Genomic DNA, 288,358 nt, shown 5'->3' on the forward strand with positions numbered 1-288,358 from the left:
CCTCTAATACTTACAAATTCAATGGAAAATGCTTTAATTGTAATAAATATGGTCATAGGGCAAATGAATGTAGATCTAGGAATTATCAGAACATCAATCCTCCCACCGGTCAATGCACCAAATGCAACAAAATTGGTCATAGCTCTGAAAATAGATGTTATGTTTGTGGAAGATTTGGTCATTTATCAAATAAATGCAGAACACAAATAGACATAGGTTATGGGAAAGATATTCAAAAAAATAATGTAACTTGTTATGCATGTAACAAGATTGGTCATATTGCTAAATTCTGTAGAACTAAAGGTACACCGGTAGATAACAAAAGTACTAGCTTGAAAGGTAAAGAAAAGGTTGAAGAGGTTAAGCAAGAATTTTCAAAGCAATGGATTAGAAAAGGTGATCTAAATATTGGGGTTACTCCTCCACCGGTAGAACAAACAAATGCTTCACCAGCAGGACAATATGATGCTCCATCGGCAGGATAGAGCAATGCTCCACCGACAGGATGTTCTTCATCAAATTGAAGAAAATTATCTTGAGGGTTTGGCAATTTAATGACACATGTGCTATTATTCCCTCGGTTAGAGAAAAGAAGTTGAAAATCCTTCATTACCGGCAAATAAAGTTGAGTTAATACATTGCCGACAAACAATTAATGTGGTAGGTGGTAGAAAAGACTTTATAAAATAAGGTTTTTGGCTCCATTTCATTTCACCATGAATTCAAACCTTCAAAGAGCGCGAAGATTTATGAGCTAAGGCATTCCGAGCAAAGAGGCAAAGCACTTTAGCAATCAATCCATCCAAAGGCAGAAAAAAGGTATTTATCATCATGGCATCCTCCTCTGCACCTAAATTCATAGCAAACCCTACAGTAGTTGAGGTTATAAAATGACCTAGGCCCGTGTTTGAGCTAGTTCCCGAGGTAGCTAAGAAAGATGACAACACGGGTGCTTTTTCCCAAATTCCAAAGGGTGTTGTTTATGTAGAAGACCCTAGAATGTATATTCATTGCAACATAGAAGAATTAGGTGATGAAGAAATCAAAAACATGTACAAATCTATTATATGTGACAATGCCAGAAATGTGAAACCTGAACATAAAATTGTTGAAACCCTAGGATTCACTGAAATCCTCTACATTCTTGAATTTCCCAAGGAAGTAGTTAGGATATTAGCAGGGTACATGGCTCATTCTTTTGGCTTGACTCAGTGCATAAAATTACAAAGGTAGCTATGAAAGCAGTAACAGAGTTACCTTCCACCGGTACCAGACCGGACAAAACCAAGAAGGTCTCCAATGACCTAGTAATGAAATTAACTGGTGCAACATCCGACAAAAGATCATTGAGGGTTAATGATGTGACCGATACAAATGTGAGATTCATTAGCATGATTCTAGGTTACAAAGCAACTCATGCAAATAGGCTTAACTCTGTTTCCAGTTTATGCATAAAGAGTGCTTATGACATGGTTAAGGACAATGTGAAAATTGATATCTGTGAATGGTTAAAAGATGAGTTAATTGACAATTTAGCAAAAATCAAGAAGGATAAGAAAGGAACCTTTAGATTTGGAAATTTGCTTGTATGCTTAATGTTACATATAAACAAACAGGCTCCCGGTATAGGCAACAAGGATTTTGGATTTGACATACCGGTAGGAAAACAATTGTCTGACTTATTCAACAACATGGGTGAAAACAAAGAAGAATATCCATGAGTATTTTCAAGCACTAAAAGTCAAAATGAATAATAGGATTAGACTATCATAGGAAATTGTCAACAAATACAAGGATGACATATGTTTTGTAATAAAAAAGGATGAGATCTGGATGGAAGCAGTCATCCCAAGAACAATCTGGGTTACAAAAATGGGGTATGAAATAGATGACCACATAGTGGAAACTTATGCCAAAGCACTTCTGGAAGCCCCCAATGAACCAAAGGAAGAAGTATTTGGTTGTGCTGAGCACATTGAAAGTCAAATTCAACCTAAAAAGAGAGTAAAGAAAGTTGAGGCATCTATGAGGAAAGGAAGCAGGCAAGCAAAAGCCTTAAAAGATGATGTATTAAAGAAAACCTGCATAACAGAAGAAGAGTTGGCAGCCCAACAACCTGAAACTCATCTATCACCGATAGATACCTCCTCAGAAAGAGATATGCCAGCAACTTTCAAAAGAGTTGTTAGGAAAAGAGACCCCTCATCGGTATCCACTCCTTCACCTAGAAGGACAAGACAGAAGCAACAAGCTGTAAGGTCTCCAGTCAAGAAAGCCACACCTAAGAAAAAGCTGACCCCCAAAAAGAAGAAGAAGACAGACACTGACTTGGCCCCTTTTGACATATTACTAAATGAAATCATAGAGGAAGGTAAATTGAAAAACATAGGGAAAATCTATGACACCCTATCAGAAGATGAGAAAGGACAAGTTGAGGAAAGTGTTATACTACACATGGACATGTATAAAAAGTTTTTGATGCAAGTCCTAAATGAAATTCCTGATGAATTATATAAAAGACTTGAGGCCAGAAGGTAAGGAATAATTGAGTTGGATAAGAAAATTAAAATAGAAAAATTACTTGCAGTATACCCAGTCAACTCACCTAAGGAAATTGATGATTTGATAGCTCAGGCCAACCAGATAGTCTTTTCCACTACAAACCGACAAATATCATTAATGGCAGGTAGAGTTACTGAAGATTCAACTGAAATAGAAGATGGTTGGGATAGATTCTTGGTTGAAAAAGAAAAATAAGAAGAATATATGAATCCCAAGCCCATTCTAGTATATCAAAAGGACAAAGGGAAAGGTAAAGTTGATGGACCGCCAAGTATCAAGATTAGAGACAACTTACCCCCACCTCCTTTAAATACTCCACCGGTAAAAACAACTATAGAAGATCAACCGGCAGTTGAGAGCATGGACACAGAGGATAACAATCCTAATCCTGAAGTCCTATATACTGTGAATGTTGATACTCAAAAAATCAACATAGTGGTAGATAAGGATACCACAGATAAATCTAATAATAAAGAGTAACTGGCAACAAGAAACCAAGAGCAACTGGCAGCAGATTCAGAGAAAAAGATGGAATCTGGAACACAAACAGAGCAACCAACAGAGCTAAAGGCTCCAGAATAGATGCCACCGGTAAGAAATGATGCAGGAAAAACTATGCTTAAAGAGATGGAGACACAAATAGACCTACCAGAGGTCAATACCAGCATGGTCCCTTCCACCGGCACTCAGTTTACTGGGTCACCATCAAATGTAACAGAGGTATTGCTTGAATCTATCAAGAAAATAACTGATTATAGCTCACAAGCCTATAAAGCAATAGATGATTCAATTCCAGTTTTGAAATTAATAGCTCCAAATTGTAATATAGCCAACAAAGATTCTTTAGGCCAGTTGGATACACTTTGTAAATATATTTCTGGAAATTTTGAGCAAACAAAGGTAGAAACTGTAAAGGAAAGTGTAGAAAAAGAGAAACATAAATTCTTTGAGGAAGGAATAAAGAAGTGTAACAGGGAATTTGACACACTTCTACCGAAATTGTGCAATTTATTGAAAGAGTACAAAACTCTGTATGAAGACACCTGTAAGATAAACTTTTTGACCATGGATGTAGACAAAAAGATGAGCAAGGTACAGGAAGAGATCAATAAACTTGCTGATAATTTTGTTAACTTACTTGATACATTATCAATTTTTGAGGAAAAGATAACAAATTTTGAGGAAGAATTGCTCAAATTAGAAAGAGAAAAAGAGAAAATAATAAACAAGGCAAAATTTTTGAGATCTAAACTAAGTCCAAGATTGGACTATTTAGCATCTCTACATAAGGAAATCTTAGAGGCACTAACACAGGGTAGCAAAACACCGGCAGAGCACTTGCAGCATCTCACCGGTACAGTACATAGAACTGAGATAGCAATAAAGGAGAGCAAGAAGTTTATGGATGGTATAAACTTAATTTTGGGAGATATTCTTCAGATAATAACTACCCAACTACAAGGTTGAGGTTATGAATTGGTACAACTACAAATCTACTAACCTTTGTCATTGATGCCAAAGGGGGAGTAGTAGATGAGAAAATTCAAAACATAGGGATCACATGCTCAGGGGGAGCCCTCATATTTTTAGTAACATTTTTTTTGGTATACACATTTTTGGATATCTTTTTGAAATTTCTCATGAGTGTTGCCATCAATGCCAAAGGGGGAGATTGTTGGCATATGGACACTCCAATGAGACATTGTGTGTGATTGAAGGTTTTGTCATTGATGGCAACCTTGCAATCCTATGGCACTGGCAAGACATTATACCGGCAAAGCATTACATAGGCAACCTTGCAATCCTATGGCACCGGCAAGACATTACACCAGCAAAGCATTACACAGGGAACCTTGCAATCCTATGGCACCGGCAAGACATTACACTGGCAAAGCATTACACAGGCAACCTTGCAATCCTATGGCACCGGCAATACATTATACCGGCAAAGCTTTACTCAAATAAAACAGTGCACCGGCATCAACAAAATCAATCTACACTGGCACCGACACAGAAGATGTACACTGGCACCGAAGGAAATATGTATACCGACACAGAGGCCGACAGGATTTTTGATATGTAATATTTTGTTTATCATTGTAAGCCGACTTGGAAAATTGTAAAATGACTCTTGTATATAAAAGAGATCATTGTAGGCATTTGAAGGATGTGGATGCTTTTGATTTTGTTATTTGCATTAATTCTTGCATACCGGTATACTGTTACTTTATATTCTGCATATTTAGTTTTAAGAAAATTTCATAATTGGTCAAATACTGATTCACCCCCCCCTCTCAGTATCTGTGGGAACCCTAATAGATATTTCATTTCTTAAGGAGGTGAGGTAGTTCAATTTTGGACTAAGTCTCCATTTAAGATTTTTAGCCTTTCCTTTTATTCTTTCTTTGTCTCTTTCCAAATTTAGTAGTTCTTCCTTAAAACCTATTATTTTCTACTCAAAAACTGATAATGAATCAGATGAATTAATGAAATTGTCAGCTAGTTGATTTATTTCTTCTTGTATCTTGCTAATTTTCTTGTCTATATCAACTGTCAAATTTTTTTTTTTACATGTATCCCTGTACAAAGTTTTGAATTCCTTCAATGTGCTACATAGTTCCAGTAGAAGTGTGTCAAATTGCCTTGTACACTTCTTTATTTCTTCCTCAAAGAATTTGTGTTTTTCCTTCTCTAATTTGTCCTTGAATGCTTCCTGTTTTATTTGTTGAACTGTCACAATGTTTTCAGTAATATACTTAGACAAAGTGTCAAGTTGACTCAAAGAATCTTTATTATCTACATTACATTTTGGTGCTATCATTTTCAAAATTGGAATAGTGTCATCTATTGCTTTGTATGCTTGTGAGCTACAATATGTTATCTTCTTAATGAAATCCAAAAGAACTTCTGTTACATTAGTTGATTTGAATTCTGCATTGATTAGATAAGTGTCCAAATCTTCTACAAACATAACATCTCACATTCATTCTGCAATTTTCAGAATTATGACCAACTTTGTTGCATTTTGAACATTGACCGGTGGGTGTATTGGTATTTTGATAATTTCGAGATCTACATTGATTTTCTCTATGACCATACTTGTTACAGTTTAAGCATTTTCCATTAAATTTAAAAGCAGTAGGTTGTCTTACCGGTTTGCCATGATCCTATGTGTTTGCAGTACCAGAGCTTTCACCAGCTTCAAAACCAAGACCATTAGTGTCACCATTAGGTTTTTGATTCTTCAACAATTCACCAAGTTCTTCTGAGTTTTTCTTGAATTTTTCTTTATGTTGATTTGCAGTAGCCAGTTCTCCTTCCAAGATACCTTTTTGTCTCATGAGTTCATTTGAGTCATTCTGTGCATGCATCAGATCCGTCTTCAACATATCATTTTCATAACTGAGTCTTGTGTTTTCATTTGCAGCATCTTTCAGTCTTCTAGTCAAGTCTTCTTCATTCTTCTTTCTATCTTAAATTTCTTTACAAAATCTCATAGTCATATCCTGCATCTCATTCTCTGTTGTCATGTTTTCTTGTTTCAGCTTATTCATCTGATTACTAAGAGTTTCCTTTTCATCATTCTCATTTTGCATCTTTTGACAAAGTTCTCTTCTCTTGTTTCTTGTAATGGTAAGATTTTCTTGAAGTGCATGAACAATATCCTGTACAGCTTTTAGATCATCTTCAAGTTTGATATTTTTCAATTTTTCTCATCATAGACTAAGAGAGCTGCTTCTAATTGCTTCATCAAGTTTTCCATCTCTATCGGTGTCAAGATCTTCCTCAAGCTGTTAGGCTTTTGAAAATAGAGGACCAAGCTTTGATACCAATTGTTAGGATTCCCACAGATACTAAGAGGACCGGGGGGGGGCGTGAATCAGTATCTAACCGGCTATAAGATTTTCTTAACTTAAAACATGTAGAACATATTAATACTGTATACTGGTAAACAAGAAATAATGCAATAAAGAGAGATAACAACAACCACATGAAAAACACACCATAACACAGTAGTTTAATGAGGAAACACGGTGTGGGAAAAACCTCGGTGGGATTTGTGACCCACAATATTCACTTACCGGCCCATAAGAGAATATTACTACTACAAGAGGGGCCTGCACATGCAGGAAGGCCAAGTGCCTAGAGCTCACTGCTCAATTACAAAATGGGAAGTCTCACTGACTTACAAAATGGATTATATAAATCCAATGTCTTGTACTACTTCAAAATAGCATCTACTATGCCAGATCTAGTACCGGTTTATAGCTCTGCTTCATACATAAATCCTTAACCTATGATTCGCATAATAGGTCTACCTTATTTTGCCTATATATTTTCTTCCATCTATTACAAAATGTTCTACAATGATCTCTTATATATATGAGTCATTTTACAGCTTGCTAAGTTGGCTTACAATGATTTTACAATAATAAACAAAATATATTACAAACAAAATTCTTGTCGGCTTCTGTGCCAGTATGATTCCTTTTACTGCTGGTGTCGGTGGTCTGTGTGTTGGTGTAAAGTCTGATCTTGCTAGTGCCAGTAAATTGTCTTGTCGGTGTCATAGGATTGTAAGGTTGCCATCAATGACAAAACCTTCAATCACCTACAATGTCTCATTGGAGTGTGCATTTGCCAACAATGGCAACACTTGTGAGAAAAATCTAAAAATTGTTCCCAAAAACTGAAGTCCAAAAAGAAGTCCAAAGAGTTTCCAAAAAGATGTGCTCCCCCCGAGCAAATGATCTCCTCTATATAAGTATTTTTCTCTCCACTACTCCCCCTTTGGCATCAATGACAAAGGCTATCAAAGATAATCAAACAAGTGCAAAAACATTTCACCTCAAAGTCTATAACCGGTTGGTTACAATTTGAAAAATATCTGCCAAAACTAGATTTAGACTCTACATAAACCTTTTCCTATCATTCAAGGTTGCCTCGATCTATTGGATCGTGCCGGTGAGATAATGCATGTGTTCTTCTGGTGATCACTCTCCTTGAAGTAATGCCTCAAAGATTTCAATTCTCTGAGATATAAGATTGTCCAACTTAGGACCAAGTTTATTTTTAAGTTCTCAGGCATTTGACCTTATCCTTGCCCTCTCTTTGTCAAGTTTCACTAATTTCTTCTCAAATCTTGCCATTTCCTGCTCAAAAACTGATATATGTCTAGATGAACCAATTATATTATCAGCTATGTCATCAATTTCTTTTTTCTTTTATTGATCTCCTTATCTATGTCCTCTGTCAAAAGGTGAGGTTTCCATGTTTCCCTATATAGCTCCTTGTACTCCAAAATTATAGAGTTAAGTACCGGTAATAATGTATTCAAGTGTTCTGTACATTTCTTTATAGTGGCTTCAAAGAATTTGTTTTTCTCTTTTTCAACTCTCTCCTTGATTGTGTCCTCATTCACCTTATCAATAGTTATTACATTGTGAGCAACAAATTTGGACAATGTGTCCAATTTACCTAAAGAATCCTTAATATGATCTATGTTACAATTTGGTGCAATCAATTTAAGAATAGGTAAAGTGTTGTCAATTTCCTTGTATGTCAATGCATTGCAATGCATTATCTTCTTGATTGAATCCAAAAGAACCTTGCAACATTGGTAGGTCTGAATTCACCTATAGATGTGCCAGATGTTTGACCAATTATCTTTATTACCTATGTGTTTACATTAGGTGTAACCATTTTTCTTGCATTTTCCTCTGGTGGATTAGTCTGGGTTTGCATCTCAACCTGCAAAGGTTTCTTAGACTATTTTAATGTCTCTGTGATTTTTGGTTTCTCTGTTTCAGTGTATACCTCTGCCTTAGTTTGTTTCTCTAACGGTATCTCTATCTCCGGTGGCCCTGTGCTAGCATCTTTATCTTCAATAGGTTTTTCAGTTTCTGATGGTTTCTTTGTTTGGGTTGGGATCTCAACTTCAACAGTTTCTACCATTTTCTCTGTCATGTTGCCAGTGTCAACATTGTCTGCCTTAACCTTTGAATTATCCTTATCCACAACAATATTTACCTCTTGAGTATCCACATTCATGGTGAAGAGTATCTCTGATTCGGGATTAGTATCATCACGTGTAGTACCTTTAGTGTCAATAACTGGTGGATCTTCCAAGTGTACCGGTGCAGTATCCAAAGGTGGTGGCAGTAGATTGTCAGTAATCTTGATGTTTGGAACTCCACCAATTTTTCCTTTGCCCTTGTCCTTGTCTTTCTGATACACTTTTGAATGTCTTTTTAGGTCTGTTCATTTCCTCTTGTTTTTCTTTCTCCACAAAAAATATATCCCAGTTATCTGCAGTCTCATCCACAATCTCTTTCACTCTTCCTGCCATCAAGCTCACTTGTCGGTGCCCACTGACAAAAATGGACCGGTTTGCCTCATAAATGAGTTCATCAATTTCTTCTCTTGAATTAACAAGATGTACAACTAGAAGTTTTTCAATTTTTTCAGTTTCTTATCCAACTCCATTACTGCTATCCTTTTTGCTTCCAATCTTCTATAAAGTTCATTTGATAAATCATCCACAACTTCAATTAGAACCTTCTTATAAATGTCCAAGTGTAAAATAATGCTATTCTCAATACTCTCCCTATCAAAATCATTAAATGTATTATACAATTTGTGCGCATTAGCCAAATTGTCATCATCAGTTATTTCATTCAACAAATCATTCAAAGAAGGGGTAATCGGTTGTTGTTTCTTCTTTGGAGTTAGTTTTTTGGGCAGTCCCCTTATTGCCTGTTGTTTCTTTCTCAAAGTCCTTGTTCTCTTAGGTGAAGGAGAGGGTACCAATGAAGGTTTTCTCTATTAGGATTCCCAAAGATACTGAGAGGGGGGGGGAGTGAATCAATATCTGACCAGTATAAGAATTTATTTGAATTATACCATGAAAAGCATATCAAAACTGTGTACCAATAAACCAAAAATAATGTAGTAAATAAGAGCAATAACCACAACATAAGAGACACACCATAACATAGTATTTTTAACAAGGAAACCCGGTGTGGGAAAAACATCGGTGGGATTTGTGATCCACAATAATCGCTTACTGGCCAATAAGGGAATATTATTGTTTACAATAGGGGCCTCCACATACAGGAAGGCCAAGTGCCTAGAGTTCATTGCTCAGTTACAAAAGAAGTCTCACTGACTTACAAAAATGGATTATACAAATCCAATGTCTTGTACTACTTTAGATTAGCATCTACTATGCTAGATTCAGTACCGGTTTAAGATCTGCTACATACATAAACCCTTATCCAATATCTGCCTTACAATTCACATATTAGGTCTGCATTAATCCTTCCATCTCTCACTTTATAAATTATCTACAATGATTTCATACTTATATGAGTCATATTACAATCTTCCAAGTTGTCTTACAAAATATTTTACAATTAAATACAAAATACATTTAAACAAAATTCCTGTCATCCATGGTGTCGGTGATCTATGTGCTGGTGTTGAGTCTACCGGTGTCGGTGCCTACCGGTATCATAGGATTGCAAGGTTGCCATTAATGACAATACCTTCAATCACCTACAATTTCTCATTGGAGTGTGCATTTGCCAACAATCTCCCCCTTTGGCATTGATGGAAACACTCATGAGAAAAATAAAAAAGCGTCCAAAAATGTTGTCCAAAAAGAATTTGCCAAAATATCTTACCAAAACTGTGTTGTCAAAAATGTATGCTCCCCCTGAGCTGATGATGTCTTTGTTTTGATCATTTTTCTCATTTCTACTACTCCCCCTTTGACATCAATGACAAAGGTTGTCATTCATTATCAGTGGGGTGTGGTTCCTGCCTAGATCCTTGTAACTGGGGGGTTACAATTTGGGAAAGATCCGCCAATACCAAATTCTGACTGTCACTAAATCTTTTTCTATCTTGTAATGTCGTTTCTCTTCTCTGAACTGTACCAATTAGTATGTGCATTTTCTCTTCCGGTGTCTTAAGTCTGGGAACCAGAGCCTCAAAAATTTCTTTTCTCAAAGAAATGAGGTAATCTAGTTTAGAGCCTACTTTGGATTTTAAGTCCTTTGCCTTAACCTTTATCTTTTCTTTGTCTTTTTCCAACTTCTCAATTTTCTCTTCAAGATCTGCAATGTTCTTTTCAATTTCCAAAAATGAATTTGATGATCCTATTAAATTGTCAGCAATATTGTTAATTTCTTCTTGAGGTTTGCTGATCTTCGGATCTATGTTCTCTATCAAAATATTAGTTTTGCAGGTATCTCTGTACAGTTTCTTGAAATCCAAAATTGTTTCTCCTAGTGCCAGTAATAAGGTTTCCATTTTCTCCTTATTCTTCTTCACTATTTCCTCAAAGAATTTGTCTTTCTCCTTAATCATTCTCTATCTGAATGTGTCCTCATTTATCTGATCAACTGTCAAAATGTTACCGGTGATGTATTTAGACAATGTGTCTAGTTGACCTAAAGAATTTTTACTTCCCACAATGCACTTGGGTGCTATCAAAATTTAAGAATAGGAATTGTGTCATCAATAGCCTTATAGGCTTGTGCATTACACTCAGCGATCTTCTTAATAGAATCTGATAATACCTCTATCACATTCATTGGTCTGAATTCTGTCATTGAAATACCAGATGTCTGCCCACATGTCTTCACAATTTCCATGCTATCCATTGTAGTAATAACTTTGCTTGTTTCGACCTCTGGTAGGTCAGTTTGTGTTTTCATTTCTACTTGCAAAGGTTTAGGTTTTTCAGCTATTACCAGGGGCACTATCTTGGTCTAAACCTGTACCTCTGCCTGTTTCTCAACCTGTGCCTCAGAGGGTTTCTCTGTGCTCTCTACTACCTATTTTTCTAATGAAGTCTCAGTATGCACTGTCAGTTTCTCTGTATTCACCTCTGATTATTTTTCAGTTTCATTTACCGGTGCTTTAGATGGTTTCTCAGTGGTGTCCTCTGTCGGTTTCTCTGTATCTATAGGTTTTTCAGTGCTTAAATTTATAGTATCACTAATTCCAATCTCAACATCTGCATTCGGTGACTCAGTAGCCATATCTTTCTTCTTATCCTTAGTGGTCTCTTTGTCCATCAAAATATTTACTTCTTGGGTGTCTATATTCATAGTGTACAAAACTTCAGACTCAGGATTTGTATCCTCTTGAGGAGTCTCCATACTCTCTGTAGTTGGTTTATTGTCAATGGTTTCTATCGATGGAGTATCAGAAAGAGGTGGGGGTAAGTTATCAGTTATTTTTAGGTTCGGAGGTCCACCTTCCTTACCTTTCCCCTTATCCCTATCCTTTTGATAGACTCTGATAGTCTTAGGTCTTTTAAGTTCTTCCCATTTCTCCTTTTCAACAAAGAATATGTCCCATTGATCCATAGTCTCTTCAGAAATTTCATTCATTCTTCCTGCCATAAGTGCAACATGCCGGTGACCAGTTGAAAATATTGTCCGGTTGGCCTCACTGATTAATTGATCAATCTCTTCAAGTGAGTTCACTGGGTGAACTGCAAGTAATTTCTCAATTTTTTATTTTCTTATCCAGCTCAACAATAGCTACCCTTCTAGCTTCAAGTCTTCTATAGAGATCAGTGGGTATTTCATCAACAATTTCCATCAAAATTTTCTTGTAAATGTCTAAGTGTAAAATTACACTATTTTCTATGCTTTCTCTGTCATCAGTGGAAAGTGTGTTATACAGTTTGTTGATGTTTTTCAACTTTCCATCCTCTGTTATTTCACTTAAAAGTCTGTCCAATGGAGCAATATCTTGTTTTACCTTCTTCTTCTTTGGAGTTAAATTCTTAACTGGAGGCCTCACTGCCTATTGCTTTTGTCTTGTTCTTTTGGGTGTAGGTGAGGGTGCCGGTGAGGGTTTCCTTTTCCTTTCTACCCTTTTGAATACCACCGGTATATCACTTTTAGAAGAAGCTAAAATCAGTGAAAGATGAGTTTCTTGTTGAAGTCCTTCAAACTCACTTTCCTTAATACCAATTTTCTTCAATAATTGCTTCAGCTTGTCTAGTTCCCTTCCTCACTATTTGTTCAACTTTCTTAACTCTTTTTGGTGACTAAATGCCACTCTCAATTGTTTCTGCATTTCCAAAGACTTTCTCAGATGGTTTCTTTGGTGCTTCAAGGAGGGCTTTTGCATAGGTTTCAATGATGTTATCATCTATTTCATATCCCATTTCAGTTACCCAGATGGTTCTAGGGACAACTGCCTCCATCCAGATTTCATCTTTCTTGATTAGAAAACATATTTCTTTTTGATATTTATCTACAATTGCCCAAGATAGCCTAATTCTTGTCTTCATTCGAGCCTTCAGTGCTTGAAAATGTTCATTTATATTTTTCTCTTTGTTTTCTCCCATGTTGTTTAATGTATCCAATAGTTGCTTTCCTACCGGTATATCAAAGCCAAGTCTTTTCTACCAATACCGGGTACTTCCTTAGTAATGTACAACATCAAACATACATGCAAATTTCTAAATCTAAAAGTTCCTTTCTTGTCTCCTTTGATCTTCTTCAAATTGTCTATCAATTCATCTTTAAGCCATTCACATATGTCAATCTTAGCATTGTTGTTCACTAAGTCATAAGCACTTTTAATACACAAGCTAGATACTGAGTTTAACTTATTAGCATGTGTGGCTTTATAGCCAAGGATCATACTGAAAAATCTAACATTTATGTCCTTTACATCATTGACTCTAAGTGATCTCTTGTCAAATGTTGTGTCGGTTAGGTCCATTACTGTGTCATTAGAGAACTTTTTAGTTCTGTCAGGCCTGCTACCGATGGAAGGTAACCCTGTGACTGCCTTGACTGCTTCTTTTGTGATCTTATGAATTGAATCCAACCAAAAGAATTCACCATGAACTCTGCTTAGCACAATCCTTATAGTATCCTTGGGAAAATTCGAGATACTAAGGATTTCAGTAAAACCTAGGGTTTCCACTATCTTATGTTCCAGTTTGATATTTCCAGATTCATCACATAAAATAGTCCTATGCATGTTCTTGATTTCTTCATCTCTTAGTTCCTCTATGTGACAATGTATGTATATCCTAGGATCCTATGCATAAACTACTCCTTTAGGAATTTGAGAAAATGCACCTAGGGTATCATCTTTCTTTGCTATTTCGGGAACAAGTTTGAATACGGGTCTAGGGCGTTTGATAACTTCAATCACAGTAGGGTTTGCAATAAATTTAGGTGTGGACGAGGAAGCCATAGTTATAAATACCTCAATCTACCTTAAGGATGTGTGCTTGGATGAACTACTTCACTTTTTCGCTAAGGATGCCTTCACTCAAGAATTTTCATGCTCTCAAAGATTTGAATGCTTAGTGAATGAAAAAGGAGCCAAAAACACTTACTTTATAACGTTATTTTCTCCAACTACCACATTTAATGCTTTCTAGTTAAGTCACAACTTAACTCATCTATTGGTAAAGAAGTAATTCAACTTCTCACCATCAACCGAGGGTATATTAGCATGTTTTTCAGTTTGTTGCTAAACCCCCAAAGGATTTTCCTTCAGTTAGATGAAGAGTCTCTTGTCGGTGGAGTGTTACTCTATTCTGCCAGTGGAGGAGTATTCCCATCAACATTCTGATCTGAATTTCTAATCCATTGTTTTGAGAATTCTTGCTTTACTTCTTCAATTTTTTATTTACCTTTCAAGTTGGGTCATTTTTTATTTGTCGGTGATGTCTTGCTTCTACAAAATTTAGCAATATGTCCAATCTTGTTACAAGCATAACAAGTCACATTGTTTTTCTGAATAGCTTTCCCATATCCTATGCCGGTTTGTGTTCTGCATTGATTAGATAGATGTCCAGATCTTCCACAAACATAACATTTTACATTCATTCTGCAATTTTTTGAATTGTGACCAACTTTGTTGCATTTAGAACATTGACCGGTGGGTGTATTAGTGTTTTGATAATTTCTAGATCTACACTGATTTTCTCTATGACCATACTTGTTACAGTTAAAGCATTTTCCATTAAATTTGTAAGCATTAGGTTGTCTTACTGGTTTACTATGATAATGATTATTTGCAATACCAGAGCTTTCACCAACTTCAAAACCAAGGCCATTGGCATCACCATTTGGTTTCTAATTCTTCAGCATGTCATCAAGTTCTTTTGAACTTTTCTTGAATTTTTCTTTGTGTTGATTTGCAGTAGTCAGTTCACTCTCCAAGATTCCTTTTTGTCTCATGAGTTCAGTTATGTCATTTTGTGTATGCATCAAATCTGTCTTTAACATATCATTTTCATGACTAAGTCTGATGTTTTCATTTCCAACATCATTCAGTCTTCTAACCAAGTCCTCTTCATTCTTCTTCCAACTTTTAGTTTCTTTACAAAATCTCATAGTCATATCTTACATCTCATTCTTCATTGTACTTTTTTCTTGTCTTAGTTTGTTTACCAGATCATTAAGAGTTTTTTTTTCACCTTCATCATTCTGCATCTTTTCACAAATTTCTCTTCTCTTATTCCTTGCTATAGTGAAATTTTCTTGAAGTCCTCGAATAATATCTTGTGCAACCTTTAGATCATCTTCAAGTTTGATATTCTTCACTTTTTCGGCATCATAGTCTGAAAGAGTTGTTTCTAATTCCTTTCTCAAGTTTTTCATCTCTACCGGTGTCAAGATCTTCTTCAAGATGTTGGGCTTTTGAAAATAGAGAAGTAGGCTCTGATACCAATTGTTAGGATTGCCAAAGATACTGAGAGGGGGGGGGGGTGAATCAGTATCTGACCGGTATAAGAATTTATTTGAATTATAACATGAAAATCATATCAAAACTATGTACTCGTAAACCAGAAATAATGCAGTAAATAAGAGCAATAACCACAACATAAGAGACACACCATAACATAGTATTTTTAATGAGGAAACCCCGTGTGGGAAAAAACTCGGTGGGATTTGTGACCTGTTGTTCTCAAAATCTGATTCCCTTCTATCCTCCCTGTCAGAAATATAATGAACTCTATTTGCATATGAAGAGGACACCAAGAAAAATAGAACTCCATAATAACATATAACAAGGTTTCAACAAAAGCTTCTACACTTCGAACTTGTCAAAAGCTCAGTTGGGTATACCTTCTGTGAAAACTTTCACAATTTAAAATTTGAGATCCATAGTAAACCAATGCTAAAAACCTATGGAATTCATCACCTTAATAAAACTAAAACAATAAAGGAAAAACTTATGCTCATTTTCAGTATTGATCCCCAAAAGATATAGAAATAATTCCACAACTGATACCAATGCCTTATCTGGGCTACAGAGTCACCCAAATGAAATTAGAATTCCAAAAATGAACATTCCCATACATTTCACTATCTCGGCCTTAACAAATAGAGATGTGTCATCTTTATTGATGATTTCATTTACTCTTAAAGACAAGTTAGCTCCTAGCTCATCAATCCATACTTGTTTGTCCTTCAACTGATTTTGGCTAACAAAACCCCTAGGAAACAATTCAAATTTATGCTTAGTGTATTCCTTCCTATATAAGTTAGTCTTTCTCTCTACACTGGCTCTTCCTTCTATTAGCTTGGTCATGCCTTTTGCTAATTCACATATGGATTTGATAATGGCATCAAATCCCGCCTCATCAGAGGATGCACACATAAGTTCTATATCCACTTCTCTTGGCATCCACTTATTCAAAATCGGCTCTAAACTAGCCTTGTCTTCATTCAACTCACTCAAAGTATCCAAAATTCTTTTCATATTAGTGTGCACAATGGGGGCTTCTATTGTATCAGCAAAACTCAAAATTGTGGCCTTTACCTTCTCTTCATACTTATTTGCAAACAAGGCTTGAGCCTATATTAACTTCTCCAATTCATGTTGAATGGTCTCATTTGGTTGAAAACCAGAAGGCATAGGAGAAGGAGGAAATTAAACAATAGGACTAGTGGGTGGAGGTCTTGCTGGAGAAGATGCAATCATCAGAGTAGAGGATTCACCTCCTTGGTGTTGTCCTACCAATTGACTCTGCAGTCTAGCAATAATATTGTCCCTATTGGCTACCTCCCTTTTGGCTTCATCATAAGCCTTTAGAATTGTTTCTAGTTTCATTTGGAGATTAACTCTCTCCTTTGCTTCTTTCTCAACCACTGCCACACTGAACTTTATAGTTTCTAGAACTATGCTGGCAGCTTCCACCACTCCTGTGTCTTGGACTCTTTTAACTATCATACCTCCTAGGAAACTGGATTCTGAGGTATCTTTCCTCCTTCTACTTTCATCCCTCTTTAAGGATCACATGACTAAGGCAGCATTATCCTTGCTCAATGTCACTCCTTCCATAGGCTTGGTTTCTTTTTTGACTACTTCAAGTACCAAGGCGTCTGCTATATCCCATTGAGGGAGAATTAGAACACTAGCCTTTGACACCATTTCTCTTCCCTTTACGAGTAATGGCCTTTAATTGTACAATCGTGTCTTGCTTTAATTCTTCCTCCACCAAATTTGCATCTTTGTGAGGCTGCTCACTCTTCCTCTTTTCACACCTTGCCTTGAATTGCTCTATGTTTTGCTTCCAAACAAATAGCATGAAGGCCCCTGTTGTAACAAAATTACAATCAGCCAGGAACTCCTCACTGGGTTGCTTGACAGCAGGGTCTAGCTCTTTACCTTTGAACTAAGCTATAGTTAAGTTCATCTCGGCACTAGGTGGCTCTTCTGGCATTTCCTCTTGTGTCTCCTCATATGTGTAAGCAATCTCTCCGAGACTCCCTAACTGCAACAATTGTTCTGCTACTGCTTGTTCATCTCCTATATGGATAGGGGATTGAGATGGAGAGTATAGAGGCTCACCTGTTTGCACTTCCTTCCCCACCCTTTTCCTTTTAGGGGAGTCTTGGATGTCAATGGCATCTTCAATTTCTCTCTTCCCTCTTGAAGTAGAGGGCTCACCTATTACTGGCATCAACACACTATATTTTGACTTCTTATGCAACACATAATTACCCGGAGGGATGGCCTTAGAAAAGGAAGGCTTGGCTAGAACCATCTTAGCCTTATGAGGATTATCTCTTATTATAGCTTCCCTCTTTTAATTCAAAGTTTGCATTAAATATTCAAAATAAAGAATTAAGAATTTGATCTTTTCCTCAAAAGGATTAAAGCTAGATAGAGGGTCATAACTACTATCAAATTGATGAATAAAGTCCAGAGCCTTTTTGTATGCCACCCACTTTTCATTCCTCAATTCTTGCTCATCCAAATTGAACTCATTTCTAAGTAAATCCTTTGGGAAATGGAATTGGTGTGGCCTACCTTTACATACTGCTCTCTTCCTGAACATGTCATTGAAACAATCCTGAGGATCAACAAACCTTATCACTATAGTAGGCAACCTATATGGTTGAAAGAAGTCATCAAAGTATTTCCAACCACCCTTGGTAATCACAAATTGATGGGCCATGGTGACAGTTGGGAAAAAAGTCCCTTTTCCCCTATTCGTTAGCTCTGCCTCTTGCACACCTCCAATTTGCCTTTGGACCTCTGCAATTCCTATCTTTAATGGGACTTGACAAGGAAATAAATATGGAGTGCCCTTGAAACCATAAACTTTGAAAACTTTATAGACAAGGTATAAGTATATGTCACCCCAATTGTGCACAATCTTGATATCTGCAGCAAATTCCTTAGGCCTAAGGAATTATAAAAGAGCTTTGGGGATCCTAGGGTTCTCTTAACATAAAAGAATCCTAATCTTGGATGCAAAGCATCTGTCAAACATTAAGTAGCTGGTATCCTCTCTGTCCTAGGACAAAATGGTACTCTGGAGTTGTACAGGCATCTCATCATCATCTTTCTCCTTAACTAAATCCATTTCAATTGCAAAATAATTAGCACCTTTGAACAAAAACATGTGCATAAGAAGAGAGTACCACCCAAAAGGCCTATCCACCTTACCATTTTTTATACCCACCAGCACTACATGAATTTCATCAGTGAGGTAAGGTGCATAATCAAAGGTTACTACTAGAGAGGGGTTTAGAATTTGTGCTTTCATTAACATGTAATGAGTCGGCATGGTGGTTTCAACATCTTCCCCAAAAATATGACATAGTGACCAATACATACCTTTAGCCATTAGAGTAAACAAATTTAGGGAGAAAGGCTCCATGGTACTAGGGCCTACAATAGTTAACCGTCCTATTTTAACAAAAAACTCTTTCAAAGGTCCACTCCTGAGGTGATCCCTTTGTACATTGTAAACTTCAGCCAGTGTATCAAAATTTATGGGCTCTAAATAATTAGACACTTCACTGAGCTTAAACACTTTCTAAACTCATCATCATTGATCTCAATTAGGGCTCCTCCACTCACATTCCTGATACCTTTGGCAACTGGGTCATAATTGTGTGCAATCTGGGTTAACATATCAACATCCATGAAAACCCCAGGGACTATGAGATTTCCTACGTATAATTCCCATACACTATTCATTGGGGCGAGGACATTTCTCTGACTAAATCCTACTTCAAAAAGACCCAGACCTGATATCCCTATCCGTGGATCTCTCAACCAGTTGCCTTTGTCATACAAACCATCTCCAATTCTTAGAAGAGGGGCTTTAGGTACCAATTCTTTAATTTTGGCCACGACATTTGTGGACATAGTCAGTTGTTCCAAGAAATCATCACATATGTTTCTATCCTGATAATTCACCTTCCCTGTGAAATCCCTTCTTGGTGCCATCCCGAAATCACAGCTATATTAATTAAAATTCTGACTAACGTTTGATAAAATGAGCATGCAATGATCCAAATTCAAGTAGTAACAATCAAGCATTATGCAGAAACTCAATGGTTGTTTGAAGAAATTTGTTCTGTGCACTGACTCCTCCATAGAACTATTTGAAATGATGCCAATGTTGAATTTATGTGAAGTTAAATACGACAACAAAGCAATGAATTGAAAAATTTAAAACCGCATGCTTCGGCAATCAACTCAGAATTGAATTCGCAGCCGAATGTGAAAAATGGCTCCAATGGATCATAACATTTTCTATGTGTTTCTCCGTTCACTGTTTCACAGATGTTAAAATCTGCGCACCTTTTCATTGCGAAGCAGCGCTGTCCTTTGGATCCTACGAAACCCACATGTCTTTTACCTTACTTGGGTCAAGCTGCTTAAAACCGGGCCCTACCTTCCTTTTGCTATTTTGCAAAGCATAAACCTTACACATCTCTTCCACATGAAACAAAGCCATCTGTCAGATCTTCTATTATCTACTCAACCTTTACTCCACATGGTCACCGCTTGTCTTTTCACTAGTCATAGGGAATCATTACCGCTAATGGTCTTCGCTGCTTCATGAAGTCTAAAAACCTTGTATCTCCAGGCTGCAAAACAACACTCGTCATTGGATCACCTTTGAGACATGCAGTCTTTAACACCCTTTAACCTTCAAAGTGGGCCCTTTGCATGGAGTCCAAGTGCCCTTTTTATTTCTGGTAGATAGCTCTGACATGTCAACTGCCAATTCATCCAAGAACTTTATCGGACTCCACATCTTAACGACCATGCATTTTATCTTGGCCATGAATTTCATCACCATTGCTGCCCAATCAAAATGGACCATCCACGATCTACTTGGAACCACCTGTTATACCAACAAATCATCATTTGCCCTAGCTGGACATCTAGCTGTTCCGCCACATCATCTGTCGTGCAACCACCACCTCATTTCGCTAGTTTGTGAAAGGTAAACTTCATGTTACTTTGCCCAGAGAAACAACGTGGGTTGTTAGATCTTGAGCCAGATGCTCAACTTTTAGCTTCATCCCTTAACCTAGCTGCCCAGGTCCACCATCTCTTTCGCTGTTTTGTAGACTTTAAATCTTTGGCAACTTTTATTCGTGAACCAACGTGAACCGTTAGATCAACTAGGAGATGCACCCTCTTTAATTTCCAAGTCAGCTTTCACCGGGCCCACTACCTTTTTGCTACTTTGCGAAAGGTAAGTCTTGCACATCTTTCCTTTGCGAACCAATGCAAAGCACCCAATCAATCCTGAGTTGATCGGTCATTAACCAAAGGATCCACTTACTTTCCGGGCCTGCCAGCTTTTCGCCATTTCGCAAAACATAAAACCCCGACAAATTTTCTTTGCTAATCAATGCGAACCATTAGATCCTTTCTGAGAATATCATCTATTAACCCTTTTGTGATCACCTTACCTGGGCCCACAACCTTTTCGCTACTTCCCAAAAGGTAAACTTTGGACCACTTTTGGTTGCGAATCCACGTGCACCATTGGATCAAATCCAAGTTGATCGGCCTTTATCCAAAGGATCCGCTTACTTCTGGGACCCACCTATCCTTTTGCTATTTCATGAAAGATAAAGCTCGCGTATATTTCCTTTGTGATACCGTGCACACCGTTAGATTTGCTGGAACTTGCACGATCTTTACAGAGCCCGACAAGGAAATGAAAACTTAGGAAAAGGGCGCTTAAATACAAGATTTAATAAAGACCCACCTAAGGCAATTTGTAAAGGGGGGAACCTTTCACGACAGACCTACCCTTCCGGTTAAGTGGAAAAAGGTAACACAAAAATAGAACGCAAGGGATTTCAGAACATAGGAAAGGTTAAATTTCAACAACCCTGAACCCTTTTTGACCCAAAAACTCAGAGGCAACATGAAATGCTAAGAACAACCTTGCAGATTTTAGCCGATTATGGAACACAATCACCCAGGGTCAAAACAATGATAACATTGGCTCTGATTGGGAATGGTTGACTCCAAAATCAACACAAGAATACAGAAACTCTAGAGAATAGACCAAACACAAGACCAAAAACAACCAACACAAACGAACCTAATATGTATAGACTAAAACCTACTGTGCATGGACTTAAGAGAAGTAATGCTTCAAGAATTGTCCATGCACTGGAAATTCCTGTACCTCAGCATTCATTTTTTGTAAAAAATATGAATCCTTTTTTATTAAGATCATAAACCATAGAGGGGCCTATCCACAATGACTCAATTTTTTTGTGTTTTCCTTTATCTTGCCCTTTCGCCTTCCATTGAAGAACCATATTGCCAATTTGAAACTTTCTTAACAAGGTTCTTTTGTCAAACAGATATTTGGATTGCAATTAAATTTTCAAATTTCTCTTATGGTTAAAGTCTCGATTTCCTCCACCTCCACCATTTGAATCATTTTGTCTTCCATAGGTTTAGATAACTCCATATCCTCAACTTGTAGGAACTTGTATTCAGGAAGAAGATTGTTGAATGGCACCCTAGATTACATGCCATAAACCAACTCAAAAGGTGACACACCAATTGCTTTCTTGATAGTAACCCTGTCTGCCCATAGGGTCAACTTCAACTTCGGGTCCCAAGACCTTTTGTTCTCCTCAAGGATTTTTTTAATAATGTTCAGAAGACACTTATTGTTGGATTCAACTTGCCCATTACCTTAAGGATGATAAGGTGAAGAATAGGACATAATTATTCCATGACTGGTGCAAAATTCAATGAACTCCTCTAATTTGAAGCTCATGGCATTATCCATTACCAGTTTCACAGGAACACCAAATCTAGTTATAACATTATCCATCAGGAAATCAATAACAACCTTACTTGTGGCTCTTCTAGTGGGTATAACTTCAATCCACTTAGTGAAATAATCAGTGGCCACTATGATCCATCTATGACCTCTTCTTTATTTCTCAACTATTTCTCCAATAAAATCAATGCCCCATTGGACAAAAGGGGCTTCCACTGTGATTGGGTTGAGGGGCAAATCTCCCTCATACTTCAATTTGGAAGAAATTTTTTGGCATGGGTCACACCTCCGAACATGTTCATGGGCATCTTTGAACAAAGTAGGCCAATAATATCTAGCCCGGACTATCTTACCAGTTGTTGTCTTGGTAGAGTAGTGACCTCCACATACTCCATCATGCATTTCAATTAACATCTTTCTAGCCTGGGATTTTTCCAAGCACATCAATAGTGCCCCATCTCTATTCCACCAATACAGATCACCCTGCATAAGGACATACTTTTGAGATTTTAGTCTCAGTGTCCTTCTTTGGTTGTGGGTCATTCCCTCTAAATATGTTGTATCCCTTAAAAAATGCACTATCTCTGAGTACCAGGGCTGTGTCTCAATACTTCTGACCAGGATGTCCTTAATTTCAATATTATTCACCTCAACATCAAGAAGGTTTGATTCAACCATTAGCTTAGCAAGACCTAAACCTCTTACCAATTTAGTAATTTTAATCTCTAAATCAAACTCTTGAATTCAGGTTATCCATCTGCATCTTTTACCAGTGACCTCAGACTGAGATAAAATGTCCTTGACAACTGCATGTGGGACATAAGCAATTATTTGTGCATTCACAAGATATGGCCTAAATGCTTTTACAACCTTAACTAGAGCATACACTTGTTTCTCCATGATTTCATATTTTAACTCTGCAGCTTGTAAAGATTTGCTATAAAAAGCTCTAAGGTGTTCATATCCTCCATTATCCTTTTGTAGAAGAACTGCAACCACTGTATGATAAGAAGCAAAAGAAAACAAAGAAAAAGGCTTACAGTAATCAGGGGACTTCAACATTGGTGCCTCCTGAATAGCCTTTTTAATTTCATCAAAAGCCTTTGAAGCTTCTTCATCCCAGTGAAACTTTGTATCTTTCTTGAGCAATCTAATAGTAGGCTTAACTATTTCTGCAAAATTAGCAATGAACCTTCTAACAAAATTTACCTTGCCCAAGAAAGATTGGATACCTTTGACACTCTTTGGCTCAGATACATTGTTTATAGCTTTGATTCTTTCAGGGTCTATTCTAACCCCTTCCTTGGAGACAATATGCCCAAGAAGCTTTCCTTCAGTGACAACAAAATGACACTTTTTTGGATTTAAGGAGACAACGAATTCCAGAGCTTTATTGAAAACCTTCTCCAAGTGCCCACACTAGTCATCCACCCTTTTGGAGAAACATGTTAAATCATCTTGATACACAACCATGATAATGTTAATGAATTCATTTAAAGCTACATCCATTGCTCTCTGGAAAGTGGCTCCAACATTTTTTAACCCAAAAGGCATTCTTACATATACATATGTTCCCCAAGGGATGATAAAAGCGGCCTTGAACTATTCAGATTATTTCACTAACACCTAGTTATATCCTGAGAACCCATCCATCATAGACAACATGTCACAACCAGTTACTCTCTGCAACATTGCTTCCGTATTGGGAGAAGAATAATTGTCTTTTAAAGAAGCAACATTTAGGTTCCTAAAATCAACACAGAGCCTTATGTCCCCATTCTTCTTTCTAACCAAGACCAAATTAGACACCCATGATGAATGCCTTATAGGCTTAATGATCCCCCTTCCCTCAACTTGGTTAGCTCTTGTTGAATCTTAGATTCCAACAGGGGGTTGATGGGTCTTTGTTTATGTCAAAAAGGCTTAGCATCTGGAAACAAAGGGACTTCATGCTGAAAAATATCTTGTCTATACGCCTTCAGATCTTCATAAGACCAAGCAAAAACATGCTTATATTTTTTTAATAAATTAATAAGGTTAAGTCTGACATGAGGAGACAAGTTTTTTCCAATATACACCAACTTAGGGGATGATTCTATTCCCAAGTTCACTTCCTCCAGCTCATCTAACTTGGTGGTTGACTGCTGATGTAAATGATTGTCACTGTAATTGAACATACCTTCCAATTCTACTAATCTTTTAGGTATTTTATTAGTTTCCAATTGAACCATGTCATTTCCAAACACAATTTCTCTATCTTCCACCACTTCTACCAATGCATTACAATCAATTTTTTGTCCATCATAATCATCAATGCATTGGATGAATCTAAGAATGTCTTCATCATCCATAAACACTTGCCAATTATATACATTATTAGGGATGGCAGGCCTAGCTTTCATCTCAATTGTGGATACACCGGTTTGTGTTATGTCATCATTCTTTAATGCAAAATTTGCTAAGAAATCAGCCATTATGTTTTTTGATGTTTCTATCCAATTAATAGAGAATGCACCAAAATGTTCAATCACATCCCAAACTGCATGTTTATATCTTTTCAAACGATCATTTTTAGATGCATACTTAGATCTAACCTAAGAAACAACCAACTTTGAATCCCCAAGTACTCTTAACAACTAAATCCCATGCTTGTTTGCAACTTCAAGCCCCAATAACAAGGCTTCATATTCAACAGTGTTATTTATACACTGAAAGGCTAGCAGAAAAGAGTATTTGAAGGTTATACCTAATGGGGACACAAAAAGAACTCCTGCTCCAGATCCTTCTTTAGAGAAAGCTCCATCAAAATACATGTGCCATAAACCATGCTGTTAAGATTCCAATTCAGTCACAATAGAATCAATATTTTTCAACTAAGTTAAAATTGGTTGTATTCTAAAATTGTCAAGATCCACATCAATCATACAGTTTAACATATTAGGGTCTATCTTCTCAATTACCCTAGGGGCACGTGGTTCTCTATACAACTTAACCTCGCTTCCATTGATTGGGATTGTAGCATATGACAGATCCAACTGAACATTTCCACCTACTGCTACAACACATTGTCTAGATAGTAGCATGCCATAATGAGGTTTTGTATCAGTTACTATGACATCCATCTTATATGTTGCTTTAGGAAATGCTACTATTTTTACTTCCACATCTTTCATTGTACCTGTCACTGGTACTTTTCTGTTATCCATGGCATAAAAATTCCCATACACTATACTTACTGACAATCCTAATTCTTTCATGACACCATATGACATCACATTTGCAGTTGTACTAGAATCTATCATACAGTTCTTAATTAACCTATTATTCACTAACAAAGTAACATAGAAAGGATCAACTTGTGAAGGCTCTTGTGTAATAGTTGTTCCAACATATACTACTGGGGTTTGCAGCTCAAGATCCTTTTCATTCTTCATTGAACCTGAAGGCAAAGCTGTACTACTGTTAGATATCTTAGAAAACAAAGATAGAGCATCTTCTCTATGTTCCTTTATTTTCAATAATTCTACCAATGGGACTCTGATCTTCATCTAGGTAAGAGCCTGAGTCATATCAAAAGTGTAATTATTAATCAATTCAGTGTTAATCTTAGCTTTCTTTGTCTTAGGCTGACTTGCCCTCTTCACTGTAGCAGTTCCTTGCATATCACTAGTAGCATTATTATCCATACCCTTGGCTACATCTTTCAATTGGTCATTCTTTGCCTGACCGTCTTGAGGAAAGATGCCATGACTTGCTTCTTTCTTCTGAGATACTTCTTTTCTGAACATTGAGTTAGGTTCCGCTTGATCTCCATCCTTCTTACTACTTCTCAAGTTATAATTATGCTTGGCTTTGGCTATGGAAGCCTTAGTAAGATTTCTTACCTCTTCATCACTGGGTCTTCAGAGATGAACTTCTTCATCTTCAATAGTTACCACATTCAAAGTAGGATGCCAATCAAGTGTCAACTATCCTTGGTAAGATCTATTACTATTAAGCACATCACATTCACTAAATTCACTTTGTAAAGACTCATCATCACTTTCAATAACAATTTCAAACATATTAATATCAGGCTCAACCTCTTTTCTCATGGATTCTTTGAGGGCTTGAGCTACAACACATCGATGAGGAGAACATGGTCCATCACAAGCCATGCACCAAGGAGTATTCTCCATATTATGAACATTTCCTCCTTTCAAAGGATTCGGGGTATCTTGGCTCTGAGCATTTTTTGCCTTCTCATTTTGGGGCTTGCCATCCTTCTAAGTTGTATTGTAAGGCATGTCATGCAATCTAGGAGGCCAATCCATCCAATTATAATGAGGTTTTTCATTTTTACTTACCTTAGCAGTAAGATCTTTCATGGCAGTCATTAACTTCTCTATTTTGTCCTCCTCCTTAGCAACTTTATTAGGTTGTTGTTTTGATTATTGCCACAACCTTCCATCAGTTCTCCTTCCTACTTTCCTAGATGCTTTCCTATTACTCTCCACATTAATGGAAATCCTAAACGCATCCCTCAGATTATGTGGATTTTTATCCCTCAGAATATAGGCCATTTTAGAATCAAAAGCATTGTAATAAGTGTTCAGACACATATTATCATCTAACCTCATTACTTGATAGAGCCTATGCATTGATTTCTGAAATCTAGCATTAAAATCTATGTCAATTTCATTATCAAACTTTCTAATATTATTGAACTCATTGAACATGAAGCTCACATTTGTTTTGTCACCATATTGTTCTTGAAATCAATTCTTAAAATCTTCCCAAGACCCAATGCTATTCATAGGGAGACCTCTATACCAATCCCTTGCATCATCTACTAAGGACTGTACAAACAACTTCATGATGACATCTTTATCTACAATTTCATAATCATTTATCAAGTCACCGAAATATTTTAGGTGCTCTTTTGCACTGATTTCATTATTGCCAACAAATTTGTGGAGTCTATCCCTTAATTCAGTAGGAACATGGTTAGGGTACCCTGGGATTTCATCAAAGAAGACCTGTCTGTATAACTCCAAGTTAATGGGTCTTCTCTAGAATTGATTAGCAATAAGGTTATTTCCCATGTTCATTCTTACATTAGGACTATGAGTCAGAGGGATTTGGTTACCTTGATTAGTAATAGGGGCTTGATTAGCTGGGACAGTGCTCACAGGCAAGGTTGATTGAATTTTGACTGGAGGGAGTGAGGCATGCTGAGGAGGAGGTTTATTTGGGTCTGTTGAAGGAAAAATTATAGGAGGAGCCTTTATATTATTAATCTTTCTTTTAACCTCTTGATTGACTACTTCTAATTCAGCCTTTTCCAACTCCCTCTGCAAATCTTCCTTCTCTTTCCTCATCCTATCTATCTCTCTCTCATGTGTAGATAACATATGAGAGATTTCTATTGTAGTCTTAGATCCAGACCCATCTTCCATGCACTTTTGTTTTCCTTTGTCAATATTATTTCTGACAGGTTGTTGGTCACTAAGGACCTCCCTACTCGGTTGCACAACAAATTTGTATGCAGGGTTGGTTTTGGCAACTAAAATTTCTCTGATGACTGGACCTTCATCCTCACTCTTAGCTTTCTCTTGGGTGAATAACTCAAGATCAACAATCTGTCTTAGAAGCCTATCCCTCTCAATTAATTTAGCTTTCACTTCCTTTTCTTTATTTGCTTTCTTTTGTGCTCTTAAGGAAATTAAGTGATGGACTCTTCTATTGAGGGCCTCAATTTTTTGGGATACCTTATCTTCATCAGGGAACATTTCTTCAGAATCTAACACATTGACTTGGTCGATATCAATTAAACTAATACTTCCATGAACTGTTCTAGGTACACAATCCATCTTAATATTTGAACTATTCCTATCCTTCCCAGATAAACTAGCATGAGAGATCCTCTGATTTAAAACTTGGACATCTTCATTATTAAAAAACAAACCAGAATGGAAACCCAAAATGTCCTACTCAGATTCACGGGAAGAAGAATTTGAATTTGCATATATGGGTCTTTCAGATGACTTACCTGTATTAATGCTCTTTTGTACCTAGGCAACATTAGATGGCTCATGTACAACTGATCTTTTCTGGCCTCTCTGTGCCTAGTCAGGTAATCCCTCTTAAAATGTCTCTTAAGGATGCTTCCTCATGAAATACTTGGTGTTCCTTCCTCTATGCATTATACTTGTTTATCTTAAAAGAGCTATACTTATTCAAATAGCACTGGTTATACTTGTTAGAGTCGCCACCCACACAAATTGTGGGGAAATAAGAAAACAAGTTTTGACAAATCTCTTGCACAGATTTTAAAAAATCAGGAGGATTTTCAAAGAAAAGGATAGCACAAATGAGAGATAATGCAATCTACCACAAACACACAGATATCCAAACAAACTTCCAAACTAATTCAAGCACCAATCTGTAACATAGATACACACTATGACTCTCCCCAGTAGAGTCGACACTTTTGTTGTTCTCAAAATCTTATTCCCTTCTATCCTCCTTGTAAGAAATATAATGAACTCTATTTGCATATGAAGAGGACACCAAGAAAATTAGAACTCCAGAATAACATATAACAAGGTTTCAACAAAACCTTCTACACTTTGAACTTGTCCAAAGCTCAGGTGGGTATACCTTCTGTGAAAACTTTCACAATTTAAAATTTGAGATCCATAGTAAACCAATGCTAAAAACCTATGGACTTCATCACCTTAATAAAGCTAAAACAATAAAGGAGAAACTTATGCTCATTTTCAGTATTGATCCCCAAGAGATATAGAAAGAATTCCACAACTGATACCAGTGCCTTATCCGGGCTACATAGTCACCCAAATCAAATTAGAATTCCAAAATTGAACATTCCCGTACATTTTACGATCTCGGCCTTAATTAACCCCATACATGCCTGACATATACATGAGTTTTATCTTCTTAAAACTAAAACCGTTCATCAAATTCAAAATGAGCAAACAATTGATTTTACTGATAGAGATATTTCATGCATATTTAATTCCTCTCCCTTGAAGAGAAAAGCTAGAAACACATCCATATGATCGCCTTACAATCCATGTTCAGTCAAATAACCCTAGACTATTCAAATGAAACCAACAAATTAACAAGTACACACCAGAAGACAACACAGATTTAGGCCTGAAAATTTTTCATTTGTATATTCATATTCATTTTGAAAAAACCTTACATAACTCAAAGTATTTCTGGGATGACCAGGAAAAATCCTTGATATATTTTAGTAGAGTTTCTTTACAAAATTCTTGTGATCATTTCTTCCTAAGTCTTGGTATCCATTTATAACAACATGGATGCAAAACAAGCTTCGGACATTCCTAAGGATAATTTGTTATAACCGCAATTTCCTTCAAAAAGAAGTTACAAGTCATTTTCAGTCTTAGCGGCCTTTTCGGTTTGTTGCTCTACTGCAACATCTTCTAACTGTTCTGGGATTTCCTCTTCTTGCATTGCATACCTTTTGGTCCACTCTTGAAACACATCATCATCAGGCCATGAGTAGCTAACAATTTTCTTCTTCAATTTAACTAACCTTTTCCAAGATTTTCTCACTTTCCTAACCTCTGATTCCAAAAAGCCATAGTGTTAATTTATCTTTTCTATTTCTTGAATTGTCTTAACAAACAGATATGTGTCATCTTTATTGATGATTTCATTTACCCTTAAAGACAAGTTAGCTCCTATCTCATCAAGTCATACTTGTTTGTCCTTCAACTGATTTTGGCTAACAAAACCCCTAGGAAACAATTCAAATTTATGCTCAGTATATTCCTTCCTGTATAAGTTAGCCTTCCTCTCTACACTGGCTCTTCCTTCTACTAGCTTGGTCATTCCTTTTGCTAATCCACATATGGATTTGATAATGGCATCAGATCCTGCCTCTTCATAGGATGCACACATAAGTTCTAGATCCACTTCTCTTGGCATCCACTTATTCAAAATTGGCTCTAAAATAGCCTTGTCTTCATTCAACTCACTCAATGTATCCAAAATTCTTTTCATATTAGTGTGCACAATGGGGGCTTCTATTGTATAAACAAAACTCAAAATTTTGGCCTTTACCTTCTCTTCATATTTATTTGCAAACAGGGCTTGAGCCTATATTAACTTCTCCAATTCATGTTGAATGGTCTCATCTAGTTGAAAACCAAAAGGCATAGGAGAAGGAGGAAATTCAACAATAGGATTGGTGGGTGGAGGTCTTGCTGGAGAAGATGCAATCATCAGAGTAGAGGATTCACCTCCTTGGTGTTGTCCTGCCAATTGACTTTGTAGTCTAGCAATAATATTGTCCCTATTGGCTACCTCCTTTTTGGCTTAATCATAATCCTTTAGAATTGTTTTTAGTTTCACTTGGATATTAGCTCTCTCCTTTGCTTCTTTCTCACCCACTGTCACATTGAACTTTGTAGTTTCTAGAACTGTGCTGGCAGCTTCCACCACTCCTGTGTCTTGGACTCTTTTAACTATCATAACTCATAGGAAACTGGATTCTGAGGTATCTTTCCTCCTACTCTCATCCCTCTTTAAGGACCACATGACTAAAGCAACATTATCCTTGCTGAATGTCACTCCTTCCATAGGCTTGGTATCTTTTCTGTCTGCTTCAAGTACTAGGGCATCTGCTATATCCCATTCAGGGAGAATTAGAACACCAGCCTTTGACACCATTTCTCTTCCCTTTTCAGGAATAATAGCCTTGAATTCTGCAATCATTTCTTGCTTTACTTCTTCATCCACCAAAGTTGCATCTCTATGAGGCTGCTCACTCTTCCTCTTTTCACACCTTGCCTTGAATTTCTCTATGTTTTGCTTCCAAACAAATTCCATGAAAGCCCCTATTGTGAAAAAATTACTATCAACCAGGAACTCCTCACTGGATTGCTTGACAGCAGGGTCTATCTCTTTACCTTTGAACTCATTTATAGTTAAGTTCATCTCGACACTAGGTGGCTCTTTCTGACATTCCCTCTTGTGTCTCCTCATATGTATAAGCAATCTCTCTGAGACTCCCTAACTGCAACAATTGTTTTGCTACTGCTTGTTCATCTCCTATATGGATAGGGGATTGAGATGGAGAGTACAAAGACTCACCTGTTTGCACTTCCTTCCCCACCCTTTGCCTTTTAGGGGAGTCTTGGATATCAATGAAATCTTCAATTGCTCTCTTCCCTCTTGAAGTAGAGGGTTCACCTGTTACTGGCATCAACACACTATATTTTGACTTCTTATGCAACACATAATTACCAAGAGGGATGGCCTTAGCAAAGGTAGGCTTGGCTAGAACCATCTTAGCCTTATCGGGATTATCTCTTATTATAGCTTCCCTCTTTTCCTTCAAAGTTTGCATTAAATATTCAAAATAAAGAATTAAGAATTTGATCTTTTCCTCAAAAGGATTAAAGCTAGATAGAGGGTCATAACTACTATCAAATTGATGAATAAAATCCAGAGGCTTTTTGTATGCCACCCACTTTTCTTTCCTAAAATCCTGCTCATCCAAATTGAACTCATTTCTAATTAAATCCTCTAGGAAATGGAATTGGTGTGGCCTACCTTTACATACTACTCTCTTCCTGAACATGCTGTTGAAAAAATCATTAGGATCAGCAAACCTTATCACTACAGTAGGCAACCTATATGGTTGAAAGAAGTCATCAAAGTATTTCCAACCACCCTTGGTAATCACAAATTGATGAGCCATGGTGACAGTTGGGAAAAAAGTCCCTTTTCCCCTATTCGTTAGCTCTGCCTCTTCCACACCTCCAATTTGCCTTAGGACCTCTACAATTCCTATCTTTAATAGGACTTGATAAGGCAATAAATATGGATTTCCTCTTGAACCATAAACTCTAAAAACTGTTGAGACGAGGTATAAGTATATGTCACCCCATTTGTGCACAATCTTGATACCTGCAAAAAATTCCTTAGGCCTAAGGAATTCTAAAAGATCTTTGGGGATCCTAGGGTTCTCTAAACATAAAAGAATCCTAATCTTGGATCCAAAGCATCTGTCAAACTTTAAGTAGTTGGCATCCTCTATGTCCTAGGAGGAAAATGGTACTCCATAGTTGTACAGGCATCTTTAATTGCTCTCTTCCCTCTTGAAGTAGAGGCCTCACCTATTACTGGCATCAAAATGCTGTATTTTGACTTCTTATGCAACACATAATTACCCAGAGGGATGGCCTTAGCAAAGGAAGGCTTGGCTAGAACCAGCTTAGAATTATGAGGATTATCTCTTATTATAGCTTCCCTCTTTTCCTTCAAAGTTTGCATTAAATCTTCAAAGTAAAGAATTAAGAATTTGATCTTTTCCTCAAAAGGATTAAAGCTATATAGAAGGTCATAACTACTATCAAATTAATGAATAAAATCCAGAGCCTTTTTGTATGCAGCCACTTTTCTTTCCTCAATTCCTGCTCATCCAAATTGAACTCATTTCTAATTAAATCCTTTGGGAAATGGAATTGGTGTGGCCTACCTTTACATACTGCTCTGTTCCTGAACATGTCGTTGAAAAAATCCCCAGGATCAACAAACCTTATCACTATAGTAGGCAACCTATATCATTGAAAGAAGTCATCAAAGTATTTCCAACCACCCTTGGTAATCACAAATTGATGGGCCACAGTGACAGTTGGGAAAAAAGTCCCTTTCCCCCTATTCATTAGCTCTGCCTCTTGCACACCTCCAATTTGCCTTTGGACCTTTGTAATTCCTATCTTTAATGGGACTTGATAAGGCAATAAATATGGAGTGCCCTTGAAACCATAAACTTTGAAAACTGTAGAGATAGGGTATAAGTATATGTCACCCCAGTTGTGCACAATCTTGATATCTGCAACAAATTCCTTAGGCCTAAGGAATTCTAAAAGTGCTTTGGGGATCCTAGGGTTCTCTGAACATAAAAAAATCCTAATCTTGGATGCAAAGCATCTGTCAAACATTAAGTAGCTGGCATCCTCTCTGTCCCAGGACAAAATGGTACTCTAGAGTTGTACAGGCATCTCATCATCATCTTTCTCCTTAACTAAATCCATTTCATTTGCAAAATAATCAGCACCTTTGAACAAAAACATGTGCATAAGAAGAGAGTACCACCCAAAAGGCCTATCCACCTTACTATTTTTTATACCCAACAACCCTGCATGAATTGCATCAATCAGGTAAGGTGCATAATCAAAGGTTACTGCCAGAGAGGGGTTTAGAATATGTGCTATCATTAACATGTAATGAGTCGGCATGGTGGTTTCAACATCTTCCCCCAAAATCTGACATAGTGACCAATACATGCCTTTAGCCCTTAGAGTAAACAAATTCAGGGAGAAAGGCTCCATGGTACTAGGGCCTACAATAGTTAACCCTCCTATTTTAAGAAAAAACTCTTTCAAAGGTCCACTCCTGAGGTGATCCCTTTGTACATTGTAAACCTGGGCCAGTGTATCAAAATTTATGGGTTCTAAATAACTAGACACTTCACGAGCTTAAACACTTTTCTAAACTCATCATCATTGATCTCAATTAGGGTTCCTCCACTCACATTCCTCATATATTTGGCAACTGGGTCATAATTGTGTGCAATTTGGGTTAACAAATCAACATCCATGAGAACCCGAGGGACTATGAGATTTCCTATGTCTAATTCCCATACACTATTCATTGGGGTGAGGGAATGTCTATGACTGAATCCTACTTTGAAAAAACCCAGACCTGATATCCCTATCTATGGATCTCTCAACCAGTTGCCTTTTTCATAAAAACCGTCTCCAATTCTTAGACGAGGGGCTTTAGGTATCAGTTATTTAATTTTGGCAACGAAATTTGTGGACATAGTCAGTTGTTCCAAGAAATCATCACATATGTTTCTATCCTAATAATTCACCTTCCCTGTGAAATCCCTTCTTGGTTCCATCCCAGAATCACAACTATATTAATTAAAATTCTGACTAACCTTTGAGAAAATGAGTATGCAATGATCCAAATTCAAGTAGTAACAATCAAGCAACATGCAAAAACTCACTGGTTGTTTGAATAAATTCATTTTGTGCACTGACTCCTCTACAGAACTCATCAAAATGATGCCAACATCTAATTGATGTGAAGCTAAATATGGCAACAGAGCAATGAATTGAAACATTTAAAACCGCATGCTTCGGCAATCAACTCAAAATTGAATTCGTAGCCGAATTCAAAAAATAGCTCGAATGGATCATAACATTTTCTATGTGCTTCTCCTTTCGCTATTTCGCAGAGGTTAAAATTGGCACACCTTTTCATTGTGAAGCAGCACTGTCCTTTGGATCCTACAAAACCCACACGTCTTTTACCTTGCCTGGGTCAAGCTGCTCAAAACCGGGTTCTACCTTCCTTTCGCTATTTCATGGAGCATAAAACTTATACATCTCTTCCATGTGAAGCAGCGCCATCTGTCAGATCTTCTATTATCTGCTCAACCTTTACTCCACATGGTGACCGCTTGTCTTTTCACTAACCATAGGGAATCATTACCGCTAATAGTCTTCGCTGCTTCGCAAAGTCTAAAATCCTTGCATCTTCAGGCTGTGAAACAACACTTGTCATTGGATCACCTTTGAGACATGTAGCCTTTAATGCCCTTTAACCTTCAAAGTGGGCCCTTTGCTCGGAGTCCAAGTGGCCTTTTTATTTTTGGCAGATAGCTCTAACGTGTCAGCTGCCAATTCGTCCAAGAACTCTATCGGACTCCACATCTTAATGGCCATGTGTCTTATCTTGGCCATGGATTTCATCACCATCACCACCCAATCAAAATGGGCCATCCACGATCTACGTGGAACCGCATGTTATACCGACAAATCATCATTTGCTCTATCTAGACATCCAGTTGTTCTGCCACCTCATTTCGCTAGTTCGTGAAAGGTAAACTTCATGTTACTTCGCCTAGCTAAACAACATGGGCTGTTAGATCTTGAGCCAGATGCTCAACTTTTAGCTTCATCCCTTAACCTAGCCGCTCAGGTCCACCATCTCTTTCGCTATTTTGCAGACTTTAAATATTTGGTAGCTTTTCTTCACGAACCAATGTGAACCGTTAGATCAACTGGGAGATGCACCCTCTTTAATTTCCAAGTAAAATTTCACCAAGCCCACTACCTTTTCGCTACTTTGCAAAAGGTAAGTCTTGCACATCTTTCCTTTGCGAACCAACGTGGACCACCTGATCAATCCTGAGTTGATTGGTCTTTAACCAAAGGATCTACTTACTTTCTGGGCCTGCCAACTTTTTGCCATTTCGCGAAATATAAAACCCTAGCAACTTTTCTTCACAAATCAACACGAACCATTAGATCCTTTCTGAGATGATTGTCTGTTAACCCTTTCGTGACCACCTTACCCGGGCCCACTACCTTTTTCTGCTTCGTGAAAGGTAAACTTCAGACCACTTTTGGCTGTGAATCCACATGCACCGTTGGATCAACTCCAAGTTGATAGGCCTTTATCCAAAGGATCCACTTACTTTTGGAGCCACCTATCCTTTTTCTATTTTGTGAAAGATAAAGCTCGCGCATATTTCCTTTGCGAGACTGTGCACACCGTTAGATTTGCTGGAACTTGCACGATCTTTACAAAGCCAGACAAGGAAATGAAAACTTAGGAAAAGGGCGCTTAAATACAAGATCTAATAAACACCCGCCTAAGGCAATTTGTAAAGGGGGGACCCTTTCACGACAGACCTACCCTTCCAGTTAAGTGGAAAAAGTTAACACAAAAATAGAATGCAAAGGCTTTCAGAACATAGGAAAGGTTAAATTTCAAAAACCCTAAACCCTTTTTGAACCAAAAATTCAAAGGCAACATGAAATGCTAAGCATAACCTTGCATATTTTAGCCGATTATGGAACAAAATCACCCAAGGTCAAAACAATGATAACATGACCCACAATATTCGCTTATTGGCCAATAAGGGAATATTACTATTTACAATAGGGGCCTGCACATGCAAGAAGGCCAAGTGCCTAGAGCTCACTGCTCTATTACAAAAGAAGTATGATTGACTTACAAAAATGGATTATACAAATCCAATGTCTTGCACTGCTTTAGATCAAAATCTACTATTCTAGATTCAGTACCGGTTTTAAGCTCTACTACATACATAAACCCTTATCCAATATCTACCTTACAATTCACATATTAGGTCTGCATTAATCCTTCCATCTCTCACTTTCTAAATTATCTACAATTATCTCATACTTATATGAGTCATATTACAATCCGCCAAGTCAGCTTACAAAATATTTTACAATTAAATACAAAATACATTTAAACCAAATTCCTATCGGCCATAGTGTCGGTGATCTGTGTGCTGGTGCCTACCAATATCATAGGATTGCAAGGTTTCCATCAATGACAATACCTTCAATCACCTACAATTTCTCATTGGAGTGTGCATTTGCCAACATTCTCTTCCTCCTTTCAACTCTTTTAAATTTCGTTGCCTTATCACTGTTAGTTTCAGAAGATGTGTCAATCGGTGAAATATGTTCCTCTGGTTGAAGTCCTTCAAGCTCACTAGCTGATATGCCACTAAGGTTCATGACTTTTATTTGATTTCCTTTACTTCCTTAGAAGCATCTCTAATGTATTTTTCTCTTTTCTTTCTTTTCTTCAATAGATTTACATCACTCTCAATGGTGTCAACACTACCAAAGACTTTTTCTGATGGTTCTCTTGGTGCTTCAGTAAAGCTTTAGCATATGTTTCCAAAATAGTAAGATCTACTTCATATCCCATCTTAGTGACCCAAATAGTCCTAGGGAGTACTGCCTCCATCCATGTCTCATCTCTTTTGATAACAAAACAAATTTCTTTGTCATATTTATCTACTACACTCTATGGTAACCTTTCTCTAGCTCGCATCTTAGCTTGGAAAGTTTTAAAGTAATCTATTATGTTGTTGTCTCTAGCAGTTCCCATGCCAGTAAAAGGTTCCTGTAGTTGTTTTCCTATCGGTATATGATAACCAAAGTCTTTGGGTCCTATACCGGGGATCTCTTTTGTGAAATATAGCATTAAACATACCAGAAGGTTTCCAAAGTGGAAAGTACCCTTCTTGTCTCTCTTCATCTTGTAACCATTCACACACATCTATCATTGCATTATTGTTTACCATCTCATAAGCACTATGTATACAGAGACTAGAAACACAATTTAGCCTATTTGCATGAGTGGTCTTGTATCCTAGCACCATACTTACAAATCTCACATTGATGTCCTTAATATCATTTACTCTAAGTGATCTATTGTCAGATGTTGGTCTGGTTAGGCTTATCACCTTGTTGTTGGGAATCTTCTTTGTCTTATCAAGTCTACTACCGGTTGAGGGTAAACTAATAACTTCCCTAATTGCTTGTCGGATTATCTTGCAAACAGAATCCAACCATAAGAATTCTCCATGTGCTCTACTCAATACAATCCTTACCACTTCCTCTGGAAATTGAGGGATATTCAGTATCTCCACAAAACCTAAAGTTTCCACAATCTTGTGTTCAGGTTTAACAACACCATGTTCATCACAAATGAACTTATTAAACATTTTCATTAATTCCTCAAATCTTAGATCTTCTATATTGCAATTTATATAAATCCTAGGGTCTTCTGCAAATGCTACACCTTTAGGAATTTTTGAACATGCCTTGACAAAGTCATCTTGTTTAGCAATTTTGGGAATTATCTTAAACACAGGCCTAGGGAGTTTCACATTTTCCACAATGGTAGGGTTCAGAATAAACTCGGGAACATAAGGGGAGGCCATTGAAAAATACCTTTTACTGCGTGAAAATATTCTAAATGTCTAAAGAAATCACTTCGCACTTTCGCCTTGAATGCCTTCACTCAGTTTTCATGCTCTCTAATAATTTGAATGTTCGGTGAGTCAAAAATGAGGGAAATTAGTTGATTTATAATGACATATCTTCCACCAACCACATTAAATGCTCATCGGTTAAGTGAAAACTTAACGCATCTGCCGGTAAAGAAGAAATCTATCTTCTCACCATCAACCGAGGGTAATCTGCATGATTTTCAACTTGCTGCAATACCTCGAAAGGGTTACTTCTTAGTTGGATGAAGAATCTCCTACTGGTGGAGAATTACTCTGTTCTACTGGTGCAGAGATAGTTTCATCAAATTTCTAGTCTCCCTTCTTAATCCATTGTTTTGAAAATTCTTTCTTTACTTCATCTACCTTTTCTTTGCCTTTCAAACTGGATCCTTTATTGTTTGCCGGTGCATTCTTGTTTCTAGAAAATTTTGCAATATGTCCAATTTTGTTACAAGCATAACAAGTCACATTATTCCTCTGAATATCCTTTCCATATCCTATGCCAGTTTGTGTTCTGCATTGATTAGATAAGTGCCCAAATCTTCCACAAACATAGCATTTTACATTCATTCTGCAATTTTCTGAATTATGACCAGCTTTGGTGCATTTGGAACATTGACCGGTGGGTGAGTTTGCATTCTGATTATTTCTAAATCTACACTGATTTTCTCTATGACCATATTTGTTGTAATTGAAACATTTTCCATTAAATTTATAAGCATTAGGTTGTCCTACTGGTTTGTTTTGATCTAGGTTGTTTGCAGTACCGAAACTTTCTCCAACTTCAAATCCAAGTCCATTAGTGTCTCCATTAGGTTTTTGACTTTTCAGCATGTCATCAAGCTCCTCTGAAATTTTCTTGAATTTGTCTTTGTGTTTATTTGCAGTAGCCAACTCATTTTCCAGAATTCCCATTTGTCTCATAATCTAGGTTTTATCATGTTGCATGTGAATCAGATCTGTCTTCAGCATATCATTTTCATGACTAAGTCTTAGATTTTCATTTTCAGCATCATTAAGTCTCCTAGTCAAGTCTTCTTCATTCTTATTCCTGTCTTCAATATCTTTACATAACCTCATAGTCATATCTTGCATTTCATTCTTCATATTACTGTTTTCTTGTCTCAATTTGTTTACAAGTTCTCTAAGAGTTTCTTTTTCATCATCATCTTTTTGCATCTTCTCATGAAGTTTTTTTATTTTATTTTGTGCTATAGAAAAGTTCTCCTGAAGTCCTTTAATGAATTCTTCTGCAGTCCTTAGATCATCTTCAAGTTTGATATTCTTTAATTTCTCTACATCATAATCTACAAGAGCTCCTTCCAATTGTTTTCTTAAGTTCTCCATCTGTACCAATGTCAGAATCTTCCTCAAGCTGTTAGGCTTTTGAAAATAGAGGACCAGGTTCTGATACCAATTGTTAGAATCAATGACAGTCCCAAAGACACTAAGAGTGGGGGGGGGAATCAATTTCTAACCGGTTAACAAAATATTTATATTTATTAATAACTTTGCATCTCAAAACAGTGTACAGGTAAATAAGAATTAATGCAACAAATAAGAATAATAGAGACAACATAGAGAACACACCATAACACAAGATATTTAATGAGGAAACCTGGTGTGGGAAAAACCTCGGTGGCATTTGTGATCCACAATATTCACTCAATGGCTAATGAATAAATATTACTTACAGGAGGGGCTTGCACATGCAGGAAGGCTAGCATCCTAGAGCTCACTGCTCAACTACAAAATAGAAGTCTCACTGACTTACAAATTGGATGATTAAATCCAATACAATGTACTACTTCAAATCAACATCAACTATGCCAGGTTCAGTACCGGTTTAAGCTCAGTCTATAACTAAAACCTTTGCTATCAATTATATCACCTTATACAAAATTGCCTTATACATATCATCTATATTCCTTCATAAAAAAGACCTATAAGATCTAATACATATATGAGTCTTTTTATGTTAGGGTTCCCACAGATACTAAGAGGGGGGGGTGAATCAGTATCTGACCGGTAATGAAATTTTCTTAAAACTGAATATGCAGAATATAAAGTAACAGTATACCGGTATGCAAGAATTAGTGCAAATAATAGAATCAAAAGCATCCACATGAAAAGAACACCATAACACAAGATGTTTAACGAGGAAACCCGGTGTGGGAAAAACCTCAGTGGGATTTGTGACCCACAATATTCACTTACTAGCCAATAAGAGAATATTACTTACAATAGGGGCCTACACATGCAGGAAGGCCAACTGCCCAGAGCTCACTGCTCAATAAGAAGTCACACTGACTTACAATGAGGATTTACACTAATCCAATATTCTGTACTGCTTTACAATAGCATCTTCAATGCCAGATTCAGTACCGGTTCTTGCTCTGTTCTTTACATATACCCTTGACCTACAATTTGCACATTAGGTCTGCCTTATAATTTTATTTAGTGCTTTCTATCCATATCCCACAAATGCCTACAATGATCTCTTTTATATACAAGAGTCATTTTACAATTTTCCAAGTCGGCTTACAATGATAAACAAAATATTACATATCAAAAATCCTGTCGGCATCTGTGCCGGTATACATATTTCCTTCTATGTCGGTGTACATCTTCTGTGCCGGTGCCGGTGTAGATTGATTTTGTTGATGCCGGAGCACTATTTTGTTTGAGTATTGCTTTTCCAGTATAATGTCTTGCAGGTGCCATAGGATTGCAAGGTTGCCTGAGTAATGCTTTGCTGGTGCCATAGGATTGCAAGGTTGCCATCAATCACAAAACCTTCAATCACACACAATGTCTCATTGGAGTGTCCATATGCCAACATTTTACAATATGCCATGTCGGCTTTTACAAGAGATAATTACATTATAAAACAATAAACAAAAGTTTATTCCATGTCGGCTTGAGTGCTGGTATGCATTGTTGCAACTGTCATTGAAGTGCCTACCGGTGTATGTAGAAGTCTATTGCCAGTGCCAGTAACTGCCAGTTGGTTGCCAGATGATTGCCAGTTGGTTGCCATCAATGACAACAACAACTATTCTCATAAGAGTGTATAATGTCAACAAGGGGTAAGTCCCTAGAAGGAGTGCCACTTTTTAGTGGGAAAATGGAAACAAAAGTGGTTATGGAGTGGATTGAAGGGTTAGAGAATCACTTTGAGTGTGATGGAGTTAGTGAAGCCCAAAAGGTGAAGGTAGCCAAATATAGATTGAGAGGACCTTGACTTGGTGGAAGTTCATCCAAGAGGAGAGACAAAAGGAGGGTAAGAACCCAATTGCCACTTGGAAAGGAATGTTAGCCAAGGTGAGAGAAGCCTATATCCCTAAAGACTATGAGATCCAACTACACAAAAGTAGACAAAATTTGAGACAAAGAGAACTAGATGTGAGGAGCTACACTGAAGAATTTTAGAAGTTGTGTTTGAGATCCAAGGTGGTAGAAGATGAAAGCATCAAGGTTGACAGGTACTTGAATGGTTTGAGGTGGAATATCCAAGAAGAGTTAATCTTGATGTGTCCTAGTATTGTCCACAAGTGTTATCAATTGGCACTCAAGGTGGAAGAGAAGAGTAGAAAAGAAACAAGAGAAAAGTAATAGAGGTAGGGGAAGAGATCGCAGAGGACATAGAGGTAGCTATGGTGGAAGAGGTGTAGACCAAAGATCCCAAGCAGAATCCAAGTTGGTAGAGAAAAGTGGGGATTGCAATAGCAAGAGCAGTTATAGAGGAAGGGGATCTAGCAACTCTAGTCGAGGAAGTTCTAGTGGATTAGGAAGAGGGTCCTATTTCTCCATAACAAAGTGCTACAATTGTCATCAACTTGGGCACCCTACCTATAGATGCCAAGAGAAGTCTTCTTCATCTCAAGGAGGTGAAAGGAGAGTGAATTATATCCAAGAGGATGGAGAAAATGTGAAGACACCGGAAGTTAGCTTAGATTCTGAGGTTGGAGACAACCTCATGATAAGAAGAGTTTTGATCAAAGAACTAGCAAAGGAAGAACCTATTCAGAGAAGATCCTTGTTTAGGATAATGTGAAAGATCATGGGTAAGGTGTGTAGAGTGGTGGTGGATTTAGGATCCACTAATAATATAGTGTTAGAATAAGCAGTAAGCAAACTCAAACTACAAAGAATCCCACATAGTGATCCTTATAGGTTTACTTGGCTCAACAAGGGGCAACATGTTTTGGTGAATAAGTAAACTTGGGTGGAGATCACCATAGGAGGCTACAAAAACAAGATTTTGTGTGATATATTGCCAATGGATGCATGTCACCTACTCCTAGGTAGGCCTTGGAAATTTGATAGAAAAGAAATACACCATGGAGAAAAGAACTCCTACACCTTTCAAAAAGATGGAGTTACGTATAAAATTTAGTCCATAGGAGATAAAGAAGAGAGCAGATCTAAAGGTTCAAATGTGCTACTAGTAGGTGAGAAGGAGTTCATTAACACTCTCAAAAAAGGAGTGGTATTTGCACTTGTTGTGAAACCAAAAGTGGAAGAGAAGGACAAGAAGTTTGTATTCCTGATGAAGTGCAACAAATACTCAATTAGTTTAAGGAGATTATAAGTGATGGAACACACCCAAAGCCTCATTGCCTAATAAAGCAACCTACAAAATGACACCAGAGAAGAACAAAGAAGTGGCTAATAAAATCTAAGAACTTTTGGATAATGGTCTGATAAGAAAGAGAATCATCCCATGTGTAGTTCCCACCATTATGGAACCTAAGAAGGGAGGTACTTGGAGACTTTGTACTGATTCAAGAGCCATCAATCGGATTACAATCAGATATAGATTTCCTATTCCAAGAGTTTAATATTTGATGGATTGTTTAGGGGGTGTTAAGTATTTCACCAAGATATCCCTCAAGAGTGGCTACCTCCAAATTAGAATCAAGGAAGGAGATAAGTGGAAGACAACATTCAAAACCACAAAAGGTCTTTATGAATGGCTTGTCATGCCATTTGGACTCACAAATGCCCCTAGAACATCCATGAGGCTCATGAATGAAGTGCTCAAAGATTACTATGGTACATTTGTTGTTTTTGATTAAGGGAAAATAGGTTTTAAGAGACCCAAAACCCACTTACATATCATAAAGAAAAGCATTAGAGAAGCAAGAAAGGACAGAACAAAGAAACAAAAGGCAGCAAAAGATCAGCACAAGAGACAACAACTAGAGAAAAGTACAACAAAAGACCAGCGAGATATTGGCACACCTAAAACAAAACTACAACATCTAGGTGAAAATATTTATGGTTTCCTCAGCATCCTTGACAAGAATCATCATTGCATTTTCTACCTCTTTAAGGTCTTTGTTTTCCCGCACCTGTTGATTACCTTTAGTCTTCAACTCAAACTCTTAACCATTTTTCCTAGTTCTGTGTCTGGAAGAATGCTGGACAGAGCTATAACCCGGCTCATCAACAACAATCACAATATCTTTGTTCTACTTATCCTTCTCCAGGTAGGCAACCAACAAATTCATACTTTGGGAAGTTACCTTCATCACAACCAAGCTATGCTCCATGATTTTCCTTAGAGAACTCTCAGTTTTTTGAACCCTGTTGTTTATCAGTTCATAATCAGACTCACCCTTTTCCTTGAGATTCCTCACCATATCCTCCAGGTTCTTCACATATCCCTTTATGATCTCACCCTCTGACCAATCGGGAATATCTTTTTCATCCTCTACTTCACTATTATCCTCATAATTTTCCTCTTTTCCTTTATCATTAATATCTGTAACCACATTATCAATTTTGAGCTCCAGCTCTCTCTATTTTCCTGAATGTTGGTAATATTATCAACCACCCACTTCTGGAACTTAAACATTTCTGGGGAGATGTTTCTAACATCATTCAGAATAGTATCCACATCCTCCATTCCCTGGGTAGAATCCTCAAGCCTAGGGTTGCCCTCCTCCATATTATTCTGAACCTCATCCCTGTTGTCCATATCATACTATTGGCATTGTGTTTTCACTGATGTCAACCTATATGGGATGACCACCGATATATGAGATGTATGTGCAACACTGATATGAAGGAGTACAATATATGATAGCTTGGATATCACCTTGTGTTGCTAAACACTGGTAAAGGTAAAGAAGATGCTCACAGAAGTCATCAGTATACAAGTTAGCACTTGACTTGTATGATGAGATGGAGAAGTGGTTTAAGCGGTTGCTTGTGATGAAGAGGCAAAATGTTATCTAAATCACTTCAACACTAAAAGAAGCAGTCATCATGTGAAGCAATGACTAACAGTAAATGTGCTCACATCAAATCACATGAAGAGAATTGCAGGATGCAGAAGACAAGGTGTTACCTCATCTAGCAAGTGAAGCTTATCTCCTATTATGCATTGAGTGCATCATAGTTTGGAAAGATAAGAGTGAGGAGGTAAAGTAAAACACTTGAAGGATTACACCGAATCCATCGGTGAATTGAAGGAATGCTCTAAGTGCATGAGATCGGGGTTATGCACCAAACTAGAAGAGAAGGCATGATGCCAGTATAGAGGAAGTATGAAGTGTTTGTCATCCTAACAAACTGATTGATATATGGTCAAAGATAGTCAAGGGAAAGGCAAGGCCGAGTAGATGCAAACAAAGGAATCTGGCCTGACTGAAAGAAGATGGAGCCTTAAGAAAGAATGATGACATGATGTCATCAAGAGTGGTAAATGGTATGTAAGTCTACTGGTTATATAAGCCAGGTGTAGTTGTAGAAGATCTCCCCATTGTGGAAATGAGCATACTTAGGACTTACAAGTTTGGAGACTGGTTTGAGAGTTCCATCGACAGTTCAAGATGAGAGAAGATATGACAAGATAACTAGTAGAATGGTTGAGACTGGAAGGGTTAGCAAACCGGCTGAAATAAGGAACGGGTAGGGTGGTTGGTCAGTGATCCTACTTGGATTGACTTTAAGTTCCAAGAGGGAAGATAGTTGACATGGAGTCAACATGGAAAACCTATGGTTGGCTAAAGATAGAATGTACAATGATAGGGTTGTTGCAGGGTTGGTCAGCTTTAATGAAAGACCCCACAAATCATGGACTTGCTACAAAGTGATTGCAGGGGTTTGAGGCTCAAGGTCTAGATGACAACTACGAGCCAACTAAGAGATATTGAGAAGATCAAAGCGATGAAGGAAATAGCTCGACAGATCTTTCGTGACAGACTGAAGGATTTGCCACGAGGGTAAAAAGCAATTCACCAGGAATGAAGGGTATGATCGAGGAGATGTGACTATGGTGGAGATATTCATTCAGATGTCAGAATGATCAGATCATGCAAGATCTGATTGGATTTGGTTTTCCTCAAGGATGGTGAGGAAACCCTAACCGCCTAGATTTTGAATTTGCATTTGGTGGGAAATCTGGGCTATAAGTAAAAAGGCCTAAGAGATTGTTTATATTTGCTAAAGAGGTGAATATTGTGTTGTTGCGAAGTGGAAGACTTCTACAAGTAAGAATAAGATCAACTGAGTGTTTAATGAGCATCTAAGAAGAGAGTGAGAGTGAACCTGGTTGAAGCCTTCAATCAGTTGGAGAGAAGAACTGGTAGTTCTTACACCAACAAAGTGTGATACCGGTGATGTGCTGAAGGTGAGTTTTAGATCTAGCAGAGAAGTAGTAGGTGCAGAGTAGGAAGAAGAGTGAGTTGGTAAAGGAGAGAAGTTACTTCATCGATAGAGTAAGATATTTGATAAGGTTGCAAGATTCACTTGTAACATGATAACAACTTATGTATTTGAAGTTTGCATTGTTAATACTGAGTTTTAGCTCAGTATAGGGGTTGGTGCTCCTTTGGGTTATAGCTCATAAATCTGATAGGGGTTGTAGCTCCTTGGGTTGGTGCCCTAAAGTTAGGGGTTGGTGCTCCTTGGGTTGGTGCCCTAAAATTTGTAATTGTGTTTTACTGTGAGGTTGGATTGGAGAAGTAGTCTCCAACAACATTTCTCACCGAGGTTTTTCCCATCTTGGTTTTTCCTTGTATATGCTGGTGTTATGTGATGTCTCCTTGTGTGTGTGTGTGTCTATTTGAGTTAGTCTCATTACGAACCGATAAGTCTGCTTTGTGCTTGATTCACAAACCAGTGTCACCCACAAAGGAAAGCCAAAAGGAAAAGTTTTGAGAACCATTGATTCACCCCCTCCCCCTCTTAGTGGTGCATTGTGTATAACAATTGGTATCAGAGCCTAGGTTCCCAGTTAGAAGAGTGTTCTCCAACTTGGTTAGATTCCAGCTTAAGGACACAATGGTTTGTTTAGTATCTATCTCTGCCCCAGTATTTGATGGTTCAAGTTTTTCTATCTGGAGTTGCAGAATGGAAGTTTTCTTATCCTCTTTAGGGTTTGATGTATGGATGTGAGTAGTTGATGGTCTCCCTAGAAAGGTCAATTTTCCTAATGGATGTGTAGAAGAAAGAAGAAACCAGTGTAATGAAGAAGCCATGAAAGCTATTTTCAGTGCACTCACCGATGATGTCTCTTCACAAGTGGATAGGTGTAAAACAAAAAGACCTTATGGGAAAGATTGAAGAAGCTCTATGGAATTGAACCCTCAACAACAAATCCTGCATTTGAAGGAAATATGAGAAATACATCTCATGTTTATCTGGATGATGAAGATAGGTCTTCCTACAGCCATAACAATGAAGATGAAGGAGCTCAACTTCTTGTGGCCTAAGAATCTGAAAGTGGTTGTGCAACCACCACTCGTCAACAAGATGGGTTGAGCAGTGATGATGATGAAGAGGAAGACATGGTAGATAGCTCTTGCCATCAAGATCCCTCTGATGATGAAGATGCAGGTGAAGTTGACCTTGAAGGTGAGCCTATAAATACACTTGAAGAACTCAATAGAGTTAAAAGAGAATACAAGCTATTCAAGAATGCTGATATTGTGGAACAAAATCGGTTAGTCAAATGCCTTGAAGAATAGGAGAAATGCATCTTAGAGTTGAAGACTCAGGCAAAAGCCACCAAGGTATGTCGGTGTGAAGATCTAGCCTCTCAGCTAGAAATAAAAGACAAAAAACTTCAGTGGTTGCTTGAAGAAAACAAAGGCTAGACCTCTCCAGTTAGGAGTGATACTCTAAAAGAGATTGACCTACCCACAATCAGTGTGGACTTGTAGACAAAAGTAAAGATCAATGTTGCAAGGAGGAATCTCCATACAGATCCCAGATGTAAGGGGAATATGGGAGAAGAAAATGTCATTGGAAGCATGAAAATGAGGAAGTAGCAAAGGAGACCCTCTACCAGCAGATAGCAAAGAAACGCTACCACTCACAAGGGAAAGCATGTGTGGGAGAAGAAGAAGAGATCAAATGAGAGAGGTGCTCATAATAGACAACCAAGGGTCCATTCCCAAAGAGGAAAAGATGGGGATGCAAAATTGAAAAGATCCTCTCATGCATGGGAGAACAACTATGTAAGTCATATGCCATCCTTTAATGGTTATTGTTTTACATGTAATTTTTATGGCCATAAGGAAAGGAAGTGTAGAATGAGATTTAGAAAGTATAATGTAGGATTTCATAGAAATCATGCTTACGGGAAGGGCGTATCTAAAAGTAGATACATGCATGACCTTTCTCCCAGTTATGCAAATATTGGTTGTCATAACTTCAATGGATCTGGCCATAGAAAGTTTGAATGCAAGAAGAGGAACCTACAATTACATGGAGGTCGACAAAATGGCCATGCTCTGCAAAAAGTTGAAAACAGAGCATATGGAAAGAAAAGACCTGCTTGGAACAAAATGAGTGGTGTTCCTTCTCCAATAAGGTATCCAAGGAGACTAGGTAATGGGTGCAATGACATGACAAGAAGAAGAAGAGCGAACTGGTACATCAGAAGGTTCCCTTGTCATGAGGTTAGTATGGATGTTGTGTGCTACTATAGCACTACTTCCGGTTGCAATGAAGAATCAGGAAATGGAAGGACCCATCAGCAGAAGAAGGAAAGACCTGCTCCCAGATCTGAAAATGGGAAGAAGAATGAACGCATGCAAGTATGGAGGATGAAGACCATGGATTGACATTGTGCATATAGGGCATAGGTGATATCTCCTAAGGCCTAAAGGAAATACAGGATCTTAGGGGGAGTATTACAGTTTGAAATAATCAGTCACCCCCTTAGAAATGAAGGCAACATGGAAAACCATGTTGTTGGTGGCATAAAGGAAGAAGATGACAAGAGTGTGTAGGTGTTTCCTTGACTACACATCTACTGATCTATGATAGATCACCACAACATGATTCAAGGTAAAAGTTATCAACCGGTATCAGGTGTTAACCAGTATATGCAGGAAGTTGTCGACATGAATTCAAAACAGGTTATGTAAGACAATGATGATTGGAAATTATTGCAATAACCTTGGTAGTAGCGAATGTTGAGTTTGACGAATACTAAGAGGGGGGGTAAATTAGTATACCAAAAAATACTATAAACAAACTTCTAAATAGTTTAGAAGATAACCGATACAAAAGATTCATTAAAAAATTGGTTAAGATAAATGCAAACCAAATAGCAAACAAAGCATTCACCTAGAAGAACACAATCACCATAACACAAGATATTTGACGTGGAAAACCAAATGGGAAAAAGCACAGTGAGTGGAAACTCACAAGTAACTATCTGCAGAATAGAAACCAGACCTGTTAAGGTCATACAATGCTCTTCACTAGAATAGATTCTGTTAGGAATCTAGATCTCTATTAGGAGATAAGTCATGTTAAAGACTACCTTGTTAGAGGATTTCAGATCCACAGTTGTGAACTACCTTCTTAGAGGATTTACAAAGGCTTTGTTGGGCCTACCCGGTTAATGGTTTTAGACTTGTCGAAGATGTGAGTAATCAATAAGTGAGTGATCTAGCTAATAGCACAGTCTGCTTAATTAGATCCTTGATAGCTCATTGTTAATGCATGTCAACATTACTTCATTATTCAATATCTCCACACTCTATCTCTTCACACAGACCTAATCTTCTCTACAATGATCGCACATAACCTCTTCTATCACATATCTCTCATACATCATACATCACATGAAAACCCTAGACATGATGTCCTTATAAAGGAAGCTGATTTCATGTCGGTCCAATAGGATTAGACTACAAGTTCCTAGGTTCAGTGCATCTAGACACATTTGGTAACATGACACAAAATAACCACCAAAGTGTTGGTGGATGATAACTCATCACACATTATAGAAATACCGGTTGGTAACTCATCATAGAGTAATACCAGTTAATACATTATACCGATTACTGGTTGTCAAAAATGAAGACTGGTAGAACATAGTGTTTCGATCAATAGTTAACTACCACTTGGGTCCTTCGTACTACTTGTGATCCTCGAACCACTTGAGGTCTCCATACCACTTGAGCTCTTCAGTCAATTTGCAACCGGTAAACATCTTCTACAAAATACTGATACTCTAAAGACTATACATACAATAATACACAATACCAGATGGAACAATTACCGATTGAGCATCTCATACATGAAGAAAGTGTGTGTCCATAAATGACAATCAAAACATCATCAAAATGCCAACAGAGTTCGTGTCTCAGAATCATGTCATAAGCTGTGCTGGATAAAATGGAGTTAAAGGATTATCAGATGATCACATATGAATAGCTAAACCAGTATATGGTGAAGAATGGAACTTTGGTATTGTACCTAACCAGAGATGAGGACCTAAGATGTATGAATTAGGGGGAGTTCAACTGCTCATGATGAAGAGCTGGCTTGCTTGAACTGTTAAGAATGTTGACTGCCCAAACTAAAGGAGATGAAATTTGCAAAGGTGTTGCAAGTTGACTGGCAGGAGAGCAATATTCATCGACACATCAACAATTGGTATCAGTCTTTCTTAGCTTTGGACCTGCATACTCAATTGGTGTCAGTTGATGGTCAAGTTCCCCATCTCAAGTATTGTGACTTGAGAAGATGTAACAATCAGTGACTAGATAACAAGTGGCATCATAGGAATTGTTACATCCAATGGAAACAAAGGGGGAGAAAGTATTCTGTTAGTGATCGACACATACAAAGAGTAATAATAGCCTGATAGTACCCTTTGTCATTGTGTCAAAGGGGGATAAGCATTCTATAGTATGTCAGATACTACATGTGTTGAGATCAATGCCAAAGGGGGATATTGTTGGCAATGTGTTGTCATTGATGTCAATCGGTATGGGATGACCATCGGTAGATGATATGTATATGTGAAACTGATATGAAGGAGTACAGTATGTGATAGCTTGGATATCACCTTGCGTTGCTAAACACCGGTAAAGGTAAATAATATTCTCACAGAATTTATCAGTACACAAGTTAGTGCCCGACTTGTGTGATGAGATGGAGCAGTGGCTTGAGTGGTTGCTTGTGATGAAGAGGCATAATGTTATCTGAATCACTTCAACACTGAAATAAGTAGTCATCATGTGAAGCAATGACTGGCAGTAAATGTGCTCACATAAGATCACATGAAGAGCATTGTAGGATGCAAAAGACAAGGTGTTACCTCATCTAGCAAGTGAAGCTTATCTCCTATTATGCATTGAGTGCATCATAGTTTGGAAAGATAAGAGTGAGGAGGTAAAGGCAAACACTTGAAGGATTACACTGAATCCACTAGTGAATTGAAGGAATGCCCTAAGTACATGAGATCGGGGTTATCCACCAGACCGGAAGAGAAGGCATGATGCCAGTATAGAGGAAGTATGAAGTGTTTGTCATCCTGACAAACTAGTTGAGATATGGTCAAAGCTAGTCAGGGAAAAGGCAAGGCTGAGTAGATGCAAACATAGGAATCTGACCTGACTAAAAGAAGATGGATCCTTAAGAAAGAATGATGATATGATGTCATCAAGAGTGGTAACTGGTATGTAGGTCTACCAATTATATAAGCAAGGTGTAGTTTTAGAAGATCTCCCCATTGTGGAAATGAGCATACTTAGGACTTACAAGTATCGAGACTGGTTTGAGAGTTCCATCGATAGTTCAAGATGAGAGAAGATATGACAAGATAACTAGTATAATGGTTGCGACTGAAAGGGTTAGCAAACCAGCCGAAGTAAGGAACCGGTAGGGTGGTTGGTCGGTGATCCTACTTGGACCAACTTGAAGTGCCAAGATGGCAGATAGTTGACATGGAGTCAACATGGCAAACCTGTAGTTGGATAAAGATAGAATTTACAACGATAGGGTTGTTGCAGGGTTGTTCAGCTTTAATGAAAGACACCATAAATCACAGACTTGCTGCAGAGTGATTATAGGGGTTTGAGGCTCGAGGTCTAGATGACAACTATGAGCCAACTAAGAGATATTGAGAAGATCAAAGTGATGAAGGAAACAATTTGATAGATCTTTTGTGACTGACCAAAGGATTTGCTATGAGGGTAAAAAGCAATTTGCCAGGAATCAGATGTCAGAAAGATCAGATCGTGCAAGATCTGATTGGATTTGGTTTGCCTCAAGGATGGTGAGGAAACCCTAACCACCTGGATTTTGAATTGGCGTTTGGTGGGAAATCTGGGCTATAAGTAAAAAGGCCTAAGATATTGTTTGTGGCTACTGAAGAGGTGAATATTGTGTTATTGTGAAGTGGAAGACTTCTACAAGTAAGAACAAGATCAACCGAGTGTTTAATAAGCATCTAAGAAGAGAGTGAGAATGAACCTAGTTGGAGAGAAGAACTGGTTGGAGAGAAGAACTGGTTGAAGAATCCATAGTTCTTACACCGACAGAGTGTGATACCAGTGATGTGTTGAAGATGAGTTGTAGATCCAGCAGAGAAGCAGCAGGTGCAGAGTAGGAAGAAGAGTGAGTCGGTAAAGGAGAGAAGTTACTTCACCGATAGAGTAAGATATTTGATAAGGTTGCAAGATTCACTTGTAACATGATAACAACTTATGTATTTGAAGTTTACATTGTGAACATTGAGTTGTAGCTCGGTGTAGGGGTTGGTGCTCCTTTGGGTTATAGCCCATAAATCTGATAGGGATTGCAGCTCCTTGGGCTGGTTCCCTAAAGTCAGGGGTTGGTGCTCCTTGGGTTTGTGCCCTAAACTTTGTAACTATGTTTTAATGTGAGGTTGAATTGGAGTAGTAATCTCCAACAACATTGCTCACCGAGGTTTTTCCTATCTTGGGTTTTCCTCATATATGCTGGTGTTATGTGATGTCTCCTTGTGTGTGTGTGTGTGTATTTGTGTTAGTCTCATTACTAACCAGTAAGTCTGCTTTGTGCTTGATTCACAAACTAGTGTCACCCACAAAGGATAGCCAAAAAGAAAAGTTTCAAGAACCACTGATTCACCCCCTCCCCCTCTCAGTGGTGCATTGTGTCTAACACATGGGGACTCTCCTTCTCCTCTGACTCATCAAAATCATCTTTACCCTACTCATTATCCTTGTCTCCTTTCTGAACCTCCACCTCCTTCTCCTGCTCCTGCCCAGGATCAACTGTCTCTATTGGCATATGATGAACTGGTATGATGATAATGTAAGTTGTCATTGATGTCAATAAGTGCAGGTGAACCAGTATGAAGATTGGAAGAAGTTGTTATTGATGTTCAAGTAGGAGAACCGGTAAGAAGGGATGAAGTGGACTGGTGTCAGGATTTCACTAAGTGTGACTATCGGTTGGTAGTCTCAGCTCTAGGGTTTCTGGTTTAGCAATCTAGCTTGTGCAATGCAACTGGTGACATTCTATGATGAGTTAGCTAAGAGATGAGGATGATATCAAGATGCCATGTCATTTTTGTACACATGACAAATTTCCTTGAGGATCTTGCATATGAAGATCGATTGCATTAAATGTCTACCTCAGGAATGAACATTCTTCTTAGCGGTATGTGAAGAGAGAGTGATGGGTTACTAATTCCCATATGAGGTGAAAGAATGGACAATGCAGAGTGACTTGTGATCTATTTGAGATTATTCTATTCTATGCTAAGTGTTTGAACAGTCAGGATCAGACCGCTTGTAATTGTAAACCTAAAATGTTTAGGGTTTAGGGTTTATGCTACCGACCTAATTTTTGTCTATAAGGTCGATGATGGTTGTTTTTTTTTGTGTTGGCAAATGTTGTGTTTGTATCCAAGTGATGAGCTACTTGCCAAATCAGTGAGTGGAAAATTACAGAATATGATTGCAGAGTAGAGGAACTGAAAAGATCTACCTTAACATGTAGTGCTATTATCAGATCAGAGTTTTACCTGTTGTCTTCTAACCATTTCAACAATAGGAAAATCCCTTTACTGGGTAGCTTTAATGGGCTTATTGCAAATTCTCTAACTAGGTGACTCAAGATCATTGAGTTCTTCAAATCCTCTGCAAGGTAACCTTTAACAAGGTTTCAACCTTTAACAGGGTATATAGCCATCCCTTAATCTGGTGATCCTTAATAGGATCAGTTCCTAACAAAACCTTATTGCAAAGTATTTAATTGAACTAGGCTCCTAACACAACAAGCTTCAAAAGAGTTCAAAAATAAGCTTGTGGGTATTCATGCCACCATGGGTTTTCCCATTTGGGTTTCCACGTGAAAAATTTGTGTGTCATGAGTTGTGCATTTTTCATGTGATGATTGAGTAATGTTTGTTTAGGTGAATATTGCAAGCAAAGCTAATGGTTATGTTATCTGATATAACACATGCATGAGTATACTGGTGAAGTAGTTATCAAGTGTTGAATGTTAATTGAAGTATTCAGTTTTACTGGTTTAGCTATCTGAAGTCTTATTGTGTTTAACCAGTATTGCCATGGTTAAGTTCAGTGATGAAGACGATCGGTTAGCATTGTGTTAACTTGATAAGTTGTTGAGAAGTTGTTGTTTGTACTAATTCACCCCCCTCTCAGTATGATTTAGGGTATTTGTTGTTCATCATTATTCATTAGTCTCTTTAGCATCTTCTTCAACTTTCTTACTAACCCTCGATTTATTTTTAGGGGGAGGATTGGTAGAATCCTCATCAGACTCAGAAATGTCATCATCCTTAGAGATATGGGCACTCTCCACAAGGGGATCATCCTTGTTGGCCTTAACTTTATCCTTAAGATACTCATAAATTAATAGAATAAGACCTTGGTAGGCAATGGGGTAGGAATTGGGTTTCTTAGCATGGTCAGCTAGACTGCCATTAAGGGAGGAGGCCAGATAGAAGGGCAGAGATATCTTAGAACCATAGAAAAAGTGATTAAGGATAATAAAGTGATAATTATAGACTTTCAAGAACCTACCATCAACAGTAAGTGTAGCGTCGTAAATTGTACGCACTTGCTAGGGTGGTACAATTTCACACCTAGTTTAGCACCCGCCTTAGTGCATTTTACATTTTGCATTGCATTTCCCCTTTAGCACTTAATTAATTAAATTAATTAGGTCTAAAGTTCTATTTTATCATCTCCCATATCATAAAGTTGGGCCGTTTCATTAAAGTGTGCCCTTTTCATTTAATCAAAAACCCTAATTAGGTCCTATTTTGAACTTGGGGGCTTGATTTCGGGGGTCAAAACATCTCGAAATCACCTGTAACTTCGGGATTCTCTCTAAAATCATCATATCTGACGGCCCTGAAAATTTGGTGAAAAGTTGTCGGGACCATGGTGCCCGGTGCACATGGTCCCGGACATTTTTCCCGAAATTTTGGGAGCACGATCCAATCATAAAATAAAGCTTAACCCCAAGAAATTGGTGGGATATTCAATCTCTAGGTCGGCCAAAATACGAATTTACGATCTAGGGTTTCATATATAAGAGCTCTCTTTCTTCATTTGAAAGGATCCAGATTTTTGGTTTTCAAGGACCTTCTATGCAGCAAAAGAGTAGATCTTTGAAGACTTCAACAACATTCAACATCCTTCTATCAAGCATTTATCAATTTCATTCATCCATTTAGGGCTTGGAAGACATTGAAGAACAATAGGAGATTACCGACTGAAGATTGGCTTGTACTCCTCCCTTGAGGGTTGGGTATGATTTCATGTTGTTTTCATGTCTTTGCATAAGCTTCAATATATCCTTTATTCATGCTTTAGATCACTTTGCATCTTGATTTAGAGCATTTACATTATCATTTACAAGCAATTAGGGTTTACTTTCTAGGTTGCTCTAGTTTGCTTACTTGCATTTAAGGACCTTGCACACACACTAGGTCTGCACACACAATACATTTTACAATACAACTTGGCTATTCATGGAGGTGGAAATCACCGAAGTGGGGGTTTGACTAAGGCAAAACCCTATATAGCCACCCAAACACCTTTTCAGATATAAGTGCAGGTTTCGGGACTCGGACGACACCGCAGGTTGTAGATCCGGGAGAAGCAGATTGAGACCAACCTTCCCACCAAATTTCAGAGCAAAAGACCAAGACAGGGGCGTGGGGCGCCCTGGTCCTGCTAGGACAGAGGCGCTAGGCGCCCTGGTCCTTTTGACAGCAGTTTTCAGCATTTTTGACAGCTTTGCAAAACAACAGTTTTCAGAGCAGTTTCAGGGGTAGAATCAGGACAGTGGCGCCCGCACCCCCGTGCCGAACATTTTCATTCAGATTTTAACTCCGGGTACGCATTTGCATTCTTTTCTTGTCCTTGTGTTTACAGCTTTCCATCATTTAAGTTCAATTCTGCAATCTTGTCATTAGTTCATACTTACACTTTGGGGTTAGGGATTGAACTTGCATCATTTCATCTTTCAATTGCAACAAAGGAATAGAAATCCTAATAGGTAGCCCATGGCTCTCTCTTCCACAAGAAGAAGTAGCCAATTGTGTGATACCTCTAGGCTCTTTCGTATTCCACAAGTGTGTGGTTGAAAGTGAGATCAGGGCATGCTTGCTTAGTGTCACTTTTTCTCCCACACATTTTGGTGAACCCGAAGTGAACTCCAATCTTCTCTAATTCTGATTTATGTTTTCAAATTTGAGTGTTTATGCTATTTCAAATTCAAAATTGTATTTACAAGTCTCAATTTCTTGCAAGATTCAAAAATTTAGAGGAAATTTTTGCTAAAACCCTAATTTTTCAATTCAAAGTTGAACTTGTGGATAGCTTAATTGGGATCAATAATTTTAAATCTGATTTGGGAACTCATTTGAATCATAAATTTTATCTACATTCTAAGTGCTTGCATTGGTTAAAATTAAACATTTCCTTCTATTTTTCATGTGTTATCATTTGAAAGAGGAAAATTGTTGTCATGATGCATTCATTTCATAGATGTGATAATGGGTTAGCTTCCCTTGTTTCAATTTTTCCTTCTCCTAAAGAACCTCCCCCCATCTATAACAACATTTTAGTGCCTAAAATAGTTTCTACCAATCCCTTTGAGACTCTCCCATGCTCTAAGGATGAAGTCTTTAAGAGTGATCTTGATAATTCTCCTAAAATGTGCCCTTCCTATTTAGCTATCCTAGAGGAAGAGAATGATATCATAAACACCTTTCTTAATGTTACTTCACCTTCCCTCCATGATGCCTCTCTAAGTGAAAAGGTATTGATGGACATTGAATTATTTTCTCCTAAAGTTGGTCCTTCCAATGGGGGCATGTTAGTGCAACAAGAGGTTATGAACACTTCTTTCAAAGATCTCCTTCCTAAGCATGAATCTTTGGAGAAATATGTTCATGTTCCTCCTAAAAAACACTCCCTTCATGAGGATCCTTTTGTGCAAGAAGATGACATTATCCCTACATTTCCTAGTGATGGCATTTCCTTTTCCAACAAAATTCCCACTAGAGATGATGAATTAATGATAAATGCTTACCCATCTCCTAAAGTTTGTCTTACACATAAGCATCCCTTAGAGAAAGAAGATGAAATAATAAGCAATTTCCTTAATTCTCTCTCCCCTAAAGATCATATTGAACATATTTTGAGGAAAGAGGATGAGTTTAACACATCTATTGATGCTCTTCCTCCTAAGGATGAGGAATTAATAAACAATGGTATCTCTTCTCCCGAAATTGACAATACTTCAAACATTCCTTTCAACAACTTCACTATTTGGGACAAACCATTAGAAGAAGGTGTAGATTATTCTCTCTCCCTTGATAATTTCTCACCTTCCTTGAATCTCAATTATTCTCCCTCTAAAAATAAAGCATCTCCCTCTCCTCAACTTGGTTCTACTCATAAGGAAACCCTAGTTCAAAGCAAGATGGTTAACATCTCTTTCAAAGATCTCCCTCTCAAAAGTGAGACTTTAGAGAGTAATGTTGATCCTTCTCCTAGAGAGTTTATTCCCCATGTAGATCCTTTGATGATAGAGGATGATATGACCTTTCCTAGTATTACTCTCCCTACTAGAACATCAATGCCTATTCCTTGTCTCTCTCCTAAAATTGATTTAATCCATGATAAGATTTTAGTGCAAGAGAAGACTATCAATAATTATTCCAACACTTTTGTTCATTCCTCTAAACCATCCTCAATCAATTTGATACATGTGAATGAAACACCTAACAAACCTCTCTTCACTGTCCAAGGTGCTTGTCCTTCTCAAAATTCTCAACCTTTAAATAAGCCTATCTTAGTGGTTCAAGGTGGTTATGCTAATGATTCTTTTTGCACTCCTAAGAAACCTATTATTACTATGCAAGGAGGTTATTCTACTAAGAGCCCTTATGAGTATGCTAAGCAACTGACTAGAGAGAGTTATCATGCGGTTGCTCATACCTATAACACAAGAAACAATAGGCAACCTAATCCTCCTCCAGTTAGCCCAACTTCACTTCCTCCTTCCCAACCTATTCTTCCTCAAGCTCCTCGTATTTCACAAGTTCTTGGTAAGGAATATGATCTCATAGAACAACTTAAAGCTACCCCTGCTAAGATATCCCTTTGGGATTTGATCCAAACTTCTTCCACTCATCATGGAATGTTACAAGATGCCTTGAAAGATTTGAATGTTCCTCCACCTAATACATCTAGTAATATAGTGTCTTTGGTTAATTCTGTGATGAATCCTAAAGCTCAAATTGTGTTTACCCAAGATGAGTTGCCTACTAGTGAAATTCAACAACAATATGATCCCTTGATGATTGTGGTTATCATAAATGACACTGCTATAAGACGAACACTGGTAGATAATGGCTCTGGCCTTAATGTGTGTAGCATTAATCTATTGCATAAGATGAATGTGGATACATCCCTTATTGAGCCTAACTCTCATCCCATTCGAGGCTTTGACAATGTGGCTAAGACTTCATTAGGTATTATCACCTTACCCATCACAGTGGGACCTGTTACTTTGCCTACTCCTATCCATGTTATGTCGGGAAATCTAACATACAACTTGTTATTAGGGAGACCTTGGATTCACAGTATGCAAGCTGTCCCCTCTACATTGCATAGACAAGTTAAATTTATTCATAACAATAAGACATATACCTTGATAGGTGATACTAATTTTCAAGCTTGTTTGCAAACATCTACTTCCAAAGGGAGTTCTTCTAAGCCTTCCTCTTCTAGTGATGACTCGTTAAACAAGATTCCTATGGATGAATCATCACCCTCTGATAATCAAAATTCTTTGGATGAGTCTGAAGTTCCTGAAGAAGACTCTTCTCAACTTGAATCTACACATGAAGAGGCTTTTGATCCTGAGAAGGTTCTCACAGAAGACGATTAGGGATCGCTTGATTTCAATCCCACCTTTGTAGGTGAGTATAGGGTTCCTCCTAGAGAGTTTAAATTTAAGAAGAAGGAAGAAACTAGAGATCAATCAGTCTTACCTGAATCTATGAGCAATAATTTTGTGGCCGCTTCTCAAACTTCTTCTCCTCACACCTCTACTTATGAAGAGTTTGATTCTTTGTCTTATGAAAAACCACCTTCTCTTCCTAAAATGGCTGATCGTTATGGTTGTGGTTTTCGCATTTTTGCTAAGCATGGGTATCATGGAGATGGTTGTGGTGCTCATGAACAAGGGATAAAAGTTCCTCTAGAGACTAATTTTCACAATTATGCCTTTGGACTCGGCTATAATCCCTGCAAACGTACCAAAGCATCTAAAAGACCATCTCTCAATGTGAATGCTATATTTAGTAGTGATGATGATCTCACTTCAACTAAATCATCTTCTACTTCTATCAACTCTCATTCCCCTCATAAGGAAATCTTGGCGATGAACAAGTCTCTTTATGACTCCCCTCAAATTTCTAAATCCACTTATGAATCTTTATCTCCTATTCATCATAAAGTCCTTTCCTCTAGGGATAAGGCTCTAATAAATTACACTCATCCCTCTTCTAAGATTTCATGTGACTTTTCTTCTTCAATTTTTATCATTTTATACATGTTTTTGATCTCACTTATAGTTGAGCATTTAACATGTCATATTCAAATACCTCATTTAGTCTATCATGTCTTTAAATAACATTAAAAGCTATTATGTTGCTCATCATTATGTGACATTGGTAGCTCATTTACTGGGGGCTCATTGTCATTCATGATGGTACAATTTCAAGTGCAATCATATTTTTTGAAGCAACATAATAGCCTAATTTTCTTGTTCCTATAGGGACAAGAATGATTTCATACATCTCTTCTTTTGCTTATGTCCAAATCTCTCCCTAGAAGATTGTGTAAGTCCTTCTCATTGTCCTTATCCTTGGGAGGCAATGATCTTTCCTTATTTTTATCTAAGGATCCACTTTTTCCTATTTCGTGGATGGTGTGAAATTTATTACTTGATGTTATTCCTTGTATGCATTTGTTGTTGTTTGTTCAAGCATTCTCTCTTACAAGAGGTGTAAGTCCTTGACTACAACCTCTTTTGTACTTGGTAAACTACATCCATAATGAATTCACTCTCCCAATTGGGTTAAAAAGAGCATCATCCTTCATTAAGAATCACTTTCACCTCGCAAAAGAAGGAAGTATTGCATTCTTATTCTCTTCTTTGTCTTATTCTAGAAGATGTTATATTTGTCTAAGACAATTCCTCTTTGGGATAGGTGTCTTTTGTACAAAGATCTCTTCTCCTCTAAGGATCTCCTTTACACATACTACAAGATATCCCTTTTCAACTATCTTATCCTTGCTTAAAGAGTGTAAAACTCTCTTGCTTGGATCTATGACATTGTTGCATTTTTTGGGGTATCTTCTTTTGTGATGAAGGTAGGTATCCTTGTTCTACTTTTCTTATGACATAAACATTACACTTTTTGAGCAATGGGTCATTCTCAGAACCAGAGCACAGACTCTTAGAGCGAGATGTCTCCATTTTTCTTTTATACAAGGTGATTATTCTTGGAACCAGGGCATAGACTCTTAGAGCGAGATGTCACATTTTTGTACTATACATATACAGGTTGTAGCATACTCGGGCATAGACTCCTATGAGATGCTTCTAACCTCACTTACACACACATGCACGAGGTTGAGTGGAACTAGCGGCATAAGGCTAGACTTTCTCACTCTCCTCCCTTACATGGATCACCTAGACAGACTCTAGGGGCTAGTTTTCCATGTCCTTTTCTCATGGATCACCTAGACAAGATCTAGGGGCGAGAAGTCCATGTTTACATCCTTCATCTTGTGTTAGAGAACTCTCAAATCCTCATACTCTTTGTTGTGTTGGAATTGAGATGTAGTCCTCTTTCTTACCAAATGATTCTCCATTAGTTTTTGATCTCATATCAAATCTTCTTGTGAGCATTTGTCATCAATTTTCTTTAACAATTCGAAGTGGTAAACATGATACCCTGTTTCAACTCACTAAAATTAGCAAGCCGAAACAGGGGGGGGCATATAGCTACCCTCGAATTTTCATCACCTTCCTTAGTAAGCATTAGGTGATTTTGTGATCTAACGTGTGTTTTGTAGGTTGCGGTTCCTAACTGTGTACTGCAGATACCGCTGGGGGCTTCGTTCGACAGACTTATGGATATATCCTTTTTCAAATAATGTTTACTTTTCTGTACTTTAGCTTGTATATGCACATAGTGTTCATATGACCGCTAAAGTGGGGGCTAAATGTAGCGTCGTAAATTGTACGCACTTGCTAGGGTGGTACAATTTCACACCTAGTTTAGCACCCGCCTTAGTGCATTTTACATTTTGCATTACATTTCCCCTTTAGCACTTAATTAATTAAATTAATTAGGTCTAAAGTTCTATTTTATCATCTCCCATATCATAAAGTTGGGCCGTTTCATTAAAGTGTGCCCTTTTCATTTTATTCCTCCTATACATCATTTAATCAAAAACCCTAATTAGGTCCTATTTTGAACTTGGGGGCTTGATTTCGGGGGTCAAAACATCTCGAAATCACCTGTAACTTCGGGATTCTCTCTAAAATCATCATATCTGACGGCCCTGAAAATTTGGTGAAAAGTTGTCGGGACCATGGCGCCCGGTGCACATGGTCCAGAAAATTTTTCCCAAAATTTTGGGAGCACGATCCAATCATAAAATAAAGCTTAACCCCAAGAAATTGGCGGGATATTCAATCTCTAGGTCGGCCAAAATATGAATTTACGATCTAGGGTTTCATATATAAGAGCTCTCTTTCTTCATTTGAAAGGATCCAGATTTTTGGTTTTCAAGGACCTTCTATGCAGCAAAAGAGCAGATCTTTGAAGAGTTCAACAACATTCAACATCCTTCTATCAAGCATTTATCAATTTCATTCATCCATTTAGGGGTTGGAAGACATTGAAGAACAATAGGAGATTACCGACTGAAGATTGGCTTGTACTCCTCCCTTGAGGGTTGGGTATGATTTCATGTTGTTTTCATGTCTTTGCATAAGCTTCAATATATCCTTTATTCATGCTTTAGATCACTTTGCATCTTGATTTGGAGCATTTACATTATCATTTACAAGCAATTAGGGTTTACTTTCTAGGTTGCTCTAGTTTGCTTACTTGCATTTAAGGACCTTGCACACACACTAGGTCTGCACACACAATACATTTTACAATACAACTTGGCTATTCGTGGAGGTGGAAATCACCGAAGCGGGGGTTTGACTAAGGCAAAACCCTATATAGCCACCCAAACACCTTTTCAGATATAAGTGTAGGTTTCGGGACTCGGACGACGCGGCAGGTTGCAGATCCGGGAGAAGCAGACTGAGACCGACCTTCCCACCAAATTTCAGAGCAAAAGACCAGGACAGGGGCGTGGGGCGCCCTGGTCCTGCCAGGATAGGGGCACTGGGTGCCCTGGTCCCTAGGACAGGGGCACTGGGTGCCCTAGTCCTTTTGACAGCAGTTTTCAGCATTTTTGATAGCTTTGCAAAATAGCAGTTTTCAGAGCAGTTTCAGGGGCAGAATCAGGACAGTGGCACCCGCACCCCCGTCCCGAACATTTTCAGTCAGATTTTAACTTTGGGTACGCATTTGCATTCTTGTCTTGTCCTTGTGTTTACAGCTTTCCATCATTTAAGTTCAATTCTGCAATCTTGTCATTATTTCATACTTACACTTTGGGGTTAGGGATTGAACTTGCATCATTTCATCTTTCAATTGCAACAAAGGAATAGAAATCCTAATAGGTAGCCCGTGGCTCTCTCTTCCACAAGAAGAAGTAGCCAATTGTGTGATACCTCTAGGCTCTTTCGTATTCCACAAGTGTGTGGTTGAAAGTGAGATTAGGGCATGCTTGCTTAGTGTCACTTTTTCTCCCACACAGTAAGATACTCCATTAACACTTTCAACATTTTCTGCCAAAAGGAGTTTACCTGGTTAGGGAGATAATAGGAAATATTATCCTTTTTTGCAAGGTGAGCCCTTTCTTCTTTGTTCTTGGGGAAATTTTTTATGGCTTCCACCGAGAACTTATGATCTCTATAAAACTTGATGTCATCCTTCTGAAAACCAGTCACCTCGGCCACCAAATCTTCATCCACTCTCCAGGTCTGACCAAACAGAGCAACTCTGTTATTTCTCCAACCCTTGGCAAAACCACGGGAAATGGGCTTCTTTCTCCCATGTAATTTCTCCATATAATTAGTGAAGTCATTTTTATGCATCCTTCTCCAAATTTTCCATTCACCCTTCCAACTATCACAACTGGTGGGCTCATTACGATTGAGATTTCCACCCATAATGTAGAAGTAGTTCAAATCAAAACCCTCAGGGGAGCACAAACTAACTAGATGCTGAAGAACAGAGAAGCTGGAATCGAAAACCAAGGTAATTATCTTGTTTTTCAAGTAGCACTTTAAAACATGCAAATTAAACCAATACTTAATATGATAAGGCCTTTCACACCTATACTCATTAATGTGACGCTTGAGACAGGTCATCATCTAACAATCCGCCTCACTCCAAACTCTGTCATTGAAGTTCGAACCAAAAGGGGTAATGATGAGATTAATATGTACCATTGATCCTGTCATAGAATAATTACTCTTGAACTTTGTTCTTACATGATGATTCTCCGATATAATTAGCATCTTCAACTTAAATGACCCCCTCATTAGCTAGCAAATCGGCTACCCTATTACCTTCCCTAAAGGTATGGGTAATAACCACACTATCACAAGAATCTAATTTTTTTTTTTACCTTATCAATGATATTTTGGATATTCCAAGAAGGGGAACTAATACATTTAATAACTTGAATTATATTAGGGGAATCCTCCTCCAGCCAATTTTTTTTAAAATTGAAACCCTGAGCAAGTTGAAGACATTTTAACATTGCCAGAGCTTCTACAATATGGTTGTTTTGAATTCCAAAGGGAGAAGCAATCACAACAACACAAAAGCCATGAGAATTTCTAATAACACCTCCCCCACTAGCATTACCTGGATTTCCTTTAGCTGCACTAGGGTAAGTGCACAAAGATGGTGGTCAAAAAGGGGGGTATAAGTGCACACTTTTTTTTTGAAATCAGGTGAACCTGAACTTGGAGGCAAAATTTGAAAGTCATCCACTCAAGATATGAAGATAATCAAACAACAAATATTGTAGTACTCTGAATCTATTTTCCAAACTACTAAACTTTTTCAAAATTGAATAAGATTAAGGGGGTCAAATCCTTCGCACACAAAAAACTGACCCTGATTTTTTCTGAAAAACATAACATAGTGTCTGACGTGCGCATCAAAAAAGTCATAGTTAGATTTAGTATTTTTACAAATACTTTGGCAGACAGATAGTTAAGAGTGAGCACTAGAATATGTGTATTGTTTTGTAATTTTTTGTTGAGTATTTTTTTTTTATGATTTTTCCAATCGAGCACATCCTGAAAATTAGGTACCTGTTTGTGCGGGAAGCATAAGTTGCACTAAACAAATTGAAAATACAATTTTTTTTAAAATTGTAAAGAATCAAGTGCACTACAATAATATATAAAGTTTTTAAAATTTGGATAAGTATATCAAAAGTTATTCAAAAAATGGTGCACCTATGTCTTTGACAACTATGGAGACACTGGTAAAAGAAATTCAATAATAATAATATGTTATTGTTGTTCAGATTGAAAAAAAATTATATGGTTAGAATGTTGGCATATATGCAGAGCTTGATGACATGATGATATTGTATGTTGTCATTGATGTTAATATGCTGAAGTATGAACTGGTATATGTGAGAACCGGTATGATATTGTGAACCGATATATGTGAAAAAGTGAAGTGGTATGTTGGAATGAGAACCAGTATATGGGAATTTTTGTATCGGGGTTTTTGGTAGTCTTAGCTTCAACGTTTCTGGTTGATGCATTCCAAGCCTATGTGATTCAACTGATGACATCTTGTGATGAAGTTAGAATTGTAATGAAGATCAGATCGTGTTGCCATGTCAACCTTGTGCACGTGAAGGATTTCCTTGAGGATATTGCATAGAGATTGATCCTATCTACCTCAGGAATGTGCGAAGTCTCTATAAACGGTGGAGAGTGCGTGATGGTTTATCAACTTCCTGAAGCGATAAAGAATGAACATTGGAGAACATCTTGAGATTTGTTCAAGACTGTTGTATTCAATGCAGTATGATTAATGGTCAGGATTACACCGACTGAATTATTAAACCTAAATGTTTAGGGTTTAGGGTTTATGCTACCGACCTATCTGTTTCCTATAAGGTCGATGATGTTTTTCATTTTGAAGGTGTTGGAAAATGTTATGTGTGTATCCAATTGAAGAGACACTTGATTCTTTCCAAATCGGAGAAGTGTGTTGATACCTGTAGAGTATGATTGCAGAAGCAAAGGAGCTAAAGAGGACATTGTGTGTTGTTATGAAATTAGTGTATTACCTATTGACTTCTAACCATTTCAGCATTTGGAAAATCCCTTAACCAGGTAGCTTTAACAGGCTTTTGTGTAAATCCTTTAACAGGGTGACTCAATTCAATGAGTCCTTGAAATCCTCTTGTGAGGTAACCTTTAACAGGGTTCTAACCTTTAACCAGGTATTTAGCCATCCCTTAACCAGGTGATCCCTAGTAGGATTGGTTCCTAGCAGAACCTATTGTAAAAGTCTTTAACTGGACTAGGCTCCTAATAGAGTGAACTTCAGAAGAGTTCAAAGAATAGCTTGTGGGTATTCATCCCCACCATGGTTTTTCCCAGTTGGGTTTCCATGTAAAAAATCAGTGTGTCATGTGTGATGCTTTAATATTTTTTGTCAAGTGGTAAAGCATGTTGAACCAACAGTCATTATAATTCTGATGATATATTACTTGTTTATGCATACGGGTGAAGTGGAAATGAGATATTAGATTGTGTGGAGATCTAAGTGTTACCGGTTTATATCTTTCAGATTCTCACTGTGTTTTACTGGTAGTGCCCTGATTTAGACCGATGTTACTGTTTACCAGTTAAGTGCAGTCTTTGCAGTCAAATTGGTTCAGGGAAAGTTTTTTTGTTTGTATTGATTCACCCCCCCTCTCAGTACCGGTTTGGTACTAACTGTTCATCATTATTCATCAATTAGTATCAGAGCATCTTCCAGGTCATCTATGTTGTAAGCTTAACCTCTTGAAGAAAATATCCTACTCTAATGATGAAGAGGGAAGGTCCAAAGTTCAACAAAGATAACTTTAAGATATGGAAGGACAAAATGAAGATCTACATTAGAAGCATGGGTGCTCAACACTAGAGCTATGTTGAGAATGCTTATGTTATCCCTACCGGTACTATCACTGATGATCAAAGAAGAGAGATTCAGGAGAATGGGCAAGTCATGGAAGCCCTAATCAATAGTCTATCTAACATTGATTTTATTGATGTTCAGGATAAAGACAATCTTAAAGAAGTATGGGATGCTTTGAAGAATATTTATGGTGGTGATGAGCATGTGGAACAAGCTAAGGAAGACAACCTTAGGGGAAAGTTTGAAGACGTGCAGATGGTTGAAGGGGAGACCATTCAACAATATGGAATAAGAATCAAAACTGGTTTTGGAGACATCAAGAGTGTAGGAGGTAAAATAGATGATTCCACTGTTGTTAGCAAAGTCTTTAGATCCTTGTTACCAGTCTATGCAATAAGGGTTGCTGCTATTCAGGAGTTGAGGTCTATAGACAAGACAAAGGTATCCCTAGACTCCATCATTGCAAAGTTGACCGCATATGAGCTAAATAATTATGATGGCAGTATTCAAAAGACTAAATCAACCTTTAGAGCATTTGCTGCACCATCTAGAAAGGGAACAGAAGCTAGTACTAGTTGTAAACCAAGATAAAGAAGAGAAATAGATGATGAGGAGATCCTGATGGAATTTGAAGCTCTTCTAGCCAAGAGACTTCCTAAGGGAACTGGTAAATACAGAGGTAAGCTCCCTTTGAAATGCTTTTCTTGCAATAGGATAGGACACATTGCTATAAACTATCCTAATGGTGATAATAAGGACAAACCGGAGAAGTTCAAGAAGTTCAAAGGAGGAAACAGGAGAAACTATTTTGTAGCAATTGATGAAGGTGTCACTGATGAGGAATCAAAAGATGAAGAAAGTGAAGACATTGTGTTTGTAGCAGTTAAGGAAGATGTGTCAGACAAGAAGGCTCTTGTCTCCCGCTTTGATAATTCCAATGAGTGGATTATTGATAGTGGTTGTTCTCACCACATGACTGGTGACCGGAGTAAGTTTCTATCTCTGGAAGAGTATGATGGTGGTGCAGTCTAATTTGGTAATGATGCACCATGTATGGTAAAAGATAGAGGGTCCATCTCTCTAAATGGAAAAAGCAGTGTTGATAATGTGTATTGGGTAGAAGGTCTCAGGCACAACCTTTTGAGTGTTGCCCAGCTGAATGATAATGGACTCACTTTGGAATTCAAATATGGAGTGTGCAAAATAAAAGGAAAGAGTGGTGAACTAATGGCCACTGGTATGTAGACTAGAGGTAACTTATTTCATCTAAATGCAAATATCAGTACATTTCTAATGGCTAAGTTTGATGATACCTGGATATGGCATAGGAGACTCTGGCATGTAAAATTTGATAATATTGTGAAGGGCACTAAGATCAAGGCAGTTAGAGGATTGCATGTGCTGAGAAAACCAAAGAATCCTTTGTGCAGAGAGTGTCAACTAGGGAAAATGTCTTCCTCAACCTTCAAAGGTAAATCTTTCACTACAGACAATTTACTTGATCTTGTGCATACTGATTTGTGTGGTCCTATGAAAACTAGGAGTGTGCAGGGAGATAGGTACTTTATGATTCTCACTGATGACTGCTCAAGAATGATGTGGGTCACATTCTTGAAAGATAAGTCTGAAGCTTTTGGAAAGTTCAAAGTCTTTAGAGAACTGGTTGAAAAAGAAAGTGGTTAGAGAATCAAATGCCTTAGAACTGACCAAGGAGGTGAGTTCACTTCTAGTGAGTTCAATAAGTATTGTAAAGAAAATGGCATCAAGAGGCAATTGTCTGCCCCCCAGACTCCACACCAGAATGGCCTAGTAGAGAGGAACACTGGACTATAGTTGAAGTAGCCAGAACGATGCTGATTCAAGGGAAGGTTTCTCACACCTTCTGGAGAGAAGCGGCGAGCACTGCAGTCTACACTATAAATCGGGTACTCATCACGAAAGGCAAGGATAAAAATCCTTATGAGTATTGGACCGGTAAGACACTAGTGGTAAGCTACTTTAGAATGTTTGGTAGCAAGTGTTATATCAAGAGGAGTGAACACCAAAGCAATTTTTATGCAAAATATGATGAGGGAATATTCCTAGGGTATTCCACCAAGAGAAAAGCTCTCAAATGTTTCAAGAATAGGACTCAAAGAATTGTTGAAAGTATCAATGTTAGAGTTGATGAAACCTCTGAGAAACTTGAGGAGACCAGCAATGAGTGAGTGGTAGATGAACCAGTTGTAACCTTTTGGGAACTGGTTGCAAAACAACCTAGTACCAGTAATAGTGCTTCTACATCGGTAGATGCTAATGTTGATGAAGAAGAAAAGCAAGAGGAAACAACTAAGATCATTCCTAGATATGTAAAGTTGAATCATGATCTAAAGTAGATCATAGGAGATAAGGATGCAGGAATTCTTACAAGAAGAAAGGTCAAAGAAAATTCTTGCATGATCTCTAAATTTGAGCCTAAAATTTTTAAAGAGGCACATAAAGATGAAGACTAGATCAAGGCAATGGAAGAGGAACTTGATCAGATAGAAAAGAATGGTACATGGTCTTTGGTACTCAGACTTGAGCATAAAAATGTCATTGGCACTAAATGGGTTTTCAGAAATAAGCTGAATGAAGATAACATAGTGGTAAGAAACAAAGCAAGACTGGTGTGTAAGGGATATGCTCAAGAATAAGGAGAAGACTATGGAGAAACCTTTTCTCTAGTAGCTAGATTGGAAGGAGTTTGTATGCTTCTTGCATATGTAGCCTTCAAGGGATTCAAATTATATCAAATGGATGTAAAATCTGCATTCCTAAATGGAATACTTGAAGAGGAGGTGTATATAGAGAAACTAGATGGGTTTGCCCTATCAGAAGACAATGACATGGTGTGTAGGCTACATAAGGTCTTGTATGGATTGAAGCAAGCACCTAGAGCATGGTATGAATGCTTACACTCCCATCTTGTGAAGATTGGATTTCAAAGAGCAAGTGAAGATAGCAATATCTATTTGAAGTCAGAAGGAGATCAGATTATGATTTGTGAAGTATTTGTTGATGACATAATTTTTGGTGAAGATGACAAGATGAGTCATGATTTTGCAAATGAGATGAAGAAGGAATTTGAGATGTCACTTATAGGGGAGATTAAGTTCTTCATTGCACTACAAATTCAACAAACAAAAGATGGTATCTCTATCACTCAGTCCAAGTATGTCAAAGAGGCGTTGAAGACCTTTGGCATGGAAGACAACAAACCGGTTGGTACACCGATGGTGACTGGTTGTAAATTGTCAAAAGAGGATGACTCAGCGTTGGTGAATGAGAAGGAATACCGATCACTGATTGGTAAGTTGCACTATGTAGTAAATAGCAGACTAGGTATTGCACATGCAGTGGCCATTACTACACCGTTCCTGAAAAGTCAAAGAGAATCCCACTTGGTAGTAGTCAAGCGGATTCTTAGATATCTAAAGGGAACTATTGACTATGGATTGTGGTATCCATACAGTAATGATTTCAACCTCAAAGTGTTTATAGATGCTGATTGGGCTGGTAATGTGGATGACCAGAAGAGCACAACTAGTGGTGCATTCTTTCTTGGTGGTAGACTAGTCTCATGGATGAGTAAGAAGTAGAGTTGTATCTCTTAGTCTACAGTAGAAGTGGAATATGTTGTAGCATTTATGAACTACACTCAGATAATTTGGATGAAGCATGTATTAAGTGGTTTCAAAGTTCCTGTATCTGAACCGGTAAGTATATTTTGTGACAACACAAGTGCAATTAATATTTCCAAGAATCCAATTTTGCATGCTAGAACCAAGCACTTCGAGCTCAAGTATCATTTCTTGAGGGAGAAGGTTCAAAACAAAGAAGTTGTATTGGAACATGTTTCCAATAAGGAGCAGTTAGAAGATATATTCACCAAGCCTCTATCAAAGGCTACATTTACCTATTTAAGAGGTGAATTAGGGGTGCTGCCCCTTCAAGAGGTGAACTATAGGTGTGTGCTCCACATCAGTCAGGTATTGCACTGATAAATATTTTTTAGGATTGGTGTGTTGAAGGATGCTACTCCTTAGGGGGAGCCGCATAGTGGAACATAGATGTTTGTGCCTCCACTTTGGCATTGTTGTCAAAGGGGGAGAAGATGTGAAGCAAAGAAGATATTTGCAGTATTGGGGACAAGATGTGAAGCAGAGAGATATCTTTGTATATTTCCATCAATTCCAAAGGGGGAGATTGTTGGCATATGTGCAGAGCTTGATGACATGATGATATTGTATGTTGTCAGTGATGTCAATATGCTAAAATATGAATTGGTATATGTGAGAACCGGTATATGTGAAAAAGTGAAGCGGTATGTTGGAATGAGAACCGGTATATGCAAATTTTTGTATCGGGGTTTCAATTGGCATGACTACCGGTTGGTAGTCTCAGCTTCAAGGTTTCCAGTTGATGCATTCCAAGTCCATGTGATTCAACCGATGACATCTTGTGATGAAGTTAGAATTGTAATGAAGATTAGATCATGTTGCCACTTCAGCCTTGTGCATGTGAAGGATTTCCTTGAGGATCTTGCATGGATATTGATCCTATCTACCTCGGGAATGTGCAAAGTCTCTGTAAACGGTGGAGAGCGCGTGATGGGTTATCAACTTCCTAAAGTGGAAAAGAATGAATGCTGAAGAACGTCTTGAGATCTATTCAAGACTATTGTATTCAATGCAGTATGATTAATGGTTAGGATTGAACTGACTGAATTGTTAAACCTAAATGTTTAGGGTTTAGGGTTTATGCTACCGACCTATCTGTTTCTTATAAGATCGATGATGTTTTTATTTTGAAGTTGTTGGTAAATGTTATGTGTGTATCCAAGTGAAGAGACACTTGATTCTTGCCAAATTGGAGAAGTGTGTTGATACCTACAGAGTGTGATTGCAGAAGCAAAGGAGCTAAAGAGGATCTACCTTGGCATTGTGTGCTGTTATCAGATCAGTGTATTACCTATTTACTTCTAACCATTTCAGCAGTTGGAAAATCCCTTAACCAGGTAGCTTTAACATGCTTTTGTGTAAATCCTTTAACAGGGTGACTCAATTCAATGAGTCCTTCAAATCCTCTTGCGAGGTAACCTTTAATAGGGTTCTAACCTTTAACCAGGTATTTAGTAATCCCTTAATCGGGTGATCCCTAGCAGGATCGATTCCTAGCAGAACCTATTGTAAAAGTCTTTAACCAGACTCGGTTCCTAACAGAGCAGATTTTAGAAGAGTTCAAAGAACATCTTGTGGGTTTTATCCCCACCGTGGTTTTTCCCAGTTGGGTATCCATAGGAAAAATTAGTGTCATGTGTGATGCTTTAATATTTTTTGTCAAGTGGTAAAGCATGTTGAACCAGCAGTCATTATATTTTTGATGATATATTACTTGTTTATGCATATGGGTGAAGTGGAAATGAGATATTAGATTGTGTGGAGATCTAAGTGTTACCGGTTTATGTCTTTCATATTCTCACTATGTTTTACCAGTAGTGCCCTGTTTTAGACCTGTGTTACTGTTTACCAGTTAAGTGCAGTCTTTGCAGTCAAACTGGTTCAAGAAAAGTTTTTTGTCTATACTGATTCACTCGCCCCTCTTAGTACCGATTTGGTACTAACTACTGATCATTATTCATCATAGAAAGCTTAGAAGATGGGTGAAAATATGGTGACAATTTTAGAAATACCCATTTAATGAAGTGTAAACCTGATGATGATAGAGTCAATAAACCAAGTTGATAAAATAAAACACATCAAAAATGAGAGAAATGGATGGAAATCAAATTTCCTAACCGTAGGTTTGTCATCTAGATCTATTTCCAAGCCTAAACAGTCAAAAGTGTGTACGGGGTACTTATGGTGTAAGAAGCGCGTACGCGCTCATTTTCCTATAAACAGTGCATATGTGCTATTTTTACTATAAACAGGGCATATGCACTATTGTATAATATGATATACTATATATAATATGTGTATAATATGATATTGTATATATAATATGTGTATATACATATAATATATAATATATTAAACATATATACACATGTAAGTGTATTGTCTCCCCCTCTCAAACGCATACAAGGTGCCTCTCTCTCTCTCTCTCTCTCTCTCTCTCTCTCCCTCACTCTCTCCCCTTCTCCCTTCCTCCATACCTCATCCCTCCCTCTCTCCCCTTATCCCTTCCTCCATACCCCATCCCTCTCTCTCTCTCTCTCACTCTCTCCCCTTCTCCCTTCCTCCATACCCCATCCCTCTTTCTCTTCTTCTCTCCCTCCCCCCCTCCATACCCCACTGCAACTGTGTCTGCACTTCTATAGAAGTAAGTGAATTTATTTATTGTCTGCAACTCCCTCATTGATTTTTATCGTGTATGCTCTCCTAAGAAAATTTACTAATGGATTTGTGTGTGTATATTGAATAGGAGGAAAAGGGTTTGAAATTGAACCATGGGTGTATTACTGTGACAAACAAGGAAACCTACAACAATATTCTTCTCAAATGTGTTTTTAATGAGAAGAGAAAATGTGGAAAATAGTGTCAACAAAGCAGCATGATGAGTCGAAGTACCTACAATATGTTTTTCAGAAGGAAACAACAGGTAGGAAGAGAAAGAGGGAGATTAACACAGATGATGTCCTAAAGAATGATAGTGGTGGGCATGGCAGTGGTAGTATATGATGATCATCACTTGTCAAACATCTTGGAACGGTACATACCCATGAAAGAAATCAAGTGTGTAATTCCTATAGTCACAATCGAGATCAGTCTTATAACCTTGCAAATTTAATAGCATCATATGTTTTAGAACTTAGTCAGTACTCTTAGGGTTAGGTCAAGCTCTTACACTTTCTTTTTAGCAAAGCCTCATTGTTTGTTCGCTTGGAGTCTCATTGTATGATGTTCTATTCATAACTTTAAATTTAATATATCATTTTATTAGCCCACCATATGACCCCTTAGGTGTCATTAGAGGTCGTATTGTTTCTTAAGAGGTCATATGGTGTCCTGTGACCCCTTAAGACCCCTCGGGACACCAATGACCCATAACAACACCATATGGTGTTCTAAAGGATCCTATGGTGTTCTTTGACTACTTAGGACACCATTTGGTGTCATTATAGGTCCTCTGGTGTGCTAAGGGATAATATAGTGTCATATGACCCCTTAAGACACCCTATGACCCCTTAGATGTTGTTAGGGGTCATATTATGTTCTAAGGGTGATATTAAGTCCTGGATTCGATATCTCTTCCTCTCCCTTCGTCCCCCCTCCTTCTCTCCCTATCTCCCTCTCCCTCCCTCTCTCTCTCTCTCCCCTTCTCCCTTCCTCCATACCCCATCCCTCTCTCTCTTGCTCTCTTCCCCTTCTCCCTTCATCCATACCCCATCCCTCTTTCTGTTCTTCTCTCCCTCCCTCTTTCTCTTCTTTTTGTAATTCCTATAGTCACAATCAAGATCAGTCATATGGTGTCCTGTATCCTTTCTCTCTCCCTCTCCCTCCTTCCCTCCCCCCTCTTCTTGCATTCTCTCCCTCCCTCTACACCTCTCCCTCTCTCTACCTTCCCTCCCCCCTCTCTCTCTCTCTCTCTCTCTCTCTCTCTCTCTCTCTCTCTCTCCCTTCCTCCATACCCCTTCTTCTCTCCCACCCTCCCCCCTCTTCTCTCCCTCTCTTCCTCCCTCCACCTCTCTCCCTCTCTCTACCTTACCTCCCCCCCTCTCTCTCTCTCCCTCTCTCTCCCTCTCCCTCCTTCCCTCTCTCTCCCTCTCCCTCCTTCCCTCCTCTCTCTCTCTCTCTCTCTCTCCTCTCTCTCTCTCTCTCTCTCTCTCTCTCTCTCTCTCTCTCTCTCTCTCTCCCTCCCTTCCTCCATACCCCTTCTTCTCTCCCACCCTCCCCCCTCTTCTCTCCCTCCCTCTACCTCTCTCCCTCTCTCTACCTTCCCTCTCTCCCCCCCCTCTCTCTCCCTCTCTCTCCCTCTCCCCCTCCTTCCCTCTCTCTCTCCCCTCTCCCTCTCTCTCCCTCTTCCTCCCCCTCTCTTCTCTCTCTCCCTCTCTCTCCCTCTCCCTCCTTCCCTCCCCCCTCTTTGCTCCCTCTCTCCCTCCCTCTACCTCTCCCCCTCTCCCTCTCTCTCTCTCTCTCTCTCTCTCTCTCTCTCTCTCCCTTACTCCATACCCCTTCTTTTCTCCCACCCTCCCCCTCTTCTCTCCCTCTCTCCCTCCCTCTATCTCTCTCCTCTCTCCCCCCCTCTCCCTCTCTCTCCCTGTCGCTCCTTCCTTCTCTCTCTCCCTCTCTCCCTCTCTCTCCCTCTCCGTCCCCCCCTCTCTCTCTCTCCCTCTCCCCTCTCCTCTCCCTCCGTCCCCCCACTCTCCCTCTCCCACCCTCCCCCTCTTCTCTCCCTCTCTCCTCCCCTCCTTCCCTTCTGCCTCCCCTCCTCTCTCTCTCTCTCTCTCGCTCCCTTCCTCCATACCCCTTCTTCTCTCCCACCCTCACCCCTCTTCTCTTCCCTCTACCTTTCTCCCTCTCTCTACTTTCCCTCCCCCCTCTCTCTCTCTCCCTCCCTCTTACGTCTCTCCCTCTCTCTACCTTTCCCTCCCCCCCTCTCTCTCTCCCTCTCTCTCCCCTCTTCCTCCTTCCCTCTCTCTCTCTCCTCCTCTCCCCCTCTCCTTCTCTCTCCCTCTCCCTCCCCCCTCTTCTCTCCCCTCCCTCTACCTCTCTCCCTCTCTCTACCTTCCCTCTCTCCCCCTCTCTCTCCCTCTCCCTCCTTCCCTCCTCTCTCTCCCTCTCCCTCTCTCTCCCTCTTCCTCCCCCCTCTCTCTCTCTCCTCTCTCCTCCCTCTCCCTCCTTCCCCTCTCTCTCTCCCTCCTCCCTCCTTCCCTCCCCCCTCTTTCTCTCCCTCTCTCCCTCCCCTCTACCTCTCCCCCTCTCCCTCTCTCTCTCTCTCTCTCTCTCTCTCTCTCCCTCCCTTACTCCATACCCCCTTCTTTTCTCCCCACCCTCCCCCTCTTCTCTCCCTCTCCTCCCTCCCTCTATCTCTCTCCCTCTCTCCCTCCCCCCTTCTCTCCCTCTCTCTCCCTCTCGCTCCTTCCTTCTCTCTCTCTCCCTCTCCCTCCCCCCTCTCTCTCTCTCCCTCTCCCCTCTCCCCTCTCCTCTCCCTCCGTCCCCCCCTACTCTCCCTCTCCCTTCCTCCATACCCCTTCTTCTCTCCCCACCCTCCCCCCCTCTTCTCTCCCTCTCTCCCTCCCCTCCTTCCCTTCTGCCTCCCCTCCCCTCTCTCTCTCTCTCTCTCTCTCTCTCTCTCTCTCGCTCCCTTCCTCCATATCCCTTCTTCTCTCCCACCCTCACCCTCTTCTCTCCCTCTACCTTTCTCCCTCTCTCTACCTTCCCTCCCCCCCTCTCTCTCTCCCTCCCTCTACCTCTCTCCCTCTCTCTACCTTTCCTCCCCCCCTCTCTCTCTCTTCCTCTCTCTCCCTCTTTCCTCCTTCCCCTCTCTCTCTCTCTCTCTCTCTCTCTCTCCTCTCTCTCTCCCCTCTCCTTCTCTCTCCCTCTCCCTCCCCCCTCTCTTGCTCCCTCTCCCCTCTCCTCTCCCTCCCTCCCCCTACTCTCCCTCTCCCTTCTTCCATACCCCTTCTTCTCTCCCACCCTCCCTCCTTCCCTTCCACCCCCCTCCTCTCTCCCTCCACCCTACTCTCCCCCCTCTCCCCTCTCTCTCTCTCTCTCTCCCTCCCTCCCTTTTCATTCACATCTTTTCTGCTACCAATAGCGCGTACGGGGTATTGATACTATTAGTTCACTGCCCTGCCATAACTTTTTTAAGGAAAAGGAGCGCATATGTGGTACTTATTACTTGTATTGAGCCCATTATTCGTTACCCTACGCTAACATTTTTTAGGCTGAGCACATACGCGGTACTTATTAGTCTAGAATGGGAAAAAAGAATACCGTTGGGCTTGTCAACATTTTATGAACTAACAACATGTGTGTGATTATTAATGTAGTGCGTATGTGGTTTATAGACATAGTTTTAGTTGCCCAAGAGCCTCAACAGCCTCAAAAGAAGTTTTTGAGGTCGTTGAAGGCCCCACTAGAACCGTGTTTGCACTTCTATCACTATTTTATACATAGAAGTAAGTGAATTTTTTGTTTTTGCATGATTTCAAATGATTGAATGTTGTTCTTATTAGTTTTTGTCAATAGTATTGTGATTGTTTAATAGTTTGATTCCAAAAACTAGTGATAAGATGCATATTTATTGTTATTTGTTTGTTTATGAACTTTTCTTTACATATATATGTAATATGATTCTATTTAGGACAACTGATATCAACCATGGGAAAGAACAAGCGAGGAACAATGGAACAACGAGAGGATCAAAAGGAAAGACAAAGGCAGAGTATGAAGAAATTGCATGACATAAGAACAATGGGAGAAGAAGGTATGTCATCCTCAACATCTCAATTTGATTTACCAAATGAATATAATATACCTAATACAATTGAAGAAGAGACATTTGATTTACCATTTGAACCTAATGCAATTGAAGAAGATAGAGCATTGAATAATCAATTAAATGATGAACATATTACACCTTCTCTACTTGATGAATTGAATGTACATAATGCACCGATGTTAACACCTCCTAGAATCATTCGTAGGAAACCAAAGTATCTAATTGACATTGATGAGAATATATTGAAGACAATTCCCAATAAAATGAATGAACGAACTTGTAGGAGAATGGTTAAAATAATATGGCAAAACTATTTTAGTAACTTAAATCAAACCACAAGATGTCAATTAATTGTTCAAATGATTAAAAATTTGAATTTTAGAGAGACAATGAAAATTTTAGGCCTAAGATCATCTGAAAGTAACAATGAAAGAACTATTGTGAGAAATCTATTTGATGCATATCAGGTTATTGGTTCAAAATCATGTACTAAAGATTCTAATGCTACTCGATGTGTCATTACATCAACCATAATGAGCAAGAAAATAAAAAAAGATCATTCGGTAAGCAAAACAAGTAAGTCATTAAATGTTAGTAGAACAACATTAAGTAAAGCATTAAAGAGGCAGGAAAAAATAGAGGAACCTAACAATAATTCTCTTTGGGCATTCTTGGGTAGACTACCACGCAAAGACAAGGTTGTTGTTGATGTGCTAAAAACATTAATTGAAAATTTTTGGCATGACAACACAAGAGTTTCACCCAACCAAAGAGATGTTGTTAGAAGGTCAATTGGGTCTACAAATCATGAGCCACATGCCAAACACTATTTGGATATAACTCAAACTAAATTTTATGAAAGATTCCTTCAAAAGTTTCCTCAAATAAGAATTTCTCAAAGATTTTTTGAAATGGAAAAACCTTTTTATATTAAGATTAATCATGTATACACCACATGTTGTTGTAGGATGCATATTGAATTTTCCATGCATTATGATATTTTTTTATTATATTTGTTCTACTTTGCACACTAACGATGTTTTGCAGGAATGTAATATACAAGCACCTCCTAAGTCGGTAAGAGAATTTATTTCAAGTGTGCTATGTAATAGACATGATGGTTGCATTTATTATAAAATGCCTTGTTTGGAAGGTTCTTGTGCTATATGTGGTGGTTTGCAACGTTTAACAAGATGCGTACATTTGGAGAGCACACATGAAATTTGTACAAAACTAGTTTTTTTCGGAAAATACAAGACAGTTACATATGGAGTTAAAGATGGAAAAGATTTGAAGAGATGTGAGCTAGTGAAAAATGATATATGTGTAGCTCAATTTATGAAAATGTTTCAAGAGAAACTAGTTTATGAGTACAAAATGCATACACATAGAGCTCGATGGCTAGATGAGCAATTCAATTTATGTAAGGACACATTTCCTCTTGGCATCATTATCTTTATCATTAATTTTGCTGAAAATTATACACTACAACCTCAAAATGAAGTGCAATCCATGTATTATCACTCTACACAAGTTTCTATTTTTGTACACATAGCATTCATGCATGCAGATGATAGCATATAGGAGGATAGAAAGGTTGTAAGAGAGTATCACTTCTACATAAGTGATGATCATACTCATTCATCAGAGTTTGTACAAGGATGCTTTAAAGTTTTCTATGATAGTTTAAGGGAAAGGAACATACAATACAACCGACACTTAATATGGTCAAATAATTGCACCGCACAATTCAAGAGTGCAAGGATGTTTTATTGGTTGACAAGGATGCATATGACAAGCAGTGTACAACATTTTTGGAATTTCACTGAGGCTGGACATGGTAAGGGAGAGCACGATGGTGTAGGAGCATGTGTGAAAAGAGCCCTAAGCTAGAGAAAAATTGAAATACGAAGGTGGTACTCAGTTGATAGATGTAGAAACAATTGTGCGATGGTGTAAGTCTACGATGGGTCCAGGTAATCCAAGTATGTCAATGGTTCGTAGATATTTTTCGTTGATCACTGAATCTAACATTGAAAACTATCTATATTGTTGTATAGTTGTAGGATCAAATGACATGCACTCATTTATGAGTTCAAATTCAAGTTCACTGGTAATTTATACGAGACAGATGGTATGTTTTTGCTCTTCATGCATGTATTGTTTGTGGGAAGAATGTGAATCACAAGAGTGGGTTGACAAATGGTCTTGTAGACCATTGGTTGCCATTGATTCATATCAAATTCCCAAAGCACTACAATTGAGCCAGATGGAGACATCAGTGTATTTTGACCATGTATCCGACCTAGTGGATTTCTGGTGATTTTTTGAGTAAATTTTTTTGCAAGTATTCTTTTTTGGTTCATTTTGTTGTACATCATACTTTATTTTTGGTATTAATTAACACTTTATAAAATGCAGGTCATGTGTATGTAGTTGTTGCAGAAGAGAACAATGAAGAAGGAACAAATTACTATTTGTGTCATTGTGTTGAGCCTAAAAGAAAATTGACAACCACAATCATTGATTGAGAGGGTATTGAGTACCCAATAGGGTCTATTGTCGTGATAGGAACATGGCTTCAAAGATACCCTATCAAGAATTCTGATGTTTGGTTGTTCGAGGACTTTGAAACACATAGACATATTCTTGATTTCTCTAACATTGTTGTTGCAACAAATATTCATTTGATGAAGTATCGTGGTAGACCTCATAACAAGATTTAATGGAAAGTTCATGAATCTAACCATGAGACAATACTTGACACAATACAGGTTAGATTCGATCCTGAAGGCTCACTTGATTGATTCTACGATTCAGAGTAGAATGATTTTGAGAATTTTGTATAAATCATTGACGAATTGTTCTATATTCATTTTTTGTATATATAAATGCCCATGAGCTGATTTTTACATGTTTAGGGGCATAATTTTGTATATTTAAATGGTAGTGAGCTGATTTGTACATATGTACATGCCAAATTTTGTAAATTAAAATGGCGATGAGCTGAATTGCACATATTGTAATGCTAAATTTTGTATAAAAGCCCATGAGATGATTTGTATATTAAAATAGCGATGAGTTGAATCACACATATTGTAATGCCAAATTTTGTATAAAAGCCCATGAGATGATTTGTAAGGCATTTTTTTGTATAATCAAATAGCCAAGAGCTAAGTTGACCATATTTAGAGGCAAATTTTTGAATAATATGTGACAATGTTTTGTGACTATTTTGTGTGTCAATGTTTTGTGACTATGTTTTGAGTATATGTGATGTGTACCTGGTCAATCATGAGAATTATTGATTCTTGTATAATCATGGAGAATTATTTGAGTCATTATCGGGCTATAGGGGTCATAGATTGAGACTAGATACAATTTGAGGAAAAATTGTCATTGTTGTCAAAAACATTGTCAAAATAGCTATCAAGCAACTTCTACATTGCATAGGTACGGTATGACTCTCGACGTTCTGGCACTTTGGGATGCATGAAAGGGGCATGTCTAGCATAAACCTGCCCACCTAGACACATCAATTTATGCACACGATGAACCGAATAAATTCTAGCCAATCTGACAACTTTGCATTGCATGCAATTGACGGTTTTTGCAGCAGGCAAAAAAATTCTACCAATTGAAAATGGCTTTGACTCATCAAAAACCGAGATAGAAAATTCTAGAGGAGCCTCATGCGACCCCATGGGTTCAAACGGATCGACCATATGTGTCCTAGATTTGAAGAAACAGTCTGTCAAATTTTGACAATTTTTTAGACTGAGGGCACTTCAGAGATCTCACTGGTACGGTATGAATCTCAAAATTTTGACACTTTGGGATGCATGACAAGGGTATGCCTAGTGTAAACCTTCCCACCCGAATGCGCTCGCGATGTCGGTTTGTGCACACGACTAGCCAATCTGGCAACTTTGCATTGCATTCAATTGACAGTTTTTGTAACAGACAAAAAAATGCTACCAATTGAAAATGGCTCTGATTCATCAAAAACTAAGATAGGCCATTATAAAGGAGCCTCACATGACCCCACGGGTTCAAACGGATTGACCATATGTGTCCTAGATTTGAAGAAACAGTCCGTCAAATTTTGACAATTTTTTGGACTCAGGGCACTTGAGAGATCACACCGGTACGGTATGACTCTCAACGTTCTGGCACTTTGGGATGCATGATAGGGGCATTCCTAGTGTAAACCTTCCCACCTAGATGTTCCCATGACATCGATTAGTGGATATGATGAACTGAATCAATTCTAGCCAATCTGGCAACTTTGCATTGCATGCAACTAATGGTTTTTGCAGTAGGTGAAAAAATGCTACCAATTGAAAATGGCTTAGACTCATAAAAACTGAGATAGGCCATTGTAGAGGAGCCTCACATGACCCCACGGGTTCAAATGGATTGACCATATGTGTCCTGGATTTGAAGAAATAGTTTGTCAAATTTTGATAATTTTTTGGACTCAGGGCACTTGAGAGATCGCACCCATATGGTATGACTCTCGACATTCCAGCACATTGGGATGCATGAAAGAGGAATGCCTAGCATAAAAATGCCCACCCAAATGTGCTCGTGATGTTAGTTTCTATACACAACGAATTGAATCAATTCTAGCCAATCTGGCAGCTTTGCATTGCATGCAACTGACGGTTTTTATAGCAGGCAAAAAAATGCTACCAATTGAAAATGGCTCTGACTCATCAAAAACCAAGATAGGCCATTGTAGAGGAGCCTCACACAATCCATGGGTTCAAATGGATTGACCATATGTGTCCTGGATTTGAAGAAACAATCCGTCAAATTTTGACAATTTTTTGGACTCAAGGCACTTGAGAGGTCGCAATGGTACGGTATGACTCTCGACGTTTTGGCACTTTGGGATGCATGATAGGGGAATGCCTAGCATAAACCTACCCATCTAGACATGCTCATGATGTTAGTTTGTGTACATGACGAACCGAATCAATTCTATCCAATCTGGCAACTTTGCATTGCAAGCAACTGATAATTTTTGTAGCAGGCAAAAAAATGCTACCAATTAAAAATGGCTGCGACTCATCAAAAACTGAGATAGGCCATTGTAGAGGAGCCTCACGCAACCCGACGAGTTCAAATGGATCAACCACATGTGTCCTGGATTTGAAGAAATAGTCTATCAAATTTTGATAATTTTTTGGACTCAGGGCACTTGAGAGATCGCATCGGTATGGTATGACTCTCGACGTTCTGACGCTTTGGGATGCACAATAGGGGCATGCCTATCATAAAACTACCCACCCAGACGTGCTCACGATGTCATTTTATACACATGATGAACAAAATTTGACCATTGCGAGCATGAGGGTGCTCTCGCACCAAACACATATTGTTGTTTATATTCATATTGTCGATTTTTGTTGTTTATATTCATATTGTTGATTAAATATGCAAATATTCATTTAAATTTATTAAAGGTCAGCCACCAAATACAGTGAATACACAATAATGAACTGAATACAAGGAGTTTTGTAGGGTTAATTCAACATTTTAGAAATTTTATCAAATCATATTCCACAATTGCAATGTTTTATATCACATATTTTTGTTGTTTATATTCATATTGTTGACTACATATGCAAATATTCATTTAAATTTATAAAAGGACAACCACAAAATAGAATGAGTATAAAATAATCAACTCAGTACACATTTATTAGATCAAATATTGATATTTATATATATATAAAAAGGCATGTCTACCAAGTCAATACAAGTTTTACAAAAATGTGGCATATGCCATGTCCAAATTGATATACAATAAAAATGTAGAATATATCTACATGTATTGGTCATTCTATGACCAAAACTAACACTATATGATCATAAACTTATGGTGGATCATCAAAATCAAGCCTCTTGAATGCAGTACGCGGCTCTGTAGATGGCTACAAAACCACAATTCAAAAGTCAAGTTAGAATTCTTTTGTAGAAAATAGTTCACAATTAACAACATAACTATGCATTTAACTTTAATTCCTTTGCAATTGAAATGTAGATTACCTCATCGGCTGATCTAGGAGCTAATGTCTTTTCTCTCCTCTCCTTGTCACTCTTAGGAGTTTTCTTGAAGACATACTTAAATGGATCCACATTATGGTTGTACCGCGAAGGGGTCTATTGTAGATTAAATGTACAATTAATACAATGTATTAACATAAATATATAAAAAACACTTAAAAGCTATAATATATAGAACAATGATGTACCTATGCCTAAGATGCTTCTCCAATGGACTAAGGATGGCTCACCATCAATGTAGAAACTCTCGCTATTACATATACAAAAAATGTTCAAAGATTAAATACAATTAATATAATGATAAGTATTGAAGGTTAAAAAAAAGAATTTTACATATCAAACAAAAGTGTACCGAATCCTGAGATGCTTCTCCAGTGCAAGGAGGAGGGTTCGCCATTGATGAAATAGGTATGGATATTTCCTGTATGAAAAAATTATAAGATTATAATATATCATAAGTTCACATGTACATGTGCATATAATCATGAAATCAAGAAAATAAAGTAGAGATACATACCTCTTCCCTCTCTTGATCCAGGGTGAAAACACTAATCAATCTACAAACCCCAACTAATACTTTATTTCAACATTTTCAAACAATTGTAGAACTAAAAATGTGTTCAATTACCTTCTTCCTATGTTTTGGCGTCTTCGAGGAATTATTTTTCTTAGGATGAGCCCTAGACATGGAGGGGGTACCCTAAAAAAAAAATTAACATGAGATATTAGTACAGATAATAAATTAAACATAATTTTAAAAATCTAAAATGAAATGACTTGCACATTCCATCAAAACAATACATAAAAATGGTTGTACAAAATATGATACCGTATAGCCTTGTAGGCCAAAATCGATCGCTGAGAGCGTGATGTCATCAATCTCAAACATTTCATCCCCTATCAACACCTACAAACTAGAAATTGGACCAAGCATTAAAGATAGTTAGTATATCTTGTATTTTTTTGAATACAAAGTGTACTATTCTATTTTAACATGTTACAAAATTTATACCTTAGGCATCGAAGTTGCAACTATAGTAACCTGGGGGAGGAGTATGGGATATCGCTGCTACATCCTAAAATGCATATTATTTGTCTCAATTTAAATCGATGTATAAATGAAAATTCATTTATGTAATTATAAATTTAAAGTGACTGATAAATAAAATGCTATGAATTCAAATCAACACACCTATGTTTGTGGCTCATGGGCAAACACCATGTCCATCAGCTCATCTGTCATCACGAAATCCTCAATCGTGTGGGCCTGACATCTACTCCTGAAAATCATGCATAGATGATATGAGGATCCATCTGCACTGGCTGCATCATCTATCCCCAAGCATATCCTCGAGCAAATGACACACATATGCTGGATGGGCTCTCTGTCGCCACCTAATGGCTCATCATCCAATACAATAGGGTGTGCTAATGATGTCCCATGCTGGATGATGGCACCAGTCAATGTTGTGGCCTCCTGAAGAGTTTGTAGCTCCATTGACTCTTTCAGCTCTACTGGGATAGCCTAATGCACCTTGGGTTTGGGTGCTAGGGGGCGGTGACTCTCCGTGGGTAATCGCCTATGGGCTATAGGTCTATCTTGGGTAGAGCCACCACCTCTACCATGGAACTCTCTCATGTTAAAATAGTTTGGGCGCACATTGAGCATAAACTCACAATATACTTTTCTCAAAAAGTATAATGGCACCTCATAATTATTACAAGGTGGATCATCAAAGACCATCCACCACCTCTACCAAAAAAGATTCTTCATCTGCACATTGGTACACCAATGTATGGGTAACCTCTTTGCTTTAAGAGGTAATGATTGACTAGTTTTGGGATCAATGAAAAGGGCACATATTTGATGTTTAGTAATTTTTTTTTTTTTACTCCATCATATGATAGCCCATCGACATAGAATTGACAACACCTATCCCTAAAGCTTCCCCATTTGGTAATTTGTGTGGAAACAGCTATGGTACCACTAGCTAATGTTTCTAGGCTAGTGGAAAGGGATTGATGATGCTCAAGTTCAGAAGTTTTCAATTTAACAATCAGTCTATTGATTTTAGATGTATTTTGTCATAACTGATTAATTAATTGCTCCTATGTTTCGGGTGTGCGATCAAAAGGAGGAATTGGGGGTTGTTCTTGTGTGTTTTTAGGAGGTTCATTTGGTTGTTCTTGTGAGTTTTTAGGAGGTACATTTGGTTGTTCTTGTTCTCGAATAGAAGAATCTGGTTTTTGAAACAAAAAATTAAAAAACCTAATCAAAATTAATGAAATTAAATTTAAAATGTAAAACAAATTGAACAAACGGGAAAGAACGACAAAAATAAACAAAAACTAACCTTGATCCATAGCCTGGAGGACAAATCTAGCACCCCGTTCATGGTTTAGGAGAGGAAATGGAAAAAAAATGAAGTAAAAAACTCGCTATTAATGGGTAAATGAGACCTAGTTTTTTTTTTTGTTTTTTTTTACCAGGCACCATGTACGCAGTTATATTTAGATTATTAGTGAGTACACGCTCATTTTCCTATGAGCAGCATGTACGTACTTGTTTTCCTAGGCGTAGCGCATAGGCACTCATTTTCCTAAAAGCAATGCATATGCACTATCTTCTCTAGGCTCAAGAAGAACAAACCTAAGCGCATACGCAGGAATTTCAAATTTTAAAACCGCATACGCACTGCTTGCTTTTCCATGTTTTTTTTGGGTGGTGTCCTTTTTTCTGACCACCATCTTTGTGCACATACCCACCATCAAAGTTTACCTTCACCCAATCATGAGGAGGGAACCTCCAAACCACATTATCTCTTCTACTCTTCAGATCAGGCTTCCAAACCTTATTCAATAATTTTCATTCTATAATAATCCTTTTATCATTATCATTCATATCAATATAACTACACTACTTGTTGCTTTTGTGAATGGTGTTGATGTTTTCTTTAATATCCCTACAAATCTTTTCAAAGACCACTTGAGAAGAACACTTAGTCTCCCTAAAAATTCTATTGTTTCTCTCCTTCCAAATATGCCAATAGGTCATAGGAAGAAGAAAGGACCAAAGGGTCTTGATGATGGGAAGCTTGGTAGGGAAAATCCAATGCCAAAGGACTTCCTTAAAATATTCTGCATAACCCAGTCAACTTTCCATTGCATCCACACTTTACCCTAGATTTCCCAGGTAAAAGAATAGTGAATGAACAAATGATCCACAAACTCAGTCTCTTTCTGACATAACTCACACCTCTTATGACCAGGTTATCAATAGTGAGAATCTTGTTATGAGTGGCAAGCCAGAAAACATATTAACTTTAGGAATGAGGAATCTATTCCAAACTTTAGTCCATATAGGGTTACAAGCCTGAGTTGATATCTTTTTGTAAGTAGAAGCAATAGTAAAAGTACCCCTAGGATTACTCTTCCATAAGAAGACATCATCCGAGTCTTTGCTGATAGAATAAGACATCAAATCATGTTGGAGTGAAGAGAATCTAACATAAACAACATCAAGTCTAACCCATTTATTCTCCTCCCAATAATTACAAACCATATAACCAAACCTAATTTTACAATCTTCAATGATATGGCTGCAATCCTGGTTAAAAAGAGGCCCATCTTTGATCCAGACATCCTCCCAAAATATGATTTTGTTACCTTTGCCAAAGACCCAGCCAACTCTAGCTTTAGCAACTTTAATAGATTTTATCATACTATACCAAATAAAAGATCCAGCAGGGATATCTTCAGAATAGAGAAGGGAATGAATGGGCTGATTATGGATGTATTTTTCAAACCACACCCTACTCCAATCTCTCTTAATACCATAGGCCCTCCAAACTTGTTTGGCTAACAAAGCTTTATTGAAAGGTTTAAGTGATTTGATACCTAACCCCCCACTACTTTTAGGACCACAGACTTTATCCCAAGCAACCAAAGCAATCCTTTTCTTATCTTCCACACTAGACCAAAGAAATCTTTTCTGAATTCTTTCTAACGTTTCTACAAATTTGACTAGCATACTAAACAAACCAAGAGCATAAATAGGTAGATTATGAAGGGTAGCTTGAAGAAACCGGAGCTTACCAGCCCGTGACAACATAGAGCCTTTCCATCCAGCCAGTTTTTTGTTGAACTTATCAATCAAACAATTCCAAAAAGAGTTTGGAGGAGCGAAACCAAGAGGGAGGCCCAAATAAGTAGAGGGGAGCAACTCAACCTTACAACCAATTATGTTAGCAATCCTCTGCTGCCTCAACAAGGGAGTGTTGATGAAGTAAATAGCGGATTTATACCAGTTAACCTGCTAGCCAGTAGCAACGGAATAAGAGCTGAGAGCATTTTTGAAGGCATAAGCTTCACTCACAAAAGAGTATCCAAATAATATAGTATCATCAACAAACTATTGATGAGTACAAAAGAAATTAGCTAAAGAGGGTTGTAATCCTTTGATGATCATTTTCTCCTTCAACTTTTGAATCAATCTACTCAAATATTCTACCAAAATAGTGAAAAGAATGGGTGAGATAGCATCTCCTTGCCTAAGACCCCTTGAAGACTTAAAAAATTTGGAAGGAGATCCATTAACAAGAATAGCAAAATTCAGCATAGATATCATCACTCTAACCTTCTCATCAAATCCAAAGGCTTCCATGATCCTAAAAAGAAACTGCCATTCAACCCTATCATAGGATTTTGCCAAATCCAGCTTTATGAGGAATCCCTCTTTGTTTGCAGCATTAAGAGAATGTATATTCTCATGCACAAGAATTATAGAGTCCAAAATCTGCCTACCCGGGACAAATCCTTTTTGCTCCTCAGAGATAACAAGAGGAAGAACAACCAGCAATATAGAAGTTAGGACTTTTGAGATTATCTTGTAAAAAGAATTGCATAGACTTATTGACCTAAACTTACCCATAGAATTAGCTCCAACCACCTTAAGAATTAGAGCAATGAAGGTAGAGTTGATTTCTTTAAGAATTCTTCTTGAACCAAAGAATTCTTTGACAACAGTGACCACATCAGCCCCGACAATGTGCCAATATTCCTAAAAGAAAAACATGGGGAAGCCATCCGGGCCTGGTGCCTTATCCCCTTGGAAGGATAAAACAACTCTCTTAATTTCATCAACTGAGGTGATGGCAGATAAAATCCTATTCTGATTAGGTTCAATAATCTTAGGAATATTTTCAACCAGATCTTGCTGCTTAACAAGGTCAAGTTCCTTGCTACTGGTCAGTAGGTTAGAGAAGAACCTTATAGCTTCATCAACTATATCATCATTTTTGACAAGAGTTTTATCATTAACAATCAATCTGAAAATTCTACTTGCTGCTTTATGCTTCATTGATGTCATATAAAAGAATTTATTATTTCTATCACCAGCCTCTAACCAAATTGCCCTAGATCTCTACCTCTAGTAAATTTCTTCTCTTGAAATAGTGTTGTGTAATTTGGCTAGAACCTAATCTTCTTTAGCCTTGGGGACATTCTTATAACCATGTTTTTGAATAGAATTTTGAATCTGTTCTAATTCCTCCTTGAGATTCCTCTTAGATTCAAAAATATCCCCAAAAACCTTTTTATTCCAAACCTTGATGTTATCTTTGATGTTTCTTAACTTTTTGGCAACTTTGAACATGGTAGAACCATCCACAGTTATATTCCACCATTTGGAAATGGAAGCTTCCAAGGAAGGGTGTGAGATCCATATTTTTTCAAACTGAAAGGGAAAGCAACATTTGCCCTTAGTAGAATCAGCAACAAAAGAAATAGGGCAATGGTCTGATCCAATTCTATTAATAAGAGATCTATCAAGCCTTACCTGAATAAGTTCTCCTCCATCCCTTTGATTAGACCAAGTGTAGGAAGCTCCAGAAGGGTCAACATGTCTCCAATCTCACCGTCTTCAAGAATTTCTTTTGTAATTACATTTTCTTCTTCTTGAATCTGTAAAGCTTCAAATCCATTGCTTGTTTTAACTTAAAATACATTCTCTTCATCCTTTCTGATTTCCTTTTGAGGACTCTCCTAGGAAGGACTATCTTTCCTTTCATCCCTTGTTATATATTGAGTTACTAGGGAATCCAGTTCCTCCTTCCGATCTACCCTCCTAATTTTTGTTTAGCTTCTCTTTCCAGATCTGTTTAACATGCTTATTGTTCTTCTGAGCATTCTTTGGGTTACTAGGACAAGCCTTTGCCCAATGTCCATCTTTCTTACATGAAAAGCACATGAAAGGGAGGGATTCAAACTCTATGACTTGTTCCCACTTACCTAGCTTGGAATTTATTTTGATAGAGCTAGGAAGGTCTGTGTTTTGTGAGATATTAACGCATATCCTCGCATACACTAGTCTCTTTCACGCTGTTTTCATAGAATCTATAGCCACAAGCTCCCCGAAGGATTTAGAAATGCCTGAAAACATGTTCTCCAACCAAAATTCAAGTGGAAAACTAGGGAGTTGCACCCAGCCTGGAGAAGATTCAAAAAAGGAGTCATTGAGCTCCATTTTTGGAGACCAATTTCTTAAAGATAAAGAATACTTCCCAAGCATCCAAGGTCCTCTGCTCAGAGCCATTTCCAAGTCTTCACCACATAAGAAGGAAAAGACAAAAAAAATCCTTGATAGGGTTGAAACATCAACCTGTCCTTTCACCCTCCATTTTCTCTTCACAAAAGACCTAACAACTTCAATATTAGGTCTGGTTCCAACAAATTTCCCCACAAGAGAAAATGCCATAAGAGAAATACTGTGATCTATGACCACGTCCAGTACACCAATAGATAATCTGCCTACCTTTCTATTAGAAATATCTTCCACAAAGGGAAAGGTAGATTTACCAGTAGGCTTGTTTGCAAAGAAACTGTTCTAGGATTTGACCACCTTGTCTCCAGCCGTCTTTTCCAACTCAATGTTCAAGATCTTGTGACCCAACTTTGTAGAATCTATAGTATTTTTAAAGTCAAGAGGAGGAACTTGATGTCATGGGTCCCCATCCTTTCGACCATCCTTATCATCCCCCATAGATCCCAAAGAGACAAGTTATCCTTGAGCTGCAGAGGCTACAGAACCAGAGAAAAAACCAGTTGCATTGATCCCTTCATTCAAATTTCCCTCCATTCTCTGTCCCAGGTATTGAGATGTTTGTAATTTATTTTTGTTTATCTAGACGACATCTTGATTTTTAGTAAATTTAAAGAAGAACATCTTAGGCATATAGAGATTGTATTGAAGAAATTATGTGATGAACAACTAACTATCAATTTAGAGAAATGTGAGTTCATAAAACAGGAGTTGGTATATCTTGGGTTTATAATTTCAAGTGGTGATTTGAAGATTGATACCTCAAAGGTGGAAGCAATAATCAGTTGGCCTACACCTAAAATAGCAAGTGAAGTGAGGATTTATCATGGTTTGGCTCAGTTTTATAGGAAGTTCATTAGAGGGTTCAATGAGATATGTGCACCTATGCTTGATAAAATCAAAGGAGGTGTAAAGACTAAGTTTAAATAGACAAAAGAGGCACATAAAGGATTTTAACTCTTGAAGATAAAGGTGGCTACTCAACTTGTCCTTGTTCTCCAAAGCTTTGACAAACTCTTCATCATTTAATGTGATGCAAGAAACTTAGCAGTTGGAGTAGTCCTAAGCCAAGACAATAGACTGGTTGCATTCTTCAGTGAAAAGCTCAATGAAGCCAAGGAAAGGTGTTCTTCCTATGATTTGGAATTATATGAAATTGTTAAAGAACTTATAAAATGAAGGCATTACTTATTACCTAAATATTTTTTGGTTTATACTGATAATCAAGGTCTTAGTTTCCTCAACTCCCAAGAAAAGTTGAATAATAGGCATATCAAATGGGTAGAGTACTTGCAATCTTATACTTTTACCATTAAGCATAAGAAAGGTCTATTTAATAAGGTTGCTGATGCATTAAGTAGAAGATTTCTAATAGTTCAAGAAGTGCAGCTCAAGAGCATTGGGGTTGATAATTTCAAAGGGCTATATCAAGATGATGAAGATTTTGCTAACATCTACAAGGTTTGCCAAGAGTTTAGGAATCAGTTTTATAGTGAATGTGCAGATTTTAATTTGAAAGATGGTCTTTTGTTTAAAGGAGGACATCTTTGTGTGCCAAGAGGGTCCATGAGAGAGAAATTGATACAAGAGAATCACAATGGTTTCTTAAGTGGTCATTTTGGGTTGAATAAAACCTTGGAGCTTGTTCAAAGATTCTATTACTGGCCAAAGATGCAAAGGGATATAAGGAAGTATGTTGAACAATGTGTTGTTTGTCAAAAGGAAAAGGGAACCTCTTCCAATGCTAGACTCTATCAGCCATTACCTATCCTAAAGTGGTCATGGGAGTGTGTAAGTATGGATTTTGCTATTGGTTTACCGAAGACCAAAACTAGATTTGATAGCATCTATGTTGTAGTAGATAGATTCAGTAAAATGGCCCATTTTATTCCATGTAAGGTGACTCATGATGCTATCCATATTGCTCATTTTTTTTTCAAAGAGGTCATTAGGATTCATGGTTTGCTAATCAACATAGTGTCAGATAGAGATACCAACTTCATTGGTCATTTTTGGAAAACGTTATGGCAGAGATTGGGTACTAACTTGTCTTTAACCTCAACATACCATCCCTAAATGGATGGCCAAATAGAGGAGGTAAATAGGACACTTTGGAACCTTCTCAGATGTTTGACAAAGGAGTATGGGAAAGCTTAGGATCAGATCATCCATCAAGATGAGTTTTCTTATAATGATAGTGTGAATAGATCAACCCGTAAGAGTCCTTTTGAAGTAGTTTATGAGATTAATCCAAGAGGTGTGTTGGAGCTCAGAGACATTGGAAGTATAGGGAAGAGGAGTAGACATGTTGTTGATATGGCTCAGTCCATGACAGAGATTCATGAGCAAGTTAGGCAAGCTTTACAAGAAAACTCTCACAGAATCAAGGACAAAGTGGATGAAAAGAGGAAGAATGTCCAATTTATTGTTGGTGACTTAGTCATGGCCCACTTGAACAAAGCAAGGATTCAAAAATGTGTACCAAGCAAGCTTCAAATGTGAAGGATTAGACCTTGTAAGGTCTTGGCTAAGTATAGACAAAATGCTTACAAGATTGATCTACCCGGGGACATAGCTTTGTCTCCTATTTTCAATGTTGCGGACTTGGTGTAGTACAAAGGCACAATTTTAGAGGAGTACAATAGAGTTTTTGATGTCTCTTAGTCACTTGCAGACCTACCTTTTCCACCTCCAACCATGCTACAAGGTGAGATGGTGTTGGATTAAGGGATTCTCAAGAATACTAGGCAAACCACCTACATGGAGCATTTGGTTAAATGGGAAAATCTTCTAGAATCTAAGGCCACTTGGGTACCTGAAGTAGACTTTTCAAAGGTTGGAATTGACCTTTCTTTATTGCCTAAAGGAGTCACTTGACTGCTTTCTCATTGGGGGAGTATGGTGCAGGAGCACCTGAGGTTTCTTAGTGAACTTACAATTTTTGGTGTGACTGATCTTAATTGGGTCAATGGTTTAATAAAGGACTATTGAAGAGTCCAAGAGTGGGTTTTGAGTAGTTTTGTATTTTTCTTGTCCTTAAACTTAGCTTATTTACTCAGTTTTGGCCTATGTGCCATTGTAAGCCTTAAATGGCATCACATAGCAAAATTTTGAAAAAACTCCTTGTAAGGCCTCATAAGGATTTTTTAGATGTTTATTTGATGTTAGTAAATCATCCTAGGGGGTCAAGAGTGTGAAGATTTGAAATATTTGTCAAAATGCATTGTAGTGAAAAAGTTGTCATGGTGGCTTGACAACATTTTGGAAGAATGTGAGCAATTTTGACAAAATGCTCAAATCGATAGTTAGAGGTCTGATTGGTGGTTGGTTTTGATTTACTAGGAATATATAATGCCACTCAAAACATTGTAAAGGAGTTGGAAGCTCCAATTATTGAATTTTGAATAGCAACTTGAGGCAATTTCTAGATTTTTCACTAAAATTGTCAAAATGCTTATTGCAGTCCATACTAAATGAATTGATTTCCATATTGTTGTTTCATGGATTCTTAGCCTATGTTTTTTTCATTCTTAAAAATTACTTAAGTCCTTCCATTGTGTAGGTTTAACTGGTGTATTAAAATTATTTCTTGTTTTCACTGCTCTCGGTCTGAGTAAAAGGGTTAAGGCCCTAGAAATGGCTCCAACTTGAATTCCCATTGTGTTTTCTCTATGGACCTTTGGATTAGAGTAATGGAGTCTATTTATAGTCTATATACAAAGTTTTGTACCTAGAAGTTGCATTTGGACATTTTAAAAGGATGTCCTAGGTGAGCTCTACCATAGCCCGGCTAGGATCATGACTCCTCTTTTCATCATTTCTTGCAGGGGAGATCAAATCTAATAGTGCCAAGTGATTGGCATAGAAGTTGGATGTTATTTAGATCATCAGTGTGAGTATGGAGGTTTTACAAGGTGTGGAGATCAGCAAACCCCATTGCTGAAAGCACACAAGCCTAAAACCCTTCAAAAGAGCCATTTTGGGGGTCTTACCTATACAACATATCAGAACACCTCATCTCCAAAATATTGAAGAGTGTCCAAATGGGTATCCATATCACCAAATCTTCTGGGGGGTCCTTTGGAAGGTTTTAGAGAAAAGGAGAAAAAATCATGAAAGGAGGGCTAAAAGGGGCTCATAGGGCTACAAGGCCTCAAAAATAGGGAACTATGAAAACAATAGGGAATTGAAAGGGATAAAACACCAAAACCACATTGTGGGAGTTGTCAAACCATCTCAAACCCCTCCTAGTCCCTTGAAGGTGAAGAGTAATGATTTAGGCATGTTGGTGGTTGAACTTACTCAAGTGAGTTCTATCCTTGGATTTGAGCATCTGGAGCAAACATTTTGGTAAAGAGTTCTCCAAAGGAGTTAAGGTGTTGGAATTGATTCACAAGGAGAGTAGGACATAAAAAAAAAAAAGGGAGACCACAATAACACCTTCTCCTATTCTATTAAACCAAATTGCAACTCCTTGAGAGAATCTCCCTATCACTTTGGTGTTGATGGCAAAATATGATGTGAAAAATAATCAATGACAAAGAAAAAAAACTCTCAACAATCTCATGAATCTGTCCCTAAGATCAAGCATATGATATGATAGTTTTTCACATGATTCTTTCCCCCTTTGACAACAATACCAAAGACACATATTTACAAACCACAAAACTCACTAAACTGAATATCTCACCCTCAAATTTGAACATCTGAAGCACAACACTAACTACTCCCCCTGAGTAGTAGCGACAACTCATCCAAATCACAAGATATGACTGTGAAATCCACCAGACTGATGCAAATCCAAGCATCTTAGTTCTTATTAGGAGGGACAATTACCCCTAGCTTCGCTCTAAGATACTCAAAAGTATCCTTAGGAAAAGGCTTCGTGAAGATATCTACAATATGTTCCTTTGTGGATACATACCCCAACATGACTTCCTTCTCATTCACCTTTCCTCTCAATAAATGAAACTTGATTGGTATATGCTTAGTCTTGGAATGCAACACCGGATTCTTAGAAATGTTGATAGCACTTAAATTATTATATTATATAATAGTAGGCTCATCATAAACAACTCTAATATCCTTCAACATCTACTTCATCCATACCACCTGAGTATAATTTCTAGTAGCATCAATATATTCTTCCTCTGTAATAGATAAAGAAATAGCATTCTACTTCTTACTCATCCAAGAAACCAATCTCTTTCCCAAGAAAATGCACCACCACTAGTACTCTTCTAGTCATCCACATCACCTGCCCAATCAACATCTCTAAAATCAGTCAAAGTAAAATCATCATCTTTAGGATACCACAAACCAAAATCAATACTTCCCTTCAAATATTTGAAAATTCTCTTAACAACAACAACATGAGATTCCTTAGGATCAACTTCAAATTTAGCAACAAGACATACAACATTCATAATATTTACTCTATTCTGAGTTAAATATAGAAATCCACCAATCATAGATATGTATCTAGTCTAATTTACTTTAGGGGATTCATCATCCTTTGTCAACTTACATCCAATCACCATAGGAGTACCAATTGGTTTTGAAACATCGTAACCAGACTTCTTCAATAATTCCTTCACATAATTGGGCTAAGATATAAAAATATATTTTTCTGACTGAGTAATTTGCAATCCCAAAAATAATTTCATCTCACCAATCATAGACATCTCAAACTCATTTTGTATTTCATCAACAAACTTCTTGCACAAACTATCATTCCCTCCAAAAATAATGTCATAAAAAAAAACTTCAACAATCAAAATGTTATCATGGTCAATCTTGAAATACAAATTACTATCAGTAGTACCTTTATTGAATCCAAGCTTTATCAAATACCTATCCAATCTAGCATACCAAGCTCTGGGCGCTTGCTTTAGTCCATACAATACTTTCATCAATCTGCAAACTGATCTTCCTGATATGTCAACTGAAATCCATCTGGTTGCTCAATATAAAATTTCTCTTCTAACTCACCATTAAGAAAGGTTGATTTGGCATCCATCTAATAAACTTTGAAATCTCTATAAGTAGCATAAGAAAGAAATAATCTAACAACTTCAATTCTAGCCCAGAGCAAAAGTGTCTTCAAAGTCAATTCCTTCCATATGAGAATATCCCTTACAAACAAGTCTTGCTTTGTTCCTAACAACGTCACCTTTTTAATCCCATTTGTTTTGGAAGACCCATTTAGTTCCAACTACATGTTTATCCTTAGGTTTGGAAACAAGAATCCATGTATTATTCTTTTCAATCTAGTTCAATTAATCTTCCATTTATTTAACACAATTTTCATCTTTGCATGTTTCATTAACATCTTTAGGTTTAATCTTAGAAATCAAATAATATTCTTCAAAAATTCTTCTTCTAGTCATTACACCTTTATTCTTATCTCCTATGATCTGATTTTCTGAATGATTCAACCGCACATACTTGGGAGTCTTAGGATTTCTTTGTTTTTCAAACTCTTGAGTTCTTTCTTCTGCACTAGCACTAGTCTCTCCTTGATTTTCTATCTTTTTCAGAATAATTTGAATTTGATTATGGGTCTGCACTTTCTTTCCTTTATTAGAGTTGTTATTCTGATCATCTGAATCATATCCACAAGATCTGATCTCTCTCATTGCCTTCATCAACTTTCACATTAGCATTTTCAACTATCCTCTTCAATCTCTTATTATAACATCGATAGGCCTTTCTCTTACTAGAATAACCAAGAAAGATTCCTTCATCACATCTAGAATCAAAATTCCCTAGATCTTCATCTCTTTTGTTATAGCATTTACTTCCAAAAATTCTGAAATATCTAATTGTAGGAACATGACCAAACCATAGCTCATAAGGAGTCATACCAGTATCACCTTTGATATGCATCTAGTTAAGAGTGTATACAACATTGCTCAAAACTTCTCTCCAATATATATGCGAAATATTTCCTTCCAACATCATGGTTGTAGCAGCTTCCTGAATTTTTGTATTCTTCCTCTCCACAACACCATTTTGTTGAGGGGTTCTAGGTGAAAATAACTGTCTCTTCACTCCATGCTCTTCACAAAATACATTGAACTCACCAGAAGTGAATTCACCACCTATGTCAGATCTCAGACACTTTATCTTTAATCCTGTCTTGGTCTCAACTATATCTTTGAAAATCTTGAACTTTTCAAAGGCTTTAGGATTCTCTCTTAAGAAAGTAACCCACAATAGCCTTGAATAGTCATCAATCAACAACATGAAATACCTGTCTCCCTACAAGATTCTTAGTCTAGAAAGGCCACACAAATTAGTATGAACAAGGTCTAATAAATCCATTAGAACAATATTGTTTTCTTTTAAAAGTAACTCTTGTATTCTTCCCTAACTAACATTCCTTACATATCAAACTAGTAGGCTTTACCAACTTAGGAAGATCTCTCACAACTTGAGTAGAACTTATCTTAACCATGCAATTGAAATTAACATGACACATCCTTCCATGCCATAACCATGTTTCATCAATCTGAGAAATCAAACAACATTTACCACTAGCATTTAAGTGAAATATATTACCTTTAGTCTTTGTCCCTAATGCAATCTCAATTTCAGAACCACTTAAGATTCTACACTTTCCATTCTTGAATTATAAATTATATCCCTTGTCAACTATTTGTCCAACACTCAAAATATTATTCTTTATACCTTCAACATACAAGACATCATTAGTATTATGCTTACCATCAAGAGAAATGGAACCTCTACCATGAATTATACTAGCTTTGTAATCACCAAATATTACTACACCACCATCATACTTTTCCATACTCACAAACTTACTCTTATCACTTGTCATATGATGAGAGTAGCCACTATAAACAACCCATTCATCATTCTCTTAAACTTTAGAAGCCAAAGCTTTCTCCTCATTAATATATCTAGAAGAATCAGTAGGCACTGGATCATCTTCCTTGATAGGAATAAATACCCATTAATCACCTAAATTTCCTTTCTCAGATTCATCATCAGTCACACCTTCATCAACATCATAATAACACTTCTTCTGATATTTAGGCTTATATGGTTTCTTAGGGACTCTTTTCAGACACCTTGAAGCAAAATTTCCTATCTTATTACTTGAAAAGCATTTAAGACGTAATTTTCCTTGATAGTTACCAAGCCCTTTAAGAAATCTTCTAGCAATAAGGGCTTCAATCTCCTTGAGCTATCTTTCTTCTTCTTCCATATCCTTCTCATATTTGGATACCCTTCTTGAATATTTTTCTCCTAGATCATATCTCTGCTTTCTAGAAACAATAGCTTTGAATGCAGATTCAGTCTTAGGAAGAGAGTCACCAAACTCACTCAATTCAAAGGTAGCAAGCTTGCCAATCAACATGTCTCTAGTCACATTAGTCACATTCCAGATCTCTTCAATAGCAGCAACTTTATGCTTGTAATTACGAGGTAAGGATCTCAATACTTTAGCTACGATCACTGAATCTTTCAGTACTCCACCAACACATTTGATATTGCACACAGATTCATTCACTTTCTGGATAAAAGTAGTAATGTTCTCATCTTTTCCCATCTTCAACAACTCATACTTTAACTTCAAGCTCAACAACTTGGCAATATTCACATAACTGTGACCTTCATACAAAGTTTCCAACTTCTTCCAAATCTCATGAGCAGTCTACAAATCCATGACATTTGTCATTTCAGAATCAGTCAAAGCACTCAGCAATGCTTCCTTAGCTCTAATATTTTATTCAACTTCCTTTATCTCATTTAGAGTGGTAGGACCATTTAGAGGAATGATATACACATTTTTAGTAATCTTCCCCAAGGCATCTCAAGTGAAACTCCATCCGGCTTTTCAAAAGAGTGTAGTTTGTTCCATCAAATCTCAAACTGTCCTTCTAATAAGCCACCATCTCAGATCACCTCAAGTGATCAAGCTTCTCCAGAGGGACCCACTCTGATACCAATTGTTGGAAACAAGGCAAAAACCCGAGAGGGGGGTGAATAAATTTTCTCAAAATCTTCTTAACTCAAACACAATTTCAGATCTCATAATTAATAGTGAAAGCATAAATCATCACCATGTCAATAACACACATGCCACCAAGATTTTTTACTTCAAAAACAAGGTCAAGGGAAAAAATATGGTGGGAATCTACCCACAATATGATGATACCCTATTAGAAGTATATTAAATATTACAATGGCAAATGCACATGAATTTAGACACACTACCTAGAGCTGATCACTACTAATAAACAACAAAGGGCTGCAACCCAAGGAAGACTCACTGTCTTACAAATACATTTAGATTACATCTGGAAGATCATGAACTGATAGAATAGCATCTCCTCATACCTAGTTATAGTTTCAATTAAGCACATAACACATAATCTTCTCCTTCACACTTCTTCACACTTCTTCACACTTCTTTGCACTACTTCACTACAACCAAAAGATCAAAGAATTATTCGCACACACAGATCAATCTCTCACATGATTATTATATTGTTTATATATATCATCAACCTATCTTTCAAGATCATCTCAACACTCATCACAAATTACAAAGATTTAACCATACACGCTACAAAACAATATGTAGATCAAAAAAATGTTGGCTAAGACATAGTATGGACTCAAATCAACACCTTGAACATGAAACACCTCCAAGAATTATGCCTTGAACATCTGCAACATGCTACAATCATTATATCAGCCATGAACATGAAGAATACCACCTGATCAAGAAAAATCATCAACAACGAGCACAATGATCAATGTGGACCCCCAACACAAATAGAATATGATCTAGAAACATCCATAAGAATCACAAATTATCATAGCAACAACTACAACAACACCACTCACTAGAACCTCCATCATCATTATACCAAACCTCAAGAACACTAACTAAACTGACTATCAAATTGAAAAAAATTCACTTGCAGACCTCCAAATCATGAACCGTCTAAATTAAGGATACACCAGAGCATCCCAAACACTTTGCCAAATCCGCAAACCAAGATATTGCAAGGTAGAGCAAAATCCAGAATGCTGATCAACACCGAATAACTAAAAAACCAACCACAATACCAAATCTGATAACTTGATCAAATCATCATGTGGATCACTAAAAATTTAGTTGAATCAACTATAGATACTTATCTCTAAACCCTTTAATCCACAACAATTTATCTACAACACATTGGCCAAACCAACTCACTTAATCTGACTGCAACACTAGAACACACAAAGTCATATGCTGACAACAATGACAACACATCACTTAGACACATATTTGTACATTATCCCAACACCAAGTCCTTCTCATAAAGAGGGGGAAATACTAGATCAATGTATATTGGAGGATACAGCTTGCTATAATCATAATGAGGAAATATCTACTAAAGTTACTCTAGAAGTTTCTATTACAATCACTCCCTCCTCTCCATTAGTAGAGCTTAACGAATTGAAGGAGTACATTTCTCCTCCAAAAGAAGATTGTTTGTTTTCTGATGTGTCTTTGTTTACTCCTAAAGGGTATTCCTCTGCTTTACTAAATTTGGTAGTCAATAAGCACAATTTTTTTTTGCAAGGATGTTATTTAGATTCTAGACTCAAGTTATCTCAAAAGTTTATAAACCAAATTAATATTGAAGAATTCAGGTAATTCACTCTAAAAGAAAATTTTGAAAATATGGTTGAAAATAGTCTTTTAGAAGTTGCAGAAGAAAAAATAGAAGAGCTGGTAGATGAAATCATTAAAGAGGGGCTAGGGCAAGAAAATATTAATCCAAATTCACCATCTCCACCCCTGTCTATTGGGAATTGAGCTTCTATATTTTCTCAAAAACTCTCTCTCCCAAACAAATTACATTCCTAAACAATTACATCTTTACTACTCCATCCAAAAGAGGTAGACCTCCCAAGAGTTAAAATACAAAAGAGGAAATAGATGTAGGGGTTCAAAATACATTAGATTCTACAATTAACCTAGGAAGTCTAAAAAGGTAGCATTTATTCTTATTCTTCAACAAATCTTAAAATCAAGGAGGTCTAGTCGGTCTCCTAGGGAGCAATTAAGATATTAACCTAGAATGTTAGGGGCCTCAGTTCCCCTAACAAGAAGTGTCCCATTAAGATGCAAATTGATAGATGTAATGCATATATTGTTTTACTACATGAAACTATAATAGTGCAAGAAAATTCTCAATAATTCTTTAAAAATATTATTGAAATGACACTGATATAGTTCAAGAGTTATTGAGAACTTTTAAAAATTGGAAACTCTAGCTAAGGAAGATATTCAGTGTCATTTCACTTCTGCTTGCAATAGTGTTTCAGGGGAATATATCAAAGTTTGTCAAGATCCCGCTTTAGATCTCTCCCTTTGTTTTCTCAAACAAGACTAAGTTATTCAGAGGCCTCAATCAGCCAATTCGCATATTAAAGTTGTTGAAGATGCTAACATTATTTATGTCATATCTAACACAAGGGATCAAGACATTCTAGTGTGGGAGCACCTCATCAAACCCTTCAATATGACATGATAGACTCTGATAAGGGAGGATAAGGCATTAACAATGTCTTTAGGATGTTTTATATAGGTTTTTAATCATGCATTCTATGTTTGTAATAATGAATCCCATCTTGTGAGCCAATTAGGAATTTTGGTCAATAGGGATCCAATGTGTTGGTTTTGAGTGCTTTAAGATGTTTTAGGAGGATTTGAACTTGACCCAAGGCATTAGGAGGAAAAAGATGACATTTTGACAACTTTTGCCAAAGTTGTCAAAAGTTGTCATGAGCAACTTTTATGCACTTTTTGCATTTTGTAATTTGAAACTTCTCCAATGGCTCTAACTGATAGTTCTGATACTTAATGTAAGTACAGATCCAATTGCCAAAAAGATGAGAGGGGGGGGGTGAATCATTCAAACTTAATCTTCCATAAAAACATCAGATTCAACCTCGGTAACATATACTTCAGTAATATAACCAAAACTGTTAAACATGCAAACTCAAAAGCATATAAACATCATATCACTCATAACACCAGATTTAATGTGGAAACCCAAATAGGGAAAAACCACTATGGGATTTCAGACCCACTAAGAAATATACTCTTCTAGAGTATGCTCGGTTAAAAGCAAATCCTGTTAAAGATTACAAACACATTGCTAGATGTGACCCGGTTAAGGGATTTCCCTAAGATCTGTTAGGATCTTCACCTTGTTAGAAGTGACCTTGTTAAAGGATTTCAAACACTCAATCATAATGTCACCTTTCTAGAGGGTTTTACAAATAAGACTGTTAAGTCCACTTGGTTAAGAGATTTTCTGTCACTTTCACAAAATAACAGTAATAAAAAGCTATTTGCAACTTCACATCTAAAATGCTAAAGAAGATTCTTATTTGCTCAATACAATCTAGAAATAGAACTAATCTAGTCCATCTACTAGGCTTCTATACTCTGTTTATTCAAATAGGTTTTCAAGCTTCTGTACTCGGTAATCACTATGTAGCATCCCTGTGCATACATTTGCCTACATACATTGTTTATCAACAACTCCCTATTTATAAACAATTATCCAACCGCTTAATCTCCTTGATCACATTTCCCATGATCAATCATAGCCATTGGATCTTCAAACTTGTCCAGGTTCAACGTATCCTTCGATCTGAAAAATGTTTTACCATGCCTTGGAACTTGTATACATTTCTTGGAACTTGTGCTAGGGTAATGCGGTTCAATCTGCACTGTAGATCTTCATGCCGATTTTCCTTTGCCATAGATTCTTTAACAAACTTCATGCATGCCATACCAAGCATTTAATCAGTTCCAGCTCATCAGCTTCCTTCATTAAATAACACATGTAACCATTTAATGTATTCTATTACAACTTGGTTACAACTCGATAACAACTCGGTAATAACTCGATGAATAGTAAACTTTACTCAGTAGACATTCCGCCTTCATTAACCGATAGCAATAACCTTAGGGTTTACCGACTAGGTTCCTTAGGGTTTATCGACTAGGTTCTTTGCTCGATAACATAGTATAGTATTAACCTTACAATTTACAACATATGTCTAATGTTAAAACAATCTAAACATCATGATCTCATCATTTTCTGACTCGGTAATAGTTGCCCATTGAATACCTTATTCATCCCCTTATTCATCATATTCTTTCTGTGTCTTTTACCGACATTTTTATACTCATCAAATCATACTTCTCAAGATATGGCAACATCATATTGAGTTAGAAAATCAATTTCTTCACATCAATGACAAAATAATAATATTAAGATAGTAAATCATCCTTAATCAGTGATATCCATAATCATCAACAACCTTCTCAATATCCTTATTGAAATGTCAACAATCTCCCATTGTCTATTATAATGCCAAATGCCAACAATCTCCCCCTTTGGCATTGATGGCAAAATCAATTGATTTGACCTAATTGATTCGGATTGCTGTGAGTTGTTTGTGAGTTTCTAAAATGCTCTCTTCCTATGCTAAAAAGTAAAGAACTAAAACATAATTTCTTCCTGTATGAAGTGAATTCCTACTGTAATGTGTCAACTTAGTCTCGGTCAGAGCATTTTGTCTTCAATTCCTGTTTCCTGTATTGTTTCCTGCACTATTTCCTGCACACCTTTAGAAAACATCCTAAAGTGTGTAAATCGACATCAACTCTTAAAAAATATTCAATAGAGTCATCGAATTGATGCTTTCACTGAACTCGGTTAGTGAGTAGAAGATAGGGGTAGGACCCATAACTTAATTCTGAGATACTCAAAAGTGTCCCTTGGTAGTGGCTTGGTTAAGATATCTGCTATTTGTTCCTTTATGCTAACATACTCCAACACCACTTTCTTCTCTTGAGATTCTTCTAAAAGATAATGATATTTGATAGAGATGTGCTTTGTCTTAGAGTGCATAACAGGATTCTTTGAAATGTTAATGGCACTAGTATTGTCATAGAATATAGTTACTGGCTCAGTAACTTTCTCATTTATACCTTCCAACAGTTGTTTGATCCATGCTATGTTGGTACAATTCAATGCTGCAGCAACGTATTCAACTTCTGCTGTTGACTGTGAAACACATCCTTGTTTCTTGCTAAGCCAACTCACTAGTCTTTCTCCTAAAAAGAAAGCTCCTCCACTTGTGCTTTTTCTGTCATCAATGTTGTCTGCCCAATCAGCATCAGTATAAACTTTTAAATCAAAATCATTTCCTTTTTTATATACTAAGCCATAATCCTCAGTGCCTTTCAAGTATCTAAAAATTCTCTTGATTGCTATCATGTGTGTTTCCTTAGGATCTATAGAGAATCTTGCAACTATACCTACTGCATGTGTTATGTTTGGTTTGTTGTGAACAACATATTGTAGCTTTCCAATCATGGATCGGTAAAGTGTCTCATCAATAGATGCAAATTCTTCATTCTTTGATAGTTTACAGTTGGTAGTCATAGGAGTTCTTACTGGTTTTGAATCCTCCATTCCAAATTTCTTCAAGATTTCCTTTGTGTACTTGGATTGAGTAATGAAAATCTCATTTTTCATTTGCAGTATCTGTAAACCTATAAAATAATTTATCTCACCGATTAATGACATCTCAAATTCTTTGCTCATTTCATTTCCAAAGTTCTTGCATAAAGAGTCATTTCCACAAAATATGATATCATCAACAAATATGACTGAGATCAGTATTCCATTTTCATCATTCTTCATGTACATATTGCTGTTCTCACTTGTCCTTATAAAACCAATCTTAATCAAATAAGAGTGCAATCTTTCATACCATGCTCTAGGTGCTTGTTTCAAACCATATAATGCTTTGGTCAATTTACATACCTGATCTTTACTCTTGTCTTCAACAAATCCTTCAGGTTGTTCAATAAAAACTTCTTCTAATATTCCATTAAAAAATGTAGATTTGACATCCATTTGATATACCTTGAAGTTTTTGAAAGCAGCATATGCCAACAATGTTCTTACTCCTTCAAGTCTTGCTACAGGTGCAAAAGTTTCACCATAATCAATTCCTTCTTCTTGATCATAACCTTTGCAAACTAGTCTTGCTTTATTTCGAATGACCTCTCCTTTTTCATTTAGCTTGTTTCTAAAAATCTACTTTGTACCGATTACATTTTTGTCCTTCGGTCTTGGGATTAGTGTCCATGTGTCATTCTTCTTGATTTGATCAATCTCTTCTATCATAGCATTTATCCAATCTTCATTGTTAAATGCCTCTTTCACTATTCGTGGTTCAAATTCAGATATCAAACATGTGTTCTGTCTTAGTTTGTTCCTTGTCATCACTGGATCATCCTTATCTCTTATAATCTGACTTGGTGCATGATGTCTTCTGACATACTTGGCTAATACAGGCTTAGTAGGCTCTGTATGATCTTTTTCATCACTCGGTAACTGGATATTCTCTTCATTTTCTTCAACAGTTTTCTTGGTAGGACTTGTCGGTTGAACATAGACAAATTCATCATAATCTTCTGGTTCTTTGGAATTTCCTTCATCATTTCTTTCTGCAAATTCATCAATTTTCACAATTGCACTTTCTACTATTTTGTTAGATGATTTGATCAGACATTTAAATGCTTTTCTTCTAGAAGAATAACCTAGAAATGTTCCTTCTTCACTTTTCTGATCAAACTTGCCATTTCTATCATCTTTGTGTACATAGCATCTACTTCCAAAGATTTTAAAATAACTTACATTAGCTTTCTTTTCATACTAGATTTCATATGGTGTCTTCAAAGTACCTTTTTTTAGTTGTACTCGGTTCAGGGTGTAAACTGTTGTGCTTATTGCTTCCCTCCAAAATGTTTGTGGCACTTTCTTTTCAATCACCAGGGTTCTAGCACAATCCACAATAGATCTATTTCTTCTCTTAGCTACTCCATTTTGCTATGGAGTTCTCAGTGCAGAGACTTGTCTTTTAATACCATGATCATTGCAGAATAAGTTGAACTCATTAGATGTGAACTCTCCTCCTCTATCTAATCTAAGACATTTCAGTTGTCCTCCTGTTTCATTTTCAACTGTTTCCTTGTACCATTTAAACATTTGAAAAGCTTCTGATTTTTCTTTTAAAAACATTACCAACATCATCCTTGAATAGTCATCTACAAATAATATGAAGTATTTATCATCATAATAACTTTGAACTTTCATAGGACCACAAAGATCAGTATGCACAAGATCTAAAATTCCCTTAGAGGTGTAAGACTTACTTGTAAAGCTTGATCTTGTCATTTTACCATCTGACATCCTCGGCACATAGCATTCTCAGGTTTTTCAAGACTCGGTAGACCTCTTACTTGGTGCTTCTTACTTATTTTGATCAGATTATCAAAATTTACATGACAAAACCTTTTATGCCATAACCAGGTATCATCTATCTTTGCATACAAACACTTGTTCCGAATTGAGTCAAGGTGAAATGTATTACCTTTTGTTTGTGTCCCGATAGTAGCTGACTTTCCATGCTTGTCATGAACTTTGACAATTCCTTTCTGAAAATCTATTCGGCAACCTGTATTGTTTAGCTGTGCTACACTCAACAAATTGTATTTAAAACCTTCAATGCAATAAACATCATTGCATCTTGCATTGTCAAGAAGTGTTATAGATCCTTTACCTCTTACTAGACATGGTGCATCATTACCAAATCTTACATAGCCTCCATCATAATCTTCTAACATAACAAACTTGTGTTTATCACCTATCATATGATGTGAGAATCCACTATCTATGATCCAAGAATCATTAGTATTTATGTGAGATATTAGGGCTTTTTCTTCATACCTTTCTTCATCTCATCCATCTTTGATAGTCACATAAACTACTTCCTCTGAATTAGTTTCATTTGATTTATCATCATTGGATTCCTCATCGGCTATTAAGCATGTCTTTCTATCTCTTCTTCTGAAGTCTTGGTGTCCTTTGTAATGATTATCTTTCTGTCTATCATCTCGGTAATCTCTCTTTTCAGTAGAGTATTTGTCAGGATAGTTAGAAGCCATATGTCCTATTTTATCACAATTGAAACATTTCAAAGGTAGTTTTCCTTTATACTTACCTTTGCCTCTTGGTAACCTTCTGGCTAATAGTGCATCAAACTCTTCCTACTTTCTGATTTCCTCATACAATTTGTGTACTTCTTCCATGTTCTTACGAAATCTTTCACTTGCTCCACTGTGATCTCCTTCAGAGTACTTATACTTTCTTTCATTGTAATCATTAGATTCATCAAGATGAAAATAACTAAATGCAGATTCAACTTTATTTACCGATGACCCACTGTTATCAAAATTACTTAACTCAAATGCATGTAGCTTACCAATAGTAGCATCTAAAGAAACTGGCATATTAGGTATAGACCTCAATTCATTGATTGTAGAGACTCGGATTTCATAAGCCAGTAGAAGGGTTGTTAACAACTTACTTGTTATATCCTTTTCTTCAATAGTTCCACCTTCTCCTTTGATTTGATTGACAATCTCCTTTAGTCTTGTACTGTACTGGGTTATGTTCTCACCTTCATTCACCCTTATAGATTCAATTTCTCCTCTTAGACTATCTACTTTTGCTCTTTGAACATGTTCATCTCCTCCATATACTGATATGAGCTTGTCCCACATAGCCTTTGCATCATTGCAGCCTTCTAGATCATTAAACTCTGAGTCAGTCAATGCAGATGTTATTTCAATCATTGCTTAGATATGTTCTTTCTTTGCCTTTATTTCTTCCATAGTCAATGGATAGGTGCTTGGTGTGATGAAATCAATCTCCAGATAATAGACATCATATTCTCCAATTCCTGATAGGTGTATCTTCATCCATTTCTGCCATGTAGAGAAACTTGACTTGTTCAGCTTCGGTGCATCCCTCTTATACATCTTTGTATCTTTGCCTCAAGTACCTTTAAAATTTTTCTTCCAGAGTCCAAAGCTCTAATACCAATTGATAGTTTTGATACTTAATGTAAGTACAGATCCAATAGCCAACAAGATGAGGGGGGGGGTGAATCATACAAACTTAATCTTCCATAAAAACATCAGATTCAACCTCGGTAACATATACTTCAGTAATATAACCAAAACTATTAAACATGCAAACTCAAAAGCATATAAACATCATATCACTCATAACACCAGATTTAACGTGGAAACCCAAATAGGGAAAAACCACTGTGGGATTTCAGACCCACTAAGAAATATACTCTTCTAGAGTATGTTCAGTTAAAAGCAAATCCTGTTAAAGATTACAAACACATTGCTAAATGTGACCTGGTTAAGGGATTTCCCTCAGATCTGTTAGGATCTTCACCTTGTTAGAAGTGACCTTGTTAAAGGATTTCAAACACTCAATCAGAATGTCACCTTTCTAGAGGGTTTTACAAATAAGACTATTAAGTCCACTTGGTTAAGAGATTTTTTGTCACTTTCACAAAATAACAGTAATAAAAATCTATCTACAACTTCACATCTAAAATGCTAAAGCAGATTCTTATTTTCTCAATACAATCTAGACATAGAACTAATCTAGTCCATCTGTTGGGCTTCTATACTCTGTTTATTCAAATAGGTCTTCAAGCTTCTATGCTAGGTAATCACTATGTAGCATCCCTATGCATACATTTGCCCGCATACATTATTTATCAACAGCTCCCTATTTATAAACAATTATCCAACCTCTTAATCTCCTTGATCACATTTCCCATGATAATAATATCCATCAAATCTTCAAACTTGTCCAGGTTCAATGTATCCTTCAATCTGAAAAATGTTTTACTCTGCCTTGGAACTTGCATACATTTCTTGGAACTTGTGCTAGGGTAATGCGGTTCAATCTGTGTTGTAGATCTTCATGCCAATTTTCCTTTGCCATAGATTCTTTAACAAACTTCATGCACGGCATAGAAATCATTTAATTAGTTCTAGCTCATCAGCTTCCTTCATTAAATAAAGCATGTAACCATTTAATGTATTCTGTTACAGCTTGGTTACAACTCGGTAACAACTCGGTGACAACTCGATAACAACTCGGTGAATACTAAACTTTACTAGGTAGACATTCTGCCTTCATTAACCGATAGTGATAACCTTAGGGTTTACCGACTAGGTTCTTTGCTCGGTAACATAGTATAATATTAACCTTACAATTTACAACATATGTATGATGTTAAAACAATCCAAACATCATGATCTCATCATTGTCTGACTCAGTATTAGTTGCCCATTGAATACCTTATTCATCCCCTTATTCATCATATTCTTTTTGTGTCTTTTATCGACATCTTTATACTCATCAAATCATACTTCTCAAGATATGGCAACATCATACTGAGTTAGAAAATCAATTTCTTGACATCAATGACAAAATAATAATATTAAGACAGTAAATCATCCTTAATCAGTTATATCCATAATCATCAACAACCTTCTCAATATCCTTATTTAAATGCCAACAATCTCCCATTGTCTATTATAATGCCAAATACCAACACTAACCTCTTGATTTTTGGTTGAGAGAAGTTAAGGAATGGTTTATACACCTCGAGGATCCAATTTCTAGGGTGTGTGATTATATGGAGAAAAGTATTGATGCAAACAAACCAAAAGAATTCTTACTTTTCCTACAATTCTGTACGAATTGGGATCCATTCCCAATTATGTGAGTTTATTTGAGAGGAGAGTTTACTCCATCTTGATTTTGATTTGGAGACTTGATTGTGTGTGTTGCTCCTGATACTTATGTTTTGTTGTAGGTACCTAGAAAACCAGGGTTTACCTTGGGTTTTTCCTCATTCATGGCCATATCTTGCACTTTACCAAACTGAGGGTCATAGGATTTGGTGAAAGGAAAGTATGGTCAATTTATTTTAGAGTTACAATATTTTTTTGTAGGAGGAACAAGGGAGAGAAGTGTTTGAAGTGACCCTAGGTAGACATCTCTATGTGGCTACCTAGACCTTGAACAAACAAAATCACCTTGTGCGCAAATGGCAATGCTTCCAGGGGTGTAACTCTGGAATCCCTATTGATTTATGTTTCCCAACATGTCCATGGAATTATGATCCTCCGGTTCATTCTGTTGAAATGTGGTGACTGATCAGCAAATTTTTTTGCTATTTTTTGTTGATGAAAACCGACATTGTAATAAAACCCTAAAAAGGCTGACTTTGTTTGTTGCCCTAAAAATCCATGTTATAAGCGGCTGGGATGCTTAAGGCATTGTAAGGTTGATGTACTATTTTTGCTGGATAATAAGAAAGATTGGATGGCTGTGTATGGTGGACGTAACCCATTCTAGGTGAACCACGTTAAATCTCTCTCTTATCTGTGTCCTGTTTTATTTCTTTATCTTTTGTATTTAAATCTGCATATAATTATTAGTTCATATTTGCTTCGGATCTGCTTGAAACCCTAACAATTGGTATCAGAGCGAGGTTTTCTGTAAATTGGCAGGACTTTCAGATTTGAGTGGGAGCAATGGAGGATTCCAAATTCAAGGTCGAAAAATTTAACAGCCAGAATTATCAGTTATGGAAACTACAGATGGAGGATTACCTGTATCAAAAGGATTTGTGGCAGCCATTGGAAGGAAAGTCAAAGAAACCGACCACAATATCAGATGAAGAGTGGGAGATTTTAGATAGAAAGGCACTGGGATCCATTCGATTGTGCCTTGTGTCATCTGTAGCATTCAATATAATAGAAGCAAAAATGACTGTAGATTTGATGGCAACATTGGCTAAGTTGTATGAGAAACCCTCAGCTTTGAATAAGGTATTTTCTTATGAAGCGTTTGTTTAATTTGAAAATGAGTGAGGGAGGATCTGTAGCAGAGCACTTAAATGAATTTAATACAATTACCAGTCAATTGTCTTCGGTAAAAATTACCTTTACAGAAGAGGTTAGGGCTCTCTTGATTTTATGTTCTTTGCCAGAAAGATGGAATAGCTTGGTTATGACTGTAAGTAACTCTGTCTCTGGTAAAAATACTTTGGTATTTGATGATATTGTTGGTGTTATCCTAAGTGAGGAAATGCGAAGGAAAAGCACAGGTGAGACTCCAACATCATCGGGTAGTGTTTTGAATGTGGAGAATAGAGAAAGATCAAAGGAAAGAGGAAAAGACCCTGGTAATGAGAAGTCACGAGGGAAGTCAAAGAAAGGACGCTCTCAATCTAGAGGAAAGAAAGATTGTTGGTACTATGGAAAGCCTAGTCATCTAAAGAAAGACTATTGGTCTCAGAAAAACAAAGAAGGAGACAAAAATGAAAATGACAGTAAGGAAGCTAATATTGCAAGTAATACTTTACAAGATGCTTTAATCTTATGTTTGGATAATGTTAATGATTCCTGGGTAATAGATTCTGGGGCTTCATTTCATGCTACACCCCATAGAAAATATTTTTTAGATTATGTTCAAGGTGATTTTGGACAACTATATTTGGGTGATGGTGAGCCCTGTCAAATTGTTGGAAAAGGAAAGATAAAGATCAAGTTGCAGAATGGTAATGACTAGTTTCTGCATGAGGTAAGACATGTTCCTAATTTAAGAAGAAATTTAATTTCTGCAAGGCAACTAGGTAGTGAAGGTTGCATAGTTACCTTCTCAGACGGTATGTGGAAGGTCACTAAAGGATCATTAGTAGTATCTAAAGGTGCGAAGGTAGGCACATTATATCTGTGTATTGGTAACACTTACTCTACCTTAGCTGCTACAAATAAAGTTACTGCAGGGACAACAATAATAAATGTTGCAAGAACATATTTGATAATGTGGCACCATAGGCTTGGGCACATGAGTGAGAAAGGGATGAAAATCCTTCACTCTAAAAATCTATTGCCAGGACTATAGAAGATTGATTTAGAGTTCTGTGAAAAATGTGTTTATGGTAAACATAAAAGAGTCAGATTTCTAAAGGTTGGGAAAGAGAAGAAGAGTGAGAAGTTAGAGCTTGTACATTCAGATGTATGGGGACCGGCTCAGGTATCATCTCTTGGTGGCTCTTGTTATTATGTTATTTTTATTGATGACTCAACCAGAAAAACATGGGTATATTTCCTAAAACAAAAATCAGATGTTTTTGAAACTTTTAAGAAATGGAAAGCTTTGGTTGAGAATGAGACAGAAAAAAAGTTGAAGTGTCTCAGATCCAATAATGGAGGTGAGTATTGCAGCAAAGCATTTGAAGATTACTGTTCCTTAAATGGGATTCGAAAGCAAAAGATAGTTCTAGGAACTCCACAGGAAAATGGTGTGTCAGAGAGAATGAATAGGACCATCATGGAACGTGCAAGGAGCATGAGATTGCATGTTGGATTGCCCTTACATTTTTAGGCAGATGCTGTACATACTGTTGTCTATTTGATAAATAGAGGACCTTTAACCCCTTTGGATGGTGGTATTCTAGAGGAGGCATGGACTGGTAAAAAGGTAAATTATTCTTTTCTAAAAACTTTTGGTTGCAAAGCTTTTGTCCATGTTGATAAAGAAAACAAAACCAAGCTTGATGCTAAATCTCAAAATGTACCTTCATTGGATATGGGATAGATGAATATGGCTATCGGTTATAGGATTTTGAAAATAAGAAAATAATTAGAAGTAGAGATGTTATATTCAATGAGAAGGTTATGTATAAAGAACAGATGTAGGAAAAGAAGCATGAACAGGACAAACAATAATATGTGGTGTTGGATGAGATTCCTAAAAATGAAATGCCACAGGTACCTGATGCTCAGCAACAACAGATTGTCCCACAAACTCCTGCAAGTGTTAGACATTCTACGAGGACAAGTAGACCCCCTGAAAGATTTTCTCCTTCTTTGTATTCTATTTTATTAACGGATTCTGGTGAACCAGAAGAATATGAAGAAGCAATGTAGGTGGATACCAAACAATAGTGGCAGCTAGGCATGAAAGAGAAGATGGACTCCTTGATGAAAAATAAGACTAGGGACTTAGTCCCTTTACCTGCAAAAAAAAGAGTCTTGCCTAACAAATGGGTTTATTGGTTGAAGGAGGAGGAAGGAGGTCAGAAAAGATATAAGGCCAGACTTATGGTAAAAGGTTTTGCATAGAAAAAGGGTATAGATTATGATGAAATATTTTCTCCAGTTGTAAAATTGACTTCAATTAGAACTGTACTTAGTCTTGTGGCTGCAGATGATTTACATCTTGAACAATTAGATGTCAAAACAGCTTTTCTCCATGGAGATTTGGAGGAGGAAATTTACATGTTGCAACCATAGGGATATGAGGTCAAAGGTAAGGAGAACCTGGTGTGCAGGTTGAAGAAAAGTCTGTATGGCCTAAAGCAAGCACCCCGACAATGGTATTTAAAATTTGATAGTTTCATGGCTGAACACGGTTATCATAGATGTCATTCTGATCATTGTGTATATTTTAAGAGATTTGATAATGGCAGTTATATTATCCTGTTGCTTTATGTTGATGACATGCTTGTTGCTGGGTCTAACATGCAACATATAAATGATCTTAAATAGAAATTAGCTAGGTCATTTGCTATGAAGGATTTGGGTGCAGCTAAGCAAATTCTCGATATGAGGATTACATGGGACAGGAAAAATAGAACCTTGAATTTGTCCCAAAGTGAGTATATAAAGAAGGTGTTGAAAACATTTAACATGTAGGATGCAAAAGCAGTTAGTACACCTTTGGCTAGTCATTTCAAATTGACTAAGGAGATGTGCCCAAAGGCACAAGAAGAGGTTAATAAAATGTCTAACATCCCGTATTCATCAGCTATTGGTAGTCTGATGTATGCAATGGTATGCACAAGGCCAGATATTGCACATGCAGTGGGAGTTGTGAGCAGGTTTATGAGTAATCCGGGTATGGAACATTGGAATGCTGTGAAATGGATTCTTCGATATTTGAAAGGAACTACTACGAAGGCATTATGTTTCAAAGCATCTAATGCTACTCTAAGTGGATTTGTTGACTCTGATCTAGTGGGTGATATTGATTCATGGAGGAGTATTACAGGGTATGTTTTTATTATAGGGGGAACTGCAGTCAGTTGGATTTCTAGGCTGCAAAAGGTTGTTGCACTTTCAACCACTGAAGTTGAGTATGTTGCTGCTATAGAAGCCAGCAAAGAGATGATTTGGTTGCAATGTTTTTTGAAGGAATTGGGTCAGACACAAGAGGATAGCCCATTGTATACTAATAGCCAGAGTGCCATTCATCTTGCGAAGAACTCTGCTTTTCATTCAAGGAAAAAGCACATTCAACTCAGGTACCACTTCATCGAGACTATTTTGGAGGAGGTTCAGTTACAACTTGAGAAGATTCACACAAGTGAGAATCCTGCCGATATGTTCACAAAGGCAGTTCCACATAAGAAGCTAATTTCTTCATCAGTTTCTATTGGTCTTCTTGATTGATAATTATGGAATTTATACCAGTAAAGTCCTAGTGTTTTATCCAGTGGATGTTGCATGTACAGTGGTGTCATGTAGTATTAGTCTCCAATTGGGAGATTGTTCGGTGTGGAGCCTGATCAGTCTCCAAGTGGGAGATTGTGGAAATGTGGCGACTGATCAACAAAGTACTATACACTCAACACGTATCCTTGCCGACTTTGTTTGTTGCCCTAAAAATGCATGTTATAACTGGCTGGGATGCTTAAGGCATTGTAAGGTTGATGTACTATTTTTGCTGGATAATAAGAAAGATTGGATGGCTATGTATGGTGGACGTAACCCATTCTGGGTGAACCACATTAAATCTCTGTGTTATCTGTGTCCTATTTTATTTCTTTATCTTTTGTATTTAAATCTGCATAAAATTGTTAGTTCATACTTGCTTCGGATCTGCTTGAAACCCTAACACATTCATCTAAACATAGTTGCTTAACAAAAGAGACCTAATTATCCCTTCTAGGACAATCAAATTCCTACCAGTAAAGACCTTTATTTTCCAAAAATTAACCCTTTCTTCTGGGGACTTGTATTAATTCCAAAAGGGTGTCTAAAACCATAATTTGTTTACCAAGGTGTTTGGGAAAATTAAAACTTAAGGTCCCTTTAGCCGTTAAATAAGGGCTACAAGCGACTAGGCCTAATTGAGGAAGTTTCTTAAGGAATGGGCATTAAATCTTGTCACCGGTGATTTGTTTGAACTTGGAGAGTTTTGTATGACCCTAAAATTGTGTGAAACTAATTTGTAACCCTTGGAGGTACCATGGAGTGTGTTGTAGCAAGATATTCCTAATTGAGTAGGAGACGGTCTTGGAAATGTTGAGAAGATTGTACTAAAGTTGTAGAGCATTGCCTTGATAGGATCCCATCCATGTGTTAAGAGGTCAGTGTCATACATTTGGAGGTGTTTGGCAGGTAACAAGGAGGGCTCTACATCAAGTCGTATCAGAGCTAGTAATGGCTTTGGTAAGGAGATAGAAAATTGAGTGATGTCAGAGGGACAAGAAGAAGAGGTCCCTAGAGGACCAATCACCAACATGGAATTGGCAAATATTGTAATAGAGAAGGCCACTGTTGACAAGGTAATGCAGAGGGAGCTAGAGAGGTTGAAAGGCAGAGTAGATGGAAAGGAAGATGGAGGCACTGGTAGTTGTGATGAAGGGGATGAGGATGAGATCCTTATGCCAGAGGAAGAGGCAATTCCTCTTGACTAGAGGCACTTCCTTAATGCCCTCAAATCCATGGAGAGGAGAACCATGGAACAGAAGATTGATTTACCAACTTTCACTGGGAAGATGGAACCAGATGTTGTGATGGATTGGATAGACTCCATGTCTAGTTTCTTTGAGTGTGAAGCCATTCCAGGACACCAGAAGGTGAATATTACTAGGTCCAAGTTGAAGAGAGCAACCCTAACTTGGTCGAACTTTGTCCAAGAGGAAAGAGAGAAGGACAATAAGCCCAAGATTGTTTCTTGGAAGAGGATGGTTACCTTAATTAAAGAGGCCTATCTACCCAAAGACTATGAAATACAACTCCATAAGAGGAGACAAAGTCTCAAACAGAAAGAGGTGAATGTGAAATAATATATGGAGGAGTTCCAAAGGCTATGCATGAAGTCTAAAACAAAAGAGGAGGAGAGTGAGAAATTTGCCCAGTACCTGAATGGATTAAGGTACAACATTCAAGAAGAATTGAACCTTCTCAGCTTGGATACTGTTGGTAGATGCCATCAACTTGCTATCAAGGTGGAAGAGAAGATCAAAAGGAGACAAGAGAAAAATAATAAAGGAAGAGGAAGACAGAGGGCTGGAATAAAAAATTTCAGAAGCAAAGTCAATGGCTTTGGAAATCAAAGTGAAATCAGTCAAGAAAGCACTAAAGGAGAGAGCAATTCCAATAACAATGGAGGATACAATCAGAGAGGAAATTTCAGAGGAAGAAGACCACCATTCAGAGGGAGATCTCAAGGTAGAGGTCCAATTAGATGCTATAACTACAATCAAGAAGGACATGTGGCTAATAGATGCCTGGAGAAGCCTACTAGCTCCATAGGAGAAAGAAGAAGTAACTTTCTTTTAGAGGTTGACTACCAAAGTGTGGAAAGTGCCAGCACATACCAAAGTATCAATACCCCTGACAGTTATGGATACCCTAAAAGAGGTGAAGCCTTGCTGATCAAAAGAGTAGTAACCACTATGAAGATGACTGATAGAGAACCCCCACAGAGGAAATCTCTATTCAAGAACACTTGCAAAGTAGGTGGAAAAGTTTGCAAGGTCCTAATAGATTCTGGTTCAACTAAGAACTTTGTGTCTCTAGAGATGGCAGAGAAACTAAAATTAAGGAGACTACCTCACCCTTGCCCCTACAAGGCCTCATGCCTCACACAAGGACAACAAGTTGTTGTGGAAGAGAAGGCTTGGGTAGAATTCCATATTGGAACCTATAGAGATAAGTTGATGTTTGGCATTGCAAAGATGGATGCTTTCCATCTCCTATTTGGGAGACCATGGCAGTTTGATTTGAAAGCACAACATGATGGTGCTATAAATACAGATTCCATTTCCAAGGATGGTAAGGTAATTGAGTTGCTACCTTTAATGGAGAGTGGGGAAGAAACCAAACAAAAGGAGGCCAAAGTGTTGATATTAGGAGGGAAGTAGTTCATGAAGAACATGGAAAATGAAGGCATGGTTTGTTATGCCCTTATCCCTATTCCAACAACAATAAAGGTGGAGAGGTCTGAGGATAGGAAAGAGGACATATTGATATTGATTGACCTTGCAGTGCAGCAGTTACTAGACAAATACAAGGGTGTCATCTTTGATGGCATGCCAAGGTCACTACATCCCATGAGGGACATAAACCATTATATAGACCTTATACATGGATCCACATTGTGTAATAAAGTAGCATACAAGCTCACACCAGATCAGAATGTTGAGATGGCAAAACAGGTTGAATAATTGTTGGAATCTAGATTGGTTGGAAAAAGTTTGAGCCCATGTGCAGTCCCTATAGTCATGGTACCCAAAAAGGAAGGTACTTGGAAGCTTTGCACCGATTCAACATCTATCAACAAGATTACTATTAGGTATAGGTTTCCCATGCCTATGATAGAGGATTTGTTAGATTGTTTGGGGGGTGCTAGATATTTTACAAAATTGATTTAAAAAGTGGCTATAATTAGATTAGGATTAGGCCAGGAGATGAATGGAAAACTGCCTTTAAAACAAATGAGGGGTTATATGAGTGGAAGGTCATGACCTTTGGCTTATCCAATGCACCTAGTACCTTTATGAGGTTATTAAATGAAGTCTTGAGGGATTTCATAGGGAAATTTGTTATAGTCTGCCTAGATGACATTCTAGTTTTCAGTCAAACCAAAGGAGAACATCTAAAGCATGTAGACCTAGTCCTAAGGAGATTGTATGAAGAATAATTGATGATCAACTTTGAAAGGTGTTTCTTTATGCAGGAAGAAATCATTTACTTGGGATTTGTAATCTCATATGGTAAATTAAAAATGGATCAAGAAAAGGTGAGTGCCATATTGTCCTGGCCTACACCTAGGACAATCAATGATGTTAGGAGTTTCCATGGCTTAGCTACCTTCTATAGGAAGTTTATAAGAGGATTTAGTCATATATGGGCCCCTATGCTTGATATAATAAAGGGAGGACAAAAGTGCATGTTTAGTTAGATAGAAGAATCAAATAACTCTTTTGAAACACTGAAGAGAAAAGTTGCAGAGCAGCTGGTCCTTGCCCTACCTGATTTCTATAAGATCTTTCAAGTAGAGTGTGATGCTAGTCACATGGCCATTGGAGTAGTACTCAGTCAATAAGGAAGACCAATTTCTTTCTTCTATGAGAAGTTGAATGAGGCAAAGAGAAGATATTCATCTTATGACTTAGAGATGTATGCTCTAGTCCAATCCTTGAAAAAGTGGAGACACTACTTGCTACCAAAAGAGTTCATAGTTTTCATAGACAATCAGACCCTTAGCTTCATAAACAATCAAGAAAATTTGAATCACTGGCACATGAAATGGGTAGTGATCCTACAAGATTTCACTTTCATTCTTAAGCATAAGAAAGGAGTCAAGAATAAGGTGGCAGCTGCTTTCAGTAGAAGAGTCCTAAGTGGAAATCAAATTTAGTTGGAGACTATTGGAATAAACTCTTTGAAAACCATGTATGAAGATGATGAAGATTTTGGAGAGGCCTACAAGGTATGTACTTCATTTGATGAATGGTTTCATGTTGAGTATTCTGAATTTTTTATTCAAAATGGATTGTTGTTTAAGGGTGCACAACTATGCATACCCAAATGCTCCATGAGACTGAATATCATTAAGGAAAAACATTGTGGAGCAATGGCAGGACATTTTGGTCTTGACAAGACATTAGATTTGTAAAAATACACTATTTTTGGCCAAAACTACAGATATATGTTAGGATATTTGTGGAGACATGTGTGATCTGCCAAAAGGCAAAAGGAAAGTCCACCAATGAAGGTTTATACCAACCTTTACCCATACCTTCAAGACCATGGGAAATCATAAGTATGGATTTTGTTTTTGGATTGCCTAGGACAAAGAAAGGATATGATAGTGTTTTTGTAGTGGTGGATAGGTTCAGTAAGATGGCACATTTCTTGCCATGCAAAACAACTTCTGATGCTTCTTATGTTGCAGATTTGTTCTTTAAGGAGATTGTTCGGATACATGGAGTATTTAAATGGAGTATTTAGTGGCTTGGAAAGGACAACCTAATTCTAAAGCAGTCTGGATGACAGAGCAACAGATCAAATATCATGGTGCAGACCTGCAAACTCTCATCACAAGTGGACTTGAGATTTATTCTTCTGGGGAGTATGGTGCAGGAGCACCTCATCAAACCCTTCAAGATGACATGGAAGACTCTAATAATGGAGGATAAGGAATGAAAAATGTCTTTAGTATGTTTTATATAGGTTTTTAATCATGCATTATATGTTTGTAATAGTGAATCCCATCTTGTCAGACAAACTCCTATTTTGGCATTTCTATGAGCCGATCAGGAATTTTGGGCAATAGGGATCCAATGTGTTGGTTTTGAGTGTTTTAAGATGTTTTAGGAGGATTTGAAATTGACCCAAGGCATTAGGAGGTGAAAGATGACATTTTGACAACTTTTGCAAAAGTTGTCAAAAGTTGTCATAAGCAACTTTTATGCACTTTTTGCATTTTGTAATTTGAAACTTCTCCAATGGCTCTAACCTCTTGATTTTTGGTTGAGAGCAGTTGAGGAATGGTTTATACACCTCAAGGATCCAATTCCCAGGGTGTGTGATCGAACGGAGAAGAGTATTGATGCAAACAAACCAATAGGATTCTGAGTTTTCCTGCAATTTTGGAGTTTTGATTCGTGGTACGCTTCTGTACAAATTGGGATCCATTCCCAATATTGTGAATTTATTTTAGAGGAGATTTGAATCCATCTTGATTTTTATTTTGAGACTTGATTGTGTGTGTTTCTCCTAATATTTAAGTTTTACTGTAGGTACCCAGAAAACCAGGGTTTACCTTGGGATTTTCCTCATTCATGGCCATATCTTTCACTTTACCAATCTGAGGCTCATGGGACTTGGTGAAAGGAAAGTATGGTTGATTTATTTTATATTTCCAAGAGTGTTTTATAGGATTAACAAGGGAGAGAAGTGTTTGAAGTGACCCTAGGTAGACATCTCTATGTGGCTACCTAGACCTTGAACAAACAAAATCACCTTGTGTACAAATGGCAATGCTTCCAGGTGTGTAACCATGGAATCCATATTGATTTATGTTTCTCAACATACCCATGGAATTATAATCCACTATTTCATTCATCTAAACATAGTTGCTTCACAAAAGAGACCTAATTAGCCCTTCTAGGAAAGTCAAATTCCTACCAACAAAGACCTTTATTTTCTAGATGTTGACCATTTCTTTTGGAGACTTGTATAGCTTCCAAAAGGGTGTTTGAATCCATAATTTTTTTATGAAGGTGTTTGCAAAAATCTGAACTTAAGGTCCCTTTACCGACTAAATAGGGCTGCAAGCGACTAGGCCTAATTGAGGAAGTTTCTTAAGGAATGGGTATTAAATCTTGTCATTGGTTCTTTGTTTGAACTTGGGGAGTTTTGTAGGACCCTAAACCAGTATGAAACTTATTTGTAACCCTTGGAGGTACCATGGAGTGTGTTGTAGCAAGATACCCCTAATTCAGTAGGAGAGAGTCTTGGAGATGTTGAGAAGATTGTACTAAAGTTGTAGAGCTTTGCCTTGATAGGATCCCACTCATGTGTTAAGGGGTCAGTGTCATACATTTGGAGGTGTGTGGAAGGTAACAAGGAGGTCTATCAAGTGGTATCAAAGGTAGTAATGGTTTTGGTAAGGAGATCAAAAATTGAGAGATGTCAGAGGGACAAGAAGAAGAGGTCCCTAGAGGACCAATCACCAACATGGAATTGGCAAAGATTGTAAGAGAGGGGGCCACTTCTTGCAAGGCAATGCAGAGAGAGTTAGAGAGGTTGGGAGGAAGAGTAGATGGAAAGGAAGATGGAGGCACTAGTATTTGTGAAGAAGGGGATGAGAATGAGATCCCTATGCTGGAGGAAGAGGTGATTCCTCCTGACCAGAGGCACTGCCTTAATGCCCTCAAATCCATGGAGAGGAATATTGATTTACCAACTTTCACTGCGAAGATGGAACCAGATGTTGTGATGGATTGGATAGACTCCATGTCTAGTTTCTTTGAGTGTGAAGACATTCCAAGACACCAGAAGGTGAAGATTGCTAAGTCCAAGTTGAAGGGAGCAGCCCTAACTAGGTGGAACTTTATCCAAGAGGAAAGAGAGATATAATAAGCCCAAGATTGTTTCTTGGAAGAGAATGGTTACCTTAATTAAAGAGGCCTATGTACCCAAAGACTATGAAATACAACTCCATAAGAGGAGACAAAATCTCAAACAAAAAGAGATGGATGTGACCTCATATACAGAGCAGTTCCAAAGGCTATGCATGAAGTCTAAAACAAAAGAGGAGGAGAGTGAGAAAGTTACCCGGTACCTGAATGGATTAAGGTACAACATTCAATAAGAATTTAACCTTATCAGCCCGGATATCATTGGTAGATGCCATAAACTTGCTATCAAGGTGGAAGAGAAGATCAAAAGGAGACAAGAGTAGAATAATAAAGGAAGAGGAAGATAGTAGAGGTGTGGAAGAAATTTTTTCAGAAGCAAAGGCAATGGCTTTGGAAATCAAAGTTAAATTAGTCAAGAAGGCACTAAAGGAGAGAGAAGTTCCAATAGCAATGGAGGATACAATCAGAGAGGAAATTTCAGAGATAGAAGACCACCATTCAGAGGGAGATCTCAAGGTAGAGGTCCAATCAGATGTTATAACTGCAATCAAGAAGGACACATGGCTAATAGATGCCCGGAGAAGCCTACTAGTTCCATAGGAGAAAGAAGAAGTAACTTTCTTTTAGAGGCTAATTTCCAAAGTATGGTAAGTACCAACACATACCAAAGTAGCAATACCCCTGATAGTTATGGATACCCTGAAAGAGGTGAAGCCTTGATGATCAAAAGAGAAGTAACCACTATGAAGATGACTGATAGAGAACCCCCACAGAGGAAATCTCTATTCAAGACCACTTGCAAAGCAGGTGGAAAAGTTTGGAAGGTCCTTATAAATTCTGGTTCAACTGAGAAATTTTTGTCTGTAGAGATGGTGGAGAAACAGAAATTAAGGAGACTACCTCACCCTTGCCCCTACAAGGTCTCATGGCTCACACAAGGACAACAAGTTGTTGTGGAAGAGCAGGCTTGGGTAGAATTCTAGATTGGAACCTATAGAGATAAGTTGATGTTTGACATTGCAAAGATGGATGCTTGCCATCACCTATTTGGGAGACCATGGCAGTTTGATTTGAAAGCACAACATGATGGTGCTAGAAATACATATTCCATTTCCAAGGATGGTAAGGTAATTGAGTTGCTACCTTTAATGGAGAGTGAGGAGGAAACCAAATGAAAGGAGGCCATGGTGTTGGTATTAGATGGGAAGAAGTTCATGAAGAACATGGAAAATGAAGGCATGGTCTGTTATGCCCTTATCCCTATTCCAACAACAACAAAGGTGGAGAGGTCTGAGGATAGGAAAGACCATAGATTGATATTGATTGACCCTACAATGCAGCAGCTACTAGACAAATACAAGGGTGTCATTTCTGATGGCATGCCAAGGTCACTACCTCCCATGAGGGACATAAACCATTGTATAGACCTTATATCTAGATCCACATTGCCTAATAAAGAAGCATACAAGCTCACACTGGATCAAAATGTTGAGATGGAAAAACAGGTTGAAGAATTGTTGGAATCTGGATTGGTTGGAAAAAGTTTGAGCCCATGTGCAGTCCCTGTAGTCTTGGCACCTAAAAAGGAAGGTACTTAGAGGCTTTGCACTGATTCAAGATATTTCAATAGGATTACTATTAGGTATAGGATTCCCATAAGATTGAGGATTTGTTAGATTGTTTGGGGGGTGCTAGTTATTTTATAAAATTTATTTAAAGAGTGGCTATCATCAGATTAGGATTAGGCCAGGAGATGAATGGAAAACCGCCTTTAAAACAAATGAGGGGCTATATGAGTGAAAGGTCATGCCCTTTGGCTTATGCAATGCACCTAGTACCTTTATGAGGTTATTAAATGAAGTCTTGAGGGATTTCATAGGGAAATTTGTTATAGTCTACCTAGATGACATTCTAATTTTTAGTCAAACCAAAGGAGAACATCTAAAGCATGTAGACCTGGTTCTAAGGAGATTGTATGAAGAACAATTTATGATCAACTTTGAAAGGTGTTTCTTTATGCAGAAAGAGATCATTTACTTGGGATTTTTAATCTCATATGGTGAATTGAAAATGTATCAAGAAAAGGTGAGTTCCATATTGTCTTGGCCTACACCTATGACAATGAATGATGCTAGGATTTTCCATGGCTTAGCTACCTTCTATAGGAAGTTTATAAGAGGCTTTAGTCATATATGTTCCCCTATGTTTGATATAATAAAGGGAGGACAAAAGTACAGGTTTAGCTGGACAGAAGAAGCAGATAACTCTCTTGAAACATTGAAGAGAAAAGTTGCAGAGTAGTTTGTCCTTGCCCTACTTTATGTCAATAAGATCTTTCAAGTAGAGTGTGATGCTAGTCACATGGCCATTGGAGTAGTACTTAGTCAAGAAGGAAGACCAATTGCTTTCTTCAGTGAGAATTTTTTGATTAAGGAAAATTAGGTTTTAAGGGACCCAAAACCCGCTTACATAACAAAAAGATAGGCATGAGAGAAGCAAGAGAAAATAGAACAAAGACAGAAAAGCTGCAAAAGACCAACAAACAAGACAACATCTAGGAAAAAGGATAGCATAGATCCAGCTAGTGACTGGAAAACAAAGACTAGAATTACACTTCAAATAAATTTTTTTATGGAATATTCTACGTCCTTGACTAGCATCATCATAGCCTTAGCGTCTTCTCTCAGGTCTTTGTTCTCCTACTTCAGATTAATGTCTTTTGTCTTTATCTCCAAATCATAGGTCATCTGCCTAGTTCTACACCTGGAAGTTTGGGGAGCAAAGCTGGAGGTCGACATATCATCAAGAATCACCATCTCTTTGTTTTGTTGGTTCCTCTCTAGACAATCCACCAGGGCATTCATATTTTGGGATGAAACCCTCAAGACCTCAAGACTGTGATTCATGAAATTCTTCAAAGCCTTCTCAATTTTAGCAACCCGACTGATAATGGTTTCATTTTCAATCTCGGCTTTATCTTTGACAATTTTGATCACATCTTCCAGATGTTTCAAGTCTCCCTTTATCAAATCTTTTTCCGACTAATCTTGAATTTCAATTTCATCCTCTCCCTCACTAGTTTCCACCTCCACATCCTTTTTCCCAGTATTGGCATCCTTAATCAAATCCTGAATCCTATACTCCAAATCCCTTTGTTTATTCTGAATACTGGTAATATTTTTAATTACCCATTTCTGAAAATTGAAAAATTCCAGCATGTTGTTTCTGGCTGTGTTCAAAATGGAGTCTGTCATTTCCCTTCCCTACTCAGATCTCATAGAATTAGGGTTGGCTTCCTCCGTAGACACCTAAAATTACTATTTAATCAATTTAAGCCTATCAACATAATTAATTAACTTAATTGTGTCATCTTTATTCCTCTCAGAATCAATTAAATCTAATTTAATTAATCTTGTCACTATTGTCCAATAATGAATTTATCAAATAAATTAATTTCCCCTATTCTTCTAAAAGTCCCCTCCAATAATTATTTCCTCTAAAACCCACTCAGTTAATTAATTCTAATTAATTAACCTAGTCATGTGATTCCTACAAAACACTTTTCCTAATCCCACTTAGCCTATTTAATTCTTCTAGAATCTCTCATAATCATGCTTATCATTATTCTCCAATTTTTAATTCCCACTCATGTCACATCAACTTTGAATCTCTCAAAGAAATTCAAATTTCTTTGAATCCCTCTCATGTATCCTTATTTTGGAATTTTTAATTCCTCAAGTTTGAAATTCAAATTTCTCCCCCTTTTCCCAAGGAATTTTATATTCCTGTTTATTTTCCCAAGGCACCCTTGATCCATGCCTTCTATCCAAAATCAATGTCAACCCTTCATAATCAAATCAATCTTGGCCCTCCATTGGCCTCCTCCAATCTATAAATTGGAGAATATTATCCTCACAAGAAGATCCACTTCTCATGCATCCTCATGCTTCTCTATTCTCCTCTCATCCTCTTCTGAATCCTCTCTCAAATCTATCAAATTCACAAACCATCACTCAAATCCAACAATCCAATAATCCATCCACTTACCTTGTTGAGCACAAGGAGAGCAATCCACATCTCTCTCCAACTCTCCATTTGTCAGACTTTGGAGCTAGCAAAGTTCATGGAGGCAAGGAGGACAAGGAAGAGCTACTTGCAATGGGAGCTTCATGAGTATATTTATGTTTTATTTTGTTTTCATGATGTTCTTGTTCAAATCTTTCTTGATATCTCATTTAAATGGTTTTTGTGTTTATTGAATACTAATCATGCACTAACCATCTTATTGTGAGACATCCTCCATGGTATTCCGGGCAACATTGCTGCTATCTGAAGCAATAGGGCTTGAGTCAGGCTTTTCAACAAAACCTTTTCTCTTCACCTCCTCCTCTTCTCCAGCATCCTCTTTCTCCTCACTCTCTGCTTCATAATCAACCTCCTTCCCCTGTTCCTCCTCCATACTAGCTTCAACATTTGTGTCCTCTTTATCAACATCATCAACTCTTCCTTTTTTATGGGGAGGAATATTTGACAAATCATCATTAGACTCATAATCAATGAGACTATCTGAAATATGAGCATTAGCCACCAAATGATCATCCTTACTAACCCTGGCTTTTTTCTTCAAGTGTTCATAAATGAGAAGAATGAGCCCTTGATGAGCTATGGGATAGGAATTGGGTTTTTTGGCATGGTTAGCCAAACTCTCATTCAGGGAAGAAGCTAAATAGAAAGGCAAAGAGATCTTAAACCCATGGCGGAAATGGTTAAGAATAACAAAATGATAGTTATAAACCTTCATGAATCTACCATCAATAGTTAGGAATTCCATCAAAACCCTTAACATCTTCTACCAAAAGGACCTTACCTAATGAGGGAGGTAGTACGAAACATTGTCTTTCTTGACGAGTCGAGCCTTCTCATCGTCAGTTTTAGGGAAATTTTTAATAGCTTCAGCTGCAAACTTTTGATCTCTGTAGAAATTGGTGCCTTCCTTCTATAATCCGGTTACTTCCAACACTAAATCCTCATCAAGCTTCCATGTGTTAGTCTCAAATTCTCATTTCCCTCTTATCGCCCTGTAAGAAAATGAATAACTCTATCTGCATATGAAGAGATCAAGAAAAAAAGAACCTTAGAGTAACATATAACAAGGTTTTGAGAACCTTCTACACTTTGAACTTATCCAAAGTTCAAGCGGGTATACGTTTTGTGAATACTTTCACACTTTTAAATGAGATCCATAGTAAACCAGTGTAAAAAACTAGTGGATTTCATCACCTCAACATAAATTGAAATATTTGAATAAAAACTTATATACTTCTCCAGTATTGAACATCAAGAAATTTTTTTAAAAAATCCCACAAAAACTACCAATGCCTTATCTAGGCCACAGAGTCACCTAAATTAAGCAATAATTTTCAACAACTGAGCATTATGATATGCCTCATCATCTCAGCTTTCATGAACCTCATACATGCCTAACATATACATCGATCCTTTCCCATTTAACTAAAATAATTCATCAGATTCATTGCAACAAACAATAGATTTGTTGACACAAATATTCCTTGCACATTTATTCCCTCTCCTGAAGAGAAAAGCCAGAAATAATGTCTATAAGATCGCCTTACAATCCATGCTCATTCGAACAACCCTAGATTATCCAAATGAAACCAGCAAACTTTAGAATGCACACCAGAAGACAAAGAAATTTTAGGCCTGAAACTTTGATTTATATATTTATATTTATTCATGAAAATATTACATCATCCAGAGTCATCTCCATGAAACCAGAAAAAGAAACCTAAATATATTTTGCTAGAGTTTCCTTACAAATGTCTTGTGATCCACAGTAAACCTATGTCAAAAACCAGTGGATTTCATCACCTCAACATAAACTGAAATATTTGAATAAAAACTTATATACTTCTTGAGTATTTGTCATCAAGAAAAAAAATTAAAAAATCCCACAAGTACCAATGCCTTATCCAGGCCACAGAGTCACCTAAATTAAGCAATAATTTTCAACAACTGAACATTATGATATGCCTCATCACCTCAACTTTTATGAACCTCATACATGCCTAACATATACATAGATCCTTTCCCATTTAACTAAAATAATTCATCAGATTCATGGCAACAGATAATAGATTTGCTGACAAAAATATTTCTTGCACATTTAATCCCTCTCCTGAAGAGAAAAGCCAGAAATAATATCTATAAGATCGCCTTACAATCCATGCTCATTCAAACAACACTAGATTATCCAAATGAAACTAGCAAACTACACAATGCACACCAGAAGACAAAGAAATTTTAGGCTTGAAACTTTGATTTATATATTTATATTTATTCATGAAAATATTACATCATCCAGAGTCATCTCCATGAAACCAGAAAAAGAAACCTAAATATATTTTGCTAGAGTTTCCTTACAAATGTCTTGTGATCCTTTTTTACTAGTCCTGGTATCCATTTATAACATTATGGATGCATACAAGCTTCGAACATTCCTAGAAAGGTTTGTTACAAACTGCGATACTCTCCAAGAAATAGTTACAAGTCTTTTTCAATATCAACAGCCTCTTCTATTTGTTGTACTGCTGCAATCTTTTCTATCTTCTCGAGAGTATCTTCTTTTTGTATAACATATTTGTCCTTCCACTCCTGTAACATGTCATCACCTGGCCAAGCAAAGCTAATAATCTTTTGTCTCATCCCTTCTAGCCTTTTCCAAGTGACCCTTAACTTCCCAATTTCTGTTTCTATGAAACCATAATGTGATATCACCTTTTCAACCTCTTCAATTGTTTGGACAAATAAGGATGTGTCATCAGTGTTAATGATTTCATTAACCCTTTGGGACAATTTGTGGTCCAGCTATTCTAGCCATGCGTTCTCCTCTTTCAACTGAATTGGACAAACAAAACCCCTGGAAACAAGTCAAATTTGTGATCTGAATATTCTTTTCCATATAGTTGGGCTTTCCTTTTTACACCTTCCCTTTCCTCTGAGAATATATTCATTTCTTTTACAAACTCACTAGTGGACCTAAGATTGTCATTGGCCTTTGCATCTGCATGGGATGAACACATGAGCTCTAACTCCTTACCTCTAAGCATCCACTTATTAAGAATTGGTTCTAAGGTGGTTTCATCCTCTCTTAATTCAATCAGAATATTCAGGATCCTTTTCATAGAAATGTGTACAACAGAGGCCTTGACCGAATCAGCAAACTACAAAATTGTGGCTTTTACCTTTTCTTCATACTTACTTGCAAACAATGTTTGAGCTTGTTTGAAATTTTCCAACTCATGTTAGATAGTCTCAGCTAACTGGAAACTAGAAGGCACAGGAGAATAGGGATATTCTATAATGGGACTGGTAGGTGGAGGTCTTGCTGGAGAGGAGGCTATCCTGAGAGTAGAGGATTCACCTGGATGATGTTGACCTACCAACCGACTCTAAAGTCTAGCAATAATACTATCTCTGTTGGCTACTCCTTCTTTGGCCTCATTGTAAGCCTTTAATATGGTTTCCAATTTTAATTGGAGATTGGCATTTTCTTTTTCCGCCTTTTCTACTACTGCCACATTGAACTTTGTAGTTTCCAAGACTATGCTTGCAGCTTCCACCACCCCTGTATCTTGGAATCTTCTTGCAATCATGCCTCCTAGGAGACTAGAGTTTGATACACCTTTCCTCCTTTTACTCTCATCCTTCTTTAGTGACCACATGACTAGAGCAACATTATCTTTGCTAACGGTCACTCCTTCCATTGGTTTGGTTTCGTTTCTTACTGCTTCAAGAACCAAGGCATGAGCTATATCCCATTCAGAAAGGATTAAAACACCAGCCTTAGACACCATCTCTCTTCCCTTCTCAAGAGTAATAGTCTTAAAATCCTCAATCATTTCCTACTTCACCTCTTCTTCCACTTGAGTTACATCTCTGTGAGGCTGTTCACTCTTCCTTTGCTTACATTTGGCTTTGAATTGTTCCATATTTTGCTTCCACACAAATTGCATGAAAGCCCTTGTTGTAACAAAATTACTATCAGCCAAGAACTCCTCACTGGCTTGCTTAACAGTAATGTCTAACTCTTTACCCTTTTTCTCACCATCAGTCAAGTTCATTTTAGCACTAGGTGGCTCTTCTAGCATCCCCTCTTGGGTCTCCTCATATGTGTAAGCAATCTCCCTGAGACTCCCTAACTGTAACAATTGCTTGGCAACTGCCTGCTCATCTCCTATATCGATAGGGGACTAACATGGAGAATACTGAGGTTCACCAATTTGAATTTCCTTCTTCACTCTTTGTCTTTTAGGGGAATCTTGGATGTCAATGACATCTTCAATTTCTCTTTTCCCTCTTGAAGTAGAAGGCACACCTATCATAGGCATCATCACTCTATACTTTGATTTCTTATGCATCACATAATCACTAGGTGGGATAGCTTTAGCAAAGGATGGCTTAGATAGGACCAACTTAACCCTGTCAAGATCATTTTGCATTATAGCCTCCCTTTTTTCTTTCAAGGTTTGCATGAGTTCTTCAAAATAAAGAATCAAGAATTTGAGCTTTTCCTCAAAAGGGTTGAAGCTAGAAAGAGGGTCATAATTACTATCAAATTGATGAATAAAGTCAAGAGCCCTCTTATATGCAACCCACTTCTCCTTCCTTAGTTCCTGCTCATCTAAATTGAATTCATTCCTAATTAAATCTTTAGGGAACTAAAATTGGTGAGGCCTACCTTTACAGACTGCCCTCTTTCTAAACATGCCGTTGAAAAAGTCCTCAGGGTCTACACATCTTGAAACTGCAGTTGACAACCTATATGGCTTAAAGAATTATTCAAAATATTTCCAACCACCTTTAGTGATCACAAAATGATGGGCCACAGTAATGGTTGGGAAAATGGTCCCTTTACCCCTATTTGTCAGCTCTACCTCTTGTACACCTCCAATTTGCCTCAAGACTTCTACAATCCCTATCTTCAATGGGACCTGATAGGGCAATAGATAGGGAGTACTTCTGAAACCATACACTTTGAAAATAGTAGAAATAGGGTACAAATACATATCTCCCCAATTGTAAATAATCTTAATACCCTCAGCAAACTCTTTAGGCCTGAGGAATTCCAAGAGAGCCTTAGGAATCCTAGGGTTTTCTGTGCACAAAAGAATCCTAATTTTAGATGCAAAGCATATATCAAAATTTAGATAACTAGCATCCTCTCTATCCCATGATAAAACAGTGCTCCAAAGTTGAACAGGAATCTCTTCCTTATCTTTAACCTTAACCAAATCCATTTCCTTTGCAAAATAGTCAGCACCCTTGAACAAAAACATGTGCATTAGAAGAGAATACCATCCAAATGGTCTATCCACCTTACCATTTTTTATCCCTACTAGCCCTGCATGAATTGCATCAGTAAGGTATGGCACATAATCAAATGTTATTGCCAGAGAGGGGTTTATAATATGTGCAATCATCAGCATGTAATGGGTTGGCATGATTTTCTCAGCATCTTCTCCAAAAATCTGACACAATGCCCAATACATACCCTTAGCTCTTAGAGTAAACATCTTCAAGGAGAAGGGTTCCATTGTACTGGGGCCTACAACTGTTAACCCTCCTATTTTAACAAAAAACTCTTACAATGGGCCACTCCTAAGGTGATCCCTTTGTGCATCATAATCCTGACCCAGTGATTCAAAATCAATAGGCTCTGACAAAATTGAAGCCTCACTGAGCTTAAACACACTTATGAATTCATCATGTTTAATTTCAATCAGGGCTGATCCTTTCACACTCCTGATACATCTAGCTATAGGGTCATAATTTTGGGCAATCAAAGTCAACAAATCTACATCCATGAACACACCAAGAACTATAAGCTTCCCCACATCCAATTCCCATATTCTATTTAAAGGGGCAAGGGAATGTCTCTGACCAAAACCTACTTTGAACAATCCTAAACCTGACATCTCTATTTGTGGATCCCTTAACCAATTACCTTTATCAAATAATCCATCCCCAATTCTTAGACGAGGGTTCTTTGGTCCCAATTCTTCATCTTTAGCCCCGACATTGATTGACATAGTTAACTGTTCCAAAAAATCATCACAAATGTTCATATCCTAGTAATTCACTTTTCCTGTCAAGTCCCTTCTTAGTGCCATCTTGATAATGCAACTATATCAATTGAGACTTGCACACACCTCTAATGAAACAATTCACATAGCAATCACCGACTTCAGTCCAAAATTAGCAAGAGAAAGCACAAAAAACCTGTTATTCGCTTGAAGAAAACTGCTTTGCACCAATTGCTTTGTAGCAGACTCATTGAAATGATGCCAATATTCAAGTTGATGCGGACTCTAATATGGCAAGTTGGCATTTCAATTTTAGAAATTAATCCTGCATGCTTCGGCCATCGCCTCAGAATTGAATTCACAAATCGAATTCAAAAACGGGCTCGAATGGATCATAAATTCTCTCAGTATTTCCTCTATTTCATTGTTTCGCTATTTCACAAAGCTTAAAACCTCCGCACTTTTCTTTCATGAAACAACGACAACTGCTGGATCACGAGAACTTGCACTACTTTTATTCCGTCTGGTCTTTTTGTGTTTAGTGATGGGCCATACCTTCTTTTCACTATTTCGCGAGCCTTAAAGCTTGTGCAATTTTCCTTCATGAAGCAATGCTGGCCATTAGATCATGATCTACTTGCCCGGTGTTTATTTCCTACAATGACCGTCGGTCTTATTAAATAACCGCGCATCACCTTAATAGCTAACAATTTTTGTCATTTCAAAGAGACTAAACTGCAGGCATCTTCAGGCTATGAAACAACAACAACCATTGGATTGACCACGAGATGAACACCTTTTAACATGCTTTAGACCTTTCAAGTGGGCCCTTTAACTCAGAGACCACCTTCTTTATCTCGTCAGCGGTTAACAAATGCCACGTGGTAGTCGGTTATTTGCTCAGGAATTTCCATCAGGTTCCATTCTGAAACCACCACGTGCTTTACTTTACTATTCCCCACATAACTGTCAGTTGAACTAAGGTGGGCCCTCAACTACCCTTTAAAAAGCCATGTGCACATGACAGGTCACCATTACACTCCATGGAACAAACCATTTGTCTTGCCATGTCATCCATCGTGTGATTGCCACATCATTTTGATATTTCATGAACATTAATCTTTGTTTGACTTTAGGCCATGAATCCATGACAACCGTCAGATTAAATCATACTTAATCGGTCTTTAACTTTATGACCTGCCTGTCCTTCAGGCCCACCGGCCCCTTTTGCCATTTCACAGAGCTTAAAACTCAGGTTACTTATCTTCGCGAAGCAATGGTATCAATTGGATCTCAAGAACTTGCTCACCAATTACCCCTGCTATGACCAGCTCGCCCGGGCCCACCACTTTTTCGTTACTTTGCGAAAGGTAGAACTCATGCATCTTCTGGCTGCAAATCAACGCGAGTCATTGATCTTTTCTAAACCGACCATTCTATAACCAAAGAAGCTCCTCACCTCTGGGTCCTGCCAAGTCTTTCATTGTTTCGCACAACTTATATCAAGTACATCTCGGGCTAGCGAATCAACGCGAGCCATTGGATTTAAAGAAAGATGTAGTCCTTTAATCTGACGGTTAATCCATCTGGTTAGGGCCGCCTAGCCTTTTCACTATTTCGCAAACATTAACTTGCTATCATCTTTGCCTAGGGAAACAATGACAACCACAAGATTAACAATGAGTTGCACAATAATTAAGGGGCCCGACAAACATTAAAACAAGATAAAGGTAGAGGTGCACAGATTTAAAAAATTAAGGGACCGTCTAGGGGAATAACTAATGGGGGGACACTTTTCATGACAGACCGACCCTTCTCTAGGTGGTAAAAGTAACACAAAAATAGAACATAAGGGTTTTTTTCAAACATAGGAAGGGTTAGAACTCAAAAACCTTAAACCCTCTTCTGACCCAAGAAAAATAGAGGCAACAAGGTCATACTAGACACATTTTTTGTAGACTTTTAGCCAACTATAGAACAAGAATATCCAATTTTAAATAGTAATAATAGCGGCTCTAACTGGGGATGGTTGATTTCAAGATCAACACAAGAATTCAAAAACTCTCTGGAGAACAGACCAAACACAAGCCCAAAAAACAACAACAAAAGAAAACCTAAATATGTACAGACTAAGACCTAATGTGCATGCACATTAAGAGAAGTAATGTTTCAGGAATTGTCCATGCACTAAAAATTCTTGTACCTCATCATTCATATTCTACAAAAAATATGAATCCTTTCCATTAAGATCATAAACCACAGAGGGGCCTATCCATAGTGACTAATTTTTTTTGTGTTTTCCCTTATCTTGTCCTTTCACATTCCATTGAAGAAACACATCACCAGTTTGAAACTTTCTCAACAAGGTCCTTTTGTCAAATGGATATTTGGACTGCAATTGGATCTTCAAATTCCTCTTTTGAGCTAAAGTTCTAATTTCTTCTATCTCCACCATTTGAATCATCCGGTCTTCCATAGGTTTAGATAACTCCATGTCTTCAGCTTGCAGGAACTTATACACTAGAAGAAGATTATTGACTAGCACCCTAATTGCATACCATAGACTAACTCAAAAGGTGAGACACCAATTGCTCTCTTAACAGTAACCCTATCTTCCCAAAGGGCTAATTTCAACTTCTGGTCCCAAGACCTTTTATTTTCCTCCAGGATTTTTTTAATAATGTTCAAGAGGCTCTTATTACTTGATTCAGCTTGCCCATTACCCTGTGGATGATAAGGTGAAAAGTAGGACATAACTATTCCATGGCTAGTGCAAAATTCAACAAACTCTTCTGACCTGAAGCTCATGGCATTATCCATCACTAGTTTTACAGGGACTCTGAATGTGGTTATGACATTATCCATCAGGAAGTCAATAACAACCTTACTTTTGGCTCTCCTAGTGGGTATAGCTTCAATCCACTTGGAAAAATAATCAGTAGCCACTATAATCCACCGATGACCTCTTCCTGATTTTTCAATGATTTCTCCAATAAAATCAATTCCCCATTGGACAAAAGGAGCTTCCACTATGACTGGGTTGAGGGGTAAAGCTCCCTCATACTTCAATTTTGATGAAAACTTCTGGCATGGGTCACATCTCCGGACATGTGCATGAGCATCTTTAAACAAAGTAGGCCAATAATATCCAGCCCAAACTATCTTACCAACAATTGTCTTGGCAGAGTAGTGACCCCCACACATTCCATCATGCATTTCAGTTAACACTCTTTTAGCCTGGGATTTATCCAAACACATTAGCAATGCCCCGTCTCTTTTCCACCAAAACAGATCACCCTGAATGAGGACATATTAATGTGACTTCAACTTCAGATTTCTTCTCTGGTTATGGGTCATTCCTTTTGAAAATGTTGCATCTCTTAAAAAATGTACTATCTCTAAGTACCAGGGCTGTGCCTCAATACTGGTGACTAGGATGTTCTCAACTTCAACATCAAGAAGGTTTGATTCAACCATAAGCTTAGCAAGGCCTAAACCTCTCACCAATTTAGTGATCTTAGTTTCTAAATCAAATTCCTAGATTCTGGTTATCCATCTGCATCTTTTACCTGTGACCTTAGACTGGGATAGAATATCTTTGATAGCCGCATGTGGGACATAAGAAATTACTCGTGCGTTTACAAGATATGGCCTAAAATATTTAACAACCTTGACCAAAGCATATGCTTGCTTCTCCATAATTTCATACTTTAACTCTGCAACCTGTAAAGATTTGCTATAAAAAGCTATAGGATGTTCATATCCTTCATTATCCTTTTGTAAAAGAACTGCAACCACTGTGTGATATGAAGCAAAAGAAAACAAAGAGAAAGGCTTACTATAGTAAGGGGACTTCAACACTGGTGCCTCCTAAATAGCCCTTTTGATTTCATCAAAAGCCTTTGAAGCTTCTTGATCCCAACAGAACTTTGTATCCATTTTAAGCAGTTTAACAATGGGCTTGACTATCTCTACAAAATTTGCAATAAATCTTCTAACAAAATTTACTTTGCCCAAGAAAGATTGGATACCTTTAACCTTCTTCAATTCAGGCACATTGTTTATAGCCTCAATTCTTTCAGGGTCTATTCTTACCCCTTCTTTGGAGACAATATGCCCTAGAAACTTCCCTTCAGTAACAATAAAATGACATTTTTTAGGATTTAGGGATACTCCAAATTCCAGCGCTTTATTGAAAACTTGTTCTTAGTGTCCATAGTGGTCATCTACCCTTTTGGAGAAGCATGTCAAATCATCTTGATATACTACCATGATAATATTGATGAATTCCTTGAAAGCTACATCCATTGCCCTCTAAAAAGTAGCTCCAGCAGTTTTCAAACCAAAAGGCATTCTGACATACATGTATGTTCCCCAAGGGGTGGTGAAAGCAATTTTGAATTGTTTAGATTCTTTTACTAACACCTGGTTATACCCTAAGAACCCATCCATCATAGACAATAGGTCACAACTAGTTACTCTTTGCAACAGTGCCTCCATATTAGGAGAAGAGTAATTATCTTTCAAGGAAGCAACATTTAGGTTCCTAAAATCAACACAGAGTCTTATGTCCCCATTCTTCTTTCTAACCAGGACTAAATTTGAGACCCATGATGAATGCCTTATAGGCTTAATAACTCTCCCTTCCCTTAACTTGGTCAATTCTTGTTGCATTTTAGATTCCAACAGGGGGTTGATAGGTCTTTGTTTTTGTCTAAAAGGCTTAGCATCTAGAAGCAAAGGGACTTCATGCTGAAACAAATCTTGTCTATACGCCTTCAAATCCTCATAAGACCAAGCAAAGACATACTTATATTTCTTTAATAAATTAATAAGCTTTATTCTAACATGAGGCAAATTTTTTCCAATATACACCAACTTAGGGGATGATTCTGTCCCCAAGTTTACTTCATCTAGTTCATCTAACTTAGTGGTTGATTACTGGTGCAGATGATTGTCACTGTAACTAAACTAGGTCTTTTCCAAACATAGTTTCTCTATTTTCAACCACTTCCACCAAGGCATTGCAATCAATTTTTTGTCCATCATAGTCATCAATGCATTGTATAAACCTAAGAATATCTTCATCATCAGCAAACACTTGCCAATTATATACATTGTTAGGAGTGGTAGGCCTAGATTTATCTCAACTGTGGATATACCAATTAGTGTTACATCATCATTCTTTAATGCCACATTTGCTAAGAAATCAGCCATGATATTATTAGATCTTTCTATCCAATTTATAGAGAATGCACTAGAATGCTCAATCACATGCCATACTGCATGCTTGTATCTTTTCAGCCTATCATTCTTAGATGCATACTTAGCTCTAACTTGAGGAACAACCAATTCTGAGTCTCCTAACACTTTTAACAACTAAATGCCATGCCTTTTTGCAACTTCAAGTCCCAATAACAAGGCTTCATACTCAGCAGTGTTATTTGTACACTGAAAGGCTAACAGAAAGGAATATTTGAAGGTTATACCTGAAGGGGATGCAAAAAGAACTCCTGCTCCAGATCCTTCTTTAGAGCAAGCTCCATCAAAATACATGTACCACAAACTATGTTGTTGAGATTCCAATTCAGTCACAATAGAGTCAGTATTCTTCAATTGAGGTAAAATTGGTTTTAATCTAAAATTGTCAAGATCCACATCAATCATACAGTTGAGCATACTAGGGTCCACTTTCTCAATTACCCTAGGGGCACATGGTTCTCTATACAATTTGACTTGGTTTCCATTATTTAGGATAGTAGCATATGATAGATCCAACCGAACATTTCCACCCACTGCTGCCGCCCACTGTCTAGGTAACAACATGCCATAATGAGGTTTGGTGTCAATTACAATGATATCCATCTTGTATGTTGCTTCAGGGAATGCTGCTATTTTTACTTCAACATCTTTCATTGTACCTATCACTGGCACTTCTCTTTTATCCATAGCATAACATTTCCCATACACTGTACTCATTGACAATCCTAATTCTTTCATGACACCATAAAGCATTACATTTGCAGCTGCACCAGAATCTATCATACAGTTTTTAATTAACCGGTTATTTACTAACATAGTAACATAGAAAGGATCAACCTGTGAGGGTTCTTGTGTAATAGTTGTTCCAACATATACCTCTAGGTTTTGTAGCTCCTGATCCTTTTCATCCTTAGTTAAACTGGAAGGTAAAGTTGTGTTACTGTTAGATATTTTAGAAAATCAAGATAGAGCAGCTTCTCTATGTTCCTTTATTTTCAATAATTCTATCAATGGGAAAATGACCTTCATCAGGGTAAGAGCCTGAGTCATATCAAATGTGGAATTATTAATCAACTAAGTATTAGTCTTAACTTTCTCTGTCTTAGGTTGACTTTCCTTCTTCATTGTGGCAGTTCCTTGTGTATCACTAGTAGCTTTATTATTCATAGTTTTAGTTGTATCCTTTAATTTGTCATTCCCCTTTTGACTATCTTGGGGCAAGGAAGCTTTACTTGCTGCTTTCTTTTGAGATATCTCTTTTATAAACATTGAACTAGGTTCACCTTGATCCCCATCATTCTTAGTACTTCTCAAATTGTAGTTGTGCTTGGCTTTGGCTATGGCAGCCTTAGTGAGATTTCTTACTTCTTCATCACTGGGTCTTCTGAGATGAACTTCTTCATCTTCAATTGTTACCACATTCAAAGTGGGATGCCAATTAAGTGACAACTATCCTTGGTAAGACCTTTTACTATTCAGCACATCACATTCACTAAGTTCACTTTGTAATGACTCATCATCACTTTCTATGATAGTTTCAAACATATTTATATCAGGCTCAGCCTCTTGTCTCATAGATTCTTCAAGAGCTTGAGCTACAACACATTGATGAGGAGAATGTGGTCCATCACAAGCCATGCACCAAGGAGTATTCTCCATATTATGAACATTTCCTCTTTTTAAGGGATATGGGGTATCTTCGTTCTGAGTATTTTATGGCTTCTCATTTTGAGGCTTGCCATCCTTCCAAGTAGTTCTGTAAGGCATGCCATGCAACCTAGGAGGCCTGTCTTGCCAATTGTAATGAGGCTTATCATTTTTACTCACCTTGGCAGTAAGATCCTTCATAGAAATCACTAATTTCTCTATTCTATCTTCTTCTTTAGCAATTTTATTAGGTTGTTGTTTTGATTCTTGCCACAACCTACCATTAGTTATTCTCCCTATTTTCTCAGATACTTTCCTATTACTCTCCATATTAATGGCAATTCTTAATGCATCTCTCAGACTATGCAGATTTTAATCCCTCAGAATATTGGCCATTTTAGAATCAAAGGCATTGTAATAAGTATTCAAGCACATATTGTCATCTAACCTCATTACCTGATATAGCCTATGCATTGCTTTCTAAAATCTGGCATTAGAATCTATGATAATTTCATTGTCAGACTTTCTGATATTGTTGAACTCATTGAGCATGAAGCTCACATTTGTCTTGTCACCATACTGTTCTTGAAAGCAATTTTAAAAATCTTCCCAAGACCCAATGCTATTCACAGGGAGACCTCTATACTAGTCCCTTGCATCATCTACTAAAGACTGTATAAACAATTTCACGATGACATCTTCATCTACAATTTCATAGTCATTTATTAAGTCACCAAAATATTTCAAGTGTTCTTCCACACTGATTGCATTATTCCCAGCAAATTTGTGAAGTCTATCCCTCAATTCCGTAGGAACATGGTTAGGGTACCTTGGGATTCCATCAAAAAAGAGCTTCCTATAAAGTTCTAGATTAATAGGTCTTCTCTGGAATTGGTTAGCAGCAAGGTTATTTCCCATGTTCATTCTTACCTTGGGGCTTTGAGTCAGAGAGATCTCGTTACCTTGGTTAGTAATAGGGGCTTGATTGGCTGTGGCAGTGCTAATAGGAAAGGTTGGCTAAATTTTAACTAGAGGGAGTGAAGCTTGGCGAGGAACATGTTTATTTAGGTCTACTAAGGGAAATATGATAGGAGGAGCCTTCAGATAGCTAATCTTTCTTTGAACTTCATGATTTTCTTCTTCGAATTCAGCTTTCTCTAACTCCATTTGCAAATCTTCTTTCTCTTTCCTCATCCTTTCCATCTCTCTTTCATGTGCAAATAGCATGTGAGAGATCTTCGTTGTAGTCTTAGATCCAGACCCACCTTCCATGCATTTTTGCTTTCCTTTGTCAACATTATTTCTAACAGGTTGTGGGTCACTAAGGACTTCCCTATTTGGTTGCACTACTGACTTATATGCAGGTTTGGTCTTGGGAACTAAGATTTCTCTGATCACTGTACCTTCATCCTCACTCTTGGCTTTTTCTTGGGTAAATATCTCAAGGTCAGCAATTTGTCTTAGAAGCCTGTCTCTCTCCATCAATTTTGCTTTTACCTCTCTCTTTATCTACTTCCTTTTGTGTTCTTAAGGAAATTAAATGATGGACTCTTCTATTCAGGACTTCAATTTCTTGGGATACCTTATCTTCATCAAGGAAGATTTCTTCAGAGTCTGACATATTGACTTGGTCAATACCAATTAAACTGATGTTTCCATCAATTGTCCTAGGTACAAAATCTTTCTTAACGTTTCAACTATTTATGTCCTTCCCAGAAAAACTAGCGTGGGAAATCCCCTGATTTAAAAATTGAACATCTTCAATATTCCCAAACAAACTAGAATGGAAACCTAAAATATCATGCTTAGATTCGTGGGAAGAAGAATTTGAATTTGCATAAATGGGTCTCTTAGATGACTCACCTATATTGATTCTCTTCTGTACCCAAGCAGGATTAGATGACTCATGTACAACTGATCTTTTCTGGCCTCTCCATGACTGTTCAGGTAATACCTCTTGCAATGTCTCATGAGGATGCTTCTTCATGAAAGACATCTTAAAAGAATTTCACTTATTTAAAAGGACTGGTTATACTTGTCAGAGTCGCCACCCACAAAGACTATGGGAAATAAGAAAACAAGCTTTAAACAAAAAACTTGCCAATTTTTTAAAACAAAAATCACGAAGATTTTCAAAGAGACAAATAACACAAATCAGAGATCAAGAACCAATCTGCAACATAGATACACACTATGACTGTCCCTAGCAGAGTCGCCATTTTTGTTAGTCTCAAATTTTGATTTCCCTCTTATCCCCCTATAAGAAAATGAACAACTTTGTCTACATATGAAGAGATCAAGGAAAAAAGAACCTTAGAGTAACATATAACAACGTTTTGAGAACATTCTACACTTTGAACTTATCTAGAGTTTAGGTGGGTATACCTTTTGTGAATACTTTCACACTTTTAAATGAGATCCACAATAAACCTGTGTCAAAAACCAGTGGATTTCATCACCTCAACATAAACTGAAATATTTGAATAAAAACTTATATACTTCTTGAGTATTTGTCATCAAGAAAAAAAATTAAAAAATCCCACAAGTACCAATGCCTTATCCAGGCCACAGAGTCACCTAAATTAAGCAATAATTTTCAACAACTGAACATTATGATATGCCTCATCACCTCAACTTTTATGAACCTCATACATGCCTAACATATACATAGATCCTTTCCCATTTAACTAAAATAATTCATCAGATTCATGGCAACAGATAATAGATTTGCTGACAAAAATATTTCTTGCACATTTAATCCCTCTCCTGAAGAGAAAAGCCAGAAATAATATCTATAAGATCGCCTTACAATCCATGCTCATTCAAACAACACTAGATTATCCAAATGAAACTAGCAAACTACACAATGCACACCAGAAGACAAAGAAATTTTAGGCCTGAAACTTTGATTTATATATTTATATTTATTCATGATAATATTACATCATCCAGAGTCATCTCCATGAAACCAGAAAAAGAAACCTAAATATATTTTGCTAGAGTTTCCTTACAAAATTCTTGTGATCCTTTTTCACTAGTTCTGGTATCCATTTATAACATTATGGATGCATACAAGCTTCGGACATTCCCAGAAAGGTTTGTTACAAACCGTGATACTCTCCAAGAAATAGTTACAAGTCTTTTTCAATATCAATGGCCTCTTCCATTTGTTGTTCTGCTGCAATCTTTTCTATCTGCTCTGAAGTATCTTCTTTTTGTCCAACATAGTTGTCCTTCCACTCCTATAACACGCCAGCACTTGGCCAAGAAAAGCTAATAATCTTCTATTTCATCCCTTCTAGCCTTTTCCAAGTGACCCTTAACTACCCAATTTCTGTTTCTGTGAAACCATAATGTGATTTCACCTTTTCAACCTCTTCAATTGTCTGGATAAATAAGGATGTGTCATCAGTGTTAATGATTTCATTAACCCTTTGGGATAATTTGTGGTCCAGATATTCTAGCCATGCCTTCTCCTCTTTCAACTGAATTGGACCAACAAAACCCCCTGGAAACAATTCAAGTTTGTGATTTGAATTTTCTTTTCTATATAGTTGGGCTTTTCTTTTTACACCTGCCCTTTCCTCTGAGAATATATTCATTTCTTTTATAAACTCACTAGTGGACCTAAGATTGTCATTGGCCTCTGCATCTGCATGGGATAAACACATGAGCTCTAACTCCTTACCTCTAGGCATCCACTTATTAAGAATTGGTTCTAAGGTGGTTTCATCCTCTCTTAATTCAACCAGAATATTTAGGATCCTTTTCATAGAAATGTGTACAATAGACGCCTTGACCGAATCAGTAAACTTCAAAATTGTGGCTTTTACCTTTTCTTCATACTTGCTTGGAAACAATGTTTGAGCTTGTTTCAAATTTTCCAACTCGTGTTGGACAGTTTTAGCTAACTAGAAACTAGAAGGCATAGGAGAAGGGGGATATTCTATAATGGGACTGGTAGGTGGAGGTCCTGCTGGAGAGGAGGCTATCATGAGAGTAGAGGATTCACCTGGATGATGTTGACCTGCCAACTGACTCTGAAGTCTAGCAGTAATACTGTCTCTGTTGGCTTCTCCTTCTTTTGCCTCATTGTAAGCCTTTAAGATGGTTTCCAATTTTAATTGGAGATTAGCCTTTTCTTTTGCCTCCTTTTCTGCTACTACCACACTGAACTTTGTAGTTTCCAAGACCGTGCTTGTAGCTTCCACCACCCCTATATCTTGGACTCTTCTTACAATCATGCCTCCTAGGAGACTAGAGTCTGATACACCTTTCCTCCTTTTAATCTCATCCTTCTTCAGTGACCACATGACTAGAGCAACATTATCTTTGCTGAAGGTCACTCCTTCCATGGGTTTGGTTTCCTTTCTTACTACTCCAAGAACCAGGGCATCAGCTATATCTCATTTAGGGAAGATTAAAACACAAGCCTTAGACACCATCTCTCTTCCCTTCTCAAGAGTAATAGTCTTAAACTCCTCAATCATTTCCTGCTTCACCTCTTCTTCCACCTGAGTCACATCTCTGTGAGGTTGTTCACTCTTCCTTTCCTCACATCTGGCTTTAAATAGTTCCATATTTTGCTTCCACACAAATTGCATGAAAGCCCCTATTGTAACAAAATTACTGTCAGCCAAGAACTCCTCACTGGCTTGCTTAATAGTAACATCTAACTCTTTGCCCTTTTTTTCACCATCAGTCAAGTTCATTTAAGCACTCGGTGGCTCTTCTGGCATCCCCTCTTGGGTCTCCTCATATGTGTAAGCAATCTCCCTAAGACTCCCTAACTATAACAATTGTTTGGCAAATGCCTCCTCATCTCCTATGTGGATAGGGGAGTGACATGGAGAATACTGAGGTTCACCAGTTTCAACTTCCTTCTTCACTCTTTGCCTTTTAGGGGAATCTTGGATGTCAATGACATCTTCAATTTCTCTTTTCCCTCTTGAAGTGGAAGGCTCACATGTCATTGGCATCATCACACTGTACCTTGATTTCTTATGCATCACATAATCACCAGGTGGGATAGCTTTAGCAAAGGCAGGCTTACCTAGGACCAATTTAACTCTGATAGGATCATTTTGCATTATAGCCTCCCTTTTTCCTTTCAAGGTTTGCATGAGGTCTTCAAAATAAAGAATCAAGAATTTGACCTTTTCCTCAAAAGGGTTGAAGCTCGAAAGAGGGTCATAGTTACTATCAAATTGATGAATAAAGTCAAGAGCCCTTTTATATGCAACCCACTTCTCCTTCCTTAGTTCCTACTCATCTAAATTGAATTCATTCCTAATTAAATCTTCAGGGAACTAGAATTGGTGAGGCCTACCTTTACACACTGCTCTCTTTCTAAACATGCCATTGAAAAAGTCCTCAGGGTCTACACATCTTGAAACTGCAGTTGAAAACCTATATGGCTTAAATAATTCTTCAAAATATTTCCAGCCACCTTTAGTGATCACAAAATGATGGGCCACGGTAATGGTTGGGAAAATGGTCCCTTTACCCCTATTTGTTAGCTCTACCTCTTGTACACCTCCAATTTGCCTCAAGACTTCTATAATCCCTATCTTCAATGGGACCTGATAGGGCAATAGATAGGGAGTACCTCTGAAACCATACACTTTGAAAATAGTAGAAATAGGGTACAAATACATATCTCCCCAATTGTAAATAATCTTAATACCCTCAGCAAACTCTTTAGGCCTGAGGAATTCCAAGAAAGCCTTAGGAATCCTAGGGTTTTCTGTGCATAAAAGAATCCCAATTTTAGATGCAAAGCATCTATTAAACTTTAGATAACTAGCAACCTCTCTATCCTAGGATAAAATAGTGCTCCAAAGTTGAACAGGCATCTCTTCCTTATCTTTCACCTTATTCAAATCCATTTCCTTAGCAAAATAGTCAGCACCCTTGAACAAAAACATGTGCATTAGAAGAGAATACCATCCAAATGGTCTGTCCACCTTACCATTTTTTATCCCTACTATCCCTGCATGAATTGCATCAGTAAGGTATGGCACATAATCCAATGTTATTGCCAAAGAGGCTTTTAGAATTTGTACAATCACCAGCATGTAATATGTTGGCATGTTTTTCTCAGCATCTTCTCCAAAAATTTGACACAGTGCCCAATATATACCCTTAGCTCTTAGAGTAAACAGATTCAGGGAGAAGGGTTCCATTGTATTGGGGCCTACAACTGTTAACCCTCCTATTTTAACAAAGAACTCTTTCAATGGGCCACTCCTAAGGTGATCCCTTTGTGCATCATAAACCTGACCCAGTGATTCAAAATCAATAGGCTCTGACAAAATTGAAGCCTCACTGAGCTTAAACACACTTCTGAATTCATCATCTTTAATTTCAATCAGGGTTGATCCTTTCACATTCTTGATACATCTAGCTATAGGGTCATAATTTTGGGCAATCAATGTCAACAAATCTACATCCATGAACACACCAGGAACTATAAGCTTCCCCACATCCAATTCCCATATGCTATTTAAAGGGGCAAGGGAATGTCTCTGACCAAAGCCTACTTTGAAAAATCCTAAACCTGACAGCCCTATTTGTGGATCCCTTAACCAATTACCTTTATCAAATAATCCATCTCCAATTCTTAGATGAGGGTTCTTTGGTACCAATTCTTTAGCTTTAGCCTCGACATTGGTTGACATAGTTAACTATTCCAAAAAGTCATCACAAATGTTCCTATCCTGGTAATTCACTTTTCCTGTCAACTCCCTTCTTGGTGCCATCTTGATAATAGAACTATATCAATTGAGACTTGCACAGACCTCTAATGAGACAATTCACACAACAATCACCGACTTCAGACCAGAATTAGCAAGAAAAAGCACAAAAAACCTATTATTCACTGAAGAAAACTGCTCTACACCAATTGCTCTGCAACAGACTCATTGAAATGATGCCAACATTCAAGTTGATGCAGACTCTAATACGGCAAGTTGGCATTGAATTTTAGAAATTAATCCCGCATGCTTTGGCCATCACCTCATAAATGAATTCACAAATCGAATTCAAAAACGGGCTCCAACGGATCATAAATTCTCTGAGTATTTCCTCTGTTTCATTGTTTCGCTATTTCACAAAGCTTAAAACTTCCGCACTTTTCCTTCACAAAACAATGACAACCGCTGGATCATGGGAACTTGCATTGCTTTTATATTGTCTGGTCTTTCTGTGTATAGTGATGAGCCCTACCTTCTTTTCGCTATTTTGTGGGGCTTAAAGCTTGTGCAATTTTCCTTCACGAAGCAACGCCGGCCATTAGATCATGATCTACCTGCCTGGTCTTTATTTCCTACAACGAACGCTAGTCTTATTAACTAACCGTGCATCACCTTGACGGCTAACATTTTTCACCATTTTGTAGAGACTAAACTGCACGAATCTTCGGGCTACAAAATAACGACAACTGTTGGATCGACCACGAGATGAACACCTTTTAACATGCTTTAGACCTTTCAAGTGGGCCCTTTAACTCAGAGACCACTTTCTTTATCTCATCATCGGTTAAAAAATGCCACGTGGCAGTCAATTATTTGCTTAGGAATTTCCATCGGGTTCCATTCTGAAACTGCCACGTGCTTTAATTTACTATTCCCCACATAACTGTTGGTTGAACCAAGGCGGGTCCTCAACTACCCTTTAAAAAGCCACGCGCACTTGATAGGTCACCATTACACTCCATGGAACAAACCATCTATCCTGCCATGTCATCAGTCGTGTGATTGCCACATCATTTTGCTATTTCGTGAACATTAATCAGACTTAATCATACTTAATCGGTCTTTAACTTTATGACCTGCCTGTCCTTCGAGCCCACCTGCCCCTTTCGCCATTTTGCAGAGCTTAAAACTCAGGTTACTTATCTTTGCGAAGAAGCGGTATCCGTTGGGTCTTAGGAACTCGCCGGTTACCCTTGATATGACCAGCTTGCCCGAGCCCACCACCTTTTTGCTACTTCGCGAAAGGTAGAACACATGCATCTTTTGGCCATGAATCAACACAAGCTGTTGATCTTTTCTAAACCGATCATTCTTTAACCAAAGAAGCTGCTCACCTTTGGGACCCACCAAGTCTTTCAGTGTTTCGCAGAACTTATATCACGTGCATTTTGGGCTAGCTAATCAACGCGAGTCGTTGGATTTAAAGCAGGATACAGTCCTTTAATCTAATGGTCAATCCATCTGGTCGGGCTCGCCTAGCCTTTTTTCTATTTCATGAACATCAACTTGCTATCATCTTTGCCTAGCGAAACAACGACAACCACAAGATTAACAATGAGTTGCACAATAATTAAGGGGCCTGACAAATATTAAAACAAGATAAAGGTAGAGGTGCATAGATTTAAAAAATTAAGGGACCACCTAGGGGAATAACTAATGGGGGGACACTTTTCATGACAGACTGACCCTTCTCTAAGTGGTAAAAGTAACGCAAAAATAGAACATAAGGGTTTTTTTTCAAACATAGGAAGGGTTAGAACTCAAAAACCTTAAACCCTCTTCTGACCAAAGAAAAACATAGGCAACAAGGTCATACTAGACACATTTTTTTGTAGAATTTTAGCCAACTATGGAACAAGAATATCCAATTTTAAATAGTGTGACACCATGTCTCCCCAAATAAAGTGACTTTGTTCTTGTTCCATCCCTTATTAAAGCGGCAACACCAACTTTTTGCTGCCATGCAATTTTTCCATATAGTCTATGAAACAAATATCGATGGAGTCTCCTCCAAACTTTCCACTCACTTTTCCAATTATCGCAACTGGAGGGCACATTCTTGTTAAGGTTACCTCCCATGTTGAAATGCAGGTCGAGATTTTCAACAGTGCACAAAATGCTCACAAACTAAAGACCAAAACTTAAACACAGGCTCTTGAACAAAATGTTGGGTTCTAAAAATAGGGTGTTTTCCTTGATTATGACAGAGTATTTAATGATGGTCATGATGCTCCAACACTTATTATGATTAGCCCTGTCACACCATTAATCATAATAATGATGCCTTAAAAAAATCATCAACTTACACTTCACATAACCCCAATCTCTGCCTTTGATATCCGGACCCAAATGGGTAATGATGAAATTAACTTGAACCATTGACACGATCAAATAATAATTGTGCTCGGACATCCTTTTTACAATAGGCTTCTCTGATATATTTAGCATCCTCCTCTAAATAAACCCCCTCATTAGCTATAAGGTCAGCTAGAACCTTTAATATCCTGAATAATATTGAGGGAGTCCCCTTCCAGCCATATTTTTTTTAATTTAAAACCCTGAGTAAGCTGGAGAAATTTCAACATAGCCTAAGATTCAACAACATGATTGTTTTGAACTCCAAAGGGAGAAGCAATAGCAGCAATACAAACACCATGAGAGTTTCTGATAACTCCTCCCCCTCCTGACTTCCCAAGATTGCCTTTAGCAGCCCCATCAAAATTTACCTTGACCCAATCATAATAGGGAAATCTCCAAACAACATTTTCTCTCCTAATCTTATTTTTAGATTTGCAAACCTTGTTAATCAAATTCCATTCAGTAAGGATACCCTTCTCAATGTCATTCATGTTAGAAGAAATCCATTGCTTGTTATTTCTGTGAGGAACATTAATGTTTTCTTTTATAGCCTTGTAATTTTTTTCAAAAACCACCTAAGATGTGCACTTAGCCTCCCTAAAGATTCTATTATTTCTCTCCTTCTAGATATACCATCATGTCATGGGAAGGATCAAGGACCAGATAATCTTGATGAGAGGAAATTTGGTAGGAAAGATCCATTGCCAAACAACTTCCTTGAGACTATTATGCATAACCCATTCAACTTTCCAGTTGTCCAAAAATTTACTCCAAATTTCCAAAGTAAAGGAGCAATGGATAAACAAATGATCCACTGATTCTTCCTCTTTCTAACATAGCTCACATCTGTTAGGAAGCATGAAGCCTCTACGGGTCAAGTTGTCAATAGTAAGAATCCTGTTATGAACTGCAAGCCAAAAAAACATGTTAACTTTAGGAATAAGAGCTCTATTCCAGATTTTAGTCCATATAGGGTTGCTGATCTGAGTAAAAGAGTTTTTATAGGAAAAAGCAATAGTGAAGTTACCCTTGGGATTACTCTTGCAAAGAAAAACATCATCAAAATCTTTATAAATAGAAAAGGGTAGCAGATCCTACTGAAGCCCCGAAAACCCCGTATAAATAGCATCAAGCCTCACCCATTTATTCTCCTTCAAGTAATTATAGACCATAGGCCCATACCTTCTTTTGCATTCATTAATGAATTGACTGCATTCTTGGTTAAAAATAGGTTAATCTTTAATCCAAGCATCCTCCCAGAACCTGATTTTATCACCTTTGCCAAGGACCTATCCAGCTCTAGCTTTGGCAACTTTTATGGACTTGGTTATACTATTCCATATCAAAGACCCATCAGGGATGTCTTCAGAGTAGATAAGAGAATGAAGGGGTTGGTCATGAATATATTTATTAAACCACACCTGATTCCAATCTTTTTTAATGCCATAAGCCCTCCATATTTGTTTAGTAAGAAGAGCTTTATTAAAAGTTTTAAGAGCTTTAATACCTAAACCCCCTTGCACTTAGGCTTACACACTTTGTCCCAGGAAACCAAGGCAATCCTTTTTTTTCTTCAACCCCTAACCAAAGAAATTTTTTCTGAATCCTTTCTAAAGCTTCAACAAATTTAGGGGGAATACCAAATAGACTAAGAGCATAGACTGGAAGATTCAGAAGGGTAGCTTGAAGAAGCTGCATCTTTCTTGCTTGAGATAACATAGATCCTTTCCAGCCAGCCAATTTCTTGTTGAGTTTATCAATTAACAAGTTCCAAAAGGAGTTTGGGGGGATCAAACCTAGAGGCAAACCCAAATAAGTGGAGGGAAGCAATTCCACCTTGCACCCAATGATGTTAATTCTCTACTACCTTAAAATAGGGGTATTCATGAAATAGATAGTGGACTTCTCCCAATTGACTTGCTGACCTATTGCCAGAGAATATGAGCTAAGAGCACCTTTGAAGGTAGCAACCTCTCCAACAGAGGAGTATCCCATTAAAATAGTGTCATCAACAAACTATTGATGAGTACAAGACACATTAGTAGAGGAAGGTTGAAGACCTTTGATGGTTTTATTCACTTTCATTTTTTGAATCACTCTTCTCATACTCTCCACGAAGATGGTAAAAAGAATAGGAGAGATAGGATCTCCTTGCCTGAGCCCCCTAGAAGATTTAAAAAATCTAGATGTAGATCCATTGATAAGTATAGAAAAGATTGGGGAGGAGATCAACTCTCTGATAACTTTAATTATCTTATCATCAAATCCAAAGGCCTCCATAATTCTGAAAAGAACCTGCCATCCCACTCTGTCATAAGCTTTTGCCAAATCCAATTTTATCAGAAAACCTTCTTTGTTAGCAACATTAAGAGAATGAATATTTTCATGCAGAAGAGTAATAGAATCCAAGATCTGCCTACTAGGGACAAATCCTTTTTGCTCCTCTGAGATGATGAAGGGGAGAACAACAAAAAGTTTGGAAGTCATAACTTTAGAGATAATCTTATAAAAGAGCCTTGTCAGGCCTTTATTCTCTCCAATATTGTAATAAGGCCTTTATTCTCTCCAACCAAGAGCTCAATCAAGGGCAGGGAAGCCCCACTTGGGAATGCAGGGAGATATAAGAAGATATGTGGGCTGGAAAATAACAAGATAGAACAACTCCTGTTGGTGAAAGAGAAGGAGATCGAAGAGCTCAAGCAGGCCCTGAGCATAGCGAGTAGGGTTGTTGGCGGTTGAGTGAAAACTGGAGCATGCTTTTTGACGAACTATATAAATAGGGCTATGGTCCTTAGACAAGGAATTTAGATAGTCCTTTCTGAATTAGACAAGGAGTTACAGAGACTTATTGGCCTAGATTTTCCCATGGAGTCCGCCCCAACCACCTTAGGGATTAGGGAAATAAAAGTAGAATTGATTTCCTTAAGGATTCTTCTGGATCCGAAAAATTATTTAACACCACTGATCATATCTTTCCCCATAATATGCCAATATTCCTGAAAGAAGAACATGGGAAAACCATCCGGCCCCGGAGCCTTATCCCCTTGAAAGGAAAAAATAGCTTTTTTAATTTCCTCAGTAGAAGGGATAGTAGAAAGAGCCCTATTCTGGTGAGGTTCAATAATCTTGGGAATGTTATCAACTAGGTCCTGTTGCTTACCAATGTCAATCTCCTTACTACCAGTGAGGAGCTGAGAGAAGAACCTAACAGCTTCATCCCCAATGTCATCATCTTTAAGAAAAATTTGGTCCTCAGTAATTAATCTTGATATTTTGTTAGCAACTTTATGTTTCATGGAGGTCATATTAAAAAATTTAGTGTTTTTATCCCCAGCTTCCAACTAGATAGCCATGGATCTCTGTCTCTAGTAAATTTCCTCCCTAGATATAATATTGTGAAGTTTGAATAAAATATCATCTTCCTTAGCCTTAGGATACTTATTATAGCCATCTTTCTGAATTGAGTTTTGAATCTGTTCTAATTCCTCCTTCAGCTTTTTTTTTTATTAAAAAATATCACCAAAACCCTTCTTATTCCAGATCTTAATTTTATCTTTGATGTTTCTAAGTTTTTTAGCAGCTTTGTACATAGCTGATCCATTCACATCAATATTCCACCAATTGGTAATGGATTTTTCTAGAGATGGGTGAGATATCCACATTTTCTCAAACCGGAAAGGAAAACACGTTTTACTCTTAACAGACTCAGCAACAAAAGAAATGGGATAATGATCCAAGCCAATTCTATTGATAACTGACAAAGAACATCTATTTAAAAGGATCCAATGATGAGTGATAAGGGATCTACCAAGCCTTACCTGAATGAGGTACTCTCCATCCCTTCAGTTAGACCAAGTGTAAGAAGCTCCAGTAAGATCATAATCAATCAAGGCATTAGCATTGATGAAATCCATCAAGTCAGTTCTGCTATCCAGTTGGGCTTGAGTTCCTCCAAATTTGTCAGTTCCTTGCAATGGAGTGTTGAAATCTCCCATCAACAGCCAACTATCTTGAGAAAAAAACCTTCTTTTCTACTGGATTTTATCCCAGAATTTACTCCTAGCAGCTGTAGAATTAGGGGCGTAAATGTTAGTAACCACCCATTCCTTTCCTTCCATGATACTTTTAACTTTCATTGATATAATATTACCATCTTCATCAATAATATCTCCTAAAATAGTTTTCTTGTTCCAGAATATAGCCACCCCACCTGATGCCACGTTCGAGCTACTACCACAAACTCCTCCATGTTTAAAGAAACGTAAATTCTCAACTTTTTCCTTACTCATTTTGGTTTCCTGAACCAGGATGATATCCGGCTTATGGTCTCTAATAAGATTTCATAATATATCCTGTTTGTTGAGACCATTTAGGCCTCGAATATTCCAGGAGATTACCTTCATTTGGAAACTTGAGAACATGATTCCTATATAGTTCGCTGCCTTCCATCAGCTATGTTTTGTTTACTCTCCTCATCCCTATGCCATTTCAAGGGTTTACGACCTTACAGAGATTTAGAAAGACCAATATCTGCCTTAGATCTGGTCCTAGTTTTAACCTCATTAGAGCATCCTGTCTTCTTATTTTTATTTTTTCCAATCCCTATTATCTCTTCCTCATGTTCATCTTTGTGATCAGCTTGCATATTATTCCACGGTTCTCCTCCTTTCTGGGATGAAGTGGGCGTTTCAGCTCCAGCATTCTGAAATAAATAATTTAGGTTCCTCTGAGGTGATCTGAACTTATTCTTCCTTCCAAATTTAACTTCAGGTCCTTCAAAGTCATTTGGACAAGCTTTATTACTTTTCATTACTGAAACTTGAAGGGCCTCATGTTGGGATTCATTTATATTGTCAATCTCACCTTCTTCAAGAATCTCTTCTATAGCTACATTCTCTTCCTCCTGAGTCTATAAAACTTCAAAAACATTAACTATTTTGATCTCAAATCCACTCTTTTCAACCTTTTTATCTTCCTTCAGAAGGGTAACCTTAAGAGGACTAACTTTCCTATCATCTTCTGTTAAGTCTTTTAGGTTAATAGGAATTCCACTTCATCCTCCCTCTCTATTATCCTCCTTAATGTTAATCTTCTCTCTCCATACCTGTTTGTGAAGATTATTAGTCTTCAGAGGTTTTTTGGGGTTACTAGGGCAAGCCTTAGCCTAGTGTCTAGCTTTCTTACAGGAGAAGCACACAAAGGGGAGGGACTCAAACTCTATAGTCTATTCCCATAACCCAGGTTTGGAGCTTATATCAATAGAGCTAGGAAGATCCATATTCTGAGAGATATTAAAACAGATTCTCGCATAAACTAGTCTCTTTCGAGCTGCTATCATAGGATCTATTGCAACAAGCTCCCCAAAGGAGTTAGCAATACCTAAAAAAACATCCTCCACCCAAAATTCAAGCAGTAAGTCGGGTAGCCTTACCCAAACTGGGGCAGATTCAAAGAAGGATTCATTGAGTTCCATATTTGGAGACCATTTACTTAGGGATAATGAAGATTTACCAAACATCGACGGTCCGCCACTCAAGGTCATTTCCAGATCTTCCCCACAAGAGAAAGAGAAAACAAAAAAGCGCCTTGATAGGGCATAAACATCAACCTAACCTTTCAACCTCCATTTTCTCTTAACATAGGATCTAACATCCCCAATATTGGGTCGTGGTCCAACAAATTTCCCCACTAGAGAAAAGGCCATTAGAGATATACTGGAACTACAATAGCTAATTTGCCTTTTTTTTAATCAGAAATGTCTTCCATAGAGGGGAAGGACGATTTACTAGTGGGTTTGTTTGCAAAAAGGTGGTTCCAGGGTTTGAGTGCCTTCACTTCTGTTGTCTTTTCCAAGTCAGCTTTCATGCTCTTGGGACCTGATTTTGAAGAATCTTTCATGTTTTCATGGTTAGGAGGAGGGTCTCGATGTCGTGGGTCCCCATCCAGTCTCCCATCCTCATCATCCACTGCTTGTCCTTGAGCTACAGAGGTAGTAGAACTAAACAAACTTGCCGCGTTGTTCCCTCCATTTGCAAAATTCAAATTTCCCCCTAGCTACACTATTCCCTCCATTTTGACAATTAATTTCTTCAGTGAGAAGTTGAATGAGGCAAAGAGAAGATATTCATCTTATGACTTAGAGATATATGCTCTAGTCCAATCCTTGAAAAAGTGGAGACACTACTTGCTACAAAAAGAATTCATAGTTTTCATAGACAATCAGGCCCTTAGCTTTATAAACAGTCAATAAAAGTTGAATCACCGACACATGAAATGGGTAGAGACCCTACAAGCTTTCACTTTCATTCTTAAGCATAAGAAAGGAGTCAAGAAAAAGGTGGCAGATGCTTTGAGCAAAAGAGTCATAACTGCAAATCAAATTCAGTTGGAGCGTGTTGGAATAAACTCTTTGAAAACCATGTATAAAGATGATGCAGATTTTGGAGAGGCCTACAAGGTATGTACTTCATTTGATGAACGGTTTCATATTGAGTATTTTAAAATTTTGATTCAAAATGGATTGTTTTTTAAGGGTGCACAACTATGCATACCCAAATGATCCATGAGACTGAATATAATTAAGGAAAAACATTGTGGAGCAATGGCAAGACATTTTGGTCTTGACAAGACATTAGATTTGGTAAACAGACACTATTTTTGGCCCAAACTACAGACAGATATTAGGATATATGTGGAGACATGTGTGATCTGCCAAAAGGAAAAAGGAAAGTCCACTAATGCAGGTTTATACCAGCCTTTACCCATACCTTCAAGACCATTGGAAAGCATAAGTATGGATTTTGTTTTAGGATTGCCTAGGACAAAGAAAGGATATGATAATGTTTTTGTAGTGGTGGATAGGTTCAGTAAGATGGCACATTTCTTGCCATGCAAAACAACTTGTGATGCTTCTTATGTAGCAGATTTATTCTTTAAGGAGATTGTTTGGATACATGGCTTACCTTTGACATAGTCTCTAATAGGGATGTAAAATTTGTTGGTCACTTTTGGAGGACCCTTTGGAAGAAACTTGGTAAAAATTTGTCCTTCTCCTCAGCCTACCATCCCCAAACAAATGGTCAAACTGAAGTTGTAAATAGACCACTAGGGAATCTCTTAAGGTGTTTGGCTAGACAACATGGAGAAAGGTGGGATAGTATATTGTCTCACGTAGAATTATCCTATTAGGAGACAACAAATAGGAGTACTGGTAAGTCACCTTTTTAGATTGTCTATGGCATCCACCCAAGGGGTGTGTTGGAGTTGAGAGAGATACCACAAAGAGAACCCATTAGTGCAGATGGAGAAACCTTTGCTACTGCTATACAAGAGATCTATGACCAAGTGAAGACTCATATTCACCAATCTGCAGAAAGATATAAAGCCCATGGTGACAAAAAGAAGAGGGGTGGTTAGTTTGATGTAGGAGACTTGGTGTGGGTTCAATTGAAGAAGGAAAGACTTCCAAAAGGAAGATACACAAAGCTGATGCAAAGAAAGATTGGCCCCTACCAAATCATGAAGAAATGTGGTTCAAATGCCTATGAACTTAAACTACTATCTGATCTTGGTTTGTCACCTATTTTTAATGTTTGTGACTTAACCCTTTTATAAGTGTAGTGTTGATGAAGGCAAAGACACAATGCAAGATATTATTGATGATGACATTCTTAAACATGAACCACCAAAGTTGCATAAGGTTCTAGATACTAAGGTTGCCAAGAAAACTAGGAATAAAGTTTACATGGAGTATTTAGTGGCTTGGAAAGGACAACTTAATTATGAAGCAGTCTAGATGACAGACCAATAGATCAAAGGTCATGGTACAGACCTACAAACTCTCATCTCAAGTGGACTTGAGATTTCTTCTTCTAGGGAGTATGGTGCAGGAGCACCTTATCAAACCCTTCAAGATGACATGACAGACTCTGATAAGGGAGGATAAGGCATTAAAAATGTCTTAAGGATGTTTTATATAGTTTTTTAATCATGCATTATATGTTTGTAATAATGAATCCCATCTTGTGAGCCAAACTCCTGTTTTGGCATTTCTATGAGCCAATTAAGACTTTTGGACAATAGGGATCCAATGTGTTGGTTATGAGTGTTTTAAAATGTTTTAGGAGTTGAACTTGACCGAAGGCATTAGGAGGCGAGGTCATGAGCAACTTTTATGCACTTTTTGCATTTTGTAATTTGAAACTACTCCACTAGCTCTAACCTCTTGATTTTTGGCTGAGAGTAGTTGAGGAATGGTTTATACACCTCAAGGATCCAATTTCCAAGGTGTGTGATTGTACGGAGAAGAGTATTGATGCAAACAAACCAATAGAATTATGAGTTTTCCTGCAATTCTAGAGTTTTGGTCCGTGGTACAATTTTGTATGAATTGGGATCCATTCCCAATGATGTGAATTGATTTTAGAGGAGATTTGAATCCATATTTATTTTTATTTGGAGAATTTATTGTGTGTGTTTCTCCTAATATTTAAGTTTTGCTGTAGGTACCCAAAAAACCAGGGTTTACCTTGGGTTTTTCCTCATTCATGGCCATATCTTGCACTTTACCAATCTAAGGCTCATGGGATTTGGTGAAAGGAAATTATGGTTGATGTATTTTATAGTTCCAAGAGTGTTTTTCAGGAGGAACAAGGGAGAGAAGTGTTTGAAGCGACCCTAGGTAGACATCTCTATGTGGCTACCTAGACCTTGAACAAACAAAATCACCTTATATGCAAATGGCGCTACTTCCAGGCATGTAAACCTGGAATCCCTATTGATTTATGTTTCCCAACACACCCATGGAATTATATTCCATTGGTTCATTCAGCTGAACATAGTTGCTTCACAAAAGAGACCTAATTAGCCCTTCTAGGACAGTCAAATTCCTACCAGCAAAGACCTTTATTTTCCAGACCTTGACCCTTTCTTTTGGGGACTTGTATCAATTCCAAAAGGGTGTCTAAATACATAAATTTTTTACCAAGGTGTTTGGGAAAATATGAACTTAAAGTCCCTTTACCTGCTAAATAGGGCTACAAGCGCCTAGGCCTAATTGAGGAAGTTTCTTAAGGAATGGGCATTAAATCTTGTCACTGGTGCTTTGTTTGAACTTGGGGAGTTTTGTATGGCCGTAAACCTACATGAAACTGATTTGTAACCCTTGGAGGTACCATGGAGTGTGTTGTAGCAAGATACCCTAATTGAGTAGGAGAGGGTCTTGGAGATGTTGAGAAGATTGTACTAAAGTTGTAGAGCCTTGCCTTGATAGGATCCCATCCATGTGTTAAGGGGTCAGTGTCATATATTTGGAGGTGTTTGGCAGGTAACAAGGAGGGCTCTGCATCAAGTGGTATCAGAGCTAGTAAAGGCTTTGGTAAGGAGATAGAAAATTGAGAGATGTCAGAGGGAAAAGAAGAAGAGGTCCCTAGAGGACCAATCACCAGCATGGAATTGGCAAATATTTTAAGAGAGCAGGCCACTGCTTGCAAGGCAATGCAGAGGAAGCTAGAGAGGTTGAGAGGCAGATTAGATGGAAAGGAAGATGGAGGCACTGATAGTTGTCATGAAGGTGATGTGGATGAGATTCCTATGTCGGAGGAAGAGGTGATTCCTCCTGACCAAAGGCACTTCCCTAATGCCCTCAAATCCATGGAGAGGAGAACCATGGAGAAAAAGATTGATTTACCAACTTTCACTAGGAAGATGGAACCAGATGTTGTGATGGATTGGATAGACTCCCTAACTAGTTTCTTTGAGTGTGAAGATATTCTAGGACACCAGAAGGTGAAGATTGCTAAGTCCAAGTTGAAGGGAGCAACCCCAACTTGGTGGAACTTTGTCCAAGAGGAAAGAGAGAAGGACAATAAGCCCAAGATTGTTTCTTGGAAGAGGATGGTTACCTTAATTAAAGCGCCCTATGTACCCAAAGACTATGAAATACAACTCCATAAGGGGAGAGAAAATCTCAAACAGAAAGAGATGGATGTGAACTCATATACAGAGGAGTTCCAAAGGCTATGCTTGAAGTCTAAAACAAAAGAGGAGGAGAGTGAGAAAGTTACCCGGTACCTGAATGGATTAAGGTACAACATTCAATAAGAATTTAACCTTATCAGCCCGGATCTCATTGGTAGATGCCATAAACTTGCTATCAAGGTAGAAGAGAAGATCAAAAGGAGACAAGAGTAGAATAATAAAGGAAGAGGAAGATAGTAGAGGTGTGGAAGAAATTTTTTCAGAAGCAAAGGCAATGGCTTTGGAAATCAAAGCTAAAATAGTCAAGAAGGCACTAAAGGAGAGAGAAGTTCCAATAACAATGGAGGATACAATCAGAGAGGAAATTTCAGAGAAAGAAGACCACTGTTTAGAGGGAGATCTCAAGGTAGAGGTCCAATCAGATGTTATAACTGCAATCAAGAAGGACACATGGCTAATAGATGCCCAGAGAAGCCTACAAGTTCCATAGGAGAAAGAAGAAGTAACTTTCTTTTAGAGGCTAATTGCCAAAGTATGGTAAGTACCAACACATACCAAAGTAGCAATACCCTTGATAGTTATGGATACCCTGAAAGAGGTGAAGCCTTGATGATCAAAAGAGAAGTAACCACTATGAAGATGACTGATAGAGAACCCCCACAAAGGAAATCTCTATTCAAGACCACTTGCAAAGCAGGTGGAAAAGTTTGGAAGGTCCTTATAAATTCCAGTTCAACTGAGAAATTTTTGTCTATAGAGATGGTGGAGAAACAGAAATTAAGGAGACTACCTCGCCCTTGCCCCTACAAGGTCTCATGGCTCACACAAGGACAAAAAGTTGTTCTGGAAGAGCAGGCTTGGGTAGAATTCTAGATTGGAACCTATAGAGATAAGTTGATGTTTGACATTGCAAAGATGGATGCTTGCCATCACCTATTTGGGAGACCATGGTAGTTTGATTTGAAAGCACAACATGATGGTGCTGGAAATACATATTCCATTTCCAAGGATGGTAAGGTAATTGAGTTGCTACCTTTAATGGAGAGTGAGGAGGAATCCAAATAAAAGGAGGCCAAGGTGTTGATATTAGGAGGGAAGTAGTTCATGAAGAACATGGCAAATGAAGGAATGGTCTGTTATGCCCTTATCCCTATTCCAATAGAAACAAAGGTGGAGAGGTTTGAGGATAGGAAAGAGGACAGATTGAGATTTATTTACCCTGTAGTGCAAAAGCTACTAGACAAATACAAGGGTGTCATCTTCCCATGAGGGACATAAACCATTGTATAGACCTTATAGCTGGATCCACATTGTCTAATAAAGCAGCATACAAGCTCACACCATATCAAAATGTTGAGATGGCAAGTTGAAGAATTGTTGGAATTTGGATTGGTTGGAAAAATTTTGAGCCCATGTGTAGTACATTCCTACTAGGAATGAAGCTTCTGTATTTTCTCAAAAAATCTCTCTCTCAAACAGAGTACATTCCTAAACATTTATATGTCTTACTACTCCATCCAAAAGAGGTAGACCTTCCAAGAGTAAAAAGACAAAATAGGAAATAGATGCAAGGGTTTAAACAGCATTATATTTTACAATTAATCCAAGGAATTCTAAAGAATTAGCATTTTTTCTTATTCTTCAACAAATCTCAAAATCAAGGAGGGCTAGTTGCTCTATGAGGATGCAATGAAGATCTTAACTTGGAATGGTAGGGGCATCAATGCCCCTAACAAGAAACATCTCATAAAGATGCAAATTGATAGATATGATGCATATATTGTTTTAATATAGGAAACTAAAATGGTAGAAGAAAATTCTCAAGAATTCTATAAAAATTGGAAACTTTGGTCAGCTATTCAATCTCCCTCAATTGGAGCTTTAGGTGGCTTGGCTTATTTATGGAGAAAATCCAAATCTCAAGTGACTCAAATTTTGTCCAATGCCAACTGGTTGTCAGTTCTGTGATGGTGTGAAAATGATGAGTAAAATATCAAGAGGAAAACTAACCTTTTCCCTCAAAGAGAGATGGGAGTTTCACTATTGATTTACCCTTCAAGCACTTTTCACCATTACATTAGAGAGATGAGGGGTAATTCACTAGATCCAATATTTACATAAAGATGATAGATTAAATTCTAAATAAATTAAGGATGTTAATGAATGATCCCCTTATTCCCTTTTGTTTGTTTTGAAATGGAAATTGATTGAATTATGTAGTGCAAAAGTGACAAAGAATCGATTATAACTTGAGATCTGAATATGGGATGAAGTTGTGCACCTGGATTTGGTAATAAAATGTTGAGATGGAGTTGCTCTACAAATTTGATGAAAAGTTTCCTAAACCGTGGTGAGAATGTACACAGTCCTCCAAAAAATCTATGAAATGAAGAGGGTTTTTCTGCCTCTACAAATGAAGCCCGAATCTGAAAGTACAGTTGTGCACCTGCAACCTACACACAGAAAAGAGTGCAAAATGTGTTGGGATTGGGGGTTTGCCTTTAGGTCAAACCCTAGTTTTGGAATCAACCAAGTAATGAAAGAAAGTACTTGCAAGTAGATGTAAATGAAAGAGTGAATTGTAAATCACCTCAAGGGAGGTTGTAGTAGCAATGTTGATATAAATGCTTGTGTGGAATTGTATGTTGAAATGAATCTCCTCTTCAATGGTTGAATCCATAACTTGAATGCAACACCTAGCCTTGAATGGAGAATTGAGAATGCTCAATGTTAGAAAAGAATGCTTGAATGGTCTTGAATGCTTGATTGCTTATGCAACATGGCCTTATCAAAATTCCCCTTATGCAAATGCGAGGATGAATTCCCCTTAAATACATGTTTGAAGGATTTTTTTTTTGTCACGGACCGACATCAGGGAGATTTCCTGCTCACTGCACAACCCATAATGCTTGCACTAGAAATTTTGTACCCCAAAATAGGGTAGGGATAGGGGTGCCACACTATCCTGGGAGGACAAGGGCACCATGCCCCTATCCAAGGGGGGACAGGGGTGCCACGCCCTATCCTACCCCTATCTCCAAGGAAAAGTGTGGATAGAGTGATGTGAAGGCCAGGGAAGAAGCAGTTTTCACAAGCCAAGCATTCTCTAGTCTCCAATCAGGCTAGAGGATTCGAGTTCGCATGCGTGAGGACCCTAATGCAGTCATAAATTTCGAGGGTCGCAATTTTTTGACACTACATTTAGCCCCCACTTTAGCGGGAGTATAAACATATGCTAATACTATCGGTAAAGTACAACGAAACAAGATTGAAAGACTTTCACTACGTCAAGGAGGCAAGATGCGCCAAGCCCCCAGTGGACTTAGGATCTTACGACTTTGATTGAAAAAGTAAAAGGGAAGATCAAGAAGGGGAGAACCATGACTGTAAGTAGAAAATTTCCCTTCACTATGAGTCATGAAAGCAAGGACACAAAACATTACAAAGCAAAGCAAAGTTTACTAAGCAATTATAAGTATCACAAGAAGGAAAGAATGAGCAGGGTGTATTCCCCCACATTAAAGTGATCACACGTGCCTTATCGGGAGAGATGGATTTAAGGTAGGATACACCCAAGAGAGATATAAGAGAGGGAGCACATTATCGCAAGGATTTAGCCTCCAATCAGGGTATAAACCCAAGGATAATGAACACAAAACACGAGATAGGATCATTTAAAGAAGTACATGTATTTGAATAATTAGAAGGATTGGAGGAAGAATGGGAAGTAGTTGAACAAAAAGACCCATATTTTAATGGTTCTTGAGGTTTGGTAGCTAACAAGGTATATGTCATATTTTTATAAATGAAATTGACTTGCCTATGCAAAGTTGAGGGGACAACTTGCATGCTATGAATCCAAGGTGTCCCTAATAGAATGTTATATGTTAAATTACCAGACATAACATGAATAGGTGTAGGTAACACAATAGGACCTACCTTAACAGGCAAGGTTATGACACCTAGACATTTTTTAGCCACATTATCAAAACCTCTAATAGTAAGAGAAGAAGGTTTGATGAGAGAATGATCCACATTAATCTTATCCTATAAGTCCACACCATAAACATTAAGGCCATATGCATTATCCACAAGGGTTCATCTTATAGCACTATCATGGATAATAACGACAATCGTAAGAGGATCAAATTGATTTTGGATCTCAAGAGAAGGTAACTCATCTTGTGTGAATACAATTTGAGCTTTGGATTTGTTTGTAGGATCAATCAAAGCGGACATGTTATTAGGTGTCACTATAGGAGGGACATCAAAGTTTTTCAAAGCATCTTGTAACATCCCATGATAACAGTGTGAAGTTTGAACCAAATCCCAAATAGAAATCTTAGTAGGAGTGGCCTTAAATTGTTCAATGATATCATACTCCTAGCTAATATTTGATATAAGAGGTGCTTGTGGAAGAATAGGTTGAGAGGGAGAAATTAAAGTTGGGATAACCCAAGGAGGACTAGGTTGCCTATTTTTTCTTGTGTTGTAGGTATGAGAAACTGTATGATAACTCTATCCAATGATTTTCTTAGCATACTCATAAGGGCTCTTAGTAGGATAACCTCCTTGCACAGTAATAATAGCTTTCTTAGGAGTGCAAAAAGAATCATTAGCATAAAAACCTTGAACCACTAAGATAGGCTTACGTTGAGAACTTTGAGAAGGACAAGCACATTGAACTATGAAGAGGGGTTTATTAGGTGTTTCATTCACATGTATCAAATTGATTGAGGATGGTTTAGGAATATCAAAGGTGTCCTTAGAAGAATAATGAACAAGATTGTTGGAAGAATTGTCGATAGTCTCTTCTTGTACTAAAATGTTATCATGGATAAGATAAATTTTAGGAGGGAGACGAGGGGTAGGAATTGATGTTTTAAGAGGAAAAGTATTAGTAGGAAAGGTCATATCATCCTCTATCACCAAAGGATCTACATGGGGAATAAACTCTCTAGGAGAAGGATCAACATTACTCTTTAAAGTCTCACCTTTGAGAGGGAGATCTTTGAAAGGGATCTCAATAATCTCACCATGAACTAAGGTTTCCTTATGATTAGAACCAAGTTGAGGAGAGGGATATGCTTTACCTTTAGAGAAAAACTGATTGAGATTCATGGAAGGTGAAATGCTATCAAGAGAGTTATCAATCATGATTTTATCTCCTTTGGCTAGGGCTTTCTCATGGGGGAGAGAATAATCAACACCTTCTTCTAATGGTTCATCCCAAATATTGAGGTCACTAGGAAAAATATTAGAAATATCTTGCACAAATATGTCCTTAATTCTATTGCCAAATTTGGGAGAAGGGATAACATTGTTCATTAATTCTTCATCCTTAGGAAGGATAAAATCACTACATTTATTTCAATCATCTTCTTTCCTCAAAATGTCTTCAATAGGATCTTTATGGGAGAGAGCATTAAGGAAATTTATTATGATTTCATCTTCTTTCTCTAAGGCATCTTTAGGGGTAAGGCAAACTTTAGGAGAAGGGAAAGCATTTCTCATTAATGCATTATCTCTAGTGGGAAGTTTTTTGAAATCAAAAGAGGAAATGCCCTCACTAGGAAAAGTAGGGACATTACCATATTATTGCACAAAATTAACCTCATGAGGAGAGTATTCTTTAGGAGGGAGATGAGAATATTTTTCCAAAGATTCATGCTTAAGAAGGAGATCTTTGAAAAAAGTTCTTATAACCTCTTGTTGCACTAACATGCCCCCATTAGTAAGACCAAATTTAAGAGAAGATAAGTCAATTTCCATCAATACCTTTTCACTTAGAGAGGCATCATGTAGGTAAGGTAAGGTAACATTAAGAAAATTGTTTATGATATCATCCTCTTCCACTAAGATAGCTAGATGAGAAGGGCACATTTTAGGAGAATTGTTAAGATCACTCTTCAAATCTTCATCCTTAGAGAATGGGAGAGTTTTGAAGGGATTTTAGGCACTAAAGTTTTGACATAAATAAGAGGTGGTTCTCTAAGAGATGGAAAAATTGGAACAAGGGAAGCTAACCCATTATCACATTTGTGAAATGAATGCATCATGACAAAATAATTTCAACTTTCAAATGATAACATATGCAAAATAGAAGGAAATGTTAAATTTTAACCAATGCAAGCACTATAAATGTTGATATAGAAAATGAAATTTATAATTGAAATGAGTTCCTAAATCAGATCTGAAATTAATGATCCAAATTAAGCTATCCACAAGTTCAATTATGAATTGGAGAAATTAGGGTTTCAACAAAATTAATCTCTAAATTTTGAAATTTGTAAGGAATTGAAACTTAATGTAAATTTGAATTTGAAATAGAAAAAACACTCAGATCTGAGAACATAAATCAAAACTAAAGAAGGTTGGATTCACATCGGGTTCACCAAAATGTGGTGGTGGGAAAACGAGATTGGGTGACTAGGACCTAATCCCACTTTTGCCAACACATTGGGAATATGAAAGAGCCTAGGGAGGTAGATCACTTTGGCTACTTCTTGTGAGAAAGAGAGAGCTAAGGATTACCTCTTAGGGTTTCTATTCCTCTTGTTGCAAATGATGAGAAAAATTAGGGTTTGAATGATCAACTAGACTAGGAGATAAAGAATGAAGCATAAATGAACTTGAAACTGAACAAACTTGCAGATTTGGAATTGAGATACTTAAAGAATGAAAGGGGAAGGATTCTAGATATGTATTTGATACTGCAAATTGAACAAAAATGACTTGGACTAGGGTGCCACGCCACTGTCTTGTTTCTGTAGACAGGAGGCTGCAACTGAGACACTGCAAACTAGAGGTCATGAGTCTGCAACCTATCAAATTTGACTACAAAATGGAGAGACCAAGGTGCCACACCCTTGTTCTTGACATATTTATGCACTTCTGAGACTTTTGACTGGTTCTGATCCCTTTTCCAAATTTGAAACTGCCTCTGGATGCCTATTTCTGCACCTGTAACTGAAAAGGGAAGGTTTGGGTGGCTATATATGGTTTTTCCTTATTCAAACCCCTGTGTTGGTGATTGTTGGCATATGATGAACATGTATGATGATATGATGATAATTTATGTTGTCATTGATGTCAATAAGTGCAGGTGAACCGGTATGAAGATTGGAAGAAGTTGTTATTGATGTTCAAGTTGGAGAACCAGTATGAAGAGATGAAGTAAACCGGTCTCAGGGTTTCACTAAGTGTGACTACCAGATGGTAGTCTCAACTCTAGGGTTTCCGATTTGAAAATATAGCTTGTGAGATGCAAACGGTGACATTCTGTGATGAGTTAGCTAAGAGATAAGGATGAGATCGAGATGCCATGTCAGTTTTGTGCACGTGAATGATTTCCTTAAGGATCTTCCATGTGAAGATCGATTGCATTAAATGTCTACCTCGGGAATGAACATTCTTCTTAGCAGTATGTGAAGAGAGCGTGATGGGTTACTGATTTCCATATGCGATGAAGAATGGACAATGCAAAATGACTTGTGATCTATTTGAGATTTTTTTATTCTATGCAAGTGTTTGAACTGTCAAGATTGGACCACTTGTAATTGTAAACTTAAAATGCTCAGGGTTTAGGGTTTATGCTACCGACCTAATTGTTGTCTATAAGGTCGATGATGTTTGTTATTGTAAGTTGTTGGAAAATATTGTGTTTGTATCTGAGTGATGAGATACTTGCCAGACCAATGAGTGGAAAACCGCAGACTATGATTGCAGAGTAGAGGAGTGGAAAACTGCTGAGTTTGATTGTAGAGTAGAGGAGCTGAAAAGGATCTGCCTTAGCATGTAGTGTTGTTATTAGATCAGAGCTCTACCTATTATCTTCTAACCATTTCAATAGTAGGAAAATCCATTTGTTGGGTACCTTTAACAAGATTATTGTAAATCCTCTAACCAGGTGACTCAAGGTCATTGAGTTCTTCAAATCCTCTAGCTAGGTAACCTTTAATAGGGTTTGAACCTTTAACAGGGTATAGAGCCATTCCTTTACCAAGTGATCTTTAACAGGATCGGTTCCTAACAGAGCAAGCTTCAAAAGAGTTAAAAAAAAAGCTTGTGGGTATTCATCCCCATCGTGGTTTTTCCCATTTGGGTTTCCACATGAAAAATCTATGTGTCAGGAGTTGTACATTTTTCATGTGATGATTGTGCAGTCTTTGTTTAAGTGATTATGCATGCAAAGCTAACGGTTATGGTATTACTGATACAACACATGCATGAGTATATTGGTAAAGTAGTTATCAAGTGTTGAATATTGTTTGAAGTATTCAGTTAGACTGGTTTAAGCTGTCTGAAGTCTTACTGTGTTTAACCGGTATTGCCATGGTTAAGTTCAGTGATGAAGACAATCGGTTAGCATTGTTTTAACTTGATAAGTTGTGGAGAAGTTTTTGTCTATACTGATTCACCCCCCCTCCTCTTAGTACCAGTTAGGGTATTTGTTGTTTATCATTATTCATCAATTGGTATCAGAGAAACTCCAGGTCCTCGGTGATATAAGCTTAACTACTTGAGGTAAAAGATCCTGCTTTATTGATGAAGAGGGAAGGTCCTAAGTTCAATAGAGATAACTTCAAAATATGGAAGGACAGAATGAAGATCTATATCAAGAGTTTGGGTGCTCAACACTGGAGCTATATTGAGAATGCCTATGTAATCCCCACTAGCACTCTAACTGATGATCCAAAAAGAGAGATTCAAGAAAATGGGCAAGTCATGGAAGCTCTTATGAGTAGCCTATCCGATATTGAGTTCATTGATGTACAAGATAAGGACACTCCTAAGGATGTATGGGACACATTAGAAACTATTGATGGTGGTGATGAGCATGTCAAGCAAGCTAAGGAAGACAGCCTTAGAGGAAAATTTGAAGACATGAGGATAGTTGAAGGAGAGACCATTCAACAATATGACATAAGGATCAAGACCATGGTTGGAGATATCAAGAGCACTGATGGAACAATTGATGATGCCACTGTTATCAGTAAAGTTTTGAGATTATTGTTACCGGTCTATGCAATCAGAGTTGCTGCTATTCAAGAACTAATGTCTATCAACAAAAGCAAGGTATCCTTAGACTGTATCATTGCAAAGTTGACTGCATATGAGTTGAATAGCTATTATCACAGTGTTTAGAAGACTGAGTCAACCTTTAGAGCATTTGTTGCACCAACCAGAAAAGGAAAAGAAGTAAGTACCAATTATGAATCCATGCAAAGCAGAGGTATGGATGATGAAGAGATTCTGATGGAGTTTGAAGCTCTTCTTGCCAAGAGACTTCCAAAAGGCACTGGAAAATACAGAGGTAAGCTTCTGTTAAAATGTTCTTCCTACAATAAGATAGGACATATAGTTGTTAACTATCCTAACAATGACAATAAGGATAAACTGGAGAGGTTTAAAAAGTATAAAGGAGGAAGTAGGAGAAATTGTCTTGTTGCAATGGATGAAGGTGTTACTGATGAAGAATCTGAGGATGAAGAGAATGAGGACATAGTGTTTGTAGCTGTAAAGGAAGAAGTGTCTAACAAGAAAGCACTTGTATCTCACATTGACAACTCTAATGAGTGGATTATTGATAGTGGGTGTTCTCACCACATGACTGGTGACCGGAGAAAGTTTCTGTCTCTAGAAGAATATGATGGAGGTGTTGTTCGGTTTGGCAACTATGCACCATGCTTGGTAAAAGGTAAAGGATCCATCTCACTGAATGGAAAGCACAGTGTGGATGATGTATACTAGGTAGAAGGTCTTAAGCATAACATTTTGAGTGTTGCTCAGCTAAATGAAAAAGGACTCATTCTGGAGTTCAAAGGTGGAGTCTACAGTATAATTGGAAAGAGTGGTGAACTTATTGCCACCGGTAAGCAGACCAGAGGTAACTTGTTTCAGTTGAATTCCAAGATTAGTCGGTGTCTAATCGTGAAGTTTGATGATAGTTGGATATGGCATAGGAGACTTTGTCATATGAATTTTGATAACATTGTAAAGGTGAGGAAGATCAAGGCAGTAAGAGGATTGCCTTTGTTGAATAAACTAGAGAATTATTTGTGCAGATAATGTCAACTTGGGAAGATGTCTTCCACAACTTTCAAGGGTAAGTCTTTTTCAGCAGAGAACACACGTGATCTTGTGCATACCGATCTATGTGGTCCAATAAAAACTAGAAGTATTCAAGGAGATAGGTATTTCATGATTCTTACTGATGATTTCTCAAGAATAATGTGGGTAACATTCTTGAAAGAAAAGTCTAAGGCATTTGGAAACTTCAAAGCCTTTAGAGCATTGGTAGAGAAGGAAAGTGGTCAAAGGATAAAATGCCTAAGAACTGATCAAGGAGGTGAATTCACTTCTAATGAATTCAACAAGTACTGTGAAGAGAACGGTATCAAGAGGCAGTTGTCTACCCCAAGGAAACCACAATAGAATGGCATAGCAGAAAGGAATAATAGGACTGTAGTTGAATCGGCTAGAACTGTTGATCCAAGGAAAGGTTGCTCACACTTTTTGGAGAGAAGTTGTGAGCACTGCAGTCTATACTATGAACTGGGTACTCATCAAGAAAGGTAAAGTTAAAACCCCTTATGAGTACTGAACCGGGAAGACTCCCACTATGAGTTATTTTAAAGTATTTGGTAGTAAGTGTTACATCAAGAGAGGTGAGCATTTGAGGAAGTTTGATGCTAAATGTGATGAAGGAATATTTCTAGGATATTCCACTAAGAGCAAATCTCTCAAGTGCTACAACAATAGGACTCAGAAAATTGTTGAGAGTATCAATGTCAGGGTTGATGAATGCCTTGAGGAACCTGAGGAAACCTGCAGTGAGCAAGTGGAAGATGAACCGGGTGTAGCCTTCTGGGAACCAGTTAAGAAAGAAACAAGCAAAGACTTTAGTGTTCTTGTACTGGTAGAAGTTGCAGTAGGTGAAGAAGAAGATGGAGATTAAGAAGAAGAGGAAAAGAAAGAAGAACCAGCTAGAGTCATTGCTAGGTATGTGAAACTATATCATGATCCAAAGTAGATCATAGGAGATAAAAATGCGGGGATACTCACAAGAAGAAAGGTGAAAGAAAACTCTTTCATGATTTTTGAATTTGAGCCTAAAACCACTAGAGAGGCACTTACAGATGAAGACTGGATTAAGGAAATGGAAGAGGAGTTGGACCAAATAGAAAAGAATGCAACATGGTCTTTGGTACCCAGACCGGAACACAAGAATGTCATAGGTACCAAATGGGTCTTCAGGAATAAGCTAAATGAAGAAGGCACAATTGCAAGGAACAAGGCAAGACTTATATGCAAGGGATGTGCTCAGGAAGAGGGAGAAGACTATGGAGAAACTTTTGCCCCAGTGGCTAGACTGGAAGGTTTTTGAATGCTAATTGCATTTTCAACATTTAAGGGATTCAAGGTATACCACATGGATGTGAAGTCTGCGTTCTTGAATGGAATCCTAGAATAGGAAGTGTATATTGAGCAACCAGATGGGTTTGCCTTATCAGAAGATACTAACATTGTGTGTAGTTTACACAAGGCTCTGTATGGATTGAAACAAGCACCAAGGGAATGGTATGAACAGTTACAATCTCATCTTGTGAAGATAGGATTTCAGAGAACAAGTGAAGACAACAACATCTACCTAAAATCTGAAGGTGATCAGATTTTGATTTGTGAAGTGTTTGTAGATGACATAATCTTTGGAGGAGATGATGAAATGAGCCATGCATTTGTAGATGAAATGAAGAAAGAGTTTGAGATGTCTCTGATTGGAGAGATAAAGTTCTTCATTGGTCTACAGATTCAGTAGATGAAAGAGGGTATCTTTATTAACCAGTCCAAGTATGTCAAAGAGGTATTGAAGACCTTTGGCATGGAGGAGAGCAAACCAATTGGTACACTGACGGTGATCGGCCATAAATTGACTAAGGAAGATAATTTAATGTCAATGATAAAGAAGGAGTACTAGTCAATGATCAATAAGCTAAACTATGTGGTACACAACAAACCAGATATTGCTCATGCAGTGGCCATTGTGGCCCGTTTTCAGAAAAGTCCAAGAGAATCCCACTTGGTAGCAGTCAAGAGGATTCTTAGATACCTAAAAGGCACAATTGATTATGGATCGTGGTATTTTTAATCTCAAGGTATTTACCGATGTAGATTGGTCAAGTAATATGGATGACCAAAAGAGCACAACCGGTGGAGCATTTTTTCTTGGTGGAAGACTAGTCTCATGGAAGAGTAAGAAGCAAAGTTGTACTTCCTAGTCTATAGCTGAAGCATAGTATGTGGCAGCATTTATGAACTACACTCAAGCAATCTAGATGAAACATGTATTGCATGGTTTCAAAGTACCTATATCTGAACCGGTGAGTATATTTTGTGACAACACAAGTGCAATAAATATTTCCAAGAATCTGGTATTGCATGCTAGAACTAAGCACATTGAGCTCAAGTATCATTTCTTGAGAGATAAGGTTCAAAACAAAGAGTTGTATTACAACATGTTTCCAGTAAGGAGAAACTAGCAAACATATTCACTAAGCCATTACCAAAGACTACATTTACCTATTTAAGAGGTGAATTAGGGCTTCTGCCCCTTCATGAAGGAAACTAAAGTTTTGTGCTCCACATCAGTCAGGTATTACAGTGACAAATATTTCAAGATTGGTGTGTTCAATGATGCTACTCCAAAGGGGGAGCAACATAGTGGAGTATGGGAGCTTGTGCCTCCACTTTGGCATTGTTGTCAAAGGGGGAGAAGATATCAGATGATGTATGATATGGAAGAAGATATCTGATGATGAAGATATATGTTATAGTTGCACTGGTCTATGATGTTTATAGTTGCAATGCTACACTGAGTATTGCCATCAATGCCAAAGGGGGAGATTGTTGGCATATGATGAACCGGTATGATGATATGATGATAATGTATGTTGTCATTGATGTCAATAAGTGCAGGTGAACTAGTATGAAGATTGGAAGAAGATGTTATTGATGTTCAAGTTGAAGAACCGGTATGAAGAGATGAAGTGAACTTGTGTCAGGGCTTCACTAAGTGTGACTACTGGTTGGTAGTCTCGGCTCTAGGTTTTCCAGTCTAGCAATCTAGCTTGTGTGATGAAACCGGTGACATTCTATGATGAGTTAGCTAAGAGATAAGGATGAGATCAAGATGCCACATCATTTTTGTGCACATGAAGGATTTGCTTGAGGATCTTGCATGTGAAGATCGATTACGTTAAATGTCTACCTCGGGAATAAACATTCTTCTTAGCGGTATGTGAAGAAAGCGTGATGGGTTACTGATTTCCATATGCGGTGAAGAATGGATGATGTAGAATGACTTGTGATCTGTTCGAGATTGTTTTATTCTATGCAAGTGTTTGAATGGTCAGGATTGGACTGCTTGTAATTGTAAACCTAAAATTCTTAGGGTTTAGGGTTTATGCTACCAACCTAATTGTTATCTATAAGGTCGATGATGTTTGTTATTGTAAGTTGTTGGCAAATTTTGTGTTTGTATCTGAGTGATGAGATACTTGCCAGACCAGTGAGTGGAAAACTATAGAGTGTGATTGCAGAGTAGAGGAGTTGAAAAGGATCTACCTTAGCATGTAGTGTTGTTATTAGATCAGAGCTTTACCTGTTGTCTTATAACCATTTCAACAGTAGGAAAATCACTTTTTCGGCTAGCTTTAACAGGATTATTGTAAATCCTCTAACTAGGTGACTCGAGGTCATTGAGTTCTTCAAATCCTCTAGCAAGGTAACCTTTAATAGGGTATATAGCCATCCCTTTATCGGGTGATCTTTAATAGGATAGATTCCTAATATAACCTTATTGTAAAGTCTTTAACCAGACTAGGCTCCTAACAGAGCGAGCTTCAAAAGAGTTCAAAAACAAGCTTGTGGGTATTCATCCTCATCGTGGTTTTTCCCATTTGGGTTTCCATGTCAAAAATCTCTTTGTCATGAGTTGTGCATTTTTCATGTGATGATTGTGTAGTCTTTGTTTAAGTGATTATGCATGCAAAGCTAATGGTTATGGTATTACTGGTACAACACATGCATGAGTATATTGGTGAAGTAGTTATCAAGTGTTGAATGTTGTTTGAAGTATTTAGTTAGACTGGTTTAAGCTGTCTGAAGTCTTACTGTGTTTAACTGGTATTGCCATGGTTAAGTTCAATGATGAAGACAACCGATTAGCATTGTTTTAACTTGATAAGTTGTGGACAAGTTTTTGTCTGTACTGATTCACCCCCCCTCTCAGTACTAGTTAGGGTATTTGTCATTCATCATTATTCATCAGTGATTTACACCTCCACAAATAGTCGATAATGTACTGAAAAATGTGTGTGCTAGAACTTTGTGTGTATGCAAGATCCTAAAATGAAAGTAAACAATCTAGAGCAACCCTAAAGAGTAAACCCTAGTTTCATGTAATTGACATAGTAAATGATCTAAATCAATGATGCAAATTGATCTAAAGAATGAATGTAAATATGCAAATTGATATAAAGAAGCTCATACAAAGACATGAAAATAACATGAAATCATACCGATCGCCAAGGGAGAGATATTGCCACTAGATCTCCTATTATTCTTCAATGTCTTCAAGGCTCCTAATTGATGATGAATATTGTTGAATGTTGTTGAAGACTCCACATAGGCTTTTGTTTCATTACATAGAAGGCTCCTTATGCTCCAAAAACTTTCTCTTTGATTCTTAGCCCCATCCTTTCAAATGAAGAAAGAGAGCTCTTATGTATGAAACCCTAGATCTTAATTTTTCCTTAATTCCGCCTTTAGGCCAACCTAGGAATTGAATTTCATGCCAATATTTTGGGGTTAATTATTATAAGATCATAGAATTGTGCTCCCAAAATTTTAGGAAAAAAGCCAAGGACCATGTGCATTCCTGCCATGGTCCAACCAACTTTTCACCAAATTTTTCCGGGTCATTAGATATGATGATATTAGAGTGAATCTCAGTTTACAACTGATTTTGAGGTGTTTTGATGTGCAAAATAGGGCCTTAAATGTCAAAATAGGACATAATTAGGGTTTATGATTAAATGATTTATTGGAGAAATAAAATAAAAAGGGGCACACTTAGGGTAAAGGGCCCAATTTTATAATGTATGAAGTGATGAAATAGGACTTTAGATTTAATTAAATTAATTAATTAAATGCTTAAAGGGAAATAATAATGCAATACGCAAACACACTAAGGCGAGTGCTAAACTAAGTGTGAAATTGTACCACCCTAGCAAGGGTGTACAATTTATGACACTACACCAACAAACTCCCCCTTTGGAATTGATGGAAACACTGAATGTGAAAAACATCCAAGTGCCAAGGAATGCCAATAATCACCCTCAAAAATATTACTAATTTTCACATGAATACCACCTCTCCCCCTTTGACATCAATGACAAAGGATGGATACCAGACCAAATTACTGAACCAAACAGCTGACTACTCCCCCTAAGTAGTAGCACCATCTTCATCAATCTGGATAAAATAAAATGTCTAATAAGCTTACTAGAGCATTCCTGCATGTCTAAGTCTCTTCTAGAGGGTTGGTAACCCCCAACTAATCTCTGAGATATTCAAAAGTGTCTTCAGGTAATGGTTTAGTTAGAATCTTTGCAATTTGTTCCTTAGTAGGCACATAAACCAATATGATTTCCTTTACTTCAACCTTTTCCTTCAAGAAATTATACCTTCTAGAATGTGTTTTGATTTGGAATGAAATACTAGATTCTTTGACATATCAACAACAATAGTATTATCATAGTGAATAACAATAGGCTCATCATAACTTACCCTTATATCTTTTAACTTTATTTCATCCATAAAATATGAGTACAATTGGTAGCAACTGCAACATATTCTGCTTCAACTGTAAACATACCTCTTCAGCAACTAACTTTCTCCTAGTCATCACACCTTTCCTTTTATTTCCAATGATTTGATCTTCAGAATGATTTAGTTTTACATATCTGGGAGTCTCTGAATTGTCTTGATTTGCTGACTCATTCTATTGTTCATCTGTCAGTGTTGAATTTTTTTATGCTATCGAAGTGACAAGTTCACTGTTCTCAATTGATTCTTGCATTACCGGTTCAGGTCTAATAAATTCAACTTCTAGTCCATAATGAAAGGATATGATATGATTACTGCCATGCTCATCCACCTTGACATTTATGCTCTCCATTATCCTATTCAATCTTTTGTTATAACATTTGTATGTTTTTCTCTTAATAGAATAACCCAAAAATATTCCTTCATCACTTCTAGGATCAAACTTTCCTAATGCATCATCACTTCTAATGTAACATTTCCTTCCAAAAATTCTAAAATATCTGACAGTATGAGTATGACCAAGCCATAATTCATAAGGAGTCTTACCGGTATTACCTTTTACGTGTACTCTGTTGAAAGTGTTGGAATCCAAGAACACTGAGAGGGGGGGGTGAATCAGTGTTCTACCAGAATGATCGATTTTAACCTTATTAAACCATGCATTCACCAACCGGTATACCAGTACATATATAAATGAAATATGTAAAGCAATCAATAAGCCAATCACACAATTAAATACCATAACATAGAGAATTATACGTGGAAAACCTCAAAGAGGAAAAACCATGGTGGGATATGTGACCCACAATATCAATCCACTGGCCATATGAAAAGATATTACAAAATATGGGGGCCTACACTTGCATGGATGCTTACATCCTAAAGCACAGTGCTCATCACAAAAAGGAGTCTCACTGACTACATAAAAATCTAGACTACAATCCAGAAAAGAGAATGAATTGTAAAGAGAACATCTTCTATGCCTGAATACAGTTTCGGTAAGCTCTGATAGTTCTAGTTCTTAAACCCTAAACCCTTACTGGAATAACCTCTTACATAAATGTCCTCATAATATTTGTATTAAAATTGTTACCCCTATATTTTTGCTCGTGCCTAAAGTCTCATAATCAGCTAAAAATCAGATATTGTTAATATTTTAATGTTGAAGTTTTTGTGGCCAAACTCCATGTCAGCTGAGAGATTTTAATTGTTTTATTTTTAGCTTACCCATATACCAAAACAATTAAATCTCAAGTCTTTTGTCTCATGCAAAAATGATTTCTGGGTTATGCTCTGCTCAACTTATTTATTCTACAGTTAAAATTTTATGAAAAACGGAGCCCTCAGTAAAAAGTTATGTAGGTCTTTCTATGGCAGCCCAAAGTAACAATTGTCATTGAACTTGAACCTTGAACCTTATTAGGTTCAAAAGGTTCAAGGTTCGAAGTGCAGCCAAATATGAAAACAAAGTGATAAAGCAAATATAATATGAGTGCAGTTTGTGTTTTTGAATCTTTTGATTGAACCCCGTAGGTTCAAGGTTCAAGCAGTTCAAAGAGTTCAAAAGATTCAAAAACTTAAAAGTTCAAATTACAGGTTCATTGTAATTTTTGGTCTTTGAACTTGAACTTTGAACCTTCTTTGGTTCAAGTACGCAGGTTCAAGCCCGCAGGTTCAAGTGCGCAAGTTCAAGATCCAAGGTTTGATTTCAAAAGTTCAAATTCAGAATTGAAAGATTCATCAGATGCAGGTTCAAAGTGTGTGAGTTCTAGATTTCAAAAAATTTGAAAAATCCAATAACATTGGCATGGCTAATGTTTGTAATTTTCAAAGTAATTTGGAACCACGGATTTTCTGAGACGAAAAAAATGAGGCTCGGTGTGGGGGGCATAACTTTCAATTGAACCGTTGGATCGCATTGAAATTTTAATATGATTTGGGAAACGTAATTTTCTAAATCCTCATTGGAGCGATCAGAAACATATTATCTCAGTCAAAAGTTATTTATCTCTAAGTACGAGTCTATAAAAATTATGGAATAAAAGACTTGAAGATTTAAAACAAAAAAAAAGTTATCAGGAAGAGGATAAAAGATAAAAGAAAAGATTAATTAATTATCTTTTCAAGAATCAGTTATTGATAAATTGAAAGTCTCTTTAAAGAAAGAGAAAGACTATATATATGGGAAAAAAAGAAAAGAAAGGGGTTCCGAAAACTGTGATTTTGGGAGCAGCAGATAATATTTTGGTTATCATATGAATTGTTTGGATGATAGAATGACTGGTTATTAATGAAATGTTATGTTATCTTTTAATCTGTGTGTTCTTAGATTTGCAATCTTTCTTAAGTTGATTATGAACACAATATAATTTGATGATCAGTTACCTATGTAATCATTTTCAATTCATGTTTATTATTGGTTGTTGGACGACTCACATTGTATTGATTTGCTTGATCCCCCTTGCTCTGTGAAGCCTTAGAGAGTATCGATCGAGCCATTAGTCATTGCTGAGTCCTTATTTTGCTTTGAATTTATACAGCAAGAATGTTATGAATCAGAGTCTGTGAACTCTCGTTTGAATATTCTTTTTAGAAATTTCTTATGTGTGTAGTTTTGAAGGCATTTATTTGTGTTGATGGATAAATGCTGAAGCCTTTCAATGCTTTCTGGTTAAAAGTGTTAGCATATCAACTGTATAATAAATTCATTGTAAATCTTGTAAAGATTGAGCTATACCTCTCAATTCAGAGGAAGATTATCAATTCAATGATAATCTATCTAACTGTTGGTGCTCTTTGTCCTTTATCCCAGGCATTTGGAGTTAGTATGTGTATGTATTTGTTGAAGGACAAATCTGTTCACTAATAGATTTTTGGCGACTCTGCTGGGGATTTGAAATCAAAAGATCAATCATTTTTTTTTTTCCCCAAGTTTTAAAGACATCTTTGTGTGCAAGGAGATTGGCGACTCTGTTTATGTTTGGATGAAGAATTCCAGTCTGAAATTATGGCTTTAGTTGTAGCTCAGCCATGGGGGACTCATTTTGGTCCATTTGCTTTGCCTCAATATTCAGCCATTCCTAAAGGATCAAGAGAATGCTTTCAAAAGTTTGCTAGAGATAAGAATCAAGATCCTGATGATCACATTAAAGCAGTCATGGTCACCTATGGGATTCTTGGAGTGCAAGAAGAGAATGTCTTTGTGAGACTGTTTGTTGACAGCCTTGTTGGAAATGCCGCTGAGTGGTTTCAGAATTTAGAATATGGATGCATTACCTACTGGAATGATTTAAAGGTAAAATTTATTGAAAGATTCAAAATTGTGATTGATACATATGATTTGTTGCTTAATTTCTTTCAAATACAAAAGAAAGAAGATGAGCCCATTAGAAGTTTCATTGAAAGATTTAACCGATGTGTTGGAAAGATTCCTCATGGGTGTCAACCGACTGAAAATAATCAATTATGTGTATTTATTGCTGCATTACATCCTGAAATTCAGTTTTTGTTGAAACGTAAGAAGGTGCAAAATCTAGAAGATGCACATAAAGAGGTTGTTGAGATAAAGGATGATATGATTTTGAGTAGGATGAAATGCATGAGTAAATGTGTTGTGAAAGTTCTAGAATCTGAAATTTACTTTCATAATCAAAATTTTTACCCAAGAAAGCAGCCTTTACAAAAGAATATTGTCATGAAAGAAACAAATCCAACATCATCTATTTCTTGTTGTCAAAACTTGACAGTTTTTAATGGAAAGGATTTTCGAGCATCTTCTGAAACCAAGAATGACACTTCTAACATTGCAAGAGTTTATTATTTTCAGGCCAATGATTTGTTTTTTCTGGAGATGCAGATGATCATGTTATTCAACCAAAAGAGTTGGCAACTTGTCCAGCCATATCTGTTATTAAACCAACTTTTGATGATATGAATAATGAGGAAATATGCAAATGCTCTCAAGAAAATTTTTCTTCTTTTGATTTTGAATCTTTCACATTTAAAAATTTTGATGCAGTTTCAGCAAATGATCAAACAAACATAAAGGGCCAACATGAGAAAGAAATAGATAATTGTGGATAGCTAGAGGTTATGCCAATGGATTATGATTCTTTTCAATTCACTTGCAGCTATGGTGAAGGACATTTGCAGACTGAGTCTTTGAGAAATTATGAGGGTGTCAGAAAACAAGTGGAAGGTAATGCATTATTTATTGCTGCTACAATATCTAATATGCAGCCAGACCTTGAAACATTCAGATTTGGTGATGAGAGTTTTGAAAATAAATTATGCTTAGAAGAGTCATGCAGTTACCCAATGCTGGAGTTTTTTAATCTTGAAAATGATGTCATATCAGCTCTATCTCAGGAACCAACACATGAGGATGAGTGTTGCTTTAAAAATATTTATAGGGGCTACCCAATTCAAAGTCTGGTTAATTATTTAGACAATCTAGCACAATATTCTGATGCAAATTAAAATCAGCATGTACAACATAATGTCAAGATATCTCAGTTTGATTCAGAAATTCATAATGCAGAGTGGCTTTTTGGACCCAATATTTTATTTGAAAATATTTTACAATACATTGTTGTTGGGTCTCTTCTCACGGTGGTTGCAGAATGGCAGTTGGGAATGAAGCTTCTTTCTTATCGACCACTTTTCTGCACTAGCACGTACTTCTCACAACCAGTTGATGGCTTTACATGAACAACCAGTTGCATTCTTGGAGGCATGGGTTGTTTGCTCGATATTTTGTAAATAAATTTTTGGTGTGATTTGGGTGTAGCTTGTCTTAGTTTTTAGCCTTGTTTTAGTGTGGGTTTTCGCTTGTTGGTTTTGTTTTGTTGTCTCTTTCCTCATCTACAAGAAGATCTGTGTGCTCTGTTTGTCTTGACTCTGTTACCCAATGGCTAGGCACTATTCTTCTTCTCTCCCAGAGACATTCTAGATTCTCCTAGTCCTTTACAGTCCTGGTCCCCAATCAGAGCCAATGTTACCCCTATATTTTTGCTCGTGCCTAAAGTCTCATAATCAGGTAAAAATCATATATTGTTAATATTTTAATGCTGAATTTTTTGTGGCCAAATTTCATATCAGCTGAGAGATTTTAATTGTTTTATTTTTAGCTTACCCATATACCCAAACAATTAAATCTCAAGTCTTTTGTCTCTTATGAAAAAATGATTTCTGAGTTATGCTCTGCTCAGCTTATTTATTCTATAGTTAAAATTTTATAAAAAACGGAGCCCTCAGTAAAAAGTTATGCAAGTTTTTCTATGGCAGCCCAAAGGAACAATTGTCATTGAACTTGAACCTTGAATCTTATTAGGCTCAAGAGGTTCAAGATTCAACACGCAGCCAAATATGAAAACAAAGTGATAAAGCAAATATAATATGAGTGTAGTTTGTGTTTTTGAACCTTCTGATTGAACCCCGTAGGTTCAAGGTTCAAGCGGTTCAAAAAGTTCAAAAGGTTCAAAAACTTCAAAGTTCAAATTTTGGGTTCATTTTAATTTTTGGTCTTTGAACTTGAACATTGAACCTTCTTTGGTTCAAGTATGCAGGTTCAAGCCTGCAGGTTCAAGGTTCAAGGTTTGATTTCAAAAGTTCAAATTCAGAATTCAAAGATTCATCATATGCAGGTTCAAAGTGTGTGAGTTCCAGATTTCAAAAAATTTCAAAAATCCAATAACATTAGCATGGCTAATGTTTGTAATTTTCAAAGTAATTTGGAACCACGGATTTTCTAAGATGGACAAAATGACGCTCGGTGTGGGGGGCATAACTTTCAATTGAACTGTTGGATCACGCTGAAATTTTAATATGATTTGAGAAACGTAGTTTTCTAAATCCTCACTGGAGCGATCAAAAAAATATTATCTCAGTCAAAAGTTATTTATCTCTAAGTACGGGTCTATAAAAATTCTGGAATAAAAGACTTGAAGATTTAAAACAAAAAAAAAGTTATCAGGAAGAGGATAAAAGATAAAAGAAAAGATTAATTAATTATCTTTTCAAGAATCAGTTATTGATAAATTGAAAGTCTCTTTAAAGAAAGAGAAAGACTATATATATGGGGAAAAAAAAAAAGAAAGGGGTTCCAAAAACTGTGATTTTGGGAGCAGCAGATAATATTTTGGTTATCATATGAATTGTTTGGATGATAGAATGATTGGTTATTAATGAAATGTTATGTTATCTTTGAATCTGTGTGTTCTTAGATTTGCAATCTTTCTTAAGTTGATTATGAACACAATATAATTTGATGATCGGTTACCTATGTAATCCTTTTCAATTCATGTTTATTATTGGTTGTTGGACGATTCACATTGTATTGATTTGTTTGATCCCCCTTGCTCTGTGAAGCATGAGAGAGTATCGATCGAGCCATTAGTCATTGCTGAGTCCTTATTTTGCTTTGAATTTATACAGCAAGAATGTTATGAATCAGAGTCTGTGAACTCTCCTTTGAATATTCTTTTCAGAAATTTCTTATGTGTGCAGTTTTGAAGGCATTTATTTGTGTTGATGGATAAATGCTGAAGCCTTTTGATGCTTTCTGGTTAAAAGTGTTAGTGTATCAACTGTATAATGAATTCATTGTAAATCTTGTAAAGAGGGAGATGTACCTCTCAATTCAGAGGAAGATTATCAATTCAATGATAATCTATCCAACTGTTGGTGCTCTTTGTCCTTTATCCCGGGCATTTGGAGTTAGTATGTGTATGTATTTGTTGAAAGACAAATCTATTCACTAACAACAATAATTACAATCATACCCTTTTTCACATTCTCACATATCACAAAATGATTTAATCAACTGACCTATATACCCTTACAATCCTCATGGCTTATGTCAGCTTACATAGATAATTACAAAATGAATATAAAAGTCTCAATTATAAATATACATAAATTTCAAAATCAATTTCCAATTGCCAGATCTCCCAAAATAATGTCAGCCTCCTACACTAGTATCTTGATGAAGTCATGTCGACCTGCAATGTCGGTACCCAAATAATTCCCTTTACTGGTGAACATACCTGTCGGTGGCGGTGTCGGTGAAGTGTCTGTTGGTAAACAACCAAGCCAAAATATGAATCTGGAACATGTTGCCATCAATTGCAACATATTGAAACCAATCGAGTGAGTGTCAATTTCCAACCATCTCCCCTTTTGGCATTGATGGCAACAGTCATGTGAAAAATGATAATGGTTTCCATCTACTAGTTTCATCCTAAGACTGCTCCCCTTGAGCTGAATATCCATCTATGATCATTATTTATACAAAAAACTCCATACCTCCAATGTCAAGAATATATTTTTCACATATACCTCCAACTTTGTAATCAATGCCAAAAAAATACCAAAAAATGGGACGAAGAGTGAAAGTTTGTACAAAGAATGTCCCAAAATACCTTATCGAAGCTGAATATATTTAAAAATTTATGGATAGGCTTTCTCCAAAATCTCTTAATAGGTATCCCAACCTAATTTGAATGTGTCAGAAATAGATACAAGTCCATCTAGCATGTGGGCATGTGACTCTTTATCTTTAAGCTCTGTCAATATGGGCTTACCAACCAAATCAATACATTCCTTCTTATGTATACTTAATCATGAGTCCAACCAGGGACTCACCAATCCTCTAAGACCTCTAGCTCTCCTTTTAACTTTAGTCTTATCTCTTTCTAGAGCTGAAAATTCATCTTCCAACAATAAAATCTGACCATCAATGGATGTTGTCAAAGAATTTGATCCATCAAAAGAATTGACTATACATACAATCTTCTCCTGAGATTCCTTAATCCTCTTATCTGAATCACTTGTAAGTAAACCTATATTACAACATACTCTATAAATATAGTAAACTGACTTAATGCAAATTATCAATCAACATCATCTTATCATTAATATCCTTCTTCTTTGACTCAATCATTTGATCAAATGTTGCTCTCTTAGCCTGTGTAAACCTCTCCAATGCCTTCTGATTTGATATCTACTGTAAAGATTGAAAGTCCTTGGAAATGTGCTCTGTGATTGTTTTAAGCTTGCCAGATGGGCTTTCTCCTTTATCAAATTTGCACTCCAGGACAAGTCTATGCAAAAATGGGATAGACTGATCAATAACTCCTTTGTCCATAGATCCTTCATTCATCATCTTATGTGCAACCATCATCATGAGCTCAGTAGAACACATCTTGGTTAATCTTTTCTATTCTACCTGCGAGGTGTCAATTGATAAAACTGATGGGCTCACTACCAGTTCCCTGTCGGATTCCTCTCCCTTCTCCTTTGATGGTTTATCAACTTTTATAGCTTCCTCTCTTGCATCGGTGGCTTCACCACTTGGTGCAGTATCAATTATTGTCGGTTCCTCCTTATGAACTGTGACCTCAACCTCTACACTCTCAAAATATGTAGGTATATCTACATTTGTCGGTATCACCTCCGTGTCCAGTACATTAGATTTTATCGGGGGCTCTATATCCAATATCTTGATATCCTTCAAAATTGTAGATGAGGTACCCACTATACCTTTACCTTTCCCTTCAAACAGGATGTCTGTAATGATAATTTTAGGCTTTGGTGAAGTATAAAAAACCAGGGTTTTCAACAAAGAATTGAACCCATGCCTTATGGGTCTCACTGATAATATCATTAACCCTACCTAGCATAAGACTAACTATCCTGTGCTTGCTTTGAAATATTTTTCTATCTACAACCTCAAGTGTCATATCCAACTTCTTAGGAGTAATGGATACATAGGTAGTTAACAACTCTTAAATATTTATCCACTTGTCCTCCTCCATTGCTAATAATCTTCTAGCATCTAAATTGTCATATAACTGTGTCAGTATTTGTTTCTTAATTTCTAACAAGTACTTCTTATATATCCAAATACAATAAAATTGCTTCCTCAACTTCTCTCTGTTCATCATAATCTAAATGCTCAATAGAATTATATATTCTTCAACATGCCATCCTTAGTTATTTCATCAACCAATTTTGCACAAGTCTTAGGTGGAATAATAGTTACATTACCGATGACAAGTGCCAGATCGGTGTCATCCATCTTCTTTCTTCTTCCAGTACTGGATGGAGCAAAAGGTGTTTGAGATATTTCCTTTGGAGCTTTCTTCTTAGCCAATACCTTGATTGTAACCTTCCTAACTGGTTGCTTCCTTGTTTCCTCCTTTGATTCTTCACTTTTCTTCCTCAATACCTTTTTGAATACTATGTTGGTATTTTGGTATGGTTTTATCATTGATGTCAACACCTACTAAACACTTATCAACTCTGGCACCTTGGAGGATCAACAACATTCATCGACAAGCAAGTCACTCATGCACAGTCACCGATATTTGGTACACTGGTAGGATATAATGATCAATTACACTTGGAATGGCATGGAAAACACTTTTTTATGTCGAAGAAATCATTTGGACACTTTGTCTTGAAGATTTATTTATTAGCATATTCATAATTGCATATTTGCTGTTACTGGCGAATAGGTCCAGGTTATACATCGGTAGGCTTATCTTTTTCAGATGAGCATGACATGCTATGGAGATGATTTATTATTGTTGTAAATGCATCAAGCCAACATGTTTAATCGGTTATTACATCAGGCATTAATTTATTTTTAAAATGATTTTATTGTAACATCCTTTAGAGCCGACCTACTAAAATTGGTCTTAGGTTATGATATAAATGTAAGATCTTATTTGTAAGATCGGATGTGGAATGCGAAAAAGGATTGTGTGAAGGTATATGCGAGAATAAGAAGAGCTATACATGTAGACATCATTTGAAGGTGGAGCAAGGTTTTTGTGAAAGCATATCAGAACTACACCGGTACTGAATCCAGCATATGAATATGCTATTTTGAGCAGTACATCCTTATTGGATTTAACCATCCAATTTTAGTCAGTGTGACTCCTATTCTTTGTTTGAGCAGTGAGCTCTAGGCACTTGGCCTTTCTGCATGTGCAGACCCCATTTGTATACACATACTATCTGCAGTAGTATCATCTGATTGTGGGTAAGATTTCCCACCGTGGTTTTTCCCCTTACAGGGTTTCCAGGTACAAATATTGGTGTTATGTGTTGTGGATGACTTTGTCCTTTTGTTTCATGCATTAAACTTTACCGGTATTGCAATTAACTGATAAAACTGTCTACCGGTATAAAAGGCTGGTTTACCAGTATTAAGCATTAAGTTGGTAAAGTTGTTTTTGGTTTGAATTTATTTGACAACTGATTCACCCCCCCTCTCAGTTGTCTTCAGAACCTAACATGCTACGGGTGTGTCATCCTGAGTTCCAGAGTCTAATGGAATAGGTTCAATAAAAACTTCAAGCTCTTTCCTCTTCCTTCATTTTTTCAGAACAACAAACATTAACGCCTTGATATCCTAAGACATTTGATCAACAAACTTTCTTTCCTTTCCCTTCTCCTTCTCCCTCTTCTTCTTGCTAAACTCAGTTTGAACCTCTTTATTTTTTTGTTCAGTAGTACCAAATGACTTCTCAGCTTCACCAATAGGTGCATCAATTAACATATTTGCATAAGCATCCAAAATCTATGCATCAACTTCATAACCCATCTCTTCAATCCATATCTTTTGGGGCTTGATTGCTTCCATCAATGTTTCATCCTTTTTAACCATGAAACTTATCTCGGTTGAGTATTTCTCAACAATTTTTTTTGGAACCCTCTCTCTAGATTTCATAGCCTTCTGGAATGCCTTGAAGCAACCCCAAACTTTATCATTTCACTGACTACCCAAAGCAGCAATAGATTGTTTCAATTATCTTCCTACCAAGATATCAAATGCCCACTACCTCTTCCCAAAACTAGGAGTTTCATTTATGAAAAATAACATCAAACAGACAATAATATTTCCATACCAGAATGTCCCCTTCTTCTCTACTTTGATCTTCCCTAGGTTAGTTATTAATTCATCTAACATCCATCCACAACGATCTATATTCTCATTATACATCATGATCTTGTGTGTTGCATAAATACAGGAGCTAGAAACAAAATTCAAATGATTAGATTGAGTTACCTTGTAAACAATATCATGCTTCCAAATTTGATATCTCTATCTGTGATAGTGCCAACCCTCATTGATCATCGATTCTATACATTGCATCAGTGAGATTGTTAACCTAATCATTCGAAATCTTCTTCTCTAGATGCTGACCAATCTATGGAAAACCGGTGATGGCCTTGATGGAATCCTTCGAAATCTTATATGACCTATCCAGCCAGATGAATTCTCCATGCACTCTTCTCAAAACATATCTGACAATATCATCTTCAAATTTGGGAATATTCAAGATGTCGGTAAACCCTAGATCCTCAATGTGCTTGTTCTTGGGCTTAATCTTTCCAGAATATACCATCAACTCGCTCATATACATGATCTTAATATCACTGGTACCCAAATCCTCAATATGATAGTGAATGTATGCTTTGACATCTTCAACATATAGAACTCCTTGTGGGACACAAGAAAATGTGCAACCGAATCATCTAGGGTGGTAATATGCGGTTATTGTTTGAAAATCAGCCTAGGATGATCCTTAACCTCAACAATAGTAGGATTGGAAATAAAAGTTTGTGCAGAGGATGATCCCACTTCCATGATGAAAGATAATATCGATAAGTACCTGAGAAATAGTTGCTGGTGAAAACCCTAAGGAAATCTTTCGATCACTGGTGAAATCGCTCAAGAAGATATCGATCACACTAAATTGCCTTAGACTTGCTCTGAATCACTCTGAATGCAAGGTGATCAGAAATGAAGTGGATTCAACCATATACCATCCAAGAAACCCTAATCCATCATTGGTATGAATGACTTCCAATGAAAGATACTAGATCTTGATCAAACACCTCCATGCCGGATAAGCATCTCCAATGTCTGGAACATCTTCCAGAACCTCTTCCCGGGTCATATGCACTATATTTCATGAATTTTGCCTACCCCTAAGGCATCTGCCTTAGTTATCGGATGAGATTCCTACTGGTGCAGGAGAAACGTCCTCTTTCAGTTGAGTAACCAAAGCATTCCCATCTGTTGATTGATCATCTAACTTCCTGACTCATTTCTCGATATGATCTTGCTAGAATTCATTGACCTTCTCTTTCCCTTTATAATTTGACCCATCATTGTCAACCGATGGATTTCTTCTTCTAAAAAACTTAGCTATGTGTCCAATCTTGTTGCATGCATAACATGTAATGTTGTTCTTTTGAATTGCTTTGCTAAAACTGATATAACTGCTTGACTTGCATTGATTAGCCGTATGTCAAAATTTTCCACATGCATAACATTTAACATTCATTATGCAACCTTCTATCTTATGACCATACTTGTTGCATTTAAAATATTGACCAAGAGTAGAATTATAGTTTTGATTTTCTCTATTTCTACATTGCCTAGCCATGTGACTAAATTTATTACAAACAAAGGATCTACCATTAAATTTGTAAGCATTAAGTTGTCTTACCAGTGCCTTCTAATTTTTATCTTCATTTGCAGTACCAAAACTCTGACCTTGTTCAAATCCAAGTCCGTTGGAATCTCCATTCTGCCTTTGAATTTTCAATAACTCATCAAGTTGTGTTGAACTAACCTTGAATTATTCCTTATACTCACTTGCAATAGCCAGATCATCTCTTATAATTATTATTTTTCTTTCAGTTTCTTGTTCATTACTTTGGGATTGCACTAAACGAGTTCTCAACATATCATTTTCATGAACCAACCAGATGCATTCTTTAGACCTGTCTTTTAGAGATCTCCCAAGGTTTTCTTCATTCATCTTCTGATCCTCAATATCCTTTGGCATTCTCATAGTTAGGGCTTGCATTTCATTCCTCATAACCATGTTCTTCTGACTCAGCTTCTGACATCTCTCATTAAGGGCTTCTTTCTCATCATTATCCTGATTTTGTAGTAGTTTCTTCCTCCTATCCTTAATAGATGACAGACTCTCTTTTAGGATAAGAATGAATTCCTGAGTAGAATTCAATTCATCTTGTAACTTCAAGTTCTTCATCCTTTCAGCATCATAATATTCAAGTGCTAACTTAAGTTTCCTTTCCAAACTCACATCCATGGATTCTGGATTCAAGATCTCCTTCAAGCTGTTAAACTTCCTCCGAGGCACAAAGCTCTGATACCAATTGTTGGAATCCAAGAATACTGAGAGGGGGGGGGGGGCGTAGAATCAATGTTCTACTAGAATGATCAATTTTAACCTTATTAAACCATACATTCATCAACCGGTATACCGGTACATATATAAATGAAAGAGGTAAAGAAATCAATAAGCCAATCACACAAATGAATACCATAACAAAGAGAATTATACATGGAAAACCTCAAAGAGGAAAAACCATGGTGGGATTTGTGACCAACAATATCAATCCACTGGCCATATGAAAAGGCATTAAAAAATATGGGGGCCTACACTTGCAAGGAGGCTTACATCTTAGAGCACACTGCTCATCACAAAAAGGAGTCTCACTGACTACATAAAAATCTAGACTACAATCCGAAAAATAGAATAAATAGCATCTTCTATGCCTGAATACAGTTTTGGTTAAGCTCTCATAGCTCGGGTTCTTAAACCCTAAACCTTTACTGGATAAAATCTTACATAAATATCCTCATAATATTCGCACTACAATCATTACAATCATACCCTTTTTTACATTCTCACATATCACAAAATGATCTAATCAACTGACCTATATACCCTTACAATCCTCATGCCTCATGTTCGCTTACATAGATAATTACAAAATGAATATACAAGTCGAATCAATGACAAATATACATAAATATCAAAATTAATTGTCGATTGTCAGATCTCCCAAAATGATGTTGGCCTCCTACACTAGTATCTTGATGAAGCCATGTCAGCTTGCAATGCTGGTACCCAAAGAATTCCCTCTACCAGTGAAGATACATGTCGGTGCCGATGTCGGTGAAGTGTCTACCAGTAAATAAACAAACCAAAATATGAAACCGGAACATGTTGTCATCAATGACAACATATTGAAACCAATCAAATGTGTGTCAATTGCCAACAGAAAGTGTATACCGTTGTATTGATAGCTTCCCTCTAATAGATACCACGTAATTTATCTTCTGACATCATTGTCCTTGTTGCAACCAAAATTGTTTTATTCTTTCTTTCCACTAATCCATTCTATTGTGGAGTCCTTAGGGAAGAAGTTGTCTCCTAATACCATTCCTTTCTAAAAATTTGTTGAACTCACTAGATGTAAACTCACTGCTATGATCTACTCTTAAGTATTTTATCTTCAGTCCTATTTTAGTCTCAACCATAGCTTTAAAGATTTTTAATTTCTCAAAACCTTTAGATTTCTCTTTCAAAAATGCTACCCACATCATTCTACAATAGTTATCAATAAGTAACATAAAATATCTATCACCTTGAAAGCTTTTAGTCATTTCCGGTCCACACAAATCAATATGAATAAGCTCAAGAACTTCATTAGATTTATCATGTATACTTCTGAAAGAAGTTCTAACTTGCATACCCATTTGACATTTTCTACATACCGGATTATGAGATTTAGCAATCTTGGAAAAACCTTTGACAACCGGTATTGAACTGATCTTCACTATGCAATGAAAATTTACCTGACACGTCCTCTTATGCCATAACCAACTTTCGTCAATCTAATATATCAAGAAAGACTTCTCACCAGAGTTCAAATGAAAGATATTTCCATTGGTTTGAGTTCCAGAAACAATCTCCAATCTAGATCTATTGATGATCTTACATTTTCCATCCTTGAATTGCAAATGAAATCCTATATCCACCATTTGACCTACACTTAAAATATTATGCCTTAAGCCTTCAACATAATAAAAATTATCAGTATTAGTCTTACCATCCTATTGGGACTCATAAAATTTGGTGAATTTAAGAGGCCCATTTCAAAATTTTGCTATTTCATTTTCAGAAAGGCACCTAATCTCATTCAGGTGGCCTAGTTAAAAAGAGGGTAAAATGGAGCCAGTTGATTTTCAAAGAGTAAGGCTTGGGAAATGTGTCCTATACCTTTCATTTGGCCTATGAAGTGTTCTACAACTCTCAATTTTCAGTTTGGATTAGTTTATCAAGTACCCATTTCAAGGGGTGAGCTGAAAGTGTATATTAGGTGCAAATGCAGATTTTATTAAGTGGCCTACTTTGAGCACCTATAACTTTTGATCGATTTATTGTCATGATTAAATTATAAGTGAACTAAATTCTATGCATAAGTGTGAGTCAACATGCAAAATTTCAAGTCCCTGTGAATCCATTTGCTCAGTTTGGTAAGCTCAATCCATTTGCAGTTTATGGTTTGCACAAGTCCCTGTGTCAATAGCTAGTTAGAAGCTTCGCTTTGCACGTGTAAAAGTTGCCCCGGTGAGTGTCATATCAGAATGATTTTTCTGGGCTACTACTGGTATAAATGATAGGATATGTTTCTAGTTTCAAGCTCCTCCCAATCCGTTTGATCAGTTTTCAAAAGGGTTTCTTATGCCTCCTTATTCAGTGTTCCGTACTTTCATTGATACATTAGTTAAAGTTGTTATTTTCATGAGCGCACCATTTGCACCCATTCAGCCTTTTGGTCAAACTGAGTATTCTAAGTTTTAATATGTACTTCAAGGTACCTATGCCTCAGATTTGAGGGTCTACGGAGATCGTTTGATATTTTTAAGAAAGGCATCATAAGTTCCCTACGCATTGACTTTATTAGGTCCACAGTGCTAACAAAGCCAGTTGGTCATCTTTGACCATTAATATTTCTTCACTCGGGATTCATCTTGAGAAACCACTTGGTAGAGTTCATGTTTGTATATCATAGTACAGGCTTGTCAGTTGGCAAAGTCTAGAAAGATGTTTTGACCAATTTAAAAATTACATCTTTGCGATTAGATGCGAAAATGTGGCGCAGGCACCTGAAAGTCGTGAAACTCAGTTTAATGATACGAAAATGGTGCTGATTGATTCGAGAGGTATGTTTAAGGTTCATGAGGCATTTCGAAGGTCATTCGCATGAAAACAAACAAAAAAAATTAGTTGAGCCCACTTTGGGACCCGACGTGGCTCATGCCCTTGTAGTTTTTTTTATTTGGCAACTTGGTCCACTGGGAGAATTTCATAGTATCCAGATATGGATGTGATAATGAGTGACTGGGTATACTTTATCCCTTGCTAGGTGGAAAAGGCACACCATCGCAAAGGAATAGTAATGGAAGTTCCTGTCTCCCTTGCTGGCACAATTGTACTGCTACTCGTTGATAATTGCTTTCTACTATGCCTGCCACAAAAGAGGTTCCTCTTTAACTCAGACTTCAGCATATATAAACGATGTGCAATCTTAGTATTTGGGAGAAGAGACAAAACAGGAACACCTATTGGAGGAAGGCCTTTCTGCCTTGACAAATCTTACATATGAAGAGATAATTCAAATGAAAGGTTATTGTGAGTAGTCATACAAAATTGGGCAAGGAAGTTTTGGAAAAGTTTATAGGGGAAATTTGAAAGACAAAGATGTGGCTATAAATAATATAGGATAAACAAGCAAAGACAACAAAATATTAGTTCAGAAAGAAGCGAGACTTCTCCATTGGAGGGCATTTAGAAGTTTAAACAAATTGCAATTACCAGGTTCAAAGCAAAATCCTCAATTTTTGCCAGGTTTACTTCCCCACATTAAAAAGGCAATGGAAGCTTTCAAGAAAATGCAGGCAGCATGGTGGTTGACCCAGGCATAGAAAAATTCCAACAGAATACAATTGGCAGGTGTGTAATCAAATCTAGAACATATAGAAACCTTCAAGCAAATGCATGTGGGCATGCACAGTGCCAAATCCTTTCGAGTGCAGCAATGAAAATAACATTAAATAGTCTTCAACAAATTGCAATCTGCAGGCTAAGAGCCCAGCATTCCCCACGTTGTATGTTAAAAGTTTATAAATTTCAAACAAATGCAATGTCTTGCCATCCTCCCTCCTCCCTACGTGGGCCTGTGGTGTAAAGGGGCATTTTTAAATTTTAAAGAAAATACAAATGGCATGTTAAATGCCAGCCATAAATTCTCTTCTGCCCTACGTGGAAGTGACAATAAAGAGGGCACAATATGAAATTAGCAGCAAATGCAAACCAGGCGCCATTAAAACACTCCAGAAAGCTTAAAAAATGCATAAACCAGGCATAAGCTTTAGTCCCACATTGGCCGGGCGGGAGAAGTTTTTGGTATTTAATTATAAGGCTCCACACATCTATAATGTCAAAGCTTAAAGGCTTTTGACGGATGGTGCTGGTTGGGCGCCCACTGGACCCCACGCGCGTGCATGAATCACGAGGTGGCTGAAGAGACAGCTAGCGACCAAGTGGACCCCACATATGCATGAATCCCGAGGTAGGTGGGTTTTGCAGAGAAAAAACAGATTAACGATTGAGCAGGTTCATCGCGATCGGACAAATAACGTTGTTTTGCAAGCCAAAGATGCTTGAAAGATAGCCTTCGTGAAATGGCAAAATGTTAAAGATCGTGAAAGTTGAGGAGATCGGACAGTCGGTGTTGTTTTGCTATCCAAAGTTGCTCACCCATTAACCATCGTGAAATGGCGAAAGGTGATGTGGTAGGTCTAGCAGGTAGGTCTAGTTGGTGGGTCCCGGTGAGGTGGCGATAAGCAGATAGTCTAGTGGCAAACTGGGTGGCCGACAAGTGGCAGATTGATGAGGTGTCATCCTAGGTGGCACCTAGTGGACCCTCCTAACGAATCACAAGCTACCACATGGCAGGACGTAGGGCCAAAATGGACTCAAAAATTAAAGTTAAATGCATAGTTGAGACTATAGTGAAAATTCAAAAAATTTAAATGACAGAGGTGCACAAAAGATTAATTCGCCCAGGGGTTGTTTTTTGCCCAAAATAGCAAGTATCATATCTCACTAGAAAGCTCTCAAAACAAGGAATCCAGTCATGTAGTTTGTTTCAATAGAAATAAGATATTTTGAGAGAAGTTTTTATAGGAAGAAGAGGATATATTCTTGCAGTTATGGAAAAAGGACACTTGGCATGTTCTGATGGATTTTGATCTTTTTCCCTCTCCTTCTTATTCTCATTTTTTCTCAATTGTAAGGGTTCCAAAATTTTGGAGAAAGTGCTCCAGATTTCATGGTTTCCAGTTCTAAATCTTTTCTCAAAACCTTGTAAAATTCTATGCATCTTTTCAAGGTACAGAGTTTACATTGCAGTATTGTAGATTGTTTTCTAGGTGCAGGTCTTACTTGTGTTAGGCATGAGTAAATTTCACACAATATTGTCTCTAGGCATGTATTTCATTGTTATAAATTGAATCCTCAAGGAGGATGGAATTTGTCAATTTCTAGGAGATTGTTGTGACTGTTTGTAGGTATCCTTCAATGAAGGTTTTAAATTTTGTAATCAGTCATAAATAATGGAATATGTATCCCAGATCTGATGATTTTGTGAAGGAATTGAGTAATGCATTAGTATAAGGTATTGATGTAGGAATATTTTGTAAGGAAAATAGATTTGCAACTATGATTTGCATTTTGCAGTTCTGTGTGTGACTTCATGCCCAATGAACAAGGCACTGGCCTTTGAAAGATTTGGGGATATTTTCATATTCACAAATTTAAAGAAAATCTATTTTCCTTTGTGTTTAGGGGTTGTGTTCTTTTCATTCCAAGCCTTGTTTCATCTATTGTTTATATAGATTTAGCCATTCTGTAGTGTGTTTCTAATTGGTTGGGTTTGTGGAATGATCTATCTGCTTATTGTTGGATGTTGTCATATGTCTATAACTGTTGTATTTAATGCATCAAAAGGGTGTCCCCCCTAGGTCTAGCAGAACCTAAAGTGCAGGAGGATCAATTAGGGTCCTATATTATGTTGTCCAAGACCTAATGTGTTTCATAGACTGAAATTGGCCTTTTCATATAAGCATTCCAGGTGAACTTGGCTTAACCAAATTTGGTGAACAACAAAAATGGTGACTCTGTTGGGGATATGATGTCAAAAAATTCTATTATAGTGAAACCCATGAGTCTGGCGAAAATTCATTTGGGGAAGAGTCTTAGAAGTTTAGAAATCAGAAAGTCATTTTCATATTTAAAAGTGTGTATCCTGGAAAGTCTTGTTTCTTTGAAATTTAAAATATTATGTGACTCTATTGTGTGTGGTATGACCCAGAAGAGACAAAACAAGAACACCAGTTGGAGGAAGGCCTTTCCGCCTCGACAAATCTTACATATGAAGAGATAATTCAAATGAAAGGTTATTGTGAGTAGTCATACAAAATTGGGCAAGGAAGTTTTGGAAAAGTTTACAGGGGCAATCTGAACGACAAAGATGTGGCTATAAAGAATATAGGATAAACAAGCAAAGACAACAAAAGATTAGTTGAGAAAGAAGTGAGACTTCTCCATTGGAGGGCATTTAAAAGTTTAAACAAATTGCAATTACCAGGTTCAAAGCAAAATCCTCAATTTTTGCCAAGTTTTCTTCCCCATGTTGAAAAGGCAATGGAAGCTTTCAAGAAAATGCAGGCAGCATGGTGGTTGACCCAGGCGTAGAAAACTTCCAGTAGAATGCAACTGGCAGGTGTGTGATCCAATCCAGAACATATAGAAACCTTCAAGCAAATGCATGTGGGCATGCATAGTGCCAAATCCTTTCGAGTGCAGCAATGAAAATAACATTAAATAGTCTTCAACAAATTGCAATCTGCAGGCTAAGAGCCCAGCATTCCCCACGTGGTATGTTAAAAGTTTATAAATTTCAAACAAATGCAATGTGCTGACATCCTCCCTCCTCCCTGTGTGGGCCTATGGTGTAGAGGGGTATTTTTAAATTTTAAAGAAAATGCAAATGGCATGTTAAATGCCAGCCATAAATTCTCTTCTGCTCTGCGTGGAAGTGACAATAAAGATGGCACAAAATGAAATTAGCAGCAAATGCAAACCAGGCGCCATTAAAACACTCTAGAAAACTTCAAAAATGCATAAACCAAGCATAAGCTTTAGTCCCACATTGGTTGGGCGCTGGAAGTTTTTGGTATTTAAATATAAGGCTCCACACATCTATAATGTCAAAGCTTAAAGGCTTTTGATGGATGGTGCCAGTTGGCCGCCCAGTGGACCCCAAGCGCGTGTACGAATCACGAGGTAGCTGAAGAGATAGCTGGAGACCAGGTGGACCCCATGTATGCATGAATCCCGAGGTAGATGGGTTTTGCAGAGAAATAATGGATTAATGAGTGAGTAGGTTCATCACGATCAGATGACTAACGTTGTTTCGCAAGCCAAAGATGCTTGAAAGATAGCCTTCATGAAATGGCAAAATGTTAAAGATCGTGCAAGTTGAGGAGATGGGACAATCGGCATTGTGTCGCTATCCAAAGTTGCTCGCCCATTAACCATCGTGAAATGGCGAAAGGTGATGTGGAAGGTCCAGCAGGTAGGTCCAGTTGGCGAGTCCCGGTGAGGTGGCGACAAGCAGGCAGTCTAGTGGCAATCTGGGTGGCCGACAAGTGGTAGATTGATGAGGTGTCATCCCAGGTGGCACCTAGTGGACCCTCCTGACAAATCGCAAACTACCACATGGCAGGACGCAGGGCCAAAATGGACTCAAAAATTAAAGTTAAATGCATAGTTGAGACTATAGTGAAAATTCAAAAAATTTAAATGATAGAGGTGCACAAAAGATTAATTCGCCCAGGGGTTGTTTTTTGCCCGAAATAGCAAGTATCATATATCATCGGAAAGCTCTCAGAACAAGGAATCTAGTCATGTAGTTTGTTTCAATAGACATAAGATATTTTGGGAGAAGTATCCATAGGAAGAAGAGGAGATATTCTTGCAGTTATGGAAAAATGACACTTGGCATGTTCTTATGGATTCTGATCTTTTTCCCTCTCCTTTTTATTCTCATTTTTTCTCAATTGTAAGGGTTCCAGAATTTTGGAGGAAGTGCTCCAGATTTCATGGTTTCTAGTTCTGAATCTTTTCTCAAAACCTTGTAAAATTATATGGGTCTTTTCAGGGTATAGAGGCTACATTGCAGTATTGTAGATTGTTTTCTAGTTGTAGGTCTTACTTGTGTCAGGCATGAGTAAATTTCACACAATATTGTCTCTAGGCATGTATTTCATTATTATAAATTGAATCCTCAAGGAGGATGGAATTTATCAATTTATTGGAGATTGTTGTGACTATTTGTAGGTATCCTTCAATGAAGGTTTTAAATTTTGTAATCAGTCATAAATAATGGAATATGTATCCCAGATCCGATGATTTTGTGAAGGAATTGAGTAATGCATTAGTATAAGGTATTGATGTAGGAATATTTTGTAAGGAAAACAGATTTGTAGCTCTGATTTGCATTTTGCAGTTCTATGTGTGACTCCATGCCCAATGAACAAGGCACTGGCCTTTGAAAGATTTGGGGATATTTTCAGATTCACAAATTTAAAGAAAATCTATTTCCCTTTGTGTTTAGGGGTTGTGTTCTTTTCATTCCAAGCTTTGTTTCATCTATTGTTTATACAAATTTAGCCATTCTATAGTGTGTTTCTAATTGGTTGGGTTTGTGGAATGATATATCTACTTATTGTTTGATGTTGCCATATGTCTATAACTGTTGTATTTAATGCATCAAAAGGGTGTCCCCCCTAGGTCTAGCAGAACCTGAAGTGCAGGAGGATCAATTAGGGTCTTATATTATGTTGTCCAAGACCTAATGTGTTTCATAGACTGAAATTGGCCTTTTCATATAAGCATTGTAGGTGAACTTGGATTAACCAGATTTGGTGAACAACAAAATGGTGACTCTGTTGGGGATATGATGTCAAAAAATTCTATCATAGTGAAACCCATGAGTCTGGCCAAAATTCATTTGGGGAAGAGTCTTAGAAGTTTAGAAATGTGAAAGTCATTTTGAGATTTGAAAGTGTGTATCCTGGAAAGTCTTGTTTCTTTGAAATTTAAAATATGATGTGACTCTGTTGTGTGTGGTATGACCCATAAATCTGAAAGTGTTTCAGAGTGTAGATCAGTGGTTTAAATTTTATTCCTCTTCAGGGATGTGGCAACCCTGTAAGAATGAACCTGAGATTTGGAGGAGTTCTTCAAATCTTCAGTCAAAAGTGAAGTGAACGGCAACAACAATTTTTTCTCCAGGTATTTCTCAAGGTATTCATGAAATAATTATGTTCCTTATAAGGTGAAACAGTCACCATAGAAAGAAAAAGAAATTTGCAGTATGCATACTTCATGTTTTGAAATAAATTTCAGTCATAAGTGATGGGAGAAGTGTGTATAATTCTGAATATTAGTGATGCATATGTGTTGAAAGGAGTTTGTAAAATAGTAAAGACATATCAAAATAGTAATGGTTCAGTAGATGTTTTAAAATTGATGGATCTATATGTAGTTCCTAGATCTAAAAATCTTTTGTCAAATCTGAAAGAAATTGACAAAGAGATTGCAATATGTCTTCAAGAGATCCAGGATAAATTTGTCTAGTTTTTAAGAAGGAAAGTAGGGAAAAGAAAAGAAGAGTCATCATATGTTTTTTATGAAAGATTTATAGCTGCATTAAATGAGCTTTTCACTAATGCTAGACCCCATGATTTTGTTTGGATTGAGTTATTTTTAGAGCTTGATGAGCCTAACTCAATTAATTGGTCTACAACCTTGAGAGAAGAAAGTGTCGCATGTATCAAAGAATGGATAGATGAGATTGAGCTAAATAAATCTGAAAATGCACATAATATTGAGTATATTGATGCTGACAGTGAAATTGGTGAATACCAAAGTAATGGAGATGAATCTGTGAGTAGGGATATCTCCTGTGGTTTTGAAAATAATTCTTATGATCGGCATGATAGTACAAAATTTTGTTCTTAGTATGAGGAGGACAAAAATAAAAATTGTTGTTCTAGTGTGTATGATTGTAACTCTTTAGAGTTTTTCAGATTTGAATAATATGAATGATAGTATTGTTAAGTTTGTTACCCCCTTTTATTTTTCTGCTGATAGCCCATCAAAAATAAGGTTCATCATTTTCGTAGTGCTTAAGTCTTCATCAATCGAGTTTTGTACTCATCTGTTGAACCTTTTATAAAGTTCAAAATTCGGGTTCAAAGGAAATGCGATCCATTTACTTCTAAGTCTTCATCAGCATAGTCGTTGAACTTGAACTTTGAACCTTTCCGATTAAAGGTTCAAGGTTCAATTGGTCTTTTGTCTTGTGTTTTGTGGCTGTCTCTTTTGTACTAGTCTTGTGGTCACTTTGAACTTGAACCATTGAACCTTTTTTTGAAACGGTTCAAGGTTCAAAGTTCATTCCCGTGTCATTGAATGTTCCTTTTGTCTCTTTCTGTCTGTACGCAAATGTTGCTTTTTTGTTATTGAACTTTTGAACGAATGAACTGCTTTTAAAATAGTTCAAGGTTCAAAGTGGTGTTTTCAAATCAGCCCGATGGTGTTTAGGAAGAAAAGGCGGTGCGATCGAAATAGAATTTTCCTTGATTTTCGTGCTTTCAAATCACAATTATGGAAACAATCATGAGAAGGCATGTCGATTGTGTGGAGTTGATTTCTAATTAATAAGCATGTCAGAACTATATCAAATCACAAGTGGTTTTACACAAATGAATGAGCTGGGATGAAACGTGTGTTGGTTCTTTTCAGTATTATTCGTCCATAAATATGATGCTTCTCAGGTAACACAATTATTGCTGCTGTTAGCGAAGAGTGGAGACGCGGAAGGTAATTTAGCTTAGTTTTTCCGAGGGTTTCACAGTTTGATGTTCAAGACAGGTGAGATCAATTGCTTATTTTCCCCTGCTCTGTTTTAGTTCTAAAATTGGAAAAGTGTAATTCTTTGCCTCAGAGTTTAATGCCATCTGATTGACGCAATTTTAAGCAAAAATGAGACCGACTCTTCCAAAATTGGGTCGAACATCATGCTTGATTAGTACCCTCCCAGAGTTAGATGATACAACCTTCATCCAAGATGAGTTAGATAATTTTCTAGAGATGGCTAAGAACCCAACAGCCAATTCTATGATGGAAAAGATAGTTCACAATGGTCTTGTTGAGCCCGCCACATTCCCAATTGCTGCTCCTTGCCCAGAATTAGTATATGCATGGATGAACAAATATGATGCTAGTAATAGGTGTATTAGAGCCAATAATAGAGACATGGTAGTGCGGATTGACAGAGAAACAATAATGGCCGCAATTGGAATTACTCACAAAGAGTCATATGAAGATTGGTCTATAGGAACCTCATACGCATTTTTCTCTGAGAAGAAAAGTGTTTATCAGAACATCATTGCTAGAAATTGGCTCCTTAAAATACATAAGGGAGGTTCTAGGCTGCCTAAACCCTTGACAAGAGAGCATTTCATTATGGAAGTTAGGGATATCGTGATTCTTTTGAATAGGCTTAAGGGGAATTCACATGCCTTCTATTGGGAGGACTGGATGTATTTTTACATTTAGGTATTATTAACTGGTGAAAAATACCTTGACTAGGCGCAAGTAATTGCTGAGAGATTCCACAAAGGTTTGAGTAATTTTGTTGGAATAGCTAATTTTCATATGACTTCATACCTGTTTTATATTTTAGCTTGTATCAGAGAATGGCCAGGATTATATCAAGAACCTTGGGTTAATGGAATGAAGGTCTTTGAGTGCTATCCACATTTGTAGATACAGAGGTACATAGAAAACTTCTTGAGATGGAATGATGTCTTTGTGGGAAGATTAACTTTTGAACTGCAGGGAAATTTGAATAATAGAATGTCACCTGAGGCATTAAAGTTGGTCAGCACATATGGGAGTTGTTTTATTCAATCTCTTAGATTTACTTATATTAGAATTGGTGGCTTTGAAGATGAACCTTTCAAATTGCCCAGATATGCTCTTGATAGTTATGTACTTTTAGAAGTTTGTAGACAGTTAACTCATGTTGATAAGAAATTAGGGATGAAGAGTGAGTCTGAAACAATTTTCCCAGTCGAACTCGGATATTATAGTTGCAAAACTATTTCTGGTGCATTGAACTTAGAAGTGGAACTTAAGAAGATGAATTTGCTACCTTATGGTACTCGGCAGGGGTTTGATAGCAAAGAATATGCAATGAAGCACCTGAATGTTGATGTGAACTTTTCACATATACCCTAGTTAGAAGACTATTGGGAGGATTGTTGTGATGAATTTGAAGTCTGGAGAAGATTATGGTCAAGGTTCACTTTACGACAAATCATTACTTTGAAATTGCCAATGAACATAGCAGAAATACAAGAAGAGGAAGGTGAAGATGTATTGGACCCGGAGTTCAATAAAAGAGTTCATGAGCAACCTATTCTTGAAATTGACTAGGATAGGAGAGAAGAAGAAAATATTCAATCTAAAACCTTTAATGTTATAAGAAGAATAGAAAAATGGTTAAGAGACCGTAGATCTGGATTAAGATTGACCACTACCTCAGCTGAGAAATCAGTTGAGCAATCTCATGCTGTTGTACCAATTTCTTCTTCTAACATTATTGTTGATATTGCAGGTGTCACTGATACTCAAGGTGAGAAGGTTCAAACTAGAAGGTTTTAAGAACCACTATTTGGTCCCTCAACAGTTCGAGTCACCCGTTCTAGAAGTAAGAGGAAAGGTGTAGAAATTTCAAGGAAAGAAACTATCATAGTTCTTGATAGTGAAGAGGCGCAAGTAATTATGGGTGAACTGGAAGCAAACATCCCTACAGCTCAAGATGCACGTAAAGAAAAGGAGAAACCTGAAGAAAGCCACAATCAAGTGACTACTTTGGCTACCATGGATTCATTTGAATATTAGACACTGCCAGTAAAAGTATTCCCAAATGTTTCAAGGTGGTTGGGAGTGTCAATTAGTAAGAAATGTAATGTAGTCCCTATCATTGTACCCATGGAGGATATGGTGAGTAAATGCCTCGGGAAAAAACCTAAGTGTAAGAAGCTAAAAGCAGAAGCTATGCTAGAGGTAGATGAGAATACAGGGCATTGGGTAGCTGAAGTGGCTAGGCCGATTTCAGACAAAGACGCAGAAAATGCTACTGAGCAGGATTTTGCTGTTGAAAAGATTGATTTAGGAACTGCTTTAAGGGCTGCTGATGCAAAACACCTAGAGTCCTCCGCTAAAAGAATGTTGTCCAGAACATGGAAGGATAAGAAGGACAAACGGGAGTTAAAATAGACTATTAAGCAGATGGCAGAGTACATCAATGCGATACATCATCCCAATCCACAGCCCCTGTCACAGGTTTCTCAGAGTTTTGATCCTAAATCACCTATGAACCAGAATTTGTTGGATAATGTTTAGAGAAATCATGTGTTGGCGGAAACCTTTGAGGAGTGGCTTGAATCCATAATTCAGCAAGGAACGGAGTATATTGCTAATCTGGTCAGGGTGTACGAGGATGCTTTAACTGTAACTCAAGATCTTGAAACAGAGGTGTCAGCATGGGAGAAGGAAAGGAAAAAATGGGCTGCAGTATTGGTTCAGATGAAAGATGTGCAGAAATACGGTGTCATGAACTTCCTCACAAAAAAGGCAGTAAATGATTTGGATGACAAGGTACTACATGTGGCTAAAGAGAACATTGAATGGAGAAATTCAATCATAAAGCAAGGTCACAAAGAGTCCATTAAGTTGTTGAAAGAATTGAAAGAACTCATTGCCGTGATGCAGAAAGACTTAAAGTGCATTGATGTACAACTTCTTAAGGAAGATGGACAGACTATCGAGCAGGTAGTAGATATGGTGTAGAGTTTCAAAGGAAAAATAAACTCGGTTAAAGAATCATATTTTTTTACCAGAGATGACTTCACCAGGGTAGCTCGAATTGAATCTATGTTAGTTGTCTGTTCAGATCACTTAGAAGTGCACAAAATTAAAGTTACGTAAGTGGTTATGGACAAAGAAGGTTGGAAGCAACGCATCCTGCACATTGGGCTCGCACATTACCAGGTTGTTCATAACTTCTCCACGGCTCATATGGAGTGGCGAAATATACGTGGCACCATGCACACCCTAGAGACAATTTAAGTCATTTTTTGTTCTTATCGTTATAGCTCTATTTACGGCTTGTGGCCATTTAGTTAAATTTAGTTATGGACAGTTGTTTCTTGAATTTTAGTTTCATTTGTTAAAAAGACAATTTAGCTTGGCGGCTATATATATATTAGTAATGGATGTTTTGGCGGGGGGATATATAAAAAATTTTGTAAAAATTTGAAGAAACAGATTGGTCTTACTTGTAATTTCAGTGAAACGACCATCTTTGAATGGAATGGAATATATGATACAACTCGAAAACCTATGTGTTTTGAATGTGTAAAAATTTCTATTGGAATGATTATGTGTTCATGTATCTGATTCCTTTCTCTGATTTTTCATTTGAAGTCTGTGAATCAATTTGATAAATGAAATTATCTGAAAGCAATTGAATATTTTGATTCCCCTTGTCCTGTGAGTCATGAGTGAGTATCAATCAGAGTTCAAATATTTTTGATCATCCTGCGAGTTAGTCTTCATTCGAAACCTAATGTCTTACTATGAATTTCATTATCTATCATTAAGTGTTCACGTTGTGTTGACAAGTGAATGTTGAAGCCCTTTTGTTTGCTTTCTGGTTAAAAGTGAATCACATGATAAAAATTATTCAAAATTTATTGAATATCATATAGGAAGTTGTACCTTTATGCAGAGGGTAAAATAATAATTATTTACCCAACTGTTGGTTCTCATTGGTTTTCTATTGGGCAACATGAGTATTTATTTATAAATTTTGAGAAATCCAATCTGTTAACCAACAGATTTTTGGCGACTCTGCTGGAGAGTCGAATAATAAGATTAGTTTTATGGCCATAAGTTATTTTGAATTGGTTCATAGTTTATTTTGAAGTCTGTAGGGTGTGAGCACACTGGAGACCAGAAGATATACTAGATCCCAAATGCGAGAAGGATTAGTTGATTCAGTTTTTGAAGAATTGCAAAATCTAAATTCCTTCCCTTCCTTTACACCTCAAAGAAGGGCACGAAGTAGGTCCCCAAGATCTCCTTCTGTTCCTTCCCAATCTTCTATTTGCCATTCATTGACTTTACATGGTGTTGTCTTTCCTTCTGTGATTAATCCTACCCCTATGAATATTATCCTTCCCATGGCTACAAATAATCCCTGGGGTCTAGCAGTAGGACCACTTGCCCTTGGAGAAAATTTGAATCCCTTACCTAAAGGTTCTAGAGAACATTTACCTAAGTTTAATGGTGATGGAAAATTTATAGTTGATGAGCATTTTAATGCTTTTAATGTTCCATGTGACATGTTGGTGGTTCAGCATGAAGATGTAGCAATAAGGTTGTTTATTCAGACTTTGATTGGACTGGCAGCTGACTAGTTCTACCATTTGCCAAATGGTGTAATAACAAACTGGCAGGACTTGAAAACTAGGTTTGAGGATAGGTTTAAAGTGGCAGAAGATGACCATTCTCTTTTAGCCCAACTAGCTCAACTGAAAAAAGAAATACCTGAATCCATGAGAGACTTTGTGGCAAGGTTTGACAAGATTGTTCATAAGATTCTGGTTAATCAGAGACCTTCTGATGATAATTTGAAATATTTCTTCATTAATGCAATGCCTGCAGAAATAAGTTTCTTTATTCGTAGGCAAAGAGTCCAGGATTTATCCACTGCCAAAACCACTGTAGTAGAATTAGAAGACGATCTGATCAATGCAAGCAAATGGAGAAGAGAAGTTCAAGCTGCTAACTCATAGCCATCAACTTCCACAACTTCCTCTGATCCTGTAATCCAAAGATTGGTTAATGACATGATCACTCTCAAGAGACAACTCCCCAAGCCTAATACATCATACCCTCAACCTTATCAAGATATTTTAAGATGGCCTAATAGTCAGCCTGCCGGAATAGGAAATAAAGCTTTACAATTGCCCCCAACTCAGCAAAGACTAGCCATGTAAGCACCCCCTCCCAGGAGAAATATGTGCATCTTTCACTTAACAGATGACCATGATGGTAACTCTTGTCCAGAAATGGTGAGACATGCATAGATGCTTAGCACAGGAGAAGTTCTAAATGAGCCTAGCTTGATAGAGGAAATTTATGGACAGCCTGGCTAACCCTTGAAGATCCCTCTTGTGCTGTTATCACTAGAAACCAGCATCAATTTAAAAATACAAGCACTCCATCATCCTATGAAAATTCAACCAAGGGTAAGGAACCTATGAACCGAAATTCAGAAGCAGGTTCAAAGGTTCAAGAGGTTCAAATATTGAAGTGACCTGAGTCTGGTATCCCTTTTGATATTGTTGAGTTTTTTAAAACATCAAAAATTCAAATCTCTCCTGCTGAATACCTCAGGCTAAATCCCAAAGAGCTAGAAAAGTTGATTAAATATGTGCGGAGGGAAAACTTTTAGTTGCAGCCCTCAGATGCATTGACAAACTTTGAGTCTTTACCATTCAATACTAAAGCCCAGTTAACAGAACAAACGAATTCTTTTGCATCAAAAGTGTTAGTTAATGAATCTATAGGACCATCACATGTGCTTGACCAGAAACCTGAGCCTTTCTATGTCTCCTTATTTATTAATGGTTATAAACTTAATAACTGTATTATTGATTCGGGAGCTTCAGATAATATAATGCCTTCCACAGTGGCCAAAGCATTAGGTCTCACACTTACTAAAACCTTTGGCAAATGTTTCTCAATGGATTCTAAACAAATTCCTTTACTTGGTCAAATTAAAGATGCTCAAGTTGCTTTAGCAGTTCATCCCAATAAAAGAGTAAAACTCATAATATTGGTTGCTGATATTCCAGCAAGTTATGGAATGTTGCTGAGTAGGACTTTTTGTAAAGACCTACGCGGAGAGATTAAAATGGATTGGTCTGAGGCAACAATTCCTATAGGAAGGTAGAAGATTACTCTCATACTAGAACCAAAATCCAAATTTACAATGTTTCCTTCAGAGGATCCAAAATCACAAATATTGTACTAGGAATGTGAATTTGGTAACTATTTGCTTTTCTCTGATGACATTAATAATATGTCAGAAGATGTGGTTGATCATACTGCAGGGTTGTGGACAATGGAATTTGATGGAAGTTGTGCATCCACTGGATCTGGTGCTGGAGTGGTACTTATTTCTCCACAGGGTGAGAGTTTTCCTTTTTCATTTAAGCTGGAGTTTAAAAATACAAATAATACCATAGAATATGAAGCACTATTGCTAGGAATTGAACAAACCAAGAAAAAAGAGATTAAACTATTATGTGCTAAAGGTGCAGAATTGATTGTTAATCAGGTGCGCAATCGTTATTCTATGAAAAATGAGAGGCTCAAACATTATAGAAATAGAATTTGGGATGAAATTGAGTATTTTGATGCATTTTCAATAGAAGGTATTCCCAGAAGTCAAAATTCTCGCGCAAATTCTCTAGCGATATCAGTGTCCTTACTTCTTCCACATCCAGATTTTGGTACTGATGTTTATAGAATTGAAGTAATTTATCGCCCAAACATTCCTGATAATTCGGATTTCTGGCAAGTGTTTGAAGATGATAAGCATATTGATAAGTTCTTACAAAATGCCGCTATATTTGCTTCTTCTTATTTTGAAGGTTCAGAAAACTAATGCAATGAATTTTGTCCAGATGAGAAGGGAAGCTTCAGAGAGGGAGTAGTTCAGCTTAAAGGAAATAGAATTCCAAAAGGATTGGTAACTTTAGAGAGCCTATTCAATCGCAATGACAAGTCTATAAGAAGAACTGATTCCCACAATGCTTATACATCAGGTGAATATGAGAATTAATATTGGTGATGAAAATAATCCAAAAATGGTTAATTTGGGTAAATGTTGCACTCCGAAAGAAAGGCATTTGTTCATTGAACTATTGAGAAGGTTTCTTGATGTTTTTGCCCGGTCCTATGAAGATTTGAAAGATTTTAGAGATAGTCAATTTCAACATCATATTCCCCTAAAACCAAGAGCGGCTCCTTTCAGGCAGAAATTAAGGAATTATAACCCAAAAGTTGCAGATGCAATTTTTAGAGAAATAGATAAAATGCTTCAGGCAAGGATAATCTATCCAATTCATCATTCTACATGGGTGGCTAACATTGTTCCAATTCGCAAGAAAAATGGAGAGATAAGAATTTGTGTTGATTTTCAGAATCTGAATCAGGCTAGCTTAAAAGACAATTATCCTTTACCAGCAATGGATCACATTCTCCAAAATGTTGCCAGATCTGAAATGATGTCTATGCTTGATGGTTTCTCTAGATATAATCAGGTAAGCATGGCAAAAGAAGACCAACATAAAACCGCCTTTACAACACCATGGGGAACATTTGCCTATAACTGCATGCCTTTCGGTCTAATAAATGCTGGAGCTACTTTCCAAAGGGCAATGAACCTTTCTTTTGGTCATCTGATTGGTAAAATCATTGTTGTGTATCTAGATGATTTGACAGTTTTCTCCAAGAAAAGGGAAGATCATTTCAAGGATTTAGAAACTGTGTTGCAAAGGTGTCGAGATCATGGTATTTCTCTTAACCCAAACAAATCGGTTTTTTGTGTTATTGAAGGAAAGCTTTTAGGACATATAGTTTCGCAAGATGGTATCGAGATTGATCCTGATCATGTTAAAGCTATTCAACAGTTAAGTTTGCCGTCAGACAGGAGTGGTGTCAAATCATTCTTTGGTCAGGTAAGCTTTCTTAGGAGATTTGTGCCAGATTTTGCTGAAATCACTAAGCATATTGTAGGAATGATGAGTGAAAAACAGATCTTTAAATGGAAAGAGGAAGCAAAGAAATCTTTTGAAGAGGTTAAAAAGGCCATCAGTCATGCTCCAACATTAATTAATCCTAATTTCAAGAAAAGCTTTATCATTTACTGTAATGCTTCAGAACACACAATGTCCGGTATTCTCCTGCAGAAGAATGAACTTGGTGAAGAGTTTCCCATTGCGTTTATGAGCATTCCGCTTAAAAAGCATAAATTAAACTATTCATTGAACGAGAAGTAGGCTTTCATAGTTGTTAAAGTTGTTAAGCATTTCAGGTATTACATATTGCATTCTCATTCAATTGTTTTGTGCCTAATTCTGCTGTTAAAAGTATCTTGACTCAGCAAGAGGTGGGAATGAATAATAGAGCAACTTGGGTTTCAAAGGTTCAAGAATTTGACTTGGATATCAGGCCAACGAAGTTAGTTCATGGATAGGGATTGTGTCGCTTAATGGTAGAAAATAAAGAAGAAGAAGAAAGTTTACCTTTAGCTCTTTTTGTTAGCCTGCAGGATGAATGGTTCACCGATGTAGCCTTTTTCCTGACATATGGGGAATGTCCTACACATTTGTCTCCCAGAGAAAAGAGAAACCTAAAATTAAAAGTAGCTAAATATGTTATTTTTGATAACATATTATATAAGAAAGGTCTAGATGGAACCTTCATGAGGTGTGTGGATAAAGCGCAGCGTGAGGCCTTGCTGAAGTCATTTCATGATGATGCTTGTGGTGGTCATTTCTCTTCCACAGTCACCGCATACAAAATACTAAGAAATTGCTATTATTGGCTTGGTATGTTTAAAGATGCTTACGTTTGGGTTGCAAAGTGTGCTTAATGTAAATTCTTTACAGGGAAACCACAACTAGCCGCTTTACCTCTCAGGCCAGTGGTTGTGGAAGAACCTTTCAAGCAATGGGGACTAGATTTCATTGGTCCAATGACACCTTCTTCCAGTGCTGGACATACACATATTCTCACGGCTATAGATTATTTTACTAAGTGGGTAGAAGTAGTGCCTGTTAGGAGAACAACCTCAGAAGTAATATGTGAGTTCTTAAAGGAAAATATTTTGGTTCGTTTTGGGGTACCATTGAAGATAGTGACTAACAATGCTATGAGTTTTTCTTCTACAGAAATATCCATGTTTTGTTATGATCACGGTATTTCTTTGGTGCATTCCTCTGACTATTATCCACAAGGTAATGGTCAGGTAGAATCCAGTAACAAAAATCTGATAAATATTATGAAGAAATTGGTCAGTGAAAATGCTAAGGATTGGCATAAAAGGTTATATGAAGCCCTGTGGGCAGACAGGATATCACCAAAATGAGAAATTGGTATGTCACCTTTCGAACTTGTGTATGGTGTTGGGGCTTAGCTTTCACTTCCTCTTGAATTGGCAGCTTCCAAATTACAGATAGTTATTGAAGATTCACATTTTCAAAATGCACTGGAAAGGAGGATTATGCATCTAGCTAAAATTGAAGAAGAAAGGGAAAAATTGGTTGATCACATTACAGAACATCAACAGTGGGTTAAACAGATTTTTGATCGTAAAGCCAGGCTGAGGAAATTTATGCAAGGAGATCAAGTTCTACTCTGGGACAAAAGAAGGGAGCCGAGGGGAGCACATGGAAAATTTGAGTCCTTGTGGAAAGGTCTGTTTCTGATTCATGAAGTGAAGGGACTGAATTCTTTCAAGCTCGCATATATGGATGGTACTGTTCTTCCCCTGTCTTATAATGGATAGGACCTCAAGCTCTACAAATTGTAAGCAGGTATTCCCTGCATTCTCTATACATAGCTCTATTTTGTTTTCTCAATTTTGTTGTGTCATTTTTGTTGTGTCTAGATGTACCTGTTTTGCATCCTCGTCTTTATTTTAGTGCGAAACCAGAGATTCTAAGTTCCTTCCTAGTCCTTCACAGTCCTGTTCCCTAGTCAGAGCCAATTGTTACCCCCTTTTATTTTTCTGCTTATAGCCCATCAAAAATAAGGGTCATTATTTTCGTAGTGCTTAAGTCTTCATCAATCGAGTTTCGTACTCATCTGTTGAACCTTTTATAAAGTTCAAAATTTGGGTTCAAAGGAAATGCGATCCATTTACTTCTAAGTCTTCATCAACATAGTCATTGAACTTGAACTTTGAACCTTTTCGATTAAAGGTTCAAGGTTCATTCGGTCTTTTGTCTTGTGTTTTGCGGCTGTCTCTTTAGTACTAGTCTTGCGGTCACTTTGAACTTGAACCATTGAACCTTTTTTTGAAATGGTTCAAGGTTCAAAGTTCATTCCCGTGTCATTGAATGTTCCTTTTGTCTCTTTCTGTCTGTTCGCAAATGTTTCTCTTTTGTCATTGAACTTTGAACGAATGAACTGCTTTTAAAATAGTTCAAGGTTCAAAGCGGTGTTTTCAAATCAGCCCGATGGTGTTTAGGAAGAAAAGGCGGTGCGATCGAAACAAAATTTTCCTTGATTTTCATGCTTTCAAATTGCAATTATGGAAACAATCATGAGAAGGCATGTCGACTGTGTAGAGTTGATTTCTAATTAATAAGCATGTCAGAACTATTTCAAATCACAAGTGGTTTTACACGGATGAATGAGCTAGGACAAAGCATGTGTTGGTTCTTTTCAGTATTCTTCGTCCATAGATATGATGCTTCTCAGGTAAGACAATTATTGTTGTTGTTAGCGAAGAGTGGAGATGCAGAAGGTAATTTAGCTCAATTTTTTCGAGGGTTTCAGAGTTTGATGTTGAAGACAGGTGAGTTCAATTTCTTATTTTCCCCTGCTCTGTTTTAGTTCTGAAATTGGAAAAGTGTAATTCTTTACCTCAGAGTTGAATGTCGTCTGATTCATGCAATTTCAAGCAAAAATGAGACTAACTCTTCCAAAATTGGGTGAACATCATGCTTGATTAGTACCCTCCCAGAGTTAGATCATACATCCTTCATCCAAGATGAGTTAGATAATTTTCTAGAGAGGGCTAAGAACCCAACAGCCAATTCTATGATGGAAAAGATAGTTCACAGTGGTCTTGTTGAAGCCGCCACATTCCCAATTGCTACTCCTTGCCCAGAATTAGTATATGCATGCATGAACAGATACGATGCTAGTAATAGGTGTATTAGAGCCAATAATAGAGACATGCTAGTGCGGATTAACAGAGAAACAGTAATGGCAACAATTGGAATTCCTCACAAAGAGTCGTATGAATATTGGTCCATAGGAACCTCATACGCACTTTTCTCTGAGAAGAAAAGTGTTTATTGGAACATCAATGCTAGAAACTGGCTCCTTAAAATACAAAAGGGAGGTTCTAGGTTGCTTAAACCCTTGACAAGAGAGCATTTCATTACGGAAGTTAGGGATATCGTGATTCTTTTGAATAGGCATAAGGGGAATTCGCATACCTTCTATTGGGAGGACTGGATGTATTTTTACATTCAGGTATTATTAGCTGGTGAAAAATACCTTGACTGGGCGTAAGTAATTGCTGAGAGATTACACGAAGGTTTGAGTAATTTTGTTGGAACAGCTAATTTTCATATGACTTCATACATTTTTTGTATTTTAGCTTGTATTAGAGAATGGCCAGGATTATATCAAGAACCTTGGGTTAATGGAATGAAGGTCTATGAGTGCTATCCACATTTGCAGATACAGAGGTACACAGAAAACTTCTTGAGATGGAATGATGTCTTTGTGGGAAGATTCACTTTTGAATTGCAGGGAAATTTGAATAATAGAATGTCACCTGAGTCATTAAAGTTGGTCAGCACATATGGGAGTTGTTTTATTCAATTTCCTAGATTTACTTATATTAGAATTGGTAGCTTTGAAGATGAACCTTTCAAATTGCCTAGATATGCTCTTGATAGTTATGTACTTTTAGAAGTTTGCAGACAGTTAGCTCATGTTGATAAGAAATTAGGGATGAAGAGTGAGTCTGAAATAATTTTCCCAGTTGAACTCGGATATTATAGTTTGAAAACTGTTTCTGATGCATTGAACTTAGAAGTGGAACTCAAGAAGATGAATTTGCCACCTTATGCTGCTCGACAGGGTTTTGATAGCAAAGAATATGCAATGAAGCACCTGAATGTTGATGTGAACTTTTCACATATACCCCAGTTAGAAGACTACTAGGAGGATTGCTGTGATGAATTTGAAGTCCAGAGAAGATTATGGTCAAGGTTCACTTTATGGCAAATCATTACTTTGAAATTGCCAATGAACATAGTAGAAATACAAGAAGATGAAGCTGAAGATGTATTGGACCTGGAGTTCAATAAAAGAGTTCATGAGCAACCTATTCCTAAAATTGACTGGGATAGGAGAGAAGAAGAAAATATTCTATCTAAAACCTTTAATGTTCTAAGGAGAACAGAAAAATGGTTAAGAGACCGTAGATCTGGAATAAGACTGACCACTACCTCAACCGAGAAATCAGTTGAGAAATCTCATGCTGTTGTACCAATTTATTCTTCTAACATTATTGTTGATATTGCAGGTGTCACTGATAGTCAAGGTGACAAGGTTCAAACCAAAAGGTTTAAAGAACCACTATTTGGTCCCTCAACAGTTTGAGTCACTTGTTCCAAAAGTAAGAGGAAAGGTGCATAAATTTCAGGGAAAGAAACTATCATAGTTCTTGATAGTGAAGAGGCGCAAGTAATTATGGGTGAACCGGAAGCAAACATCCCTGTAGCTCAAGATGCAAGTAAAGAAAAGGAGCAACATGAGGAAAGCCCCAATCAAGTGACTACTTTGGCTACCATGGATTCATCTGAATATCAGACGCCGCCAACAAAAGTATTCCCAAATGTTTCAAGGTGGTTGGAAGTGTCAATTAGTAAGAAACGTAATGTAGTCCCTATCAATGTACCCATGGAGGATATGGTGAGTAAATGCCTCAGGAAAAAACCTAAGTCTAAGAAGCTAAAAGCAGAAGCTATGCTAGAGGTAGATGAGAATACAGGGCATTGGGTAGCTGAAGTGGCCCGATTTCAGACAAAGACCCAGAAAATGCTACTGAGCAAGATTTTGCTGTTGAAAAGATTGATTTAGGAACTGCTTCAAGGGCCGCTGATGCAAAACACCTAGAGTCCTCTACTAAAAGAATGTTGTCCATAACATGGAAGGATGAGAAAGACAAATAGGAGTTAAAACAGACTGTTAAGCACATGGCAGAGTACATCAATGCCATACATCACCCCAGTCCATAGCCCCTGTCACAGGTTTCTTAGAGTTTTGATCCTAAATCACCTATGAACTAGAATTTGTTGGATAAGGTTCAGAGAAATCATGAGTTGGCGGAAACCTTTGAGGAGTGGCTTGAATCCATAATTCAGCAAGGAAAAGAGTATATTTCTAATCTGGTCAGGGTGTACGAGGATGATGTAACTGTAACTCAAGAGCTTGAAACAGAGGTGTCAGCGTGGGAGAAGGAAAGGAAAAAATGGGTTGTAGTATTGGTTCAAATGAAAGATGTGCAGAAATACGGTGTCATGAACTTCCTCACAGAAAAGGCAGTAAATGATTTGGATGACAAGGTACTGCATGTGGCCAAGGAAAACATTGAATGGAGAAATTCAATCATAAAGCAAGGTCACGAAGAGTCCATTAAGCTATTGAAAGAATTGAAAGAACTCATTGCCGTGATGTAGAAAGACTTAAAGTGCATTGATATACAACTTCTTAAGGAAGATGGACAGACTATCGAGCACACAATAGATATGGTGTACAGTTTCAAAGGAAAAATAAACTCGGTTAAAGAATCAAAGTCTTTTGCTAGAGATGACTTCACCAGGGTAGCTCGAATTGAATCTATGTTAGTTGTCTATTCAGATCACTTAGAAGTGCACAAAATTAAAGTTACACAAGTGGGTATGGACAAAGAAGTTTCGAAGCAATGCATCCTGCACACTGGGCTTCCACATTACCAGGTTGTTCATAACTTCTCTGTGGCTCATATGGAGTGGCGAAATATACATGGCACCACACACACCCCAGAGACAATTTAAGCTGTTTTCTATTCTTATCATTATAGCTCTATTTACGGCTTGTCGTCATTTAGTTAAATTCAGTTACGGATGGTTGTTTCTTGAATTTTAGTTTCATTTGTTAAAAAGACAATTTAGCCTAGCGGCTATATATATTAGTAATGGATGTTTTGGTGGGGGGATATATAAAAAAATTTGTAAAAATTTGAAGAAACAGTCTGGTCTTACTTTTAATTTCAGTGAAACAACCATCTTTGAATGGAATGGAATATATGATACAGCTTTAGAAAACCTGTGTGTTTTGAATGTGTAAAAATTTTTGTTGGAATGATTATGTGTTCATGTATCTGATTCCTTTCTCTGATTTTTCATTTGAATTCTGTGAATCAATTTGATAAATGAAATTAGCTGAAAGCATTTGAATATTCTGATTCCCCTTGTCATGTGAGTCATGAGTGAGTATCAATCAGAGTTCAAATATTTTTGATCATCCTGCGAGTTAATCTTCTTTCGAAACCTAATGTCTTACTATGAATTTCATTATCTATCATTAAGTGTTCACGTTGTGTTGACAAGTGAATTTTGAAGCCTTTTTGTTTGCTTTCTGGTTAAAAGTGAATCACATGATAAAATTTATTCAAAATTCATTGAATATCATATAGGAAGTTGTACCTTTATGCAGAGGGTAAAATAATAATTATTTACCCAGCTGTTGGTTCTCATTGGTTTTCTATTGGGCAACAAGAGTATTTATTTATAAATTTTCAGAAATCCAATCTGTTAACCAACAAAGTTCAATCCACAAAATGTTTGCAATCAAAGTTATGAAACTATGTTGCAACATATAGCATCACTTTATGAGCATCATGATAAAGGTTATGATGCAGATGCAAGTTGTTGTAATGATGAAATAAATGTGTATAAATACATGAGCACTGCTGATTTAATACCTTTATCAGATTGGGACAATATTTACAGCACAGAGGATGAAACCAAGGAAAATTAAAATGAAGAAGAAGGTTCACTAAGTAGTGAACGAATCTCATAGCTCTTAGCTATTGATCTTTAGAGGTATGCATCCAAAAATGTGCCCAATCTCTCATACCCAACCAATACATGTTTAGATACTGATGATGTTTTAGAGGGTGTGAAGTATGATACATATGTTGTTGATTCGCTCCCTATATTTGATTTGAGTGATATACAAGATGAAAATGAATATACAGTTGATAGGTATGACGATGTAGATTCATATGTTGATATGAACTCTGATTTTGATATGCATTGTGTGGATCTTGCTATTAAAAATAATGACACATTTGAAGCAGTTTTCCCAAATTCACAAGTGGTAAATCAACCATTGACAAATGAGGATCATGTGTCTTTACTTGTGCAAAGTGTTGATAGAAATTGTGATCAGCAAGATGAAGTGTAGTCAATTTATGAGGAAGTTTTCCTCTCTAGTTTGCAAGATAGTATTATGGAAGAGTGTTCATAATTTGAGAAAACTAGCAGTAGAGATGTGCCTGATGTTCTCAATTTTCAGAAGAAGTTAGCGCACTTTTCATTTTAGTTGGGAAGTAATGTTAAAGAGTATGGCACTCTTATGTCACCTAGTGACCAACACTTTCAGCATTGGTTTGGTTTTCAAAGGTTGAATGATTATGAACATGCTGATGATTTTATTTTATGTGATCAACTGATTAGAAGTGGTCGTGTTTCTGATCAGGCAAATGTGAATGATTATTTCAGCTTACCTTTGATTCGTGAAAATGAATATCATGTGTTTGACAAACGTAAGAATTGATTTCAGTTTTGATGGCCCAGGGCCATTTATAAGTTGTATATTTTTGTATAGTTGCTTTTCTTTAGTTGCGTGGTTTTCAATAAAATGCTCTATTGTTTGGGTAGAATAAGGAGCCCTTTGTTTTTGAGAAGAGAAGAGATGTATTATGCTTTTGGGTGGTCTGCTCTGCCATAGATTCTGAATTCTTGTGTTGATCTTGCAATGAACCATCCCTAGTCAGAGCCACTGTTGGGACTCATAAAATTGGGTGAATTTGAGAGACCAATTTCAAAATTTTGCTATTTCATTATCAGAAAGGCACCTAATCTCATTCAGGTGGCCTAGTTAGAAAGAGGGTAAAATGGAGCTAGTTGATTTTCAAAGGGTAAGGCTTGGGAAATGTGTCCTATACCTTTCATTTGGCATATAAAGTGTTCTACAACTCTCATTTTTTAGTTTGGATTAGTTTATCAAGTACCCATTTCAAGGGGTGAGCTGAAAGTGCATGTTAGGTGCAAATTCAGATTTTATTAAGTGGCCTACTTTGAGTGCCTATAACTTTTGATCAATTTATTGTCATGATGAAATCCAAAGTGCACTAAATTCTATGCATAAATTTGAGTCAACATGCAAAATTTCAAGTCCCTATGAATCCATTTGCTCAGTTTGGTAAGCTCAATCTATTTGCAGTTTATGGTTTGCACAAGTCCTTGTTTCGATAGCTAGTTAGAAGCTTCACTTTGCACATGTGTAAAAGTTTCCCCAGTGAGTGTCATGTCAGAATGTTTCTTATGGGCTACAACTGGTATAAATGACAAGCTATGTTTCCAATTTCAAACTCTTGCCAATCCGTTTGATCAGTTTTCAAAAGGGTTTCTTGAGCCTCCTTATTCAGTGTTCCGTACTTTCATTACTACATCAGTGAAAGTTGCAATTTTCATGAGCACACCATTTGCACCCAGTCAGCCTTTTGGTCAAACTGAATATTCCAAGTTTTGATCTGTACTTCAATGTACCTATGCCTCAAATTTGAGGGTCTATGGAGATCATTTGATATTTTTAAGAAAGGCATCATAAGTTCCTTGTGCATTGACTTTATCAGGTCCACAGTGCTGACAAAGCCAGTTGGTCATCTTTGACCATTAATATTTCTTCACTCGGGATTCATCTTGAGAAACTACTTGGTAGAGTTCATGTTTGTATATCATAGTACACGCCTATCAGTTGGCGAAGTTGCTATTTTCATGAGCGCACCATTTGCACCCAGTCAGCCTTTTGGTCGAACTGAATATTCCAAGTTTTGATTTGTACTTCAATGTACCTATGCCTCAAATTTGAGGGTCTATGGAGATCATTTGATATTTTTAAGAAAGGCATCATAAGTTCCTTGCGCATTGACTTTATCAGGTCCACAGTGCTGACAAAGCCAGTTGGTCATCTTTGACCATTAATATTTCTTCACTCGGGATTCATCTTGAGAAACTGCTTGGTAGAGTTCATGTTTGTATATCATAGTACACGCCTATCAGTTGGCAAAGTCTAGAAAGATGTTTTGACCAGATTGAAAATTACATCTTTGCAATTAGATGCGAAAATGTGGCGCAAGTGCCTGAAAGTCGCGAAACTCAATTTAATGATCCGAAAATGGTGCCGATTGATTCCAAAGGTATGTTTAAGGTTTGTGAGACATTTTGAAGGTCAGTCACCTGAAAACAAATTTATTTTTTTAGTCGAGTCCACTTTGGGGCCCGACCTGGCTCATGCCCTTGCAGTTTTTTTTTTATTTGGTGACTTGGTCCACTGGGAGAATTTCAGAGTATCCATATATGGATGTGATAATGAGTGACTGGATATACTTTATCCCTTGTCAAGAGGAAAAGGTTCACCATCATAGAGGAATAGTAATGGAAGTTCAATCGTACTACTACTCTTGTTGATAATTGCTTTCTATTATGTCTGCCGCAAAAGAGGTTCCTCTTTAACTCAAACTTCAACATATATAAACGATAAGGAATCTTAATATTTGGGAGAAGAGACAAAATAGGAACACTAGCTGGAGGAAGGCCTTTTCGCCTCGACAAATCTTACATATGAAGATATAATTCAAATGAAAGGTTATTGTGAGCAGTCATACAAAATTGGGCAAGGAAGTTTTGGAAAAGTGTATAGGGGCAATCTGAAAGACAAAGATGTGGTTATAAAGAATATAGGATAAACAAGCAAAGACAACAAAAGATTAGTTGAGAATGAAGTGAGACTTCTCCATTGGAGGGCGTTTAAAAGTTTAAACAAATTGCAATTACCAGGTTCAAAGCAAAATCCTCAATTTTTGCCAGGTTTTCTTCCCCACATTGAAAGGGCAATGGAACCTTTCAAGAATATGCAAGCAGCATGGTGGTTGACCCAGGCATAGAAAACTTCTAGTAGAATGTAATTGGCAGGTGTGTAATCCAATCCAGAACATATAGAAACCTTCAAGCAAATGCATGTGGGCATGCACAGTGCCAAATCCTTTGGAGTGCAGCAATGAAAATAACATTAAATAGTCTTCAACAAATTGCAATGTACAGGCTAAGAGCCCAGCATTCCCCACGTGGTATGTTAAAAGTTTATAAATTTCAAACAAATGCAATGTGCTTCCAACCTCCCTCCTCATGCGTGGGCCTATGGTGTAAGGGCATTTTTAAATTTTAAAACAAATGCAAATGGCATGTCAAATGCCAGCCATAAATTCTCTTCTGCCCTATGTGGAAGTGACAATGAAGAGGGCACAAAATGAAATTAACAGCAAATGCAAACTAGGCACCATTAAAACACTCCAGAAAGCTTCAAAAATGCATAAACCAGGCATAAGCTTTAGTCCCACATTGGCCAGGCGGGGGAAGTTTTTGGTATTTAAATATAAGTCTCCACACATCTATAATGTCAAAGCTTAAAGGCTTTTGACGGATGGTGTCGGTTGGGCGCACAGTGGACCCCACGCGTGTGCATGAATCCCGAAGCGGTCAAAGAGATAGCAGGCGACCAGGTGGACCCCACATATGCACAAATCTTGAGGTAGGCATGTTTTGCAAAGAAAGAACGGATTAATGAGTAAGCAGGTTCATTGCAATCGGATGACTGGCATTGTTTCGCAGGCCAAAGATGCTCGAAAGATAGCCTTTGCGAAATGGCAAAATGTTAAAGGTCGTGCAAGTTGAGGAGATTGGACAGTCGATGTTGTTTCACTATTTGAATTTGCTCACCCATTAACCATCACGAAATGGCGAAAGGTGATGTGGTAAGTCCAGTTGGCGGGTCCTGATGAGGTGGTGAGAAGCAGGAAGTCTCGACAAGTGGCGGATTGATGAGGTGTCATCCCAGGTGGCACTCAGTGGACCCTCCTAATGAATCACAAGCTGCCACGTGGTAGGACGTAGGGCCAAAAATGGACTGAAAAATTAAAGTTAAATGCATAGTTGAGACTATAGTGAAAATTCGAAAAATTTAAATGACAGAGGTGCACAAAAGATTAATTCGCCCAGGGGTTGTTTTTTTGCCCGAAATAGAAAGTATCATATATCACCGGAAAGCACTCAGAACAAGGAATCCAATCATGCAGTTTGTTTGAACAGACATAAAATATTTTGAGAGAAGTTTCCATGGGAAGAAGAGAAGATATTCTTGCAGTAATGGAAAAGGACACTTGGCATGTTCTGATGGATTATGATCTTTTTCCCTTTCCTTCTTATTCTCATTTCTTCTCAATTGTAAGGGTTCCATAATTTTGGAGGAATTGCTCCAGATTTCATGGTTTCCAGTTCTGAATCTTTTTTCAAAACCTTGTAAAATTGTATGAGTCTTTTCAGGGTATAGAGGTTGCATTGTAGTATTGTAGATTGTTTTTTAGGTGCAGGTCTTACTTGTGTCAGGCATGAGTAAATTTCACACAATATTGTCTCTAGGCATGTATTTCATTGTTATAAAATTGAATCCTCAAGGAGGATGAAATTTGTCAATTTCTAGGAGATTGTTGTGACTGTTTGTAGGTATCCTTCAATGAAGGTTTGAAATTTTGTAATCAGTCATAAATAATGGAATATGTATCCTTGATCTGATGATTTTGTGAAGGAATTGAGTAATGCATTAGTATAAGGTATTGATGCAAGAATATTTTGTAAAGAAAACAAATTTGTAGCTATCATTTGCATTTTGCAGTTCTGTGTGTGACTCCATGCCCAATGAACAAGGCACTGGTCTTTGAAAGATTTGGGGATATTTTTCAGATTCACAAATTTAAAGAAAATCTATTTCCCTTTGTGTTTAGGGGTTGTGTTCTTTTCATTCCAAGCCTTGTTTCATCTATTGTTTATATAGATTTAACCAATCTGTAGTGTGTTTCTAATTGGTTGAGTTTGTGGAATGATCTATCTGCTTATTGTTTGATGTTGACATATGTCTGTAACTATTGTATTTAATGCATCAAAAGGGTGTCCCCCCTAGGTCTAGCAGAAACTGAAGTGCAGGAGGACCAATTAGGGTCCTATGTTATGTTGTCCAAGACCTAATGTGTTTCATAGACTGAAATTGGCCATTTCATATAAGCATTGCAAGGGAACTTGGGTTAACCAGATTTGGTGAACAACACATGCAATGATATTATTCATTTGCCTTTGATCCTACACACCATGTTGTCTCCAAATCTGACCAATCCACCATCAAATTCTTATAATGATAAAAAATTTCTCTTGTCACCAGTCATATGATGCGAGCATCCACTGTCTATGACCCATTCATCCTTCTCCTCAATTTTTGCAGCTAAAGCCTTTTCTTCAGTATGATTTGCTTCACTAACAGATTCTTAAGAATTGTCCTTAATAGCAATAAACACCCAATCTTTGTTGGATGAGGCACCATTACCGGATCCACTCACAGGTTCATCAACATCATCGTCAAAAATACCAAAATCATCATCACTAGCATAATAACATGTTTTATCCTTGTTCCTTTTGAATCTAGGTCTTCTCTAATATTTAGGATTAGGCTTATAACTCTTCAAAAATCTTTCATGATTCCTAGGAACTCTTTCAGAACATCTAGAAGCAAAATGACCAATCTTATGTTAGGATAACCAGTGAACAAATGAGAGGGGGGGTGAATCAGTTGTTAACAGATTATAACTTGTAATCCACAATACAACCTTAAACCAGAGCACTAAATATTTAAATATCGGTAAAGCAGAAACATATGCTGGTAGAAACAAATACCGGTAAACAATGCAACTCAACAATTAAATAGATAATAAATGCAAAACAACCATACCACATAACACCGCGATTTGTATATGGAAAACCGGAAAAGAGAAAAACCACAGTGGGAAGCCTACCCATAGTCAAATGATACTTCTGATGCCCTCCTAAATGACACAAGGTTAGTCTAAGATCAAAGAACACAAAAACATACAAAACATTAGTGTTAGTCAATCTAAAACTAAAACATATGAAGGCATTCCAAGAGAGACACTAAAAACATGCTAATGAATCTAACTAAAGAAGTAAGACAATGAGATATCTCCAACTATCTCTTAACATGATATTAGTTCTTTCTCCCTTGTTCCTCTCCTCTCCAAGTTCCAAAATAGTGTAGCTCTCAGCAGCTTTTTGTACTATGGATGCTTATGGAGGATTGAGATTTGTAGAATAGCTCCAAACATGAAATAAAAAGCTAATACTAATGCTAAAATGATGTATTTTAACCAAAAAGACAAGATGTTAGATTTCTTATGCTAAAATGCTCTCTAAAATGTCTATAGTCTAAATGCTTACAAGTTTTCAGAATCTGGATTATGAAGGAATGGGCTCTATTTATAGGAAAAATGGAGCAATGGATGGCCAGGATTGAAAGGTTTAATCAAGGGTCAAGCTTGAAAGTTGGGGATCCATGTGCACAATTGGCACCAATAAAATAGTGACAAGTGTCAACACAGGATTGGGTTGAGAGAAGAGGTTGGGGGCATTAAAGGCCTGAGAAGACCTCATGGTTATCTAAAGGCTAAGGGTCAAGTCTAAATTAGGATTACCCACTGGATTAGGAGTTAATCCAAGGATAAACCTTTGTGCAAATGATTAAGAGATAATCATGGTCAAAGCATTAAAGGCTTGATGAGACCCTTGGGTTGGGTAGAGGTTGAGTCAAAACAAATGTTTTAACCATGTGGAAGGGTTGAATTAACCATTAATGGTTATTGGAGACTTTGTGGATTAAGTGGTTGAAAGTTGGAAGCCTTTAATGGTTTTCAAAGACTTTGGGGTTTTTGGTGGTTGAAGGTTGAAAACCTTCAATGGTTATCCAAGACTTTGGGCCATTTGAGAAGTGACTCCATTTTGCTTAGGAATGTGACAATATTTAGGGGATGGATTAGGCTAATTAGGAAGGGGTTAGAAGAATCTAGAAGGGGATTAGATTTTGCAAGTGGATTTGGTGGGTGAGGGAAAATAGGATTTTATTTAAAATAAAAATTCATTTATTTCAAAATGTGTGCAAGTTGCATTTGTAGGAAAATGCAAGTGGGGTGGGGATAATGATTTAAATAAATATTTTATTTTATTTATTTAAAAGAGGAAAAGGGGGATTTAATTAAATAAATAGATTTTATTTAATTAATTGAATGGAATTTGATTTAATGAATTAATTAAAATAAATTGAATAATTTATTTAATTAATAGAAGAATGTTTGGGGATAAATTAATTAAATATTTATTTAATTAACTGATGGCTAGTGGATTTTTAATCAAATAAATACGAAATATTCATTTAATTAAAATGGACAGATTTATGTGACTACAACTTCTGCAAAAAGTATGTGTTACAATGAGGGGCCTACACATGTAGGAAGGCACACTGCCCAGAGCATACTGCTCATTACAAAAGAGTCTCATTGACTATAGAGGTTAAAACCACCTCAAGATAAATGAACAACAATCCAATAGTGTGAACTATCAGAGATAACATCTACCATGCCTAATTACAGTCCCGGTTAAGCTCAATATCAGAGGCCTTTGACCTCTTCCTTAATCCCAATTCGATCCTCAATGATGTACCTAAACTCCTTCACATATGATATTACAATTCATGACCACGATACCACAATCTACATCGAGATCTTACAATCATTTATACCAACCCTAAGACCTAATCCAATTAGGTTGACCACCTAAAAGATATTACAATAAGATCATTACATAAATCCATATTACAATGATATCCAATGTCAGCTTAAGACCAAAACAACAATTACAAATCCATAAATCATCTCGAAACATCCAGTAACGTGTAAAGTACATGTTAACATGATACCAGTCCATAACCTAGATAGGTACAAGACCTATTCTGGGTCCACCATGCCAAAGAAATGTATTAAAGCAGTTGAAGCATGATTAAAGAGCATCTTCAGCATCCTGAAATCCATTTAGAAGTCGTACCAACACCACTTATGCATCCTATCAAGATTCCTCAGTGAAAGATCTGTCGGTAAAACCTTAAACCAATGCCGGTAAGGGTTTACAAGAATGTATGATAGCATCCGATTATCAAGTCAATACCAACTAGCCAAAACATGTTGCAGAAACATGTAACACATAAAATCAAACATACTCCATTGATCCAAACATGTCGAAAGTGTCCAACAAATAATCTCTTATGTTGGTAACACTAGATCTTCTACCGGTAACCAAAACCTATCTTCCGGTAACCTTCCATAATAGCTAGTGTTAATATCAATGCAACATATAATCAATTCATCCATAATGCCAACAATCTCCCCCTTTGGCATTGATGGCAACACTAGATGTGAAAAACATCTAAGTACCAAGAAATGCCAAACAAGTCTTCCCCTGTGGAAGACAACCAATAATCTCCTGAATCTATGTGATTGATATCTCTATATAGTTCTAAATAAATTCTTCCCCCTAATGTATACAACTCCTTTTATTTTTCACATCAATATCTCTCCCTTTTTGACATCAATGCCAAAAGTTTGACAAAAATATCAAAGCAATAATGTAAATCTCAAAGCTGACTACTCCCCCTAAGTAGTAGCACCACTCATCAATGCTGGAATGAATAATATCTCTAATAATGTGTCATGCCCAAACTTTTGGGCATGAACAGGATAATTTTTTTTTTTAAATCACAACTTAAAACATTAAATTTGCTAACATGAAAAGCACTAGCAAGTTTGTCTCTACTATGTGTGAGTTAACCCTAACCAATAACTCAAGTAAGTGATATTAATTTAAATCAAATGCGGAACACTAAAAGAATTAATTATTATCTTATCCATTTTAATCAATAATTTAATTTAGTCAATTAATTGGTGTAGATAAAATTAATCTCCAATAACCATTAATTGTTTTTAGGAACTAAATAAATTAGTCCTAGCACTTAGTTTATAATGACCAAAATTTATTATAATAATAATTAAAATATGATTACACTAAATCGACATAGGGTCAATTAAATTCATAACGAATATCATCCTATAAGGTTTAATCTCCAAAATCTATATCAGATTAAACTACAAAAATAATAATAAAATATTAAACATCATTTAAAATATACCCTTATGTTTATCAAAAATCATATATTTTCCCAAATGATTATTATAAACATATATATAGATTAAAAACAATTAATAAAATATTTAATCTAAAGTTTGCCCTCTCTCTCTCTCTCTCTCTCTCTCTCTCTCTCTCTCTCTCTCTCTCTCTGTGTGTGTGTGTGTGTGTGTGTGTGTATATATATATATTTACATATATATGTAAATATATATATATATATATACATATAAATATATATTTATAGTGTGTATAAATATATATATATATATATATATACATATAAATATATATTTATAAATAAATATGTTTTCACTTATTTATAAGTTATCCATGCAAACCCTAACTTTATTCTTATAAGAATAAACCCTTTTATATTTTTCATTTCTTAATTCATACTATTACTTTTCGAATACCCTAACCCAAACTAGGTTAGGGTTTCAAATTTATTTTTTTTGTGCAGGGGGGCGAGCGCATGATAGTGGGGACGTGGGTGACCAAAGTTCTTTTGAAGAGGGGGGGGTGCGGCGGCCCTAGAGGGGGCTCCCCACAGGGACGACCACTCTTGAGCCTGCAGGTCGCGGCCCATAGAGGCGGCCTAGGCCGCTGCTGTGGGACGCGGCCTGCAGCCCAGCAGCGCCATTGCTGTGGGGCGCAATCCACAGTGGGGGCCGAAGCCTCCCACTGTGGGTGGCGGCCCACAAAGGTGGCTGCGACCGCCGCTGGGGTTTCATCACCCACTGCGGAGGGAGGGACCATGCCCTTCCCAAGGGTTCTCAAATGTATTTTTTATTTTTTATTTTTAAAATTAATTAATATTTAATTTAAATATATATAAGTAAATATATATATATAGATGCATGTTAAAAATAGATGATATATATATATATATAAGCTATTTTTTTTAATACCCAAGCTAAATCTGTTATGCAAAAATACAGATATCATATTTATTTATTTATTTTGATAAAACAAAAATCTTTTTTTTTTTTTTAAACAGATTGATTTAAATATGCTGATTTAATTCAATATAATTTTATTTTTTTTAAACTCAAATATCATAAAACAGAGATAAACTATTTGATCTTAGATTTATTTTATGCAATTAAATGATTGACAAAATTCCATAAAATTAAACAACAACTATATAAATAGTATATTATCTAAATTAAATAGACTATTTAACTCTAGGTTTTATTTTCTGCAAATTAATAGAATGACAAAATTTTCAATAAATCTAAACAGCAACTATATAAATGACAGAGTTTAATAATTTTAACAGCAACTATATAAATATGTGATTATTTAAATTAGATAGACCATTTAATTTCTAGATTTAAATTTCTGCAAATAAATATGTGATTTTAATTTCTGCAACTTTATTTATCTAGAATCATTTGAATATATGCTTAGAGATATGCAAATAGGAAATAAACTAAATATTTATTTTCAAAGTAACATGTATGCAATCATTTAAAATTTCAGGAACAATACAAAACGTAAACTCAACATAAATAATTCATTTTGCAACCAAATAATACTTTAATAAAAACACTATATTTCCTTAAGGTATATTTAAAATACATTATAGTCAACCTTACAAATGGATCTCTCATTTTTATTAAATGAAGATCTTAAAATATTAGATACATTTCCTTTCAAAAACAAATACAACATAGTTTCCCTTTACATTGCTGCAACTTAAAAACATAATTTTCCATTTCCAAATCTTCTTCTGTAAACAAATAAAACCAGCAACTTCTACTTGTCCTTTTCCTTTCTTCCAACAACCTACAAATAAATCATAGGCTATGACCATGGAGTGCTCACCTCCCAGCCTAGGCTAACTAGTAGCCACCCTCGAGCTTGGAGAACCAAGCCCTAGACAGGTTACACACATGCAAACACAACAAGCAGGGGAAAACAATCACAAACATATTCCCAACCAAGGCTACACCGCACCACACAATGTGATGATTTTACACGGGTGGTAGTGGACCAAATACCCTGAGGAGACTACAAGTCTAGTAAAACACAAAGCCACCTCATGGAAAACAAAGATATATCATAAGTATAATAACCCCACATCCTTATGCCCCCCAAGGCATTCATGCTTTATTTCCCTCTTTATGACCCCCAAATGCATAAATAAGCCATGCAGCAAGGGTCACATAAATATCCCTTGAGATCACTCTCATAATGAGAGCCTCTCACTCAAAGGTTGTCAAACTTCTACCACCCACAAGGCCATCCTCTCTCCCAAGAGTAGGAGGCCTTGGTTACTCCCAAAACACAGAATGCATACAAGAAAACAAAGACATAACGTGTAACAATTTTTACAAACTAAAATGCAAGAGAACAACTTTTTCCACACAAACAATCCTTCCCAAAATAACATGCAACATGAAAGAAAACAATACAAAGAGAAGTTTAACCAACCTTTAACTGCCCAAAGGTATGCTAGATCTAGTTGAGGATGAGCAGCCCAATTCCACAAATTCCTTCCTTCTCTACCCTTAGCCAAATTCCTATACCAAATCTATTTTTCTTTTTAAAATTCCTTGTCTCCAAAAATGGAGAGTGGGTGATTACCCGCAAAATCTCACATTCTTGCCTAAGAAGACTTCAGTGAGAGTTCTCACAGGTTTCTAAAATTGAAAAAGGAAAAGTTAGAAAAAAATCAAAAAGGATCTCTCATCCAAAAAGGAAAGTTAACTAACCTAGATGATGCCTTCTAAATTCAATTTTCGCACATCTTAGAAAACTCACTTTTTAGGGTGACTAAACAACCACATGGGAGTTGTCACATGCCTAAAATTACTCCTAACCCTTAGGTATACCTTATGGGCTCTAGAAAACACCTTTAAACTACCCCTGTGAGTCCATTTAACCTCTTTTAAACCCATGTGAAGTTAACTTTCGGGTCAAACCTAGGTTGACCACCCCAAAGATTCTCTACCCAAGGACAATATAGAACCACATTAAATTATTTGGAAAAGCTATGGTTAAAACAACTCCCTCCAAGAGACAATTCAAAAATCAAGACATAAATCAACACGTGTCAAGTGACACAATAAAAATACTTTTACAAAATTACACATGAAATTTTGTCTCTTGTTGGATTTACACAATTTAATAAATTCAATTTAACACACATGCAACATACACTTTCACAAATAAAATATGATACAAACGGGGTGTTGTCTCTCCAAATAGACAAACCCTAGTTTTACGAACGTACATAGGTCTAGGTTTGGCTCTCCATAATGTTTACATGGTCACATGGATAATTTTTCCTGCGCATCTCAATTACACATTAGTACTTCCAAATAACCTCATATAATATAAAACACATGAATAAGAATACACATCAAACACTCTACATATAATATACATTTAAACAAATCAATACATCTTACATCCAAATAAATCCACATAAGCATATATCATAATCCCCATAATTTTAATCCATACGTAAAACATGCATCCTATTTCTATCATCATAGTAAAGTCCTACAAATCCAATAATAACATATATCATCTCAAATTTATCCTATTCTAGAATCATATAGAGTTCTATATCATAAAGCATATAAATGAAGCATCAACATACATCAATGTTATCCAAATCATGAAATCATATAAGTTTCAAATCCATAATATATAAACATAAAGCAACCATAATAGTCTCAACATGAAAAAATATTGAAATGCTAGGATGAGTCGGGGTAGGGCCTCACACCCTCCCCCTCTAGGCATGAACTTCCTCCTGGAGTTCATCAAAAAGATGAGGGTACTGTGATCTCATATGTGCGGCATCCTCCCATGAAGCCGTAACCTCATCATAGCAATCCCAGTGGACCCTAACCTGGTCCAGCTCTTGACCTCGAAGGGCCAGCATCCAGCGTGCCAAAATGTGAATGGGCTCCAAAGCTAGCTGCCCGTCCGACTCCACCTGCAAGGCATCCCAATCTAAAATATGAGACTCATCATAGATATACTTTCTCAAAACTGATACATGAAACACATCGTGGATGCGTGACAGGCTAGGTGGCAATGCTAAACGGTAGGCAACTGGTCCTATCCTCTCAAGGATCTTAAATGGTCCTACAAAGCGAGGTGCGAGCTTAGAACCCTTTCCGTAACGGATCAGACTCTTATGTGGTCGCACTCTCAAGAAGAATCTGTCTCCAACCAAGTAGCTATGGTCTATCCTCTTCGCATCTGCATATTTATTTTGTCTATTCTATGCCTCTCTAAGACACTGCCTAATCAAATCCACCTATTGTTCCATATCCTGAACTATCTCAAGTCCAATAGCAACTGTGTCCTCAATGCGGTCCCAACTCAACGGTGTCCTACAAGGCCTGTCGTATAATGCCTAATAGGGTGGCATCCCCAAAGAAGTGTGATGCCCATTGTTATAAGCAAACTCCGCTAAGGGAAGGTACTCTTCCCATCTGGTTTGATGATCCATGATGTACATTGGAAGAATATCCTCTAACACCTGGTTAACCCTCTCTATCTGACCATTCATTTTCGGATGATATGTTGTACTGAAGTTGAGCTTAGTGCCCATAGCTACCTGTAATGCCTTCCAAAAGGAAGAAGTGAAGAGGGAATCCCTGTTAGAGATAATCTTGCGTGGAATGCCATGAAGTCTGACAATGTCTTGCAAGAACACCTGTGCCACTGCTGGTGCTGTGAAAGTAGTCCGAAGTGGTGAAAAGTGAGCCACTTTGGTCAACTTGTAAACTGTCACCAAGATGGCATCATGGTGACGAGATGACATAGGAGGACCAATGATGAAATCCATGGATATAGTATCCCACTTCCACTCTAGTATAGCATGAGACTGGAGCAACCCACCTGGATGGCAGTGCTCCGCCTTGACTCTCTGACACTCGAGGCATCGGGCTACTAACTCAGTAATGAGCTGCCGCATTCCTGGCCAATGATATAATTGTCTCAAGTCAGCATGCATCTTCTTAACTCTAGGATGTGCTACATAAGGAGCTCTATGAGCCTCCATGACAATGAACTCTCGCAAACCCCCAGAATAAGGTACATAGATGTGCCCTCTATGGCATAATAGTCCATCGGACTCTAAGGAATAATCCACATATTTCCCTTCTAGAATTTTCTGAGATTGTATCACCTGACAAACCTCTGAATACCATCCATCCTCTGGCAACTGCTGTAGTATACAATCTCTCAAATCTGTGCCCATAGATATGGTGTATACCTCGTGACGTCTCCTACTCAAAGCATCTGCAACTACATTTTCTTTCCCTTTGATGTAGTGAACATCAAAATCATACTCACACAAGAAGTCCATCCATCTCCTTTGACGTACATTAAGGTTCGGCTGAGTGAAAATGTACTAAAGACTCTGATGGTCTGAATGAAGCTCAAAATGATGACCCAAAAGGAAGTGTCTCCACCTCACAAGTGCATGCACTACTGCTGCAAGCTCAAGGTCATGAGTAGGGTAGTTAAGCTCATGAGTCTTAAGTTTCCTAGACTCAAAAGATATAGCCCTACCATCCTGCATAAGGACTGCTCCTAAACCCTCTAGGGAAGCATTTGTGCAAACCATGAAGTTAGCTGAGGGATCTGGTACTACAAGGATAGGTGCGCTAGTAAGTGCCTTTTTGAGTTCCTGAAAGGCCCTCTTGCACTTCTTTGTCCACTCAAATTTCTTCCCTTTATGCTGAAGAGAAGTAATAGGATGTGCGACTCTGGAGAATCCCTCTACAAAGCATCGGTAGTAACCTGCTAAGCCCATGAAGCTCCTGACCTCTGTCACACTGGTTGGCGCTGGCCAATCTATAATAGCTCTGATCTTGGATGGGTCTACTGAGATCCCATCAATGGAAATAACGTGCCCAAGGTACTTTACCTCTAATCGAAAGAAAGCACACTTTGACAAACTGCCAAACAACTAATTTTCCCTCAAACACTGCAAAACCGGTCTCAGGTGCTCCTCATGCTCCTTCTCATTTCGAGAATATATCAATATATCATCGAGGAACACAATCACAAAGCAGTCCAGAAATGTGCAGAATACCCCATTCATGAGGCTCATGAAAATAGCTGGAGCATTTGTAAGACCGAATGGGACCACGGTGAACTCATAGTGGCCATATCTAGTGCGAAATGCAGTCTTGTGGATATTGCTTTCCACTATCCTCAAGTGATGATATCTTGACTTCAGATCAATTTTGGAAAATACTTTGGCATCCTGAAGTTGGTTGAATAAATCATCAATTCTAGGCAAAGGATATCGGTTCTTGATGGTTACTTTGTTCAACTGATGATAATCCATGCATAATCAGAGAGATCTATCCTTCTTCTTCATGAAGATGACCAGTGCACCCCAAGGGGATACACTAGGATGAATGTGACCCTTCTCTAGTAGATCCTCAAGCTGCATCTTGAGCTCATTAACCTCATTTGTGGTCATCCTATAAGGTGCTCTTGAAATTGGCTCAACTCCTAGTACAAGGTCTATATGAAAGTCAATCTCTCTACGAGGTGGCATCCCAGGTAGCCTCTAAGGAAACACATCTGAATATCCCTTAAGGATAGGATGGTCATCTATCGATGTTTCCTTTTCATCCTCATCCCTTCTATCACTGATGGTAATGGAAATAGATAACATTCCTTTCACATGCTCCTCTTAAGCTGCATTACAGAAATCATATGAAGAGACACGGGTCTCTGAATCCCTGTGATTACTATGGGTGAACCCTGAACATCCTCACACTTGATTTCTTTCTGGCGGCAATCCATCTTGGCTCTATGGGCATAAAGCTAGTCCATACCAAGTACGATGCCATATTATCCAAGTGGTATAACTCAAAGGTCTACTAGGGTGGTGGTATTGCCAATCTGAAGCTGACATGCCCTAACCTCTGATTCCACTAACACTCTAGCCCCTAAAGCTAACTCCACTTCCCAACTGACACCTTGTCTAGTTGCCACTAGCCCACAACGCTCCACAACCAATGGAGATATAAAGGAGTCAGTAGCTCCTGAATCAAATAATATAGATACACTATTACCTTTGATCATACCTACAGCCTCAATGACTGTGGCCTGGTGCTCTGCCTAGTAGTTGTCAATTGCTACAAAGACCCTATGGGACCTACCCATATCTCCAACTGTAGGCTCTGATGCTGCCATCCTTTGATTCCCTGCTATCTGACCCTGAGGACACTCTCTTTCCATGTGCCCCATGGCTTAACATGTGAAACAAGCACTACATGCCTAAAACTGGACGCCCTGAGGCCTAGAAAAAGACTACCCCCCTATCCTACTAGAACCATTGTACCCACCCCTGAGGACTGCTAAGTCCTCGTCGGAGGTGTGTAAGGAGCCTGAGATCGCTGATCTTGCCTCTAACCCTGAGACTGACACTGCTTGGGCATTGTGCCCTGTTGATTCTGCGGAGGCCTCTGCCTCTGGTTCTGCTGTGACTATTGCAGAGGAGGGGGTTTGGAGAACCCCTGTGTGTTTTTGTTATTTCCCTTCCAGTGGGGTTTCTGAAATCCGTATGTCTAGGGTGTAGGGTTTCAGTTCTGGAACTGATCCCTTGTATCTTGTGGCCTAACCTGAATCTCCTCTGCTATCAGTGCCTTCTCCATAGCAACCCAAAGGCTCCCTGGAGTGGACATCCTCACTGGTCCTACTATGCTGGCATTCAGCCCTCTGATGGAACGGTTGACAAGAAGCTTCTCATCTTTTAGGTAGTCCACGTATGGCAAGAGCTCAAAGAATTTTCTCTCGTACTGGGTCACTGAGAGACCCTTTTGTTGGAGATCATGGAACTCATCTATCCTACACTATCTGTAATGCTCTGACAAGTACCTCTCCCTAAACCTCTCTGTAAAAATCTCCCATGTGAGAGTATTAGCAACTAATCCACACTTGTATTCCTCCTGTCTCCACCATGTGGAGGTCATTCCTCTCAATAGGTGGACTACTACACGTGCCTTTAGATTTCTCTCGTAAGAGCGCAATGCAAAGAACCTATCAAGGCTCAAAAGCCAAGCCTCAACTTCTACCCCATTGGTAGATCCCCCAAAAGATGGTGGCTGGAGGTGCATAACCTCCCTAATAAGAACTCCTAGATCTCGACGTGATCTCTCATTAAACACTAGCTTTGCCACTGGAGGTGGTCCTGGTAGGTACACAGACTCAGGCTCATTCCCACCCCGACTCTCTATGGGATTAGGAGGTGGAATCTTGCTCCGTTCCCTATCTGTCGATCTATGACTCCCTGAGTTCCGATTTTCAACATGATGATCCTCTGCTGGAAACCTATCCTGGACTATACCAATTAGGTTCTAGAGTGCTTATAAGATGTTTCGGTTTGGGTCAACTAGTTGTTTGGGAGGAGCCTCTAGGTTCACTTCTGGAACCGATTCCTCCCTATCTACCTCTTCTCATGCTATGCGTACACACCTAGGACCCCTTCCGCGCTTGTGAGCTTGTCGCATAGTCGGAGGCATCCTAAAGAGAAAAATAAAATAAAATAAATTAAATAACTAATTTCTTTGAAAAAAAATAATTAATTAAATTTAAATATCCTAGGAAATCAATATAGTAAAATTAATTAATTAATTAAAGTGAAACGTAATGGAGAAAGGTTCCTAGTGTTGGAAACCTTGCTTTAATACCAAAAGGTTCGTGCCCAAAAGTTTGGGCATGACATAATGCATATCAATCTGATGACAAATCTGCATCAATCAAGTCTCTATCGGAGGGGCAGAAACCCCTAACCTGTCTCTCAAATACTCAAATGATTCCTTAGATAGGGATTTAGTGAATATATCTACAATCTATTCTTTAGTGTTCACATAAACCAATTTGACTTTCTTTTCTTCTACCTTGTCCTTTAGAAAGTTATACTTTATTGATATATGCTTAGTCTTAGAGTGAAATACCAAATTTTTAGACATGTCAATGATTGCAGAGTTATCACAGTAGATAACTACCAGTTCACTACAAGTTACCTTGATATCCTTCAACATTTGCTTCATCCACAAGACTTGAGTGCAATTAATTGTTGCTGCAACATCCTCAGCTTTTGCAGTAGATAAAGAAATGCATGACTATTTTTTGTTGATCCATGAAACCAGTTTCTTTCCAAGAAAGAAAGCTCCACGAGAAGTGCTCTTCTTGTCATCGATATCTCCTACCCAATCTGAGTCAGTATATACACAAAGTGAAATCATCATTTTTAGAATACCATAAACCATAGTTTGTTGTTCCTTGCAAATACCGGAATGTCCTCTTTACTGCACATTCATGATTTTCTTTAGGATTACTTTGATATCTTGAAACAATACTTACTGCATTCATAATATCAGGTCTAGTCTGAGTTAGATATAATAGACAACCAATCATAGACTTATACGTTGTCGGATTTATTGGTGTAGAAGTATCCTTGATAGATAATTTCTCACTTGTCACCATAGGAGTACTTACTGGTTTGGAATTATCCATACCAAACTTCTTCAATAATTCCCTCAAATACTTAGTTTGACAAATAAAAATGCCTTTGTCAGTTTGAGTAATCTGCAAATCGAAGAAAAATTTCATCTCACCAATCATGGACATTTCAAATTCATTCTTCATATTGTTAGCAAATTCCATACACAATTTATCTTCTCCTCCAAAAATGATATCATCAACAAATACTTCAATAATCAGAATATCACCACTATAATTTTATAATATAAATTACTATTAGCACTACCTTTAGTAAAACCAAGCTTCAAAAGATATTTATCCAACCTTGCATACCAAGCTCTAAGAGCTTGTTTCACTCCATATAAAGCTTTCTTCAATATGAAAACCATATCTTTATCCTCTATCAGTGAAAATCCATCAGGCTGCTCAATGTATACTTCTTCCTCAAGTTCACCAGTCAAAAATGCACATTTAACATCCATTTGATAAACCTTATAGTTCTTATAAACTGCATAGGCAAGAAATAGTCTAACAGCTTCAATTCTAGCTATAGGTGCAAATGTCTCACCATAATCAATTCCTTCCATTTGAGAATATCATTTACAAGCCAATCTAGCCTTGTTTCTTAGAACTTTACCATCCTTATTCAGTTTATTCCTAAAAACCCATTTAGTTCCAATAACATTCTTATTTTTAGGCCGGGGAACTAAAGTGCAAGTTTCAATCTTCTCTATCTGATCTAATTCATCTTCCATATCCTTTAGCCAATGTTTATCCTTACAAGCTTCAATAATAGTTGCCGGTTCAATTTGAGAAATAAGACATACCTCTTCATTAGCCAGTCTCCTTCTAGTCATAACTACTTTGTTCCTATCTCCAATGATTTGATATTTAGAATGATTTAATCTTACATACCTTGGTATCTTCTGAACTTCAGGTTCACTGCTTTGATCATCAGTCACAGTTGAATTTTCTGATTGTGTCGATGTAATTGTCTCAACTTCCTATACCGATTGAGGCATTGTCAGTTCAGTTATGATCATTTCCATTGTTGGTTCCCTGTTATATGATATAGAATGGATTATGTACTGCTCATCCAATTTCATATTAGCACTCTCCACAATTTTCTACAATCTTTTGTTATAACATCTATATGATTTGCTTTGAATTGAGTAACCAAGAAATATCCCTTCATCACATCTAGGATCAAACTTTCCAATTGAATCATCTCTTTTGGTATAGAATTTACTTCCAAAAATTCTGAAATACTTTACAGTAGGTGTATGTCCAAACCATAGTTCATAAGGGGTCTTACCGATTTCACCTTTGATGTGAACTCTGTTGAATGTGTAGACTGTTGCACTCATTGCTTCTCTCCATTAGATATGAGGTAATTTGGCTTCCATCATCATAGATCTTGCTGCATCCAAAATGGTTCTTTTCTTTCTTTCCACTACTCCATTCTGCTAAGGAGTCCTAGGTGCAAATAGTTGTCTCATGATTCCATTTGTCTCACAATAACTGTTAAATTCATCAAAAGTGAAATCACCTCCTTGATTTGATCTTAGACATTTGATTTTCAATCCAGTTTCAGTTTCAACCTTCTCTTTAAAGATCTTGAATTTCTCAAAAGCTTCGGACTTCTCCCCTAGAAAAGTCACCCATATCATTCTAGAATAGTCATCAATAATCAGCATGAAATACCTATTACCTTGAAAGCTTCTAGTCTTTGCTAGATCACATAAGTCAGTGTGAATCAAATCAAGTACATCATTAGATTTATCATGTATGCTCTTAAAAGAAATTCTAACTTGCTTACCCAATTGACATTCCTTACATACTGGATTATGAGGCTTCATAATCTTAGGTATATCTCTAACTGCCTTAGTTGAACTAATCTTAACAATGCAATCAAAATTAACATGACACAACCTCTTATGCCATAACCAACTCTCATCAATATGAGCAATTAAACATGTCTTATTACCAGTGTTCAAGTGAAAAATATTACCTCTAATCTGAATACCGATTGCAATCTCCAAACCAGTCTTGTTAATGATTTTGAATTTTCTAGCTTTAAACTGAAGTTGGAAACCCTTGTCCACTAATTGACCAACACTCAAAAGATTATGCTTTAAACCTTCTATAGAATAGACATTATCAATGTTATTCTTTCCATCCAAAGAAATAATACCTCTACCTTTGATCATACATGCTTTTTCATCTCCAAATCTAACTTGACCGCCATTGTATTCTTGCAGGGATAAAATTTTCCATTTATCTCCAGTCATATGATGTGACCATCCACTCTCAATTACCCATTCATCCTTATCTTCAACTTTTTCTGCCAGAGCCTTTTCTTCATTCTTGATAGCCAGTTCCACTTCATCTTCCTTCAAACCATAGACCACCCATTTCTTTCCATTGCCAGATACACTAGAAGAGTCTTCTATCAGTTCATCCCCAGAGTCATCAGTTACTCCTTCCTCATCTGCTATGTAGCATTGTTTACTTTTCTTGAATCTATATCTGTTCTAGTTAGGCTTAAAATATTTCTTGACTCTTTCCTCAAACTTTGCATTCCTTTCAGAACATCTAGATGCAAAATGACCAATCTTATTACATGAAAAACATTTAAAAGGTGCTTTTCCCTCATACTTACTTCCTATCGGTCCTTTATGTACTCTTCTAGCAAAGAAGGCTTCAAGTTGCTCAAATTCTTCATCCTCTTTCCTCGTGTCTTCCAATTCTTTTGCATATAGGATTTTCCAATCACTTTTGTCGGTGGATAATGATGATGATGCATGAAAAGAAGGTTCAGAATTTACAGCTCCAGAAGATCCGAATTCTTCAATCTCAAAAGAAGATAATTTCCCTATTAGAATGTCTCTATTAACGGAAGTGTTTGTCATTGTTCTCAACTCATTAATTGCAGTTGCCTTCATCTTGTAAGCCAATGGAAAGGCTCTCAAGACTTTGAAAACTATTTCATCTTCACTCAAAAATCCTCCACAACATTGAATTCCCATAACAATCTCATTTACTCTTTCCATAAACATAGAAATTCTTTCATTATCTTCCATTTTCAAGTTTTCATATCTTACCCGGTAACCATCAAGTTTAGCAATTTTGACAGTAGATTCATCTTCATTCAGAGTTTTTAATTTGTCCCACACAACCTTTTTTGATGATTTGTCAGTCAATCCCATGATCTGTTGATCAAGAAGTGCACACAAGAGGGCTTCTCTAGCTCTGTAATCATTTTCAATATTCTTATCCAAGTCTGCAGGAGCAGGATTTCCAGATGCTGGATCATAAGGTGTGTATCCTTTCTCAACGATCTCTCAAATATCCTTGCCAAGACATCTAAGATGAGTCTCCATTCAAATCTTCCATATCCCATAATTTGTTCCATCAAGCTTAGGGATTTCTCTTCTAAAAATAGTTTCTGTAGAAGTGTTAGGTGCCATAGGATCTACCTCAAGTGGTTAAGCTTCTACAAAAGAGGACCAAAGCTCTGATACCAATTATTAGGATAACCAATGAAAAACTGAGAGGGGGGAGGTGGTGAATCAGTTGTTAACACATTATAACTTTTAATCCACAATACAAACTTAAACTAGAGCACATAAATATTTAAATATCGGTAAACCAGAAACATATGTTAGTAGACACAAATACCGGTAAATAATGCAACTCAACAATTAAACAAATAATCAATGCAAAGAAACCATACCACATAACACCATGATTTGTATGTGGAAAACCCAGAAGGGGAAAAACCATGGTGGGAAACCTACCCATAGTCAAATGATACTTCTGCAGAAAGTATGTGTTACAATGAGGGGCTTGCACATGTAGGGAGAAATTCTTCCTAGAGCTTACTGCTCATTACAAAAGAGTATCAGTGACTATAGAGGTTACAACCACCTCAAGATAAATGGACAACAATCCAATAGTGTGAACTGCTAGAGATAGCATCTACCATGCCTAATTACAGTCCCGATTAAGCTCAATACCAGGGGCCTTTGACCTATTCCTTAATCCTAATTTGATCCTCAATGATTGACCTAAACTCCTTCGCATATGATATTACAATTCATGACCATGATACCACAATCTACAATGAGATCTTACAATCATTTATACCATCCCTAAGACCTAATCCAATTAGGTCGGCCACCTAAAAGATATTACAATAAGATCATTACATAAATCCATATTGCAATGATATGCCATGTCGGCTTAAGACAAAAACAACAATTACAAATCCTTAAATCATCCTAAAACATCTGGTAACATGTAGAGTACACATTAACATGATACCAATCTATAACCTAGATAGGTACCAAACCTGTTCTAGGTCCACCACACCAAAGCAATGTCTTCAAGCAGTTGAAGCATGATCAAAGAACATCTTCAACATCCTGAAATCCATTTAGAAGTCATACCAACACCACTTATGCATCCTATCAAGATTCCTCAGTGAAAGCTTTGTTGGTAAAACCTTAAACCAATGTCAGTAAGGGTTTACAAGAATGTATGATAGCATCCGATTATCAAGTCAATACCAACTGACCAAAAACATGTTGCGAGAACATGTAACACATAAAATCAAACATACTCCATTGATCCAAATATACCGGAAGTGTCCAATAGATAATATTTTCTTCCAGTAACACTAGATCTTCTACCGGTAACCAAAACCTATTTTCCGGTAACCTTCCATAACAACTAGTGTTGACATCAATGACAAAACATCAATGCAACACATATTCAATTCATCCATAATGTGAACATCTTATTGCATGAAAAATATTTAAAAGGGACTTTTCATTCATAATTACTTCTAGTTGGTCCTTTAGGAATTCTTCTATCAATCAGGGCTTCCAGCTCTTCAAGTTCTCTTTCTTCTCTCTCAATTTCCTTCATATATTTATCATACATCTCCTTCCAATCTATTTTCTTCTTACCAAAGGAAGATGCTTTAAATACAATCTAAATTTTAGCAGCACTCTAATCTCCAAGTTCTTCAAGTTCAAAGGCATTCAATTTCCCAAGTAATGTATCTCTGGTCATAGGGGTACTTGACATTGGTTGGAGTTCATTGATAGTAGTAGCCTTCATCCTATAAGCCAGAGGTAGAACTCTCAGAACTTTTTACACTATCTCATCTTCACTAACCAATCCATCATAGCATTTTATACCCATGACAATCTCATTGACTCTATCCATGAAAGAAATTGTCTTATTATCTTCTTCCATCTTCAAAGTTTCATATCTTACCCAGAAACCTTTAAGTTTTGCAATTTTCACAGCCTGGTCACCTTCATAAAGAGTTTTAAGCTTTGTCCAGATCAACTTAGCATTCTCCAACTCTATGGCATTCAATAACTTTTCATCAAATAGGATTCTTAACAGTGCTTATTTTGTTCTCACATCATTTTCATCTCTCTTTTGTTCATCAACAAGTACCAGTGTTCCATAATTAGGATCATGAGGTATATACCCTTTCTCCACTATCTCCCAAACTTCAGCTCCAAGACATTTGAGATGAATCTTCATTCACTCCTTTCATATTTTGTAATTTGTACCATCAAATCTGGGACTCTCCTTCTAGAAAGGATTGAATGTAGAACTAGATGCAGTTGCCATTAGATTCCTTGAAGCAGTTAAGTTTCTATAGAGAGCACCTCTCTCTAATACCAATTGTTGGAATGATCTGATACTGACAGTAAACTGAGAGGGGGGGTGAATCAGTTTACTCACAAGTACAACAATTAATTCAATTATAAACCTTATACCAGAGCACAACACAATGAAAGATATATCATGAAAGCACAACACACATAACACCAATATTTTGATGTGGAAAAATTGTAAAGAGAAAAATCATGATGGGAAACCCTACCCACAATCAGATGAATACGCTGCAATAGTATTATGAATAATTACAATGGGGTCTTCACTGGTAGAAAGACCAACTGTCTAGAGTGCACTACTCATCACAAAGGGAAGTCTCACTGACCTACATAAACATCGGACTACAATCTGGAAAGAAATGAATTGTGAAAGCAACATCTACTAATGCTTGATACAGTTCTGGTTAAGCACTAATGTTTTCTCTGCACTACAAAACCTTTCCAACCTTCACATGAATGATATGACTTTATTTGCACATAATCATTCCTTTGATAATGTAAACATAACCATCCATCCCATCGATATTTAAGTTACATGAATAAGTCACCTATAAATACTGATCATCAACCTATTGACAAGTTTGGCTAAACCCTAAACCCATAAACCCAAAATTACAAAAATTACATAACACGATGCCACTAGACCAATATTATGATTTACATTACATAGCATAGACCTAAATCAAGTATTCAAAAAATTATATCTGCTAGGGATTCCGCTAAGACCAAAATCCAACACACTTCACCAAATGGTAGAAACCCTTAGTGAAATAACACAAAGTTTAACCGGATCCAAATAGGACCATCATAACAACATGCCATCCAATGCCAAGTCACCAAACACTCAGAACATGATCAAGAAGTACCTTCAACATGATAGAAACCGATTCCATAAGCCGGACCCAAAATCCACTAACCAAGTCACCAGATAATGCATACTGGTAAAGCTAACCGAGATAACAGAGGCAAGCCGATAAAACTAGAAACTAGTTGGTACTAGTAAATACCAAAAGTGATAGCAGCCAAAGAACCAGATCTTGAACCAACAGAATATGGTAAGCATGTAACAAACCAACATAAACATCCAAAACCGAATCCAGAGATATGATCATATCGAATCAGAATCATAGCTAAAACCAAGAAGATCACCAAGACTAACAAGGATAGTCTCCAACCGAGATACAGTATTGACATGAATGACAACACTTAACCAAATCCAAGATATTTCCAACACAATCAAGAATTCGTCAAGAATTTAAGGAGAGGTCAAGTAAAGTTCAAGCTTTCAAGATGGCATCCATGAATAAATTCTACATGACATCCTAAACCCTTGGCATGAGGATTCAAGATAGCTTCACCAAGGTATCAACTTCAATTAGAACCATTCAAATTCAGATCTAGCCTTTGTTAGGTCCCAAAGACAACTGAGAGGGGGGGGTGAATCAGTTGTCCAATAAATTCAAACCAAAACTAACTTAACCAAAACTTAATGCTTAATGCTGGTAAACCAAACTTTATGCCAGTAGACAGTTTTATCAGTTAATTGCAGTACCTATAAAGATTAATGCATGAAACAAAAAGACAATAACATCCACAACACATAACACAAATATTTGTACATAGAAATCCTGTAAGGGGAAAAACCACAGTGGGAAGCCTCACCCACAATCAAATGATACTACTGCAGATAGTATGTGTGTGCAATATGGAGTCTGCACATGCAGAAAGGCCAGCTGCCTAGAGCTCACTGCATAATCACAAAATGGGAGTTACACTGATTATAATTGGATGATTAAATCCAATGATAATGTACTACTCAAAATAGAATCTTCATATGCTAGATTCAGTACCAGTTAAGCTCTGATTATCTTCTCAAAACCTTCCTTCAATCTTCAAATGATGTCTGCGTGTATAGCTCTTCTTATTTTCGCATATTCGCACTTACTTACATTCCCATGTCAATCTCACATATGAGATCTTACATATATACCGAAGCCTAAGACCAAATGTGTAGGTCAGCTTACAAAGAATATTACAATAAAATCAATTACAAATAAATCAATATGTGATGCATCATGTTAGCTCAATGCATTTACAATAATAATAAATCATCTCCATAACGTGTCGTGTTGATATGGAATACATATGCTTGCTGGTGCATAACCTAGACCTATTTGCCGGTAACAACAAATATGCAAACCCAATTAGATCAATAACCAAATCGCCAAAACCAAGTGATCGAATCATGTCTTCGACATAACCAAGTAGTCTCCAAGTCATTCCAAGTGTCGGTGAACAATATAGCCTATCGGTGAACCAAATACTGGTGACTGTGCATAAGTCACTGACATGTCGGTGGACAAAACCAAAGATCTCCAAGTGCCGATAAGGTTGACAAGTGTTGACATCAATGAAAAAACCATATCAACATATCCAAAATACCAACAACCTTTCCCTTAAAAAGAATGTATTATGCTACAATTCAATTCCATTTCCTTTTCAATTATCGTTTCAATTTCAAGGTTAATTCCTAAACCAAATTTTTATCCAAGACAAACCCCTATACACATCCTTTGTGTGTGTGTGCATGTGTGTGCAAGACATTGATTTAGGTGATGCAAATAAAGATTCTAATAGAATAGATAATGAGGAATAGATTTAGCTTTTACATGTGTGAAAATAAAAGGACCAGGTATCTCCCACTAGCCTGGTCCTAACAACTCAGTCTGAATTTTTAGTTATATGTTGCAATTCATTTTCCCTTTTTAGATCTCTATCTGTAGCTCTATCCGAAATCTAGAACGCTCTTTCATTGTTGTTTTTCTTCAATTCTTCATTATTTACCCTAGATCCAACTTTACAATTCAAATACAACTTCAACTCCAAAAGGGGAATCAAGCACAAGAATACAATCAACATCTCAGCCCTTTCTTTAATTGAATTGTGACTAGATTTATTGGTTTCCAATCCTCTTTTAAATGTAAAGGGTTAACCTCGTGAAATCAATGGTTTTACATACAGTTTGGTGAAGCCCTAACTTTCCACCCTTCAAACCATCTTATTCATTGAGCATTGCATAGAAACCTGAACCTATTGTTGTAAATAAGTAATGTTGAACATCCTTCAAGCTATAAATCAACCAACACTTTCTATTGTTAAAAAATCCTTAATAGCATATTGTTGGCATTTTGGCATTAGGTTGTCATTGATGTCAACCAGTTTGGCAAGGTCACTAGCAAGAAAGAAGAAGTGACCGCTATGATGGTAATACACATGAGAGTGAGTAGATAGAAGGAAGGCTTACCGGTAAGGCATAAATCAGGATGAAGGCAGTGTGTGTGTTAACATGTTGAGCAACAACCAGTAGAGGAATAAATAGATCTAGAGATTGACTGCTTGTTTATGATGAAGAGGCAGAATGTTAAAGTTATCACAAACCATTGGAGGTGAATATGTGTTACTGGTATAGTGTGCACTGTCGGTTAGCAGAAGAAGAGGGTCTCACTGGTAAAGGCGTGTACCAGTATGAGTTTTCTGAATGTTCAAGTATGAACCCACTGTGTGTCGGAGAGCTGAGTGTTTGACCATGGTGATTCCATGTGGAGCCGAGGTGGAAAATATGCAGAGGTCGGTAAAGCCACCATCAACATAGTTGCTGAAATAGTTAGTCGACATAAATGAAACAACCACAAATCATGGGATTGTAACTGACCAATGCGGCTCGAGGAAGAAAGAATGACAAAGGAAGATCAGTGAGTAGTTGGCACCTAGATCAATGCAAAAGAAATCCAATCACAAGAAGACCTCAAAAAGAAAATTGCTAAGTGTTCTATGAGTCGACAGATTTTAAAGTAGGAAATCTTGTACGAGATTGCTTTCCTTAGCAAATATGCATTGGGTAATTGGAAACGTGTATAGGTGCATCCCTAGAGTACAGGTGATCAACCCATGACAAAATAGATTAGATCTCATGCAGATTGTGTCGGGAAAAGGAAACCCTAACTACTCCTTTTGAAATGCTTTTTGGCAGGAAAGTAGGGGATAAAGAGATGAGCTCGAGATAGACAAAAATGATGTTGCAAAGAAGAAGAAGAAGAAAGAGAGATTAAGTGCAAAGAATAGTTGTTAGCCCTAGAACTTATTCTAGGAAAGTTGCAGAGTAAGTGAGAAAGAAAACCAATGAGAGGGTTCAATTGACAGTGATTGAGTATCGGTATAACTATAGTTTTATAGTTAAGCTAAACCAACAAGGTGTGACAGAGCATACAACATCCAATTGTGACACAGTGTGTTGTGAGACTGTGTGAGAGAGAGATATAACATAGGCCAAGAATTAGAGAGAGTAATCTCATAGCCGATGGTGTGAGATTCAGTGGAGGAGAAAAGATTGGCAACTAGCAGTAGAATATTTAATCAAGAGTTGTAGAATTCATTTGCAACAAGAAGCCTTAACTGTATCTAAATTATATTTCAATATACATCGCCAAATTGGAGCTTGGTGTAGGGGTTGGTGCTCCTTGGGTTGGTGCCCAAAATCTTTATAATTTAGTGTTTTACCTATGAGGCTGGATTGGAGCAGTAGTCTCTAGCAACTTTTCTCACTGAGTTTATTCCCACATTGGGTTTTCCTCGTACATCTAGTGTTGTGAGTTGCATTTGTGTGTTTGATCTCTTTGGCTTTCCTTCTTGCTTTATTGGTTCGATTGTTTAAGTGCTTAAGCGATTAACTGGTATTCTGAAGTTGCTTTGAAAGAAGAATGGTTTAGGAACCACTGATTCACCCCCCTCTCAGTGGTACTCTGTGTTCAATAATTGGTATCAGAGCGTAGGTTCTCGGTTATCTTTAAACCTTCGGTAGTTTCTGGACCTTGAACACAATGGCAAGAAATGAGTCTGCTTCCTCAAAAGCCCCCATGTTTGATGGTTCTAATTATGCCTTCTAGAGTAGAAGAATGGAGACCTACATTTCCTCTTTGGATTTTTATGTGTGGATGTTTGTCAAGAATGGTTATGTTGTTCCTAGTGTTCCTCCCATTGATCTGGATGCCAAAAAGGAATATGAGAACAATGCAAAGGCCAAATATGCTATCTTCAGTGGGTTGTCTGATAATGAGTTTGTCAAAGTCATGCACTGTGTTTCAGCAAAGGAGACTTGGGATAAATTGCAAAGGTTGTTTGAAGGAGATGCACAAGTCAAAGAGGCCAAGCTGCAAGCACTAAGGGGCCAACTTGAAAGCATCAAGATGAAAGATGATGAAAAGGTTGCAAACTATCTTCATAGATTTGATGAAACTGTGAACACCATCAGAGGACTTGGTGAAGAGATTGAAGATGAGACTCTTGTAAGAAGGTACTTAGGTCTCTCACACCCAAGTATGATACTAAGGTGTTTTCCATAGAAGAAGCCAAGGACCTAAAAATGTTTAAAATGGATGAGTTATTTGTCTCACTGACAACCTATGAGATGAGAACAACTGGTGACACTTCCTTAAGGAAAGAAGCAGCATTCAACATCACCAAAAAGGGGAAAGAAGCAACTACTCATAAAGAGTTCAGTGAAGATTTTGATACAGAAGGAGCAAACTTTGTTAGGAAGCTCAAAAGAGGATCCGACTGGTATAAAGGAAAGCTACCACTTAAATGTGTCAACTATGAGAAGGTTGGACACTTTTCTACTAATTGTCCTCACAAAGAAACCGGTGGAGATGAGTCAAGATAGTTCAGAAAATTTGTCGGCAAAGATAGAGAAAGAAACAACTACCGGCAAGGAAGGAGAGGCTACCAGAATCAGAACAGTCTATATACTATTGAGGATAATACAATAGATGAATAAAATGCATCAGAAGATTATTGCCATGAGAATGATAGAAAAGTCAATCTCTTCACGACACTTGGTGAACCAGTTGATGAAGATGAGGAAGAGGAGGACATTGACGTTGAAGTGGACTTGGAAGGTGAACTTATCAATGCTCTTGAGTAATTGAGCAAAATAAGAATAGAACTCAAAAAGGTCAAGCTTTCTACAGTAGATGAACAAGATCTCTTGAAGCAATCCCTAGATGAGTCTAGTCAAGTTATATCTAACTTGAAATTGCAGCTAGAAGAAACTAAGAGGATATGTGAAGCTACATCCTTTGATCTGACAAAGAAGGAAAAGGAGCATTAAGAATTGGAAGCAAAGATAGTGAAGCTCATAAAGAAGCTTAATGAAAGTAAGGAAGAAATAAAAACAAGAAGCAAATATGAAGGCAGCTCTGAGGCCTTAGACAAGATGTTGAGCAAACAGAAGCAATCCAAAGACACTGGTGGTTTAGGTTTTGAAGTAGGTCAAAGTTCAACCCACAAAGATAAACCAAACAAAGAAATAAAGTTCACCTCTTCTTTTGAAGGTGAAGAAAAGAAGACATTCACTGTAGGTAAGGATACTAGCTATAGACACCTAAAATTGTCATGTCTAATTAAATAAATATTTTATTTATTTAATTATCTAAGCTTAATTCTTCTATTAATTAAATAAATCTTTATTTATTTAATTAATTCATTTATCCTCTTCTAGCCTTATTTCTCATTTAAATAAATACATTTATTTATTTAAATTATCCTTTTCCTAAATTAAATAAATATCTTATTTATTTAATTGATCCCACTTCTTCTATTAATTAAATAAATATTTATTTATTTAATTAATTCATTAACATTTTCTACCCATGACACATGTCATTCATCTCTTAATTCATACACTACTTACCCCTTTCATTATTTTATTATTTCTTTTACCTACCCTCTAATCTTAGCCGACCTCCTTTTACACCTCTCAATCTTATCCCTCCATTTCTTATTGTGTCTTCTATATAAGGAGATGCTTCCCTCATTATCAAACCCTAATCATTCATTCTAATAAATCAATTTATGCAATTGACTACACTACGATCCTACTTGCAACCACATTCCGTTCTTTGTTGAGCTCTTGTGCACATAAAATCTGAGAGCAAATATATCAAACAAGATCAATGGAGATAGGAAGAATGGAGATCAAAACCCTATTGGACATGTGATGGTATAATCTTTGTGATTTCATTTGATTTGCATTGTCTTAGGTAATCTTCATATGTTAGGGTGGATCTTTGTTGTTGTTAGGCTAGGGTTTTGTGGTTGAATTCATTTAGTCTTTCAATATTGTTATTATTGTTATCCATTTTCACCATATACATTTTGGCACGCCCAGTGGGACTCTTGTCCCTTTTGCATTTAACATCCTTGTTGCAGATTTTGTATTTTGAAGTTGCAGATCTGATGTTTTCGGCAGCATTTTGATATTCCCACGTTTGCGCACTTTTGGATCGCATTTTTGTTTTTCTAGCACGTCTGCGACTTCTGGAATCGCGTCTGTGTTACTAGCAGTATTTTATTTTGCAGGTTCGGGAAAGCGCATTTGTGTTATTAAGTCACGTCTATGGTGTTTTTAACTGCGTTTGTGTCCAGAAATCACGTCTGCGTTCTGTAGTTGCGTCTGTGCCTCACAGAACCACGTATGTGTCACGAAGGCACATTTTTGTTGAGGGTAATCACATCTGTGTTCACCAGTTTCAAATTTTGGGTTTATTGATTCAGTTTTGGGTTTCAGATCTGGTTTATTTTGAAGCTAACATTTTCAGATCTAGCTAACGAAATTGGTGCAGCTTGTCTTGAAAGCAAAATCGCATTGTTGAAGGCCCCTATTTTCACAGAGTCTTTTGGGTTTAAAATTTACCTAACTTGTGTGCTTGCAGGAAGGGGTGATTATTTGAAACAATCCAAACTACTAACAACTCTTTGTTGCAAGTCCTTGGCAAGGGTTTTTGGATTTCTATTGTGTGCCTTGTTTTCATAGACTAGCAAACACTTCAATTGGTGCACTAAAATTGAATCATTGTCTTTTGTGTCTTGAGCAATAGGCTCTTTTTGTTTAATCTTTAGAGGGCCTGTCTTCCTGTGTGGTCATTAGGACTACTAGTGAGAAGAGAAGGACCCAAGTGGTAGCGAGGAAAACCCACCTCTTCCAAACCACTATAAAAAAATGTATTCATGGTGAAAACTATGGATAACATGTGCTGATTAGTTCATACCGACACTATGTCTCCCCATAAACCCGTTTGATCAAATTTATTTGATCAATTGTAGGGCGTAACCCCTACTAGCTGGGAGCCTTCTGTATTTACAGAGCTGAAAGTGCTGCATGTATGGCCACACGAGCAGATGCCCTTACTAGCACCTTTTTGTTTTAGAAGCCCAAATCCTTCTAGTTGTTGGGGCAGGAGGTTGGACCTCTGGTAGCAGCCCATACACATACGGTTCTTAGTAGAGATACAAAGTTCACCATGGAGAGTTTTCATGGGGACTGATGCTTAGCTGACCCGAGAAGTGAGTGTCGAGGGTGGAGCCAGTGATGTCAAGCATCTAAGTATCCACTCTGAATAGCGTAGCCTTGGGGGTAAAACCCCATGTGGGATCAACAATTATTGTCTTGGCCAGCCATAAGAATTGTGTTTGACTTATTTTAAACATTCAAAACATTCAAGACCAAATAGCAAAACATTGTGTCTTTTGTGTCTTCAAGTGTATGCAAAACAATTTTACATCAAACAACACACTTTTCTTGGAGTCATTTTGAGTCTAGACACTTGCAAACATTGGGTCTTCATCAACACTGTGTCCTCTTGTCATGAAAAATAGTCAAACAGTTAGATTTTGGTCACAACAAAACAACTTCACATATTGGAAAAAATTGCACAAATTTTGTAGAAACGCGTCTGTGTCTAACATAATAGCGTCTGTGTTGTATAACCGTGTCTGTGAAGGGCAGAAACGTGTCTGTGTTCCCAGAATCAACATTAAACTTGGCAAAAAATCTCAGAGACGCGTCTGTGTTGAACAGAGCCACGTCTGTGTCAGGAAACCACGTCTATGAAGTATACAGGTGCGTTTGCATTCAAAATTGAAAAAAAATATATAAAACTGTTACAGTCTAGCAAACAAACACAGTCAGTTTCAAAATTCTTGAGCTTCCTAGGTCATTTCTCCAGGGTTTCATTTAACAGTCAACCTGTCCTTGGGTCTCACAAAGTCCATCATTGCTTCACATCTCACTTTACATTCACAATTGTCTAAACTTGAGTCAAAAGGTCACTTGCTTGTCCTTATCATACTTTGTCAACACACTACATATAACAACACTTTGCTAAGTGGTCCCTCATCAAGGTTTCTTACCTTTGGGTCTCATTTGGTCTTACTTAGAGTCAAGGTCAACTTACCTCATCAAGAGAAACTATCCTCTCTTTGGAAGTCACACCTACTCTACTACATACATACTTGGTCTTACACTTTGGACATTGCAAGTACACCTCAGATTCATTTACATTCCATCCAACCCTTGGTCTTCCATACTTTTTCCATTTTCATCTAGTCTCACACATCTTGGTCAATAGCTAGTTCATGGTTGAAACCCATCTTCAAAAATCTAGGAGAGAAACTAAAGAGGCTCAAGAGTCCACAAACATGAGTTCTTATGAGTATGACAATGATATCTTTTTCAATTCCAATCATACTAAATTACCTAACATGGATGCCTATAGAAACATTCCAAATGTTGAGAACATGGACACTACAAACAACAATGATACACACAATGACAATATGGACAACTTTTCTGTACATTCAGTAGATGTGGAAGAATCCATTATGAATCCCCACTTCAATCGATTAGCTGAGGAAATAATGAGGAGGGATAGACAATACTTCTTACAAATGATGGCACAAAGTGGAGCCAAGATACCTCATGATTTTGACATGTCTCAAATAATGGAAAATTGACATTTGCAACAAAATCACTCCAACATGGATCAAAGGAGGCCTAATAGTGGAGGCAATAGAGGACCACATATGGTTCCTGAATCACCATCATCTTTGTTTCAAAAACCAGAGCTCCCACATACACATGGTCAAGCATATGATACTCACCTTCGCAGACCATTATGGAAGTCTTATGCAGACAGATATGCTCAATCACATACCAATGCTAAGGATCAACCACCAAAGCAATTGGATACTCAAAGGCATGCTCAAAATTTGGACACAAGGAAACCCCATGTCAAATTTGGGGGCAACACATTAGAACATGACATGCCTGTAGAGTATGGTATACATGCACAAAATAGATATGGTGTTCCTCAACATGAATCTATACCAAGTGGTTCATATACGCAACATCACTATAGACCTCCTCCATATGAACATGTGTATGATCAATATCATCCATATATGCAACATGCTCCTCCTCCAATTGGTGCCTCAAGCATGGGATATGGTCCAAGAAGTCGATCTCCACCTAAGAGCAATTTGGAACAACAAATCAGGGATTTACAAAAGAAAATGGAGGACATAAATACACCAAAGCCAACATACACAATGAGAGATATATGTCCTTATCCATTTGACAAGAGCATTCCAATGCCTCCTTTTCCTACACACTTTGTGACACCTAAGTTTGATAAGTATAGAGGAAAAGGGGATCCTAAGGCACACATAAGACAGTTTTTCACAGCTTACATTGAGGTAGCAGCAGAAGAGACATATTTGATGAGATTATTCCCACAGAGCCTAGGCAATCAAGCTATGGAATGGTTCTCCCAACTTCCACCTGGTATTAAGTCATGGGGTGACTTAGCAGAGGCATTTATTCAACATTTCTCCTACAACATAGAGATAGACATATCAGTCACTACTTTGTGCAACACCAAGCAAAAAGAGGGAGAGTCTTTTGCATCATTTTTACAAAGATGGAGAAATCTAGCTAGCAGATGCTCTTGTGAAATTCCACAAAAACAAATGGTAGAAATGTTCACCCAGAATGTTAACAAAGAGATTGGTTATGACTTAAGGAAAGCTTGTTTGTCCACCTTCAAGGACGTTATTGAAAAAGGCTTAGCAATAGAGAAGGTCCTAATTGAACAAGGAGTCATTAAGATATTCAAGGAAAACAAAGATGACTTTAAAGGAAAAGACAAGCCAAGATTTTGGAATAAAAACAAGAACATAGTCAATGATGGTGTTGTTGACGCCAACACAGTGCGACCCAAATTCATCTTTTCGGGATCAAGTTCTACAAACAATCAAGTGAATACTCAAACAACTTCCAGATCATGAAGGAAGTACACCCCATTGGGAGAACCACTTGAGTCAGTCTTCAAGAAGCTAGTGGCAAACAAGGTAATCACTATTCCATATTTTCCTCCATATGAGCCAAAGGTTAAACCAAATTGGTGGAATGATGATGAATATTGTGAATTTCATAAGAGCAAGGGTCATAAGACAGGAAATTGTCATCGACTGAAGAACATCATACAAGATCTCATTGATAGAGGTGACATTGAGATTGAAGGACACTCATCCAATCAAGAACATGAAATGTTTAAGGAACCATTCCCAAAGCATGACAAGGGAAAAGCTAAAGCCACAGATGACCAAACCAACTATACCAGAGCATCTTATAACTATGATTCAACCATCAATCACATCTCGATGGACAATTATGTCTCTACCATTATCATCAAGGACAAAACCCCTAAGAATTCTACCCAAAGACCCAAGATCGTTCTGAAAGGCATTAGATCTTCTTCCGAAACTACCTCTGAATGTCATGTTACAACCCGCCGAGGTAAAATCACTTTGCAAGGTGCTCCAACTAAAAGCACTGCTTCCTCATCAACCAAACCTAAGTATGACCTTGTAGAACAGTTAGGGAAGACACCCACACTCATCTCCATCCTTGAGCTATTACGCATATCCCCCGCTCATAAAGCCATTCTTGACAAAATCTTGAGAGATATTGCCATTCCTACTGATCTGAACATGGACTAGTTTCAAGCCATGGTGGGATACCTTTCCGTTCCACATTCCCTTACATTCATAGAAGCCGATGACGCCTCCATAAGTCAGCCACATAATGCACCGTTACACATTGAAGCCTTCATACACAAACATTGAATAAAACGAGTCCTGATAGATGGAGGAGCTGGTCTAAACATTTGCACATTGAGCACTATTAAAAAATTGGGATATTCTGATAAAGCTGTGAATTCTACAAATCAAATCACCATTAAGGCATATGATGACGAAGAGCATTCATCCAAGGGCACAGTCACCTTACCTCTCAAATTTGGGCCAGTTACAAAGGATGTGGTTTGTCAAGTCTTGGATCTAGATCTCACTTATAACATATTACTAGGACGTCCTTGGATTCATGAAATGAGGGCAGTCCCATCCACATATCACCAATGCATTAAGTTTCCTCATAATGGAATGGAAGTAACAGTTAACGGTGATCCCAATCCAGTCATATACTGCAATAACTTGAGATCAAAGACTAAGACCATCATTCCCAGTAATCGTGAAGTTGTTCCTTCCTCGGCATACATTGATCCTGAGTTATTAAAACCCTCGACATCAAAACAAGGTGAACTTAAAGGAAAGTTTCAAGACAAGGGCATGGGGGAATACACTTTAAATCAGACCATGTACTTACGACAAGTCATGAGTTCCCCAAAAGAATATGGAAGACCACATCCTAACAAGCAAGTATCCATCATGATACTAAAATGGGACCCTACTACTTTTCAGAGATGGGGTGAACTGGAAGAGGAAGATTTATACAAAATGCTTTACAAAGACAATGAAGAGGACACACAAGATCACATCAGTCTACCATGTGAGAAATATGGCAAAGGCTTCAAAATTCTACAAAAATTCGGGTATGATGGAAAAATCCCTCTTGGGTTATGAAAGGAAGGCATCATTGAACCTTTACAACCTGAATTGACTTTCAAAAAGGAATGCCCGAAAGGACTTGGTTTCTTAACTTCCAAGGTCCACACCTAAAGGACAGAAGAAGCCTTGCAAATCAAAGCTGCCAAAATTCAACAAGAGGATCGCTATTCCACAGATTCCAATGAATGGGAATGGGGTTCCGACAAGTCTTCCAGTGATTACAAGCTCACTGAGATATTCAGAGAGCCAAATGAACCAACAGAAGAAGAGGAATTTTATAACAAGTTCAGAGTTGGTCAAGAAACAACCCATGAGGATTCCACACAGTCCTTGCCTCAAGGTTCTAGGTTGAAATCACATAGGATGAGAACACCTATCCTAGAATGCGCTACTAGTGATGATAATTTGGATTCGTTCACAATCGAGACTGATGAGGAGAGTGCCATCGATGACCTTGATAATTACCTTGACATTCCTGAATATAACTGCATCTTCACTCTTAGCCCCGCTAACTTTGAAGACATTAATGGCCTTCCCCTTGTTCACCACCAACTCATTGACTGGGATCATGAAGGACCTGCACAGTTTGACACATTCCAAAATGATGAAGCTTTTATTGACTATCTAGGCATACGAGACGATCTCCTCCCTGGGGACCATAAAGCGGGATACAGTATAGAACTCAATAGCGTGGCATATTTTGGTGAGGGTGTCAGACCTTCCAGTATCAAAAATGTGAAAATAAGAACAAATCAAGGGTCTTATGGCGAAAACCACACTGTGGCGCTGTCTGACCCCAAAAAAGTAAAAAGAAAAGACGTATCTGAGGGCGAAAACCTCTCTGAGGCACCCGAAGATGGAAGGCTCGATATTCTCCTAGCATCATATGAGGAAAATTCATCCATGTTGGTAGAGGAGACTATCAAAACAAACATTGGTACAGAAGAGGTTCCACACAACATATTTCTGGCTCAATCATTGATAGAGTCAGAAAGGCCAAAATTCATAAGTTTCTTCAAAGAATGACAAATCAACTTTGCCTAGTCATACGTTGATATGCCTGGATTAGATCCGGATTTGGTAATGCATCATTTGACAATTAAACTGGGGGCAAAACCAGTGAAACAAAAATTAAGAAAAATGCATCCACAAGTGGCATTACTGGTCAAAGCAGAACTTGAGAAATTATTGGACGTCGGATTCATATGCCCAATTGATTATCCTGAATGGATCTCCAACTTGGTGCCTGTCAGTAAACCAGATCGCAGCATCAGAATTTGTACAGATTTCAGAGACATCAACAAAGCTTGTCCAAAGGATGACTTCCCATTGCCAAATATTGACTTAATTGTTGATCTCACAGCAGGTCATGAAATGTTATCATTAATGGATGGATTCTTTGGTTATAATCAAATAAGGATCGCGCCCGAGGATCAACACAAAACATCATTCAATTGTCCTTGGGGAACTTTCTGCTGGAATGTCATGCCCTTTGGGCTAAAGAATGCAGGTGCTACATATCAAAGAGCCATGACTACTATCTTTCATGACCTCATGCACGTAACCGTGGAAGATTATGTCGATGACCTCTTGGGCAAATCAATAGACAGAAATACACATTTAGACATACTTTCAGTCGTCTTTGATCGGTTGGAAAAATACAAAGTAAGATTAAACCCCAAGAAATGTGTCTTTGGAGTAACCTCCGGGAAGCTCCTAGTATTCATTGTATCCAAAAGAGGAATCGAAGCTGATCCAACAAAAGTCAAGGCCATCTTGGAGATGCAACCACCAAGAAATATCAGTCAACTTCAGTCTTTACAAGGCAGACTCCAGTCCATACGAAGATTCATAGCACAACTTGCAGATAAGTGTAATCCTTTTCAGCACTTGCTACATAAAAACATCAAATTCAAATGGGATGATAACTGTCAACAGGCTTTCCAGATGCTCAAAGATTATCTTCTAAATCCGCTGGTTCTTATGCTACCAATTCCAGATCAACCTCTGTTACTATACATCTCAGCTACTTCAACAGCACTGGGGGCACTCTTAGCACAACAAATTGTTGAGGGCAAAGAAAAAGCAGTATACTATATTAGTCGCACATTGGTAGGATACGAGCTAAATTACACACCAATTGAGCGTGCATGTCTCGCCATGGTCTTTGCTTCGCAGAAATTACAAAATTACATGCTCACTCATAAGACCAAGTTGGTTGCAAGGATAGACCCATTGAAATACCTTCTCAATAAAGCAACACTTACTGGGCGACTGGCCAAATGGGTAATGATCCTGAGTGAATTTGACATCGAGTATGTGGACAGAAAAGCAATAAAAGGACAAGCCATCACAAATCAATTAGCAGATGCTCCCATGATAGATGATGTTCCTCTAAGTTCAGAATTTCCAGATGAATCTATTTTAACAATGTCACATGCAAAGCCATGGCAACTATACTTCGACGGCTCATACACATAGCATGGGGCAGGAGCCGGCATCCTCTTTATAACTCCTCAAGGGGATTCTATACCAAAATCATACTGCTTATCATTTCCTTGCACTAACAATATTGCGGAATATGAGGTATTAACAATAGGATTACGAATTGCAGTTCAATGGAAGATCCAGGAACTTTGTGTTTTTGGGGATTCCCAACTTGTCATCCGTCAAGCAACTGATGATTACCAAACAAAAGATGAAAAATTAATGCCTTATAAACAAATGGTGGATGACCTGAAACAACACTTCACAAAGATAGACTTTGAGTAGATACCAAGAGAGCAGAATCGCACCACAGATGCCATGGCTACAATTGCTTCACTGATTGATTTACCTCCAAACGAGACCCATTATGAGTTCTTGGTGGATAACCTTTCGGTTCCTTCATATGAGATCATGCCTACTGAGATGATATGCGTCGTTGGTCCCGAGTCCCAGTTATATGGTTCCATTTTCACATACCTTCGTGACAATATCCTACCTCCCGATCTATCAAATAACCAACGTCGCACTTTTATTTGCCAATCCTCTAGATATGTCATTTTAGCTGATATCCTATACCGGCGAGGTCTAGATGGCACTCTTCTTAGATGTTTGGAAAGCGACGAAGCTCAGATTGCATTACGTGAAGTACATGAAGGGATATGTGGTCCGCATGCTAGTGGTCCTACCTTGGCCAAGAAACTCATCAGGACAGGATATTATTGGCCCAATATGGAAAAGGACTCATATCAGTTTGTCAAGAAATGTAAGCAATGCCAAATTCATGGCGACCTCATACATCTGCCAGCACAAGAACTTCAACCAATTGCGTCCCCTTGGCCCTTTTGTCAGTGGGGACTCGATCTCATAGGCAAGATTCACCCTCCTTCTTCCAATGGTCATAAATTCATTATCACTGCCACAAAGTATTTTACAAAATAGATTGAAGCTATGCCTCTCACACAAGTCACTGAAAAACAGATTGCTACGTTCATCCTCAACTATATCATTTGTTGATACAGTATTCCTATTTCCATTATCATTGATAATGGGCATCCTTTCAAAAATCAGGATGTTCGTGAACTCTGTGACCGCTTCCATATTTCCCATCATTTCTCCACACCATATTACCCCCAAGGTAATGGTCAAGCTGAGGTGTAATAAAACAATCCTTAAAATCTTAAAGAAGACAGTCGAAGATGCTGGCCGTAATTGGCATATCCAACTTAATCCTGCACTTTGGGCTTACCACACGAGTGTCTACACACCTACAGGAGCTACACCCTATTCACTTTTCTACGACGATGAAGCCATCTTTCCTATTGAGGTCGAGCTACCCTCTTTACGAGTCTCTTTACAAAACATCATCAATGATGAAGATTATAGGGTTTCTCGCTTACAAGAACTGGAACTATTGGATGAACGAAGACAAACTGCTTTCAATCATCTCAAAGCTTACCAACAATTAATGAGTCGTAGTTACAATCACAAGGTCAAGCCTCGCACATTTGAGGTAGGTGATTTGGTCCTCAGAGAAAATCCCAAAAATCAGCAAGACAAAGAGAAGAAGGGCAAGTTTGAACCAAATTGGCTTGGTCCTTACATCATTACAGCAGCATATGGATCCGGGGCATATCAACTCTCAACTACAGAGGGTAAACCTTTGGAGGATCCTATCAACAACATGCACCTTCACAGGTTTTACACATAGCTCTTCAGAATATCCTAATTCAAAAATACAAAAAAATGCAAAAAAATTCAAAAATACAAAAAAATTCAAAAAATTCAAAAATACAAAAAAATTATAAAACAAAAAAATCGTTACTTGGTGAAAACCTAGCAAACAGGCGCCTTGTGACACAAAAAAACATTGAAAAATCGAAAAAAGTAAAGAGAAATAATTTCGTCCAATGGTGAAAACCACTTCGGTGGTGTCCTGGGCAAGTACCATGGTGAAAACTGGGTCACTAGCGCCATGTGTAGAGACATTGCTCCTCCCTCCTTCAGGATTCACTTTCATCCTTTCAAAACGACCAATTCATCCATAATAAACTTACCCATTCCCATCATGGCTTGTTATCTACCCAAGATTGGTTCACCATTCATAATAAACCTCCCTTATCACCTCCCTTTCCATCCATAATAAACCAGATCCTATCTGTGGCTAAGGCAAATCCTACGTCTCGTGATGGGTGTGGAATTGAGAACATCACATGTTTCGAGGAGTACAGTTTCTTCCAGCTTCCTTCAGTCTATCCGTGCACAATCCGCAATAAAGTTTTGTCTTCTCCGCAATAAAGTATCAGTTTCATGGATTCAGTCAGTTTCAGATGAGACACAACAGCAACAATGGGCTTCAACAAATCAAATCTTTCAACAGACTCAGACAACATATGGATCAGTGCAATCTATCCTTTCTGTGAAAGTAAACATTGTGACCACAATCAAATACGACTTTATACAAGTGACAAGAGACATTAAACTTGAGGACTACAGTGGATGTTGGTGTCAAGTCTTGGTTTTCTTTTGATTTCATCTTTTTGGTGACATGTCTTTTAGCTTTTCTGGGATGTCTCTGACTAGAGATTCTATCTCTAGGATGTCTTTGACTAGAAATGTGAGGATGGGGTATCGTCACCTATTTGTATTTGCTATCTGTGGATTGTCTCTTAGTAATTCTATGACTTGTCCAAGGATATGAGGACACTATGAGTCTAGTGTGAACTAGGGCATTCCTTGTTTGTGACTGTCCTATCTCCATGCAAATAGGTACAATGACTTTCTGGGTCGAACATATGCCTCGATTGTCATAACCTATTTTGCCATAATAAAGCTCAATGATGATAACACACAAGAATCCCTTTCACTTTCATATCTTCTGTCTTCCAACCCCCTTTCTTGATTGACTTCCATCGTCCTTCTCGAGTCCGTTTAGCCGGCTATCACATGACTGAGTATAATGACACACCAAAAACATTTGCATTTCATGTAGTTGCACCTGCATTACCACATATAAGCATTCATACATACATATAGATATCACAATTGCATCACATCCTGCACACAACACATATTAGCACAATTTACATTTGCATTATCATATTCATCTACATTACATACATTCACATTTGCATCGTGCATACACATATAAACATAAAAGAACAAAAATATTACATTGCATCATATACATATTTGCATCCACATCATAAACATCACATAAGAACATCTCATCATATAGGTACACATGAATATAGTTGCCACAAAGATGAATCATCTCATATATATATATAAAGTGTCATAATACAATGATGTCAAAACAATCATATGGCTACAAAGCACCCGCAAGTGTCTACATCATCATACAAAAATTGTACAATACTAATACATAGGGAGCCCTCTACGGCTATGATGAACTCCCTCCCTCAAAGCCACCTGGCCTTGATGGAATCTGAGCCCCTAAAGGACCCGCCCCAGGATCATCTCCTCTATCTCCTCTATCTGGTGGTGGTGGAGGACCCATAGCCCCACCACTCGATGCCTATCTCCTCCGGCTCCCTCCCGTAGCTGTCGCTATCCGCGATGGTCTATGGAAGCTCCTCGCCCGCTGATCCACTGGCACTGCACCATAATAGAGATCCCGCCAGTAGGCAATCTCCTCCCCTGCCCACAGGACATAGGCATATCTGGCCCTTGTGTCCTCCGCTACCTGTCTCCCAGCCCTCAATGTTGTCTCAGCCTTTGTATAATGCTGAATAGCCTGATCCTGCTCCCACTCAGTATCTCTAAGCCTCCTCTTGAGCTGATCTCTCTCCCTCTCCAACCCCTGGATCTCATCTACCTATCCCTAGCAAATCTCCCTCAGCTCTATCAGCTCATCCTCCTCTGCATCAGCCCCCTCTGGCTCTGCCTATGGCTCCCCCTGTATGGGTGCCTACCCCTGTGCCTGCCCCTATGCCTGTCCCTCTATCTATCCCTATCCCTGTACCTGTACCTGTCTGGGACCCTGTGTTGCTGGCACCTGTAGCGGCAATCCACCGTGACCCCAGCACCACCCGAGCCTGCCTCTCCTCTCCACCCTCCCTCCACGGTGCAACCCTCCTCTCTCCAACTGCTCCCCTCCTCCTTCGTCGGCCTCTACCCCCATCACCTCCACCATCATCCTCATCCCCACCACCATCTCCATCTAAGGGCTCTCCCAGATCCGTGAGGCATGGGAATGGATGCTCCGCCCAGTATGCTATATACTAGGCATCCATGCCGGTATCCTCAATCTCTGGCCACATGTCCCAGGGTAGCGGCATCATCTCTACCAGTTGCGTAATAGCCTAATCATATGATAACAAGGGCCCAAACTGCACCTGATCTCTCATAGTGCATGCATTCATGCCTGAGCCCCGTGGCATCCTCTGGATCTTGCCAACCCTATCCACTAGCTGCCTCTCCAGCACATAGGGCGTCCACCCAATCAGGTACTTGCTCCGGAAGGTGCAAGGAAGCTCAACTGCATCATCCTCCCACTGCTCGCATCCCAAGTATGGTTTCCATATGACCATGTCAATATCATCTATCACTCGCCGCCAATGCTCTAACCTGCCAATCCATGGCTGTGACGTGATCATGTCATATAAGTGCACAAAACTGCGTCCATGACCCATGCCTCTGAAGTGTATCGGCCTCGTCACTGGCAGATGCTCATAGGCCCACACCTGCAACAATGTCACCCTGCAGCCCAATCCCACTGATTCGTGGTATACAAATTGATGCAGCTCATAGTAGAGGTGTGCCAGCACACATGGTCCCCAAGCATATCTGGTGTGCTGTGTCACCAGTGTCTCCAATGCTCCTCCCCAGCCTACAGCCAACCCCCATGTTGCCCTATCTGGACACAGGAACCCACTGATCACTCCCCCTACCACTGCTGGTAGCGCTAGCCCTGTAGCTGTCATCGTATCCCATGCCACATGTCCAGCCCTCATCTCTAGTCCTAGGTCCTGGAACACTCGTCTCAGGGCCTCCCTATCTCCATATCGATCATATGGGATCAGCTCCCCATCGATCGGTATCCGCAAAATCCTGTATACATCCTCAAGGGTGACTGTCATCTCACCCATCGGCAAATGAAAAGTACATGTCTCGGAGTGCTATCTCTCCGCCAGCGTAATCAACAGTCCCATGTTCGCCCAAAACTCAGGCACATACAGAACATGTCTCAATCCCATAGCCTCGATAGCAGCTCGCTCCTCGGCTGTCAGCTCAGGTCGCAATCTCTGAGTAGACAGGAATCTCTCCTGTGACTCTAGCATTGGCAAATACTCCTACAGTCAAGCAAATCAATCATGTCAGTCATAGTGGCATTCACTGTTTATCACAAAATGCTACTTTTTATCTAAATGCATATGGCTATCTATCCTAGTGGCACTCCCTATTCATCACAAAGTGTTACTCACATTTCCACTCACTGTTCATCACAAAGTGTTGCTCATATTTTAGTACTCCCTATTCATCACAAAGTACTATATCTTGGTACTCACTGTTCATCACAAAGTGCCTTGATCTATCCTAGTCTTCCTAGAGGACCTGCTTGAGTGTATCCTCTCAACAGCTTATCCAATCGACAGCGTATGTTCATCACAGAACTGCCGATTTGACCTAGAAGACACAAATTCACATTTTTTTTGACACAAACGTGCTTACCTGACATAAACGCGCTTAAAGACTACATAGACGCACCTGAAAAACACAGACGCACCTGACCATCATAGACGTGCCTTCTCGACATAGACATGCCTTCTCGACACAAACGCGCCTACACATCACAAACGCGGCCGCATTTGACACAGACACGGTTTTAAACTCAGATGTGCCTGGCACAAACACAGACGCACCTCGCGAGCATAGATGCGCCTGGCACCAACGCAGACACACCTAGACATTTTTGGACATTTTTTGGACCCTATTCTAAGCGCATTTATTGCCTTATCTACCATGCATTAATGACAATACTAAATAAGTACTTACCGGATCTCTTGCCTCTACTAGCCTCTGGAATCAGCAAACGCGGTCGAATCTGTGAACGAAGGCCATCGCTACTGACTGCTGCTGCTCTTTTCTCTCTCTGCACTCTACTCTTGTGGATGTGTAGATGACAATGAGGATGTATTTTCCCCCATGGTCTATCTTATAGACTGCCCTAGCCCTCGTTTCTCGAGTCAGTCTTCTTTATCTTGTGACTTTGTCACTTTATCCAGTCAGTCCATTCTAGCCTTTCTTTCTTATCGAGAGCTTGTCTGTAATCTTTTCAGATATTTTCATCCAATCTCTCGAGGGGGCATATCATTCCCATCTTGGGGCAACTCTGTATCAGTTCATCTTATCTTCTTTGAAACAACGCGACAAGCCACATTGTCTCAAAGAGGGGCAAAATGTAGACACCTAAAATTGTCATGTCTAATTAAATAAATATTTTATTTATTTAATTATCTAAGCTTAATTCTTCTATTAATTAAATAAATATTTATTTATTTAATTAATTCATTTATCCTCTTCTAGCCTTATTTCTCATTTAAATAAATACATTTATTTATTTAAATTATCCTTTTCCTAAATTAAATAAATATCTAATTTATTTAATTGATCCCACTTCTTCTATTAATTAAATAAATATTTATTTATTTAATTAATTCATTAAACTTTTCTACCCATGACACATGTCATTCATCTCTTAATTCATACACTACCTACCCCTTTCATTATTTTATTATTTCTTTTACCTACCCTCTAATCTTAGCCGACCTCCTTTTACACCTCTCAATCTTATCCCTCCATTTCTTATTGTCTCTTCTATATAAGGAGATGCTTCCCTCATTATCAAACCCTAATCATTCATTCTAATGAATCAATTTATGCAATTGACTACACTACGATCCTACTTGCAACCACATTCCGTTCTTTGTTGAGCTCTTGTGCACATAAAATATGAGAGAAAATATTTCAAGAAAGATCAATGGAGATAGGAAGAATGGAGATCAAAACCCTATTGGACATGTGATGGTATAATCTTTGTGATTTCGTTTGATTTGCATTGTCTTAGGTAATCTTCATATGTAATGGTGGATCTTTGTTGTTGTTAGGCTAGGGTTTTGTGGTTGAATTCATTTAGCCTTTCAATATTGTTATTATTGTTATCCATTTTCACCATATACACTAGCAAAAAGACATGTAGATGTTGTTTGAAATCACCACTCAAATCGGTACACAACAATGAACCGGAGGCCACACTTCTTGTATCAACATATAGATCCAAGGAGAAATGCAGGGGTTGATCATGAAGGTTTCACCAGATTCAATAACATGAAGGGAAGACCCTCGATGAGGTAGTCCCATTCAGGACCAAGGATACCTAACCGGTATGTTTCACACTTTCATGGTTACTGTTACTAGTGTAACAAATTTGGGCATAGAATGCCTGACTGTAGATTAATCAATAATCCCCCTATGAGTTATGGAAGTAGAAATCCATTTAATGCACTCCACGATATGAATGTTGTCTACTATCAGTGCAATGGATACGGTCTTTATATTTTTTTTTATAGGAAGAATAAACCAGTATCCCAAAATAATTTTAAGGATGTTCCCTTATATGAAAATGTAAAATGCTTTAACTATCAAGAGTTTGGACACATAAAAAAGTTGTGTAAAAACCAGAAGATCAAGTAGAAGAAGACAAATCCTTATCAAGAACTGGTAACTGAATCTGAGCACAATATAGAAACTGACAAGAAGAAGGAAATCGAACTGGTATGGATTGAGAAAGAAAAGGAAAAGGCAGAATCAAGTCTCATAGTTCAGACTGCCTTACATGCTGAAAGGAAAAATCTATGAGTTGTAGATAGTGGTTTCTCAAACCATATGACTGGTGTCAAAAGGAAATTCATCAAACTTGAAGACTGGAATGGTGGTTCAGTAAGGTTTGGAGACAACTCTTCCATCAAAATAAAGGGAAAAGGCACTCTAAGTATTGATGGAAAATTGAAGGCACATGATGTATATTATATGGAAGGCCTTAAGCACAACCTGTTGAGTGTGAGTCAGATGTATGAAAAAGGTTACAAATTCACCTTTGACTCAATCGGTTGCTAGATAGAGAAAAATAGTACTGGTAAAGTTGTGGTAGAAGGAAAGAGAACAGATGGAAATGTTTATAATTTTAAGGAATGTTATGAGTCCCAATGTATGTTAGGACAAGTAGATGAAAGTTGGTTGTGGCACCGAATATTAGGCCACATAAACTTTGATAACCTAGTGGCAGTAAGCAGAAAGGGGTGTGTGAGGAATATTCTACCCATCACCAAACCGGTAAGCATATTTTATGATGAATGTGTAAAAAGTAAGAAAACTAAAGTGAGCTTCAGGATAAAAAAGCACAATACCTCAAGACCACTTGAAATTGCGCATACAGATCTGTGTGGTCCAACTAGGACAAGAGCACTTGCAGGTGAAAGATACTTTATGCTCTTCATTGATGAATACTCAAGAATGACATGGGTCACCTTCCTGCAAGATAAATCATAAGCATTTGAAAGATTCAAGATCTTTAGGAAGATGGTGGAGAAAGAAAGTGGGTGCAAGTTAAAATGGCTAAGATTAGATTGGGGTGGAGAGTTTACTTCAAGTGAATTTGAAGATTATTGTGAAAAGCATGGAATTAGAAGGCAATACTCAACTCCTCGGACACCACAATAAAATGGTATGTTAGAAAGGAAGAATAGGACAGTCAAGGAGATGGCCAGAACCATGTTAAATGAGGCCAGTCTACTAGACACATATTGGAAGGAATTTGTTCATACTGCCACATATACTTTGAACTGGGTTCAATTAAGAACAAATAGTAGAATGACACCTTATGAGTTGTGGTATGACCGGAAGCCATCTGCTAAATACTTCAAAGTATTTAGAAGCAAGTTCTTTATCAAGAAAGATATGGATGGTCTAGGAAGTTTTGACTCTAGGAGTGATGAAGGAATCTTCCTTGGTTACTCATCAAACAACAAGGCCTACAAATGCTACAACAAAAGATTAAGAAGAGTCATTGAGAGTGTGCATGTAAAAGTTGATGAGGATGTGCACAAAGGATGTCAACCACAGATCAACCGGTATGATAACTCCGGTGATGAAGTGGATGAAGCTCAGTCAAACATTGAACCAAAGGATGCATCCAAGAAGGCCCCCAAACGGTATGTACAACTGAACCACCCGAAAGAGAAAATTCTGGGAAATAAGAGTGATGGTGTGCAGACTAGAAGAAGACTTGCCCGGAATGATGAACAAGTCAATCTCTGCCTCATGACTAAATTTGAACCTAAAACATTCAATGAGGCCAGCAAAAGACAAGAATAGATGGATGCCATGGAAGAAGAACTGCAACAGATTGAGAAGAACAAGACTTGGGAATTAGTCCCTAGACTGGAAGACAAGAACATCATTGGTACAGAATGGGTCTACTAGAATAAGATGAATGAAGAAGGTAAGATTGTTACGCATAAAGCTAGACTAGTGTGCAAAGGATACTCTCAGGTAGAGGGGATTGGCTTTGAAGAAACATTTGCACCAGTAGTTAGATTAGAAGCAATTAGAATGTTTTTAGCCTACTCTGCTTACAAGGGTTATAACGTATACCAAATGGATGTAAAATCTACCTTCCTAAATGGAAATTTGGAAGAAGAAATGTACATGGAGCAACCGGAAGAGTTTCTGATGCATGATGATGATACATTGGTGTGTCCATTGAAGAAGGCCTCGTATGGTCTAAAGCAAGCTCCTAGAGCATGGTACTAAAGATTAGATCAATACTTGAAGGAGCAGGGATTCAAAAAGGGAAGTGCTAATAGAAATGTGTACATAAAGAAAGATGGGAACCACATGATCATTGTGGTTGTGTATGTAGATGACATTATCTTTGGAGGCAACAAGGACACCCTCTGCAAAGATGCAGTCAAAATTTGAGATGTCAATACTTGGTGAATTGACTTACTTCCTTGGTTTGCAAATATTACAGCAAGATAAAGGAATCTTTATCTCATAGATCAAGTATGCAAAGGAGATGTAGAAGACATTCCAACTGGAAGACTGTAAACCAGTAAGTACTCCCATGGTGACCAGCAATAAATTGAGCAAGAATGATGAATCACCGGTGGTGGATCAAACTCTGTACAAATCCATGATACGCAGTCTATTGTATCTAACCGCTTCAAGACCGGATATAGTTCAAGCAGTATGCATGGTGGCCATATTCCGAGCTGCACCTAAGCAGTCACACATGAATGTTGTAAGCAAAATATTTAGGTACCTACAAGGGACACTCAACTTTGGATTGTGGTATGCTAAACAAGGAGATTTTATCTCGGAAGCATATGCTGATGTTGACTGGGCAGGTTGCATTGATGATCGAAAGAGCATAATTGGTGGTGCATTCTTTCTAGGTGACTGACTGGTCTCATGGCATAGCAAGAAGCGGGACTCAGTCTCTCTATCTACTGCTGAAGTTGAATAAATTGTTGCTGGTGCATTCTTCTCTTAGAAGCTTTGGATGAAGCAGACTCTCAAAGACATACAGGTGGACATCACAGATCCTATTCTCATCTGATGTGACAACTCAAGTGCAATCAATAGAGAAAAGAATCTAGTAATGCATTCCAGAACAAAGCACATTGCTATAGAGTATCATATTCTCAGAGAGAAGGTTGAAGGACATGAGGTGAGGATGGATTATGTTCCTATTGGAGAACAAGTAGCAAACATTTTCACCAAACCTTTACCGGTAAGCACTTTTGAGTACCTATGATGCAAGTTGGGAGTTGTGTCATCTACCTAGGAAGGATTTATGTGGCTCAGGGGGAGTTGATAGCGGTCGAAGGGGGAGGTCGGTATGGATCAAAGGGGGAGTGTACAGTACCCTTTGTCATTGTGTCCAATGGGGGAGAAATGTATCAGTCTGAAGTGTCTTGTGATAAGTTGACATCAACGCCAAAGGGGGAGATTGTTGGAATTTTGGCATTAAGTTGTCATTGATGTCAACCGGTTTGGCAAGGTCACCAACAAGAAAGAAGAAGTGACCGATATGATGGTAATACACATGAGAGTGAGTAAACAGAAGGAAGACTTATCGGTAAGGCATAAACCGGGATGAAGGCAGTGTGTGTGTTAAGATGTTGATTAACAATCGGTAGAGGAATAAACCAATCTGGAGATTGACTGCTTGTTTATGATGAAGAGGCAGAATATTAAAGTTATCACAAACCACTGGAGGTGAATATGTGTTACTGGTATAGTGTGCACTGTTGGTTAGCAAAAGAAGAGGGTCTCACTGGTAAAGGTGTGTACCGGTATGAGTTTACTGAATGTTCAAGTATGAACTGACTATGTGTCGATGAGATGAGTGTTTGACCATGGTGATGTCATGTGGAGCTGAGGTGGCAAATATGCAGAGGTCGGTAAAGCCACCATCAACACGGTTGGTGAAATAGTTAGTCGACATAAATGAAACAACCACAAATCACGGGATTGTAACTGACCGATGCGGCTCGAGGAAGAAAGAATGACAGAGGAAGATCAAGGAGTAGTTGGCGCTTGGATCAATGGAAAGGAAATCCAATCACAAGAAGACCTCAAAAAGGAAACTGCTAAGTGTTCTATGAGTCAACAGATTTCAAAGTAAGAAATCTTGTACGAGATTGCTTTCCTTAGCAAGTATGCATTGGGTAATGGGAAACGTGTATAGGTGTATCCCTGGAGTACAGGTGATCAGCCCATTACAGACTGGATCAAATCTCATGCAGATTGTGTCGGGAAAAGGAAACCCTAACTGCTCCTAATTTGAAATGCTTTTTAGCGGGAAACTAGGGGATAAAGAGATGAGCTAGAGACAGAGAAAAATGATGTTGCAGAGAAGAAGAATAAGAAAAGAGAGAGATTAAGTGAAAAGAATAGTTGTTAGCCTTAGAACTTATTCTAAGAAAGTTGTAGAGTAAGTGAGCAAGGAAACTAGTGAGAGGGTTGAACCGACAGAGATTGAGTATCGGTATAATTGTAGTTTTACAGTTAAGTTAAACTAGCAAGGTGTGACAGAGCAGACAGCATCCAAGTGTGACATAGTGTGTTGTGAGACTGAGAGAGAGAGAGAGAGATAACAGAGGCCAAGAATTAGAGAGAGTAATCTCACAACTAGTAGTGTGAGATTCAGTGGAGAAGAAAAGACTGTCAACCGGTAGTAGAATATTTAATCAAGTTGTAGAATTCATTTGCAACAAGAAGCCTTAACTGTATCTAAATTGTATTTAAATTTACATTGCCAAGTTGGAGCTTGGTGCAGGGGTTGGTGCTCCTTGGGTTGGTGCCCTAAATCTTTGTAATTTAGTGTTTTACCTATGAGACTGAATTGGAGCAGTAGTCTCCAACAACTTTTCTCACCGAGGTTTTTCCCACATTGGGTTTTCCTCATACATCTGGTGTTGTGAGTTGCATTTGTGTGTTTGATCTCTTTGGCTTTCCTTCTTTCTTTACCGGTTCGATTGTTTAAGTGCTTAAGCAATTAACTGGTATTCTGAAGTTGCTTTGAAAGAAGAATGGTTTAGGAACCACTGATTCACCCCCCTCTCAGTGGTACTTTGTGTTCAACACATATATTGTTTGAAGGTATTATTCATAATGAACTAGTCAAGAAACCTAACATATCTCTCATGTCTAGTCATTGTTGTTGCTAAATTGGGAGTATTGCACTTTATACTTTGAGTTAAAAGAGTTGAGTTGAGTCTACACATCACTTAAGATCTTTTTGAACTTTGGGTTAGCTTGGCAAGATTGAAGGATAAGGATCACTAGTAGTTATTCTAGTTTGCACCTCTCTTCTTTGTGACACAATATTTACAAGCATTGCTTTATTTACTTAATGTGTTTTTAAGTTATATTATTGACAAAGGGGCTTAGCTCTCATTAAGGAATCCAACAACCACGTTTTATATATCTTACATGTTGCACTACATTCCAAATATAACCCCTTGTTCATAAACATGTGCTTAAGGCAAGAATACAAGTCATATTGGTAGACAAATTCACAATAAAAGTAATGTATTACATGATTTATGTCTCTCAACCAAATTATAGACATGACTAGACATGTATCAGATATATATTAGACTAGATCAATGAAATTTTCATGTGATACCGACAAAAAATCAATAAAAATCTAAACACCTTTAACCTCAATTTTAACATTTTTATATATTATTGACAAAGGGGCTTAAATCTCATTAAGGATGTCATCAACCATCTTTTATATATCTTAAATCATATTGCACTAACTTTCAATACAACTCCTTGTTCATAAACATGCACTTAAGACGAGAGAATACAAGTCATATTGATAGAGGACAAATTTACAATAGAAAGACTATATTACATTACATGATATAAATCTATCAACTAAATTATAGACATGACTAGACATGTACCATATATATTAGTCTCGATCAATGATTTTTTTCACATGATACCAAAAAAAAATCAATGAAAATCTAAACAACTTTATCCCTAAATTTAACATTTAAATAATTCTGTTTCTAACTTTAATTAATTTAAAACTGCCTAATTTATATATATTATTTTATTATTCAAGGAGACCGGGGAACCAATCGACAGCTACATGATGCTTAAATCTTATTGAGAGGGACACTGCGTTTATTCATAAGTGAGATTAGGGAGTTGATCGTGGCTTGTCCATAGTACTTAAAATGTGACGACATATATTTTTATGCTAACTATACTATATGTACGAAATAAGTACTTTAATAGTGCAATGAACTTCACCTTTTTGTTTATTGATATAATATCGTATTCATATACTTACACACCGACTTATAAATGAATAAAAAATTGATAGGTAGAAAGACAAAACCAAGCTGAGAGATCTTACAAACGCTCAACATAATTTAGTAATCAAAAGTATGTATCTTGTGTGTATAAGGGATCTCATAGAATTTGTCGTTATTATCTAAAAATTAAAATAATAGCTGTAAGTAATTAAGTGACATATAAAGATATCTAAAAATGAATCGTATGTTAATGAATAAAGATTAGAATATAAACAAAAATTTTCAACACATGATTAAAAATAGTCTAAAGAAAAAAAAATCAATCATTCTAATTTTTAGACTTGTTGAATGAATATTGAAATTATATATAGTTTTAAGGGATGGTACTAAGATTAAAGATAGTCTAAGAGATGGTAAATTCAACCATTCTTTCAGATTTGAGGAATGATTAGAAGAAGTTTAAGGATGAATCCTTTTATTTTCTCAACCGTTCTAGTTTCTAGATTTTCTGAATGATAATTAAGATTAAAGATAGTCTAAGAGAATGATATACTCAATCATTCTAACTTTTGTTTTTATTTTAATTGAATGTCGATTACAAATATTTTACTCATACAAGTATCAACATTAGACCAATACAAGCTTCTTACGAACAAACACATTAGAAATCGTCTATGGATGATTAAGAGACTCTACTCAGAAATCCACCTCCCTTTTATTTAGAAATCATGTCCATATTAGGAGCCAACTATGGAAGACCAAGAATCACTACTTAGAAATTCACTTCTCTTTTATTTACACATTAGAAATCATGAAAGATCAAGAGTCATTACTTAGAAATCCACTTCCTTTTTATTTAGAAATCATCTCCATATTGAAACCCAACTATGGAAGACCAAGAGTCGCTACTTAGAAATCCACTTCTCTTTTATTAACACTAGAAATTGTCTATGAAAGATCAAAATTCAATACTTAGAAATCCACTTCCCTTTTATTTAGAAACTATCTCCACATTAAAATCTAGCTATGGAAAACAAAGAATCCAATAATGGAGTATAAGTTTCAGATATTTTTGGGAATGGTTTTTTTGGTGCTTGGTCGTTTCTGTGGCAGATGGGTTCAAAGGTGTTTACTTTTTCTTTTTGCCAGCTATATGTACGGGTATGCAAGTAAGAATTTTGATTGATGTGAGACATGGTTCGAATCTTCTTTCTTCGAGTTCATGTTGAAAAATATTTTGATTTGTTGTGTATGGAAGCACATATCTTTTCTAGGCAATAAGATTGATATATATCATATAAAATTTTTGGGCTATAATATCTTGTAATAAGTTTGTCATTATTGGGATGGGGTTGTATGTAGTAGTGACTTTCATCAGTCATGTTCTCTATTTTGTGAATTCTCATATGGAATTCATTCTCAATCCTTTTCTAATTTTGAGGGTGATCATTCCCCTCAAAATATACATTTCTCTTATTTATGAATTCTTATATGGAATTCATTCTCGATCCTTTTCTAATTTTGAGGGTGATCATTCCCCTCAAAATATACATTTTACTTTTGTAGCTACTTTGTCTTTCAAATTATAATATAGACCTTGGCCTTTTGCTTAAAAAAAAAACTATAAAAGATCAAGTGTGAAAACTTAAAACTCCTCTTTAGATATTCTTGAATTTAAGTCTCATCGTGAAAACTCAACATTTAACCAATTTTAATTTAACCCCTTAAACCAATCATTCTAATTTTAGATTTACAGATAAGAATTCTTTTATTTTCAACCTTATCTTCGTCATATTAAAAAACAAGAATGATTAGCATATATCTAAAGATTCGATGAGGACGATTACTACGTATTGAATTTCTTTGTCTTGAGTCGACACACGGATCAAGACTTTTGCAGAGTCGTAACAATACTCTCTTGCTCAGATACTTCCTTGAAGTTTCGTATATAAAGACACAACAAACTTCTCTCTGGCCCACTGAGCAGCACATAACTATCAAACAATAACAAAATACCTTGATATTGAAAACTCTTAGCCCTACATGTTCACCCACAAAGCTCTCACATAAATTTATCAAAGATAAAAATATAATGATCCCCATGCAATAAAGTAACAAGTGTCCCACCTTCTTAGATCACAATTAAGCACAGTGTAATACTCCTTTATGTCACATTAATCTCTTTTCTCCCGCAAACTGAGCCACTACTGTCTTCTTCATCCCCATCATACTAATAAGTTGACTGTCTAGTCACATCACACAGTACAGTATAGAGTCGTTATGCCATTACCCATTGTACACGGACTCTCTTTCTCACTATCCTCCAAAACCCTAATGCATGAAATACAGTTTCCCTCGTTGAAAAAACCCTAATTTTTGTACGTACGAGCTTGTTCAGAATTTGCTTCACGGGAGCAAAAAAGACACCATTTGAAAGGCGATTGGGTAGACAAATATCGTCCTTTCAGATCGGGCCGTAGAGAGATATTATGTAGAGGTTTTGGCTGTCACAAACAAGAACAACATATCAAGAACAACATAGATGGGTATGTATTTTGCACTAAAGACTAAAGGCGCCAGTAAAAGTACTGTTCTGTAGTTTTCTGAAGCGCCCATCACCACAAGAAATTACATGGTGGAGAAATGGGTAGTAAAAAACTCGGATAAAAGCTTAAAATTCGACGTTCGCCCATGGACGTCACAGGGATTTCCTTCAGGAAAGGTCAGGGACAAATGTTAGGCCCCCGTCCCATCGGCTTTTTCGGTTCATTTGGTGTCTTTCATTAACATCCAACTTTCTGCCATCATGAGATTTGAGTAGTTTATTATATTGTCCATCATTTAAGTGTTTAAAGCAATCTGTCTTCTGGAATGAGCTTGAATTTATTCTAGTGTTGAATGACATCTGCACAACTGATTTAAAGGTGAAAATAACTTAGAACCAAAACATGAAATCTAAAATTATACATCATATAAATAATTATATTAGTTCTGTACCCCATTTTATTTAACTATTTTCCTACTTATTACTTTTTATTGGAATAATGAAATATTTTATGCTTTGGGAATGATCAAACTGACAAACTTTCTAGAAGTAAATATATGCAAAGTTAATAAGAGGTATAGAGGAATGAGCAATGCAATTAATTATTCTATTGAATAAAATTTATGTTACACAAAATTAATTCTGTACTTCATTTTATTTAACTATTTTCATACGTATTACTTTTTATAGGAATAACGAAATATTTTATGCTTTTGGAATGATCAAACTGACAAACTTTCTAGAAGTAAATCTATGCAAAGTTAATAAGAGGTATAGAGAAATAAGCAACACAATTAATTATTCTATTGAATAAAATTTATGCCACACAAAATGTATATAGAGACCCTTGAAGGTGAACACTAACTAAAGCTAGAACCACGATTGATGGATCTAATTAAAGTTAGTGATGCATAAGAGGTGGAGATAACTATATGAAATAATGTGTAGGAGTGTACTTTAAATTAAACTAGATAAGTGGGAATTGTATGTATCATGTAAGGGTACGTAGGTGATTGACACAATTATCTAAGTGGGTTTATTCTATGTAAGTGGTGACAATGCAATTAAGTAATAAACTAAATGTAAGTAAAATAAAATGAATCAACACTTTCCCATAAGCAAAACTTAGGGGGAGATAGAACAAGAGATGGGTCTCAACAACTAGGCTTGATCATGTACCATTTAAGAAAGATTTCCTTAAAAATAGAGAAAAAAATCTTTTACTAAAAAACTCACTCTAAAAGAGAGAATATGAGAAGAATTGATAAGCATCCCCAAAGGTTGTCCTTAAATGATTTTGAACATGAACATGAACATGGAGATGCTAAAAGAAAACATAAAGAGGCTATAAAAATTACCAAAGACTATAACTATTATACTAGTGGAACCAAAGAACCTCTAATAAAATTAGATTAAAAAGAAAGTGCAAAGAGAAACAAATGAGTAAGAGTGATGAAATTGTTGGAAACTTGAGTTGTTGTGTTGTCTTGTCATTGATGTCAACCTATCTTGTGTTGTCACAGACGTTGAAGTAAGGATGATATAGTGGAAGTTTCAAATATGAAAGAAATAATATTTAATATATCTCAATGAAAACATGTCTCATATTCCTCCAGCATGTGAAATATTATATGCTATGGCTCTACATATGATGCTTATGCTCTATGTACATTGCATTGTTTGTTTTACAGGTCCTCTACTGCTCACTTGGCAAAGTTGGTTGTTGTAGCTTCTGAAAATAAGATTGTCTGTTAGAATAGGTCCACGATATGCTTCATGGCTTTCGGATATGTGGATTTAGGTGTTGTAGTTTGAAGGATTTGTTCATGTGATTTATTTAGTGTTCTAGTTCAGTTTTTAGGTGGCAAATTGATGGGCAAGTGAAGATATGATGTTCTGAAATCTAAGTGTCATCTATTTTGGACTTTGAGTGATTGTGATGTTGTATTCTACTTGAATCATATTCTTTTGGTCCAAATATCCCTTGATAGTTGGGTTTGGATGTTGATATGGGTCTCACCATGGCATGTGTAAATTCACATTGAGTTTCATGCATTGGAGAATCTTTTTAGGTTGATTGGGTGGTGTGTTTCATTTTTCATCTATTTGATGTTGACCTTGAAGGATGTGCTAGTGTGTGTAATTCCTTGGAATCATTTGAAAATCTTATATTGCAATGTTTTTGGGTCCTCTCTATCTCCTAAAGTGGACTGCATTTGATATTTTAGGTCTGGTTGGCTGAATTTATGTAACAATGTATATTTTATCTGTGGTCGACCTAGTTAAGGGCTTTGATGATTAATCTCAGTTATATAAAGGAGTGTCGATGTATTAGTGAATGTGTGAAGTGGGTTCGAATTGATTTGTCGAAGGTGTGAAAAAACTACAATTAGATCTAGCATTAGAGATCTGTGAAAGACTGTTGTGAAGAGTTTTGATGATCATATTCTTAGAATGACAGAGTTCAAAGATTTTTTTTATAAATTAGGAGATTTTTTTATGATATTCATCACTTGACATAGTGGTGAAAGACTAATTTTATGATCAGGAGATCTTGTTCATTCCAATTCAGCTATTTGTTTCTCTAACAAAAGATACTGAGTCTCTTGGCAACTTTTTGGTATCTTGTCCTGAAATAGCATTTTAGTCTTGTAAGTCATTTGTATCCTTCCCTAACATCACATGCCTTAGTTATGCAAGTCCTATCAGGAGAAAATTATTCTGAAGACAACATTGTAATAAATTATATTTATATTGTGAGTTTGATTCTCATCATGGTTTCTCCCTAATTGGGTTTTCCATGTAAGTCCAGTGTTTTTTTTTTATTGTGCGTCATACTTTCATAATTTGTTATTGTTGAGATTATATGCTTGTGATTTAAAGTTTAAGGATCAATATTTAAGTATTTGGAGATCCAGACTGATTCACTCCCACTTTCAGTTTTGTGGTTTGTTCAACAACTGCTATTAGAGAAAGGTACCTCTTTTGAAGCTTAACTACTTGAGGAGGATCCATGATGGCACAAGATTATACATTTAAGGCTCCAAAGTTTGATGGAAGAAATTATGCTTATTAAAGAGAAAAGACGGAGAATCATTTGGTTACTATGTTAGCTAAGATTTGGGAAAGTAATAAGAAGGGTTAACTACTCCATAGAATGGTCCTTCAACTCTAGATGAAATCAAAGCATATGAGAGTAATGCAATGGCTATTTTGCAATTGTTACTTTCTTGAATGATGCAATGTTTAATAAAATTATAAGGGCCAAGTCAGCCAAAGAAATTTGGGTAAAGTTGAGGAATGTATTTGAAGGAGATAAGAAGACAAGGCAAGCCAAGATAACAATTCAAAATCACAAGTTCGAGAATGTGACAATGTCTAATAATGAAAACATTAAAGGCTAAATTCACCGAGTGAATGAAATATTAAATTTTGTTGGAAGTGTTGGTGGATCAATAGAAGAAAGTGAAGGTGTAAGGGAGATAATGACAACATTACCCAAAAGCTATAAACCGAAGAAGTATGCCATTGGAAAAAGTCATGACATGAATAAATACAATGTGAATCAGCTCCTTGGGTTACTTGCTACCTTTGAGATTCTAGAATTAGATGACATCAAGAAGAAAAGGAAGGAAGAAACATTAAAAGACATTAAGAAGCTAGAAGAAGAACCAAAAGAGAATGAAGACTTGAATTGTTGAACAGCCCAAAATACTAAGAGGGGAGGTGAATGAATATTCCCCTTATAAAAATAAAAAAATTGAACTTCTAAAACTTAGCTTATTATCAATTAACCTCAGCCAGAAGGAAATGCATGCAATATAAATGAAATGCAAGAGATACGCAACCATAAGAGAGACATCAAATTTTTATACGTGGAAAACCCAAATAGGAAAAACCATGAAGATGGTTAACTCTCAAGATAATATAACTAGTTATATGAGATTATAAGGCTCACTATAGGAGGGTTGACTATGTGGAATAAAATGGCTTACTGCTGGAAGGGTCACTGCCAAAAATAGAAACAAAAAGAATGAACTAAGAAAATTGGATCTACACATGCATTGGTTTAGTTCCTGATAAGCTCAGATATCTAATCAACTTCTTGTAGCAGATTCAATCAAGAATCTCTACAACTCTAATACAATCTACCTACACTAATCCACCATTGCACATATTCTTCCTTTTTCCTTCAGCACACAAACACTCTCACTCATACTGGCACACTTACACACTCATACTTCAACATCATAACACACACACACACACACACACACACACACACACGCACGCACACACACACACACACACACATACACATACACATATATATACTAGCAATATATGCACCAATTTGGCTTTAAGAATACTTTCCCCAAGCATACTTCTTCTATTATCTTCTACATGGTTTATTTCAATAATATTTCATCGATCAAATAACACGTTACAAACATCAAAGAAAAAATAAGAAAAAAAACATTCAAGGTCAGCTAGACCCAGAGTGATCATATACTTGAACTTCTGCAAGCATGTTTTTGAAGCACAAAAGAAGGATCCAACTTAACATAAAGAAATTAAGATCATGAACAACCTATTTCCAAAAGATCGTCATCAGAAACCAAAATGCGAAGGAATGCAAAGCACTACAAACACTGTTGAATACCATCATCATTGACACAATTTCAGAGCATAATTTCTAGAGCACCAAATCAATTAACATAACCGAATTCAAAACTAGTTCAACATGAAAACACATCCACATACTAGCAACACACATTACCAAAGCAACAACCTTCTGAAAAATATATCTGCACAATATGTGCATGGATTGCAACATGTACCTTAGAGATTAACTATCACACATCTACAATCTGACATATCAACAAGGTTCTTCATCATCATATATACATACCTATCTTCCACTATTCTACAACACCTTCATACAAACATATCAGTTCTCTGCCACATACATACATATCACTACTTTGCAACACCTATAATCTATACACTAACTTACTATATCTGGGCAAATCCGGATCACCGAGTTTGACATCAATGACAACCAAACATATATTTTTAACATAGATGAGATTAGAAAACTTTGTAAGAAGATTGTGGAGAGGAACTGACAATTATAGAGGTAAGTTACCCCTAAAATATTTCAATTATGGAAGAATAGGGAATTATGCTTCTAGATGTATGTATAAAGAAGATTATAGTGAAATACATAATGATGATTACAAAGAAAAAGGAGAACTATAGAGGAAACAATTGGGATATCAAAAGAGATGATAGAAACAAGTAGAAGAGGAATTTTTGTTCAAAAAAGGCCTACTCATCTGAAGAAAAACATGACAATGACTCAAATGAAGAACATTCATTCCTAGATATAGAAGAAAAGATTGATGGATGGTCTAAAATCTTAGAAGAAAAATATATGGAGGTCACTCTACATGCCAAAGTGGAACATATGACATGGATCATATACTCTAAATGTTCAAACCACATGACTGGTGATAGAGATAAGTTTATTAGTCTTGAAAAATATGATTGTTGATCGATTAAGTTTGTAGGGGAGGAAGTTTCACCTATATGTGGAAAAGGAACCATTTATATTGATGGTAAGCACAAAAGTGATAATGTTTATTATGTTAAATGTTCGAGACATAACCTACTATGTGTGTGTTAAATTTGTAGCGAATGGTGTAAGGTCATATTCCAGGGATATAAATGTGAAATAAAAAAAGGAAGCTCCATAAGATTGATTGAAAAAACTACAAGGATGAATGGTAATACCTATTATGTAAGAGATAATAGTGGAAGTACTTGTCTGCTAACACAAAGCAATGAATATTGGTTATGGCATAAAAGGATGGGACATATGAATTTTGCTAATATGGTGACGATTAGCTCTAATCATGTTGTGATCGAGATTTACCTAGGATTATCAAATGTGTTGATACTATGTACATAGGGAATGTCAGTTGGAAAAGAAAACAAGAATAAAATTCATAAATAAGGAATATGCCACCTCACAGCCTTTAGAGTTAACTCATACATATTTATGTGTATCTACAAGGACAAGAGGACTAATAGGAGAAAGGTGTTTTATGTTACTTATTCATGATTATTCTAGAATAATTTGGGTTACTTTCTTAAAACAAAAGTTTGAAGAATTAGATAGGTCTAAAGTATTCAAATTAAAGGTTGAGAATCAAATAGATGGTAGAATCAAATGATTAAGGTTTTATAGAGGAGGAGAGTTTGTATCAAATGAATTCATTGACTTTCATAAAGAATATGGCATTAGGAGACACCTTTCTTCTCCAAGGACCCCTTAGCAGAATGATGTAGTTGAAAGGAAAACTAGAACCATTATCGAAATGGCCAAAACTATGCTAAAGGATACTAACCTACCTAATGTATACTAGAGAGAAGTTGTTGTGAGAGTTGAGAAACACAACACCACAGGAGCCCAAATGATCTCTGCAAGCTGAAAAACATGTTACAAGGAGAAGCAAAGAAGAAAATAACAGATAAAACAAATACACAGAAAATATGCTCAAAAAGATGAGAGCTCAATATTCACAAATTGTGTAATGTGATAATCCTTTCCTTACAACACAATGAAAAAAATAACCTCTAATAGGTCAAGAAACCCTAAAAAGGAAAACCTAGGCTTGCACATAATAATTAATAAAAGAATTAATTATTATGCACCTAAAGTTATCTTAAGTGTAAAAGAGATAAAGGGAACTTAAATAATTAAACAAATATTGTTTAATTAATCAAGTAAAGACCCGAATACTCTAACAGTTGTACATACAACAATTTACCTACTTAATAGGGTATATATTGGAGTAAATCGCAAAAAGACACCTTACAAACTTTCGAATGATAAACCTCCTACAATCAAGTACTTTATAATATTCAAAAGTAAGCGATACATAAAAAGAGATGATGATGATGATCTAGGCAAGTTTGATGCAAGAGTAGGTGAAAGAATCTTTTTGGGATACTTAAAAAACAACAAGGTTTACTGGTGCTACAATAAGAGGTTGCAAAAGATTATACTAGAGAGAAGTTGTACATATAAAAACTTACCTACTTAATAGGGTGCAGATCAGAATAAATCGCAAAATGATACCTTAGAAACTTTGCAATGATAAACCTCCTATAGTCAAGTACTTACAAATATTTGGAAGTAAGTGTTACATAAAAAGAGATGATGATGATCTTGGCAAGTTTTATGCAAGGGAAAATGAAATAATATTTTTGGGATACACTAATGAACTTATAAGGCACTGAGAGTGGGGGGGGGGTGAATCAATGATAGTAAAAACAATACAAAATTGAATATCAATTTCACCAACTTAAAACTCAATAGACATGTAAGAAATAAAACCAAGTATGCAATCACCACATAAAGCATAAACCAAATGACACAAGTTTATACGTGGAAAACCCAAATGGGAAAAACAATGGTGGGAGTTAGTACCCACAAGATCCACTATCTGCAGTATAGAGATTTGATCGGTTAAGGTCTACAACACCTGGTTAGGGGCACACCCTGCTAGAAGTGTCTAAGCCTGGTTAAGAGATTTACAAAAAGTCCTGTGAGGACCAGCCCTGTTAGGAGCTACCCAAGTAACTGGGATTTACAAACACAAGTTAATGTGTCACCTGGTTAGAGGATTTAATGATCAAAACTGTTAGGATCTGACTACACTCTATTAGGAGTGACCTTGCAGGAGGATTTTCTTGTTGCAACTGTTAGGGAGACAACAAGTACAAATGATCTCAGTATAACACCTTCTGTGTCTGATAAGATCCGCTTCAGAATATTACAACATCACAAAGACTTCATCTCTCAACTCCTATGATCATCGCACTATGCGAAATACAAAATTCGGTCATCATTTTTCACACTATCAAGCTCATGTATATATATATCCTTTCATACCTCATCACACAATTAAAATCATCACAAGGTCGGCTAGAACCTTGTTACAATTCCCTAGATTCAATGCATCTAGACAATCTTGCATTGTATGTTTTAGTTATGTCAGACACCAACTAACAAATCTAATTATGTGTCATTTTACTGATCTAAGTGATTTTCGTCACTACCGGTTAAGTCTCCATCAACTAATCTGTTCTATCAAACAAATCTCTTTCACCTGATTGATTCAGCACGTGTGGTCACGGACATATCTTCATCTGATAGTCTTCAATGCTGTTGCAAAACCGCATCATCTCGATCTTCATGATTTTTATGTACTGGTTGTCTGAATGTAACACTGTCTGGCATTTACCAGTTTAATTCCCAACTACCGGTTCTAATAAAAACGGTCTTTGCTTTACTAGTTAAGTCTAGCCGGTTGAACTGTAGGACTTCGATGACTTAAATATACATAGTTGCCATCAATGACAACATACAAAATAGTCATCATACATAAATCTAATCTCTATGCACAACAGACATATCTCAGTTGCATCAAGTAAACACACATTACCGATTTAGTTCAAATGATCAAATGCCAACAATCTCCCCCTTTGGCATTGATGACAACACTTAGGAAAATTTTGTGAACCAAGTGTGCAAAACAAAAAACGTCATGACATACATTCTGCTTAGCAATTGCATTCCATTACAAAAATGAAATCATTACTCCCCCTTAACAGTACATACAAAATTTTGACTAGACTATTTCTACTCCCCCTTTGACAACAATGCCAAATAAAGAAGTAAAATACATACGTTACATCAAAATTTGTCAGCAAAACTATATATATATATATAGAAATAAAAGTTTTAAGGTCTTTACAATGAAATTCTAAAGAAAACATCACTATAATGAAACTTCAACTTCTTAAGATTAGTGTCCCATGTTTGGGTATGTGCAGGATCATGGTGTGCCAAAATAGGCCCTTAAGTGGCAATGAAATTTCAAAAAATCAAAGTTATGCAACTTGACATGAAAAATTCAATAAGTTATGAACATTATTTTTAAAATATGTAAGAAGAGAATCTATAGAAAATTGAATGTAGTTTTTAAGCTACTAGTTGTTTTTTAAAAAAAAATCCTATTTGATGAAAATTTCAAATTTCAATGCAGTGGTACATAAACTTAAGGAAAAAGATAAGAAGTAGGTGTATGTCTAACCACCCTAATCACAATCAAATCATAATATTTTTTTATAATATTTATAATATAAGTATTAGACTCATGTCCGGATGTGACACATATATTTTTATAATTTTTTATAAAGTAAATAATTATTTATAAATTTTCTACTACAGTTTTTCAGAAATTCCTACGTTTGACCACCTTAACTTGGTCAAAACCTTATGAAATTCAATTTTTTTTAATTTTTCCCTATAGAAGACGAACCATAGGATGTGATGCATGTTTCATATTCAAAAAATGTTATGCAGTTTGAAAGTTATGAGTGTTTTTCAATCAGTCTATCAATCAGGATTTTTGTCAGAATTCAATTAGAAAATAAATAATAATGATTTATTAAAGTCAAAATAAGACAAGCCTTATATTGTTGGAAATATGAGAACATCCTTAAAAACCCCTTTTCATTTTATCAGTTTTGACTATAAAAAAGTCGCCAGCCACCAATGTAAAGTTTGGAAAATTAAGGAATACTAAAAAACACATTTTTTCAGTTGACTTTCCAGGCTTGTCACTTCCAAGCCAAATCCCAAAGCAAACCCGAACAAAAATATGGAGGGAAAAATTTATGTTTTAAAATCAGATATCCAATAAAATCGTACATCTGATAAAATCGGATATCCGTTTTTGAAAAATAAAAAAATATATTTTAGTAAATTGGGCATAACTTTTGCATTTTATATCAAAATTTTGATTTTTTACAAGCGTTGGAAAAGTAATTAAGAGCTCTATGATATGGAATAGATATATTTTAAATTATTTATTTTAAAAAATAATTATAATTCATTTAAATTCATCCTTGATTTTTAAAACATAAAAAACTCATGACTTTTTCATATGATTTCCCTATTGCATGAATTTTTGTAACAATCATCTCAAAATAAACTAAATAAGTAATTAATTGATAATAGAAAATTTATTAATTTTATTGAGTTCAATATTTTTTTAGAAACCATGTTATCTATGTTTGTTCATTTCTCCACCTCTCTCTCCTAAACCTATCACTCCACCTATTTGTTTCTTCCTCCCTCTCTTTTCTCCAAATTTATACATCTCTCTGTAGACCTATATCTCTAACTATCAATGAATACCTCATTCATTCTCCCAATCTCTACAAGGTGCTTATATTTCTACCTCTTCATAATTTCCTCCTCTATGTCACTCTCTCTTCCCTAAGATCTAGACTAGTCTCTCTGCATTTCCTTCTCATCTCTAGCAACAAAATTAAGAGGGGACAAGGAGAGGCATAGGGAAGTATCAAAAAAAGGAGAGGGGGAGAGAGGTGAGAAGGAGAGATTAATTGGGGGGAAGAGAGAGTGAGAGAGAGAGAGAGAGCTAGAGGTAATTAGGTGGAAGGCGAAGAGAGAGAGGGAGGGGGTGATTGGGGTGAAGAGAGAACGAGAGGGAGAGTTTGAGATGATTAAGGGGTAGGAGGAGAGGGGGAGAGGGGAAAGTATCAACAAAGAGAGAAGAGAGATGGGGAGAGAGGTGAAGAGAGACATAGAGAGTAATTAGGGGTGGGGAGAGGGGGAGAGGGAAGTATCTATAAACCCATAGGAGGAGAGAAGTGATTGAGGGTAATTGAGGGAAAGAAATAATGTGAGAGAGAGTTGGGTGTAGTTATCGGATAAGAAGAGATGGATAAGAGTAAGTATCATCAAAATGAGAGAGGGAGAGACGTGGAGAGAGGTGAAGAGAGTGATAGAGAGAGGATAATTAGGGGGAGTAGAGGGGAAGAGGGAAGTATTAACAAAGAGATGGACTAGAGAGAGGGTAATCAGGGGGCTCTCTCCCCATCTCTCCCCCCTCTTCCTTTGTTGATACTCCCTCCCTCTCTACCCCCTCCCTTTCCCCTAATTACCTTCTCTCTAGACCTCTCTCTTTGAACCTCTCTCCTCATCTCTCCATCTCTCCCTTTGTTGATACTTTCCCATACCCCCTCTCCTCCCAACACCTAATTACCCCCAACTCTCTCTAATTCTCTCTTCCCCAAATGTCATATCTCTATCATACCTATCCTCACCTCTAACTTTACCATATGACCCCTTAGGTGTTGTTAGGGGTCATATTGTGTCCTAATGAGTCATATGGTGTCCTATGAACTTTTAGGACACCATATGATGTCGTTAGGGGTGATATGGTGTGCTAAGGGGTCATATTGTATCTTAAAGAGTCATATGGTGTCCTAGGACCTCTTAGGACATGATATGACTCCTTAAAACACTATATGGTATTATTATGGGTCGTATGGTGTCCTAAGGGGTCATATGGTATCCTATGATCCCTTAGGACACCATATGGTGTCGTTAGGGTTTGTATGGTGTGCTAAGGGGTCATAAGATATCATATGACCACTAAGGACACCATATGACCCCCAAGGTGTCATTAGGGGTCATATTGTGTCCTAAGGGGTCATATGGTGTCCTATGACCCCTTAGGACACCATATGACCCCTTAGGACACCATTTGACCCCTTAGGACAACATATGATCCTTTAGGTGACATTTGGGGTCATATTGTGTCATAACGGGTCATATGGTGTCCTATGACCCCTTAGGACACCATATGGTGTTGTTAGGGGTTATATGGTGTGATAAGGGGTCATATTATGTCTTAAGGGATCATACAACGTCATATGACCACTTAGGACACCATATGACCCATTAGGTGTCGTTACGGGTTATATTGTGTCCTAAGTGTTCATATGGTGTCCTATTACTGCTTAGGTGTTGTTAGGGGTCATATTGTGTCCTAAGAGGTCATATGGTATCTTATAACACCTTAGGATACCATATGGCATATTATAACCCCTTAGTATACCATATGGCATCGTTAGCAGTTATATGGTGTGCTAAGGGGTCATATTGTATCTTAAAGGGCCATAGGACATCATATGACTCATTAGGACACCATATGACCCCTCAGATGTCGTTAGGGGTCATATTGTGTCCTAAAGGGTCATATGATATCTTATGAACCTTTAGGACACCATATGATGTTGTTATGAGTCTTATGGTGTCCTAAGGGGTCATATGGTATTCTATGAGCCTTTAGGACACCATATGGTGTCATATGGTGTGTTAAGGGGTCATATGGTATCCTACGACCCCTTAGGACACCATATGACCTCTTAGGTATTGTTAGGGGTCATATTGTGTCCAAACGGGTCATATGGTGTCCTATGACCCGTTAGGACACCATATGGTGTCATTGGGGGTTGTATGGTGTGCTAAGGGGTCATATTGTGTCCTAAGGGGTCACTAGACATCGTATGACCCCTTAGACATCATATGATCCATTAGAATCTGTTAGGGATCATACTATGTCCTAAGAGGTCATATGGTGTCTTGTGACCCTTTAGGACACCATATGACCCCTTAGAACATCATATGGTGTTGTTATGGGTCTTATAGTGTTCTAAAGGGTCATATGGTGTTATATAACCCCTTAGGACACTATATGACATTGTTAGGCATCATATTGTGTCATAAGGGGTCATATGGTGTCCTATGACCCCTTAGGACACTATATGATATCGTCAAGGGTCATATTATGTTCTAAGGGGTCATATGGTGTCTTATAATCCCTTTGGACAACATATGGTATCGTTATGGGTCATATGGTGTTCTATGACCCCTTAGGACACCATATGGTGTTGTTATGGGTCATATGGTCTCCTAAAAGGTCATATGGTGTCCTATGACCCCTTAGGACACCATATGACCCCTTAGGACACCATTTGGTGTTGTTATGTGTCGTATGGTGTCCTAAGGGGTCATATGGTGTTCTATGACCCCTTAGGACACCATATGACCTATTAGGACACAATATGACCCCTTAGGTGTTGTTAGGGGTCATATTGTGTCTTAACGGGTCATATGATGTCCTACGACCCCTTAAGACACCATATGGTGTCGTTAGGGGTTGTATGGTGTGTTAAGGGGTCATATTGTGTCCTAAAGGTTCCTAGGACATGATATAACCCCTTAGGACACCATATGACCCCTTAGGTATCATTAGGGGTCATATTGTGTCCTACGGGGTCATATGGTGTCTCGTGACACCATATGACCCCTTAAGACACCATATTGTGTTGTTATGGGTTTTCTTGTGTTCTAAGGGGTCATACAGTGTTATATGACCCCTTAGGACACCATATGGTGTCGTAAGGGGTCGTATGGTGTCCTAAGGGGTCATATGGTGTCCTAAGGGGTCATATGGTGCCCTACAACCCCTTAGGATACCATATGACCCCTGAGGTGTCGTCAGGGGTCGTATTGTTTCCTAATGGGTCATATGGTGTCCTATGACCCCTTAGCATAGACTATACAAACTGTTGTTGACATTCTGTCAAGTCTCCTACCAGAGTCTAACACTAGTAATTTTTCTACCCCTATTAGAAAGCTTGGACAATTGGTTGCTGATTATACTGACCAACTGAAATCACTTGAAGAAGTAGCACATACTCTAGATGAAAAAGGTTACAGGAAGAAAAGGGGAGAGCAACTAATGTCAGATATTGATAAAGGCAAGATTTCTTTATTTGTGAATAAATATCTTTTGAGAACTGCTATTGAAACTGAAGGTAAACTTTTGGCCTATACATCTAAGTTTTATTTTTCTATTCTGATTTGAAGAAAAGGTGAGAATATATAGAAAAGGAACTGGAAAGGATAAGTAATGCTTATATACCAGTACAAGATTCGTCTTTAGATTTTGGCAAATTGGTTGATTCTTCGCAACATCTGTTAGATGTTTATAATTTTGAACATGCTAAGCAAATCAAATCTTTAAAAGAACTAAAGAACCAGTTCATTCCAAAAGTTGAAATCCTTCAAAGGGCATACAAGGATTTTGAAATGGTTTTGGCTACCCCAGAGATGAGCATAGTTGATGCAATGGAAGAATTTGCAGCACAAATTATGATAACCATTGAGATCAATGAAACATTGTTAGAAATATGGGATAATGATTTTTCATAGATGAAGATTCATTTTAGTGACATTTTCTTAAGAATTGCAGTGAACACACCTTGAAAAACTCTTATATTTATATATATGTAGTTTTTGATGTAAATTTTGATGTAATATGTATGTATTTTACTTTTGAATTTGGTATTGTTGTCAAAGGGGGAGTAGAAATATGTATGTGATGTGAAAATTTTGTATGTACTGTTAAGGGGGAGTCTGTACATTTTTGTAAGCACACTTAGTTGTAAAATTTTAATTTTTCTAAGCGTTGTCATCGATGCCAAAGGGGGAGATTGTTGGCTTGATGATGATTTTTATAATGGATGGATTTATGTGTTTTCATTGATGGCACATACACACACACAAATATGTTCATATTGTCATAGTCATCTTAGTTAAGACAAACTAGTACTACTCCTAAGTCTTTATATTGCAAACCAGTATCATATGTATAGAGAAGTCTAACTGATATATGTAGACAACCGGTATATGAAGTAAAGACAATTGGTTTTGGTCAATTCCACTGACACCAATTTTGGGATACAATGAAGAGAGTCAAGGAGGCACATGAAGATAATCGGTCTATGACTTGGAAACAGTTAACACTCAATCGACATTTTTTTTCCAACCAGTTTCACTGATTGTGTGATAAGTTATCACCGGTCATGATGAGTTATCTCTAATCGATATTTTTGGTGATGATTTGTGATTTGTTATGGAAGATTGTTCAGATTCACTGAACCTAAGAAATTGTGATGAGGCTCCTGAGCCGTGATGAAATCTAATGTCTATAAAAAGACATTGTGATGAGCTATTTTGACATGCAAGATACAAGTTGTGTTATGAGTTAGAGTTGATGCGATTTACTAAAGGAGTTGCAGAGTATGTTAGTTATGCAGTATTGAGTGAGCAGAAAAGGATCTATACAAGCAGAATGTGGTATTTCTAGATCATACCACCTATTGTTTTCTAATCACTACAATAGTTAAATCCCCTATTTGGGTAAGCTTTAACAAGATTCATTGTATAAATCCTCTATCAAGATTACTCCTAATAGGGTATTACCTTTAATTGAGTATAGCTCCTAATAGGGCTTTGGGATCTTTAATAGGATTTGCTCCTAACAGATCACTTTGTAGACCTTAACCGGTTAGTTACCTATTTCTACAGATAGTTAACTGGTAATATGGTTCATAGGTTAGACCGACGACAAACATCATCTACCGGCATCGGCAGGCACTACAAGGTTATTCACACCGACATCTAGTCTACACCGACATCCAGTCTACACCAACAGTAGATTATACCGACACTCTAAGCCGACATGGAAATTGTAGTACCCTAAAAATGGCCATCTAAACCATGGGCCCTTAATCTCGACAACATCACCAAGGTCCTAACCAAAGGCAATTAAATCAATCTTGAGCACATTATTAATTCTTCAATCATCAAATATCACATGGCAAATCAATTACTCAATATTAATTAAATATTCATTTAATTAATTGAATCATTTCCAAGAATATCATTTTGATCAATTATCCTATTTTAATTTATTAAATATCCTTGCATATTTAATTAATTAATAAAATTGTCATTTAATCATGCAAAAGGAATTAATTTATTACAGAAAAAAGGAGTTAATTACAAAACAAGAGTTGAATTGAAATTAAAATAAAAGAATTGGATTGAGAGAGAAATCAAACTTGAGATATTATTTCTTTTTCTAAATTTAGAACTTGAAATCAGAAAAGCAATTAAATTGAATTATTGAATTATTCTCTAAAATTGGAACTCAAAGCTTTTCAGAAAAAGAAGTTCAGTTGCATTGAAAAGACTCTTTTCTTGAATAAATAAAAGAATTATCTATTTTTATCACAAATGCATGGAATTAATTTATTATTATTTCCAATGCAACTTGGACTTCTAATTTGAATGCATTTCAATTAAACTATAATTGGAATCTATCTCAAGGTTAACTAAACCTGATTTCTCAATTATTTTCAATTAATCCTAAATTGAGCTTTTCTCTTGGTAATTCTCTATAAATTCAGTCTTCAGCTCTCATTCCAATTTACCTCGGAGATTTTTGAGAACACGCTTGGAGATTATTATCATGCTAATTTCACTCTAGAGTCATTGAAGATTATTGTGCTTTTAGATTATTTGCATCCATTTTACATCCATTATTGCTTGAATCCATTATTGCTTGAATTGATTATTTGCTTGAATTATTCATCCATTTTGCATCCATATAGTTAATATCATATAGATTAAATCCTTCATCTTGGTGTATTCTAGTCACTAGTATTGCTTATAACAATCTGAGAGCAATCTTATACTCGCATATTTTAGAAGGCAATTAGTCACTTTGTTATGGTTTATTACTTATTGATTATTGATTACTAACCATGCATATAATGACTTAATTGAAGTGTTGTGCTTGCAGCTACATACCACTTTTTCACACACACACACAAAAATAATATTTTTTTGTATTATAATAATATTTGTATAGCTGACATGATGTATTGTAAAGACTCATATATGTATGAGATCTTGTAGGTCATTTTGAAATGTAATTAGGTAATGAATGTAAGTGGTATATGAGAGTGAATAACTATATATGCATTATGATGTAATTATTTTATGAGCGAATAAGAGCAGAGCAGAGCAAAGAAAGGTTTATGGCAGAGGTATTTGACAGAGCTTAAACCGGTACTGAATCTAGCATTGGAGATGCTATTTTGAGCAGTACATTATCATTGGATTTAACTATCCAATTGTAGTCAGTGGGACTCCATTTTTGTATTGAGCAGTGAGTTCTAGGCTATTGGCCTTCCTGCATGTGCAGGCCCCTATTGTATAAGTAATATTTATTTGTATTGGCCAGTGCATAAATATTGTGGGTCACAAATCCCACTGAGGTTTTTCCCCTACCAGGTTTCCTCGCCAAAAATATATGTGTTATGGTGTGCATTGATGGTTATACTTTTGTTTTTCTTTACTACATTATTATTTTCTTACCAGTATATTAATTTGGGTTATAAAGTTGCAAACAATTTAAAATCTTTTGTTTATCGGTTAGACACTGATTCACGCCCCCCTCTCAGTTTCTTTGAGACTAATTAAGTATCTAACAATTGGTATCAGATTCTAGTCCTCTATTTGCAGAAGCCTGACAACTTGAGGAAGATTCTGAAACTGGTACCGATGGAAAGTTTGAGACAACAGTTGGAAGGAGCACTTGAAGATTTTGATGCAGAAAAATTGAAGAATATCAAATTGGAAGATGAACTCAGAATTGCTCAAGAATTCATCAAAGCACTTCAAGATAACTTGGTTATAGAAAATAATAAGAGAAAATAATTACATGTGCAATTGCAAAATCAAGATGATGATGAAACGGAAATTCTCATAGATATTGCAGAGAAATTAAGACAAGAGAACAGTAACATGAAGAATGAGATGCAATAATTAACCATGAGATTATGCAAGGATATTGAAGATAGAAAGAGGAATGAAGAAGATTTGGCCAGAAGACTTAATGAAAGATTAGATGAATCTCTAAGGCTTAGTTATGAAAATGATATGCTTAAAACATATTTGATTCACATGCAACATGACAAAGAGGAACTTATGAGACAAGTTAGCACTTTGGAAAGAGAGTTGGTCACTGCAAATGAATACAAAGACAAATTCAAGAAAAGTTCAGATAATCTTGATGATATGCTGAAAAGTCAGAAACCTGATGGAGAAACAGTTGGACTTGGATTTGAACATGGAGAAAGTTTTGGGATTGCAAACAATCATGATCACAACAAATCGGTAAGGAAACCTAATGCTTATAAATTCAATGGGAAATATTTTAATTGCAACAAATTTGGTCATAGAGCAAATCAGTGCAGATTTAGGAATAATCAGAATACAAACTCATCCACCGGTCAATGTTCCAAATGTAATAAAAGTGGTCATAACTCATACAATTGTAGAATGAAGGTGAAATGCTATGTTTGTGGTAGATTCAAACATTTATCTAATCAATGCAAAACTCAAACCGGTTAAGGTTATGGAAAAGTTATTCAGAGAAACAATGTAACTTGTTATGCATGTGACAAGATTGGGAATATTGCAAAATTTTCTAGAAGCAAGACTATACCGACAAACACTAAAGGATCTAATGACAAAGGCAAAGAAAAGGTGACTGAAATCAAGCAAGAATTTTATAAACAATGGGTTAGGAAGAGAGATCAGAGGAATGATGAATCCATCACTGCATCGGTAGGAGATTCTTCATCTAACTAAGGAATAATCCTTAGGGGTAAGGCAACTAATTAAAAATCATGCATTTACCCTTAGTTGGTGGTAAGAAGTTATAATTCTTCTTTACCGGCAGATTGTGGAGTTTTCACTTCACCAGCACAGCATTTATTGTAGTTGTAAGTTAATTTTTGGTTATAAAGGCACTGTAACTTCTCATTTCAACTCACCAAGCATCCAAGCATTCGAAGAGAGCAAAATTGAGCAAAGGCATTCTAAAGGCGAAGCAGCAAAGGTCTTTCAGAGCATTCAAGGATTTCTCAGTTAAAAGGTATTTATCTTTCGCAATGGCTTCTTCATCCTCCATTCCTGAATTCGTAGCAAACCCTACCATTGTGGAGAACATAAAATGACCTAGACCCGTTTTCAAAAATCATTCCTAAGATAGCAAAACTAGATGACTCCATTGGTGCATTTTCTAGAATCCTGAAGGGAGTTGCGTTTGTTGAAGACCCTAGGACGTACATACATTGTAACATAGAAAGTTTAGGGTCCAAAGATTTGAAGAACATGTACATGAATGTTATCACTGACAAGAATGGGGTAGTAAAACCGGAGCACAAGGTAGTTGAGGATTTAGGTTTCATTTATATCCTCCATATGCCAGAATTCTCAGATGCAACTGTCCACTATGTTCTTAGCAAGGTTCATGGTGAATTCATGTGGTTGGACTCGGTTTCTAAGATTACTAAGGAAGCTATAAGGGCTATTACTAGTTTGCCATCCACTAACACTAGGCCTGACAAGAAAAAGAAAATCCCTAACAAAGAGGTTATGAGCTTAACCGGTGCTACATTTGACAACAGATCACTTAGGGCCAATGATATAAAATATAACAATATTAAATTTGCAAGTATGGTCATTGGATATAAAGTTGCTCATACTAACATGATGAGTTTTGTATCTAGTTCCTGCATTCATAGTGCTCATGAGATGATATTAAACAATGCTAAAATTGACATATGTGAATGGTTAAAGGATGAACTATTAGAGAATTTGCACAAAATCAAAGGTGATAAGAAATGAACCTTTAAATTTGGAAGTCTGATTATGTGTTTAATGCTTTACTTTTCAAAAGAGATTCCCGGTATAGGACATAAGGATTTTGCCTATGATATTTTTGTTGGAAAACAGACAATTACTGGTATGGTATCTGATGGTGATGAGTTGGTGAAAGACAATTTCAAGAATTTCCAAGCTAAAATGAGACAAAGGGAAAGGATTCCCCAAAGTATTGTTGATAAATATGATAAACAGATTGATGACTCAATGATGAGTGAATAGTACCAAACCGGTACTGAGAGGGGGGGGCTGAATCAGTACAGACAAAAATACAGTCCTAAACCAGTTTGACAACAGACACTTCAAATGACTGGCAGACAGTAACACCGGTTTGAAACGAAGTGCACTCGATAAAGCTAAGAATGTCTAACACAAACGTTAACCAGTTACTCAATTAGCTTTTCACTCAACTCAAGACTACACTACCATTTCACCCTTATGCATAAACAAGTAATCTATCATCTAATCATAATAACAGCTAGTTCAACATGTTTTATTGACATGCATAAAACACAGAACCATCATATGCTTGACAGACAATAACAAAGCATCACACATGACACACATATTTTTCACGTGGAAACCCAATTGGGAAAAACCATGGTGGGGATGAATAACCACAAGCTGGTTTTGAACTCTTTGAAAGTCCTCTTTGTTAGAAGCCTTGTCCGGTTAGAGACATTAAAATAGGTTCTACTAGGAATCGATCCTATTAGGGATCACCCGGTTAAGGGATGGCTACAATACCCGGTTAAGGGTTAAACCCTGTTAAAGGTTACCTTGTTAGAGGATTTCAAGAACTCAATACCTAAAGGATTTCAAACTCAATAGCTTTGAATTACCCTGTTAAAGGATTTACAACAAGCTGGTTAAGGCTACCCTGTTAAGGGATTTTCCAACTGTTGAGGTGGTTAGAGATCAATAGGTATTACAATGA

The sequence above is a fragment of the Cryptomeria japonica genome, chromosome 5, assembly GCF_030272615.1.
Source record: "Cryptomeria japonica chromosome 5, Sugi_1.0, whole genome shotgun sequence".
Lineage (NCBI taxonomy): Eukaryota > Viridiplantae > Streptophyta > Pinopsida > Cupressales > Cupressaceae > Cryptomeria > Cryptomeria japonica.